This window comes from Apis florea, unplaced genomic scaffold, assembly GCF_048593485.1.
Source record: "Apis florea isolate Af1SG1 unplaced genomic scaffold, ASM4859348v1 contig_2350_pilon, whole genome shotgun sequence".
NCBI lineage: Eukaryota > Metazoa > Arthropoda > Insecta > Hymenoptera > Apidae > Apis > Apis florea.
In genome coordinates this window covers 2,745,104-2,989,052 of record NW_028256565.1, presented here as the reverse complement: position 1 = coordinate 2,989,052, position 243,949 = coordinate 2,745,104, and the positions used below count along the sequence as shown (strand labels likewise).

Sequence of the window (243,949 nt, the reverse complement as noted above, 5' to 3'; positions counted from 1 at the left end):
CATTTTCCTCAACTTGAAATTTAATGAAAATTTTATTAGTAAAAAGAAAAATTGTATCGATACTTTTAGACAATTAATAATTTAATACAAAGTTAGTTATGTCAAAATATATTTTCATATTATATTGAAAATATAAAATATAATAAATACAATAAAGAGTACACACAATATATGTTTAATTCAGAGAAGACCAAGTAATTCATTCTTAAAGAAAACTATTGAAACGTCCTTAAACTTGAATTCATACAACGAATACAAATAAAAATTCAGACATTCTAGCTGCATTTTAATCGCTACTTCTGAACTCGTATACGTGTATTTCTTCACATGTGTATTTTCGTCAGATCTTGCGTTTACGTTTCTACTAGATAGATAAATATTTTTTATTTAATTTTTCGTAAAGTTAAGAAAAAATGCACAATATATATTGCAAATATAATTTATATGACAATTAGTTCCGCATTCATTAGCTTACAACGAATTATTCGAACAGAAGCATGGTGCATACGAAAGTACGGCATACGAACTGACGAAAATCATCGAATCCACAATGCTCTTTATGTGTCAATGGATCAGTGAGTGCCAGCCAAAGAAAAGTGAGAATAATTCATTGTCGATTCATATAGCGCATATACTGTCCTTCTCTGCACTATAATGTTACGCATAGCACGTTAGTTATTTTAATTAAAGTTGGATAGAACATTGCGCGTGTAAATGCTATCGTACGAGTTATTGAACTTAATACAATTGATATCATTCTAACCATGTAAAATACAGTCGAAAATGAATCTGGTTATTGATACGTCTTGATAAATTAATTGAAATTAATTAATCTGAGATATATTGCAAAATTTATGAAACGTCATAATTACAATATAATAAAATATTGTAATCAGAAGTTGAATGACGAAATTGTAAAATGGATTATTTTATAAAAATAAGTTTTTAGTATTATAATTTAATTTAAGTTATAAAAATAATTTAATTCTTTTTATTTAATTCTATCTTTTCAGGATTATAAATTATTATTTCGATATTAGTTAAAAATATTAGGTTATATCCTTATATATGAAAAATATATTAACAAACTTGATCAATAATATAAGAAATTAGAACGATCAGTTAAGAGCAATTGAGTAAATTGAAAGAATTTTGTAAATTAGAAGAGTAAAAAAAAATTGCGAAACATTTAAAATTGAAAAACTATCATCTCTCAACTATCAAGCATGTTTAGTTTCAAGAGTAATATTTTTTTTTTTTTTCTTAATGAAATGATTTATTTTGTACTTCATTTTGTTTTCATCGTGAAGTGGTATAAAATTTTCAAGTATCTTCACGCACTTATTCAAAGAAGAAAAATTCTGACGAAAGCGTTGCTTACGTAATTATTCGTCGACGGCATGGCCACTTCTGTTCCGCATTGTCCAGTTCGAAATTTATACAGTTACACAAAGTACGTGACGATTATGAGTAATGTACCGAATCTTATAAAAGGCGGCATGAGAAAAGTTTGAGGAAAATTTCGATTCGTTACACGAATAATTTATTTAACGCACTTCTTTTCTTTTTTCAAAGAATAAAATCATTTGATCGATTCTATAAGGAAATGTATTTATTAAAAAAAAGTATCAAAAAAATTTTTTTTACATTATTTTTTCACAATATAAATATGTTATTATAAAATTGAATCAAAAATAATTTTTTAATCTTTAGAATAACTTATATTCTTATGAAAAAATAAGAAATCTTTAAAGAAATCTTAATATAGCATGTAATTTTATAATGAAATATGAGAATATTTTTTAAAAACAAATCTAAAAATTTTATGATCTAAATTATATTATATCAATACGTATGTATGTAAGTATTAAAATCGTTGACCTCGATTGCAAAAATGATTTCCTTTTGTCAAATAGAAATCTATGTATACAAAGATTGCATTAGAATCGTGTAATAAGATGCATATTGAATGTTTGATTAAATATGATATTTATAATAGCTGTAATAGATTGTTTTGTAATGTTATGAATTACGTTTAATTTATTTAATATTTTAAGTGGTTAATAATTAATATTTAATAATAAAAACATTTTGTTATTTCAATTTTTCGATTATATTTATTATATGTAATCTCAGAAAATTGAAGTCTTACTTCAACAATTATATATTTTTATGTATTTGTTTTATTTTATTTTACTTATATCAAAATTTTATATGAATTTTTGCATTTTTCTATTATTTTGAATATTTTTTTTGCTTATAATATTCTTAAATAAAGGCAAATTACAAATTATTGTATTTCCAATTTATTGCAAATAACAAACTTTTCAAAAATTATGCTTATTATTGATTCTGATAGATGGCACTATGTTCCAACATAAGTTCCAATATATTATTTATTTGTCCGACTGAGCAAGATGTAATTTTAAAATAACATATATTTATAAATTTTTTCACAAAAAGGAAAATATAAAATTATATAATCATACAATTTGTTTAAAGAATATTAAATTTAATTTCAATTTTTATATTTATTCAAATAAATATACATATCCATTTTTTAAATAAAAAATATGATTTATGTTACAAAAAAAATATAATTAGAAAATAAAATAGAGAAATAAAATTTTCGATTACTCAGAAAATATTCTTACAATAAGTAATCACGGTTTCCAAAATTTAATTATTTATTCGGTAACTATCGGAAAGATTCGGCAATGATCGCATCAATGTCGAAGTTGCGACACACAGATACAAAGAAAATCGACATTGGTGGTCGTGAACACCCTGACCTATTCGGCAGACCGAAATCAGACAGCGACGCGACGGTTGAAAAATTATGATAGCATCTTCGTCGTGGTCATCGTTCTCTTTCTTTTTCACGTCACTACTACGCTACTGCGATTGGCCGGCAAATGGTGGACGAACTGTCGCGTTGCTCATTTCGATGACGCGTATATTGTGAGCGTAATTGTGTACATCGACTGAAAACCATTTGGCACGACATCTTGGCCATTGTCCTCTTACTCGTAATTTTTTTATCGTTTCGTGCGTTCATCATATATATTACTGTATTAAACGATTTCCTTGTGAAATGATTGTGTACTTTGATTCGCGCAGTATCGATTCGTAGACGGTTGGTTTACAACTGGCATGCATGCTGTATAGCACTCACAGCACCCACGCTGACAGTAAAGCTCTGACTGCAGACGCGTATGTTGTTATCCCAGTGTTTAGTGATAGATATCTAGCTACGTACACGGAAGAGGAACGCTATCAACATCTCGATGGTGAGTTTGTGAATTACTACGTCATCTGTCGCGTCATTTCTTATTGCTTATATACATTAATGTTCTCTTGAAACATTTTGATATTTGTAATTTATTATCATTGTTTTCGATAAAGTATTATTATGTTCTCCCCACTTCGGTCGATATTGTCTTTATCTTTATAATACTATTCTTTTCAGTTGCTGTCTACCATTGTATATATAGATATGTAGTTCTTTTATACTTTTGTACTGAAAGTTGTATTTACGTGACAAATTAAATTTATAGCTGATTAACTTCAGAGTAAATGTTTTTAAAATGTAATGATTTTATTGGTAACCAACGATATTACGAAATTAGTCGTAAGATTTAATATCCTGTGTCTACGATAGTCAAATTTCATGTCAAAGCACGTGGCACTGACGTAAGATATACATATTTTGTCGTAACTATGTATGTACGCAGTATACGTACAAATCGATCACTGACTTTTCAGGGTTATTACATGAATAAGACTGCAGATTCGAGGAGTAAATGTCATTAAAAAGTGATACATCAACAAATATTTTATTATTTTTTTTAGTAAATAATTGCAAATAGTTTTGAAATGATGTTTATTAAAAATTAAATAGATTAATTATCATAATAATCAAATATATTTTTTTATTTATTTTTTTTAACTATTAATTATTATTATTTATAAATTTTATTTAAACAAAGTTTGAAAAATTATTTTATTTTATAAAAAATTTGATATCAATTCAATTTATTTTTTGAACAAATTATTTTTTTCTTAAAAAAAAATTAAAATTATCTCGTTAAAATTTTTATTATTTACTGAAGTTTCGTATTCTACAAAATAGATCTTTTTAAACACATGGCCACTGTTCCAATTTTTCGATAAAAATGTATATTATGACCAAATGTGAAGGACCACCTGACCTGCTAAAAATAGCAAACTCACTTGTATCTAATCATTAAATAAAATCTTTTTTTTTAAGGATTGACGAAATTCAATTAAAAAATATAAACAAACAATTTATTGTAAATTAAATTGAAATCAGAATAATTAAAGATAGAATTTTTTTTTCATATTTCTTTTTCATTGATGTTTACTATTAAATATTTTACTTATGTTAATTCAAAATAATAATATATGTAATGATATATGAAAAAATAATGATATACATATTACTATTTATTTCACATTCTTATTTTCTCCTTTAATTATTCATAAATATGTTATATATATAATTTTATATTCAAAGTTTATTTTAATCGCGTGATACGTTATTTGAACATATCACTCAATACACATATGAATTATGTAGTTGAATTTTAATTAAGTTCTACTAATTAAATGTTATTGCGAACAAACATTTTTTTCAGTACAAGGTTTCTGCATGCTTTTATGATCTAGAATAGAATAATCACATGAAAAATTACAAAAAAAGTCACAAAATAATAAAAATCATATCATCTATTAGTGAGTAGATCAATAAAATGAAAGAAAGCTCATGTCATACAATCTATGGAAATAACACTGTTTATTTTTTCTTAAAATTGCAGAACAGAAACTATATAGGTAAAAATAATTTTACTTCTTTAAAAAATTTTTTATTTTTCTTTTTTTATTTTTTTAAATGCAAATTAGATGTATTTTATAATTCATTTTGTTAAATCGCTTTTATTAAATAATAAAATATTAAATTAAAATTTTAATACATCTAAACAAATTAAAAAATGATATATTTGATATTGAAATATCAACAAATATTAATGAAAAAGTTAAAAAATATTAATAAAAAAGTTAAAAAAACAAAAATAAAATTTTCTTGTAAAAAAATCAAAGAAAAAATAATGAATTATTATTTTATATTAAACTTAGATTTGTATTATAAATTAAGATTTTATTATATTATTATATTAATAATAGATTTGTATTATATTATCATATATTACTTTAAATGTTTAAATTCATTTATGAATTTTATTTTTTTTTTATTCTATTAAATAAAAAATCGAATTACTTGACTCAAATTTAATTAATTCTTATTTAAAAATAAAAAAAAAATGATTTAGAAGTTACAATAATTTAATAAAAAAAACTATTCTTTTAAATAATGAACCAAAAATTTATAATTTCATAAATATTCTTTATATATATCTTGTTTTCTTTCTTTTATTTCTATTTATTGTTAATATAATATATTTTAATCTTAAGTAAAGTATAGTACGAAAAAAATACTTAGGTGAAGCTGCGCAAAGTATCAGTGACAGGGAGAAATTACCTTGCCGTTTTCGGTTATTCGACATTCAAAGGATACAGAAGAAAACGTCTTGTGCATGAAAAAGGTACTTTTTGTTCAGAATGTTCGTGCTAAATTTCACTTAATTTTAACTTAACTATTTACGCTAATAGAGGCATTAATATTTTGACTAACCTCGGTTTTTTTTCGCTTATAATATGAATTTATTAATAAGATTGTTTAATTTATCTTTAATCAGAAGTAACTATTCTTTTATTTTTATTTATTCTTTTATAAAAAATGTGTTCCTTGAAATAAAAATACAATTAAAAATAAAAAGAAATTAAAAAGTAATCGATAAAATATTCAACTTTCTATCTATTATTATGAGACGACCTACTTTTTGATATCATATCATACAATGTTGAAGAAAATTAAATATCAATATATCGATATTGCAATATTTGCTTTGAAATAGGAATTGGAGAAACTAATATTTTGAATATCAGATTCTTATCAGATTCTTATTTATTTTTTGATAAGTTTTTTATTGATATCTCTTTTTATAAAACATAAAGTATATTACTAACTAAAATTACTTTTTTGCTTTTTTTTCAATATAAACTTCAAATATAAATATATTTTAAAAATCATATAAAATGTATTAAATAGTTACATGTCGAAAATGTAATCACGTGTATACTTTATTTCTTTAATCTTTTATATATATATATATATATATATATATATATATAATATTTACTTATTTACATTATGTATGTATACAAATTAAGTATTAAAATAACTAATTTCTTGATATTTTAAAATTCTTTTATTATATTTAAACAATATATCGTTAAACAATATATTTATTTAATGAAGACATATTAAAAAAAATTTTTTATCTATATTTATTTTGCAAACTTGTTGTAATAAAAAAAAAATGAATGATACGTGAGATAAAATCACATCAGATATATCTGTGAGATATCTATGAGAGATAAAAATATTATTTTGTTTTTAAAATTATGTTTTTTATATATAATAAAGAAATTCAATTTATTTCAAAGACTAATCACATTCAAAAATAAATTTATCGCTTTTAAAATCGCATTTTGAAATCAATTGTTTTGATGTCTAAGTATTGAATGTTTCTTAATTAAGTATAAAGAGAAAACAAATTTTATTACGTATAGAATGAATCGAATGAAAACTATTTTATACTATTTCTAATTGTTTTGTTATTCAAAAAAATGTTTCATATGAAAAAATATATTTTACCATAATATATATTTATAATAAATACAATATAATTTATAATAAATAATCGACTATTATTTCAAATTGAATCTATATTTTTTTAGATTTAGAAAAATATAGAGATTCTATTATTAATTCAAATTCATCTACGATAAATAAATAAATATTTCCTATACACCAATGTAATATAGAAAGATTAAATAAGATAAATTTTGTTTCAACAAAATTTCAGTTTAAAGTTTCTATAAATAACAAGTTTTAACTCTACAAAGTTTTTATAAATTGATTTCCACTTCTTATTTAAATCAAATTATCTTTAGAGGGAGATATTTTATTTACTTTGACTAAAACTGTTTTCTTGCAACTGTATAATAACTGTATAATCATCTTACTCAAATTCATAAATTAATTTTTTCTTTACTATTTGTTATTCACAAACTGAATTAACCTTCTCAACATAACCACTTAATTTGGAGGAAGTAGAAAAAAAAGGATAAAAAATTAAAATAAAAAATAATAAAATCTGAAAAGAAATAGTAAAGTAAAATAATTGGATATGTTCACAGCATTGAAAAAGATGCTAACGCCGGGACGATCGGGACCAATCAGTCCCGAGGAGATCGGCAATGGACCTGATACAAAAGATCCTGGTGCAACAGGAAATGGTTCAGGGACGTATGCGCGTGGTACGCGCGCCCCAACCACGTATGAGAGTGATGAAAGGGCAAAAGAATTCCTCTCGACCGGAAGAACTGGAAGGAGAAATGCTTTAACGGAAATCTTAAGTCACCATGCAGAAACAGGAATATTGGATTTGCCAGATCGTTTTGAAGAGCTCACCATGGAAACAGGTTAGCCATATGAGCAGTAAATTATCTTGATTGTTTCATTGATCCACGAATATGACAAGCAGGAAAATAAGAAATACAAGGTGCGTTTTTTTTCTTTGTTATTTATATGATTATAAAAGTAGAATTTTTATATTTTTCATAATCAAAGATCAATGAATTTCTGAGCAAAATTTAAGATTATTAAAATATATTAAATTTTAATATATTTATGATAAAAGCGTGGAATATAACTTGATAAATCCATATAAATATATTAATAGTTGGACACAGAGATTGCGTATAAAGGTGAATAAAAGTGTTTAAAGATAACAGATATAAACTTCGAATATATTATGTAAATAAAATATATAATAATAACTTCATTGATTTATTAAGTAACTCTTATTCTGCTATGTTTGATTTGATGATAATAAAAATAAAAAATTAATTTAATAAATTAATAAAAAAAAAATGGAATAAAATTTTGTATAGTTTATTCCTTAAAAAATCAATTTCAAAAATATATATATACTTATACATATGTATATATAGGTAACAATTCATTAATTGTGCTATAATATTTTATATACAATATCTACATGATTTTCTGGGAAGACATGAAAATCTTAATCAATTAGTCCTCACTTAAGAACAAATATATTAGCAAAAGTAAATATTGCATCCATAATTAGATATCTGCGTAATTTCATATTGATTTTAAATTAAATTATATTTACACGACCAATTTGCAGGTCAAACGAATAACAGCAGTCAAGATTCAAATTCACCAGGTACTTCAAAACAGCAAGGTTGACGCGGTTCTGGATTCATTTTTATAAATGTATTGGTCATAATGTAAACACACAATAAGGAAAGTGTCGCTTGAAGTTCTACAGGAAGTTACTGAAATATCATGAAGCTGTTTTTCTCTTGTGTCAAATCAAACTAGATCTCAAACTTTACGCACAGTTTATTTCGTCGTTATGTTGGTGCATACTCGGTGGGCTTGCTTGAAAGCCAATCACATAAGTATGCAAATACATGAATATTGACCATGTTATTGAAGTTGAAGCTTATTGTTTGTAACGATTACTAGTATGACGCAATATCAAGTTGTTTGATATTATTAAAAGAATAATGTCGAAGATTTAATAACCTTTACATTGTTAATAATTATTAGTACTCGATTAGTATTTCGAGTTCTATTAATACTCAAAATTCGTACAATATGAAATTATTTGGTGTCTCGCGAAATAAATTTTTCACATTGATGTGAAATCTATAATGATAGTCATAGTATGTTTGTACGTATGCATATCCATGGGTGTCTTGTAAATTGCGGATATGGTTAACAGGGATAATTACACGTATAATTATTCTATACATAATTCTTTACACATTGTGCGTATGCTGCGTTTAGGATTTAATAAAAATATACAATAAGTTTTTAAAAAGCAGGAAAAAGCACTTTTTTAAATAATAATACATATATCATTTATGTCGGTAATTTTTCTCAATCTTTTTTTGTCGTTACCAATGATTTATTAAATGCACTTTTTTAAATACATGCTTAATATATTCAATTTTATTGATTAAATCTTTTGCATCCACAAATGAAATATTTCTTTATATTGTTTATGAGGTATTATGTATGAGGTATTTCACGTGTTTTTTTTTTTTATTTTAGAATGCAAAAAATCTCATTATGAATTCAGATGACTTTAAAATGATTTTAACTCTCCAATACAATTCTTTAAGTGATCTTGGCCATTATAATCTTTAAATGATTCTTCATGACCATGATTTTTAAATAACTTAACTCTAGTCATGATATTCAAGTGACCTTGACCCTCCATCATGATCTTCAAATAACTTTTAAATAATTTTGACTTAACAAAAAGATTAATGTTAAATAAAAACCATTAGATATTTTTAAGAACAAATTTTTATATATAAAATTTGTCTCTTGAACATATAAAAATTGAAAGAAAAATACGCACTATATCTCATCCGAGATGCCGAAATGATATTGTATCGCTACATTTGTGGATGTGAAAAGATTAAAGAATTTTATAAAGAATAAATCATATATATAAAATAATATGACAGTACTATGTGTAATGAGTTATATTGAGTTTTATAGTACGATATTTTAGTCAAAGATCAAAAATCTTGTCGATTTTTGATTACTATATTGTCTAACATTGGTCTAATATTGTCTTATTTAAAACTGATATTTTTATTCTTTGTTATTAATAAATTCCATATGTTTTATGTAATTGTTATATTTAAGAAGAAACATTGTTTTATTTAAGAAGAAACATTTGTTGAATTAAGTATTTATTATAGAAATTTTTATTGTAATTTTTTTCACATTAACAAAAAAATGTTACTAAATTATTAGAATTTTCGTAATCTTGCCAATTTTCAAAGTATGCTACATTAAATACCTAAGAATATATATTTATGTTCCTAATATTTAGTAATTTAATTACAGCAACGAAATATTTACATTTTAATTTTCTAAATGTGTTTTGAATACACAAAATATTTTAATAGTACAAATAGAATTGATTACTCTAAATTAAATGGTTTTTCTGTTAATGTGATTTATATTTATATTTAATATAAATACAATATATATTTTATTGTAATTGAATATAATTAATAATAAGTTGCAATACATATTATAATTGTTGTAAATAGTGATTATCATTAAAAAATATAAAATTCGTATTATGTTTTGCTAAAGTTAAACAATTAAAGCAATTATTCAAGTCAAAGAATTTTATAAAAAAGATTCTTTTTATTTATATTTTTAATAAATTAAATTAATATGTTTAGAAATATATTTTATAATATTTAAACCTATACAAAATGATAAATTATATAAATTAGTTTGAAAATAATTAGTTTGAATTTGTAATATTTTTTATCGTGATTCTAAATGGAATATTATAAAATTTTATTTATTACGTATGCATTTTTCTCTCAAATAATAAAGTTAATAATAAAGTTATATGGGAAAAAAAAATATACTTTTCGATTGTACGTAGTAAAATACTCAATTTGAACACTGTACTAACATAAATTGAACACGATGGAACATTTTATATAAATACATATAATTTATATACTTAACTATTCAATTTATTTTTCAAATATTGTTTTAAAAAAAGTGAAATCATAACAATATGAATAATTTTGAAATTGATTATAAAATAAAAGAGAAAGACATTTTCTTCAAAATAAATTTTAAGCTTATAAAATAACTAGTAATTTATTATGTATCATTCTTATGCATATTTTGTATATTTATTGCAATATTTTAAATTGATAAAGGCATGAATAATCATGATATTTTTGATGATATAATTTCTGTTTGTAATAATGTACAGTGCGCTAATTGTGTAATAATAATAACTTTTATCTATGTTGATATATGTTAAGAACTTGTACAAATAATACTAAGAACATTAGATCTTTTAACTATCGAATTGTAAATACATATAACAACAGAATGTTTTGCGTGTAACAATAAATGACTGACGAATGATCTCGTGTAAAGGAACCGTTTGTTAGCGTGTTATTCTATTTTTGTTTGTAAGATTTTAACGTTCCAAGTATTTAATAATATTGTTTCACGTATGTATTAGACTTTTGCTACAATTTAAATACGAGTAAATTTTATTGTTACTATAATTAAGAGGATAAATACAAGTAAACAGCATTGAGCTCCTAACAGTATTTATATAAATGGTAATTAACTTAATGAAAAAAATATAATGTATAAAGATTAGCAAAATAATTTCGATTCAATACTTGTAATGTTTTACTTGTAATTTTGATCGTACTATTGAAAGAGAAAATAGAATTTCTATAATTTATACATGATTTTCGTTACGAAAATAGAATATAAATGTAAAATATATATATATATATATATATATATATATATATATATATATATATATATATTTATACAAAATGCTCGTCATTCGCTTTATATAATATAATTTTAATCTTTAGCATCCCAAGTTTCGAATAACGGTCTACGGATTTTTCTAAAATCCAGAAATTGTGTCAAAAATATTTAAAATGAAAAACTTTATTAAATACTTTTCAATATTAAAATAATTTACATAATATCTAAGCCGTAATATTTCTTAATGTGGAGTATATATTTAATATAAGAAGATAATTTTTAAAAGACAATATGAATTGTTTCACTTGGGGATCTAAGGATTAATGAATTTATAATGGGTGCTACTATTTATTTATATAATAATTTGTAAGTTCTCTTCATATTAGTATCGATGATACGTGCAATTCAAAATGTATCTTAGCGACAAAACTACGAACAACTAGATAACATTCTATGATACGCGATGAAACTATTGTTAATAAATAATGAATGTCGATCGATGAAAAATCTTGTCGAATAGCATGTACAGCAACGGCCTTCACGATTTAAGTCCATTATTCGAGACTATTGTGTTTAACGAATAAACACGATTGTAACGATGTACGCCACTCGTGTATGGGAACAGAATCATAAATATAATTCATATTATATGTGAATTGGTCATCGTGTTTTCTTTATTCCTTCTCTCTCTCTCTCTCTCTCTCTCTCTCTCTCTCTCTCTCTCTCTCTCTCTCTGATTGTTTTTATGATAATCATCTTGACTTTGAAAGCAGTAGCAATTATTGTGCAAATAATCGAAACAAACCCTGATACAGATATAGAACTGTAATCATCGTTTTACGACTCTTCACGCAATATGAATATTTAATTGAAACATGGTTTGTAATTATCGTAGAAGTGTAATTTACAACAATACTACACTCGACAATAATCTTACATGATTTATTATTTTCTTTGGCGCGGTATACACGGAACGCGTAAAACACAAATGTTTGCATCAGATAAATATTTCGAAGAAAATAAATATAATCACGATTTCCGTGAAACTGATTTAAAAATTATTCATTGGAATCGAATTAATCCCTTTTGTAAAATTTAATTCATTAAAAAGTAATTTATTACGAAAATTTTATTTTTATTACTTGCTGTAGGGAATTTTATAACATTTGTATAATATTTTTAATCCGTGAATGTAAAATATCATATTCATTTTACTTCGGTAAAAAAAATATCTCTTTTATACCGAAGAAAGAGTGATTTCATTCTATTTTAATTTATCAGCTTTTCTCCCCATCTTTCATTCCCATTTTCCACACATTTTAATACTCGAAAACTTCCATTACTTGTAACAGGTATCGGTATGAACCTATTACAATTATCGTTGGAAATTACTAATCGAGGGTTTTGTTAAAGAGAAATGGAAACGATGCAACGTATATGACACAGTATATGGTACAGAAGATATATATTGGTTTCCACGGCTACAGAGAGAAAGATATTAAAATGGGCCGGAATTACAGAGACGAGATCCACATACACCCCTTTTTCACTGAAAGCAAATGCAAGCGGCGTAACAATGGAAAAATTCTGTTTACACAACCTGTCAGCTCGTCGTATGTTCACGTATACGGAATACTATAATAATACGGAATACTACTGACGTGAAAGAGGAACTAAACACCAAGCCATTGCAACACGATGTATAAACATCATTAAAGTATAAAACTATGAATGATTTTGATTTTTATATTGTATTTGTATATGTTCGAGTTTTTTTCTTTGGGAAAAATATTATATAAATTGTCGCACGTGAAATATATATTAATTTTTTAAAATTTTATAATTTTTAATAAAAGTGTATAACTTTTTAATCGATACTTTGACAAATTATGTTGGGATATAATACATTTTTTTCTTAAAATAAAAACTATTTGTTATATAGTAGAATAAAAAAAATATCAATTAGCCTGATAATACTGAATGTTAATACTTGGATTAATCTTTTGAAACTATCTACATTATGTTTTTTTACATATTTTTATATATCGTCAAATCTAATATGAATATTAATGCGTTTTAAAATATATATCTGTGAAAATAAATTCACGTGTAAAGTTTCGCAATATATGGATCTTGTAAGAAAATAATTTGTTATCACACCCTTCTCGTATGCCCTACGTTTCTAAACGACAACAAAGCGAAGATATGATTGATGGATGACGGTGTACAGATAAATATAACAGATCGTTAAAGATTTGAACAAACATCTGCTTCAACAACGCTAAAACAACGGATACTTTCTTCAAAACGAGCATTTACATTTATTTATAATAACAACGATATTCCAAAAAAAAAAAAAAAGGAGAAAAAATATTAAATCATACTTTATTAATAATGTACGACGATAATCATGACTACATTATCTTTTCATAAAAAGGGTTTTCTTGTTTTATCAAAGATATATATACACATATCTGTGTTTATAGGCCAGTCATCATCCTTTCTTATCTATTATATTAGCTTTGAAACAAACTCTATATCGAACTTCGTATCAAACTGACCATATGAAATATAATAGAAACCAAAATGAAGTGTGAATTTCAATCGAAGAACTGGTCAAACCGAGGATTCGAACATTCGAATAGGGAAATCCGTTGAGTACCTTTGGTAGGATGTACCGCCATCGAGCCACTATTTGCGGCAAGTGTGTCAAATGTCCATTCGTACATAAACCTACGCTCAGTAGTGCATATCTGTAATAGTCTCAATAGTGCACATATCTTCTCTGTCATAGTTAATATACACGCTACACGATATATAACTTGTGTTGTCGTATATCTTTTAGTTCATTTCATGACACGTTCTACACTATCAAGAAAGTATATATTCATCACGTGATGTATTTGTAATCCCACCCTTTTAATTTTTCCTTTATTTTCTCGTCATACCTATCCCAGTTTCAACGATCTTTATAAAACTTCATCGTGACATATTTCACGCATGTTGTACAAAAACGAGTCGTGCCGTTTTTGCTTCTCTACGATTTATTCCTTTTGTGATTGATTGCGCTTTTTTTTTTTGGATATTTTATTTTTTGTTTCGTAGCGATGAAGTGTTTGAACTCGATATGGTGATGTTGGTGGTTCGACGTCGCTTTATTATGATATTATTCTTGTTGTTGGATCAGTATGTTGAATGTTTAAACGTTGACGAAATGGTGTAAAAAATGTCGATTTACGATAATACAGGGAAAAACTTAGACGGAATGTGGCCATTGAATGCGCCAGCTGTCAATCAAAATACATTATTATTCAACATTAGGTACGTATAAAACAATATTTCTATTTCTTGTATTTTTTCTCTTTGTTTTACATTTCTTTCTTTCTTTCTTTTTTTTTATTATTTCTTTTTAATTACAATAAGCATGTGTTGATTATATTTATAATTATAATATAATTATAATGGCATCGCTAGTAAAAATTAAATAATCGATTTGTAATTGCATGTACATATAATTAGATAACGAATCTCTAGATTCTTTTATACGACTGCAAATAAGAGGCGAGAATAAATATCGTTTCTCTGTCACGGATTTTTACAATTGCCCACCAGTTCACCACCCCATTGAGCCAGATTTCTTTAATGGTTGTTCAAGCAATCGTTTATCGAGTTTCCTGGAACTATGTATAAGACACTCTCCACCCTTTTGACGCTTATGATAAAACTCTGAAATAACGAGTCTATCTTCTGTTCGCCATGCGATCCTGTGCTGTGCATATCGTTGGTCGCGACGCGCTACGAAGAAGGTTTACAGATCCTTGCGATCCAATATTCTATGTGAATTTTACCATTCTTCGATTAATTTTCCTTTCTTTTTTCTTTTTTTTTTTTTTTTTATGTTAAATAACGTTTGATCGTTCCGAGTGAATGTGAAACTTCATTTTTTGCGCCCAAAAAATTGAAAATAATATGTGTTCCTAAATATATCTTTATAAATCCATCTTTCCAATCGATTGCTCGACATTACGTTTTCTCAAATAAATAATTAAATTTTCAGGTCGCCCAAGAGCAGTTCAAAGTTTGGCAAATTGGACAATTTGAAAACGGAAATAGAAACTATCGGGAGTAAATTTCTATGAAAATTTCTATTAATGTTCGAATTCAATTCGCCTTGTTCCAATAGCCTTAGCGTTTCGTTTAAATTTCCAGTGTCGGAACCAGTAGCATTTTCTGCTAATTCGTTTAATCCAAAGACTGACAGCTTACACGCATCCATGAGACCAATCATCATGTTGGCGCAATTCTTTTCTTTATTCCCTGTGTCGGGGGTTAATAGTCCCGATGCGTCGTATCTTAGGTGATTTTTTTTTTTTTCAATGAGATTATTAAAAATATCGTGTATAAAAAATTAATTGATCATTATCTATCTTTTTTTATGCTTAGATTCACTTGGCGCAGCCCGAAATTTATATATTGCACGATATCATTTCTGAGTTCATCGATAATGACGATTTTTAATGTTTTAAGAATTATTACAACTGGGATAAGTTCAATAAAAATGAGTAAGATTCTTATTCTTCCTAATTTTAACGAAAATTTATTAATTCATAAATATTCTTAACATAATTTTAAATCGTTATTAATCGAATTATCATTTATTTTTTATTCTTAAGCCACATTCGTTTTCAACGGAACGAATTTGATCGCATCTTTCTTGTTTTTAAAATTGGCTATGCGATGGCCCTGCTTGATGGTAACTTGGGAAAAACTTGAGAAAGAGCTTTCACAGAGGCATAGAAAAATTTCCAAAATCAGTTTGTCCATGAAATTCAAAATCGTGACCATAATAGTAATGACGTTTGCATTAGGTAAATAATATTTTTCGTTCATATTGTATTAATTCTTTTTTAAACGCGAAAAAAATATTTTTAGCTTTTAATTTTTTTCAAAATCGCGATAAATTTTTGCAGTTGAGCACAGTTTATCGATAATCCACGGTTATTTCAAAGCGAAAGAATGCATTGACTTTCATGAAGAGCAGAGTATTCTTGGTGTGTATTTTCAGATGCAATTTCCACAGGTAAAAGCATAATTTCTATCGAATATTTTTACAAATTGATCTCTTTTTAAAAAAATTAAATTTAAGAGAAAGCGTTCTAAAAATAATAATCTATATTCAATCAGATATTTTCTAGAACTTCATACAGTTTATGGAAGGGAATATTGGTAGATATCATTAATATCCTCAGTACATTTTCATGGAATTTTGTGGATTTGTTTCTCATTCTTATCAGCATCGCTCTAACCGATCAATTTCGACAATTAAACAGCCGCTTGTATTCTGTAAGAGGAAAGGTAAGCGATTATAATATTTCTCTATTATATATTTTTTATTATATATTTATTTTTTTGATGACTTATCAATTGTAAAATTTTATTAATAATGTTCTGCTCATTTCTTTCTTCAATCTTCCTCCTTTTCGTTCTCTTATTCTCTTTGCTTTTTACCACATGCTAAAAAATTATATTATTTTTTGTATGATTGCTCTAATTAAAATATTATAAAGTTTAGCAGTTTGTATTATTGTTTCTAATGACGAATCTTGGTCGTTAGTATCATTTCATTGTTAAGGCAATGCCGGAATGGTGGTGGGCCGAAGCAAGGAGTGATTACAATCATTTGGCAACTTTAACGAGACAACTGGACTCACATATTTCCATTATGGTTCTCCTATCTTTTGCCACGGACTTGTATTTCATCTGCATACAACTACTTTTCTCTTTCAAGTATACATTACAGAAATATTTATTTGTGCATGTCGTTTCATTACTATTACATAAATGTCTACTGTGATTTATTACGCATAATTCTCTTCTATCATCTTCCATCATCTATATATTTCTTAATCTATGTAAAAATTTAATCTTCTACCTTCAATTTCCATCATTCTATGTGATTAATATTGCTATACTCCATGCAAATAGACATAGGATAACTATTAAATGTTTGAACAGCCCGATGCGAGGTATTATCGAGAAAATCTATTTCGGATTCTCCTTTGGATTCCTTTTGGCTAGAACAACAGTAGTCTCGCTGTGTGCTGCGACGATTCACGATGAATCTTTACTTCCGGCACCGATTCTCTACAGTGTTTCCAGTAGCAGTTTCTCCACAGAAGTAAAATTTCAATCCTAATCAATGTATAATTACATCGTATAATATGTATATAAAATTGATTTAATATTTTTATAGGTAATGAGATTTTTGTCACAAGTAACGACAGATAATATCTGTTTAACCGGTATGAAATTCTTCTCAGTAACTAGAAGTCTCGTATTGACTGTATGTATATATATATAAATATGCATATGTTGATATCCAATCTGAAATATTTAATTTATAAATTAATTACTATATTTTAGGTAGCAGGTACCATAGTTACATACGAATTAGTTCTAGTTCAGTTTAATACTACTCAGCAAACTGATGCGTCGAACGCTACAATTGTATGCGAGGTGAAGTAATTGCATTTTCAAGTATCTTTCGATTTGCAAACGGAATTTTATCTAAAATATTGCATTTTTGGCTAAAAAATTAATTTGCTTTTAAATTTGCATATATATAATCATATATAATTATAATATTTCAATAATTTGAAATGAATTGAGCTTCTGAATTGCTGTATTATATGCATATATAATAATGCTATTTAAGTTAATTTAAAGGTAAATTGACATTAAAAATGATAGAGATTTTTCTTAGTTCAAATATATTAAAGTTTTTTTAAAATATGTTTACATACATATTTAATAAACACAATAATCAGCATTTTGCAAAGAATTCTAATCTTGTGTAAAATATTTTGTTATAATCTTGTAATAGCTTTATATTTTATTTTTATTTAGGATAATCTTTTATTTCATTTTTCATAATGCACCTCATATTTAATATTAGAAATATATTTATTTAATTAAACAGTTATTATTATGTAAACTTGTAATAAATATTATGTATTATTTGTTTATTATTTATTTGTTTATATGTATATATTGTTTTATTATAATCATAAAGTAAATTGCTTCATTAGAATACTTGTACATGTATATATATAATGATCACATTACAGTATAATCTTTGAAATAAATTATTTCTTTCCATTTGTGATGTTTGTTGAATGCAATTCCATAAATTATGCACCAATTATCAATTTATATAGATTCTCATATAGTTTCCATTGTATTATATTCAGAATAGTTTACTGGAAATCATAAGAGTACAATGAAACCATTTCCTATTATCCATATATAAAGAAACAAATTTATTTCTATATCTAGCTTTCTGGATATATGTAGAAGTGTATATAATTATAATAATGTACATATGTATATAAATAGATATGTAAATACATAAATTGAGAAATATAATTAATGTAATTTTATCTTTATTTTGAGTAAGATTGAAATTTATTTATTAATCTGTAAATTAAATATTGTTATTAAGAATATTTCTATATTATCTATTAAAATATAATTGACTAATAATATGTTAGAAAAATTTAAAGAATATATTTTATATATATATATATATATATATATAAATGAATTATTTATCAAATTTTGAACATATCAATCACATAAATAGTTTTATATGTATAAATATAAGTATATAATATATTACTGATTAACAGATTAATACATTTAATCAATCTTTATCAAACTAGTTACAAAAAAAAGCATTTTTATTTCAATTGAATTTTGCTTGTTGACTTTTATTTGTTTGTTATAGTTGGTCTCGTTGGATTCTCTATCCTCTTAACATCCTTATGAAGAAAAAAATATCTTTCTTTTTCCACTTAGTGTTATATATACATATATAATAACAGATTTTATATACTTTTAATTAGATACTTGAAGATATGATAAAATAATGATCATACGAAAATATTGTTGTTTTATATTTTGTTAGCTTCATATTTTTGCAATTAAAATAATGAAATAAATGTTAAATACTTCATATTTTTTAAAATTATTTTTGAAACCTATAGATATATATGTATTTAGTTGTAATCATATATTATTGTTTGTAAAAAAATAAAAAACAAAATAATAAGAAAACTTTGTTATTAATATTATAATATTATATAAGCTGAAAATATCACTAATTTATATATAATAAAGGATACATCTAAAATTTAATTAGAACTTCATGTCATATTTTCATATTTTGAAATACATACAAATACATACCAATACATACAAAAAATCAGAATATTAATATTTAAAAAAAAAATTTATATGATATATATTTATATATGACATTTCTAGAGTGAAGCAAATTAAACATATTCACATCAACATCAAATGCTCTACTTTATCCTATTTTTAAAAAGATGTTTTAATTATTCAAGTGACAATGATAATGATTGAATATTTAATTTATTTTTATTCTTCATTTATTTTTTTTCATTATTCACCTTTATATGTCTCACTTCTCTCCTATCTAATTATTGACAAAATACATTTTGTCGATAAATAAGAGAGCGATCAAAAAGTTTTCGAAACTAACGCCATCTCGCGTTTGGATATTCGAAGCTCCGACTTGTTATTAGCATAGTAGAATGTGCAAGGAGGTATGCGAAGTTACCGACAAGGAAAGCAATATTGTGCGAGAAGGACAGAGAATATTTCCCCGCCCCTTTGAAAACATTAAATATAAAAATCATTAATTATTCATCTTCTACTGAAAATTTCGGTACTTTTGAATTTGCATTTTAAAACTAAGGTTTCAGGCAAGTTTCTCATATTAATTTTAATATAAAATTCTTTTCCATTAATTATTTATTAATGATTTTCATATAACATCAGCTGTAAATCTCCACTAGTAATAAATAATCAATTTATTTATTTAAACCAATAAAATTAGAAATAAAATTTATATGAATTTATGTGAAAATAGAAGAGGGAATAATGTTTTAAATACGTATAATAATATTTAGAATTAAATCTTATAAGAATGAGAAATTAATAAAAAAAATCTATAACGTAATTAATAACGTTGGTCCGATATGATGATTAATCGTTAATAAAAAATTAACGGAAAAGAATTTCATAATAAAATTGATACGAGAAACTTGTCTTAAGCTTTAATTTTAAGATGCAAAGTTAAAAATGCAGAAATTTTAAGTGGAAAATGAATAATTAATTAAACTTCAATATGGCGTCTTTATATATATCCGACGATATGTATGACGCAATAATCGTTAATAAAAAATTAATGGGAAAGAATTTCGTAATAAAATTGATACGAGAAACTTCTCTGAAATTTTAGCTTCAAAATGCAAGTTTAAATGCGCAGAAATTTTAAGTAGAAAATGAATAATTAATTAAATTTCAATATGGCGTCTTCGATACATTAGACGGTATAACGCATTAATCATTAATAAAAAACTATTGAAAAAGAATTTTGTAATAAAATTGATACGAGAAACTTGTCTGAAGTTTTAGTTTCAAGATGCGAGTTTAAACGTGTAGAAATTTTAAATAAAAAATAAGTAATTAGTGATTTTTATATTTAACGTTCTTAAAGGGGCGGGGAAACACTCTCTGTCCTTCTCGCACAGTGTTGCTTTCCTTGTCGGTAACTTCGCATACCTCCTTGCATATTCTACTATGCTAATAACAAGTAGGAGCTTCGAATATCCAAACGCGAGATGGCGCTGATCGTAAACTTTTGTCGTTTTCTCATTTATCGGCATGTTAAAAATGTTATTTCGAAAAATCGTTTTTAAAAATATTTAAGAGATAGCGCTAATTCTTAATTCTTATTTTACTTTATCTTAACTTTAAAGAAGTGTTTTTGATATTCAAGAGATAGCACTGTCAGTCAATTCTTATTTTATTTTTATTTTAACTTTCTTCTGATATTTTTTACTTTTATATATTTCATTTGCGGCATCCTGAAGGAGTATTAATTTCAATTTCATATTTTTTCCCTATTTCTATTATTTTTTCTCTTTATGCTTGTTTTTAGCTCATGATAAAGTGCGGGATATGAACTGGACATATTTCGTCATTTCTTTTATAAAATTGCAATATGATTTAATTTTTAATACAAAAAATACAAATATATTTCTGGAACAGAGAATATTTAGATTAAATTCTTTAATTCTTGAGATCTCAAACTGAAATTTAAACTCTGAGAAATAATTTAAGATTATTTCCTAACTATTCAATAGAGCAGATTTTGTTCGAATAAAAGGCATTGTTATAAATAAATAAATTGTTCTTTTGTAAAAAAAATGTAAGAATTTGATCCAACTATAAAATTAGTGCAAAATGATGGCTGATTGCCAATGTAATATCTGATGTAATATAAGCACAATCACGGATATAATGTATGATTAAATAAACAAACATGACATTGAATATCTAATTTCGTGTCATTCGTATAAAAATAGTAAACTAGTAATAAAATGTAGATATTAATAACTACTATTTTTATATAATGTAATGCACATTAGTCAAAACTTTATCGTTCAAACGAAAATAAAAAAAAAAAAAAACATATTTGCAGATCTTACGAATAATTTTTTTCGACGCGTATCATTTTATTATTTATCGACGCTTAATGTGTGAAAAATAAAACGAAAGAAAAACAAGAAAAAAAATGTAAAATGGCGCGTATACGAGATACATAAAGACATGTATAAATAAAACATAAAGGAAAGAAAGGGAAAGAAAGAGTAAATAAGAATGAGAAGGAAGAAACGTGGGAGAGAGCGTTGAAAGAGGGTTGCCAGTTGCAACCTTAACACAATTCTATTTCTTTCGATGCATCAGGCCGTGTGCTGAAAATGACGCAATCGAAGTGGCGACCGCGAGAATCTTCTGAGGAGAAGACGCGACACGTACGTAAAATGCTCTCCCTCGTACGTATGTACGGTGGAAAAGAAAAAGACTGCGCGAAGTGGGGTGAAACGATCCGTAGTGGAAGACGAAGAAGCGTCTGGTCGAACGAGTAGAATCGTACGAACCTTCATCGTGGCCGCAATAGCGGATCTTTCATACTGGTGCCCACGTTAACATTTACGACAGATCGGTCGTACGTGCAACGATCAATACGTTTATCGAGCAACAAGTTCAATAAGATAGCACCGACGAACGAATTCATCAACCGAATTATCAACCGAAAAAAGGAGAACGAAGTGAAAAGGCAAAAATGGTTTACGAGAGCGACTTCTACACGACTCGACGACCCTACTCACGGCCTTTAGTCTCGTCTTACTCCATCACGGTCAGTATACATGGGATTGCCAACAGAGCGGGATGAAGTATGTCTTAATAATGTTTTTTGCTGGATGGCACTAACGTCGAATAAAAGCGTCAAAGTATGACACGGGAACACTTTAACCGAGACAACCTTGTACGGATTTTGATAGATCCGTAAGAGTCAACGTTTCGCTTCTCCTTTCAAATTCTCTGCCGATTCCAAAGTTTCTTTCTTCCTATTTCGCGTCTTGATTTCTAACCTTAAAAATGATTTGTCAAATTGCGAGACATTGGCTCGTTCACGATCCACGAGAATACAACGACACTCCTTGATTACCCTTTTTATTTCATTCACGAAATCGATCAACGACAGGCAACGATGTATCAACGATATTAGCAGAATTATGCGAAATACGGAATCGTTGTATCGTTGTCGACGGATCGAATTCGAAGGATGCATTTCGAAGTCTCTACTTCCACACTGTATTCCGGCCATTATTATTACTATTTACAATGTTGTCACTGTTGCTACAATTGCTCTTTGACAAGTTTTTCTCAAATCTTGATACATGCACTCGGTGTCTCCCGAAAAATGAAACGAATATTTTGTTCGGTACGAATCGATCGTACTTAGCACAAGCCTAAATTTCAATTAACGTGCACACTTAACAGCACGGATCAAGTATGCCGTCGAGTATCAATTATGAGAGTTAAACCAGATATACGACTGCGCAGTAATAATAACCTCCAGTTTACGGAATTAATTTGTACCTGCATCAAATAAGCTCTGACACGAGTCACCCGGACGAATTAAACGGACGGGAAAAAAAAAAAGAAAGATACCTGTTGAATGATTTGTTTTCGACAACATCCTCTGTGTTTTGTATGCACTTGTACACATATGTATGTGTTATATCTCCCAATGTAACCAAGATTTTATTATTTATTCTACCAACTGTATGCTTCGTGTATTCGTTTGTGTCAATAATTGGGAATTAATTGGGATACGAATTATTATTTTAAAGAGAAATGGAATTTATTTCAATAAGACACGGGCGATCGATATTCGATATAAAAATGATCGCTGGATTAAAGATCGAGAACTTTTTTTCTTTGTTTGTTTTTACTATATTTTTAAGCCCTCTTAAACTTCTAATTTACAAATCAATACTCGAATTTTAACGAGTTTCACGTTTACAAATATTAAACGATATTTCCATCTTCGAAATATCGAGAATTCGTATAAAGCAGTGATTCGAGGGCAAAGGAATTAGAGAAACGACTATTCATAGCGTTGCAGCCATTTTCCGGGACTCTGTCGCGTTAAACTTAGATATCATACTGACCCGGCAAATTTTGGATTCGTGAGCAGCAAAAAAATGTATTTCGATCTTTCGCGTGGTCTGTTCTACGATGAAAGATTAATTCGCGTTAAAGAAAAATAAAAAGAAATAATAAGAAAAATGAACGAAGAAACGAATAAATCAACCTGATCGAACTTTTTTACAAACTTGAAGCGAAGAAAATAAAAAAAATCGAGGAAAATCAGTGAAATTTCTCGAGAGGAGAGAATTTTTCAACTCCGCGAACACAAGTTTGGATCGATCAAGACCGATTCTCCATCGGTTGATCATGGATCAATGGCATCGTTAAAAGCTGACCCGAATACCTTACTTCCCAGCGATTCTAACCATGTTTTGAAAGATCTCTCGAGAGAAAGAGAGAGCGGGAGGAATCTCGAACGATTCCAAGGAGAAAAAGAGAAGGATGAAACGACACGCGCACTCACACCAGGGGAAGGAAAGAGCGATTCGGTGGTCAAAGATATGTTATTAAGATATACTTTCCGTATTTCTTCGTTTCAGTAGAGGGGATTCTGCGAGCATCGGTGTTGCGTTACTCTGCCCTAATTTAGACTCACGACGTAGACCAACGATGTTGACTCCCACCACTAAGGGAGCTAAAATTCGTCACGGAAATTCATATGTGATTTTCTCGCTGGCCATATTTGCTTTTGTAACCTATATGTCGCAAAAGCTTCGTGTTTCTCGAACTATTGTTTCTCGAAAATTCTTCGAAATATTTAGATCGATAATGCAATTTCGCTCTATTTTTGTCGTCCTTGGACAAAATAGAAGGAGAAAGAGAGAATTTTTTTTTTTTTTTTTTTTTTTTACACGTGAACGAGGTATCGGGATTACGGACAATTTTATAAGAAGCAAGATATAATTAGTGAGCTGTGACTTTGATGAGAATTAATAAGATAAAGATAAAAAAATGTTTCTAAAACATAGAACGTAATTGAATATTGAAAAAATAAAAAGAGAGAGATTTAGGAATCGAACGTTCAACAACGTGTTTGGGAACGAAGAGAACGAAAAATCTACGGCAATATACGATATTATATTGGAGGAGCGAGCGTAAGGAGGGATCGCCTTAAAAAAATCTCGCTCAACAATTCGGAATGTGCGGAGGCGAGCACGAGGGCGCCGGTGTTGCGTTCCTCGTATACCATTCACTGTTGCTTTCGTCTATTTTTACGCGAGGATGAGAAACACGGTACGCGCTATAACCGTGGCAGAAAATAATCGAGAATATAAAATAGCGAGGAATCATCGGGGAAGAAAAGGACGACGTTTGTATTTTCCTTATCCAATTCTATATTCGTCCGCAGTAACCGGAATGGCGGTGGCACGATCATTGAATAATTTAAGATTCATCATTTTAACTCGCGTTGCTACGATCGATATAAGTAAATATATATATATATATAATGTCGCAATAATAATGGAAGAATGATGGTGTGGAAGTGAAGACGAATCGAAAGGGATCAAGTTTCTCTGATCGAAGCTCGGCGAAAGGAAATAATAATAAAAAAAAAAACAACAATAATAATAATAACAATAACAATAATCCTGAAAAACAATTGATGATCGAGAGAAGAGTACGAGCGGGCAGAAAACGCATCACGAACGATGATGATGAAATTTACAGAAGCAGGACTACTTCCCCTGGGAAAAAGTGCCGTTTGTCCCACGACCATCCTTGGTACCGGAACCATTCACGGTTTGGGGACGTAAGAAACAGGATCCTAAAAAGGAATTTTACCAATACGTCACCCTGAGGGATAAGGAGGGTGTCGTGCGTGGGAAGAATCCCTCCAAAGAGGATCATGCCCGTCAATTGGTGGCGGGTGGTGCGGTGTCGAAGGTCAGTTTGGATGCCGCAGCCGAATTGGCAAGGAAAGGTCACGTTTTCGGGAAAGGAGTGCTTTCCAGGCCACAGACTACCAACAGACACGTCGCTTTACCCACCAGTGGTCATACCAAGATACTGATGGCGCTGCAAACGCCGTCTTGGTATCGATTTTAAAGATAACCTACGAACGAACTGGAACCGCTTACACACAATGGAATATTACGTCTCGTGAAACGATAAACGGACGGATCTCGATACGACTGATAAACAATTTTGATATCTTTCTTCCTTAGAATTTAGTTAGATAATAATACGAATACTTGTCAGGACGAGATTGACTTTATTGATTAACTGAACGAACGATTTAATAAAAGATTTCTCGAGAAATTCGTAAGTAGATATGTTCCGTAGGTAGATTAATATTTTCCGTTCTCAAATTTTATTTAGTTTACGAAATAACGATACAAGGGATCGAATAAATTGCAATCTATTCTCCATTATACTACACGAATGATATTTTATTCGAAATTGTGAAAATTGTCGCGAGCGAGAATATAAACCCGTCTCGATTTTTAAGAATCGCGTTTAATCGGGCTCGTTCCCGTTAAACACGTTTAATATTTTAGCCGAATGGAATGTTTTTATTCGACCCGTATCTATAATTAGGAAGGCATGATTTTCCAAAGAAGAATCGATGCTTGAGCAAGATCGAAGGGGAGGGTGAACAAAGTTTTTAGGTCGAAAACTAACGGTCGAAACGAGACACCGAGATGCACCGGCGCATATGAGCAAAGAACACAAACATAACTTATACACTTGCTATCGCGTCACGTTATGTATGTGTTTCTTGGCAAGTTGGCTTGATTCAACGTTGCCCAACGTTGCACTCTAGAGTGTCCTGAATATCTCGGCAAGGAGACATTATTAATGCATACGTGTACCGCTCTACGTTTATAATTGGCCCGCACGTTGTGTGTCTACAGATAGATATCGATATACATTAAATAGCGAGATCATCTTATCTTAGCGATCCTCCTCTTTACTCTCTTCTTTTTCCCTCGACTTAACATCAAGTGATTAAACAGATTCGTGCTAATTATCACGATTCCCTTCCAAAAAAAAAAGTTCATTCGACGCTTCGTCTGAATTTGATTAAAATGAATACTAAAATAACTGAATGTGGCAAAATGCCGAAATATCGTTTCTTTTTTTTTTTTTTTTTTTTTCCGATAATTTCAATCGATCACGCAAGCGAGATGAATCAGACGATGATTCGAAGTTTTGCGAATTTGCGAATCGTATCGTCGAACGTATGCGCTCGCCTCGAAAGTATCCAATCCACCTGATTTTAAAAATTTTCCAACGTGATCGCATTAACGTTCGGCAATAATTCGCAAAACCGATACGATTCGTCAAACTTTCTTATTTCTCGCAACCTGACACACAATGTCCTCTTTTCCAGTATATGTTATTCCAAAAGACGGAGAGCAGAGCCAATGAAAACTTAGCAAATTAAATCGATCGAAATTCTAGCTATATACGTGTATATATACACACACGTACATACACATATACAGCTAGAGAAAGAGATTCTAAGGGAAAGGGAAGAATTGTGCTTTCGAATTATTCGAGAAATGGAAAGGGATCGAGTTCTGTTCTCCGGAAACGCCTCTGTTCTCCACATTGTTGACCTTGTGTAACCCGAATCTATAGACGCCTCGGCATTACGTGGTCCGTGACTATCCGGAAGTCGGGGTGAGGTCTGCTCAAGAGCAGTACAGCTATGCCTACACCAACACCAGCTCGTCGTCTTCCTCCTCCTCCACGGATCCGTACAGTCGCCGCCCGCACAAGTCTAGCTACAGCGAGGAGAGCGTGTACAAGAGGGAGAGCGGCCCCTACGGATCCTACTCGACTGAGAGATCGACCAGGACATCGAGTGGCGGCGCTCCTGGAAGCTATCATTCCTCCTACGAGTCCCACACTTCCGGTCGTTTGCCAGGTGGCACCACTTACCGCCATTTCTCCTACCGTGTCTAAATTCCCCACCGTCTCGATCGAGCAGAGTCCATCTTCTGGAAACACTCGTTCTTCCTGTTTCTCTCTCGCTCGATCGACCAGCTTTTTTTCTTCTTTTTTTTTTTTTTTTTGTTTCTTTGCCCCTGTATCTTTTCCATAATGGATATATAACCGTCGTGCGTTTCTCCAAGACGAACCAGTGATTCCCAACCTTTGAGTCGTGACTCGTAACTTTTTATCGGTTTTTATCTATATATATATATATATATATATTTTTCTGGAAATTTGGAGAAAGGAGAGTTTGAAAGTGTCGTGGCTGGTTATTATTCGAATGTAAAAAAAAAAAAAAAAAAAAAAAAGGGGTTGCAACTCGAGAAAGGTTGGAATACGCTGTTCTATACTCGTAATTCGTCGATCAAATTTGTAACGCGTGAAATGAAAATCAATGTTCTTTAGCTGCATTTGGATACTTTGAAATTAATTGTCAGTCGATTATTGGTTGTTGTTAAATTATATATAAATGATGTAATTGGATATTTAAAATTATATTATATTTGTTACACGAACGATACAAATGACAAATTTGGAAGTACGCTCTAAAATTGTTTTAGCAATTTTATCATTATTTTTATCGATTGTACGTGTGGGAGTGTTTCTTTTTTTTTTTTCTTCGTCTTCTTTTCGCTTTCGAACCAATGATTTTATTTATATTATCCGTGTGCCAGCATATATATTTCGTTTCCTTCAGCGTGTGTGTGCGCGCGTATGTGTATGTAACGACGTGTGTGAATTAATAAAAGAGAACGCATTACAAGTATCTTTACAATTTATCGGACATTTAAACGTATCGGACATATTGATCACTACTCGAACAAAAAAAAAAAAAAAAGAAATGCGTGCGTTCACTTTTCTGTGTACCAAACTGTTAATCGTGACTAACATCTGAAACCAATCTCGATAGACACACAACGCGACAATCGGCCAAATTTCTTTTTTCGTTCCGCGGATCGTTGAAAATTTATTCGTCATCGTCACGTTTTTTTTTTTTTTTTTTTTTCTTAGCCTTCAAGGTACACTTTTCCTTGCTTTTCTCTTCCTCCCCGATCTCGAATTAAATTGAAATCGCGCATTATTACCGATCAGTTTCGCACACGAACGATTTCGACCGACGGTCGCCAATTCAATAACACGCACGTGTGTAAACGAAGGAAATAAAGGAATGAATAAAGTGAAGATGCGTGAAAAAAAAATATATATATAAAAAAAAGAAAATAAATAAAAAAAAAAAATAAAAAAAGAGTGCAGAAAAGGATACTGTATTGCGAGCATTACTAACCGGGTGTTGTTCTTCTTTCTATTTATTCTGCTTCCCACTGTGACTCCTCGTCCCAATCGCCGCCGTCGGATCACATCCAATATCGTCGAAAATCGATAAAAACGAAAATCACACACAAAATGTCTGTAAATACTACGACGAAAAACCGGGGTGCAGGATCGACCGATTACCTTACCGATCTCTACGATTCTTCAGGTAAGTAGCATGGAGTTACAAGCTAATGGACAGAACAGAAAAGAAAAATAATAGCTCGCTTGAATCGCAAAAAAGTAGCAGGCAGCAAGATTTTAACAATGACACACTCGATTTTTGCGAATCGCCGATTTTCACCGCAAGATTTCTCTTCTTTTTTTTTTTTTTTTTTTGAATGCTGCTCCACGACGCTTTTCTGCTTATTCCATCTCTTCATTACTAAATCGAATCATCAACGCATTTTCGCAAATCATCCACCAGTATCATATGGAAATTAAACACGAAACATTGTTTCACGTTGCAATCACCACGATCGTTGGTGCAATACTTAATCGACCGCTTTAGCTGCTAACCCGCTTCGAAATTGGTGAGAATGAGTGGTGGAAAGAGAGGCAAAGACGAAGGAGAGAAAAGATGATTAGAGAGATCGTAGATTGCCAAAGCACTGTTGCGAATTGCGATCACAATGATTAATATAATATCTAATCCGATTTTCTTTGCTCAAATTACTGGAACACCACGTTGCAATCACGATTGATTATTATTTCGTAATTTCTACTTATCGTTTCTAATCGCTTCAACGTAAATGTCAATGAATGAATGAACGGCGAAGGAAAGAAACTCGAAAAAAAAAAAAAATTATTGCCATTGCCATTGGTGATCGCGAATGAATTCGTTGAGAAGAGAGAGAAAGAGATCGTAGATTGCTAAAATACTGCACAAACGATTGATATAATGCCTATATCGAATATTATCGCATTGCTGATCGCGAATAAATCCATTACCGTGAGAATGAATGGCGAAAGAGATTGCTAAATAACTGCAATTGCTGCAAATTGCTATTAATCGATTATCATTGCTGATCGCGAATGAATCTGATATCGGAAGAACGAATGGCGAGGGAAAAAAAGAAAAAAGACAAGAGAGAAAGAGAGAGAAAGAGGGAGGAAAGAATGGGAAATAGACAACGCAAATGCTTGAGAGTAGCACTGGCTTGTCCGAAGCTAATTGTCGCTGATGCCGCTGGGAACGTAACGAATTAGTCGACGAATTAGTAAAGCAGAGTTCGTGCCTCTAGTTGAGAAGCATTCCCCGCATGCCATACGTGGCTCATAAACGGCTCGTCACTGTAATCCACATCCCGTATCATACTGTGTACTATGGCGGCACCCTGATACCGATAAGAGTTCATACGCGCATACGTCCAAGCGTCATTGCAGCTGAGCTCAACAGGATACGCAACCTGACAAGACCGTCCACCGAATCCTACGTGGAAAAGTATCTTCAATCGAAGGATCACATCGTAAGTCTGCCTAAGATATCTCCTCCGATATCTCTGTTTCAACGCAAAGAAAAAAAAAGAAAAGAAAACAGTCGCATCATTCACGGCCATTAAGCACGAGTGTCGGTCGTCGTCGTCGTCGTCATCATCATTATCATCATCCATGTCATCGAGACACGTCCGATCATCGAATCATTCATGCATCGTCGCATCTCTTCACGATTACAACCCATTGCTCTTCGACGACATCTGGCATCATCGTTCGGCGGAATCGCGTCGTCTTTTTTACACGGACAAGTTTAAATTTTTCACGATTGTCATCGAGTTTTATATATATACATATATGTATTATTATATTATCGATTCTACAAGAATTTGTTTCAATCACAACTCGAAGCATGTTTAAAATTATTGAAATTTGTAATTTGTCCCATCTTGTAACACCGCGATTGTACTTTTCTTTCGATCGATTTAACCGAATAACGAAACGATCGTTATTATTAGCTATAATACTAATTCCTGTCTTAGAAACAGAACGAGAACCTTTGCACGTATATTTTACGTATCTCTCTTCACAGTACTTCGACGACGAGGCGAGGGAAATACGTGCGAGAGTGGATTCCCTTCTTCGACGAGTACACATCTTCGTCCCACGAGCCGTAGCAAGGTATATTTAACCGTTATTCGCTTCAGAAAACGTAAACAAACAGCCGTTCTTCGTCTCTCCGTCCGATTATATGTCCATCCTTCACTTTCGCCCATGCTCGGTAATACGAAACGACTTTTCGATTTTTCTAGCGACTTCGCGGAGGAAATAGTGCCGGAACGCATGCGCAGCGGGGATTACGTCCGCCGACTGATCTCGGGCAAGCACAACACGAAGAAGGACACGATAGAGCCGATCTCCTGGTACGAAGTACCCGATCGAGGTAACTTTGGTAATCTGGCGTGTGTTAAGTATGTCGCCGGCAAGCCACACTCGATCAGGAAACCCTACTTCAAGGTCGCCGATTTACGCCCGTCCGACATCAAAAACGATGTCAATTTTCTCAGTTACTACAGCAAGAACCGCGAGGCGGCGGCTAACGCCTGTGAGTAATTACATACCGAGGATCACAAAACGACGACTACACGAACACGATCGCTACGATAAACGCTCGGAGGAGGACGCGCGTGACGTGTGTCGAGCTGTCCTAAAATTTCTCCATTTATTTTTACGACATTGTTGTTGTTCGACGATCATCGCTTCGAGAAATTGCACGGTTTTCTTCTTTATATTTATCATTAGGACAAATATATTTATTTATTTATTTTATAATTTCTTTTTTTTTTTTTTTTTACGCGAATCGCTGAAAATGGAAAAAAGAACTTCTAGGACAGTTAGATATGGATTTTTCTTTTTCGATCGAAGAACGGACGATACGAACGAATGATTTTTTTATCGCGGAATCATAAACACGGAACATGTAGGAAAGAAGATAAATAATAATAGTTACGTTATTACGAGAAAGATCGAATGACGAATAATTATCGAAGATGTATAATTATTATCGATATGGAAATCGAAAGAAAGTGAAAAAAGAGAAAAAAAAAAGGGCGATATTATTCGGCATTACTTTCCCGTATATTTTTTTAATATAAGATATAGATCTTGAAGAAAATTTTGGAAAAATAAAAGCGGCCATGTGACGCCGTTGTGTGTACCTTTCTTTTTTTGGTTTTTCTTTCCCGCTCGGTTTTCTACTCTTTTTTTCCACTCTTTTTTGGATGGATTGCCATTGGATTCGCTCTGATCTGACAATTTTTTTGCTGTGCTGTGTTGTACTCTTGTTTTTTTTCTTTTTTTTTTCTTTTTTTTTTTTTGTTTCCCTCGTTCGTTACGTAGTTTCCTCTTCATCTCTACGCTCTTTTTTTTTTCCTCGTTCTTTTGTATGTATGTACAGATTTTATTGTTATAAACTGTGTCTAATTAAAATATGTACGCGTAGCGACACGAAGGTGTGAGACGTTGTTTTTTTTTGTTTGTCTTTTTTCGTTTACTTTTTTCTCGTCTTTTTTTTAACTCGTCTCTCGACGAGTTGATTTCTCTTGACAATTGACGGCAATCGACGATATTTCGAGTTGCGGAAAAAAAGAAAAAAGAAAGAAAAGAAAAGAAAAAAAAAAAGAAACGAAAAGAAAGAAAGAAAAAAAGAAAAAAAGAAAGAAAGAAAGGAAAAACGAAAACTGAGATGAGAGCAAGATTTTTCACACGAAGGGAGAGAACTGCAGTGTCGGTGCAGAACCAGATGACTGGGACACGTAAATAGGGGTAGAAATGGCAGAGGAAGAACCAGTTCGGCTTTTTTGAACGTTTCAGGCAAAGGATGGAGGAATCGGGTTCCAGAGCTGTACGAGGATCCGACAAAAATGAAACGGAAGGAGGAGGAGGAGGAGCAAGAGAATGAGAGTGAAGCGGCTGCCGAAGAATGACGACGCTCGCGTTTTTATTAAAATATCGCCCCGATTATTTTTTTTTTTTTTTAAATTTATAAAAATCCACCACGTTTTTCACAATCCTACGCGTGGCCCCATTGCGCACAACGATCACCAACACACGATTGCACACGATTCGAGAGAATCGAATTATCGATAAAATACCTTTCGCACACAGATTTAATTTAGAAACCCGAGACCGACCTATTGTGAATTTCGTTAAGAAAGAAATTAGTCGAACTAATTAAAGGATTAATTAACAACACTTTTGGTGTCGGTTTTCGCACGAAATAATAATAGCGAAAAGACTGAAAAAGAAAAAAAAAAAAATAAAATAAAATAAAATAAAACGTTAACAGCGGTTACGAGTAATCGTTCATACGATTTTCAGTAAAAAAAAAAAAAAAAAATAAAAAAAAAAAGAAAGAAAAATAAACAAACTCTACGCGATTCGAGAAATTCACAATTTACTCCTTGTATATACTAAATACTAAAACTTGTCCGATTAAAAAAAAAAAAAAATAATAAATATCCAAATAAATCAATGTTCGATGATTAAAAAAAAAAAAAAAAAAAAACAAAATACACGACACCGTCAATTGTTTTCACAAATGCACAAATATCGGAAAGATTAGAGAAGCTGGCTATCTGAGCGAATATTGCGTTGCATTCGAGGTAAGCTTATCATGCGTGCTTTTGCAGATTCTAATAATAAAATCAGACCGATTGAAGCGAGGTTGAGTGGTTCTTTTTTCTTTTTTTTTTTTTTCCTCTTCTTTTTTCCGGTTGTTGAGAAAGGGGTGATGATTAATCACACGATTGTAACAACAACAGCGATATTAAGAAAAAAAAGACTATAAGAGATATCGCAGCAACTAAAGTAAAAATCTATTAAAAAAGGGGTGTAGGAGAAAGAAGGGACGAATATCCTCCCCCGTGCCACAATCACGTTTAAATTTGTACATACGTGATCCTAATAACGTGATAACAAAAAATACCCGCCCATTTTCATCGAAGCGACAGATGCGGTGGAACAACGTTAAGTATATATATATATACACACACATATATACCGTGTGTCCTTTTCTTTTAATCGACCATCACACTCCCCCCGATCATCATTTGTATGATAGGAAATAATCGAAGCAAGACGAGAGCAATAATTCGATTCATCGTTCTTTTTCTTTTTTTTTTTTTTTTTTTTTTTGCGATAATAAATTACATCGTCGTAACGAAAGAAAAAAAAAAAAAAAATAAAAATCAATTTCAGGAATCAATTTCATTATCACCGATATACTCTCTGAAAATTCGAAATAATTCTAATATTCTAATTCATCTCAGTCGCACACCATCGTATGTTTGAACGTAATCTTTCGTTTACCGTTTCCTTTACGAAGCTTTTTATCATTATTGTTGATAAAATTGCGTTAATTATGATTAACACAAGAAACGTCAATAACCTTGATATTTCTGGCTGACTTCTTTTTTTTTTTTTTTTTTTTTTTAACTTACGGCTTTGTTCCACTCGTTTACATTCATCCTGCTCTTTCCCCCCGCCCCCCCCCCTCCCCGCCCATTTTCAGATACACAAAAGACACGTGGAAAATATGTTGTTAATCGAACATTTATGTGTTTCATATCACTGCTATAGCTCCAGATCAGCCGATGACGGAAAGAGAGTTGCGGAAGGGTCAGTAAAAATTTCTCTAACAATCGTCGATTAATTCGTTCGTTTTGCTCTTGTCCTTTTTTTTTTTTTTTTCATTCATCATTCTGACAAATTTTAGCGCGAGCGTTGCAACCTGATTTGGACGAGTCGACTTTGAGAAAAGGTAAAAAAAAGTGTCTCGAAATCGCGAATGTCCCTGTTGAAAGAGAAAGAAGAGAAATGTGATCGTTTCGTTGTATTCCTAGTAACAGATAAAACGCGTAGAGAAACGGAATCGAAAGGGGAGAGGAAACTTGGATTCTCGAGCCGCGAGAAAATCGAGGAGGATGAGGAGATGGTGGAAATGAGCGTGCCTGAACCAGTTCAATCTGAACCCGAAGCGGGGCAACCAGAAGTCGCGAACGAGCCTGTAACAGAAGCTGAATCTCTGGGTAAAGTCGAGCATCCTGCCAAAGAACCAACGACAGAGCCTGAACCAGCGGAACCCGTGAAGCAAACAGAGCCGACACCCGAACCTGAACCTGCGAAACGATCCACGCCTGAACCCGAGCCCGCGAAAGAATCCACGCCTGAACCTGAATCCGAGTCTGAATCCGAACCCGAGTCTGAATCCGAATCTGAACCCGAGCCTGCACGCGAATCACTTTCAGAGATTGGAAAAGCAGTGGAGTCGAATCCAGAAAACTTGACAGAATCCGCGAAAGAGGTGGCGCAACCAGAAACGAAAGCGTTAGTATCCGAGGAGGAGGTGGAGTCCAAGCGAGAAGTTAACGAAGCTGTAAGTGAATCGGAGGAAACAGATGAGAAGGAGGCAACGACCGAGGATGGTATGTTGTTTCGAAGCAGAGTCCGGCTATACTCGATTCGATTCAAAAATTAAAGTTAGGAAAAAAATTAAGAATAAAGTTACTTCGAATTTTCACGTAACCTCGATCGTTGCGATTATTTCCGATTGTTGATTATTGTTGTTACGAGCGAATAATAACATTTTTCGAAGTAAATTTATTCGTTCGAATTTCGATCATTGTTATAAAATTACGCCCATCGCCCTGTTTCCAACGAAGGAAGAGAATGATTTAAAGAATTTTCTGGATAAGTATACCGAACAAGTATGAAATGTATCGTACAACGTGTCTCTTACGTGTTGTCGCATGATATTCGTTCCGTATGTTTCCTTGTTCGGTCTTAGAAATCTGTATCCTGTATACGTATTGTTGCTACATCGTTGTAACAAAGAGGGAGGGGGGATGAATAAACTAAGGGATGTACAACTCCATATTTCCTTTTTATGAGACATTAACGAGGAGAATTTTCACGTTTCAGTGAGGCAAGATAAGGAGGAGGCTGTGAAGAGAATAGAGCAGTACCTTATTGAAGCTGCCGAGAAGGCGAGGTGGGTAGCCCTAGTAATAAAAGTTGGCACGTTTCATCGATGATAAAAATATTGCGTAACCAAGTCGAGACAGTTTAAAATGATTTCGACATAGCGCGCGAAATCGATCAGCGATCGTAACATTGAACCCGGCCGGGTGACCTGGTAAAAATCGGCTTCCAACCGATTTGCACGCGTGCCAAAAATATCGAGCGTCTTTTATCGGATGATAATCGGGCGTGGATTTAAAAACGAGATTTCGTGGCAGGACCGAAGAGGAGCGTAAAATAGCTGCCGAGGAGGAAAGGACGAGGCTCGAGGTGGAGGAGGCAAAGGTGTGGGAGCAGCTGCAAATAGCGCAGGAACGAGTAGCTCATCTCGATGAGATTATCGAGCAAGAAAAAATCGAAGAAAAGAGAAAGGCAGAGGAGGAGAAGATCGAGGCTGACCTCTTGGAAACTCGAAAGATACTCGAGGAAGAGAGGTAAGAGGTAATTTTGTTCGAGAAAAAAAAAAGGAAAAAACTCGTTCCCCCCCTTCTCTTAGAATTGCACCGTTACGATAAATAATTTTCCGTGTGCGCAGAAAGCTGGAGGAGGCTAAAACGGCGGCTTTGCTGGCAGAGCAGGAGCGGATGCTGATCGAGGAACATTTGGAGAAAACACGGGAGGAAGAGGAGAAGGAGGAAAGGTTGGCGAACGTCACCTTCCTCGATCAAGATCGGGAAGTGAAAAGCATCGAGCATTGCCGCGACGACGAGATAACGTGCGATGTTACCGATCAAGATAGGGAGGAGAAGGCTTACGATCCGATCACGGACGACGAGACCCAGGTAATAAATATTTGGAAGAAACGTCTGTTTGACGAAGAAAATTTTTTTCTTTTTTTAAACGAGAGATTACGTTTCTTATTTCGCGCCTATGATTCGCAAAGATCGAGGAGGAGGACGTGCACGAGGAATGCGAATGCGACTTGGCGGAGAATCCTTTCGTCGAGGAGCCGGAAGGGGCGGAAGGAAAGCCGGTGACCGGCGGGAATAGCGTGGAGGAATCGTCGAAAACCGAAGAGGTAACGTCTGGCGGAGAGGAAAGTTTCGTGTGGGGTGACGAAGATGATTAAAATACAAATACAATTCCGGAGAGGAATCGTGTATCTCTTTGAATAATCGTTACGCGCGACTCGTTCTCGTTAAGTCTCGTGTATATATATATATATAAGGAAAGAAAGATGAACATTTGCTAATTTGCTGCGTTGTTAAAAGTCTCGTTTCGTATCGTTCAAGTTTCCCTCTTCTCTGTCACATTTCGATCATTCGCATCTATCGTTAATTATTACGCGCACACGATTTTTTTTTTTTTTTTCACTAATAAACCTCGATCTCGATTTTCGTCGATTCGCTTGTATTCTATTGTATTAATTTAAGAAAAAAATTTCATTTGAAATTGACATTTAAAATAATCTTTCCAATGGATATCATCTTACCTATATATTCAATTCTTATTATTAATCGTTGAACGATTTTAATTACGTTTATCCTAGTTGATTCTATTATGAGTCTTCGAGCTTGTGCAAAACTTGTACAAATGTTGAAAGTTGACGAGAAAAAGAAAAAAAAAAAAGACAATTTCTCTTTCTAGAGAAACGAATTGTTTAGTAAGTTTTCAATTTATATATATATATATGTGTGTAGAATATATGTTATATGTATTTATTTTAATTGTAATTTATCTTACAACATCGTCCAGTTCCAACTTATTTCTCTAATAATCGATATCAGAGAATGCTTTACTAGGTCTTACGTAACGTATAAATAATGTACATCCTACTATATAATTGGGAATGAAAGCGAGTATACAGGAAATTGTCAATTTCATAAACGATTAAGCTGGAAATGGAAATGGTCGAATGAAATTTTATAGACATCTACGCGATGCGATGTTTTTTTTCTTTTTCAATGTTTAATTCTTTCCGCGTCTTGTTGCTAAAGAAAAAAAAAAAAAAAAGAAAAAAGAAAAAAAAAGAAAAAGCGAAAAAAAAATATTTATTAATTATCACGCTGTTCTTACACTCGATATACTGCACTTTTCGTACTTTTAGCACATCCTGTATATGTTTCTATAATACGTATTTTGATTATATACACTTCTCTACCAATAAATATGTAATTAACATTCGAATAATTTTTGTGATTTATTTGTAAATTTATATTCTCTATCTTCTCTCGATACCTGTTTCAAAACGCTTCGTATTTCGATACATTTTTTTTTTTTTTTCCTTTAAATTCTTTGAAAATTTATCGAATATTTTTAAATATAACGCGTGAGAGAGGGATTTTTCAGCTTTATACCTTTATCTAAAATTGATCGCCAATATTATTTTCAAGTTGATATTAAAAACGTAAATGTCACGATTATAAGGTCACTTTCACGTAGGAAGAAGAATCGCGTATACCTTAACCTTGGTTTAATATTACGTAACATCGTAGTTAATACAAATACCAGGTAAAATCGATGATAAAAACATCGATGATCACGTGTTTCAGCAACGCCTACCTCTTCTATGTAACTATGCTCGAGAAGTGACCGATTTTCAACGATCGAAAAGAAATTTTAAAAACTTTAAAAATTTTAATTATACGTACGAAAAATATCAATTTCTTTTCAATCTCTCTTTTCCAATAGACCGACAGAAATATACTCTCCATTATTTAACAACTCTCGAGTCGAACGTATCCCTTGATTATTCAAAACGTGTCATATAGAAAAAAAAAAAAAAAGGCGACGAAGATCGAAAAATCTTCTATCCTTAATTTCGATAGGATCTCGAAACGGCGATCGATGATTTTATTTTTTCAAAACGAAAACGCCGTGTGCGACGAGGCGAAATGGTTGGTAAAAGGCCAGGGGGGTCGTAATCAGGAAACCGATGATCGTCCGCCGACGACGGTGCGTTGGCCTGCCGTCACTATCATAATTTTCGAAAATGAGCGCCGAGATTAGAGAGAATTGACGTCATAGTCGCGACAATAAAAAGGAGGGATTCGTTTGTCCGTCCATTTGGTGGAACAGCAACTGAATCGCCGATGATGAATCGAGAAAGCGGGATGCGACGTAAGCACAATCGACGTGTTAGATGCATCACACGTAATCGAGGTACGTGTGCAACTACGTAACTCGAACGAATTGTTTCATCAATCGAGGAATAAACGAGGAGTGTGCGATCGACTTTGATCTTGTAATCAAGTTCGAGGGAAATCGATATCTCGATTTCTTCCCCCCCCCCTCCCCCCCCCCTCGTTTCGTTGAAATATTTAGGAATTTCGGTTGCTCGATCGTATATTTATTTTTTCTTCCTCGAAAACATCGATCGAATAATCAAAATTCGAGCAACATTTTTAATGAATTTAAAAATTGTTTGTTTTTTTGCGTAATCTTATACTTCGCGATGTTTTCTTAAGCGAATTATTTAATTCACAACCTATTCAAATTTGTTGCATGCGGTTGTTGCGTTTTGTTGAGATATTTACGAAATATATGTATGTTCGTCGAATACCTTTTGCAATAATCTCCATTCTTCCGTACATGACATTGGCAATGAAACAGACAGTTTAATGCGAATGTAAGCGCAAAAGGGACCTTGGAAAAGTCGATTCGGTCGATGGTGAACGACACGTAACGATACTTGTAACCCCGAGAATTTAGAATTCTCGATTTTCCAAAAGATCCGAGAAATTAAAAACTGATGGAAAATACCCTTCAAATAAAGATTACGAAAGGTTAAAAGATTTTGTGGAACGCGCGGATACGAATAAATCGTGCCAATACCAATATCGATCAAACTTGTATAAAATAAAATAATTGCAATTGCGGTTGAATAAACGCGAGCGAGATCGTCATTGTTGTCGTCATCACGAATCGATGACGAAGGTGCCGCTTTACACCGAATCGATAATAGACGCGAGAGACCTTTGCTCTAAGAGACCGATGCTTCTTCGATGCTCTTTCGTTCTTTTAACAGACGAGGTGTAGAAAAGAACGGAGCAAAAAAAAAAAAAAAAAAAAAAAAAGAAAATCGATCAACGACGCCACGAAAATATTTTTCCAATGCACGTTTTGTTTTCCGGAAAAGAAGGAAAGATGAAATTGATGGGGCAAAAGCAAGTTGGTTGTCCAATGTTCGGGACAACTGACGTCAGTGCAGAGCTGTTGGCGCCACTGTCCTATGACGTCATTAGGGGTGTACTTGGGGTGGTATGCGGGGGTGGTCGAGGTTCAGAGGCGTAGAGTTCAGGAAGCAGCGATAAGAATTTCCCCGATAATCCTGACGTCGAAATAGAATGCTTAATCCGTCCAGATTAAGGAAAGGTTATCACGAACAACCTAATGATTATTCGTCGATTCGCAATTTTTTTTTTTTTTTTGTACCGATATATATCTCAACGGAGAAGGAAGAAAACATATTTTCGCATTCGATTCGATCCTTTGATTCACCGTTGCGTAATCCTTATTTTTATTCTTAATTTATCGAGATGAAAGAGGCTCGTTGATTCGCGCGTGGATTAAAAATTCAGAAGAAGAAAGGACAAAGTTCAAAGCGATAAATTTTATTTTTCCTTTCTTCGCATTGAGACAATTATTCAGAATTTTATATTCATCGATCCCATTTCTCGGACTCGGATGATCGACAAGATATCATGCGAATATCGAAAAGAAAAGAACGGGACGAAGTCGTAAATTCATTGTTACGCCACTGGCTCAGGCTGTCAAACACGTGCCACCTCCAACCCTCCAGGCCTCCGCCATTTTGGTGTTGAAGTTGGGTCTCTCATCCTCTCCCGTCCGTGTAATCTCACTTCGCGCTACTCCAACCTTCCTCTTACAAGTCTACGTTATTTTACCGATTCTTTGGCGCGAACCCAGTGGCGTAAGCGCGTATAAAAAGCGATCGTAAAAGTGATAGATGGAAACTAGCTCGCGAACGCCTTTTTCGGCCTGAATGAATTACGAAAGTGAATTCTGCAACAATGAAACCACGATATAACTCTTTCCCTTTTCGTTCCATTTCTTTTCTTCTTCTTTTTTCTTTTTTTTTTTTATTTGTTTCCCCTCCCGCCCGAAATTTCTCGTAAATCTCTAAAGGAAGAAGGAATTGAAATGTTTTTTCTTTTTCTTTCCTTTTTTTTTTTTTTTCGGAATAGATCGTTAAACGAAGTGGATAATCCGTGAAATTTACGAATGCCAGAAAAAGAGGAGTGCCATTGAATTCTAGGATCGGCCATTAACATCGACGTTACAAACGAAATCTCTGAAACGTCGGCACGGTTCAAATTGAAGAAACTTTTTAAAGAAAAAAACTTCTTTTCTCATTTTTTTTTTTTCTTTTTTTCTCTCACACGCATCTATATATATATATATCTCTTTTGAACGATTTGAATTGCTCGTGTCACATGCATCGTGTAAATATAAAGTAACGCGTGTCATCGATAAATTTCATTACGCTGAAAATGAGAGCAATATTCGGAAATAGGTACTCCATACAATACTACACGTGTAAGTACGTCAGTATGCAAGCCTCACGTGATTATTTAAACCTATTTATAGTTCACGGTGATGCGGTGAAATAGCGGTAAACTGGTGAAATTCCGCCAATCACGAACAAGAACTTTTCATCGAATCGATGATAGCGCACAGACGTTCACTTTTGGATCTTCGTTTCTTTTTTCAAAACAAGTCCATCTATTTTTTTTCTTTTTTTTATAAAGATATCGCCACCGAGATCGAATCGGAATCGCTTTTAGGCGAACACCGAAAAATAAACGGTTTCTTTCTTTTTTTTTTTTTCTTGCAAATCGATTTAGAGAGGAACCGAGTGAAATTTCCTGCTTTAAAACACACGTACATAGAGGTCGTAGAGTGTTGCGCGAAGGAAACGATACAATTGGGCAAATGAAAGTAGGTGACTGCGAACAATAAGCCACGATGAGCCGAGAATAAGATTCTCTATTCACCGTGACGCATTGCAGTGAATCACAATTGAGACACGTCACTCATCGTTCGAATTTACGAACTGTGAACCGAGCACTCACAGCTCCGTCAAAATCTTCCCTATCTACGATTATTTATCATTTCGATGATGAATTGAACGAAATCGATTTATTCCCAGATATCTTCGCATAAGTTTCAAATTATCTGGATTCCCGGTGTTCACCGGTGTTTCCGCGCATAACGAGATCGATCGTCTCCTCTCCCAAACCTCCTTTCCTTTTTCCCTCTGCGAAATATATTTTTCCAAGCGTAACTCTTAAATCGAATCTTCTTTTTTTTTTTTTTTTTTAAATAGAGAAGATTGGATAAGCGAGTCGATCATCGGCGAAAATTCGAGCATGTAAACAAAAAAAGAAAGAATGAAAGAAATTACACGTAACGTAATTTATCTATCGAGGGGGGATGCGAATGAAATAAAGAGAGGAATATATACACGTTTCACGAATTATACGTTCTAGGTTGGAGAGAAAGGGAGAACGAATCAGGGGTATATGCAATCGATAATATCCACGGACAAAAATACTCTTCGGCAACTTATAGACTTTCAGCGTACGTCGTGCCACGGACGACCGGACGTTCCAATCTGCCGGAAAAGATTTTCATACGCGTATATACTTATTCTTCGGTGGAAAATATTTACGCTCAATCTACGATGCGAAATACAGTATTTAGCCCGATCTTCGCTTCCACCGTTTATCGATAAACACGGTAAATATTTGCCCGCGTTAATTCCCTCAAATAAAGACGCGAGAATCTGCATTTGATTCGTGCAATGAAATATATCGCGTTCCATTTATATCATACACGCGCGCGCGCGCGCGTGTGTCACGATTTTCGCGCTAAACGATTATTAATTGAAAAAGCTTATTGATCCGGAAAAAGATTCGATTCCAGGTAAAACGTATTATTCGGGTTATTATATATATATACTAGAATTAGAACAGATGAAATACGCGGATGGAAACACCGGATGAAGAAATTCGGATTTATTAACTCGAATCGGTATGCGCGGAATCTCTCCACGCCCTCGCAATTTTTGCTAAAAGAAACAAACTGCTCGTTTTTTTTCTCTTCTTTTCTTTTCTTTTCCTTTTTTTTTTTTTTTTTTTCCCCTCTCTCGACTGGAGAGGAACATTTAACCTCGATATCAAATGTCTAGCGCGTTGAGTCAGGTTCCGAATCCAAGGTCTCGTAACAAACGAGCGTTTCGGTCCCTTTTCACTTCGCTAATACACGGTTTTTATCAGTTTCTTTTTTGGAACTTTTGTAATTTTAAAGGAGAGGGGGAGGGAGGGGGGGAGGGGAAAGGACTCGAATATTAAAACTAATTTCGAAAGAATTTTCGAAACTCTGTTCGGTACACATATCATCAGATCTTGTGTTTACATTACAGATTATCGTGTACCCGTTTGGTAAAAGGTGAAATAATTCTCCTTTCAGGGGAGGGGAAAAGGAAAAAAAAAAAAAAAAAAATATCGCGAAAAGTGTTCGAGATCGAATTCGAATTTAGACGACCTCTTTCGACATGACTTGACAGTCATTTCTCACAATAATCAAAGATTACGATCTATGCAAAACTGGAGAGAGGGCTCGATAAGATATCAGCGTTGACGCATGTACTTATCTTGGAGACAATTTTTATCTTCGCCAAAGAAATCCGAGCTTAGAGATTCTTCTCGATTTTTTCTCCAGATTTGACGTAAATGTAAACACGGATCACCTATATTCGATATTATCATCATACCGGATCGCCTCCCATTAACCGTTCGCGATATTTGCACGATAGATCTTGCAATTTAGATAACAATTCCTTCTTTTCTACTTTATAACCCAATTAATCTAATTCCCTCCACTTTGAACAAATCCCTCCTCCAACGTCATCTCTCCGATATATCTATATCTTTCCTTCTTTTCTTTTCTTTTTTTACCCTCACCATTTTACACATACTCGTCTCTGAATATTCCCTCTTCCCTCCGTGTACGAATATTTCCACGAGATATTTTTCAAAATTTTATCTCATGCACGCGATTCCCTTATCGAGCCTTTCCACCGTGGAGGAAATGTCGCAGTCGGCTTAACGAGCGAAAATAGGGAGTCGATCGGCCGACCGATCTCTCGACAGCGGCGAGACAAAGGGAAGCGAGAGGGGGATGACGGACGAGGAGGAGGGAGAAGAGAGAGAGAGGAGGGGTTAAGGACGCAGACACACGACGACGAGTGAACGCGTTTCGTGACGATGGTTAACCACCACGCTCCCTGCGCGGTATGGCATACCGCGACAAAATTAGCGACCAACCGAAATAATTTACCACCGAACAGTTGTATGGTCTTCGTTTCGCGAGTGACCCTGAAAACCGACATGGATCGGCCGCGTTCCTTCGGCCGCATCCGCGCCCATCATCATCCGGGCATTTCTCAGCCGCGTGTTTTTATGAAATACATGAAATAAACGAAACGAGGATGGAAGATGTTTGCACTCGGGTTGATTAAAAAAGTTTATGGGTAAAATTTTTAATTTTTAGAAATTAAGTTACGGTTGTGCGCAAGTTGTGAAATTTACTTTCCTTTCTCTTTTGAAACATTCCCCTTTCGAAAAAGCTTCCTTGATTACTTAATACACTTTTACGTTCTCGTGTGTTATATAGAGAGAATAATGGATGATCCATCGAGTGCTTCGTCGCCAGGCTAACCCGTCTGGCTAACTGGACGAGGTCGTCTAAATGTTATCGCTAAAACGACGATCTGCAAAAAATTATTGGGAAATGAATTTCAATTTTCACGCGAAACATTGACGCGTGAATATTAAGATAATAACGATCAAATACAATGCGCGCCTCCTACGGAAAAACTATCTACGCACGTGGGATTTCGATGAATCTAATTCTATTCTCCTCTTTTTATACGAACGAGGTAAAAATTAATTGCAAGATGTAATGTAATTGCGCGTATAATCCGTACCTACATAATCGAAATTCAAAGAGTACGTACGGACGTCATTATACGAATGATTCATCCGTTAGTTAAATAAGCAGTCAATATCCGTTTCTGCGAAACATCGATCCGATCTGTGTAAATCGTCGCCTTTCTCTCGAAGACAAGTAATTTTTTTTTTTTTTTTTTCCCCAAGAGTTTTCCCCCCACCAATTTTTTCCACCGCTTTCTCCGTCTTCCGACTTCTGCCCACTTCTCGTTGCCCACCTCTGGCAATGGAATCGCGAACAATTACGGCCAATTGTTAATTGCCCCCGCGCGAATGTTCGCCTGATCTTTTATGAAATCATTTAACAACAATAAAGATCAATCGTTTAAAAATAGTTGGTGCGGAGTTAAAAACAAGGCGCGGACTGAAATAGAAATTGCGGCCAATTTTACGGAGGATTATTCATCATCGATAAGGATTATCGTCGATTTGAAAGAAAAAAAAGGAAAAAAAAAAATTGGATATTTTTAGTGACAAATATCGATATACGATATCGAGTGGTTGATATACACGCATTTTCATTTTCTAATCAATGGTATCGTTCGAGTGTATCGGATGTAGTAAGATGCACACGATCGAAACGGGGAGGGTTTATCGAATGTATGAAAGAATAAGAAAGTGGGGGTGACGGTATGAAATAAAATTTGTCGGTTGCATCCACCCTTCTCTCTTCGTTGAAGCGGTAACCTGCAGTTTGTAGGTTGTAGCGCGGCAATAGAGGCCGGAGCGGAGTCAGTCTGCGCGAATCTTTCGAGTAGTGAACATCGCGTTCTCTGTCCGCTCTGTCGGTTTCGTTCACTATTCAATTGAAACTATCTTTTTTCCACTCGTCTTTCGCTCTTCCACTCATCGTTCGCTCCCAAAGGAAGAGAATTTGTCGAACAGCCATTTAGGATCGATTTTATTTAATCAAAAAAATAATAATAATAATAATAATAATAATAATAAAGATAAAAAAGAAAAGTCGAGAAGACGAGAAGAGAAATAGATAAATTCATCAGAAATATTCCAGCACAGATGGTCAGAGGTGAGTAAAATAAAAATTTCCTTGAATTTTTTATCGTTATCGATATCTCTTGTTTCGGAAAAACGAAAAATAGAAAAAAGGGAAATAAAAATGTTACCGTTTGAAAACAGCAACAACGCGAGACTTATATACAAAGTTATATAAATATTTAAAATAAAGATTCCGGTGTGTAATTAGAGCTTTTTGACGGGCAACGTTTTGTTATGAAAATATTCAGGTTTGAAATCGACGCCAGGAATCTAGCGTGGAAACGTTACAACTGGTTCTAAACGGCATTGACGTTTATCCGGTGCAATAATACGAGAGGATACCTACATTTACCTTTCCTCTCTCTGTCGCCTCTGACTTCTCTCTACGCTCTTCTTTGTTCCTTCTTTCTTCTTTCGTTCGGCCGCAGAAGTGGTCACGGTTCGTGGATATTTTGTATACAAGTCGTATTGTCTAAGGTCGCGAAGCACTCAAGATTCTCTTCCTCGAGTCGAAGGTCGTCGGTCCACGATCTTTCGAATAAAGAAAATTCCTTTTACATTATTATAACATGTGATTTCGATGATCAGATCTTTTCACACGTACATCTAATTTCTAAGATTAGAGCAGACATTCTTCTTTGTTATCACCTTCGTAATATATATTATAACGTAACATTGTAACACATTGGTTAAAAATAGAGTTTTATAATCGATTTCGTTAAAATCCCGATATTTGAAGATATTTAGTCCACGTAGCGCTTAATTAATCATTTCATCAACGAAACGGATGTAAGCTCTACTCTATGGGGCCAAGGTTCTGGTCTCGGTCGGAATCGAGTTCGTCGATTCTATTTTAGAAAGATCGGGATACCATCTTCTTCATACACGCATATATCGCTCCGATCATCACCGACGATTTCGCATTTATAGCCATCGATAATCGCGTAATCCATCAATCGAGAATGAGGTATCGGAAATAACGCGCGTAATTTTTCGATATACATAACGTGTTCTTCGACCTTGTCGAACTTTTAACCGGTGCTATTAGGAGCAAGGGTGGAATATTGAGGAAAGTATTAATTAAAATTCGCGTGGTTCGTGACGTAGGATATGACGTGTGCAACGTGCACGTGTAAATGGACTCGATTTGGTCCGCTTCCATCGAATAAATTTGCATACGTCGTTCGTGTAAAACGGTCGGCCTGTTGTCACGAATAATATTTTTACCGAACCGATCGATTCTTTTTTTCTTTCTTTTTTTTTTTTTTTTTTACTCGAAATTTTTTTGAGAAATAAAAAAATATTCTATTTATGATTTGTGTTTCATTTGCTCGTTTCACGTTTGATGAGCCAATACAATGCGGTGCGGGGTCAGGTCATCAATCGATCTTTCATTAAATAAAACAAAACGATTTTCAATTTACGTAAGAAAATCACTGAAAAGTCGCAATCGTATAATATATTAAATCTTATGAATGACAAACGGAGATAATATCGCGTCAACATTAACGTCACGATGATATCATTCTTCTCAGTTGCTTTCTTTTTTTTGAAAAAAAAAACTGATTTGGATTTTAATGTATAAAATCTTTTACCGTGTATTCGAAAAGAAACGTCTCGAAACGTTGAATTAAACAACTGCTAAAGTAGAAAAATTACTTTCCATCACCAATTCGCGAAGAAAATGCAAGATAAGATGTTTTATTACGTTATATATCGAGCATGAGCATCGGTAGTTTCCGATATGCGCGCTCGTTGTCTTGAAATAAACGAGGGCTTCGTTTACGCATCGTGTCCTTGCCGGAGACGCGTGTCAACGATATATAAGACGAAATGCGTTTCCTGGGAGGACTCAGTGTAATAATCTTGACTCGATTCCCAAAAATGTTCGCGAATCGTTCAACTCGTTTTAATTGATTGGTTGTCTCGAGGCGGAGGAGAATTTTATCACTTGGCAGGGAGAACAAAGCCGTGGTTTCATCACGTTGAAATTAAATAGCGTGTAATAATATTCTACGATACGTCATAGAGATTCGCCGTCGCAATCATCACGATAAAGATTTGATTGACGATAAATTAAACGCTTTACTATTCGATGACAAAAACGTATTTAAATTATCGTTTAACGATTATGTTATAAATGTTTATAGCAGTTATAAACGCGTCTTATCCATGCACGATGCTTGATCTGAGTTAATGGATCTGATAAAAAAGATTTTTTTTTTTTTATTAGAATTGTTGAGTTCACTCTTTGTTTCAGGATCGTTGCCTGATATCGCAGTGACGATGGCATCGGGAAGAGAAATTTACGGTGCATTCAGGTAAAAAATCGTAAATTTTTTTTTTTAAAAAATGCGACGCAAGAATTGATATGATTTTAAAAATTTAAGAATTAAAACGATTTAATAATTTAGATTTTATCAAATGATTTTAATGCTGGATAAAAAGATGCCAAAGATACTTATAGATAATAATTGTTCACGTAATACATGTGTGAAAACGGCAAAGTCAATATATAATAGCCGATCAGATCGTACCTAGGAATAGATTTGGTTATCCTGACCAAATCGTGCATACATTTTCAAACGCGCAAACGAAAGTCTGTTATTTCTAGAATTTTCGTGGGTGTATTTCCAATAACTATCTATCTATAATCGGTTTAATAGAAAAATCATTACCCGAAAAGTAATCGATGTCATCGAATAGTATGATGATCATTCTTAATTTCAGTTTCGTAAATTAATATTGAAGATGTATTTTTATCGAGAAAACGATTTTATTTTTATCAAAACTATAAGGAAGCATAATCCAATCATCCATTATAGATCATGACGCAAATTAAAAGAATTTCTAATTTTTTCCTCATATAATAAAACATTTTTCCATCGTGATTAAATTAAGATATTTATTTCTGTAAAATAAAAAATTCTGCTTATACTTATTGTGTCCTTATTCGTAAAGTTATTCAAATAATTATATTATTATTATACGCGATGTTTTACGTAAAATCAATTCGTTATAGCCTAGACTAGGTACTTCAGTACCAATGACGTAACATTGACGCAAGCGACAATTGTTGCCACTAGAATGCTGCAGGGCAGAACGTCGATAGTTTAGACCAACTACGAAAATCACGTCCCTCTTAGCGACGAGACCTGCTAGCTTCTCGAAACCCAAATTCGAAACGTAGACTCGAGTGCCGTTACTATAATATACGTACCACTAATAAACTATTAGTAAACAAACATTTGTACAACGATATTTAATATTTAAATTCGATTTTAAATTTATTGTATATAGCCTTCTTCGATCGAAATTAATATCAGTAGATGGGTTTAACCAGATCTCGAAAAAAAAATGATATCGAAAATCGATTGAAAAAAATAAGATAAAATATAATTGTTGGATTATTAAGCATAAAATATATAGATACATATAACTCAATTTATCCTCATCCATTTTTCGACATAAAAAAAAAAAATCAGAGTTAGATTCGCAACAACATAACAATTAAAAAAAAAAAATGCATTCAAATTTTAACATTTTTTTCTTTTTTAATTTACAGCTTGATCGTAGACGATGTCGATTCCCACTCGATATCAAGCGAGAACTCGGATTTGGATGGCTTATCGAATGAAACCAGTTCCCAGAACTCGTCCTCCCAAACGCCATTGGACAGTCCAGGCGGACCTAGAGAAAAAATCAAGCAGATGCAAGTGGAAGCCGAAACTAGAAGAGGGGAATTTGCGAGGTTACTCGAGGAACACGCTCAGGTAGTAAGAAAATTAAAAATGATGGAGGCCGAGGAGCAACTCTCGGCAAGTGGAAACGTTGTTGGAGCCACGCACGCGTGATTTCATCATTAACAATCATCGTAAAACAGTTGTGAGGATTGGGACCACCGCGCCTTCGCGTCGATTCTTCAAGTGCGAATTGGAAATTTAACGGAAAGTGTTGTGCGGATTATAATAAATAGTTTTGTGCGTTTATTAATAATAAATAACGATGATTCAAAATAGAACAATGAGAAATGTAAGAGAAAACTATTTTTTAAACAAGCGTATATTTCTATAGTCTGAAAATTATTATCTGTATAATTTCTATAAGATAAAATTTGTTGAGATTACTTTTTAAACAACGATACATTACCGAAATGGATAGGAAAACGTGTGCAAATTGAAAACAAAATCCTTGATCACTGCTTATTTGTAGGAAATATTATTAAAAATCTTACCATCATAAAAATCGCGTCACAATTGATACATGTCCTTAAATGTCAAATGAACTTTTTGCGCCTCTCGTAATTTTATATAAAACGCCATAGCGTTTGTACGTTCGTTTCTATTTCTTAAAACGTAAATCTAATATTCGTAAATAGTGTGGATATGTAAAAATAGAAATGATCAAGTGAAATTTGACAAAATTTGTTGCTCATTGCTCTAAAACAATTTGGCAAAAAAATGTTCAAAATTGACTAATACGAGAACATATTCTCGATTTGCGTTTATCATGAAGTCTGAAAAACTTCTTCTTTAAGACAATAATAAAAAAAAAAAATACTCGGTATACATTCTTTACAATCTTGAAATAATCAGGATTAATGTATCCGATATACATACGCAGCAAAAATGGCTGGCCTAACGTGTAGTACAAACTTTCAAAAAAAACAAAGAACAAAGTATAGTAACTAACTAAAATGACAAGAAGTTTCAGTTTTAGTATTGTTTTCATAAACCATCATTTTGTAGTACATTTTCATTTCCAAAGGAAAATGTCGAAATTGTAATTATGTAGTAAATAAGTAGTAAATAAGTACAAGCTTCTACATTTTATAGCATTGTATATTTAAGTGTTCCATATATATAAGTGAATAATTTTATATACCATGGAAGCATATATAGATTCATATGTTAGCATAGGAGTCTAAGCCTGCCGTAATACACGTCAACTTTTTGTAAATAGAATTCTCTTTTAATATAATGCATCGTTTAAGATGTTCATCCACAAGAAGCCTTATAATATACGTAGTTACACATTAAAAAAAAGAAATCATTATTGAGAACCTTATTTTGCGATTGTTATAACATATATTATATAAGGTTCGCATTAAATACGGACCAAATAACCACGAGTATAATCTTTTTTGTCTCTACGTGCACATTGCGTCAGGTTTTTATCGATATAAATTAGGTATTATTAGACATTTATAGAAATATGCATATATGTATTATAAAAAAAATATATATATATATATATAGATACATTTAGTTTATTGTTAAAATAATTTTTCAACATAATACATCAAACATATAAGAGAATTTATCTTTTTTTTTTTTTAATGATATTTTAAACATACTTTAAACTAAAAAAATTAGTTTTGGTATTAAAAGTATATTCATTTAATTTAATGATAAAGGAGCTTATTTTGAAAAATGCAAAATACATTATTGTGTTTTGTTACCATGTTAGTCAACATAGTATGTAATAAAAAATGAATATTATGTAGTGAAGATATTGCTAGTCTAAATACAATAACTTCATATAATTCAAATAAATAATGTATTATAAATAATGTAAAGTGTATTTAGATGTAACTAAAATTATAAGTGCTGTATATTGAAAAAAATATATACTTTATTCAATTGGATATATACATTTCTTATCACAGAAATTATTTTTGATTTTTTATAATCACGTATTTTTTATGACATGATACCTTTTTTAACTTAATAATGCCACTTAAATATACGATTATTTTAAATTAATATAATTAAATAATAAAAATAATGTCAAATATTTAACATTTGTCCAATAATTAATGTATGAAAAGGATTCAAACATCGTGGTAATACGAATATCAGAAAAAAAACGAACATATGATTCCAATCTTAATTGTGCAAGCCTTACACTCGAAATAACATATTATTAAAAGTTAGTGCATTCAGAAATAAAAAAGGGGGAAAAAATATAATGGAAAACATTATGAAACGGTACAAATGAACGAAATTATAAAAAAAAAATATTTGTCTTATACTCTTAATATTATAATTAAATATATAAATATAATATATAAAATAACATATATATGATAAAACGTCACTTATACATATAAGGCTTGTACTTTGTCAGAATCTCATGCTTCAGGTAATCTACGTTGGGCTGCCAACAGCATCATTCTATGACTTAACTTAACATTATGATCTCTTAAATATCTTATTAAATCCGCTTGTTTTTCAAGCAATTCTTCTAAATTAGATTCTCTATGATGATAACCTACTTCATTACTACCTGCATATGTATCTTGAGTAAAAGAAGATAACCATTCTTCTCTAGCAACATCAGCTGGTGGACGTAATCGATTAAATCTTAAAACTTGTTCTGTAAAATAAAAAATGTTTACACCTCTATATTTATATAGAAATAAATATTTTTAATATCTTTTTTTATACTTACTAATATAATTTATATAAACTGGTACAATAATTATAAGTTCCAATGTAGTCAAGAACACTATATAATTTAGAGGTGTGAACCATTCTGATGCACGACAATATTGTTCATAATTAACTTTATGTGTGTGATGCAAAAACACAGCTAATAATAAATAACATGTTATCCATAACGATGCTATGAAAAGAGGTGTTCTTATTTGTTGATATGTTGATTGATAAAAATCAAGATATCCATAAATACGAAGCTTATGATGTTTTCTTTTTACTAAATGATCTGTTAACATTATTAACAACCAATATGCACAGTGAAGATACAAGTATATAAAATATGTATCACATTTATTATTTTCTTCAGGCCATAGAGCTATAAATATAATTCCTGTAATTTCTAAAGATACCTAAAATTTCAAATGTACGTATAATATTTATTATTGGTATTATTATTATTATTTATTTTATCAGAGAAATTAATACTTACACCAAATATAAGAGGGATAAATGTAATTAGAACAGTATCTAATTTATGAAAATGTTCTTCTTGAGAAGTTAATACAGGTTGAAGATATTCTTCGTCATCCATGTTATGAGATGAGTCAAAATATACAGCTCCCTACAATATAATTTTATATTCATTTGCAATCATATAATACACTATATAATAAAAATTCATAATACAATCATGATGTTATGATGTTATAACAGTATAAATTATATATTTTAAACTGAATTGCAAATTCATAAGAAAAGGTTATGTTTATGTTACATTGAAACTAATGAAAATAGAATACGATGAAATAACAATTTCATTGATAATATCATTTTTGTTATACTCACACTACCTGATGTATTTAAATTTCTAATAAGACTGACCATTCCACCATAGAAAGATAAAATAAAACAAGAAAATTACACTTTTCACTACACTATCAGAATTAAACTAACATTTTTCTTTATGTTAATATATATATGTATATATACATATGTATATATATATCATGTATTAGTAATAAATAGCAAGAACAAATATAATCAGAATTTTATCAGAATTTAATCTATATAATAACATACGATCATCATTTGGAGTCCACGTATCGTTTAATTTATATATAACGGAACATAGCTGCAATACAACGTAAGCGTAAGATCAAAATGTCTTCTAAAGATAGAAATTATATGAACATTGTCCATAAAATTTGATTTAAATTTCATATAAATTAAAAAAAATTATAATTTATATTACGCAATGTATTATTAACCTTGTTTTTAAATTATGTTTATTAATGTGCGTTTAATTAATGAAAATTTACTTTATTTTTATATACAAGAATAAAAATAGTTTTACATATACAGTGTTTGATAAAAAAAAATTTTAATAAAAATTTAGTAAAAATAAGACGTAATAGAAAATGTAATAGTCGCTAATAATTCAGAAATACCAAATTTCTGTATGGATGCTGACATTAATCAGAGGATGCTGAACAAATATACACAGGAAGCGTCGAACTTTATTTTAAAAACACAAAATAAATCTTTAAATATAGTATCATTTCAATAAATGCAGTATCATTTCATATATAATCACGTCTTCGAATATAGAATATTGATATCATTTTAAAAAGATCTTTATAATTCAAATAAAAATTCAAATATATAATTTTATTGATGATCAATAGAAATAAATCTTAGATCGATGTTCGCAAGTTTCACTTGCAATGTAAAAAAAAAAGAAAAAAGAAAAAAACAAAACACAATATACGATGGAGAACACAACCTAAATGAACGGTTATATTAATTTTGATCATAGTTAAAATTTGTCAAAATTTATTGTGAATTTATTTCTATAAAATTAACAAGTATGTTTGGACGACAAATTTTCTTAAAGCCTGTAGATAATCAACACGATGAAAGACGTAATGATTATATTCGACAATTATCTCCAAGTCAAGGACATGGAATACCATTTACTGAACTAATAAGCGTACCATATTTAAGAAATGATGGACTAATGCTCGATTTAAATTTCATCTTTATCGACGATGATCATGTTCAACCAAATAATCTAAATAATCTATATTTTCAAACGTTAGTTTTATATATATCTATATATATAAAACAAAAAATTGATTTGATCTATTAAATTAGACGAATTATTTATTCAAGAAAATGTATAATAAATTATTAATTATATTTTAGTAATCGTGGAAATATATCTAATCGATATTTATTGGAATATATAAGACAAATGAAAGAAAGATATTTATTTATGGAAAGGGAATTAACACGAGCAAGAATGTTAATCCCAGTAATATCGCGTAATACCAATGCCGTACATCAATCGGTATTTTAACTATCAATATTTTATTAGCTGTTTAATAATAAATTTTTTTTTTTTTTTTTACTTTATTTCATTTAACTTTATTTTTCCAAAGGCACAAACAGACGTAAATTGGAACGAATGTTCCCTCACAAAATATGGTCATTTTCTTGGAACTTCCTCGAAAAGTCAATACAAAAAGAATCCAGAGCAAATTAACGTTTCATCAAGAAGGAAACATTATATTATGAAAAGAAATAAAGAAAATTCAATCAGAAAAACTTTGACTGACTCAGATTGGATGAAACATAGGATTTCCTCACAGGTATTCGCCCAAAAAAGAATAACAAAACGTTAAATATTTCTTATTTAATTTTCTAATTTTCTAATATATCTCTATTTTTTTTAGAATTTACAGAATGATATTTATCCTATAAAAGAGCCTGATAGCAATACATTTCAACCAAGATCATTAGCTAGCAATTCAACCACTGTTTGTTCAATGCATAATATAGCTGTGATTCTTCCACAAGATTCAATTCAATTAAATGATCTATCAAAACACAAACAAGCTGAATCTAAAGTAATTAAAATGATATCGAAGATATTTGATAATATAAGATATATATATGTACTTTTTATAATATATTTGTAGATAAACGTTGATATTCATAAAGCTGCAGATAAATTAGATTCTGATGAATCTAAAATTATTTTTGGAAATTCGAAAAAATATTTCAATCCGTTTGAAACTCGGAAAGTAGGTTAAGATCATACGATCAAATTTTTTTATCAGTTTTTAATCATTATTAATAAAAACTTATTAATTTATTTTATTTTATAAATGATTCAAAATTATTATAATTATTAACGGCGAAAAGACGTCGATGGAAATATGCCAAAGCTTTGACAAGAAACACGAACCGGAAACGTCGAACTATACTGACTTCGATGTTAAACACGAAGATTGTACACAGACTAAACCCGCTGTAAATACATCAGAATTTCAACCAATAATGGCTTCAAAATTTAATAATGATATTTCCGATCAATCCACATCTCACTGCCAACAACAGAATATCAATTCTGAAGAAAAGTGTATGTTCAAAAAAATTGAATTTTTTATAATTACGAATATATAATATAATATGAAGAAATAATTTTGGTACTTTTTTTTTTTTTTTTTGGTATTCGTGAAATATTTCTAGGTAATCGTAATTATTGGAACAATTACACGAAGAAGTTACCGTATGGAAGAACACGTGCAAACGATTCGTCGAGGCAATTTACGCGAATTGTTCAAAAACAAAAGAAAGAAATGCATAAAAGAATTCCGACTCCACGTAGCAATGTTCATACCGCTTATACACCTATGACGCAACCATCTACCTGGAATTCCATGTTAGATCCCAATGGTTTTACCATTCAATTATTAAGGTATAAAAATAAATAAGAAAATAAGAAAGATAAATTTTGATCATCTTCATGTTTCTTTTCACTCGACAGACTCGCAGTGTTACTTTACGCTCCGGCATTGATGCCCGCGTTAAATTCATTGATCGCACGACAAAGTGTTCAAACAACAATTCCCCATTTTGAAGGTTCAAATGATTTGTTGACGCAAATTTTCACAATTTTGAACAATCAACAATGCGTCCCAAATTTATCATACGCACCAAATCCTAGAATGGACGAAAACTCTCGACAACCATTTCGAGAATCAAATACCCATAATTCATCGGTGCAATCAAATTCCGAGGTATAATAATTCTATATTTTATATATTAAAAAAAAAAAAATTATTTATAAATAATGTATAAAATAATTATAAAAATTTTCTTGTTAGAATCTTACGAAACAATTTCAAAATGATAGTCATAAAATAAAAACTTTCGATAATAACCAATTCGAAAAAAATTCAATCGCTGTTAACACCTCCTTAGAGATATGTAGTTGTAACAATATAAAACAATCGTCTTCGCAATCGTACAATAAAAATATTTTACACGATCAAGAAGATGAAAAATTGGTTTATACATGGACCAGCAAAAAATCGTCGAAATCATCAGAAACAGTAGTGTTAGAGAAACCAATATTGAAAAATGAACAAAATAAGGAGAAAGTATCGGAGAAGCAACAAGAAAATTCTGAATTTTTCGAAAATTGGTTAATCCAAAAAGATCCTAACGTTTGGGACGATCCAAAATCCAAGTCTTCGAATATTTGGCAACAATATGTTAATCAATAATATATTTAATTTTATGATAATATAACTGAATAAACACTTAGATCTCTAATAAATTACCACTGGAAAATATAATCACCGCTAATACGTAGTACGGCTTAAGGACGCTTGCGCGTGGTTCAAACACGTGGCAAAGGAAGGAACTTTTCTACGAACGTTTGTTCAGAATTGCAGTCTTACGAGCTTTCGCTGCCGAAGCGCATCCTACAATATATTCTCTTTCATATTCTATTTTGTAAAATAAAATTTTCTTATTTTTGTTTGTGTATAATAAAACAAAAATTTATTAGATATTAATTAAAAAATAAAAATTAATTGCAAAATCTACATTTACGTGTAATTGAAATTAAATTAATGGAAAATACAAAGTATCAACGAAAGATCGGTTTCATTGCACGAGTGAACATATTCGGTGGAATTTTTATTTTAAACTACTGTGAAATGTAAAATTCGTATTCCTTCAAGATGACGATGATAATGAGGATAAAAAAAATAAGATCTTAATAAGGATAAAAAATAGAAACGAGAATGATTAGAAAAGAAATTGGTAAACAATTAAAAGCAATTCGATCAGAAATTTAATTTTCTAAAGTTCATTATCATAAAAAGAAAGTAACAATGAGTAAAGAGGAGAGTAGTGATGGTGGTCCTCAAGAGGCTGGTGGAGGAAATAAATCTCCGGGAAAGAATGAAAATGCGGATATTTTTGAAAATCGAGGTAGCAAGAAAATAATACGTTTATTCACTGTAATGGCTTACATGTTCTCAGTAAGTTTCGTAGCCATTGCCTTAAGTGCATATTATTTAATTCTTTGGAAACCTCCAGATCCAAGGCTTCTACATAAACCGATTCAATTTTTATCCGAACCCGAAATGCAATTCTTATTAAGCGATCGAATAATTTTAGAAAACGAATCTGCAAAAGAATCTAACGACAAACATTCGCTTTCCGGTCGTACCGGCAAAAAAAATCTTTTCCATAATTACGATTACATGAAAACGCCTGATGAAAAATTGAACGAATCTTTGATCCTATTGAGAAACTCTTTAATTGAATCTTTACAAAATAGAATCAATGATTCGAATTCTTTTGCTCGAGAAAACTGGACGAGTTCTAATTTCTTTAATTACAGTTCGTTTGAAAAAGAAAATACGTCAAACTTGACGAAAAAATCAAGCGAAAAAGATGCAAGACATTCCTCTAAAATTATGAATCGTATATTTAGTAATAATGGTACATCCCAGACATTGGAATCTCCGACTATTCCTGGAGATGAAGCGAAACGCGATCATTTTACAACTGTTAGAAATTACTCCTTGTATCTTGAATCATCTCGAGATAATTTTCCATTGAACGATTTGACGAAAAAAACTGCTGAAAATCAAAAACAATACAAAAAAAATATTCCATCTAATTTTATAAGAAGAATGGAAACATTTGATAAAAAAAAAGAAAAAGACAAAATGACTCGATATTTAAGAGATAATTCATTCGATGAAGGATTTGTAACGGATAAAAAAAATCGTGATATTCAAGAAAATAAAGAAAATCTTGAATATAATGTGAAACCTGCGATCAATTTGAACAGACTGGAAAGAATCAGTACAGATTCTTCCAATTTCGAATTTGCAAATCGTCTACAATACGAGCGATCATTAATGAAATTAGCAGATTTCGCGTTAAAATTCAAAGGTAAATCAATCTTTTTATCTTTTATGTTTGATTTTTTAATTTTTTTTTTTTTATTTAACTTTAAATATATAATATTGATAATAATTTCGTAATTTATTATATTTAACTGAAAAATATCATTAATTTTATTTTGTGTGCTAACATACACTGATATCTATACGCTTACCTAAAGAAAAATATAATATTTTATTAAAAAAAAATTAAATAAAACCTTAGAAAAAAAAGTAATCGAAAAAAGTAATAATTGACTTATAATGATTATCCGTATTGCTCGCGTAATGACCAGAATAGGATCAGTTGATCTATTATGGCTTCTTTAATGCTATATCTTTTTAAAGATTATATTTTCTATGAACAAATATATTATATAAACTTTTTTCAATTTAAATAATTTTATCTATAAAATAATACACATATAAATTAAAAAAAAAAAACACAATATATTATTCTTTTTCTGTACGCTGTTATTATTATTATTATTATTATTTTTTTTTTTTAAGATATGTAAAACTTCTATTGAATAATGATCATTAATCGAAACTATGTTTGTCAAGGAATGATCGAAGAATAATGCTATTAAAATAAAGGAGTGCCTCCTCTGTAAAACGAGAACGTTGTCAAAGTCGCCTTACCTTCGAAAACGAAACGAAAATCTTGTTTAAGCTTTAACTAAAGTTTATAGGCTCTGATATTAGCAACACCTATTCTTGATATTTGTAACCTTCGAATTATATCCATGAAATATGAATATAACGTATACAGGGTATTAATATAATATTCGTGGAACATTTTTCGTGGAGATATTGATTATAAAATAAGCACAAAAATTGGTATACAAAAATGTAGATTATTAAATTATAAATTGAATTAATTGAAGTTTGCATTAGACAAAGCAAGACGAAAATAGAGTAAGCCATTCTGTCTTCGCTACACTGTTGTAGCATTTTATTCCCATTTTGCTTTATCTAATGCAAACTTAAATTGCTTGTTTAATAAATAATTTAATAAATAAATCTCAATCGATATTTTTATATATGAACTTTTATTTGTTTTACTTTAGAATGGACCCACGAATATATTAACACCCTATATATGTATCTTAAATACTTAAAAACAGTATTAAGTCCGAGGCAATATTTAAATTTAAACTTACATAAAATATTTGCAACATTTTTAGTCGTTTCTTTATCATTTTTATGAAAGCATTTTCACTTGAAACTAAAATAATTTTTATCCAACTTATATCTTATGAAATATTTTTTTTTTTTTGATTTATTATATTATGTATATATTTATTCTTGTGTTTGATATAACTTGAATAGAAAAATTTTTATCGATTTTGCCAAATTTTATGTTATTCTTTTTTAATTAAAAGGTTAATTAAAATGTATATAATCTAATAAAATAAAATTCTAATTAAGAATAATTAAAGAAAAATCAATATATAATATTATTAAATAGATATATTTATATTATGAATATAGAATAAAGATTTCAATAATTAGCTATGCTTTCGAAATAAAATAATATTACTCGTATCGGTTTTAAGGGCATTTTTCTCTCAACGAATCCCGTAAAGTTGAGCAACCCTTGAAGCTTGTAAAACGAAGCACAATGAGTCAAGGTTCTTAGACTTGCGCAGTGAAAGCTCGTTGATATCATTGGACGAACATATTTAATAGTTATATTACTAGTAAATGTTGATTTGTTAGTTAAAAAACGAAAATAGTAATAGAATAATGGAAACATAAGAAAATGGATATCGCATCCTTGAAATCTCATATTTTTTTTAATAAATAGTGAAGTTTAAATATTTTTTCGCCACTATTTCCAACATCTATTATATTCGCTTGGGAACGCCCCATTGATAAACAAAACGATTTTTATTTTGAAAAATTCGTAAATCAGTAAAAATAAATTTACGTATATATTTTTAACATATGGATTACGAAAATAATTAGTGTAAAATTATTGAAAATATTCGATCATACATACGTAACCTGTCGAATGTAAAAACATTCTTCATAAGAGTGTACAGTATAAGAAATATAGTAAAATCTAGTGCGCATTTTCGTAAATTAAAAAAAATTAAAAAAGTTATAAATTTAAAAGATTTGAAGAGAATAGTGTTTTTTTAGTTCAAAATCCCTTTTTAAATCTTTTGAAGTCTTTTTCTTCGAATCATCATGATTACAATTATTATTTTTCTATGAATATTTAATAATACTCAATAAAAATTGAAATGTTATACTGAAGTTATCAGAACTAAAATATAAATTTAATTTTAATTTAATAGTTCTGAAATTGAAAATTAAATAAAGTAAATTGAGAATGCAGTTACCGCGCAAAATGAGCGCCCAAAATGTAATGGCAAGTATTAGTCGTACATTAGGAAATCGAGATCATAAACCGACAGGTAATGAAATTCGATTTGCGGGAGATGAAAGGAAAGATAAACTTTACGAGCCAAAGCACAAACAAAAATTGGTGCGAGTATTAACAGTAGTAGCCTATGTTATATTCGTTAGCATGGCAGCAATTTTGTTATCGTTATATTATACTTTCTTGTGGGATCCTAAAGATGTTGTTAGAAAAAACATAAAATCAGAATGCTCCAATATAAAATTCTCTCTCCCTACTCCTTCTGTTATAAATGGTAAAAATAAATTTTAAAATTATTGAATTGTTGCGATCTTATTATTATTATTAAAAATTTGAACGCTCATAAAACTAATGCTTTTTTTCTTTTTCAGAAACGCAGGTAGAAAAAATGACAAAATCAATGACAATTGCGAATGAACAAATTTCTTCATCGGAAATTATGAGTACTCCTCAACAACAAAAGGATTTGTTAACTATTTTAACAGAAATTGCTGAAACGTCATCGACTAGTACTCCGTTAACAATATCTGAAGATTTACAAACTAATTTAAGTACAGAAACCAAAGAAATATCTACAAAAATATATTCTAATTAATTTGCTAGAATAATATTAAAAACTTTTAACAAAAAAAAAAAAGAAAAAAAAATAATCAAATTTTATTATCAGAATCTTAGATTTTATTATGATACAACTTTAATAATTTTGATTAAAATGATTTAAATTAGTTTTTAAATCTATATAATTTTTTAACTTTTGCAAAAATAAATTTTTAAATTGAATTATAATTATTTATTGAAATAATTTTGTTACTGCAAAATTGAATAATTGGATGATAAAATTTTAAAAAAGTGAAAAAAATCATTTTGTATTTTTTCTTTAATTTATTTTTAAATTATATACTAGTAAAAAATTAAATAAAATAGTAGAAGTTAAATAAAATATTTTTCATTATTAATAATATAAATTGCAATACTAAATTTTTATATATTTAATAACATCAAGAATGATAATATACAATTGACATTAAAATAATTACATAAAGTTGTATAAAATATTTAAAATACATTTTTATTCCTTATTCACCAGTCATAATCATATGAATAGATTTTTCTGAGCTAAGCATTTGATTGGCTCTTTGACTACCCACAATTGCAGATAATTGCATAATATCATATTTACAATATAAAACAGTAACTGTCATGTTACTTTCAGACCCTGAACGTGGATTTTGATTAGCTTCTTGCATTAAATTGCACATTTCTGTGTAAAATTGAGGAAAAATTGGTGGTGCGTAAAATATAATATGTCTTATACCTTTCACTCTTATTCTACGAAAAAAATGAAATCGTTCTGAATATAGAAGAAAATGTGCATCACTGTGAAAGAACATATCTCTTGCTCTTGCCACTTTTGCATCTTTAGAATATTCACAAATTTGTACAAAACTATATTCTTCTTTTTTAAAATAATTACGTAATTTTACAAAATCAAAGTAAGATGGTATAAAAATCAGTGAATGATTCATAATTCTATCCTTATACTGAGGAAGTATTTTTGTTATAAAGAATTCCATTCTATATTCTAAGGCATGAGAATGACTTGAAGTTTCAAATTTGTGAAATACTTGTGGAATCTGCAAAGCTATTTGACAAATAGATCCAGAAGAAATAGGATTTATTACTTTTATTTTTCCTGCATAATTATAACATTTCTTATTAAATATTCCATAAATTTCAGGTATATGAATACTTGAAAATATTAATGTCTGTCTGTAGTATTTAGTCCATCCATTTATACACCAACTTCTTACTCTAGAAAAATCTGTTCCATGAGAATCCTTAGGTTGTAAATGTAAATGATTTAATACATGTATCATGTGATCCCAATTTTGCATTAAAAATAATTCTGCTTGATCAAGAATTAATAATTCTATTGATGCCAAGAAATCATAGTCTCTATCTTCTTCACCTTCTGCACCTATTAATATTCTTAAACCTAATAAAGATGAAATTATTATGTCAGAAGAATAAAATTCTGAATATAATTTTAAAGTTTTTTTTGTAATAGCAATTCCTATTTTGAAGGTATCATCTGTATTTCCTTGAAATGTCAATTCATAATCTTCAGGTTTTGGATTTCTTTTTGGCATTATTAATTTATCACCACTAAAATCTTCCATAAACCTCTTTTTATTCATTACAGAACCACCTTCATCTTGTCCAATTAAAATAGATATTAATAATTCAACAATTTTTAAACATGAATGTCTAAAAGGAACTATTATTAAAACTTTTGGTCTCACCAAACCTTGATCTCTATATTCATCTGGAATTTCTGCTATATTTGTAGATTTTGATTTTATTTTTGTATTATGATGCAATACTTTTGTACGTGTTTTTAACACATGATTGATTGTATGCAAACAATACACAAATCTTATTTGATCAGCATTAGAAAATGTTCTTTCAGGATAATATAAATCTTGATAATTATTTATTATTGAAAATAGTTCCTTTTGCAAAGGAGTCATAGCAGATGAATTTATATTTATATTAGCTTTTATATTTGAATAATTTGCTTTTGTTATATTACCATGAATTTGAGATTTTATATATAATTTATCCCATTCTATATGATCAATTAATTGAGGGATAGTACCGCACTTAGCAAATTGTTTATGTTCTAAAACAGAAATATTAGATTTTTTTGTGTCTTTTGAATCTTCAAAAGATTTTGATATTTCACATATAAGATTGCCTAAAATAGGCCAAGTTATCTTTTGTGTTTCCATAATTTGTGGAACACTAGAAACTGCTTCATAAAGTTTATCACTTAAATCATCATGAAGATGAATTGAAAATGGATCTTTTAAATAACCAGCATCTTCTTGAGCTGTTTCTGGATCTTCTTCATCGACCTCTTTTATTTTAATGTCTTCATTATCGCTTAAATCTACTTTTTCATCTATATTGTCGAATTGCATTGTTAAATTATTGGTTCCTTTATCATTCTTATCAATGTCATCCTTATCACTATATATATCACTTTCTGAATTAGAATCAATAGCAGTCACTTGTAAATTAGTAGTATTTGAAAATGAAGACAATAAATTTTGTAACGGATTTTCTTGTTCATCACTAGAGCTATTATTTTCTATTTCCGATTGTTGTTGCAGTTTTTCTTCTTCTAACATTTGTCTACGTTTTTCAATTTCCCTATTTTTAATATCGCGATCTTTCACATATGTTGCATCTTTTAAGTTAAATTTATTTTTTTTTGGTTTCGGTCGATCATTATAACGATGAAATTTTCTTTTTCCACGAAATGACTTTTTACCATGTGCCATTCTTATTTTTTTTAAGTAATAAAGGATAAAATTCACTCACGTGTGCTTTTTAAATGCATGAATATTTTTGTTTAATGTGCGAATATATATATATATATATATATATATATATATTACATAATTATATATAAATTATACATATTTAAATTAAATTAATATATTTTAAATATATATACTTAATTTATAACAAAATAATTTAATCTCACAAACTTTGAGTGTTACAATACATTCCTGAAGTTTTTCACTTTCATTTAGAAACATTATGACCGCTGAATTCAAATTACACACTAACATACTGATTATTATTTATTCAATGATTCTTTAAAAAATCATAAGAAAAAGTTATTATAATATATATATAATAAAAAATATTATAATAAATATTATAATAAATATTAGATTATAACAGATATTATAGATATTATAATATATAAATACTAGATATTATAGGTTATAATAAATACTAGATATAGGTTATAGTAAATTATAAAATAAAGATATATAATAATTTTAATTATATATAAATTATACATATTTAAATTAAATTAATATATTTTAAATATATATATTTTAATTTATAACAAAATAATTTCGTTTCGCAAACTTTGAGTATATACAATATATTTCTGAAGTTTTTCACCTCCATTTAGAAAGATGACTGCAGAATTTAAATAACACAGATACAGATTATTAGTATCATTTATTCAATGATTATTTATTATCATAACAAATAAATATTATAATAAAAAATATTATAATAGATATTAGATTATATTAAATAGTAGATACTAGATATTACTAAATTATAATAACTTATAAAATAAAGATATATAATAATTTCAAAATAAAATATATATCTTAAAATAAATAAAAAGTAAATATATAATTTTTCGATTCTATTTTCGAATGTCATACGGTTAATATATATATATATATATATATATAGACATTAATAAATATACATACATATATATACATATTAATCACATGACATTCGAAAATGAAATAATTAAAAATATTAATTAATTAATAATAATTATTCATTTTTTATTTTAATTTAATAATTTAATTTTCATAAATATATATTATACTTAAATTAATAACTTCATGATTAATTACTGAGATATTTTAATAATTAATAATTATCAGTTTTCGTTAAATAAAATCTATTGTTGTATTCTATATAAATATTTATAAATACATAATATAATATCACATAATATTATATATATTATAAGAAATTATCACTAGAAAAAATTAAAAGAAACTTTCAAAACGAATTCTCTATATCTAGTTCACGTGACTAATGATTTTAATAGATAAATTATCGTTGATTATCGTGAATTTTTTAATTCTTACTTATCTTATGTATAATTTCATTAACTTAATATTCTAAAAAGTCATTGTGTGATAAATAAAAAGAAATTAATTATATATGCGTTTTTAAAACTTACAATAATATATTTTAATAATTATATCAAAATAAATATATATTCTTTTTATTACCTTTCCGATTCATAATTAATCCATAATTTATTAAATAAAATAAACCATTACAATTGAACATGTGCTTTTGATAAGATAGAATGATGAAGAAATGCAGGAAGAAGAAAAAAGTGAGCAAAATTAATTAACCCTTTGCTTAGTTGTTTACAAAATATCCGGTTCCTGACAAGCTGTCGGAGCAAATGAATTCAGGCGAGTAGGCGATGCTGCGCGCGCAATAATAACACGGCGCCGACAGTGCCGTGCATTCTTTAATTTTACTTAATTTCTACACTGTTATATTATTAAATTATAAAAAATAAAAATTATAATGTATATTCAAAATAATTACATATTTTTTAGAATATATATATTTAATTATATCTAATTATATTAGATATTATGTTATATTAATCATTTATCAATCTTTACACAAATCTTTGTTCTTTTTATATCATTAAAAATATATTGAAAATATTAGATTAAACTCATATATTATTAATATTTCCAAAAGATATTAAAATATATCTTTTTTTTATTAATTGTATTTTCAAAAATATTAATATTTAAAATAATGAATATTTTTAATTTTCGTATTAAATTATTTATTTAATATTTAATATGTATACATACGAATTCAGTTTTACATTACATTCGTTATCATATAAATATAAAACGAATATCAGTATGGTGGGAGACAGAATTACCCTATACGAGGTTGAGAGTATGAGCTGCGGGTCGTAAATGCACGACGAGCAGTTTCGATATAGAACTTGGGGCGCCTTTAACAGCGGTTGTATGAAGAACCGGTAAGCTGTGATTATTTGGGAATTTTTCAATATAAGAAATTGCCCAATTGATATTTGACAGTTTTTAAAAGCTTTTGGACAAGGAATTATCAACAGACGTATAGAAAAGCAGAAACCAACGCAGATTTTTTCGTGTCTGATGAGCTCCTCCGTCGCACCGCTGGTGGTAAGATGGCTGTGCAGTTGGATGGAGGAGGGAAGGAGGACTTGAAAACACAGTTTGTCACGCGGGAAGGAACTTATAAGCTAATGACTTTGTCGGAGTATTCAAGGCCAAATAGGGTCGGTTACACGAATAGTCAAGGAAGCGCATCCGTTAGAGTGTCTTTTGTAACTTTACCGGATCCAGCGGATCCTACGGGTACGCAAGGACTTGGTGATCGAATGTGTTTCAACTTTGGCAAAGAGCTTTATATTTATGTCTATCGAGGAGTTAAAAAGGTAACTCAGACTCTTCTTATAACTAGTGTATTTGTTGTTATATTTATATTTAATTAAGCATGGATTCATCGAAACCTAACCTCGAAAACGCATACTAAGACTCCATCTTTGCATCATCACCACACCTAACATAGAAAATTTTCTTTGCATATAAAATTATATTTATCAAATTTATTTTTAATTTAATGATTGCTCTAAAATCAAATACATTAATTATTTTATTTATAATGATAACTTTTTTACTTGATTTAAAGTATAACATAAATGTCATTTAATTCTCACTTATGAAATATTTTTATTAATATAAATAACTTATATATTAATTAATAAAATATTTTTAATACAATTAAAAAATTTATAATTAATGCAAATATTTGCTGTAAATATATATTTTTTTAAAATATTTATTTTAATATTTTATATTTAATAATTAATTGTAAATAAAATTTTTTTTATTATTTTAAAAGATAAATAAACAAATTTAATTAGTTGCAAAAAATATTTTTGTATTATCTTAATTTTAAAATGTTATTAAAATTTAAAATTAATTTTACATAAAAATGTTCCAGGCTGTGGACTTAAATAAACCAGTGGATAAAAAATTATATAAAGGAACTAATCCAACTTGCCATAATTTTAATCAAACAACAGCAACTGCAGACAGTGCACCATTATTAGTTGGTTTCTCTACGGGACAAATTCAATTGATAGATCCAATAAAAAAAGAACTTAGCAAATTATATAACGAAGATGTAGGTAACTTATGATATGTTAAAAGTAACAAATTATATCGAGATGATATATATTTTGTTCTAAAATTTTTGATTATGTAAGAAGATTGTATATTCCTAATACAATCCTTAGATTATAGAAATTTATTTATTAAATACAAGTTGATAAGTTATATAATTTTATATATTATTTTTACTGTAAACATTACTTTGAAAAGATATTTTCAGATTATTAGCTATAATTTTATTAAATCTCTATAATATGAATGTGTTACTTTTCTAAATATGATATATAAAAATATTAGTTATAAAATATTATAAAAGTTTAATTTTTCATACCTATTTTTCATAATACATATATTTCATAATTAATATTTTAAATTATTCTATGTAATATTTAATTTTATTAAATTTTACTTAGATTTTATATGATTTTAAACTATATTGATTAACGATAGCTACAATATAATATAATGTAATAACCTGCTTTCTAGAATATAATTATTTTTTAAAGATAAATTTATTATTTCTTCAATATTTTTTCTTAATAAATTGAATGTTCTTTTTAATGTTTCAGAGATTGATAGATAAAAGCAAAGTAACATGTATAAAATGGGTTCCTGGATCAAATAATTTGTTCTTGGTATCACATAGTTCTGGACAACTATATTTATATAATGAAGAACTTTTATGTGGTACAACAGCTCCTCACTATCAATCTTTTAAATCAGGAGATGGCTATGCCATATATACTTGTAAAACAAAATCCACAAGAAACCCTTTGTATAGATGGGTAATAGGTGCAGAAGGATGTTGTATAAATGAATTTGCCTTTAGCCCATGTGGTTCAAACTTAGCAGTTGTTTCCCAAGATGGATTCTTACGAGTATTTCAATATAATACAATGGAGTTAGTGGGTTCAGCTAGAAGTTATTTTGGTGGATTTTTGTGTGTATGTTGGTCTCCAGATGGAAGATATGTTGTTGTGGGTGGTGAAGATGATCTTGTGACAATTTGGAGTTTTCATGAAAAAAGAGTGGTAGCTCGGGGTCAAGGCCATCATAGTTGGGTAAGCGTAGTAGCTTTTGATCCTTATACTACATCTTATGGAGATCATGATCCAGACTTCAGTGGTTCAGATGATGAAACATTACCACATAATAATCATAATCACTATCATGAGAAGTCTAATCGTTTATCTACAACTTCACAAGGAATTCATTCAAACAGAAACTCTTGTGGTTCAGAATTAAGAGTGTCAGGTGGTACATGCTACAGGTTAGGTAGTGTGTCACAAGATACTCAATTGTGTTTGTGGGATATTACAGAAGATGTGTTGAGACAACCAATGTGTGCAAAACAAAGGCCATCTGCAGCAGGTTCTAGCATTCTTCCTACATCTGCAACAATCAACAGTGGGAATGGTTCAACGACAAATCATCATTTGAACAATTCTAAACATAATAATTTGAATAATATTAATTGCAAAGAAAACGCGAGTGGTAATAATGAAAGTAGTAATAATAGCATGAGTACAAATACAGCAGTGTCAACTGTAAATTCTTTGACACAAAGGTTAGCAGGGCTTGGCTTTGGTGAGCGTAAAGGTGATAATCATAAAAGGAACTTTAGCCTCACTATGAGAGGTAGTGGTGCATCTAATAGCACAATAATGCAAAATAGTGGTAGTGATAAAACTACCACTAACTCAAATACAAATAGTAATTTGAACAGTGTCAGTGGAAATTTAGTAGGTCCAAATAAGAAGGTTAGTTCTGTGATGGACGATCCTATGAGGTTGATAGGAACTGCCTGGTGCCCTAGGTTTGATGAGTGCCCAGTGTTAGAACCACTGGTGTGCAAGAAGTTGGCACATGAAAGATTGACTGAATTAGTGTTTAGGGAAGATTGCTTCGTAACAGCGTGTCAAGATGGATATGTCTACACATGGGCAAGGCCTGGTCACATGGTAGGTCCTCTCACCATCAGCAGCACTCTGCACAGGCCACATCATCATAGCAATCCTTACACCAACATTAATTCCTTGCGATCTAACGATCTATGATGTAACCCATCTTCAATTGTTATTGCAATTTTGTGAAGTAGGATTTTTTTAGTAAAGAATTCTAATTTGTATATAAATAGAAATAAAATTTAAAATCATTATCATTATTCAATGAATGAAATAGGCAATACAATAATGTTTTGGACAATTCTATTGTCTTTGTTAAATTATATTAGGAAATGAAAAATGTTCTTTTAGACACATAATTATTAAATGTGAAAAATATAAGAGAATTATTTCGTTATTTTTCATCTTTACTAACAAATGTAATGAATATTGTTCTTGCGGCATCATATCATAATATAAATGGTAATTTTTTAAATTTTAATTTGAGAATAAATGTATATTCTTTCTTATATTTACAAAAAAAAACCTTAGTTTACATTTTATCCAAAGCAATATACATTATATTAAAAGGTGCCATTGGAATACAGATTGATATATACATTAAAGATTTAGTCCATATTATATACCAATTACAGAAATGTACGGACGGATGATACTATGAATGGAAAAACTTAATATTATAATCTATATTTCTTTACTATATAAATTATGAAATACAATATTTCATATTTAACTTTTATGTATTTTGTAATTTAAATTTTCTGAAAAAAGAAGTAAATTTGTAAGATTTTTTCAAAATTTAATTATGTAAAATTTTAGTATTTTTTTGATTGATATATGAGAAAATGAATATAATTAAAATATAAGACATTCATAGTATAAATCTCCATTCATATTTGTGCCTAATGATCATCTGGTCAAAATATATTCAATATAAATATTAAACGAGTACATTAGTATGATTATAAATAGAATATATTTATATTTGGTTTGCATCATTGAGAGTAATATTGTTTGCGCTCCATAAGATTTTGTAACAGGGCAGGCCCCTTAAATCCTTTTTTTCTTTCCTGTAAAGTGTTAGCTTAGCTTAGTAAATGATAGAAAGTCAATGAGTTATTTAGTGAAACTATTGTCCTGGATTATAATGATGTGACATTTAATCCTTTGTTGAAAACAATGAATTGCCTTGTTGTACAATAAAGCAAAACTTTGAATGAAATATTGCTGCTTGCTTCCTGCTTGAGTTTTATATAAAATGCAATGCAAGCTCCAGAAAAAAAATTGAATTGCCATATGTACATACATATACATATATATATTTATATAAATTTTAAAATTTATTGAAATTTCAATTTCATATTAGGTATGATTATATAGTTATTTTTATGTTAATTTAAAGTATCTGATTCAGTTTCCTGGCGTTTTGCATAAAGCATTTCTATCATTAAATTACCTTATGTTCCTTTATGTTATAGTGGTTTAACTAGTTAAAATTTTTGTGATAATTTTCATATAGTATGCATTGCTTCTTTTATAGTGACAGTCTTATAATTTTATCAGAAGATGCTTGTGCTTGTTTCTTAAGCCGGTGGGACATTAATTTTTTACTTTCATTGGAAAGATTAATGTTCTGTACCATGCTTTGGCTGATGCAAGAGAATCATGGATGAATCTTCCCAGAATTTATCGCATGGTACGTATACATATGTGTATATAATAATTTAATGTTTTCTTGACTTGTTCATTGCTTCATTGAACAAAGTAATAGAATATGTTTTTTATATGCTCGTTCTACTATTGATTATATTTTTATATTGCTATTATTGCACAATTCTTTAATGCACCTAGAAACTATATCTATGTTTTAAATGCTTTCAATTATTTATAGAATTTTTTTAAAGATAAAATTACTTTTAGTAGTGAATTTTTATGCATTTTTTAATTACAGCCTGGAATAGGACAGGTTGGAAATGCTCTTCACGTTGTCAGTCCTGCAGAAAGTGGAGGTACTATAGTATAGCCAGAACCAGATATTAATACATTTTCAAAGCACGAAGAAGATTACATCCCATTAATGCGTGCATTGCAATCTTCAAAAATGCAGTTTCAACCATATACCCATTATCGACATCTATATTACGTATGGCCAAGTGAAAATTATTCCAGTATTGTTTAAAAAAATAGATAATTCCAAAGCGTCTAAAAATTGATTGCTTAAATTTGTTTTTTTTTTTTTTTATAATACCAATTGCCTTTCTTTTCAGATTTTTTTTTAACACAATAAAGATGTTCAAATTTCATAATGTTATACAAATTTTATAAGAGAATTCAGCGAAAGTAATAAGTAAATTGTGTGTACATGTATATATGTATACATATGTATGTTGCTCTTATACACTGTACTAAATCATTCCAATAAGATCCTCTTAGAAAAATAAAAATTGAATTGAATGGTGTTAATACTAAATGCTTATATATATATATACATATTATTAAAAATTTTTATATTATCAACGTTTAATTTGATTATTTAAAAACATGATTTGAAATAATTTGCTTTTTATGGCATAAATTAACAGTGCAATTATTGTAATCAGTCAGAGCAATATGTAAATATAAATATAATACTTTAAGTATTATTTTAATTTGCATATTTGTAATTAAAGATTATTATTTTTATTTAAAATTATATTATGTACGAAAAAAATGAATTAGATAGTATATAATACAAAGAGAATTTATATTATATCATTTTTTTAAATTTAATTACAACAAATATTTTTTTACATTGTTAATTTTAAAAAATATTTACTGAAAATATACGCTACAATGTTTTTTCCTCAATATTTTTATTTCACTTCTTGTTAACGCAATTTAGAAATATAGCCGAATTATTGCTAACTAAATTGCCTTAATAAAATTATAAGTTAAATAAAAGAATTTTTTATTTGTTCTAGAATATGAATTTGTTCCCGAGAAACTTGTTCGCTTTATTGGAAATTTATAGTGCATCATTGATGTACAATTAGTTGAAAACATAGTATAAAAGACGACTTTATATCTGAGAGCTACAAAGCATTAATAATAAATAATTAAAAGCTATAGAGTAACTTGTATATTATACTATAATAATTATTTTAGATTTTTATTTCATTATCCCTCCATACGAAACTTTTTATGAAAAAGTTTATTATAAAATAAGTATTCCTGAATTTAGTTTATAAAATTCTATGCATTTTTATCTATTACAAAATAATAATAAATCATTTTTACAACGAATAGATATTTTTATATAGTTCTCAGATACGAAAGTCTATCTACAATAAATAAATAAATAAATATAAACTTATTAACTAGTTATTAAATATTCTAATAATAGACAGTATTTCATATTGCCTATTCCACATGGCGCTACTATTTATTACTTTATAAAAATAAATAATTAAAGAAATTATTTATTATATTATATATATTATATATATTAAAATCAGAATGTAAAAACGATTTGTATTGTTGTAATTTTTAAACAGTTTGAAAATGATACATTTTTTGACTCCTTATATGGGCATTTTTTAAAAAAATATTCATTATTTAATGATAAAATATAGTATAAAGTATAGAATCGTAATTTCAAAACATGTTTATTTATTATTATAAAGCTGATCAATATCTATATGATTTTTGTAAGCTAGTGTTTCTTAGACAATAATATCAATCATAGTATACATTCATATAATTCATATAATATTTTATGATGACACATGATAAATTTAATTTATCATATAATAAAATAGTTTCATTCATTGAGAAACACTGGTTTCTTCTATTGTAATTATTAATATATATATATATATATAATATTTTTTTGTAATTCTTTCATAAAAGGATCAAAAATATTTCAAAGAATATTTTTATGTATATATATTCGTATTTTACGTTATATTAATTATAATTGATAGATAATTAAATTATAATACATATATATAAATATATGCATATTATGTATATATTAATAAATTTTGTTTTTATATAGATAAAATTGACAAACAGAAATAATTTTGTTTTGAAAGATATGTTTTAATATTTCTATAAAAGAAAATAATAATAACTTTCTTTTAAATTAATAAATTTCAAAATTTTACAATAATATATATTATATAATTATATATTATATATATTATATAATTATATATTATATATATTATATAATTATATAACATAACATATAATAATATAACATTATAGTTTTACTTGACAATATTTGAAATAAAAATCGACGATAAATTTTAATTGTGTAAATTAGAATCTGAAAGTTTTGTCATGTTCGATATTTACTTTTTAAAGAAAAAATAAATATAATATCGCTTTTTTTCGTTTGAACTTCCTGTGATACGTGTGTATGTTGATACTAATTATTTAATTGGGAATAACGAAAGTGAGAATTATACTAATGTCATGAATCATGTAAGATAAATAATTAATTTTAAAGTTAGATTTATAGATTGAATACTTTCTTATATCGATATGCATTATTAAGCTGAAAACAATTGGAGTTTGGTCTAGTAAATGCCAAACGATATTTGATTTATTCAATTCAAAATCTACAGAGTGTTTATCGTAATTGTCATCAAGATTGCTAATCTTATGAAAAAATATTTGATTCAAAAGCGTAATATGAGCTATAATTTTATGAAGTCAAAAATATACATGGTGCTATTTAAAAAATCAAGACTATCTTGATTTTTTATTGAATAAACAATTTTTTAGAACTCTTTATTATTACAATTTTTTGCAAATTAATTAATTTTTGATCGAAACATTTTCTCATAAGATTAGTATAAAAAATACGGCTAATACGGCCTAAAAAACCATAACGACATTAAGATAAACGTTTTGTATAATGTTCCTATATTATAAGTAAAATAAGAAATTCATAATAAATAACATGTATATTTAATTTTATGATTAGTATTGATCAGAATTGAATTTATTGATTAATTTATTAGTCTAATTGTAATAATATAATAATTTCGTTCAATAATATATACATATATATATATTATTGAACGAATATATATATATGTATATATTTTAGTTTTCTCTATTCTAATATAAAATTTTCATTTGTTGAAATATTAATTAATATTATTCACTGTTTTTCATTGCGTAAAGCGAACAAGATTTCTTTATATCTGCAAAAAATTTGCATTTGCAATTTTATAATATTATTATTAATACAATAAATAATACAAAGGTGCAAAGAAATATTTTATTGAATTAATTAACTAATCTGGCTGATTACATCTCTATAGATGCACATAAAAATAATCAATTTCCTATTTGTTGACTTTTTTATGAAATATTTTCACACATAAATTTACAATATTAAATTTCTAATTCTTTTCGCATTTTACTTGATTTATTTATAAAAATGTATATTCTTTGTAATTATAAATGAAAAAAATTTAATTGTTATTATTCTTGTGTATTTTTCTTTTTTCAATTACCCAAAATTATATAATTATTTTCGAAAATATATATATTTAAATTATAGGCAATTAAATTTTTTCATAGTGATAAATGCTTAGCTAACTATGATGATGTTCGATTTATTTTTTGTCTTTAATTTTTTTTTAACATACGTGTAACGTACCTTTAATATTGCAACAAAATTGTATTTTGTAACTGATTTTACACTATGAAAAATATTTTATATGATATATTTGGATAATTTTCTAAACATTTAATAAATCAGAGAAATGAAAAAGTTACAAATACTTCGTGTAGATAATGACTTAGTGCAAAAAGTGGATTTAAAAATAGGTAACAACATTATTAGTCGAAAAGTAGTAACTGCAGTAAGTATTTAATTATATTTAAAATATATATATGAAAAAGATAATTAATGTTGAATTTCCTTAACCATCAAATATTTTTAAAATATAACGATATATTTATATATTTTGACGCATGCGTTTGAAGAGTGTGCTTTATTATATAAAAGTTTTTTTATTTATTACGCTTAAATTAAAGATATTGCATTTTAAAAATTGTGAAATTTTATATATAGTTTGTATAATTTAAATTTCAGTGTGATAATGATCAAGTTATAAAACATGCTGCAATAATAAATGTAATGTCTAACAATGAAATGACAATAACACCGGTAAGAAAAATTTTTATTATTATATAATAATAACCTCATATAGAATATTATTTAGTAACGTTCTATAGGAATATTATTTTCTAGTATCAGGTTTCACCATGTTACATGAAATCTACCGAATCGTCGCGATGGCAACTTCTTAAACTAGGTGTTACAGTTCCGATAAAACCTGGAGATGTGTGTACTCTAGTACCGGAGAAATGTTGGTTTAAAATTATATTAGTATCTGACAAAATGCAAAATAATGAAGACTATACATTAAAACGAAAAGTATGAAATCAGTATATTAAATGACTACTACAATTTATTTTCGAATATTTTTTAATAATTATAGGCTAATGAAGATATAGATTCAGATACTATACATGATAAAAGGCTTTGTTCTGAATCAGGAGAAGGTGACAATTTACAATATAATGTATTGAACAAAATGTTAAATAAGAATAATGATATAACTAAAGTAAAAGTTGAAGAAAATATTATCAATGAAAATAATGTATCATATGATGAAAATGAAGATAAAACACAAAACTCAAATTCTATATTAAAATATGAATATCAAAATATAAATCATTCATCTACAACAGAAGATGTTTCCAAAATTCAAAATGAAAATAAATCAAATGATAAACCTACAAACGAAAAAACTTTAAGTTTTAAGAATTCATATTTGGCTTCCATAAATATAAACAATGAAAAAGTTACTACAAAAAATATACAATCTCCTGTTTCAAAAGAAGGACATGAATCCAAGACATCTACTAATGTAACAGTTTGTAATGTTTTTAGAAGAAACAAATGCAAATATGGAAAGGAATGTTACAGGTAATTATATATATATAAATTTATAATTTATAATATTAATTTAAAATATTTGATGAAAAAATTTGTTGCTAGGAAAAATTCACAACATAGAGATAAATTTAGTCATCCTGATGATCCTGATTATGATATTCCTGATAATAGAAAAACGTGTCCTTATGGTACTCAATGTTATCGTAAGAATCCTCAACATAAAATACAATTCAAACATACTGGTAAAGATATTACAAATAAACATAATAAACGAAACTATAAACAAATTCAGAAACAATCTTTGGATATTTTAAGTGGTATAGAAGATTCATCTGCAGAAGAATCTGCTGAAGAATCTGTTGATGAATCTGAATATGAACCTAGTGATATTGAAAGTTCAGATGATGATGAAATGTACTCTGACAAAAATGAAAGTGAACAAGAAAATATATATATGTCCAGTTGATTAAGAGATAGATATTTTTTTTATTATAATATGTTCGGATATTTTTAAATTTATCTATGTAATTTTACATAAAGTATGTTGTACATGTGAAACATTATATAACACATATTTTACATAACTACATAAATATATGTGGTAGTGTAAGAAAGATGAAAGAATATAGAAATATTTTATTTTTACAATATTATAATTGATAAGTAAGTATAATCATATAAGAATTAGTTTATTTTTTTATGACTGAAATGTACAAAAACAATGATAAATAAATATTTCAAAAATAGTTACAAAATTTAATAAACTTGATATCCTTCATCACTTTCTATATATTCTTCAGTAGCTACATCTACAAGTATGTGTTTTGGTATTTCTGAACCTCTTATTTTAATTGTATAACAAACATTCTCCATTTTATGAAGGCTTTGTTTAAGAGTACAAAGTTTTCTGTTTATTTCTTTATTTGATATATTAACACAACCAAGAAAACCTTTATACATATTTCTAACAAAATTACATGTTTCATAACAACTAGCACTATCTCCTGTTGCCAAATTATTAATGCATTGACGCATTAGCTCTCCAGTCAAATCAGAAATGCCTAAGATATATTCAAATGGAGTAATTAAAATCTGTATAGATTTAGATTTTTCAGAACTTGTATAAGTAAGTGATTTTCCTAATTCTAACCAACTTTTCATGTTACCACTACTTAAGTACTGATAAAATGTTACAGCTTCTATATATTCTTCTAAACCATTGCGATAAGCTTTTAAATAAAGATATGGATCTTGATTTTCTAATTCTTGTGAAATAACTTTGAAATGATTTTGTGCAACATTTTGCAGTCTTAAATCAGCTTCACATAACACACTTTCTTGTTTGCTTTTTTTATCTATAGTATGCAAAAGAAAAATAATTCTTTTGCTTTCTATAGTAATATCTCTTCCAGTTTTTACAATTCTTTCAAAACGATCATGTTTATCATCTAATTCAGTTGCATATGCTCGAAATTGTTGTAAAACAAAACTGTTTTCATTTGTACTTTCCACAATTTCCTTTTTCTTGTTACCACAGTTAATTTTCTTATTAAAACGATATCCACGATTTTTTTCGCCACCTTTTATCCAATCATAAAATAAGAAAGTCAAATTTTTAATGATTATAATATAATTGTTTATATTGTATATATATATATGTTTATTTTAATAAGTCAATAAGCATTGTGTATAACAATGTATATAACAAATTATATTAAATTATATTAAAAACAAAAAAGATTTGTGAGAAACTTGTAATAAAGAAAAATGATATAAAATATATTTAAAAAATATTTAAGTTATATTTAAAATATTTTGTAATTAATATACCTTTGACTTGTGACATAGTGATTATTTTCTACTATTAAAATGTTAATAGATTATAAATATATAACATTTGTCAACAACTGATTTATATACAACATAAATGAGATAGAAAACAGTTCTAATAATAGAATTTCTTAGTCCAGAGCCCTCTTACTATGTTAAAGTCATTCTCAGTATTACCGATTCAACATAAAATGCAATATTTGTGATAATTAGTTTTCATATTAAATTTTAATGTAAAATCATAAATAAAGTAAATAACAAAAAAATCTCATATTGTAAATATTTAATTAAAATATTAATCAAAAATAATAAATGAAAAATATTCATAAAAACAGAATTCAAAAAGAGATCGGAAATTTTACAAATGTTTATATTAAAATAGTATAAATTTGTTTTTTAAGTTTTAACAAGAAAACATTTATAAATGATTAATGATATTATAAAATTAATGATAAATAAAATTTAAATTTGTAATAAAATTTCAAAGAATTTAAAAACTATTATATATTAAAAATATATGATAAAATATATATATAAATATAATATATATAATATATAATAATTTGAAATAATAAAAATTTTTTCTTAATTTACAGACATTTTATATTTCTTAATTTAAAACAAATTAAAAATGTTTTTATTCATATCGCGATTATTTTCAATTGATTATTATTAATGATTCAAAATTATATTTGAAAAATTATTTTTGATATCATTTGATCAAAGAAATCGTATCTTTTTACTGAATTTTATAATGAGTGCCAGATTTTTTATATAAAATAAATCGCAAAGAGAGATAGATCATTTTTTAAGGCTTTTCTTTTTATCTAGACATTAATAAACTATTACATTAATAAATACATAAATAAATTCGAAAATTTTAAAAAACTAACTTTAATGTATAAAATAAATTGTAATTATTGATTTTCATAATATTAATTCTAAGTTGAAATTAAACGTTATTATAATTAATGTAATAATTGTTCTATTTTTATAAAAATTTTATTTATTCATTACATTTATTTATTTATTATATTATTAATATTTATAATATATTTGCGAATAACACGTATTTTTATAACACTTACAAATATAATATATGTATATGTATACTAAACATTCGTAAAAAATAACATGCGAAATTATCAAATTCGCAAATAAATATATTTAAAACATTCGCGAATAAAACATGTATATTTCAAATTTAACATTTGTATAATATTGTATAACATTGTATAACATTGTATAACATTTGTATGATTTTAAATTATATATCTGAAATATGCGTACCTCTTATCTATCCGTATGGTACGGTGATCGAGGCGTAACTGGTACCAATATTTCTCCTCGCATAATACGTGGAGCGCATAACTTACTGCGCAAGATCACGCGCATCGATAACAGCGCAATAGCTGTTTGTAAATTTCAAACGAATATTGCAATACAAAATATTTAAAATATAAAAATAATTCTAATTTATGTTAAATTAAAAATGCTTAAGTATTTAAGTAAATGTAAAAAGAATTCTTGTATTATTTCAATATTTAGTAATTAGTGATTAAAAAAAATATTTGTACTCTTTTTAATGAAATATTTTTTAAGATTCTACTCTTGCAATTTGTAAATGAATATAAATTTGCCAAATATATATTAAATTTTATGCAAAAAACATCTTAATCTTTTTTAATTCTTTAAGTATAATTATTCAACATTTAATTTAAATATAACAATATGCTTCTATAACTGGTTACCATAGAGACAAAAACTATACACAAATATTAAATAAACATAAAATGTGTTACTGTATTAGAAGATATATCTTTTTTTATCTTTTAATTTATTGCATAAATTTTGTATTAATTGCTATTGCAAACAAAGAATTGCTTGAGTTTTCTGAACCATCAAAATGTAAAAATAATGAACATTTTGATATTGTGACACTTTCTTGCATGGAATGTGATGTTAACAAAAACCTAAAGCCATCTGACGATCGTAAGTTTAAAATAATTTTTTTTAAAACATTTTAGACAAATACTTAAATCATTTTATTCGTAGGATTGCGATGTATTTGTAATAAATTTAGTAAAAAAATTGGTTTCAAAGATGGTTATCCTATATGTATATCTTGTGGCATTAATGCTACAGTAACATCAGACGGAAACGATTGTGTATCATGTAACAATGGAACATGCATATGTTCTTCTAATGAAATACAAGGTAATAATTAAAGAATCAAAAAATATATATAATTTAAACCAACTTACTTTAAATTATGTATTTTATTATATTATTTAATAGTAATGCAATTATTATTATTATATATAAAATATTATTTAAATGTAAAAAACTTTAAATTATATTCTAAATTATATTTTATAGTAGATAGAAACTTAGATGGAACATTATTAGATGCTATGTATTGTATTTCATGTGAAAATAATACTTATCCATTTTTGGCTGGATCTAAATGTTTACCCTGCAAAAATTTTGAATATAATTATTATGAAAGTGATACATATTTTACAAAGTATTATTATACACTGATACAGAATTACTGTTTATATAAAAATCCTTTTTTTGATAAACAAAATTCAAAAATTGCATTTCAAATGAAATTTAAGGATCAACATATAGATAGTTATTATTTGAGAAGTGAACTTAAAAAAGTTATATATTTTTGTAAGGTAAGAAAATAAATAAGGATATGAGAATAAAAAAATAATTTTCACATATTTTTAGAAAGAAGATAAATTAGCATGTGAACATTTATCAAATATGTGTGCTTTAAGTCTTTATGCTAATGATATTGCATGTAAATTTTTTATGAAGAAACAAAAAGCATCTATATGGTTATTTTATAATAAAAATGAAACTACAACTATATTAAATAGTAAACAAATTACACAAAATTATAGTTTTATGAAAGAAAGCAATGTATGTATATACATTTTTATAACCATTTCTATTATTTTATTAAATAAATCTAATATAGTTTATAGTGTAAATATTATATTTTTTTTAGGATAGTATATTAAATTTTATAGTTGTTACATTTTCTTTACATGGCAATTTGAAATTTATTGGTAAACCTAATATTCCATGCAATTTGTTGGAACATGTTAGATTTGGTATTGACTTTGAAAAAAAATGTAAACTTTCAATTAAAAATTTAATGCAAGCAAAGATAGAATTTATGTATCCATATTTAACATTTACAAAAAATAACAATAATTTAATGTATGCATTACCTATACTTATTAAAAATATTAATCAAGTAAGTAAATTAGTAATTAATTAACATTTTCAAATAACATAATTCATAATTAATATTTGTTTTGATTATATAACTCGATTTTACTAAAACATGTATTATATTATATATGTGTATAGTATAAACTATTTTAGGATTATAATAAAATATCAGATTGGCAATTAGTACGAAAATTTTTCTTTGTTGACAACATCAAAAGTTTTAAAAGATTGTCAAATTTCACAATAAATGATACTGATGAAAAAGCCGATAAATTATCTGTATTACGTTATATGAAATCACTAAATGTAATGTAAGTTTTTTATTCATTTTTCATAAAATTTAATTATATTCTAATTTAATTATATTGGATAAATTATATATATATTAATTTCAATATCTTATATTATGACAACTTATAATATAAATATAAATAAATTAGTATTAACATTTAATAAATTTTTATATTATAATACTTTTTACAGAATTAATGTTCAAAATACAAAGGATAAGAATAAAATATTTCCACCATTATTAATTATTGAATATGCTGATTTAATATATGAACAGATTGATAAAATAGTAGAAATTACATTAGAATATAAAATTAAATTTATTATAAAAGATAATAATATAGATTCATATTTTATGGTAAAAATACAAAATAATAAAGAATAATATAAAATAATATTTCTATTATTATATCATAATATATTAAAATATTTTTAGATAATTATTGGAATTTTGTTAATATTGGCTTTATCATTATCAGGAATAAAAACATGGAATTATACTAAACAACATCATATTTCTTCTATTAATATATTTGTAATTATTTGGTTTTTCATTTATACTATGAGTATTATAGGAAATATAATTATTTTATGCTTAATCATTTTATGTTTATATCTATTTATGTTTTATAAAGAAAAAACAATACCATATATTTTTTTCCCTGAAGATGTTAATGAAAAAATGATAAAAACATTTACAATAATAGCATTTTTTTCTAAAGTAAGTATTTACTGTATAATACAACATAAAATATTAATACAAATATAAATATATAAATACAATTAATTATAGCTAACTTTTAAATATTTTAATCTCAATAATTTTTTTAGTTTATAGAAATACTTGGATTTATTTGTCAATATTGGAATATTGATATATTTTTTATCGATTGGGAACAACCAAAAATAATAAATAATCAATGTAAACACGATTTTCCATATTTATCTATAAATGAGTTTTATATCAATAAATTTTCTAAAAATAAATTCAAACATTTTCACATGACATCAGAAATAATAACAGCCAAACGCAAAAAAATATTATATAAATTAAAGAAATATGAGAATCCTAAGAATTTTAATAAATCTTTTTCAGTTGACAAACAAAAAATTGATATTTCAACTGAAAATTCAATATCAAAAATTTCTACTCAAATAATGAATAAAGATAGCAATTTTGATAATTTACCTATTAGTATTTGGAGAACATATTTCATTGCAAATAAATGGTTAAACCTTCAAACAAAAAGAAAAATAAATATTATGATACAATTACTTGCTGTTCTATGTATTTTTCAGGTAAATTTAAGCTTCATAAAAAAATAAATTAAAAAAAAATTAAACAAAATTAAATTATACATTTTAAATAGATAATACAATTGTGTCCATGGATTATTGGAATACCAGAATTAACATCTATATTGTTTGAAAACAATTATGATTTTATTTTATACTACACAATATGTACCTTAATATATATTTTAATTTATTGTATTCACTGGTTGGTATCTGTATTTTTTGAACAATGTATTACAAACAGAATGCAAGAATTTGTAAATCTATGTTCAATTGCAAATATTAGTATATTTATTTTACCATTTAATTATTATGGTTTCTATATTCATGGAAGGTAATATATATTAATATCAAAGTACATAAATTTAAAAAATAAAATATTGTAATTCAATACATTTTTCTACATTTAGATCAGTACATGGATTTGCAGATACAGACTTACCTACTTTAATTAATAACTTGCAAATGGAAAAAAATAATTTATGTGCACACAGAGGTCTTGTTCCAGGCACAACTCAACAAACATTTATATTATATTTAACAAAAACTTTCAGGATTACGTTCAACAAAAACTTGAAACTGACAAAAATTGTATGTATAATATAGTTTTAATCAAAATTTTTTGGAATTATAAATTATATATATTTTTAATTCATAGAAACGACATAATTTTATAAATAAATTCTATTCTGCATCTACAAATTGGGAATATATATTTAATAATCAATTAAAAATAAAACAGTTCTTATGTAAGTTTATAGATCATTGCATAAAAGATGAGGATTATTTTATTAAAGAACAGCATTTTTTAGACAAATTATTCAATATATTTTCTTACAATGAAGAGAAATCAACTTTCTATATCGGTAATGTGTTTTTAATAGAAAAAAAAAGGAAATATTTTTTATCATAATTTATATTGTATATAAATTTTGCAGATAATAATTATTCTTTTAATCAAGTGTTATTATATGGAAATGAATGGTTATTTGCAACATTTGAAATTTCAATATTTACTCTCATCATTGTATTGTGTAATAATAGCACATTAGCTATTGTAGTAACAATATTAGTATCAACACTGTTAACTCTAATAATGAAACATAATGGTAAAAAAAATGTAAGTAATAATATATTATTAAATAGAATATTTTTTACATAAATAATTAATGTATTATATACATAATATAATATTATTAAAGATATTGCATTTTATATTATAATTTGAATTATATTAAAGAATTTACTAGTTTTTGTATAATGAAATAAATAAATAAAAATATATTATTCATACATAGCTTACATAAAATTATAATTTTTTTATATAATTGAAGAAAATTTATATAATTTTTAATGTATAATATATTCAAATATATTCAAATAGGCATGCATTTATAAGTATTTATCAATATTCATATCCTGAGAAACATTTGAAATAAAAAAATATTTAAAAAAAAATTATTTGATTAGAAATTTAAATATTTAAATTTTTTTAAATAGTTCTTTCAATAAAAACTCCAAATCAAATACAATAATAAAAATTTTTAATTTTTAATTTTTTATATATTCTGTAGCAGTTCTACATTTTGCACATATTAATCTTCATAATATAAATCACTAATTAGTTATTAAATATACAATAAAATCATTTCATTTAAATTATAATTTATTTTCAAATTTATAATATACAACAATAATTAAGCAATTTTATGATATTTTTCTATATTATCAATTATTTTTTAAATAAAACTAATGATGACTATCATGATCGTGACCATCATGTTTAGGATCATAACTAATTCCAAGAGTTTTTTCTATACCTAGTGTTGCTATAAATGCAACAAATCCAACTAGCATACCCCTAGTAATTGACTTAAATACCCGTAAGGTATGAGAAGAATCAGGAAGTATTGTATAACGCCAAACTTCATTTCTCAACCAAGGATCCTTCAACCCATGTTTAGCTAGTTTTTCTTGAACCAATTTGAGCTCTGGCACATCTTCTACTTTATATATGTCAGGACTCGGTATTTTCATTGAAGATCCATGACCATGACCTCCCATTTTTTCAAATGAACTGAAATTATACACATCCTTATAATTAAAAATTTTAAATAAAATTGTAATTATATATTATAAAAAATATCTGAAGGATTATATAAGATTTTCAAGGGAAAAAAATATAAATATAATAATAAAAATGTAAATTAGTAAAATTAAATTTTAATAAATAAAATACATGCTTTCAAAATGTTACTATTAAACGATAAAAAAAGATTGATTGAGTTCCCAAAGTTAGCCAATTGTATATATTTAAGCGATAACAATGATAAATAATATTACGTCTATATTAAATAATTTTAATTATAGATTTATCACTACATTTTTAAATCTATTTTTTAATTTAAAAAATTAAATTTAACAATGCATTAAAATATGCATGTATAAATTTTTCAAATAAAAAATCATTTTAAGGTTAAGTTCTTTTTAAATGATATATGTATTTTCTAATACACAATAATAATATAATAAAATGAATTTAATGATATCATATAATCAATAATTTTATTAAAAAATTTTAAAATTTAAATTATTCAAAATATTATGAAATATATTATTCGATTGCAATTATTGGCTAACATATAAAAAATGTTTTGTTGATATATATTATAAGAAACATTATATTAATAATTAAAGAATATGTAATCAATATAAAATAATTTTTTATTTAAAAATATAATATTTATTACAATTATACTATACAATTATAAATTTATGTTCAAATTTTTCTATTTTCATTATCGTAAATTTCTTAATCCAAGTAAGCATTATGCATGTATATAGGTACGTTACACAGTTTAAAGGAACGCGCATTTAAATAATATTAATTTCTTTAAATCATTAAATTAAATATAATAAATTTCCAATAATTCGCATTTCTCATTCTCAATGAATGAAAAATTTTCGTAATTATCGGCAAAGATTAAATAAGACTAAAATTTTATGTCAAATTTTATGTTTCTATATATTTATGTGATAATATTAAACATAATTACAATATTTTTTAAACATCTAATTGTGCAAATATGTATATTTACTTTTTAGTTAAAAAAATATTTTTATTTTATTAATATAAATCGCATTAAATTATTCAATAATCTAAGATAATATAAACTAAAAAATTCGTTCAATATTTTAAAATTTAAAATATATACAAATATCTTATGATAATTGTTAAAATAAAATAATTATGCAACTTATATAAGTTGTAAATTAATATTGAACATTAAGGTTAGTTCTACTTATACTTTAAATTTTCTATTGTTTACTGTGCAATTTTAATTTGAAATATTAATTTGAAATATGCATGATTTTATAAATAAAGTTTTAAATTGATATTAAGAATTTTAGAATAAAAAATATATATAATAATCATAACTTACTTTTTTCAACTGCTAACTGAAAATTGTACAATCTTTCGTGAATATATATATATATAACTTTGATATATGTGTCAATTATTTTGTACCTCATATTTATAAAACTGTAAATTTTATTGTGAAATATATAATAAGAATACATTTTTTTAAAATATTTCATATAAAATCTATTTAAAGATTACTTTCACAAATTTCACGAATCATTAAATTATATATTTTTTAAAAAGTTCGTTATAAACTAGAATTTCATTATAACTTCGTAAGAACGTCGCTAGATGGATATTCATTCAATTGCATCTTTTTATACAGATGTTTGCCCATCTGTTTTCAAACGTAGTACTTCAAACTAAGCATTTCGATTGGAGAATCACGTTCAACCTCTTTATTTCCGTATCGAAAATTTTCCAAGTTGACGTTGAATAGCGATTTGATGATACACTGTACTTAATTTCATCAATACAGTGACTTGCATGAGAAATGACAATGTATGTGCAATCTACGTGATTTAAAGAAAAGAAAACGTGTTTGAATAATTATGTGACTGAATGTGAAAGAGTAGCATTAAAAAAATGTTTCATCACGAATACGAGAAACGGCTGTTGAAGTCAAACAGCGAGAGTCATATAGATAGTCTGGCAGGTTCTGGACTTCATTCATCAGTATATTTTTCGCCAACTAAAATGATGAACAATAGTTTCGATCGATTTATTCCAACACGATCGGGCAATAATTGGCAAACAACATTTTCAATGATATCAGAAAATAATCGGAATGGTATAGTTACAAAGAAGACTCGCGAAAATGGAGAAAGTAACCGTGATGGTATTGCTTATTCTTGTCTTCTAAAAAATGAACTTCTTGGAGCAAGTATAGAAGATGTAAAAGGACAATGTGAAGAAAGAAGAGTATTATCACCATTAGTTACCAGAAATCTTTTTAAATACATTACACCTACAAAAGACCATACACTATTGGATCAAAGTTCACCTTATTCTTTATCACCATTGAGTGCTAAAAGTCAAAAACTTTTAAGATCACCAAGAAAAGCAACAAGAAAAATTTCCAGAATACCTTTTAAAGTACTGGATGCTCCTGAATTACAAGATGATTTTTATTTAAATCTTGTTGACTGGTCTTCACAAAATGTTCTTAGTGTTGGTCTAGGTAGTTGTGTTTATTTGTGGTCTGCATGTACCAGCCAAGTGACTAGATTATGTGATTTATCCAGTGATGGTAATAGTGTAACATCAGTTGCTTGGAATGAAAGAGGAAACCTAGTTGCAGTTGGTACACATTTGGGCTATATCCAAGTATGGGATGTAGCTGTAAGTAAACAAGTAAGCAAATTACAAGGACATAGTGCAAGAGTTGGAGCACTAGCTTGGAATGGTGAAGTTTTGTCATCTGGTAGTAGAGATAGGTTAATATTACAAAGAGATGTTAGAACTCCTTGTGTTGTCAGTGAAAGACGTCTAGGAGCTCATAGGCAAGAAGTTTGTGGACTCAAATGGTCTCCAGATAATCAATATTTAGCCTCTGGTGGAAATGACAACCGTCTTTATGTATGGAACTTACATTCCCTTTCACCAATACAAACATATACCGAACATCTAGCAGCAGTTAAAGCTATTGCGTGGTCTCCACATCATCATGGTCTTTTAGCTTCTGGTGGTGGTACAGCAGATAGATGTATTAGATTTTGGAACACATTGACAGGTCAACCAATGCAATGTGTAGATACTGGTTCTCAAGTTTGTAATTTGGCTTGGAGTAAGCATAGTTCAGAACTAGTCAGTACACATGGTTATTCTCAAAACCAAATTTTGGTTTGGAAATATCCCAGCTTAACCCAAGTTGCAAAATTAACAGGACATTCATATAGAGTTTTATATTTAGCTATGTCACCAGATGGTGAAGCTATTGTAACTGGTGCTGGAGATGAAACTTTGCGTTTTTGGAATGTGTTCAGTAAAGCACGTAGTCAGAAAGAAAATAAGTCTGTATTAAATCTCTTTACTAGTATTCGATAAATTAATATAAAAAGAATAATGATTTTATGTATAATACATAATATATGCACTATTCTAGTACTTTGAAAAATTATAATGTATACAACATATATAACTAATAATTTACAAACATTTAGTTAAATATAAGAACATATTCTGAAATCTATTAAGATTAAGTTTATGCACAGCCAATTGTTCATTAATTTTTGCGTGCAATAAGTTATTATTCATAAAATTATGCCCTTATAAGGAAAAGAAAGATGATATAATATAATTTTTATGAATTTTTCATACAAATATTTTTATGTATAAACAATTTATATCTCATCAATGCAATATCTTTTTACATAAAATATAATCTTTATTATATACAATACTATTTACAGATTAGTTATTTCTAATTACTAATTAGTCATTTATATTTTTTGTTTAAATTAACAAAATTCAATGACTAAATATATTTAATAATTTATTTTAATTATATAGTATCATAAAACAATATAACAATATAAAAGAATGTAATACTATGATATTGGTGTTAATTTTTAAAGTATTACATCTTATTTCTTTTAAGGGCATATTATTATACATTTATAAGACTCAAATATTTATAATTTTTTTTTATTTTTGAAAAATATTTTTACAACCTTACCAAAATTAATCTTATGTAAAATTTATATAGAAAAAATTATATCAAGGTTGTATTAATTATTAATTATTTTTTCTTTGAGGTGACTTATATTAATTTATATTTTGCAGCTAGCAAATTGTACAAACAAATTGAAAGATGATTTATAAAATAAATCCATTTATTTATACAAAAATAATATATTGATATATTTACTTATACATTTAAGATAAAATTTTGAAAACAATTATTAAGAATATTATAAATATTCTAGTGCAGTAGAATTTAAAATTTATATTATATAGTTCTCAAAGAATATGTCTATTCTATTTTCTAAAATCTTAAAAGATATATTAAACATATGTAAAATGAAATAAATATATTCTTAAATGACATTAAATGATGTAATTTTTTATAAAGGTGTTTGTAAATTACATGACCTTATTGTATTATATACTATATGATTATAAAATTTATTAATAAGTGCATATATCAGCAGTTTTAAATATTATTAATATTTTTTTTTAAATATTGCTGTGAAATATTTAATGTCGTAACAATATTTAAATAAAAAATGCTAATAATCATACCTCATATTTATATTATACAAAATCAATTAGTGAACAAAATTTAAACATTGATATATATGTAATATGAATATATTTAGTTTATAAAACTATGATAAATGCATATTATATTTAATGTAAATATAATTAATTAAAAAATCATGAAATGAATCAAGAAAAATATAAAAAAACTTGCTTGATTTAAAAGGAAAAATACAATATTGAATCTGAATTTTTTGATTGAAAATGAATATGAATATTTATTACATGAATGTTATAAGTTATAAATATTTCAATTTATTTAGTGCTTTGAGAAATATTTAATAGAAAAGATATATGTTTAATTGTAATAATATAATTTGAAATTTTGAATAAATGATAATATGTACATATATTCATAAATGTATAAATATGTGAGTATAGATTAAATCAATCTGTTTGTGATTTAAAATCAGACCAATGTCTAAATTTAATACTTGTAATTATTCTGTATTCTAATATATAATCAATATTTATAATCATAAATATATTTTATGTAGATAAATAGTTAAATTAAAATTACATTACATTAAAATTATTAAATATTTTTAAACTAACAAAAATATATAATTTCTTGTTTTTGTAAAACAAAATGTGATATAATTTTTCTTCTAAATCATCTATTTCATTAAATAATAATTAATAAATAATATTAATAAATCATTATTTCTTAATAATAATTAAGAAATGATTTCTTAGACATTATTGCATATATAACTCTTCTAAACATATAACTTATTATTATTAAATTTTAATATTATTATTAAATTATCTGGAAATTAATAATCAATTTTAGTAATATTCTTTAAAATTGAAAATATTTCAATTTAGTAAGTAATAATTAATTTCGATTTATATCTAATAATGATTTTTTATTGTCATATTTATGATCATTACGTTCATGAACTTCATTTTTCAATTTTATTCCTAAATATTAAATATATTTATATTTATACTTGATAAAATTTTAATAGAATTTTTAGGACATGTATCAATTATTCTTATGATACATTTATATATTTCTAGCATATGAAGCTTTAAATATTGAATTATTAAAGATAATTTGTTTCCAGACAATTTAATATAATTATTTTTCTGTATTATATTTATATTTTAAAATAATATCAATTATATATATTTGTAATTTTCACTAATTAAATTCTATCAATTATATATTTGATGAGTTAAAAATTGTATAAAAATGTTTTTAATTTCATAAATATTTACATATATAACTACTGATATGCTAAATATATATTAATATTATATATAATAATATATATAAATATTAAATTTTAAATTATAGCAATTTATATAATTCTCAATTCATAATGTGTAAAATCAAATTTTTATAAATATAAAAATTTTAAAACAATATATAAAAGTTATATGATTTATATATTGATTTGATTATATATAAAACTAATAATGTATTACATTTCTTCTATCGAAATGTATTATAAAAAATAATATAATTTTTTTATATGTAAAATACTTTAAAAAATATCAAATTAGAAACAAAAGTTTAAATGAGTAAGATAATTCTTTACGATTTGATTTTTAAATTATAACAATATAACAATATTATTTTGTGTGACATTTTATTAATAATGTAATAATAAATATTTTATTATGTAATTTATTATATTTTATTTTATTATAATTTAATTGTACATAAAGAAGAGTTTTATTATATATATTTATTATATTTTTACATATAAAAATTTTATGTAAAATATTAAATATGTAAATATTTTAATTCATTTTTTTTATTTATATACAATATTTACAATATTTACAAAAATAAATCATAAAGAATTATCTTTTAGATTTAAAAATTTTCCATTATCCTAATCATTATATAAAACAATCTACATTACAATATATGTAAGTATTGAAATATAAATCCTAATTAAAAATTAAAGAAATGTTTAAAATTGTCATATTGAAATGGTTAAAATTATCTATTAAATATCATAACATTTATGTAATTAAAATAGATTATAAACAAATTTTAAAGATAATGTTAAGTTTCAAAGATATTTCATATGAAAAAGAAATATATAATATATATATATATATTTTTAGTTAGTTACTTATCGATCTTTACTAGCATTTTCAATGAGTCATACTTAATAATTTTCTTAATCCTTTCAAGAAAATGGGCTTAAATAGATTTTCAAAGTTGCCGATTTTTACGAAAAAATCAACAGGAATTAAAATTTTCTTTTTTTCTTTTCTTTCATTATATTGTAATCATAAAATCCTATTGTAGTCATTTTAATCTTAATAAGAATATAATCTATTTCATAAAATTTAGAAATATTATTGCTACATATATTTATTATAATATATATATTACATAGACACTGCTTTAAGTAAATTTATTTTCATATAACAAATGTTTTGTAATTTTATAAATATGCGTCATGTCGAACTGATAAGCATCACATTATTCTTGAAGACTCATATGAAATATAAAATTATTTTATTATTTTATATTTCAATTTTTTTTTATTAGAAATATAAATTAATCTTTTTCAAAAATTTTTTTTTTTGTAAATTACTAACAGATTATTAAGATTTTTTCAATCTACTTAGATATGATTTCAATCAAATTAATGTAAAACAATGTTGTATTCCTATATGTTTAGTATTTTGATATGTGTCAAATTTTTCTGATTTTAATTCTAAATCAACGATTGCCATTAATTGTTTTTCTAACATTTATTTTCTTGAAAATTTTATCTTTAGCTAAATATTAATAATTTAAAAATTATAAATAATTTAAAATTATAAATTTGTTATATATTTTCAAATCAACCAAATAATTCTATTTCATTTTCTTTAAATTTCTAGCAATTTTTAATAATTCATTGACTATTTCAAAATAAAAACATCCTAACGTTTTCTTTTATGTTTTTCCTTATACATTCCTTTCTTTTGGTCGTATGTTCTTTTTCTATGCTATATATTATAATATAACAAAATGTAATCTAAAGACAAGATTTTTTCATATTACAGATTTATTATAGATAAATATATTTTTACTAAATATAATATCTCGATTAAAATTTTATAATTTCACAACTACTTTGAGGTTTGATGAATACAATTAAAAATAAAATTTCCTAAAATTTGTACGATATTAATTCAAAATATTTGTGTTATTTATTAATTTTAAAATCTAATTTCGCGCTCTTTTTGCACATTTATTATATTAAAACATCCAAAAACACTATAATTCATCGTAACATAAAATTTTCAAATAAATACATAAAATAATATACTTAAGGCGAACGTATAACAAAAGAAAATATCTCGTCTTTAATTTGTGCTTATTCTTTATCTTTGAATCGATAACATTGGAAATAATATTAAAGTTGTAAAGAGATTTTAAAATCGTTACTACTTAAACGCGGAAAAATAATATATTGGATGGTAGATCTATTCTCTATCTTGTCTATGCTACAATTCGTTGGCGCGTTTCATCACAAATGTGAGATTTGTTTAAACATTAATATAATATTTTTATCGTAAAAAAAATTTTTTCAAAATGTTAGTATTATTTGAAACTCCTGCGGGATATGCTATTTTTAAGGTAAAGTATTCTAAAAAATATAATTTAATATTTAACCTAACTATGTGTTGCACGTGTTTGTAATAGGTTATAATTTTTAATATTATTTGAACAATTTAATATTTTAAAATTTTAAGTATAAATATCATATTAATTTAATTGTGTTACATAAAATTATATTTGTTTCTTATAGTTACTCGATGAAAATAAATTAACAGAAGTAGAAAATCTTTATCATGAATTTGAAACACCTGAAGCTGCTAGCAAAATGTATGTATAAATATTAAAAAAGTATTAATTAATATTATTAATAATCATAATAATAAATTTATTATGCAAAATTATTATGCAAAATATATATTACATTATAATAATTTTATTTTTAATATTAAAAATTAATATTTGTCAATTATATTTACTTTTGTATTACAGAGTTAAATTAAAACATTTTGAGAAGTTCGCAGATACTACTGAAGCTCTTGTAGCCACAACAGCTGCAGTAGAAGGAAAACTTTGTAAATCGTTGAAAAAAATACTTAAAAAACATTGCAATGAACTTCAAGAACAATTAGCTGTAGCAGATGCGAAATTAGGTAATGCCATAAAAGATAAACTAAGTTTATCTTGTGTCAGTAATACTGCTATTCAAGAATTAATGAGATGCATAAGAAGCCAAATAGATAGTTTATTGGCTGGTTTACCTAAAAAAGAAATTACAGCAATGGCATTAGGTTTAGCACATAGTCTTTCTAGATATAAGTTGAAATTTTCACCTGATAAAATTGATACTATGATAATACAAGCTGTTTGTCTATTAGATGATTTAGATAAAGAGTTAAATAACTATGTTATGCGTTGTCGTGAATGGTATGGTTGGCATTTTCCAGAACTTGGAAAAATTATTACAGATAATATAGCATTTGTTAAAACAGTAAAAATAATTGGAACTAGAGAAAATACTATAAATTCAGATTTATCTGATATATTACCAGAAGATATTGAGGAAAAAGTAAAAGAGGCTGCTGAAATATCTATGGGAACTGAAATTTCTGAAGATGATATTTTAAATATTCAACATTTATGTGATCAGGTTATTGAAATTTCTCAATATAGGACACAATTATATGATTATCTTAAAGCAAGAATGATGGCAATGGCTCCAAATTTAACTGTACTTGTTGGAGAATTAGTAGGAGCTCGTTTAATTTCGCATGCTGGATCTTTGATTAATCTTGCTAAGCATCCTGCATCTACTGTACAAATACTTGGTGCAGAAAAAGCTCTTTTTAGAGCGTTAAAAACTAAAAAAGATACACCAAAATATGGTTTAATTTATCATGCACAACTTGTTGGGCAATCTTCAACAAAAAATAAGGGAAAGATGTCTAGAATGTTAGCAGCTAAGGCTTCATTAGCAACTAGAGTAGATGCATTAGGAGAAGATGGAAACTTTGATCTTGGTGCAGAGCATAAAACTAAGTTAGAAGCACGTTTAAGGATATTAGAAGAAGGGAATCTTCGTAGAATTAGTGGAACAGGCAAAGCAAAAGCAAAATTTGAGAAATATCATACTAAAAGCGAATATATGCAGTATCCTATTGCTGCTGATACAACTCTTCCAAGTGGAAAAAGAAGACATTCAGAAATTGAAGACAAAAAACCACTAATAGAAGAAATTACAAAACCAGATGAAGAAATACCTAAAAAAAAGAAAAAGAAGGAAGTCAGTGATAGTACAGATGAACCAATAACTCAACAAGTAATTCAACCAGAAGAAGAAATCTCAATATCAAAAAAGAAAAAGAAGAAAAATAAATCGGAAGAAACAGCAGGAGATAATGTTGAATCTAGCTTTAAATGTGAAAAAGAAGAAGAAAAGATATTAGCAACAAGTTCTGAAATATCAGGAGGTAAAATTTTATTTCTCTTTGCGTGTTTTATAAATTTCAAATCTGTAATATCGATAATCAATTATAAAATTTAGTTTCTAAGTATTTAATATAGATAAAATGTTTTTTTTTTTTTTATTACAGAACAAATAAAGAAAAAAAAAAAGAAAAAAGACAATAAAGATCAGGAAATTGAAGAGACTACACATACAAATGAAGACACAAATGAAGAAGTTATAAAAGAAAAGAAAAAAAAGAAGAAAAAGAAATCTCAAGATGAATAAAGTTTTTTCAGTAAATGCATATATATATTTAAATGCATGTATTTAAGAAAATAATCTTTTTCAATTTTCTTCATCAATTGATAATTATAAACTTTATAAACTTATATGTATATAGTATATATGTATATATATATATATATATATATATATATATATATATATATATATATATGTGAAGAAAATTAATAATTCAATTGTATTTCGATTATAATATTTTTTTTTTCCGTAAATATAATGTAATTATATAATTTAGAGATGATTATATAAAATATAGTAATAGATTTCATCGATTTTTATAATTTTAATAATTTCATGATATTTTAGGATTAAAATCCTAAATAATTTTATCAATATATTTAATTTTGATTTTAATTTCAAAATTACAATATTAAAATACTTTTAATCATCTATGTATCATACTTTTGAGATTCAAGTGTAGAGAATCTTATAATAATAATCAGATTTCTATCTATTATATTTAATATTAAATTGCTGAAAAATAACATCTTTTCTTTTACATTATTTTTCAATACTTATATTGCTCAGACTAGATGAAAGTGTTTATTCCTTAAATTATTATTTCAAAACCATAAATTCATAAATAATAATGGTTAGCAATTATAAATATATATCAGTATTTTCTAACATAAATATTTTAGATATTACGAATAGATTGTGTTGAATAAATAATTTAACTTGTCAAATTAGAATTACTATTACTAGTACCAGTTTTAATTTATATCTTTATATATATATATATTTTAATAGATATGATAAATATTATTAAATATATTCAATTTTCAATATTTGATTTTAAATTTTATAATTACGGAAACTTTATAAAAATGCATTATTTTAAAATTATTTTTTGGATTTTTTTTATAAATATAAAAGATACGTAATATATTGTTTATATATACTTTTCTAAATATAAAAGAATTTTTATTAAAGAAAATTTGTTTTAAATTACTCGTTAAAAAAAAGAATTTCAATATCGTTGTCAAATATAAATTTGGAAATTCAAAATACCAAATTTCATGTGAAGAATTTGATAAAAAGTTATAAATAGAATTTCATAAATATTAATAGAAAATGTAACAAAATAATGATGAAAATTTGGATGTATTGATTAATTTTTCGTATCAATTTCATAAACTATAAATTTTAAAATCACTTTCACAATATTCGTACAGGAAAGTATTGTTGTAAAATATGAAAAGAAATATATAGATATTAGGAAAAATCTTTTATCTAAAATATTTATTTTCTTTGAAAGAGAGCCAAATACAAAATATGAATAGAAATAAATAATAAACAAACAAAAATCTTTAATCAAATTATTTTATAAAATCAAAAAATGGATCAATGAATGTGTAACAAATATGTAATTTAATTATCTAATAATTAATAGCAATTAATATTAACACGTGTCTAATATATTTATATCTTTGACGTTATTTTTTCTTGATAAATAGATAATTAATTGAATTAATAGATAACAATAAATATTAATCTGTAATATTCATTCAAATTATCTATTAAATATTCATTACATGTATCACTATGCATTAAGAAATGTATTATATATATAATTCGATAAATTGTAAATTTAATATTGAATCAGACTGTAGAAAAAAAAAACAGAGAAAAATGGTTAATTCTACACGTAATATGTGATAATATTAAATGAGGTTTGAGGTCATTCGTTCTTTTTCCTGTCAATAATAAATAAAATTATATTTATTACTGATTTTTCCTTGAAGTTTGCACGCTCTCATTAAACGATGATTTATCATTTGTTTCGAAACTGAATACTTAAATAAAGCAACAATTTTAATCTTTGAATGGTACAATTTTAAAAGAATAAAATATAAGACAAATTCACTAGAGATCAATAATTATCTATTATTATAAAAAATTTTAAAAATAATTTAAAATAAAATTTAAAATAATATTTGACAGAACATTTTATGTATCTAGTTAATGTTACTAATTTTTTTATTTCAAATTATTTTACATTACTATTATATCATTATATTAACTACATTATTATATTTAAAACATTATTATTTTTCAAGATAGAAAAATAAAATCATTAATCATTATTCAAATGTATCGAGATAATTTATAATATATAATAAGAATAATTCTTATCTTATTAGATCATTTCCAGATTATTCTATTCAAAAAATAAAATTCTAAAAAATCTTTATCACATATATGCACATACGTGTATATTTTCAGCTGACCAATGCGAATCTTATACACAGTAGTGACAACCATTTCTTCAAATCATGTTATCTCTATCTATGAAACAATATATATGCTCCTCTCTCCGACTATGGAATCTTCGCAAAAGAAGTGATCCTTCTTCTGAGAAAAAAATATGATGAAAAAAAAAGAGGCGACGCTTTTCGAGGTAGATGCATCGACCCTCTGTCTCTGGGGGTAGGTGTCTCGTGCACGAGGTCAAAGTCAAGGTCGTACACGTGTCGACCGAATAGGTGCCCCTCCGGGACACACGTGCACCCCCACTTCTGTGGAAGCAAACAGTGATATTGCTGCAACAGGTATATCAGAAGAAGACTTTTGAACAGTCGATTCTTTGAATCTAGATATACTTTTGTAAATCTATTAATCTTTCAGGTTCAAAGTCAAGGACGCAATTAATATCGACAAAAATACCGTTTGATTCGCAATCTGTTTTGTTTGTATCATTCTATTATTTACTCATACATTATTTTATTCTCATTGTACATATATCTATTATGCGCTTTGAATTTTGCAACATCTTAGATTTTTTAATATTTTCCGATTTTTATTATTATTGTTATATATTCTTGAAAAGTCATGATAATTTCAAAATAATTTTTCTTAATTTCTTAATCTTGATTATAATATAAATATAATATCGATAATAGAATGAAGTCAAATATCAAATATAATAATAAAGTTAAAACAAAAATTACATATATTTTATATATGATAATTTATATAGTTTTAGAATCTATATTTTTTTTAAAATACATTATAATATTCTTAGCTTTTCGTTCGATCAGAATTTACTATAATATAAAAATACATTTCGAAACTAAAATTATTGTTGATTTTTCGTTTTTTTATATTGCACAATGAAGATAAATAAAGAAAATAGTAAGATAGTAATAACGCTAAAATAATAGGAAATAAAAGTTTATTTGAATATTGATTAAATAATAAAATGAACAGTTGAGCCAAAGTATATCTACAAATTTCATCAAAATAGATTACGAAATATTAATCATCCGTAAAAATGATAGAGAAATTTTGAAACCTTGTTGAAATTAAGCAAAATTGATTGTTTAAATGATATTGAAACATGAACTTATTTAAAACTTTTTTTTAATAAATTTTATTTTATATTATTTTTTAGAGACTTTAAATGTTCCTTGAAAAATATACACATATAAATAGATATATGTATCATGTATAATAAAATCTTAACGAATAATTAAACAATCTTAATGATTCTTTTTGAACAAGTATTCGATATTTTCACCTTGCTAGCACGTGGCTTTTCAAAATGTAAACACATATACATATATGTGAGATATACGCAGTCAGAATAATCATAGAAGGAATGCCTTTCGAATTGGCTTATCACGCAAAAATCTCGTACGAAAAACGTACGTCTTAATCTCGAAAGTTAACGTCACTAATTATATTTAACAGAAGTACATAGACGCTTCTGTAAAAAAAAAATCTAAATGGCACTTCTCCTCATTTCTATACGTGGTTGAATAAATTTCTTAATTTGTACGAGAACACAGAAATGATTTGATATAGCATAGATATTATATTTAATCATAAGACATATTTAAAGAGAATAAAGATATCAAATTCAAAAATATGAAAAAGCAATTAAAATAAATTTAAACAAATGAATGATAAAAATTAAAATCTTAAATCAAAAAAATTGGCTTGCATTGATTTAAAAAATAAAAGAATTATTCTTTGCATAATAGTCATATAAATGATTCACGGAAAGGAATATATATTAAAAAAGTAATAAATATAAATATTTGTTTCTGTACATAAATGAATAATAAGCGTTATATATTATTATCAACGTAGGAGGCATTAGGGAGACGACATAGAATCGATAACTTATCAATTTCATCGAGAAAGCAAATTCAAAAATGAACCATTTAAGGCCGTATAGATAATTTCTTCTTTCTCATCATATATTATATCGTTATCAACTTACAACGTATTGATATTTCAATTTTCTTTACTCTTTTAACCCCAACTAATAATTTATGATTTATAAATGCTTCGTATAAAAACAAATACATGAAATAAATGATTTAAAAATAATTCACAATCATATATATATATATATAAAGTTTATAAAAAAGCAATTCAAAAAAAAAATAGATAAAATGGGGGGAGAGGAGAGGGAATGAATATAGTAATATAATAATAAATATAATAATATCTACGTGTTTTTTTTTTCTCTATATTTTTTTTTTTTATCGATACAATTTAAATAGATAATTTAAATATTACTATTACAAATTCGTTTCCTAAAGATTAGCACGATGATGATTCACCAGACGTATCGCAACTACAATCTACCCTAACAGATTATTTTAGGAATGTTCATACTAGGGGACTAACGAATTAGGAAAGATCGCAAGGATCTCGTACGTTTTTAACAGACGTCTAAAGACCTCAGGGTCGCCGGAGGGCTACACGTGCCGACCATTTCAAGGTGACAACCCTCGACGCCTGAGACTCCGAAGAAATTCCAATCTGTCCCTCCTTCGTTTTTCTAGATAAATCCATGAACTTACCTTTTTTTCCTCCCCCCTCCCCCTTCTTTTGTTTCTTTTTCTTTTTCTTTTCCCCCCTCCCCCCGCCCCCCTTTATCGAATGTTCCCTGCTCCTTTTTTAAATTATAAAAATCACGAGATCCTTGTACAAAGCAAATTTTTCAAGATATCTTGAATAACGAACATCGCACGTTTGAAATAATATTTGAAATAATAATTTTTTTTTGTTCAGACGCGCTCGGGTTTATTCCTGTTCAAGGAATAAATTCGTGAAAGTTTGTGAATCGCATATATTATCGACTAGCCAACAGGATATTAAGATTGAATTCTTTTGGATTTATCCAGTTCGAAACGTTCCGTTGAATCACGCGTGTCGATGAACGCAAAAATAAATCGATCTGGACGAACTTTGCTCCACGTGTATTCTTAAACCGCTATCTACGATACGTTTACGGTAACTTTCTAAAGTGATCTGTAATCTGATCGAAAACACTTTCTCCTGATTTCAATAATTGTCCGTATTATCGATAATAGACGCGACTATTAACCCGTTAATAAAAGTTTAACTCGTTATTGGTATATAAAGCCGAGAAAAAAAAAAAAAAAAAAAAAAAAAGGAAAAAGAAAAAAAAAAGATATTCGCGCTCGTATTCTCTATAAATGCTTCGCGAATAAAGTGTTAGATAACCGAGATGACATAATTTCAGTATGCATCATCGATATTCTCGTGCCACGAGAGCCCTGTGAACGGCCTGCATGTATGTACGTGTATGTAATGCATGTATGTGTATCAGACCAGTCTGGTGTAACCGAACGAATCGGGTCTTCGTCCTTGTAAGTTCAGACACGTGAACGAATGATTGTAGGACCCACATTCAATTCTTACGGCAGCTTAATGAATGCAACCGTTCTTGGAATTCGAACAGCTCGGCGAAAGAGGCTGAAAATAAATCGCATTTAATTGAAACCTCTCCGTATACATCAATTTATACTTGCGCAAATGGACGGAATGATATCTCTGAAAATTGATGCGTTTATGGAAATTGATTGCAACGTGCAATTTGTGCGATTTTTTTTTTTTCTCTTTTATTTTTTTCTTTTCTTTCTTTCTTTCTTTCTTTCTTTCTTTCTCTCTTTTAATCTCGATGTTTCGCACAATGTGTGTTACGCGACACTTTGATTTTTCGGCTGCAAATCAACTATCGTAATCGCGCATACGACAAAACTAAAAATACAAGAAATGCGCAGTGTAGACTAAAAATTAATCGTAATTGTGAAACGTAGTTGCATGTATCAGATGACTGATACGCTGTCAGAGAAGTAGGAGGCACGAAACGTATCGACTTGCAATTTAATAGAAGATGCCGCTGGCGAGATGAATGCAAATTCATGGCGATCCCAGACTAGATACTAGACTACATATTTCTCTCTTCGATATTTTTACGCATAGATAATTAGAATTTTCCCGATTGGATTAGATCACGTGAAAATGCGATGTATTACATAGTGGAGAGAAGGTCACTCGTTTGCTAACTCATGAAAGATCAGAAATTCCACGTCAGGCACGTGGAAATACAGCTAGAGTGTCTCGACGCATACATGCATGTAATCGCATTTATTACCAATGATGGATAACGCGTAATCACCAAATAGAATGTAATTAAAGATGGATCGAGACTGGATTTTTAATTCACGAAAATCGAATCTGAAACTTTGCCAGAAATGCAAAAATGCTACTTTGTTCAGATTCAATCCTAATATCGAAATAATCTTCTTCTTTTCTTCTTCTTTTTTTTTTTTTTTTTTTTCCGAAAGAAATTTAAAAATTCATAGTTAAATAATTTAATTTATAGTCAGGGAACGCTTAATTCATCACCAGTTTCGAATCATCCGGATCCATCGGTAATTGTTCCTTTATCGGATTTATAGTCATAAGTATATAATATCGTTCCTTTTAACGACGTTTCTCTCTTTTTCATCCACGATCTGCTACAATTTTATCTAATCGACTTCAATGTTTATTATTTCACATCGAAACTTAATGTATTTTCGTGCAGATTACTACTAATAACGTCAAGCGTTCAAAATGATTTCGCTATCTTCGACATGACATTCGAAATTGATTAATTAACGAGAAAGAGAGTATTTCGTATTGGAATAGAATGTATAGACATTGTCTATCGTTTAAAGAACAATTTCTTCTTGATTCAGATTAATTTATAAGATAACATCAGAATGATAATCTTACGCTCAAACGTGTAATATATAATGTAGTAAGTATTTTATTATTATGAGATTATTAATTTCTTTTTTATACGAAAAAAAAAAAAGAAAAAGATTTTCAAATCTATAATTTCATTATTATAATAATATGTGACTTTTATCGCTTACTTAACATATATTCTTCTTGTTACGATAAGTTCGACGAACCGTTGCCAGTTTTCTATTCATTGTCATAGTGCACGTGCATTGAAATAAATCTTATCTTTTGTATCATATCTTGTTTAATATTTCCACTTTCGTATTTTTATTATAAAACGTTGCAACAAATTTAATTACAATGAAAGTTTAAAGTTTAAGTGAGGAATTAATTTTTGCAATAATCATTTTATTGTTTTCCTTCCTTTTTCTTTTTCTTGTATCTTATATGATTTTCAAGAAGAAAAGAAAAAAAAAGATGGCACAATGCACATGATGTGCATTAATATCTGGAAGAAGGACATACACGATTCATTCAAATGCTAATCAATGTTTCAATACTGTCGGAATGGATGCATTTCTATGAACTGCAATAGTATACCTTTTTATCTACCAAAGTCCATCGTTTATTTATCTTTGACATTTGTATTTAACTCGTTACTTTGCATCAGCATTGCACATGCATTAATATTTCATTTCATAATAAATGAGAAAGAAAAAATTTGTAAAACATTGTATCGATCATAAATTATTGTGCTACGAGAAAAAAAATTAAGATACAAGATAATGATATTCAAATTTGAATTGTTTTGATAATTGATCGATATAATAGAAAGATGATTACGCTAATTTAAATACGCTAATTAAATAGATAGAGTATACAGATATCAATTATAAGTATTAATTATACGAGCCGATGAAAGGAAGCTAAGCAAAAATTAATGATGATATTCTTTTATTAATCATCCTTGTCTATATTCTTCCTATATTTCATTGTCAACAATTACCAAACGCACGAACAAATTAATATCCATGTTCAATTATGAGTATTATACACTTTTTAATATTCATGATATAACTGAAAATTAAATATTTTAAATAAATTTAAAAATTAAGTTGTTTTTTCAATCAAGAATTTTCCTTATTATCGATAAACATGCTTAAAAAATATTTTATGTACATATTAATAACAAAAATATAGAACGTGCGAGAACAATCCACGTGTTCGTTCATGCGAAAGACTATCGACACCAAATTATATAATCAATCATTATCGATCGTGATAGTCTACAGATTATTCATACAGAAGTATTTAATAAGTATCGATTTGTCTTGTTTGCATTCTTAACAATAGTTTGACACTCGAATTTGTCTGTCGAAGCTGTCGTCCTGTTTCGCATTTACGTGTATTCTTTTAAACCATCCTTGGTTTTCATCCTTTGGCTCTTAGTGAATTCTTCTTATATCATATTATGTATACATGTATACATTAAAATTTTCGAAATTTATTTATCGACAATTTTACCCTCGCAAACACATTCTCAAAACGTTCTCAACACAAGCAAGAATTCATTTTCAAGATCAGTTTCCAAGAATGTTTCTAAATGGACACGCACTCTATCTTCGAAAGGATGCCATATAAAGTATGTAAATGTTTTGACATGTGCAATCAAATCAGATTCGATAAACTCATTGAATGGAATCATTGTATGTGCAAGCAAATGATTTTAAAAAAAAAACCAAAAGGAATCAAAATCTGAACTGTGACATTAGGACTAATCAAAAAAATATTTTCTTAAGAAAGAAACACGATGTTAATGTGTCGAAAGAACGTTTAGATTTCATTATTTGAAATTGTTTATACGAATAAAAAAATTTAACAGAAATTTAACTTTTGTTAATTATTCTAAAAAATTATTATTGTTATTATTGATTACGACCTTAAATTTGAAAAATTTTAAAAATTAAAAATTAAGATTATTATATTTCAATTTTTGAGAATAATTTTTGGGTATTCTTTAAAAAAAGAAAGAAAATAATGAAAAAACAATGCTTGGATTTTGAAAATTCCGAATTTCAAAAGTTTCGAGATTTCGCAAAGTTTCGGATTCAAATCTCGAATCCCTAGAAGTTAAGTTTCAACTTATCTCTAAAAAGAATGTATCGATCCTATAAATCGTGCGTATAAGTATCGATTTTGTGATAGAGAAAATTCAAACACAGTATGCATGTACTATGGAAAAAATTTGTGTGCCGTATACATACCCATATCGATGTTCTCATCTGTCTGTGAAAATGTAAATTTTATACTTTTTTAGTATAAAACGAACACGAAGAACCATGTGGCTACCTTTGTACGTACTGCCGGTCAACACCTCGTCACATATATACATACATGTACATATATACACATCCCACGTGTTTGTTTCTATTGGTGGAGAAGTTAGCCACTGACCGTTGATGTAGTACACAGAGCTTCAGTAGTATATAAGGGCGACTCTTTCGTACGGGCACGCATAACCGAGAGGGAGTCATTCCATGACACGCGTTGCACGCGACCTCTTCCTCTTCTTTTTACCGTCCTTTCGCGGCATTGTTTTCGCCGTGACAATTGCTACTTTACTTTACTTTTAGTTTGATTCAGTGAACCATAGAAAATAAGTCGATTTTTCTTTGTGTCTCTCTCTCTCTCTCTCTCTCTCTCGTTCTCTCTTTCTCTTTCTCTCTCTCTCTTTCGGTTTTTTCTTTCTCTTTAAGGTCATCTTTTAATTTTTCGCGTTTTTCATCGTACGAATGCGTTACATATCTATTTTGTCAATAGTTTGCTTTGTACTTGAGGTGCTTTGTATTCCTTTATCAGGAAAATCGATTGATAGTAACATAGTGCATAGCAACATAGTGAAGAAAAAGAGACTATAAGGAGAAAACGATTTGTGAAATGAGAACACTTTTTGTAAATTTTCATTCTCCGACAAAAGTGAACATTTCTGAGAAGAACTATTTGAAATATATCATGCAGTTATAATTCTTATGAGATAAAAAATTATAATAAATACTTAACATATGAAACATGCAAGAAGCGAGAAGATATTGAAGAGAACATTGGCATATCGAACAGAACGAATTCAGAATGTCTTCTTCAACAATCATTATGGGAGTATCGTGGCTCACGATGATTTTGTCGATATGTTTGATGACAATAGTTGTATTGTTATTAGTGCGACGAGGAAAATTTTTATATGCTTTGAGGAAAGTGCCTTATCCTCCTGCTTTTCCCATCATTGGAAACGCGTACGAGTTATGTTGCAGTCCGGAAGGTAAGTGAAATATTTTTGAAAAAAAAAATAAAAGAAAGAAAGAATATTTATCTAAAGAATATTTATCTAAATAAAAAATTAAATTTTAAACAGAGAATGTAAAAATATTTAATCAAATAATTTGTAACAATTCAACACGTGCCGATTCTTAACCTATTGCTATATAAGATCAAATCATATATACATGGCAGATTATAGTTCGAATATGACAAATATGAATGTGATATACACTGATTATTTATACATAACCTTAGTTTTTTTTAATAAAACATTTCTTTATCAAGTATTTTAATAGTATCACAGACAATATATCAGTTATTTTAGTCACATGAAAATACTTCAAAATGATACAAAATTTAATTTAATAGTTGTATTTAATTAATTAATATTTAAATATTATAATAAATATTATAATAATGCATTAATATTTTTTGTAGTCATTGCATATTATCTAAAATAATTTTTACAATCGGTCACTATCAAAAGTGAATTATAATTTATCAAAAAATAAACTATTTGGAGAAATTTTTTGTCCCCAAAATAATCCCATTTTAGTGAAAAAAATTGTGAAACAACGGATTAAACGTAACATAAATTAACGCGAAATTTTAAAAAATTTGATAACCGATAAATGAACTAGTTGCTTGAATTGGCATATTTATACGATATGTTTAAATTAAAAAAAAAAAGCGATTATGAGTACGAATTTAATGATGTTTCATGTCAAAAAGAAAAAATTAAATCATGAATCGTTATATAAATGAATAGTTGTAGAAAGAATAGAAAAAGATTAACGTGTTGTCAATATACATAAAGTAATGAATATTTATAATATACAAGCGCCATAATTAATTTTTTAAATAATAATAATTAATTATTGTTAATAAATATATTTAATAAATATTTAAAATTTAGTATAGATTTAGTAAGATTTAGTCAGATAAATATCTTAAGAACAACATAATTTTTTTCAAGCAAATTATTTATTTTTATGTTTACTATTATTATTCTTTATATTTCACTAATACTTACTTTTATTTTATAAAACTGATAAATTTTAAAATAATTTTGATAAAATAATTAAATATTAATAAAATTAATAAAAAATTGTTAAATAATAATAATATAAAATAAATTAAATATTTACATTTATTATATAAACATTTAAAAATTTGTCATAAAAAAAATAATTTCAATTTTATTGAACATGATTAAATTTTACTTTATCTTATTTAATAATTAATAATTTTAAAATTTTTTTTTCTCAAATCAATCAATTCGTTACTATTAAATATTTAAAAAAAAAAAAAATGAATAATATGAAATAGATAGTCGTCAAACACGATGAAATGTATGTAACTCTGGTATTCGCGTACTTTTATTTCCAAATTGGCACAAGATAACGATAACCTCGATATCAAAGAAATTCGCGAGATCGAGCATGCAAGCAGATGCATTGATATTGTGAACAGAAATATATATTGATCGCTCGAGATCGGTATTTTGCGATGTAAGTTCAAACAAATAAATGATTCTTAACATGTTGTGATTTCTCAAAAAAAATCTTTCACTGTCACCTCTTTTTATTTAACGATTTTTAACATTTATTTTTATTTTTTTTTTATATTTATATATATTTATGTATATTTTTATTGCTACGATAAAATTCGAATTGCGTATTAATTTTTTAAATTTTCCTTATCTTGTACGTGGAGAGAAGAGGGAGACACAAATTGTTTGAATATTAAAAAGATTGCAATGTAAAAAAAAGAAATGGTAATAAATTATATCAATGAAAAGATCGCGTGATTTTTTTAGTCATGTATTTGATATCATTCATAAATACTTTTTAACAATTAAATAAAATTAATTAAATACCATGTTGCAAAAAATGTCATCAATCAAAACTTGTAGAGCATTATCTTCGAATAATAACATTTATTTTTATGACATGGATGAAAGGAGAACATTTAAATGTATATATAATATATATATATATATCTGAAATTATCTTATTGCAAATACGTATATGTAATTTGTAGCAACAAAATGAAGATTTTTTCGTAAATGTTTATGCGATGCGTGTTTAATTATATATATATATATATTTTTTTTTTTTAAAGAAAAAAAAAGAACGTGTAAGAAAGCGTTGGAAGAAAGCAAAGAGTTTATAAGAAATCAAAGTTGCGCATTGGTTATCGCAACACAAATGAGTAATAATTCATTTTCAAAGTAAATCGAAAGTCGTGTCAATCGTCGATAATAAATTTTCGATATTTGGAAAATTACGTTTAATTTGATATGCTCTAGATATGAAAAACGAATATGCGAATGTACTCGTGAAATGAAATTGCGGGAGAAAGGAAAAGGGAAAAAAGAAAGGAGGATTTATCCACCTCAGCCCCACTGAATGCTACATATAGATAATGATTAGCGTGTCGTGAGTAACCAGACGAAGAAAGAAACGGGTCGAGGTCGTTCGTGCTCTGAATAAAGCTATAGTAATTGTATGCAATTACACGTGGCTTAAGAAAAAAAAAAAAAATAAAATTATCAGCGGCACCGATGATTTAAAAAAAAAAGCTTTTAATATAAATTGGCCTTGATTCAAAGTTACAAATTATACGCAAACTTATACAGTTTTTATCTGTAGACTTAATTATGCAATTGCAAATGGATGCTCGATGTGGTTTGACTACATCGGTGGATCGTAAATAATAACAGTAACGTAAAAAATACTGATATAACGCTTGAAATTTGATTTTCGGAAAAATTAAATTCGAAAATTCATTATTCGTATATTAAAGAATATAGGAAAATAATAGAGCCTCGCAATTTCATTTGTATCTATGTGTTATGAAATGATATTATTTTAAATAATATTTTAAATTATTTAACGTACGTAATTATTTTAAATAATTTGATATAAATTATTTGATATATGTATACACTTTAAAAATACCATCTCAAATGTGTCTATTTATGCGATATTTATTGGATTCAAGAAATCATAAAACAGATAATTTATTTACAACAATTGATTGGATCAATTACACATTATTCGAACGATTATTCAAATGAAATATTTGAAACGAATAATTAATAAATGTAATATACTTTATAATAATTAATAGTTATTTATATATATATATATTATATATATATATTATATATATATATTATATATATATATATATAAACAAGTTATATCTCAACTATAAATTGTAGCTTTAATTTGACAAAGATGAATGAAAATGAATTTTAAAAGCGTTAATTTATTTGCATAAGAAAATATTCTTCTAATGGATATTAAGTATTCCAACGGATTAATGGATGTCTATTTGCATCGATGCAACATTATAACATTATAACATTATAACATTATAACAAAAGTTGTTTCTTATTCAGTAAATATTGAATTTTATAATGAGCAACTTGGAAAATAAATGAAAAATAAATAATGATCACTTTACCACGTTAAAATCAAAATAAAATAAATCGAAGACGTACTATTATATGAAGGACATCTAACTTCACGTTGCGCTTCAAGGTCCTACGAGAGAGCATGTCTGTTCTTTTTGTTCCGAGTCATTATTACTCGATGACCTCGCGTTGCATTTTTACCGGTCAATGTCCGGTCAGTGTACAGCCACTCCTCTTTTATTAGAATTGCAACACGAGTCATCCTCGTTCGCTCTTGTTTCGCTCTACGTTCCTTTCTTTTCTTCTCTCTCTCTCTCTCTCTCTCTCTCTCTCTCTCTCTCTCTCTCTCTCTCTCTCTCTCTCGTGTCATTACATCAATGCTCGTCTTCCCTTTCTTGACAAATAATTCGCGTCACGAGGCTGAAACAAGCATAGAGATACGACAATAACTTGATTGGCTACGACGATAACTGTAAAAGGTCTATTTCTGTATATTGATGTCTTGGGTCAATGGCCGCCGGAAATCATATGGAAATATCGGCAATCTTACCGCATTGCAAAAATTCAGCGTTTCGCTGATTTCCATCTTCGTTTCAGATAAGAATATTTTGGAATATATACATTTTGAAATTCTCGTAAATTATTTCTTTGTTCTATTAACTCCTCGATCGTTACAATTTTCATACAGTTTTTCCTCGCTGAGAAGCGAGTATTTTACAGTGATTTTTCGAATTTTCCATCGATATTATTATATCATATTTATTACTATATTATTTAATTTTTATTCAATTAACAACTACAAAATGTTAATGTTAAATAATACATAACAAAAATTATTTCACAGAAATCGAAGAATCCGTTTTTAAAATCGTATCGCTATTTGTGATGGAAAGTAAAAAGATTTTTATGTGATATCGATTTGATAAAAATAAACGTGCTAAAATTATCTTTTTAGTTCGAAAAGAATGTTTCGAGTTTTCGAATCATTTTGATCAATCTTATGAATAGTGGTCTTATAATTAATAAGTTGTCAAATAAAATGAAAGAAAATTTATACGTAATCTAAGTATGAGTGAAAATATATCAGATATATCGTTATATCAGATCGAAACTCTGCAATGATAAACAATTTTAGATAAAATGTTTGTACTTATATATAACTTAATCTGATCGAAGATACTGTTCGAGAGTATCAGTTTGATCAACAGGAGCAATTGTGACAATATCTTGAAAAAAAAAATTCGCATAAATTGTACAAGATATACGTACAGGTAAGAGGTCGATGACCGTAAAAGTTAAACCAAAAAATGTATATGTTACAGAAGCCTTCAAAAAAATAATCAAATGGGGAAAGGAATTAGGAGACATGTACTTGATCTGGGTAGGGATGCGACCTTTTATCTTTCTCTATAAAGCAGAAGCGATACAACCATTGTTGAGCAGTAGTGTTCATATTGACAAAAGTTTGGAATACCAGTATTTACAGCCTTGGCTTGGTTCCGGTTTGGTAACTAGTACCGGTAAGTAAATAGTATTGATACATTTCTTGTTAATCTCTACATCTCATCTTTTACTCTCTTTCGTTTTAACAATTTAAATTTCTTCTTTTCATTTATTTATGTCTATATCACGAGGAAGACGATATAATAATAATGAAAATTCGTGACACATTTTGTGAAACATTTCAGCGATGAATATTCGAGAGGTTAATTTATTAATAGTGTACATTAATATATATTATATAATAATAATTTATTAACAGTGTATATTACAACTATAAAAATGATGTAAAAAAATAGTAATAAAAAATTTACCTGTTACAAAATTTGAAATCCCATAAGTTTCAATTTTTTAAATGGGATATCCTGACCGTTTTCTACAAAAATTCTTATAATAACACGTACGTGCTCGAGGGCATACTATTAGGTTTCCATGAACCAGAGAATGCAAAAAAGGAACAATTTGTTCGAGGACGACGCTAAAAAAAGAGGAAAAAATCGGTTCAATCTACTTATCTAGCCGGTTTAGAGGCTACATTTAACCATGATTTATTGGGATTTTTTTCGGTTGAAATTTCAGCAGACTGCTAACCAGACAACTAGTAGCAAAAATTTATGATTATTGAACTCGAGTCGGATGTTCTCTTAATAACTATCATCAAAATATTTTTTTACATATCCCCCGAGCAAAATGTTTCTTGCCAATTTTTTGCCAACCAACATTCCTAGGGAAATTTTTTCTTTCAGCGAAAAGTTAAATTTTAGTAATAGGATTTGTTTTTATATTTTATAAATTTATGAAAAATAATAAAAATCTGATAAAAAAAAATTATAATTGTGTCATTTCAGAAATAAAAAATGAAAAGTCGATAAATATAATAAATTCTTGTTCTAGGGGAAAAATGGCACTTTCATCGGAAATTGCTAACACCAACTTTCCACAGTGGCCTTTTGGAATTGTATTTAAAGACGACAATTAGAGAGGCCCAAATATTAATTTCATGCCTCAGAAAGGAAATTGGCAAACCAGAATTCGATATTGTTCCTTATGCTAAACGAGCGGCGTTGGACATAATATGCGGTAAGACGATATTTAATATCATAATCTTTCTTTTAGCAATATATTTATCGCCTTTGCTATGAGAAATAATCTACTTTACCTAATAAATCTTTACTTATTTTCAATCTACTTTTCTTGTTATCTTTTCCAACAAATCTCATTCGTTTTAAAATATGTTCAGATTCATTTATCATAAATAGATTTATTTATATGAATAAATCAAAAGAAAGAATATATATTGTTAAAATTAAAAAAATTATATGATATAAAGTAAGTAAGAATTTTTTAACAAGAAAACAGTATAAGATCAAATAATTTTCAAATATGATAAATTCTTATTATTTAATTATATTCACATAATACATCTTATGCGATGACAATCATATTTTTTTAAAATTCTAAATAAACGATTTTAAATTTTAAAAACAACACGCATTTTATTCTCCACAATTAATATCGACGAATTTTCTTGTCATTTTTCAAATTTAAGCCAACCATAATAATGGTTCTGTCGGAATTTGATAGTTTCAGTTTTTTTTTTATTTTTTGTTTTCGATCATTCTTGTATCGATTGAACCCATTATTATAATATTTATAATCCCTGTTTTTGTAATCCTTCTTTTTACCTCGTTTCCCGTAGCTTCTAAAATAAAATTATTATATTTATTTATTTTTTTTTTTTATTTACACACGCGCACGTATACAAAAGTAAAGAATTTTAGTTTCATTACCGTGACTTTTCTTTATATAATTTTGATTTTCTTTTATTATGATTAATTTTTGTTATTTTTAATTTCCGTTTTCTTTTTGGTTTCGATAATTCAATTATACGTTGAGTGGCTGGAAAATAATTCTGATTATTCCAATTATTTCTAATTTCTAACTTTTTTTTTTTTTTTTTAAAAAGAATGAATTTCATAAATTTTCTTTCACATAATACAAAAATAAAGAATTCTCTAATAAATGTCTCTATTAATCTGTTAATAAATGAAAATCATTCCAAGATATCATTCGTATACGATATCATCTCCAGTTGTTAGTTTATAAAAGATATAAGAATCATAAATGGACAATAAATGAAAATTCATGAGAAATCATTCCAATATTGGAATATGTAAAAAAAAAAAAAAAAAAAAAAAAGAATACGAACCGACTGCCGTAAGAGCACTGGGTGCTACGTATCCAACTGGTTTAGAGGGATATTGATACGGAATTCGTGGCTTTGAAAGTTCGATTATCCGTGGTGATGCCTTTGGGATCTGCGATACATTTGATCGTACTTGAAATTGCTTCTCATCGATTCGCTGCCGTGGTTGGGCTAATTGATTAGTGCGTTCAGTTATTTCATAAAGGAGAGCCGATGCTTTCACCTATTACAGGTAAAGTACAATTCCGTTTCACACGCGATGTGACAATAAAGTTTCGAGAATAATTCGTTTAACCCTCGTAATCCGATGGCTGAGTTATTTTTTCACGCATTCGACTTAACGATCGACTTAATGATGCTAATTTGATGGCTTAATTAAATAAGTTTAATTAGATATAATATTATTTTTAGATTTAATATTAATTTTTCTTTTTTTTTTTTTTTTTTTTTTTTTTTTTCAAAATTGAGTGAGTGGATCTGGAACGTGTGTGTACCCAGGCTCGTACTTCGAGGGTTAAAGTACGTAGTATATGTACATAGCATCGAGCTCCATCGTTTGTAACATATCTAGTAATTCACTTTCTGGTATCTGCATGTGGATATTTATGTTTCTCAAGTTCACTGTGTACACTGCGGGGTTAAGTTATATATTTTTCAATGTGCGTGTCATTTCGAACGAAAATCATACTACACTTACGTGGCTAGATTCTAAAATAATTTCGTTGTAGGTCTTGGTCTTCAATTTTGTAATTTTCGAAACGATGTTTCGTTTCGCAGACTGTTTAAGGGATTTATCTGCATTCGCGTAATCAGATATTGGAGTTAATATGTTATTGTTACGGTTTTCTTGCGATTTTGTGAACTTGCTCACAAACATCTTGCCAAAGCAATTAAACGATTCGTCTGATCCCCAATGTCGAGTAGTGAGTAATGTAGCCATTTCTTGATAATATGTATATATATATATATATAATATATTAATATAATAATATATATATATATATTAATAATAAATTTTCACTTAATAAATTTTCTACATTATTGAAAAAGCCAACTTTGTCTTTTTTTTTTTAATTTATCGATTTTTCATTCCGTGTGACATATTGTGTATACGGGATTATCTGTTGAACAACGAAGGATCAAATATTTCCATTGCCTTCTTGAATTATAAATTTAATGTTTTTGATATCGAACGCAATACAAGCCTTAAATGCACACATACGAATTTTTGAAATAGTGAAAATCGTTTATGATCATCGAACATCTTAATGTGATAATATTTGCGACATATCGCTCTATATATATATATATATTATGTTCTAAATGTTTCGTCAATATCGAGTTTTTTTTATTTATATTTAAGAAAAATTAATAAGTTTTGTTTTTTAATGTTACAGATAGTTCCATGGGATGTAATATTAACGCGCAAAAAAATTTTGAAAATGAATACGTGCAGGCTGTGAACACGTAAGCATATTTTCTATCAAAATTATTTACATTAGAAGAAGATATATTACATAAGTATATTTTTTCTAGATTAGCTTCTATTTCGCAAAGAAGATTTCTGAACGTGTGGATGTCCTTCGATCCAATCTTTAAGTTAACATCGTGGGGGAAAAGACATGATCACGCGCTTAGCGTTACTCATGGATTTGTCAATAAAGTAAGTATAATTTTTTCATTCAAAATAATTATACCAATTTTTGCTTCGTTTAAAAATATAAAATAAACTTTTAATATAATAATAATTAATATGAAAATTCGAGATATTTAATATTATAAAGAATTAAAATTAATATTATTTTTTGATTATAGATAATCGCGGAAAGAAAAGCCGAGTGGAAAGATAGAAAAGATACAAATTTTAATGAAAAATCTCATAAACGTCAAGCTTTATTGGACTTGTTATTAGAATTATCAAAAGATGGTAAAGTTCTCACCGATGATGATATTCGCGATGAAGTGAACACGTTCATGTTCGCTGGACATGATACCACTGCGACTAGTGTATCGTGGATTTTGTATGCATTGGGAAGGCATCCTCAATATCAAGTATAGAAATTCTGCATAACATAATTATATTACATCAAGTTTTTACAGTTTGTATAACAAATCATTATTTCACAATTTTTATTATTTTTCATTTTAGGAATTAATCATTGAAGAATATTACGAAACAGTAGGGACGAAAGAATTAACTTTAGATATATTAAGTAAATTAACGTGGCTAGAAGCGTGCATAAAAGAATCATGGAGACTTTATCCAGTAACGCCACTCATCGCAAGACAAATCTATCATCCTATTACTATCTGTAAATATTACTTGTTTCCTTGATTATTAGATAGATCTTCTTTTCAATTTGAAATTCTTATTTTCACAGGACAGGGTATTTTTTAAATAAATTAATTCGTTTTTAGTGGGGCATGAAATTCCAATAGGATCGACGGTTCTCGTCAATTCATTCCTTCTTCACCGAGATTCTCGATACTTTCCAGAGCCAGATACTTATCGACCAGAACGATTTCTTCCTGATGGACCAAAATATCCTTCTTACGCTTTTGTTCCCTTTAGTGCTGGTTCCCGTAATTGTATAGGGTGGAAATACGCTACAATGATCGTTAAAGTTCTTATTTTGTATATATTGAAAAACTTTCATGTTGAATCTTTAGATACTGAAGATCAACTTCGTTTTATTTCTGAATTAGTATTACACAATGCTGATGGGCTTAGATTAAAAATTACAGCACGAAAGTAAGCATTTTTTGCCTGATTTTATTGTAATAATTTAAAATCGAATAAAATAATGAAAATCAAAGATATCTTTTTCGATAATAAGTAAAAACTGATTTTTTTTTGCACATTCAAATCGAATATTTTTTTTTTTTTTTTTTTTTGAATTAATCGTAACAATTTTTTATATCTATTCAAACTGAAATAAATATGAGAGAAAATTAAATTAATGAAATTTGTAATGATTAATAAGAAACTTATATTTCATTTTTGTGTCTTCATATATACATGATTAAATTTAATTACTGTATGTTGTAGAACAATTTGTGTTTTATTATGAAGGTTTAAGAATATAATTTTTATACTTTTTCTATATAATTACTTTATGTCTTTCAAATGTTTTTTGAAGCTATTAAAATTGTTATATTTTCAATTCACATCTTACTATCTCATTTTTGTTATCAAATTGATTTTTGTTATTAATAACTAGATTTTCTAAGACAATTATAACAATTTTAAAATTTCAAAATTGATGAAAATATTATTAATTATATTTTTAACTTTCCAATATTCTAAACTTTCTTATCTTAAACTTTCCATAATCATAAAAAAATATAGAAAATATTGTTGTACAATAACTAAAAAATAATTCTTTATTACATGAGAAAGTGATATTAAATTTCTCGTATATATTTCTATTAGATTATTGTAAAACTTCATTATTAAGTACTTTACATATAAAATGTGAAGGAACAAAAGTATAATTGTAATATTGTGATATTTTATAATATCTTTAGTTTTTAAGATGTATAAATATGATAAGATGTTATACAAATAATATTTTTAAGCTTTTATCTATTTGTATTTAACAAATAAAGCATTACATTTTATTACAAAAAATTTTTAAAATAAATTTTAATAAATATAATCATATTTATATGTATGTGTGCATCAGAATATGTAATTCATCTAAAAATGTATAAATATCTCGAAAAATATAAATAACAAATATTGAAACAAAAGTTATAATTTTAAAGTTTAGATTTATGATGATTGATTTAATGATCTAACATAATTAAAATAACGTAATTAAATTTTTTAGAAACCTATATGACTATACATTTAATTATGTATTTAATTTTATATTTAGAATTAAATTTTGTATTAGAATTAAATAGAAATAAAACAAGAATATATAAAAATATATAAAAATGTGTTTAAACGATATCCCGTATCTTATTTGTAATTGTACGTTAAAAACATATAGACAAAGAAAATAAATAGCGAAAGAAGGATACAGATACGATAATAATGAAAATCAACATTAGACGGTTTCAAATGAAACCTATAAAAAATAAAATAAAAAAATAATAGGAAAAAAAATAGAAGTAAAATATAAGAAATGATTATCAACGCTATCTCTTGAGTGTCAAAATAGTCGAAACAGAATAAAATAAGAATTGAGAATCAGTGTCATCTCTTGAGTAATTTTAGAAGCATGATATTTTGAAATAATATTTTTAACATGTGATAATAAGTAAAAGAAAGACTAAAAAATTTCTGAAATCAGCGTCATCTCGTGTTTGGATTCCCAAAACTCCAATTTGTTATTAATATAACAGAATATGCGAGAAGGTATTCGATATTATAGGCAAAGAAAACAATATTATGCAAAAAAGAATAGAGATATTTTTTACTTTGAGGACACCATATGAAAAATTTATTAATTATTCGTTTTATACTATATATATATAAATATTATACTAGAAATAATTAATAAATTTTCAATATAGTGTCTTTGAGGTATATTGAAAAGTATAATGTATTAATTGTTAAAAAAATAATTATTAAAAACAAATTTTATATTAAAATTGATACGAAAAACTTGTCAAAAATTCTAACTTCAAGATGCGAATTCAAAACTATCGAAATTTGAATAAAAAACGAATAATTAATGAATGTTCAATATAATATCTTCAAAATGGCAAGAGATAATCTCTGTCCTTCTCGCACAATATTGCTTTCTTTATCTCTGACTTCGAATACCTCCTTGCAAATTCTGTTATGCTAATAATAAGTTAGAATTTCGGATGTTCAAACGCGAGATGGCGCGAGATGGTAAGATAGATTTAATTTAAAAAAAAATTTTAATTTGCTGTTTCACTTATTAGCAAAATATATTTTATCAACAATAAGATAAAATTCAAAAAAATAAACGAATTAAATTAATTATAATTTAAAAATCAAAATGTTATAAATATTAAAAATGTTAAAATTAAACAAGAATGTATGAGTAATATAGAAGTGAATAATAAAAAAGAACATTTTATATATAATATATGTAAATATTTTTATAATTGCGATTTTTAGAAAATTTTTAGAAATTTCTGTACACATAAAATATATAGTTCTTATATATAAAAATAATTTATGTTGAAAAATATTGAAATGTATTTATTAATTTCTAATCAGTAAAACAAGCAAATTTTATATTTACAATGCTCGAAAAATGATGCTAATTCTACAATTTTTAACCTATCTTTATTTTTTTTCTTATTTTGTTTTCCTTATTTATTTTTGTTTTTTAAAATTTATGTGCCCAAGAAATATTTGATGAAATGCATCAATAAAATTATTTTTAAATTTTATTATGTAAAATAAATATCTAATATATTTCATCTTAAATTTTTTTTTAAATTCTATGAATAATATTATCTTAATAGTTTTTTTTTATCAAAATTTTTTTTTATATTGACATAATATTTCATTTTCTTAAAGCTTAAATTTAAAGAAAAAAGGATATTTTATTTTAACGATTAAAATACTATATGAAATATTTTATTATTCACTAATATATTTAAAATAAATAAATATTTAAATAAATTATTATTTAAAAATAATTTAATCTTAATATAAAATATAAATTATATTTTTTACAAGTAACAGAAATTTCATTTCTTTATACGTATTTATAAATACTTATGTAAGATTTATGTAAGGAAATGTATCTTAAACAAGATATAGCATAAACTAGTATAGAATGAAGTCTTTTATATGTATTCACTGAATTCTTTATTTTGTAGTACATATGCGTATATGGAAGGAATTATGTGGAATTTAAATGAGATATTAGATAATTATGTATCATGACTTTGTGATAATTTACCCAGTCATTAGTAAATATATTTTGCATAATTTTGAAATAGAATAAATAGGGGACGAAATTCGATACCATTAATCATTTTAGGTTATATTTTGTGATATTTGTTAATTAATAATATGCGCGCAAGCATTGCAATATTGTGTGTTTTTCTTGGTTGTTGCAGTAATGTTGTTTTCTTGGAACTTCTTGTTAAGTCAGTATTACATTTTATTTTTTATGTATTTTTTTTTATATCATATATTTTTAATTTTAGATATTATATATATTATTATATTATATATATTATATATATTATATATATTATAAATATATAATTAACAGTTATAATATAATAATTTACATTTTTCGATAATATAATTTTGAAATGTGATATTTTAAAATTATTATTCATTATTAATAGTATATTGATCATTATATAATAATAATAATGTTATTATTTTTTCAGAGATGATCCAGGTAGTGGAAATCTTATCACATTTTCACAATTCCTTTTTATATCTATAGAAGGGTTTTTATTCACTTCAAAATGTGGAACAGTAAAGCCCAATATAGGAATAAAAGATTATTTTATATTAGTCACAATGTTTTTTGTTGCAAATGTTTGCAATAATTATGCATTTGATTTTAATATACCTATGCCATTACATATGATATTTAGAGCTGTAAGTATTAATATAAGCTATAAATATAAAATATATCAATATTCAAATTTTTTAATAGATACAAAATTATGTTTAAATTTATGTTTAATAATTTTAGGGTTCTCTGATAGCTAATATGATTATGGGTATTATTATTTTAAAAAAAAAATATATCTTTAGTAAATATTTATCTGTATTTATGATAACTCTTGGAATTGCAATTTGTACTATTGTAAGCGGTAAAGAAATTAAATCTTTACAACCTAAAAATATTGAGCAAGTACCAACTACACCATGGGATGATTTCTTCTGGTGGATATTAGGAATATCATTATTAACTATTGCATTATTTGTATCTGCAAGAATGGGAATTTATCAAGAAGTATTACATAAAAAATATGGAAAAAATGCGAGAGAAGCATTATATTACACGGTAAAATTTAATTTTTTAAATTATTTTAAATTACCTATTAAAATTTCAAAATATCAAATTTTTTTCACCTAATTAAAATATATGTATAAAATTAAATATTTATTTTCAGCATTTATTACCTTTACCATTTTTTTTAACATTAACTTCTAATATTTGGGATCATCTTTTATATGCCTTAGCTTCAGATCCAATAAAAATATCAATTATTAATATTCAAGTGCCAAAATTAATTATATATCTTATAGGAAATATTTTGACACAGTATCCTTTTATTAATATCATATAAAATGTATTAAAATTATTAAGTATAATTAAAATACATAATCAAATTTTAATAATATATAATCCTTAATATATAATTTTAGATATATGTGTATAAGTTCCGTTTTTGTATTAACAACGGAATGTACATCTCTTACAGTAACATTAGTAATAACATTACGAAAATTTTTATCTTTACTTTTTTCTATAATATATTTCAAAAATCCATTTACAATTTATCACTGGATTGGTACAATCCTAGTCTTTACGGGAACAGTAATATTTACAGAAATATTACCAAAAATTGCAGAAAGTTTACAATTTACAGAGAAGATTAAGAAAGTTCAATAATAAATGATATTATTAATTATATAAACAAAAATGTTATATGTTGTATAATATAATTGAGGAAAACAAGATAAGCATATCAATTAATAATAAAAAATAATTAATTCCTTCTCTTTATTTAAACAAAACAGTCTATAAGTTATTTATAAAGCTTTATGATCTCGTATAAAAATTTAGCTAATGAAATTAATAAAATGAAGACATTATTTTCACAATATTAAAATGAATAAAAAATCTCAATGAATTATAAATATCAAGTTTTTATATTTCCTATTTATTTAAATGATTATATTTAAATTACACGCATACAAAAAAATCTAAAATTAAATGTAAATCTAATAAAATATACATTTTTTTTTTCTATTTGAAAAAGATATATCGTGATATGGCCGTCAATTTTTACAATGCATATTATGATTAAGTTATTAGATTTATAATATTATGCAAATATGTTTTCATTATAAAAATTTAAAATATAAAATATTTTAAATAAATTTTAATATTGATAACACAAAATTATTTTAACAATACAAGTATATTTTTATTTTATAAGATATGCTTTATACAATACATACATTTTTTTATCTAGCAACAATTTATATTTAAGATTAAATTTACGGATATTCATATATTATCATACATTTGCCGATAAAAGCTCATTAATCACAAAGTTGTGTTAAAAACTGAAAGAAATTTATAATTTCAAATTGATTTCAAAAATAACTTTGAATTGCCATATATATATATATAAGAGTTTAATTATTTTACGAATACTTTTACTAAATTTAGTACCTTCAAATTTAATATTAAGAATAATAAAAATTACATAAATATTATAAATATATTATTATATTCATATATGAAATATAATTCATGTATGAGAAAACTATTCATATTTGACTTAAACACACTTTTTAAAAACATAACATATACAATTTCTGTATAAATGTACAAAAAGGTAAGAAAATAATACTAAGATTCAAAAAATTGGACTAATATTCTTCTAATGACTAAAACATGAAAAATGAATTGCTGCTTTATGGTACTTTACATTCGTTCTTTTTTTCTTTCTTTCTTTCTTTTTTTTTTAATAAAATTAATATATATGGTATTCAATTCTAATTTAATTTATATAATAATATGCAATTATGTATAATAAAGATAATAACATTTGAAATTTGAATTTTATCTAATATTTACTATTCTTAAATTGGTCAACATGAGAAATTCGAGATTAATTTTTCGCTATTTCATAGTAAAATTCTGCAACCTGAGTGAAAGACATTTTCCTATAATTTAACTTTTACTTTTAAAAATATCGTCATTATATATTAAAATATTTTAAAGAAAAAAAATATAAAAATTTCAAATTATTAAGTATAAAACAATTATCATTATAATATATAATGTAAAAGTATCAAGTGAAATCTAAATAAGATAATTTTTAATTTTACAATTAATGTAATTAATAAAAAAAATGTTTTAAAAAGGAGTTATCGAAAGTTGACAATGATTATTAGCATAAATTATATAATCGTTTACATTACAAGATTCTTACAAATAGTTTTTATCGCAGTTTTATCGAATTTTATAGATACTATTTGTAGTTATAGAGAATAATTATATTATATTATGTTTAAGGGTTTTTTTTGTACTATCGCTAAAGATTAAAATGGAACGGCTTCAGGTTTTTCAACGACTTTAAAGATATTCGATAATTCATCGACTAATGTTTCATATCGATAGGCCACTCGAATATCTGGTACATTTGTTCGAGTAATATCATTACCAGCCACACCCTCTTTAGTATAATTTGGCCCAAGCCAGTATTGTTTACTCTATAAAAATAAAATAATATTTACATAGTATTAATTTATTATCTATTAATCATTAGAATATATACCTTGTGTGGAAAACCACTCATAAGTACTGAATTTCGGGCTAGTTCACACATATCGCATGAACTAAGTTTCCATACTTGTGCAGCAATACTATATTCTTCCATTAAAGGTTCCTACAAGAAAATATTATTACAAATTTAAATATGAAAAAAAAAAACTTCAAAAGAATTAAAAAGATTTTTATGTAATACTGACCTTAGTAAAATGAAATTGAAGGGGATCATCTGTAGAAAGACTTATACATAATCCTCTAGCTAAATATTCAGGTAATGGATTACGATGATAATTTAAAAAAAGAGAATTATTACTAAGAGGTGACATTGCAATCCCAATTTGCGCCAAATAATATAAATATTGCAGTACAGGCACTTTTCGAAGTAAAAGACCATGAGAGATATTTTCTGCCATCATATAACCACAGACAAGATGTTGAATGGGACCAGCTTCACCACAATGAGGTCTAAGAACAAAGGTATTTAAACCTTGTTCTCTAAAAAACAATATTTTACATTAGATATATATATATATATATATATATATATATATATATATATATATATATATATATCAAATAATTATATATCGATAATAATCGTAAAGATATATTTACGCTCTGAAATGATTTAGAACAGTCATATTTGCATAAGTATAGTATTGATAATATCCGTAAGGAGGATTTTCAACATCATCCCATTCTGCAGGTGGACAAACGTCTTTGTCAAATAAAGGATTTTCGGGTTTACTTTCGTCATCAACGGAATCAAATCCTATTACCTATAATATTCAATATTAAGAATTCTGAAAATTATCAAAATCTGTTTGTTATATCTACTTACATATTGAAGGAATTTATGTAATTCTGGATGAGAATTAGGATCATTTGTCACTTCAAAAAGAGGAAGAAAGATATTGTTCAATATCTCTTGGAAGTTTGTCATCAATTTGTTCAATTTAAAAATATCACTATAAAATGATAAATATCAGAATATGATTTTACTTTAAATTCAACATTTCAATAATATATATATATATGCATATACTATAACTTACTAAAGTCGTGGAATTTGAATAAGCCAGCGTACATTATCCGAATACACATCGCTTTGAATTGCCCATTTTGCTAATTTGTCCCATTCTTCCGGACTTTTACCGTAAATCGAAAGACGTAATTCCGCATTTTGATATTTCGATTCTTCGAGATCACTGGCAACTTCTTTAATTATACTTGCGAAAAATTTACCATTTAAATAATTATCCGTTTTAAGAAATACTTCACGGAGACGACTTTCACCGATAGGATTATATTTAGCATTGAATTTATCAAATCTATGAAATGTATTTCTATCCTAAAAAAAAAAGATATAAATAAAATATATTAATAAAATATAAATAAATTTTAAAAATAAATTTATTTATATTTATATTTTATATAATATTTTATATATGGATTTTTATATATGGATGAATTCAGTAATATAAACTTACTGCATGTACATCCAACATATCAACACTAAGATCGTAAGTCGTTAAATTCATTGATTGAAATACTTCTCGAAGGGTCATTGTTTCTTTATTTTTAGAACATGTTACAATTTCGTCTGCATGATTCTTTAAGGTTTTTTTAATAAATCTAAGCAGATGTTTTTGATTCATACAAGATGCTGCATGAATATGTGTATCAACCTGAAATCAAAAACATCATTTTAATTAATAAATTATAAATTATTCCTCTCTTTATTAATTATAAATATTTATGATTTATGAACTAATTATAATGTAATGTAATATAATTATTTATATTCTATTATTTATATTTCTCTCATACTAACTTTTCTGATATTATAGAAATCTCTATGAGGAACTGCTTTTTGACTGGCAAGTTCTCTAAGCTCATTCAATAACACATGCAGTTGGTATTTTGATGAAAGATAACTCAGTCTTCTATAGCAAAAGGATTTTAATGGACCATCGGCGATCATTGTACAAAGAAGATTCATATCTCTGACAAAAGTTGCTAAATCAGGATATGAATAAAGAATTGGCTTTCCATCGACGAAATCTTCTTCATTTGCATATACATTAAAAACACCATTGACTGGAGCAATTATATAATTTTTTGCTGGAGGAAATTCACATTTCCATGGATCTCCTCGAGATGCAGGTGCATGTACAGGATGATCTATTAAAATTTATAAAAAACAAATATTAAAATATCATTATATTTTTTAATTTTTTATATTAATATGGAAAGAGGATTAATTTTATCTATTATATACATAAAATAATATAATTTAAAAAATTTTTCAACAAAGGATAAGAATGGGAGAAGGACCTTTTAAGACGCATCTTTGAGTGCATTGATGTCTACATCAGATCCATAATTTCATTTTCAACTTCTAACAGCAACTTTTACCTTGAGAAACAATACATTAAGTTGATTTTATATCATAAAAATTTAATATCAAAAATATGATTAACATAAAAAAGAATTGATCAAGGGATTGATAGAAAAAATTAAATGTTAAAAGAAAAATATAATTTCGTAAATTTGGAATAAATACCAGCGATAGCTTTACGATCATCATGTTGAACTTCATCGTCACTGCTTACTGGTCTTTTATCGATGCTGCGTAAAAACCGTGATGTTATAGAAGGAAAACTCTGTTTAGAATTATTCATGTATTTTTCACGTATTGCCAATGCTTGAACCAACATCTGGGACGCTTGCTGTAAATCTTCCAAAGGTACCTATAAATATATAATATTAAGAATTTTCTAATTTCAATATTACTTAAATCTCTTAAATTTTATATCATCTCTCTTTACTTTTTTTTTATTGGAATATAAAAAGAAATTTTTAATACATAATTATACATTACATAATTACATATTATATAATACAATAGTTTAAAAATTAAGAAAGCTTTTTATAAAATGATGAAAGATGGACGGACGGGCAAAATAGTGGTATATAATAGGGATTTCCTACATAAGACAACACTTTTGAGGTTTCATCTCATAGAAATCTCAAAAAGAACAAAGTCTTCTACGAACATAGATATATACACGAATATCAATTGATTCTATCGATTAAAATATCTATTATAGTTTAATTACAATTAAATAATTGATAATAATATCTATAAATTTTAAGAGAATTAAGAAACTTATTTCAAATCTTTGGAGTAAAAAGTAATTATAATTTCATTTTGTATGAGATATTTAATATATTTAAAAATCAATTAAAATTTTATACATTTTATACATACCCCGGAAGTATCTTCACCGGATATGGATACCCTTTGAAAGTGTGGGACAAAATCATTTTCTTCAAGATTAAAGTGATGATCGACATCATCTGGTATACCAGGTCCGAGTGATGGTTCATAATGGCTACGACGTTCTTCTAAATCCTTGGCAGCTCTAAAAGAATATTCTAAACATGATTTTTTATTCGAAAAATATAGTAACTTATATAATGATAGAAAGAGTAAAACATTAAATTTTTTAATGTTTGTAATACAAAATATACAATATCGTATACTGATAACTATATGTATGTAAAAAGAATATAGAACAATAAATAATTAAAAAAAAAAATATAAAAAAAAATATAAAAATCAATTTATTTATGTATTTAGAATCAAAGAACATTATAAATATTATAAATATGTAATAAAAATTTAATTATATTCCGAAGAATATTATCAAAGTTTTGAATACTAATTTTTATAGAACATATTTTTCATATAATCTTATAATTTCCTATAATTATACTAAATATTATAAAATTGATAAATATTTTTATAACACTTGATTTTGATATAAATATTACAATACAGTATTTATTCGAAATTGATTCATGTGATAAATGCTGATTACCATACAATTTGATTTTGACTACTAGAAGTGGTTGGTTTAAATTAATAAAACGCATTTAGAATATTTATCTCGTTTTTTTGTTCGATATTTCTTCAGTTTATCAAAGTGTTTGTAGAAAATATATCTTCATATAAGTATAAGTATTCCTTTTTTTACATAATAATTTCAATTATATTATTTTAATAATATTTACTTAAATATACAAATTAACATTACATAATCATTTAATAAAATAAAATAATATTATTTTAAATATACGGTTTTATACAAGTTTTCCTTTTATAAAAAATACAAATATTTTGAATGTTTAAATGGTATTATTAATGTTGATCATACATAACAGTAATGTGGAGTCGAAGCGATTGAGCTGAAAATATATATAAGTTAAAATATCACGCAAGTAGAAAACCGCGTGCATATATTCGTGTATTGATAATCCAAAAGTTGAAGTTCTTTACATTTTATATATTTCTTTCCTCACATATGATATATTATTCGAACTATAAAAGAAGAATATTTATATTTTAGATGACTTATGCTAAATATCTTCATTGTATGAATTTATAAAGACAAAAGCGACAAAGATCTATTATGCTATTAGATGTTTGAAATGACAAAAGAGATCAAAGTATTATACAGGACAAAATCGTGTCAAAACGATAGCAATCCTACATATATAATTTTGTAAACATAATTAATAATAAACTAGCATAATTTCAACGAAATACATTAAAACTTAAAACTATATTAAAACCGTTAGATAACCTATACAAATATTTTGGTTAACCACTTCAGGACGGATGATAGATTTAACAATATAAATTTTAAAAAACATTTTTTAATGATTAAGATATTTAGTTTTATTAAAAATTTCAAGTTCGTTTATTTGATACAAAAATACATATAGCCTTTCATTAATTTGTTTTTTAATGTTTATATTTTCTATTCAAAATGAAAAATCATTTAAATCTATCGAACTGGAAAAAATATCTTATAAAAATTTTATGTTTTATATTATTGGTTGTTTTGCAGTATATTATAAAGAAAAATAATAAAATCATATTTAGAATAATGATTTAGAATAATAAATATTTTCTTATAAAAAAAATCCGTCCTAAAAGGTTTAAGGGATATGCAACCATGATGTGGGCATTTTAATTTACCTCAAGAGTATCCTATTATCCCTGAGCCATCGTTTCGACTCGTTCGCACCGGCGAACATGTTACACGTTCCTTGTCTTGTATTTTACGTCTGTTGCATGCACGCTGACAGCGTCCGAAAAACGAAATATTTCATAAGCAAATGTTTCTTTCTTATTATATACATTTTTATCTTTTTCTATTTATCGCAAATTCGATAAAAGTATGAATATTCCAAAAATATGACCAAAATAATATTCTTTTTATCAATATATTTTATTATTTCATTGCTCATTGTTAATTCCGAATTTTTTTTAAATTTTAATGATTATATATTTTGTTCCTTCAATTTAATTTAAAATTGAAGGGTCTAATATAAAAAACATATAATATAATATATGCTATAACTTTCATTTCATCAGAAATTTTTAAAGAAAAATAAATTATAATACATTATTTTGTTAAATGAATTTATGATATTTTTTGAGGTGCAACAAATCTTTTCAATTAAATTTCATGAATATGTTTTTTTTCTTTTTATTTACATCATAGATACTTGAAAAAAATAAAGCATAAAAATAAAACTACATAAAAATTTGTAAATTCTTTAATTCTTTTTCATTAATATAATAAATCTATTTTTAAGTTTTAATTATTTATTTGTTTTCGATATGAAGAAATTTTAATTTTTTTCTATTTATAAAATATTACATGTCACAGTGCTAGAAAGTAATTTAATTAGACTGCAACATTTAGTCAATATTAGAATGCAACAATTAGTCAATAATATAAAAAAATATAATTATACATGTAATATGTGCCTTTTTTCCATTGAGTCTTTATATTTACAAGCCATTCTCAATTGTATTGATGTAGTTGCAAAATATCTTTAATATACAATTACAAAATAAATTATAAATTATATTTTCTCTATGATATTTCAATCAATGACAAAAATATTTAATATAATAATCTATATTCATTTAAAAAATTCTATTTTTAATTAGTTTAATATTAATAATATTAATATAACTTATCATTAATAATACACACACACACACACACACATATATATATATATATATAATTTAATTTGTTTAGTTATTTATAATATATATACATAATATAGTTTAATTTTAACATATCTATATAATATTAATATTATATTCATATAATTAGCAAGAAAAAAAAAATAAAATCATTTATAATATTAAACTAAATGAAATTCAAATAGAGTAACAGTTTATCCATATGTTGTTACCATTATAAATGCACAATGATTTGTAAAAAAAAAAGAGAAAAAATATTACAATTTATATTTAAAATTACATAAAAAACAATTTGATCACAATATAAAAAAATACGAATAAAAAAAATGTATCAATGTTTATCAAAATGAAACGAAATTTTTGCTATATACGTAAATTTATTAAGCATAATTTAATATTTAATAAACCTATAATTAATATTTAAAAATCTTAATAATACCGAATATGTGGCTACTAAACGTTTTACACGAAAGGAAATAATTAAAAAAACAAATGTCCGCAACTATGAAAGAGCATTGCGTCGAATCATGCGTGTACACGTATACATACATATGTACATATCATTCACAAAATCCTTTAGAATCAGAGAGATGAACAAGGAAGAAAATATTAACGTTTGACCAACAAGGGATGAATTCATTTGTCTTATTCCATACTGTCCCTTTTCATATTCATGGATACATTTCCAACGCGTAATTTGAAGATGCACGGCACAGTAAACGCACAGAGAGTATGAAATTTCTGTTAATCGATACGTTAACTCACATAGCCTGGCCTCGGAAATGCTCGTGGCGAGGTCATGAAAGGCTATCGTAAAGCCGACCAGGGGATCATGCGGTCGTCCAACACGAGTGTGATATTTCTTCGTGGTGGACCGGAAACGATCTACATTGCACGCAGTGCATACCGGCGAAAACTTCCTCCCTCCTCGATGGTTGCACGACTACTGAACGGCCGACCGTGAGAGCCACCCCTTCGCCGTCTCGCCTATCACTACCGCGCCACTACCATGCTGCGTAGCATTATTGTCACGTCGCAACTACATTGTTCCGACTACTTATATACTACATATACATATGTGTAACAGCAATACAATCTATATGTTTAATTTCCGTCAACGTAACCTTCCGTTGCGTTTACTATGTTCATCTTAATTATATGTATTATTCTAATATAAATATTTTTTAAAATATAGGTAACGATATTATCCATTTCGTAATTAAACTTAAAAACATCATTTATTAATTAATTATGAAACATGTTTTATCGATTATTATATTAAAAATTAAGAATATATTATCTATTATTTATTTATCGGTTTAAAAAACTTTCTTTATTCGGTTGATTGTTTAGAAATAAAAATAAAAAAACTTAGATAATAAATAATTTCATGGAATTAAATTACAAATACCAATTTTGTTATCGCATACTAGCTTTCAAAAAATCAATTTTGTTACGTCACGATATTATGCTATGCGTAGCTTGAATCGTTATAAAGAATACCATCATCGATCCTATTATCCGTAATCTTGTAATTAAATTATTTTCTGTCAAAAGTAAAATATTTCTTTTGAAAGTATTAGTAAAATATGTTTATATAATTTGTAATTAATTATAAAATTATCTTATCAAAATAAATTTATATTAAAATTTTATTTGTAAAAAATTATATATTATAAAAAAATTTATATATATATTTTTTGTCCATAAAAATTTTAAAATATATTGTTCGTGACATATATTATATGTGTATTTGTTTTTTTAATTACTTAGTATCGTAGATTAAAAAAATATATTAAAATTCATTAGATAATTAAAATTGTAAAATAAATTTATCTACTTATCTAAACTATATTATTATTGTAAACTTATATTATTATTAAAATTATTAATTTAACAATTTTTGCAACTGAAAATCTTTCTTTATTCAAGATATCAAGAAATATTTATTAATTTAAATTTACTTTTGGATAAAAATTAGTATTTGTCATGTAATAATAGTTTTACAATGTCTTCTATTTAATAGTATTATAAAAAATTTATATCCGTAGTTTGTTTACATCTAAACATTTATCTTTTAAACAGAAAAATATAAAAGATCATGGAAAATGCAAAGAAAACTTCCTCATAATATTATTAAAAGAAATATTTCTCTTAATTACGGGCTAACCATCGTTAAATTGCTGTGAAATGTTGTGTTGCTCAATTCACAAAGCAAGGAATAAAAAAAACACTCTTCAGACATATTATCTTTATCGATGAGCGACCGAAGAAATTGACAAATAAATAGGAAAATTACAATGAAGCAAAATGTGCAAATATAACTACAAAATTGTTAAAATGTCACGTTGCTATAGAAACAAATAGTTGAAATAGTTTGAATTCTCAAGAGATACAACTTGAGGTAGAATTTGAAGATGCTACTAAGAGAGCTACTTAGAAAAGCCAATATTGTTTAAAAAGAATTAACTGTATTCAATATTCGCAAAGAAAAATAAGAAATGGATAATTCTCAAATGGAAATGGTATTATATAAGTTCGATGGATCTGGAATGAATAGAATTAAATCTAATGAACGTACTTAGGGCTGAATTCGAGCAAAAGAATCAATTTAGCTACTACGTCGTGTTAAGCAAACAGTTTAATACGAAGGGGACTTAGGGTATATGATTATATTTGACATTGGTCTATTATATAGATAATATAATAAATCAAAATATAGCGTTAAGATATAATTAATTATTTAGATGATTAATTTATTTTTAAAATAATTAAAATGAAAGATAAATATACAATTATCGCGTACTTAAATAAACGAACTCGAATATCATTTTAAAATTTCTAGATCTTTATAATATCATAAGCGATAGAGAAAAAAACATTATTTTACACGACTCTTAAGATAATTCGTTATAATTTTTTTTTGTTTGAGTAGATATACATAAGTCAATAGTAATAAAATTTACTTATTCAATCTCAATAGATACTTTATCACTGCAGTGAATGGAAGAATACAAGAAACAGAAAAACTTTCCAATAATAATTGAAAAACTAACACCATTATCGATCTCTAAATATTCCACAAATGATTAACTATCATACAATAATGTAATAATTTATTTTAACCTTTCGTTTATATCAAATTATTTAAATCATTTAATCTTTTTTTTTTACAAAAATATATAATTATTTTTTGCAAAAAATATTTAAATATTTAATTAAATAATATTTAAATGATATTATTCAATATTAATCATACAAATTTGAAATATTTTAGATCCACTTAAAATAATAAATTTAAAAAATACTTATAAAGAGAAGGAAGAGAGTAATTGCGATTAAATTTTTATATAAATTTCTAAAAAGTGGAATCATAAGTATTAAATAAATAATTCATCTATTTTTGAAAAGGTAAAAATATAAATAAATAAGGGTACTTACTTGACGGTTAATTGTCTCTGTATCAGAAGTTTTTTCTCAATTTGTTCAATTGGAAATTGTGGAACTTCGTATGGAGCAGAAATTTCATTAGGTAATTCATGCGATGCGAGTCTCAAGGAAGTACCTGTTCCACCTGTACCTGTTCCACCTTCTAGACCAAAAACTGGACTCTCACTTCCTATAATGATAAATACAAGCCTTTTAATTCTATCAACTTTTATATCTTAATTATATATACTTAATTAGTTATTTAAAGTTTAAACGCTTAAATATTTTTGATTTCGTCAACGAAATCATATATATTCGCTTAAATTTTTAACTATAAATTTTAATTTCAATTAAATTTTCCGTGTTATTGTTGTCAATCAAATATAAAACATTTTTATTGAAATTGTTGAATTCCGTAACCTTAATAAAAAGAATACAACATCGCATCTGAAAAATTACCATCATTTTTTGCTTGTCCAGTTTTCTGCAACCATTCCGTAACAGAATTGCGTTTATATCCAGTCATGTAGTCGTTTTCATTACCCAGCACCATTGTGCAAATTATTCTGTGAGTTTAGAAAGATTTTTCAGAATTCTAATATGATTATTTTGAAAATCTTCCATTTTTATCTAATTATAATATTATGAATATTTCTAAATTATTGATAATTATAATTTTTTTTATATTATATGAAGCATTCGTTGAGACGAATTCAACAATATGAGAGAATTTAATTTAATTGATATATTTTATTTGAATTTTGTGCAATTTTGATATTCAAAACAATAAAATTTTGTTTATATATGTATTATCATTTATAAATTGTTCATCCATAATTTAAAAATTTTTGAATGGTAAATTCAGGGATTATGAAATGTGTCTTAGTTCATTATGCCTGCTAATGTTATTTTTAATTCAATTTTCTTCTTGAATTATAAATTAAATAATTATGAATAAAAATAAAAATTATAAATTATATTAATAATTTCTCTTTGAAAAAATAACGATTAAACTATAAATACTCGATAAAACTATCAATCATTCATCTATACTACTTTGTTGAGTCGATATATTGGAAACTTGCATGCATATAAGTTGATCGTTATTTGTAACCTTGATTAATAAATATGTCGAAAATCTATAGACATACGAATAGTATTGCTATAAAAATTGTGTTTTGAAGAAATAATGTCACATTAATTCTATTCTCACTTTACATTTATATGTATATACTGTATATATTGTATAGTCGCGTTGCTTTAACCATAATCTATATACTCCCATCTCCATTTATTTGTAATATAAATCATTTGTTGATTCATTCATTGATTATATTAATTCTTTTCTCAATTTCCTTAAAATAATTGTATACGAATTTTTCAATTTAGAGGAGCTTAAAAAGTATTGAAAATATGGCGAATATTCATCAAAATAAATTTAAAAAATTGCTCTTTGAATTAATTAACTAATATAAATTTCATGTAAATTAATTAATATAAATATCATGTTAATTTTAATAAGAAACCGATATGTTTATATATATATATATATCATATGTGTTTATATAGATGTGTACAGATATATATATATATGATATATACAGATATAGGTTAATTATTTTATTAATGTCATATACATTTATACCTAGATGAATGTTTTTCACATGGCTACATATTAGAATGTCACGAACAAAAGACTCAACAAAGTTATATATTGCCAACAAAAAGAAAGAAAGAAAAAATGTTATATACAGTCAAGTTCTAAAATAATTGCAAAATTCTCAATAACTGATTTGTGGATAATTGAATTTATAAAATTGATTTGTTTTAAAGTTCTTTCTTTCAAGAGAGAAATATTATTAAGTAAAATTAATATTATTAAGTAAAAAATTTGAAAATTAAATTTCGGAGAAAATTGGATAAAAAAGTTAATATTTGAATGTTAAATGCACAAAATCATCAAAATATTTACTTAATTTTTATATTTAAATGATTTTGAACTTTACCCGTAAATTGTTAAAATTATCTTAATAATCATTTCTATATAACATAAAAATAATAACTATCAAAATTATTGATTAAATTTATTCATGTCTAATTATTATATTTAAACATCATGAAATGAAAGTATTTATTTGAAATTTCAAATAAAAAATAATAAAACATTGTTCTCTTATATTTTTCTTTTCCTAAATTTGTTATTTATAAGAAGAACACTATAAACTAATAAAGTGTAAACATTTTATATAAAATTTATATTTTATTTTAAACTAAATATAAAATTTTTTGCAAATTTATTCCAAAATTTATTCCAAAAACTATTAAGTAGTATAATTTCAATTTATCTTTTTCAACAACAATCAGAATTAAAGCAACATTTTATATTTTAAATATTTTATTGATAAAATTGATAATTCAATAAATTTCATGACCTATGACCTATGATAAGTTTACAAAACACAATGTGTATTAATAGAACAGAATGTGGAGAATACCATAAAACGAAAGGGTAACGGCTGTTACATTCCTTAAATACAATGAATTTCGTATTTTATCAGTTAGTTTAGATTAATAATTTTATAAATGAACACAATGCAATCATAATAAACTGTTGGCTCATGCTAATAAGTGTAATAATTAACAATCATGTAATTTTTTATGCAGCATTGTTTAATTTAGATAACTGTAGATGTAAGTATACTGTTTTCAATCTATAAATAAAGTTTTTTTTATATTTACATTGATTCGCGAATAACTACTTTCAGAAAATATGTCTGCTCGCATGAGTCATCGAGAATTTGATTTGGCGAATACTAAAAATACGGAATTATAGCATATATTTATACTTATAGATATGTAAAAATAAATTATTTCAAAGTGTTTACATATTTCTCACAGTTATGGTTATATGTATATAAGGTATGATACATTAGATAATTTTAGTATTTATATATATCACGAGTAAAAATTAAATTAAATTAAACTAATCTTTGTAAAAGAAAATTATAATAATTCAGAAAAATATCAATAATGTTTCATAAATAACGTAAACACTAACAATGTAAACATTAACATTAAAAAAAACAAATCATTGTTAACTGAAAGAAAGTTTTTAAATGATTTTGACAAATATGTTATTATTAATATTTTTATTTTGATTAATGCATATTTAGATCAAAAAATTTATGGCATAAATGATCATTAGTTCAAAATCTCTTTAAAAATTTTACAAATATATAAATATCACACTTTTACTATTTCGAAAATCTAATTCCGATTTCTTTCTTTTAATGTCACAAATATACACTTTTGTTTCTAAAAAAAATTGACACAAAACTCTTATGCAAAATTATATATAAAATTATATATAAAAGACCTGGATATAAAACGAGACACTCTTAATTCGAGAAGACACTATTCACGTTAACTGATTGCGAGTATCGAATACACTGACTGTAGCGTAGAGTTGGCACTTGGTAGACATCGTAGAATCGGTACGTACAACTACATATTCGTATATATACATATACAACTTGCCATCAAGACTGTTTTCTGGTAGCGCCGTTAACGCACGTACGCCAAGATCGTGAAACAGTTCTCAAGAAGCGTTAACTATCGCACGTTCTCTTATAGCAATATAATACTATATATATATTTACATTCCACTCATTATGTTGATCTTTATAGAATTAGCTGTTTTTCAGTAAATATAAATTATTTATTAATACTTTAATATTTTAACATTTAATGTATTTCAAATTTGAAATTAATCGTATATGTATATTTCATTTTATGAGAAATAATCTCTCAAAATGAAGTTATGTTAAAATTAATATAGAACAATAATAAAATGTAAATCATTAATGATATAAAAATAGTATGCATAGAAATAATATTTACTAAAAATTTTACATAGTCACATACGTGTACATATCTGTATAAAAATTATAATTGACAGGCGTATTATTTTCATTTGACCCACATTGCTTGAAATTATGTATACATATGTACACAGTAGCATTCGTACAAAGTGTAATTGTCAAAATAGAATTATCAAAATATTTTATACATATATATATATAGATATAATTCTATTATGAAGATTAATATTAAACAAATATTAAGTTTTATTAAATTAAGTATATTAATCATTTGCATTTAAAATATTTTATTAATAGTGAAAATCTAAATGTAAAATACCTTATGATCATCAATAATCTGAATAACTCAAATATCATATGTATATACAATTTAATACTTATACGATCTACATATGCATATTAATAAATATTAATATATTAATAAATAATTATATGCAATTAATTTATATTGAATTTCAATATATTATAGACATCTTTTTCACAAATGTGTTTTATTATAGTTTTACATGATAAATAATAATTTATCTTCTAATTTTTTATATTTTGTTATCTATGAATTAGTGAAAAACTAAGCTATCAGACAAAAGTATTTCACACACTGGCAGAAATTCAAATCAATGTGCCAAAATTACCTAATCAATGTAAATCTACACAAAATATTATTTTAAAAAATTAATTTTGATAACAAAAACTATAAATGATAATAAATAATAAATAAATAAATAAATTACATAACAAAATTATAATGCATAATAATAATTTATAATATATAACTATTTTTTATATATAAATCAAAATTATTTTTACATTATTAAATTTAATAACACAATAACTACTATTTTTTTATAATATAAACAATTTTCACTTTACTTTTACTTGTGGACGAATTAGCTACATACATCCGTAACACTCATTATCAAACTGTCATAGATAATCTTTTCATATAGACACACATCACTTTTCATGAATTAGATTTTGGCATTTAAGTTTAACTATTAGAATTGCACTTCTTCATGTATTAATAAAGGCACTTGAATCAGTTAAATAATTTATAAAAATAATTTATAATATATATACAAAATATTTTTCTTCATATACTTCAATTATACAATTAATATATTTAATTAATAATGCATTTAAAAAATCTTTTCAAAATGTTTTCAATATCATATATTTTTAGGTAATAAATTATTAATTATTTATAAAATATGTATTTTAATAAAATGAATTATTTATTATAATATTCTAAACAATAGTTAATAATAATTTTCTCACCTTTTTTCTTTGGATACGGTTTCCATGATAACTTATACATAACTGAATTTTTTGTATGAAATTGAACAAAGAATCTTTTAAATGCTAATTGCTTCCAATTTTCTTCTTTCTATTTTAAGTAGATCCACAATATTGAATAAAATTATATCAAACTATTTAATCAAACATATAATAAAAATATTATTTGATTGAAAATTAAAAAATGGATTAATAGAATACTACATAATAACAAAATCGTTATATTCACACGATTAAATTATCAATTCAAGTATGTATACTTTATATATCAAATTCTTTGAATAATATAAAATATTACACAATCTTATTTTAAAAATAAAAAATATTTTGTCTACTTGTATATATTTTAATTAAATTTTAATTAAATGTAAAAATATGATTTCTTTGAGAAAAACTTCCTATTTCTTTGAATACTATGAAATACTAAACGTGTTGCATCGATTGTAACACGAACATAAAAAAATGCAAATGCTTATACATATAAACTACTGATAAGATATCTAACCTAATGATAGATTGGTGGTATTGTATGTACCGTTATCCGATTTAAATAAAGATAAAAATAGTTATATATATATATATATTACAAATTTAATTTTTATAATAATATTTAGGTTAGAATAATAGATGTTGAAAATAAAACATATTTCACTAAATAATATAAAAATTAATAGAAAATGAAAATATAAAATGTAACTAAATAATTTATAACTAATACCGAAAATGATACAAAAAATTTTATATATTTTATTGTTTATTTTCTTTAGTGTAATATGAATCATCAATTAGCTAAAATTTATGAAAATTAAGAACAAAGCAATAACAATATTAACACTGTTGAATATCAGTTTTTTAGTTTTTATCAATAATTTGAAAGAAGTTTAAAATTTTGTGATTCACATACAGATATTACTTATAATTTAAAAATCTGTAATATAAATGAATATAAATGTAAAAATGAATAATGAACAACATTATAAGTTTTATTTATTCCTTGCATTTATAGTATAAAAAAAAATAATGAAAAAATTAAAAAAAATTGAAGTGAATAATTTTTTTTTAATCATTACACAATATAAATTTTAGAAAAAAATTTTAAAAATAATATTTATTTTTTGTACTTTTAAAAATCTTAATGTATTCATTAATAATTAATAATATCATAACAATTTTAATAAATTTATAATTATTATGATATTTTTTTATTGAAAATATTTTTAAATATTTTTTTTTTAATTTTTAAATTAAAAAATTAAATTAAAAAATTAAATATAAAAAAAATTAATCCTTTCCTACCTTCATCCTCAGGATCTATAAAAAAATTTGGTATCCTCGGACAGAGAAAAAAATCGTTTTCTAAGGAAGTGACACCTCTACTTGACATGATTCGATTTATAGGCGAACACCGAACACTTCAAGTTCACTCACGATATGAATTTGAAATAATTTATATTCTAAAAATTTGTAATAGATATAGTAAATATTTATATTTAGATTTTTTCATAAGAAATATTTTTGCTTCGAATACACACCAATCTTTATCGTTTTCTTTGTAATAATGAATTCTTCTCCTTAGTTATTACACTGTTCAGTTAACAACTGAATTTTATGCCTCAACGTCGAGTTAACTATACTTAGTTTATCCAATGTTATGACATACGTGTACTAATCATTTAACTCTATACTTAAATAAATATTATTCGTCAATGTTATTTGTTATCTATATATGAAATTCACACAATCACTCGTAATTAATGTAATTTTATACATTTAGTGCATTTAATTATATGTTTCTTTACGATAGACTGAACGCAAACGATGTCTTATGATGCTAATACACCAAAATGATACTGTTTATTGTTAGAAACATTCGTTCTCTATGTCGAATAGGTATTTACAAAATGGAAAAATATCAAAAAAAGTGACCGATGTTTTCTCGTGGACAGGATTATTATTATCACAAAACTAGCTCACTGGTCTTCTTATTTCTATTCACGTATTAAAAATCTTGAGCAGACTAATGTATAATGCATTAGTCTAGAACTAAGAGAAGATGTTTGCACGATGGCAAAAATACTATTCAGTATGTGAAGGCGAGAAAGAGGACGATGAAGAACGCAAACAAAATGTAGGCTCTATGCCAAATTTCAAAAACGTCATTTGATGATATACTGCCATTATGCGTAATGATTTCTTATATATAATATTATATCCATTTTAAGGTAAATAAATTATGATGTTTTATGCTTGTAAATCAAAATAAATCAAAAATTATTTTTTATGCTTTTTTGATATTATTTTTATATGTTTTAAATAAAATATTACAAAATATCAGTTTACATGCTAATTATACGGGTTTAAATAATTATATTTATTTTCAAAATTAATAAATATATACTCTACTTAATATATTTATATAAAAATATTTATATTAAAATAATTTCTAAAAATATAAACAATATATAAAAAAAAAACAAATCCTATATAAAAAACATAATTTTATATAATTATAATAATTGAAAAATAATAAAAAAAACAATTTTTCAATTAAATTGTTCTTAACGATAAATAATTTTATTTATTATTAAAAATTATTAATTATTATTAAAGTGAAATGAAATAAAACCACGTTAATGTCACACAATGAATTATCGATCCTCTTAAAAATTTTAAACCATTGTATAAATGATAACGATTTTCATGACTATTTTCTTTGTTCAGCATTGTTATCAAAAATGCTTATCTGTAGATGAGCTAAAATTACAGTACTATATTTAAGTTATGTTTTACGCTTTGATGATACACTCATAAGACAAGCGCGTTAAAAAAAATATCACTAATACAAAATGTTTCACTGTAAACAAAATGTAAATAATAGCAAAATGTATTAATAGCGTAATTATTTCAAATTTCTTTGTTTACAAATAATAAAATGAAAATGAGTACAAAAATTATGATTTTTGATATAAATATAAATTTGATATAATTATGTTTTTATCAAAAATAATTTATTGAATTAATTGTATAATCTTTGCATTGTCTTTAATAATTTTTCTATAAAAATGAATATATTATTCACTAATTATAAATTCAATTAATTGATCAATATACTATATAAAATTATATATATATAATTTGCAATTCTATTACAGTTATCTCAAATTACAATTATAAATTATAAATTGTTCATTGCTATAATTATATATTTGATATGAAATATCAAAAAATAAAACTTACGGTCACGATGATGATCGACATTATGCGGTGTCGTTGAACTATCGGCGTCACCTTCACCATCTAATTCGTAATAAATTCTATTGGTTCCACTATTAACATCCTTCACGCCATTTATTACCAGATCTTCCATCCTTCTATGAACATGTAGATATATTTTGATTTCTTTTTCTATCTAAATTTAACCGTCTGAATTTTAATATATTTCAATTGTACATCACTATTATAGCATATGAAAAACAATTCAATATTTTCATTAAAACTATGTGTTATGAATAAATATAAATTTAATTCAGATCTATTTACAAGTATATTATACTGTATGTAAAAAAAAATGTCATGTCAATATAATACATATATGTAAAATCAATCAATAATCAATATATGTAAAAGTAATATATGTATCATTTATTTACATGAAATCATTAAAAAAATTAATGAAAAACAATAATAAATAAGAAAACAACAAAAAATTTTCTCATTTCTAATCATAATTTCTATTCATCATTTGCATTTTAACTTTTTGTTAACTTCTTACATTATAATACTAATGAAATTTTGTGTAATTACATATAAAATTATATCCAAAATATACATAGAATTTGTGTTTATTAAAATGTTTTAAATGCAAATTCAAAATTTAAATAATAAAATAAAACAAATATATAATAAAATAATAAAAATATCAATAATATAGAAAAAAAATTATTATATTATTTATGAATAAAACACATTTATATTTCTCATTTATAAAATCTAAGAATAAGAGATGTTGAATTATAATATAATAAATATTTTCCAATTAATGATAAATATAATAAAAGATATATACATAAATAAAAATAATAATTCATATATAGGATTGTATTCCAAGATTTATGAACGAATGAATAATATATCTGACAATGTAATTGAATTATGTTAAAAATAATGTTAAAAAAAATAAAGTTAATAAAATTTTAAGTAATACGGATAAAAACAATGTGCAAAATTCCTTCGTGAAACTTCTTTACTTGCGAATATACCACTTGATTTAAGAGATATTAAAAAAAAACAACTCGAGATAATTTTCTTGAGATTCAAAATTCAAAATTTTTGATATCATATTTTTGATAGCATTTGCATTGAGAAACATAATAATTATGGCACTTGTAAGCAGAATTTAAAGTAAAATCATTTAAATTTGAATGATTAAATAAAGTTTCTAAACTTTGATTTTCCTATTTAAATCTTATAAATTTGAGGACAATTGTTGTATTTAACTATTTTCATATGTAATTTATCATTTTATTCATTATTCAAAAAAATATTTCAAATATAACTTACTCTCAAAAGAAAAACATTTAATTCTGGATATAAGTTTTATTTACAAAAAATTTCTAAAATCTTTTTATAAAATCTCATTTTCAAACATTTTTCAGAAATCTTAATATTTACAATAAAATTAATAATAATGATAATAGATTAATTATATGCAGTAAATAAAATAATTGCAGGAAATAACTTTAAATTGAGTTGAAAGTTATTTTATATATAAATTAATGATTTCTCGAAACATGTCTAGTCAAACGAAAATATAAATCTAAAAAAGATGAAGGTCAATTTAAAATCTTAAATTCTTTATTTTGATAAAATTTATGTTTAAAATTGATAAAAATTCCATTCAAAATGAAATACGTTTTAGAATAAATCTTCGAAACATATTTTTAAATAATAGAATAATTTGATAAATAACTACAGAAAAAAATTCAAATGATACATCTTGTATATCATATAAAATAAAATAAATTAATTAATTTGAATTAATCTATCATTATTTAAACTAAAACAAATGCATAATAATATTAATATGATAATTATATTAATAATTATAATATTAATCGTATTAATTGTATAACAATATTAATAATTCTCTTACACTTTCGTTATTTTCAGAGCTTACGCATGAAACGTCACTGTAAGTTTTTTTTTTCTTTTAGATCACTATCCTTAAACATCACTCAATATAAACAATATATATTCACAAATTATATATACATATGTATAAATGCATTACACAATAATGAAAGTAATCACAGAGCACCGTTTTCTAAATATCTGATATTTAAATAACTACATTCATGAAGCATTCAGAATTTGCCTTTTATAGCAGCTTTTCTTATAGATACAACAAGGTCACGATGTCATAATTTAATAGTATATACGAAAAAAAGATTCACTTATATTATACATATGTATTTTTTTTTATAAAGATCACTGATTTATTAAGCATAAAAAAAGAACTTCATGAAATGATATAATTCTTAATAATAAAAGAAATATCACACATAAAACTTCCGGCACGCTGGAGCGTGCTGTTAGCTAGAGACTGTCACTGCATGTTTCAGCCGCGATATGTTGTATAGGATCGTATCTAGTATTATAAGAACCTTCTTATAATTTTGATAGGAAAATGATGAATAGAATTCATTCAAACGATTCAAAAATATTTGAATGAATACATTTGAGAATAATAATTTTTTTTAAAATTATTCTTAAATCCATAAATTTTTCAATAAACATAATAAAATAACCTCATTTGTAAACATAAATCTGGCTTGTTTATTAATACTTAATATACAAAATATACAAAACAATTTTCACATATAATATTGTGAATACATATTATAATATTGCTTGTAATTTTTAATAAATTTATTCATTAAATAAATAGAAAAATTGAAAATAGAATAATAATTCATAGTTAATAGATTTTAAATAATATTATATTATAAAATATTAAACTTATTATAAGCGTCAATGGAAATCATCGGAATATTTAAAAAAATAAAATTTTTCACCTGAAATCTTAAAGGTAGTACAAATGAAGAAGACTACGGTAATGGGCACGATTAGTCGAGTGGCGCCATAGCGATGTGAAGCACGTCACATAATTGGCGCAGACTCACAACTGTCGATCTTGTGAAAATCCATATCGTATGACACAACAAATTATAATACTCTTTGAAAATATTAAAAAATATAATATTTTATAAAATTTATAGCAAATATTTAATCATAAAAAAATAAATTTTAATATTTATTAACTCTATATCTATTAAATTTTATATATATATATATATATATATATATATATATATATATATATATATATATATATATACATAAATTAATAATAATAATAAAAATTAGATAAAAATAAAAATTAGAGAAATATTTTTTACTCGATTCATATTAATATTTTAAAAAATAATAATATGAATCGAACAAAATCAACAAAAAAAGAATAATGCAATGGAAATATAATATAATATTTATTATAATATAATATAATAAATATAATATTTATATAATATTAATTTTTTTTATTAACATACGTAACTTTATTAAGTTAAATTAAACTTGCATTATTAAATATAATATAAGCATATATTATATGTTTTAAAAAGAATTTCATATGGAGAGTCAAATATATTTTATACAATATATTTTTGTAATAGATATTTTTGTATTTTAATTAAAATCGAAATCACTTTCTGTATTTGATATATTTCTTTCGATTGTGCTATCTGTATCAGAATCCAACAAAGGTTTAATTACATCTTTCGTTTTTTTTTCTTCGTTTTCAGAAAATAATTTTTCATTTTTATTCTCAACTTTTGTCTCAAGTTTTTCTTCTATTTTTTTATGTTTTAATTCTTGTAATTCTTTGCATTCTTGTATTTCTTTATCTTCTTCTTGTTGTATTTGATTAGAATCATAATCAGTATATTCAAAAGGTTGATTTACATGGGTGTCTCTTACTTGATTCGAATCATATTGTTGGTCATAAGCATATTCATATTGTTGATTCGTATCTTCCTGGTATTGTATGTTAGGATCATGTTCATACTGATTTTCAGAATCATATTGTTCGCCTATATATTCTTCGTATTGTTCGCTCGATCCTTGTATATATTCTTGATTAATATATTCTTGATATTCTTGATTTTCATTATTTTCATACATTGTGTTTTGTTCATAATTATGTTCTTGATTAGTTTCATATGATGCATTTGGATCATAATTTTGATTTTGATTAGTATCATACAATGCATTTGCATTGTAATTTTCATCTTGATTAATTTCATATGAAATGTTTGAATCATAATTTTGTTTCTGATTAGCTTCATACATATTTTGATCATAATTTTGATTTTGATTATTTTCATATAATGTATTTTGATCATAATTTTGTTTTTCATACATAACATAATCTTTATTTAAATCAGTATATTCTGTTTCATAATTTTGCATATAATTTTGTGTTTGATTAGAATCTTCAAAATAATTTTGATTGTCATATTCATCATTTTGTATCATTATCTCTTGTCTGTTATTTTCGCATACATTATCAGATACAAAATTAATTTTATCACATTCTTGTATTTGCTCATTGTTAATTTTATTCTCATCATCAATTTGATTTTTCGTTGATTCTAAATTTTGAATAATATTTTCATTGTTTGTATATTTTTTATTTTTGTATTCTATTTCTTGATGTTGCAAAATATGTTCATTTATTTCTACTTCATTTTCATTTACCAATCCTTCTTTTGATTCAAAATTTTCTTGTTTTAATTCATTTTTCGTGCTATCTGTATCTATATATTTTTCATTCGCATCTTCTTTACAATTTTTTTCATCTTTTCGATTCTCCACAGTATTTTTCCCTAAAGTATTTAAAGATTTAATTTGCTCTACGTTATCCTCGTTTAATTTAAAATTATCAATAACAAATCCTTCCTTGTTCAAATGATTTTCAGTTTCTTGAGTTAAATCTATTTCCTTTACACATTTCTGTAAAAGATCCACATTCCATGGTTTTAAATCCTCGACATTATCAAACGAATCTTGATTAAGATTTGATTCTATTGCGATATAAATATTATCTTTCTCATTATAATTTTCTTTTTGTGTATTTTTTAAAGTAACATTCTTATCATCTTGCTCCATAATTTTATCGTCTAATGAAATATCGGAATCATTGTGCTCATCGCTTTTCATTTTAATTAATTGCTGTTTAGATTGTCTTGGAGTATTATCTAGACTATTAATATTCTCTTTCCTACAATTTTCAATATTTTGAAGTAGATCTAATTTTGGTTTATGTAACTTAATATCGCTGCTAATTTCGTCTTTCGTAAACGCGACGTAGTTTCTTTCGAAAATCGGAATATGATTTTGCGTGGTTTCAACCAATTCGACATTTCTATTTTTATTCATACGTTCTTTTCCAGAACTAGCAACACTTAAATCCACTGTTCTAGATGCAAGATCATCCGCTAATGCCAAAACCTTTTCGACTTCTTTAGATATTTTTTCTTTCGATTGATATTCAACAAAATCCCCTGAATTATCATCTAACGAAGAAATATTAAGTATATTATCAGTTATATTTTGTTCTTGATCAATTTCTTCCAAACTTTGCGTATCAAGGTCATAATGAAGTTTTCGAATTTTATCAATGTAACTGTCTAATTCATTTTCTACAATCATTGTTCTACGTTTATCTTCTATAGCAGATTGTTTCGCATTTGTCGACAATCTTGTATTAATTGAGATTTTTGGGATAAAATGTTTATGACGTTTTATCATGTTATCAACGTCTGAAGTCTTTAATGAACGCACAGGAATATCACTAACAAATTTATGTTTTGGTTTAAAATAATTAGATTTTTTCCACGAATAATTTTGTGAAAAGTAATTTGGAGAAACTTGTCTCGATAACGTCAGAGATTTATTTAATGAAGATGTATCATTTCGTTTTATAGATGTTGATATAGTTCTATGAACTGGAGATAGTTCATCAAAATCTTTTGTCTGCATTTGTATATTATTTAACAATATTTTATTATTTTCTTGTTGAGAAGATTGTACAGCTGATGTAGAATGAACGTATTGTAAATTTATTGGAATATATCGATTTTTAGTTATATCCAAGGATTTACATTCCGATATATCATTGATAGTACGTTTCGGATTTATAAAATGCGTGATAGTGTGTGCTATTTCCATTTGTTCTGATAAAGGTTTATTAAAATTATAATGCGAAAGAGTTTGTTGATTTAATGAACTCGATCGATTTGATGATACATATGGAACATGTAAATTTGAATCAATTTGTATATAAGATTGCTTTTGTTGAAAATTTTGTGGCAATAAATTTTGAGTTGGTAATTGTTGAATCAATTCATTGTTTTGTAAAATTATCGGATACGATTGCAATATATTTTGATCATTTCTTTGTTGATTTGATTGTATATTTCGTTGATAATAATCATAAGACGTGTTTTGAACCGATTTTATTAGACTTTCTGACGTAGATGACGGAGAAATCGATCGATTCTTTTGAGAATTCAATCGCAACAATTTAGGTGATAATACATTTTCTACTTCAGGAGAAATTTGTTTCATAGTGATATCCTTTTTTAAATATTTATCTTCAGCTTGATTTGTTATATTTTCATCGTTAATATTACTTGTCGATGAAAGAGGAATCGTACGAATACGATTAAGATAAGATTCATATTGTTTCTGTAAAAACGAGATATTCTATGTTGCAATATATATTCAACAACATATTACATATTTCAAATAAATATTTAATATTTTATATTTATACAATCATATACTTTGTATTAATTAATAAATTACTGTATATTATAAATTATTTGCTAGAATTAATTTATGTAAAAGAGTTTAAGAAAAAGTTTTATATATATATATATATATTGAATTTCTCATCTCTATCTATATCTATTTGTTTATATAGAATACTAAGATTATTAAAATGATTACAAAGGACAAAAAAAAAAACTCACTCTAAGAATGTTAAGTCTCTCCGTTTTTGTAGTCATCAATGTAAGACTATTATCTACTTTATCCAATGCTTCAAAAAGTTTATGATTCTTTTCATCTCTTGTGCGCTGTTCTTCTAAAAATTCTATATATCTTAAACGTAATCGATTTATACACGCATCATGCCTGAAATATCAATAATTTTGTATAAAAGATTTCTCTTTTTTAAAAAAAAATTTTTTTTAAAGAATGATTGCTATTAATTTAAACAATCAATAATTATAAGATCATTGAAACAAGTTTATATTTTATTGAGTCAATCTATCATAATTTATTGAATGTCTACTGTTGTAATGTATATAAATATACACTTCATAATATATATATGTATATATGATCGAAGAACATTGCGCGATTTTGGCAAAAAATTATGTATAATATATTTATCTGCATAATTATATTTGTTCATATATCTACATTAATTATATCAAAATAAAATATCAAACATTTCTTATATATTTTTATGCAATTGAAATTTTCAATCTCTGAAAGTTAAAGTATATTTCAAAATGTAAATATAAAGAACACGAAATTCATGTTCGAAGTCAATTATAAGACAAAGTTAGTATTGATTGTGACAACTTTCTTAAAACTAGGTCACTTCTTAATCAATACATAATCTCCAAAATTCTATCATTATTATTATTACGTAAAACAGAAATATAATCGATAAGGAGACAATTATTTGCCACTATGCAATATTGTTTTTAAAAATACTTTTTTCTGTTTATATATTAAACTTAGTAAATTAATGTTTATTTTAATAATTTATAAAAATAGTAGATTTAATAATAATACATTTAAGTAAATAATTTTGAAGTTTTACCTATTACGAGATTCCTGTACAAGTATTTTGAATCTTTCTTCTAATCTTATTCTTTCTTCTTCACTGTAACAATTATTCGGAAACATATATAATAATCTATTTATTTATCATTTACAATTCTATATTTACTAATAAATTTCAATATGTTGTTACTATATTGTTTATATAAAAAAATATACTTACCTTTTTCGCAACTTTTCTTGTAGTTCCAACATTTTTTTATAATAATCATGATTATCGTAAAACGATGTCATAATTAATAACAATTTATAATTCAACTTGAAATTAATTCAAAAATTTAAGTTATCGACTGTATCGACATTCGATATTTGGCGCTTATTACGAAAAATTTTAATAAAATTGAAAATAATAAACAATATTTACATATAACATATTTCGCATAACTAGTAAACATTTTATATAACCATATATAATGTAACAAATAAACATTAAATTTATAAATAGTGAATATTTACTTTGATACTTTGTAAAACCATTTCAATTATTGATTAAATAATTGAAACAAGTGATCAATAAATTCATTAAATATTTTACTTATGTAATATAACGATGTAATATAAATTTATTTTATTTTAAATAACCATAACAAGAATTATTGTAACGATCTTTCTTTGGTTCGGTACTATGAACGACTGTCGTATTTGATGTTGTGCAATGGATAGAGTTGAGGGTGTTACAGCAAGTAAACACGCAGGTGTTGTCCCTACTCCTATTCTCGCAATAACTCACGCAATAATATTTATTTAAAATTTTATTCATTTTAATTTGATAATATAAAATATTAAAAATAAAAGATCTTATTTAAAATAATATTTACATTAATCTAAATTTTAATTCATTTTTATTAAAGTAATTATTATTAAATATTATATTAAATATATAAAATTAATTTTGCGAAAAAAAGGAAAAATTTTATTAAAATAATAAAAAAAAATCTATTTATACATTTATTATTTATTATCAATTATTTTTAAAAATAAAATGTTCATTTTTAAAAAGTCAAATGTTAAATGTAAATTTATTTATATTTAAATAATAAATTTTTATATAGAATAAATAAATATTTTTATCACAAAATTATATAAATTTTTTGGAAATAAAAAATAATTATTAAAATAAATAAATAAATATTGAATCAAGTAAATTAAATTTATTAATAATTAAATTCTTATTGTATATAATTAATTAAATTCTTACATATACAATAAATTAAATTCTTATTGTAATATATTTTATATTTTTCTGATTTTTTTATAAAAATTATTTTATTAAAAATTTATTGGAACTATATAATAATAAAAACATTTTAAATATTATTTTTTTACATTTTACATTTTTACATTTTATTACATTTTATTACATTTTATTAAACATCGTCACATTTTCTAATATAGACTGCACACAAATGTTCATGTAATTCTGGTGTTTTTTCTGTAGCCATATATAATGTATGTTGTAGACAATCTCCAATAAGTTTAAATTCTCTTTGAATCTGTATTTAAATAATTTTTTAAAATTATATATTATCATTTTTTTTTAATTTATTTTTTGTAAATAATTATATAATTATACCTCAGTTACTTTAGGTGAATTTGCCCCTTTTGTTGGTCGTCTTATATTAGTTGATTTTAATTTAATAATTTCATTTTCAAATATTCCTTCTTCTATTGTTGTTATTCCAAAATTATGAGATAAAATTAAATGTACTTTATTTGTACCAGGTATTATTTTTAAAAAACCCATTTCATAATGTAATGGTTTTTTTGTCTTAGCATCCCAACTTTTTGCAACATAATTTAACATTGGTTGACCAATAGAATGCCAATTCATTTCTTCATGATATTCAAAAGGTGTAATTGTTGGAAATTTACCAGCTCCAGGACAATTCTCTCTAGTTTTCCATATACCTTTCAACCAAGCTAATGGTTTGATTGCTTCATGCATTGCTAATTGTTGCATATCTAATGAAAAAAATATTTTATGTAAATATTTTTATATAAATATTTAAATATTTTACAAGAAGAAATAACTATTATTTAAATATTGTGACATAATACTAACCTTTATCATAGAAATATCCTTTCTTATATCTTAGAATTTTTTTAAAAAGTTCTTATAACATTTTTTTCTTTAATGATTCGAAATTTTTCCTTTTTTATAACATTAGAAATATATTACTTATAAAAATTATAACAATATATGTTTATAATAATATATTATATTAGATATTACTATCAATATTAGAAGATATCAAAATCATTGCACCACAAAGTACTTTTTCATATTCAATTATTGTTTAGTCAATTCAATATTTGAATATAATCACAATATTAACAAAATTTTATTTTGTTCTCAATTTAAATTTTGTGAATTATATTATAACATCGATTTTCATATTATATTATGTAGTAAAATAACCTTTAAATTAACTAATAGTCATGTATAAGTATATATATATATATATATATATATATATATCAAAATTTAAGTAGCATACAAACGTGGTGAAAATACGTTAAATATTAATAAATTTTTAAACAAATGCAAAAATTTAAAAAAGATCCGTAATTTCAAAATAGTAATATGGCGACAACAATTTACAAATTCGAGTAAATTATATCGCACATATCTGCTTATAGTTAGTATTTTTTTCTAATAATTATATAATAATTTATTTACTTTTTTAATTTACGTAACAAATTAATCATAAATCATTTATTTATTTTTTTTTTTAATTATATATTCATATTATTTATTTTAAGATATATATCTCCGATATTTATATAATGGTTAATGATTAATATTTAAAGAATTATTATTTATATGTATAAAATAATTTTTTTGTCAAATTTTTAAATATAACATTATTGTTTATATGAAAAAATAATAAAATATTTATTATTTTATATATATATATATATATATATATATATATATATATATATAAAAATTTTCAGATTTTATAAATTATTTTCTTTTTTTATTATAATTAATTTTTCAATTTTAATTAAACTCAAATATATCATTGTTTTATAATATAATTATTTTATTATTCACATATTATATATATATATAAACATACTTATATATATATATATATTTTAGGAGAATTATGGCTGTTTCAATCAATGAAATTTGTGAAAATACCAAACTGGCTCGTGAAATGGCTTTAACTGGAAACTATGATACATCTGGAGTTTATTATCAAGGCGTTGTTCAACAAATTCATCGATTACTTGCAAATATTGCAGATGCTACCCGGAAAGCTAAATGGCAACTTGTACAACATCAAATTGTTCAAGAATTTGAAAAAGTAAAAGCAACTTCAAATACTTTACAACTTTTTAAAGTTGATACGCACGGAGAAAGATTATTAGGTACTATTACTTATGAAAAATATTTGATAAAAATATTATATTTAATCTATTATAAATAAAAATATAAATATAATAAAATAAATTTTTAGGTACTTCATGCTTATCATTTGAAGAACCTACAAGAGATCCAACTTTATGGACTTATAACAATTCAGACAGTTCATGGAATCAAACACCTGCAAGAGATCCAGATGTATGGCCACCTTTAACACCTGCTGAACAAAAGTAATTTTTTTAAATTAATAATAAAATTAAATTTATCACTTGTATTATATTACATTGATGTTATTAAATTATGTTTATAGAAATATTAAACCATTAAAAAATCAATCAAAACAACAAAATAGAACAAGTATACGAAAATCTGTAACTACTGGAAAAAGATCAGATACCAAAGCAATGGTTAAAAAAGATGATAGAAAAGTACAAAAAAAAGATGATGTAAACAAAGTATATTTCATTTTTACTATATAGACTATATAAAAAAATGATATGTACAAAGTATATTTAATTTTTATTATATTTTTATATATAGTATAATATTATAAGAAATAAATAACTTTTATAGGAAAAATTGGAAACTGAAAAAATAGATATAGAAGTAGAGGAACGTAAATTTGAACCATCTGGAAATGATAGAGATTTGGTTGATTTATTAGGTAAACTATATATTATATTAGTAACTTTAAAATAAAGTAAATTATTATATATTTACATAAATATTACAGAAAGAGACATTGTTCAAAAAAATCCAAATATTCATTGGGATGATATAGCTGATTTGCATGAAGCAAAACGATTATTAGAAGAAGCTGTTGTTCTTCCAATGTGGATGCCAGATTTTTTTAAAGTATATTTAATAATTTTGTACATGTTACATTTCATAAATAAAATATGTATTTATTACAGGGGATTCGTCGCCCTTGGAAAGGAGTACTTATGGTTGGTCCACCAGGAACTGGAAAAACAATGTTAGCAAAAGCTGTAGCTACTGAATGTGGAACAACTTTTTTTAATGTATCATCTTCTACACTTACTTCAAAATATAGGGGAGAATCAGAAAAACTTGTTCGTCTCCTTTTTGAAATGGTATTTTTAATTTATGTTTTTTATCTCTTTTCAAGAAATGAATTTAAAATTATTTTTTACTAATTTTTAATTATTATGGATATTTATGCAGGCTAGATTTTATGCTCCTAGTACCATCTTCATTGATGAAATTGATTCTTTATGCTCTAGAAGAGGATCTGAATCTGAACATGAAGCTTCACGACGAGTAAAATCTGAACTTTTAGTTCAAATGGATGGTATAAGTTCCAATAGGTAATAATTTCATAAAATTAACTGTAATTCATATAAATTTTCTATAGAATAAAAAATAATATAGTATATATACTATACTTTATAGAAGTCTATAAAATAAATAAAATAAATTTTTTTTTAGTGAAGATCCAAGTAAAGTGGTAATGGTATTAGCAGCTACAAATTTTCCATGGGACATTGATGAAGCTCTTCGAAGACGATTGGAAAAACGTATTTATATTCCGCTACCAAATCGTAAGTTTCATTAAAATTTAATAGAAGTAATTTCTGTGATGTACATTTCAATTTCCTAAAAGAAAAAAATTGGAGTATACAGGTGAAGGTAGAGAAGCATTACTGAAAATTAATCTACGTGAAGTAAAGGTAGATTTATCTGTAAATTTAGCAGATATTGCGAAAAAATTAGAAGGTTACTCTGGTGCAGATATTACAAATGTTTGCAGGTAAATATTAAAAGTTATATTTTAATATTTTATTTATTCTAATTTATTTATTTTAATTATAATATTCATACAATTATATATATAATATAATATATATGTATATTTTATATATATTTAAATATAGAGATGCATCTATGATGTCTATGCGAAAAAAAATTGCGGGCTTAAAACCTGATCAAATAAGACAATTACCGAAAGAAGAATTAGATTTACCTGTATCTGCTGCAGATTTTGATGAAGCTGTTGAAAGGTGTAACAAGAGCGTTTCTCAAGAAGATTTAGAAAAATATGAAAAATGGATGAGTGAATTTGGTTCTTCTTGATACCATTCTACTCAAAAAATATAAATTCACAAAAAGCTTATTCAAAAATATAATTGCTTATTTAGATAGATATTATTAAAAATTTTTGTTTGTCATTATGGATAAACAAAATATAATAAGCATTTTTAAAAATATATTTATTTATATAATAATTATCGAATTTTTAAAATGATATTCTTCATCATATTATTATTATAAACAATTTATGCTTTTCTTACTTTTTAAATTTAAAGAATAATACAAATTATATTGTTTTAAAAAATCAAAATTTTTATTAAAATTACATAATATATTATATATAAACAAAAATTGCATAAATGATATTATAAAATATTATATAAAACAAAGCAATTCAACTTCATATCATGTTATTATTAATTTAACTATAGAATTAAATTGAAGAATAATATTTTTGAATATTTTTATGATTCATAGATTTTATTAAATTAATCGTTATTTGAAGTTTATTTTTATTTAAATAATGCTCTTTTATAATTAAGTTAAATATTTTGAAAAGAAGATATTGTAAAAAATACGTTTTAAAATTTTCAATATATATTTAATTTTAAACTTACTTAAAGAAATACAAGATATTGGCGAAATTAATTTTGTACATTACATTAACTTTAGATTAAAATGTAAATTAAATTGTTATTTTTAATAGTGTAAGTTATATTTTAATAAAAACTGCAATTTTTTCTTAAAAATTAAATTTAAATATTTTTGTAAAAATATAATATGCAATTTTATATAATATCATAAACAAATTTAATTTATATTAAAAATAATAGCATATTATTAATAACTATTTTTATTATTTTTTTGGAGCACAACCTTCTTTTCTTAATTTTTTAGTTTCTTCATCAATATTTTTTGAATCTTTTGGTGCTTTATAATTTGAGACATGGTCAACTCTTATTGTTCTGCCTAAAATCTAAAATTATGTAATTATTATTATTACGATTGTTTTCAGTATTTCGTCTTTTATTATTAAAAAATTTAATACAAAAATAATATATTTCAAAAATATTTATACCTTGGTACCGTTAAAGTTATCAACAGCTAATATTGTACTTCTTTGATCTTCATAGCATAAAAAACCATATCCTTTTTGCTTTCCTGTATCTTTATCTCTAATTAAATTTATATTTACAACTTCTCCAAATCTATAATGATAAAAATCTATAATGATTAATATTTATTAAATAAATATTTATCAATTATTTTGAATTTTATACTTACTGAGAAAATACTGTTATTACATCACCTTCTGTTAAATCATATGGTAATCCACCAATAAAAATCCAAGCACTATTTTTATATTGATCATGCCAAGATGTTTTTCTATCGCCTAATAATTCTTGTTCTCCAAGTTTCTGTATATTTTTTACGTTTCTAAAAATATCCAATTATAATTAAATAAATAATAAATTAAACAATTAGATTTATATTTACAAATGAACTTTATAAAAAATACTCACGTTAAAGGATTCATTTTATATATACTAAAAAAATAGTATATTAAAAAATTACTAATATATTTTTTAAATTTTATATGATATTATTATTATTTATACAAGTATATTATATATTTGCATAATATACATATTTATAATAAAATTTAATTTATTTCTATATTTAATATTTATTGATATAATTATACAAAAAGAACTATTTTAATTATTTATTTATATATATATATATATATATATATATATGTTTATTAAAAAATGATATTATAGTCACATTGAACATAAGTGCGATATTTTAGAATATAACCTCAAAAATAGCTTACATCAACATGGATAATTTCATATAATATAAAAATATAAATATAAATAAGAGAAAAATAGATAATAAAAATATTATATTATATTAATAGAAGAAATTGAGAAAAAAACTGATAAAATTATTTGAAAGTTATTAAATCAAATAATTATTAATATATTCTTCTTATAACATCTTAATTTATTAATGTAATTATATCAGAGAATATTTAATTTCATAATAGCTTTTTTTATAATGATTTGTATAAAGAGTAAAATGATTAAATTAATGATTATAATTAATATGTATATTTCTATATATATTGTATAATATATTTTAAATAAATATAAATTGTTTATTTAATAAAAAAAAGAAAAATATGGTATTAACAACAAGAATGTCATATAAAGTAAATAGAATTTCTTATTACTATCATAATGTTTTTGTAATATTTTTGTTAATGTTTACATTATTTATAATATTAATTACGACATATCATATTTTTAAATTTGGGAGTACACAAAAGCGTTCTGTATATAATCCCATTGTTCTTAATGATTTACATTCATTACCTGTACAAGTAATAGATGCAGATTTTGCAATGGCAGATACCACAAATAGTTCTTGCACATACTTCAGTTGTTTTAATGTTTATCGTTGTGGCAGTCAAGGAAATAAGCTTTTAGTATATGTTTATCCACCAAAACTATATGTAGATTCATTAGAAAGATCTATAACAAGTCAAATAACAAAAGAGTTTTATCAAATTTTAAATACAATTATTTCAAGTAAATTTTACACACCAAATCCATATGAAGCATGTATCTTCATTCCTTCAATTGATACATTAAATCAAAATAGATTAAAATTACAAGAAGTTTCACAAGCTCTGAAATCATTGCCATTGTAAGTTTCTTTTTGTTTTATACATTTATACTTGAAAAAATTAAATATAATTTAACTATGTGAAATTTATTCAAATTTCAGCTGGAATAATGGAGAAAATCATTTGATATTTAATATGATACCTGGAACTGTACCTGATTATAACACAGTTATTGATGTACCTGTTGGAAAAGCAATGATCGCAGGTGCAGGAATGTCTTCATTAACATATAGATCTGGTTTTGATATCAGTTTACCAGTATATAGTCCTCTTGTAAATAGTCTTAAATTAAATTTTAATAATACAAGGTAATAAACTTTATAGTTTTTTAATTATTCATAATAATAAATATTTATATATTCCAGACCATGGTTAATCATATCATCTCAAATGAATATTAATTCTGCTTCTGAACAAGATTTGTTAGAAATTAAATCTATGTCACCAAAAGATATTTTTATATTAGGTACATGTTTTCACTATAATTCTATGAATAATACAATTCGATGTGCAGGAGAAGATGTTTATAAGTATCCTGATGTGCTTCAAGTATGTAATATTCTAATAATTATTATATTTAAAACAAATAAAATTTTGTATTACATTAAAATTAATATTGTTAGACAGCAACATTCTGTTTAGTAATACGAGGTGCAAGACTTGGTCAAACTACACTTTTAGAATGCATGGCAGCAGGTTCTATACCTGTAATTATAGCTGATTCTTTGACAATGCCTTTTCATGGTATAATTGATTGGACTAGGTAATAATTAATTACATATTAGCTCTTTTATTATTATATAATAAATATATTTTATGTGTAGAGCTGTCATATTTATACGAGAAGTAGATATTTTATCATTAATATCAGTTTTAAAAAAAATATCTCAAGAACGAATTATAGAACTTCAACAACAGGGTGCATGGCTTTATGAAAAATACTTTAAATCTATGGAAAAAATAATAGAAACCACATTAGAATTACTTGCAGATCGTGTATTTCCACACTTAAGTAGAGATTATACATTTTGGAATATACCAGTTCACAAGGAAAGTCAAAATTATATTAATTATATTTATATTATTATATACAATTATTATATAATATATTAATTATATAACAATTATCAATAAATTAAATTAATTATTATTTTATTTATAAATGTAGGATATTACATCTCCATTATTTTTACCTATTACTGTGCCAAAAACTCGAGGATTTACTGCTGTAATTTTAACATATGACAGATTGGAATTGCTGTTTTTGTTAATTAATAAACTTGTTAAAGTACCAAGTTTATCTAAAGTTCTAGTTATATGGAATAATCAACAAAAAGATCCTCCACATCGTAAATTTTAATTTTCCATATTAATATTTTTATATTATAATGTTTAATTTAATTTAATATTACTTACATTAAAATTTTTTTTATATATTATAGCATCTAGATGGCCAAAGTTGAGTAAACCATTAAAAGTTATACAAACAAAGGAAAATAAACTATCCAATAGATTTTATCCTTATGATGAAATTGAAACTGAAGCAGTCTTATCAATAGATGATGATATTATTATGTTAACTGCTGATGAAGTAGAATTTGCTTATGAGGTTTGTTTATTATAATTTAAACGATAATAATAATAATAATAATAGTAGTAGTAGTAGTAGTAATAGTAATAGTAATAATAGTAATAATAATAATAATAATAATAATAAATAAATAATCATTAGATATGGAGAGAATTCCCAGATCGAATAGTTGGCTTTCCATCTAGAATTCATATGTGGGACAATGGAACAAATTGTTGGAAATATGAAAGTGAATGGACTAACAGTATTTCTATGGTCTTAACTGGAGCTGCATTCCATCATAAAGTAATATAGTATTATTATATAATATCTTATTATTATTTAAATAGATTTAGATTCCAACAAATTTTTATTTCAGACATTAAAAATATAATTTTTTAAATTTTGAATTCATTATTCCTTCCTGAAAAATAATATTTTTAATATTTCCATTATAAATTTCCTTATGATCCTGGATATTCCTGAACAAGTTCCTGAAAAAATTAGGTATAATACTTTATTTGTAATTTAATATATAATTTTTTTTTCATTATATAATTATTAATGTATTTCAGTATTGGAATTATATGTATACTACTGCTATGCCTGGTGACATAAAAGAATGGGTTGATGAACATATGAATTGTGAAGATATAGCTATGAATTTTTTAGTAGCAAATATTACAGGAAAAGCACCTATAAAAGTAAGTTTATTAGTTATTATTAATTTTTTTTTTAATTTGAGATATATATAATATATATAAAATATTTAATATCATGATATAGGTGACACCAAAAAAAAAATTTCGATGTCCAGAATGTACAAATACCGAAATGTTGTCAGCAGATTTAACTCATATGGTAGAACGCACTCAATGTATAAATAGATTTTCTTCAATTTATGGATCAATGCCATTACAATCAGTTGAATTTCGTGCAGATCCAGTTTTATTTAAAGATATATTTCCCGAAAAACTTAAAAGATTTAATGATATTGGAAGTTTATAATTATATATATATATTTATTCAAAATATAATAATAAAAAAGCTTTTCCTTATATTATATAAATATTATGTAATGCAGATTAAAAAATATAAAATTAGTATGAAATAAATTATCTGTTAAAGTATAGTTGAATTATACTATATCGTATTAATAATAGATACATATTTATTTTATTAACAAGTATATATTTATTTTCTATTTTATTAAATTTAAATAAAATTTAATAAAATACTAGATTTTTTTTATAAAAAAAAATAATTTTATATTTATAAAATCTTATATTTTTTAACTATTTCGAAATTTTAAAATCATTATTATATTTTTATTATTTTTTAAATTAAGTTTAATGATGCAATATAATATAATATAATATAATCAAATATATTATACATATAATATTGTTTTGATTTTTATAAAAATGGATGAAGCTTATAATGTTGAATTAGATATTTTATTATATTTTTTTTTAATATTTTTTTTTATATTATAATTATAAAGATATGTATTTAAATTAGTTAGAAATAAATAATTATTATATAAGTAATTTCTTATATGGTAACATGTAATGGTAATATTCTAATATGGTAATATTGTCTTGCACAAATCATAAATTCATTAATATATTATGTGATTTTAAAACAAATTCCTTCAACGATTGCTTTCTTACCAACTTCATGAGATGGAAGAACAGCCATATGACTCTAAAAAAAATATAAATATATTATTTATATTTATTTTCATTTTATGAAATGAACAATCTTACCATTGGTGTTTGTTCATTTGAATTCATATAACCTATTATCATTGAATTTGTAGAGTGACTCCAAAGGAAATCCCCTAATCCTTCTTGTGGTGCATATCGTATAGCAATAACACCTCCAAGTTTCTGTTCAAGCCCGCACAAAAATTTTGAATCTGAAAAATTTATATTTCTATAAAAACATTTTATCTATAAATCACAATTTTTTCATACTAATAAAAGATATTTTTAATACTGAAAGATGATAAAGTAGTTACGAGTTTTCACCGATAAAATCAGCTTTCATAGAATGATACAAGTTGGTAATAGGACAAGAACTATGCGAAATAGCTTCTGCAACTGTTCGTGCAAGTAAAGTACGAATAAGATGTTCTCCACAGCCTGATGTGCTTGTTCCTATAGAATATTTATCTTTATATGCCCATGTACCACATCCCCACATTCCTGCCTTAAAATTATAATAATAATCATTTAATTATTTTCAAATAAAACATTTATACATAATGATAATAAAAATAAATTTATAAAATATACCTGCCCCACTCTTCCAGGATATTTTAAAATAATACCACCACTAGAACAAGCTCCAGCAATATTTCCTTCTTTATCAACACATATTGCTCCAACTGTATCCATTCTTTGTTTAGTATACTAAATTATTCAATTAATTTAAAATTCAATTATAAAAATATAACATAATAATAAAATAAAAAAAATAAAATATTAAAAACTTTTACCTTTTGAACATCTGCATTAGAGTTTTCTATTTTTCTTTTATAATGTTTATACATTTTCTGTGCTTTTGCTACAAAAATATAAATATAATAAAATATTATTATTTATTAAATTTATATATAATAAAATATCAAAAATCATAGAAATGTATAGCTTATTATTAACAATTTCTTTATGTGATGTATATGATGTATATGAAAAATAAAAAAGAAAAGTTTTTGAGATTAATGTAAATAATAAATTTTTTATTAAATATAATTAAATACTATTAGATTATTAAATAAAACAAATAATAAAATAAAAGATTAAATTTTACATACTTGAAATTAATTGTTCTGGAGGTAAAGTTTGGATTCTCATTTCTTGTGCCCATACATGTGCACCATTCCCAACTAGAAAACTGAATTATATTTATTTATTTTTATAAATAAATAATAAAAAAATATTATTTTAAATCTTTAAAATATTAATTTTTAATATTCATACCTTGGTGGAATTCTACCATATGCAATCTTAACTGATTGATGTTCACAAAGTCGTTTTGCCAATAAAACAGGATTTTTTATTCCACTAACTGCACCAACAGCTCCAAATTGCAATGTAGTACCATCCATAACACTTGCATCACATTCTACAGTTCCTTCTAATGTAAGATTAGAACCAAATCCAGCATTAGTTAATGGAGAATTTTCTAATACTATTACAGTTTCTACTACAGCATCTAATGAACTACCACCAGTTTTTAAATTCTGTATACCCTTTAAAAATATTATTGGATTATGTTATGATATATTAAAATATTATAAATAAAAAACTTAAAATAACTTACAGCTTTGCATGCTTGACGACATAATTTTTGATATTTTTCTTTAAGAGTTTCTGAATGTCGTCCTGCCCCTAATAAAACATATTAATATTCATTAATATTATATATAAACGTATAAATTTTATTAAATTAAATTAATTAAAATATTAATTTATTTTGTTTTTTTATAATTATGCTTAAATATATATTTCCAAAACTAATAACATACCTACATGAACAGCAACAAATCCATGATTAATATTACTCATTATAATATTATTATTAAGTTTTCAATGTTATTAAATGTTTATATTTTTTTTTTTTGATTTGTGATTATCACATATGTAATTTTTGCATTTATTTTTATTTATAATATTTTGCAAATATTTCTAAATAAAATTATATATATAAATATCTATTTATTTAATTTATATTTATAATTTATGTTTATATTTAAACAAGATATAAAATTTATGGATTTTTATTATATATTGTAATCACATTACCTATAAAATATATATAAAATTATATTTAAACACGCATGCGTAATTATCCTAACTGTACATAATATTATGATACAAATTTTTATGAATATATATAATTTTATAATTTAATTATTTTAAAATACTATGGAAATATGTATTTAAAGACATTATTTAAAGAGTCTAAATAATTTAAATCAAATTTTTGAATTTTTTTAATACAATTATATTAGATATATAAATGAAATTACATCATCTAAGTCAAATATTCAATTATAAATTGTTGGCATGTGTTAATATACATATTGGCCGAAAATATCATATCTATATTGAAAAGATCATAAAGTTTTATTTAAAATATTTATATGGTTTAAACAAATATATAAGTATAAAATATATTAATACAAAAAATAAAAATTAAGAATTAAGATAAATATAGATAAGTTATTATACTTATTTACATTATTGTATTAAATTATTTAATTTAATTTACCACAATAAAACATTGTTAAAAACAAACATTTCATAAAATCGCGGGAATCTGAAACTAGTAACTTATAGTCACTTGATTATCTATACGATGATGAGATCCAGACATTATTGGATTTATTCAACAACGGTTCTTACTTCTAATAAATAATAGACTGTGTATTAAGTCAAATTTACACGATAAAGGGATAGAATAAAACAATTTAAATATAGAGGTTTTTCTCATTGTCCAGTTTTCGCCATCTAGTTGAAAATAAATATCAGTCGATTAAAGCTTATATAGTTATTGAAACTGACGCTAAAGGGCGTAAATTTTTACATAAAATACGCGGGAGTTGTCTATCCATAGTTCGTATTAATACCAATGGAATTGAACATACAGATTTATTACTTGCTATGTTTAAATTTATATGTGAAGTACGTAACATGTAACAATTTTTTATGTTCCCATGAAATACTACAAAATTTAAAATACCGGTTATTAACATAAAATATCAATTTTTGCAGTATTAAATCAAATGAAGGCTTTTTATATTAGGTACATTTATATTTTCAAATTTATATGTAATCATACTTATCATTTTTAATGAATGATTTATATTTATTTTTATATTTATTTATTTTGATTAGGATGCTTCAATTAACATAAGGATTATTTTAGGTTACTTGAATTAACAACATAGTAGCCATCTATTTCAACTTTATATATACTTACATATAAATACATATATATACGTATATATATATATATATATTGTAAGTACCACATTTAAAATTTCTTTTTTGATGATATTAGATATTTATATATTAAGTTATGTTATTTTATTATAAGTGATAAAAATGATAAAAATCTGATGAAATTTTCAGGATTAAGTGACAAATAACAAAAGGCATATAATTTATAATATATTGAATGGCCATATTAATAAAAAACATTTGGACTTTGTGCTACAAGCAATTGTTTTCTTACAACAATCATGTTGTTGTTCGACTTTTTAAAAAAATTTTTTGGGTGGGTAGATGAAGCACCTAGGAAACGTAGAGCAGTTTCATTTAGTTTGGAAAAAGAATTTGTTACTCCAAAAAAACATCGTTGTGATTATAAGACTATTAACGTGGAAGAAGAACCTATTGAAATTAAAGATGATAGTGATGAGGATGAAGTTCAAGTTATTACTAAACATAAATATCCTTCCATTAAGGCTTCTAGTAAATTAAATGGTACATGTAATAATAGTAGAGAAAAATCACTTACTTGTTGTTCTTCATCTTTTTCATCATCAAAATCTCAATCATGTTATGATAAAGTAAATATAGGATGTTCTAATAATAAAAGTGGAAGAATACAAAATATTGAATCACATCAACAATGTTCAACATTGATTAAAACTCATCGTTTAAGGGAAAAAAATCAGTATGAAGAATTATTACAAAATTTTCTCCCACGTAGGATACATGTCATATGTGATAAAAATGATGATAAAAGATCTACACAAGAACCAATAGAAGTAATAGATTTAGAAAGATCTAATTCTTCAACTCCTTTTTCCAAAACTCAGACAGCTTCTAGAAAACATGATAGAATGTTACAAATGCATTGGAGTACTCCAGTTAAAGAAAAGAAAGATACAGAAATAATTAATTTAGATAATGAAGAAAAAGAAGAGGTAATACATTCCATTCATAATAAAACATTATCTCATAGAAAAAATGTTATTGAAAAAGAAAAATTTTCACAAAATAAATATACTGAATGTATAACTACAAACACATTAAGAGATCAATTAGCAGCAAAAGCTGTAATGAGGGAAGATTTTATTCCTCAAGTAGCAAAACGCTATAATGAACGTATTGAACAACGTTATAAAGAAGCAGAAAAACTTAAAAAAATGACATGTGTATTATCTAAACATAATCGTTTAGCAAGAGAAGCTGCTTTAGAAGAGCATTTAGCACGTTCTATGAGGTTATGTGAAGCCGTTTTAGAAGAAAAAGAAGATTTAGAAGAGCTAGAATTACCTACTTTAACAGAGGAAATGCTACAAGAAATAAAAAATGCTCTTATCTCTAGGCCACCAGATGAAGTCCTTGTTGAAGGATTTGGTCTAAGAATTACAAGAAAAGATATTCATACATTAGCTGACCTAAATTGGTTAAATGACGAAGTAATAAATTTTTATATGAATTTACTAATAGCCAGAAGTACCACTAACGACAAATATCCAAAAGTACATGCTATGAATACATTTTTTTATCCAAAATTAATCTCAGGTGGACATTCATCGCTAAAAAGATGGACTAGAAAAATTGATATTTTTGCACAAGATCTTATAGTTGTTCCTATACATTTAGGTATTCATTGGTGTATGTCAATAATTGACTTTAGAGATAAGTCTATTCGTTATTATGACAGTATGGGTGGCAACAATTCAAAATGTCTATCAGCACTACGACAATATTTGGAAGATGAAAGCTTGGACAAAAAGAAACAGAACTATGATACTAGTAATTGGAAGTTAGAGTGTGCCAAAAGTATCCCACAACAAATGAATGGAAGTGATTGTGGTGTTTTCTCTTGTATGTTTGCTGAATATATTTGTGCAAATAAAAAAATCACATTTACACAGCAGGATATGCCATATTTTCGAAATAAGATGGTTTATGAAATATTAAAGTCCAAGCTTTTATAAAATAAATATTATTTATTTAGAGAATTATTGACAATGAATAATTTAAATAACTTTCAGCAACTTCCAAAAATTACAAAATATTTTAGCAAAAGTTTATTATTGGATAGAATATTCTGAAAATATAATATTTATACTAAAAAGTATATTATTCATATTATTATCATAGTATTAAAAGAAGTTATACAGTATGATTTCTTTTATATTGTCAGAAGTATAATTTTGTTTAAAAATGGAATGTTGTTAATTTTTTGCAATGTAAAAAAAAACAGTACTTTGTAAACAAAAGTTTAAAAAATGTCATAATAAATAGTATTTCCTCATAATAATAATATCATATCTATTTTAATAACAAAATTCATTTCATTATAATATTTGCCTATTGCACATTCTTTATAAAAAAATGAAAAATATAATGTATTATAACACTTTATTTCGAATAAATGTAAAATTTTTAAAATTACTTATGTATGAATATTTTATGTTTAAAACTGTTTATGTAATAAAAAATATGTTTTCTAATTATAGTTTTATTTCACAAACATTTTGAATCAATATTATATTAAAATATTTTTATTATGTTATAATGATATAATTATATATTAATTATAATATTACATTACATTATAAAATTACATTTATTAATCTGTCAAGTTAGAATATATAGAATTATTATTATATTATTTATTATTATTATTAATATATTATTTATTATATTAATTATAACATATATTATACAAAAAAGTGGTAATATGAAATTTGTTTTTTTATTATTTTTTCGAAAAATAATTATTAAATCATTAAATCATTTAAATTTAGTTTTAAATTTAGTTTTAATTTAATTTTTGTACATTTCTCTTTTATATAATTAAAAATTTTAAATAAAAAAATTAATTTAATTAGAAAATTTTATTTTTATTTAAAAAATAGAGTTTTATAGGTAATACGGAAATTGTTCTAAATGGAGATTTTTATTGATATAGATATATTGATTATAATATTTAATAAATTTAGTATTATTATCTTTATTATTATTATAATATACATTTATTTTTATTTTTTAATATACATTATTTATATTTTTATTTTTATATATAATTTAATTATTTACAAAAATTAAATTTTTTTATAAAATTATATTCTTCGAGATATATGTAAATATGAATACATGTATAAAAAACAAAAAAAAAAATTTATTGAAAAAAAAATTAATTAAGAATTATGTTCCATTTTATTCTTATATATAATATAATATAATATGATATAATATAATATAAAAATAAATTAATATTATAAATTTTTTTATATTCATAAATTGTTAAAAAATTTCATAAAATTTTTTATTACAATAAGTAAATATACTATCAAACTAACTTAAAACATTATAAGAGTTATCTACAGATAAAGAAATAATATACAAAAAATTAAGAAAATAGTTGATTTCACAAAAATGTTTATAACTATTATAAAAAACTAAATATATTTGAAATCATTTACCTCTGATCTTATGTCATTTTTTTTCTGCTATAAACATATTCTATTGTAAAATCACACAGATATATTATAATATTGGTTTTCTTTCAATTTATCCGCAGGATTCTACATTACCATCTTTTTTCTACTATAATTTAAATAACCTATTATATGCGAAGTCTACCGCTTACAAATTGATTTGAAAACACTGATACCTTCTTATTCATTATAAGAAATATGAGTGCTTATAACGTAATAACATCAGATTTTGTAAATCTATCCATTACTAATTCTAGCCAAAATTCATATTGTGTAGAACGACGATTTCAGAAAGGAATAACAATTGATGAATTTAAAGTAAGAATATAAATAATAATTATTTGATATTATTATATATTATTTTATTATATTAAAGGGAAAATTGGAACTTCTTACTGGTGGTAATCCAAAAACAATGAAAATTGAAGTATATGACAAAAATGATAAATTAATTTGTAAATTGGATGATAACCAACGTTTATTAGGATCATATCCTATTGATGATGGAATGCGACTACATGTAAAAATTTATATGAAATAATAATATTCTTTTTAATTATAATATTATATATATAAATGATATTTCAGGTAATAGATAATTTTTCTCGTACTGAAGAAAATTTAAATAATATAGAAAAATTTGAAATATCTGAAGAAGAATATGCTAAAAGAACGGGTAAAATAATCACTGACACATAAATTACAATTAAAGATATTTATATAAAAAAATAATAGATTTTTAATATTTTGTCATAAAATTATCAAAATGAAACATCATCATTTATTTAAAAATATTTTTTCAAAATATTTTAGCTTAATATATATCATAAATTATTAATATATTTATAATTTCACTTAAAACTAATTAAAATATTTTATAATTCATTTATATATTGAATATTATGTAGAATATTTTAAATATTTATCTGAATATATGTGTGTGATATATATATATATATATATAGATACAGTAAAGGCATTTTTGGAAAAAAATAAGTTAGGAAAATATAATGAAGAAGAAATGAAAAGAAGGGCAGAAGAGAAAAAACAAGAAGAAGAAGCAGAAAGAACAGCTGCTCAATTATGTAAAATTGGTTCTCGTTGTGAAGTTTGTGTACCAAATCAACCAAAACGAAGAGCTATAATCATGTATGTTGGTATGTATAATAATTCTTATACTTTTAGTTTGATTATATATATTATTTTTTTTTTTTTTTTATAATTTCTTTGCAGGAAAAACTGAATTTAAAGAAGGTTGGTGGGTTGGAGTAAAATATGATGAACCACTTGGTAAAAATAATGGAACGTAAGGCCATTATTATTTTAGATTTATATTGTATCTTTTTAATATCTTATATATAAGATATAAAAGATATATTTTCTTGATATCTTTAATATATAATTAATTTTCTGTTTATCTTGTTTCTATAGTGTTAATGGAAAAAAGTATTTTGAATGTTCACCAAAATATGGTGGATTTGTAAAACCAATACATGTGAAAGTAGGAGACTTTCCAGAAGAAGAATTTGATTTGGATGAAGAATTATAAAACATTAATATATTTCTTTAATGTGGCTTTTATATATTAAAAATTAGAACTTAAAAAAATTTTAAACTAATAATATTTATTATATATAAAAACACTTAATATTTTCTTCGTTTTATTATATCTGGTCTCCAATTTACTGGATGTGTTTCTTCGGTCTGTAAACATTAACAAAAAATGGTTGCATTTGTGTTTTAATTATTGATATAATTAATATATAAAAATATAAAAAAAATTTTTTCTTACAGCAGTATCATCTTCTTTATAAACTTTGATCGTTTTATCTGCTTCTGTTGTAATCATACGAGTACCAGACATATCAAATGTAATACTAAATACTCCAGCTTCACTATCCATTGAACCCGGTTGAACAGGTGCTTGTAAACGTTGGAAATTATACCTTAAAATTTATATATTTGAACAATATATCTGAATAAATTTAAAAAATTTTTACATGAGATATCCTTTACCCTGTCCTCCAGTCCCAAAGATGCATAGTACCATTATCTGCTCCAGAAACTAACACACCATCAGGATTAACAGCCAAACAATTAACAATAGCATTATGTCCAGATAAATTCTGAATAAATTTTCCTTCTGGACATTTCCATTGTTTAATATTATCTGGAGATGCTGATGCAAACATATATCTAATAAATAATATAAATGAAACAAAGGAAAATATACAATGAAAATTTTAATAAAAAATATTACATACAATGATGGATGAAAAGTTACAGCTCTTACACTCTTTTTATGATTTGTTAAAGTAGCTCTAGATTTTCCACCTGCTAAATCCCATAATCGTATAGTGCAATCATGACTTCCAGTGACAATCTAATTAAAAAAAATATGAGTTCATTCAATATTTTCTTTTAAAATATAGTTTTAAATCATATTATCTTAAAAAGAATCATCTTTCATAATATCAAATACATAAAAAATACCTGTGGTTCAGCTGTCTGACAAATTATACTAGCAACTGTATTGGTATGACCAACAAGTGTATGTACATTTGCTTTAGTACGCATATCCCACACTCTTGCAGTGGAATCTCTTCCTGCAGTTACTAATACATCAATACTAGGATGTAATGCCATAGAATATACAGCTGATAAATGACCATGATAATGTCTTATAACCTATGAAAATAACAGAAATTATGTAATATTTAATTTATTAATATATAATATAATAATAGAATTTATTAAACATTAATTACTGTATATATACAATAAATAATTAAAATTTAATATAATTTAATAACCTTATTGTATTCAAGATCCCAACACTTTACTTGTCGATCTTCTCCACAAGAAAATAGATATGGATGTCGTTGAGAAAATGCAAGTCCACGAACACTACTTATATGACCAGTTAATGAAACTTTCAATTTACCACTTGCAAGATCCCATATCTAGAATGTTCAAAAATATTATATGCTAATAACAGATAATAGAAAGGATATATAATTCAATAAAAATAAAACAATCTTACTTTAATTACTCTATCTGCAGAACCTGTAGCAAACCATTCATTCCCTGGTTCAACAGCACAACATCTTACCCAACCAAGATGACCACTAATAACTCTATATAATTTCCATGGTGCATGCCATTTTGGTTTTGCCATAGAATGTGTTTTTTTTTGTGGTATATGTAATGTAAGATTACTTGCATTTCCTCCAGAATTTGCTTGTGTTGTTACTATATTATTATTTTGTATAGAGTTATAAGGTATAACTGCAGTAGTATTATTTCCTCCAAAAGATTCATCTATAAATACATATTTATTAATTATAGCAACATAATATATAAAATAAAGATTTAATTATTGTTATTAATAATATAATAAATATATATATGATATATATAATTACCGCCTGGTGGGGGAGGATCTGTATTTTCATTTTCATTTTGTACTTTTATTATATTGTTATTTTTAACACGTTCTAGTACAGGGCCATAAGAGTCCTTTGCTTTCACAGATTTTTTTATTTTTTGTCTGCAAAACATTACTATATTATTTTCTGAATATTGATATTGTATATATTAAATAGAAAAGCAAAATATATATACTTACAAATTAGGATCCATAGGTGGCAAAGTACCTTGATTTAATAGAAACATATCATGGGTTCTTTTTAAAGATCGAAATACAAGAGTATGTACAGAATGTCTTTGTACATCCTACAGAGAAAATATTTTTTATTTAACAACAAATCATATTACTATAATTCATTTTTTTTTCATCATTTAATAATACAATAATAATTATTTTTTATTATTGATAATAATGATTATTAATTATTTTACGAAAAATACTTCATAACTTACCATTTTTATTTAAGGTTGGATCTATACAATTGTAAACAAGAAGAGTAATATAATAATAGAAGAAAAACAGAGATAGAATAAAAATATTGAAATCAACGCCATCTCTAGAGCATCACAAACGAAAATAATAATATAAGCAAGGATAATAGTAGAAGAAAAAGAGAGATAGAATAAAAATTGAACATCAACCCCATCTCTAGCTACAAATGAAACTAATATAAGTAAAGATAGAAAATAATAGAAGAAAGAGAGAGATAAAATAAAAATTAAATATCAATGCTATTTTCTGAATATTTTTAGAAACATGATTTTTTAAAGAAATGAATAAAGATTTTTTAAAAATTAATTCTTATTTTATTCTATTTTTAAAAAAATTTCTCAGACACTTAAAAGATGGCGTTAACGATCAATTTTTATTCTATCTCTATTTTTGAATATTTTCTATCTTTTCTTTATGTGTCAGTATTTTGAAGATAGCATTGATTTCATAATTTTTATTCTATCTTCTACTATTTGTTTTTCTTATTTATGCTTATTAATCTGAAGAGTTATGTATGAGTTTTTTAAAAAATCTCGCATTAGATTTTTTCAAGCCGTTTCAGGATTTTGAGTTATAGATAATGTTATTCATTTTAATTAATATTTATTTTATAATTAATGAAATTAAATATTCAAAAAAAAATATGCGTCATCAATTAAACGTTTCATTTTCATTCTTGCATTCTTTTTTTCAATTTTTAATTCTAAATTTAAAATTATGTATTAATGTATGATCCTACAAATAAATACTCTGATTTTTTATACAGTTGATATTTTAAAAAGTATAAAAGAATGTAAAGTCTGATTAAGTTATCTCATTAATTATCTTCAACTAAATTATAATTTTTAGTTATAATAATCTAAATATTAAAAATTATTTTTAAAACTTAAGAATTAAAATTAAATTGTTATAATTTCAAAAAAAAATAGATTTATAAAGAACATTATTTATAGTTCAAATAACAACCAACATTCAATCGATTTTTGATAGTTTATGTTAAAGAATTTTTCTAGCAGTTCGATTAAAATATAATCATAGAATTTTATATTAGGATTAAAAATTTAGGCTCAGCAGTGATCTTTTTTTATTGAAACAATAAATAATTTTCTACAAAAGATACATTGTAAACAATAACAAAATTAAAATTAAAAACAATTAATAAATTTTGTTACAACAATTTCAACAAAATAGAATTTGTAACAAATTACAGAGATTTGAAATATTATTTTCTTATACTCATTTTTTTTTGTAGATTTTTTATGTAGATATTATGATACATCAGTCTGTTTTTTTTTAACATGAACTTTTGAATAGGTTTTTTTTCTATATCAATATATAAACTAGTGATTATATTATTTTTTCTCTAAATTCTGTCATTATCTATATAATTTATAGAATTAATAAATTAGTAAGTATTAATAAATTACAGAATATAAATTTGATCAGATTATTCAAATTTGAATCATTTTGTTTTTTTTTTATTCTATTTGACAGTGAGAATGATATGATATCTTGTACATAATAAAATATAAATAATATTATACATATTGATCACATTACTAGATTTTATCATTTTTAAACGACCAAATCACTTGTTGTAAAACTTATACTTATTTTTTGATGAAAATGACTAGATGTGAAGATAATGTGTACAAAATGTACTGTTTACTGTTGCTTATTATATAACAAAAGTTAGATGTAAAACTTATATAGTAGGAATATATGTAGATGAAGTAATACTATTTCTTAATAACGTATCTGAAGCTTGTGACGTAGCAGATCCTTTACGAGAAGAACGTTTATGAGGATGAAGGTTAAGGGGCGGTAAATTTGGATGTTCGATCCGTGTTGGCGAGCTAACGCGCGGCCGCGTTCCTCTTTGTATACCTGTAATCAAAATTAAATTAAATTATAAATATAAAGATATGCTAACATTAATTAATTAAAATATTAATAACTAAAATATTACTTGGATCGTTCGATTCTAAAACATCGCTGAGTTGATAATAATCAGTCTTCATTAACGAAGGTTCTTCGTAATCTACGAATGCAGTGTTATCAAACGCTTTGTCGTCCTTTAACCGATTTTGAATCGGAGTTGTAACTGGAGGATCTGCGTAAGTCTGAAAAATCAATTATCTGTCTTCAGATATTTTAAATGTTTCTTTACTTCATTCAGGAAATGTACAATAAAGTTATTCCATAATATCTGTTAAATTGTATTGAAATTTTCTTTCTTTTTTTTCATTATTATTATTATATCATTATTTAGTTAATATTTTTTTGTTTTATATAAAATAAATAAAAATTATTTTTTATTACGAACAAAAATTCGTTCAAAAAATCGTGAATTAAAGTGAATTAAAGTATAACTACATATAAAAACATAATATTAAATTGCCTTAAGTTTTACATGTTCAGTTGGCGTAGTTGAACAGGCACGTTTATGAAATTGTCCACCGCCGATTGTTTCATAAGTATGTTCTTCTAGGTAATGTCTGGTAGTACCCCGTGGTGTAAGAGTAGCCCACATAACACGACTATCTTGCATAGTATCAGCTCCACAGGGGTAAAGAACAGCTTCATTTTGAATTCTTCCATTTTTTGCTTGTATACCAGATGTCGCATTTGGTATAGAAATTACGCCACTCTTACCACTTTTATTACTACAGAATAATATTAGTTGATTGTTATCTGTACTATTGTCTTATTTTTTAAATTCAATCGTTAAATATTTTATTCTATTGTAATATAAAATTATTTTTTTTTATTATTTTTTGTTTTACTATTTTTATAAAAAAAATAGAAAAAGAAAACTTACAATTTGCATTTCAAGAGTAATGTTGCTAATACGATGCCTATAAAAATTACACCGATGCAAGAAGATATTAGAACCAGCAACCATGTATCATCGAAAACTGTTCCTAAAATTTTAATATAAAAATTATTTATCTACAGATATAATTAAATATTAAATAAATTTTTTTTTTCGTTTTGTCCTTTTTTTAATGTAACAATATTTAATAATAATTTAATTATTTAATAATATTTAAATTAATATATAATAATAGAAAATATTTTTTTCTTTCAAAGTAAAAGTACAAAACGAATTACATGAATAAATTAACGAGAATTAAATAAATTAGAAATTTATTAATTAAACCTTGTTGAGGCATTTCTATATATTGAACTCCTTCGGAACGACGATCGCAGAAATGTTTGCAAGGACTGTCATTGAAATGAGGTGGAAACGATAATAAATCCGTGTGTGGATAAAAATCAGAGCTGTGTTGAAAAATGGCTGGGAACGGTGGTGGCGGTATATGAAGGATGTCAGGCGGTGGTTCGAGCGTACAAGATGCACAACTCGAATTATTCGTTGTTAAGTCAAAACTTCTCATCTATTATTAATGTTAAAAAAAATTAAAAATTATTAATTTTCATTGTATTATTAAATAAAAGTAAAAGTTATTTAAATCTTTCATATTATTTCTTTAATTAATTAAATCTTACATTTATTTTAAAAAGATAATGGACAATAAAATTTTAATTGAAATAAATATTAAAAAATAAATATTACTTTAAATAATTATGTATATATTTGTTTATATAAAATAAATATAATTACTTGATTATATTCAATGTTTGTAAAATTGTATTTTATTTATTCTTTGCTCTTTTCTTTTTTGCTCGACAATTACAATTTCTAATATTTTCTTTTTTATTATCTTAAATTTAATTAAAAAAAATTAAGAATAAAAATAATGTTTTATATTATTCAATATATTTTTCAATATGAAACATGCAAATAATAATAATATCAAAAAGTATATTCTTACCGTTAAATAACACGTCTCTATGAAAGTACATACCATTAAAGCGACTACTGGTTTCTCTGGAAGAAAAGCGCACGCGTTATCGTATTGAACGGTGAAGGAAATGTCTCACCCAGTCTATTCTTTATGTCTGTATAGAATAATAATAATAATATCCATAAAAGTAATAATATTTTATATATAATTCAAAAAAAATTAATAATGATATTTTTATTAATTTTAATTAGATTATGTTTTTCATATCATTAAAAAAAATAAAACAAATTATATTTTGGATATCTATAAAATATAATATATATTATATAATTGCAAGATATATAGAATTAAGATTTATAGATTAAAACATAACTATAATAATGAAATTTCGATGTATCTGTATGTATCTGTATATGTATATTTTTATATTTAATATTTAAAAAATATATTTATATTTATCTTGATAATTTTCATTTGTTTAAATAAATAAACAATTATTAAATTATTTTAAATAAATAAAATAAGCATTTTAAACAAACATTGTATATTAGTGATATCTATCATATATAATTAAATATCTAAGATATGAAAAATAATTTTTGTATTTCTGTTTTCTATTTTATATTATATGTATATAATAGTGTATATAATTATTGTTTTTTAAATTAAAATACAAATATAATAATATAACAAAATGTTATACGAATACAAAGTGTAAGAACGAAAATGTATATATTCAAACAGAGGATAATGAATGATAAAAACATAAACATTTACGACTATAATCAATACACTAAATATATAGAATAATTTAATTATTTCAAAACAAAATTAGATTATTAAACATAATTATATAATATTTACAAATTATAATACAAATTTTTTAAATACAACTTTTTAATAAACATATGAATATTTTTTAAATTCAAATATAGTACATTGATTTTTACCACATGGTTCCGGTAAAGTCAGAACTGTGTTGTGAATCAAAAAATATACTACAATATTTTTATTTAAAAAATTGATACTTATATTTGAAATTTAAAATAATTTCGATATTTGATCATATATATTTATTAATTTCATTTTTAATTGATTAAATTTATTAGTTTATAATTTATTAATGGCAAGATTTTATATAACCTAAACATTAGTTAATTGTAGTTAGTTATGGAGATAAATCCGCTAAGTATAATTCTTGTGAAAAGTGATAGTAAAGGTGATAGACTTTTATTTCGATACCCACATGTAGCGAAACATACGCGAGATTTTAATCAATGCACTAAAAGAAAAAATCCTTATTCTTTAACAATCACAGAAGATTTATTGCAGGTCAATTTTTTTTCATATAATGTTATGATTCCTTTATATAATTTTAATAACAAATCAATATAATACATTAAATTATATTTTAAATGAATATAATAATTTAATAATATCAATAAATTTTGTTAATAGTCTTTACCTTTTCCAATTTCTAACATAAGCAATGGAAATTTTACTGGAGTTACTGATGAAGTATTATCAACATTATTTGCTGTTAAACCAGAATTATGTGAGCAAAAATTTGAATTAAAAGTAAATGATGTTCGATTTGTTGGACATCCAACTTTAGTTCCATCTCATGGTATGAAGGAAGTTAATTCTTCAATGCTTTTTAATATAGTTTTTGCTCTCCAAGCACAAGCCAGTCATTCTATAGTAAAATGTTACTATGATTTAAGTAAAAGGTTTATTATGTTATATTATATAATATGTTATAATATTATTATATATGTAATATATAAAAAAAAAACAATTTTATTATTTGCCTTAGGTTAGGTATAGCTTTAAGACATGAAGAAAAACGATGTGGATTTTTAACTGAAGAAATAAAAATTATGGTTTCTACTCATGATGAAGTTGCTACAAGGTATATATAAAAAATAAAGGATTAATTAAAATTTTTGTATTATATATATATACATTTATTTATTTATTTAGATCAGAAGGTGAAAGTGATTGTGATGAATCACCTTATGAATTAATATTGCAAAGAAGTTCACTTTCACGTGATTTGAAGTCTGTGTTTAGTAGCCTGACTACCTCTGGTATAATTAATATTATGATTAATAAATGGATTCAAGTACGTTTCTGCCTTCCACAAAAGGTTCATCAATCTCACAAAAAAGGATTTGTTATTAACCCAGAAATAATAGATAGGTTAATATTATATTATATGATTATCAATCAAAATAATATTACATATTAAATTTTATTACAGATGTTTAAATAGTTTAAGACCTTATCATGGTATATTATTACTCATTGAACCTTTAGATTTACTGGACTCACTTCCAATAGATTCTTCTCCAGCTCTTAAACGCTTAATTCAAATGTATAGTCCACTGAAAAGTTTACAAACTTTAGCTGCTGATTCTGATTTAACATTAACTCAAGTTTTTCAATTAACTGGACATTTAATATATTGGGCTAAAGCTACTATAATTTATCCTCTTTGTGAAAGTAATGTTTATGTTGTATCACCAGATGCTATTATCACAAATCAATTGTTAGAATTATTTTCTGAAGAATTTCCAGGACTTTGTTTATTACAAGTATGTGAAAAAATTATTTATATCATTCAGAATTATTTGAATTATATATAATATTAAATTTTTATTAGTATAGGTTCTTAGTGATTTTTCACTACCAACATCTATAAGTCAAAAATTAAATCCTTTAAGTCAGTCACAACAACAAACACAATTAGTAAAAACAATAATATGGTTATTAAAGAACCATTTACTTCTACAATTACATACATATGTACAATATATGCCAACAGTGCATGGCCAAGTATCATTGGTGAGTTTAAAAATATTTATTTTTTAATTCAATATATATTAATTTGCTAATATATTGCTATTTGCTTTTTTAAAGGATACAAAAGATGAATTGAATCATAATTTAAATGAAATCACAGAAAATAATAGTGTATGGAATTTAAATGATGTTTCAAAAGCTACTTCTGCTGATATAAATGAAGAATTATCAATAACACTTCGTAAAGAAAATGGAATGTACAATTATCAATCAGAAGATTATGATATTCCTTCTGATGATAGAAAATTACTTGACAAATTATGCCGTCTTGATTACTTTAATGGAGGTTATCATTTAGAAGAGATTATGTATTTAGAAAATATTCGTAGATCTCAATTATTACAGATTTTAGATAAATTTCGAGACATATTAATTACATGTGAATGTGAAGATCCTGCTATAGCTCTTTTTTATAGCCAATTTAACTCCTAAGATTTTAATTCTAAATAGATATAAAAAAGATTTTAAATTGTATATAAATTATGTTTTGCAAAATATTTTAATTTCATTATCATTTTTATAATAATATTAATAATATATTTAAATATATTATTATATACAATATATATATTATATATATTATATATAATATTATATATATTATATTATATATATATAATATATATATATTATATATATTATATATTATATACAATATATAAAGTCCCATTATTTATAATAAGACATATTTATATAAAGTTTTTTTCATTGTTTTTAGTTGTGCAATTAATTCTTAAAGTGGGTTCTAAAGTACACAACATTATATAAAATATAAAATTTTAATATATTTAAAAAATCCACTTTACAAATATATTTAGTATTTTTTAATATTTAAATTTTTTCTTATTTTATTTACTAAACATTTATTACAAAAGATTTTTAAAATTTACATGATAATTGTTTTTATATGAAATAAAATGAAATACTAATTACATAATGATTATATCAAATTCAAACAAGCAAAAAAAAAATTATATAAAATATTATATATACTATATAATCAAATCATTAAATAAATTAATTCATAAATTTTGTGTATAAATAATTTTATATTTATTTCATTGTACAAAATTTTTTAATAATATTTTAAAATAAATATAAAAAAATTTTTTCTTTAAATTTTATTTGATATAATTTGTTAACATATAATAATTATTAAATAAATAATAATGCAAATTCAAATATTTATAAAATATCTTGTACAATATATTTATTGTACATAATTATTATAAAAAATCGTTCCATTTGAAAATATAAAAAAAAGAATAATGCTAATATTGACTAGAATTTTCAAAGAAAATTGTTACATAATTTATAAGGTAAATAAAAAATATCATTTGTAAATCAATCATTTATCATAAATTGAATACAAGAAATACATATTCATGATTCTTTTAGAATTTATAAGTACTTTTTTAAGTGATTATTGCTTTAATATTTACAATGTAACAATATATATTTATACTATTTTTTCAAAATTTTATTTTTTGTAATGATAATAAATGATGCTCTTTTAAATTTAGAAATCTATTTTATACCAATATATTATGTTAAGCTAAAATGCATAAAAATTGTTTATATTACAAATTCGTAAATATTTATGAACACAACTTTATAAAAATATATTTTAATAATAATAAAGAAATTCATTTCATTTCATATGCTTTTATTTTGATCTAATATTATATGTGCTATCATAGTTTTTCTCTTGAATAATTTTGCATTCTCTTTAATTTTTTTAATGCACATTTTGCTGCAGTACATTTTGCAATCCTATAATTTCTTCCAATTCCTTTAAAAGATCCCTTACCAAAAACATCCACTGTAACTCTAACTCTTCGTCCATCGGCTAATTTTTCTGGTTTTCCAAATTTTGCTGTTTCAGGCTCCAATTCCAATAATTCACGAATTGGAGATTTAGGAACATTTGTGCTAAATTGTTCTTTAATAAAATATCATACGTTTGTCTTTTTTTATAAAATATATATACATGAAACAAAAAAATTTTTTAAATTACCAATTTCATTTTTCATAATGGTGTAATAGACACTCCATACTGCATCTAAGGACATTCCACTATCTAAATAAATTGCACCAGCTAATGATTCAAAAACATCACCTAATGCTTTTGGTACTTCTACATCTTCAGCTTCTTCGCATTCTTCTTCTCCAATTAAATAATACTAAAAAAAAAAGTAAAAAACTAATAAAGTATATATATGTATATGAATATAAAATATCTTATATATTGCAATATTATTGTATCATAATGTTCCTAATCTTTAATACAAAATAAAATAAATCATTAATCTTAATTATTACTATGTTGTACATGTGTAAATTTATTCAAAGTTTCTTACTTCTTCACTAATGGAATGTCCGTTTTCTTCTTGAATTCTAACGAAACGATTTATAACAATACTTAGACCAGGAGAAAGATGTCGAAAATATTTATGAAATCCACATCTTACAGCTAAAGAAGCAAATATAGTGTTATTAACTAAAGCAGATCGCAAATCTGTCAAAGCACCTGGAGAATGTTGTCGGGCATCTTCATATAAATGTCTTGTTATTAAATAATCTAAAATTATAAACTTTTATATTAAATTTTACATAATCAAAAATTATAAGAGAAAATAAAATCAACTTCATTTATTACCTAAAACTGCATCTCCGAGAAACTCCAAACGTTGATAACAATCTGTTAATCTATTGGGTTGATATGATGCATGAGTAAATGCTTGTAGCAGATAACTAATATCATGAAACTTATATCCTATATTTTTTTCTAATTCTTCATAACCATCAAGCATCAGTTTTAGTTCTTCTTCTGGATCAACAATATATCGAAGTAAGGGATTTTGTGGTTCTTCCAATTTTCCATAACGAATCTTTAAAAATTAATTTAAAATATTTATTTGTTAACATAAATTATAAAATTATAGATACCTGTGTCCATATTGTCTGTCCCTTTTCATTTTTTCCTTTTACATAAGGAGTGCTTCCTGGAATTCTATCTTTTGGCTCAGTTTCTTGAATAATACTAATTTCTTCTGTAGGTAGAACATGAATTCCTAACCAAGCCATAAAAAGTAATGCACCTCTAGGTCCACAAGCAATTAAATATGCTCCAATTAATGCTTCGACACAATCTGCAATACTTTTATCAGGAATGCTATGTTGAGTAATTAAATTATATGGTATAAAACAACGCATATTATCTAAATTATTTGGAAGTGTTGTTTCATTGCGATCAAGTTCATTTTTCATGACACCCAATTTTTGTTCTGTTTCTCGAACTAACTGAGTTATTTCAAAAGGATTTACAGCTTGTAAAGCTGGAATGTCAGCTTGATTCCATAAAGTAGAAGGTACACCAGATTCTATTAATGCTTGTTCAAGTTCTTTTGGAACATAATAACAAGGAGGTAACCAATTATCATGTGGTTCAAATTTTGTTGCTATCATGCTCTCACCCAACATTTTTTGTCTTCCTAATCTGTATAAATTTAAATTACTGACCTAAAAGATGTCATTACATTAAAACAAATTATAATTAATAAATTAATAAAATCAATTAATATTTTGAATCTTCTATACCTGTTTAGATCTTAAATGACTAAGTTTGCCTTCATGTATATTATCATATGTACAATATAAATAAGTAGTTATAGCATATTTTAAGAAAGAATCTCCAATAGTTTCTAAACGTTCTAAATTAATACCATCATTTGCATTGGACATAGTTAAAGCTTGTAAAATTAAACTAGGACTTGGACCTGGATGATTTTCTAATTTTGGTTGAAAATCAAAGCTAAAAAGATTACTATCGAAATGATATGTAAATTTTGGTGTATTAGAATTTTTTTTTATTGGTTGTATAGTTTCATTATTATTCAATATTTCTTGCGTAAATTTATCAACCACAGTTTCTACATAAGTTTTGTATTTATAATTTGGTAAATTTTCTTCAGAATGTAAGCTAAACGAAGTTTTTCTTTTAATTACAATCTTATTATCATAAGGTATAAAAGATCCACTTTGTTTTATTTCACATTCTCTAATTTTAGCAAATTCATAATGAGCTAATCTATGTTTTGTAATTAAAACTTCGCTCTCTTTTGCATATGACCATAAGATTTCATCCGAATTTTTTTCAGTTTCTAACAAATCCAAAATTCTCTTATTGACTTCTTGTTTTGATATTTGTTTTTCATCTTCTACAGCTTCTGCAACATTTTCTCCCATATAAGAAATTCGCAACCCCCTATTTTCATCTTCACTTTCGTCAGAAGTATCGGCAAATCCATCACTATAAATATCATCTGATTCGTAACCATCAAAATCTGATTCGCATGCAGGAGATCCATATCGAATATCATTCCAATTAAATTCATTTGGTAGAACAGTCACATTTAAAGGAAATGATTTTAAATTATTTGTTCCAAAGTCTAAAGAATTCATTGCCATATCACTTGACCAAGTACCAATTTCTAATTCATTTTCATCATTTGATATTTGTTTTTCTGTTTCAGTTATCTTATCATTCGTTAATTGAAATTCATAATTACTTTCATTTAAATCTTCTTTATCTAATTTATATAAATTTTCTGTAATATCTTTAGATATATTTTGACATTTAGTATCAATTGCGTTTGTAGAATTTACTTCATTTCTAATTAATTTTGCTTTTTCAGATTCTTTAGATTTTTTTAGAACTTCTGCTAAACTCCATCCAAAATCTAATGCTGGCCATTCAAAATCTAAAATATTTTCATATTAAAATCAATAATAAAAATTAAAAATAATTCTTATATTATTTTAAAATTTAAATACCAGAATTTAAATTTTCTTGCCCTAAATTTATCATTTGGGCAACTTGACATCGTATTTGATTAGCAAGTAATAGAGCATTGATTCTATATAAAATACAAGGTAAACAAACTGCTTGTCTCCATAATGAAGCTGGAAAGGGATGAATTGCACATAATTCAGCAACAAGGATTTGTTTTTGTTCCAAATTTTCTCGTTTTGCTCGTTTTGTTTCTTCACTACTTGTTGGTAAAGCAACACCTTTTCGATTAACATATCTAAAATAAAATTTTTATATAAATATAATATAAATATTAAAATATCATAAAGTATCATTATAAATATATTCAAATATTATTATTATAAAGAAAATCATATATTTTCCATAATATTTACCTTGGTGTTAAAAAATTTAATCTAGCCGATGTATGATCCACATCTAATAAAGGTTGATCTAAATTTTGTATTTGTATATCATATTTTTTCAAATAATATTCTTCAAAAGTGCCATAATCATTACCAGGAAAAGAAGATTTAGGATTCAAATTTGTACAAATTTCAGCAACATAAAAATACTAAAACGAATAAAAACAAGATTTAATATTGTAATATTTTGTTTATAATCTAAATATACATATTAAAATACCTGAGGTTGATCCTGACTTCTATACCAAGGCATAATTACTGCATCGTGATATTTTGATGCATCAAACTTGAAATTTTTTCTGGTTTCTTCAGGAATTTTAGTTGGTCCTGTATTTCGATTTTTATATATACATTCTAAAAAGTTCCAATCTACAGCAATGTCAGATTGTTCATCTATCAAAAATAGATTTATATGTATATTGCAATTTAAATTGAAATATAATATCTAGAAGTATTCAAAATTACCTAATTTTACAGGAACAATCATATATGAATTTTCCGAAGCATTAGGATCAAAGAGCATCAAATATTGTTGTAATCTTAATACATTTGTAAAAGTATAATTAAGAAAAGTAGCAATTTTTTCTACTTGCATTTCATTTAAAATTATAGTCTGTTTACTAAGTTTCAATTTTACATGAACTTCTCCAGATCTAGTATATATAGGAAATGGACATAACTAAAATAAAAAGTTATTATATATTAATAATATATAATATATTAATATTAATATTATAATATTAATAATCAAAACATTTATACCTTAGGAATTTCTTTCAATGTTATTATACCAAAACCAATAGCTGATTCTTCAGGTGGATATATACGTCTTCCTCTAGTATTTTGTTCTTCAGGTAAAGGACAACTTAACACTAAATTAATATGATATAAATAAGAAGGAACTCCAATTATTGGTCTACAATCTGTTAATGCCTCAGCTGTCTAAAAAGAATAATTTGATATTAAGAGAAAAAATATTGTAAAATATATATATTATTATTTTTATGTTAAAATAAATAAAACCTTTTTATAATAATATTGTCTTCGTTTTGTTGTTCCTGGTCGAGCTTCAGAAAAATCTACTTTACTTTCATCTGGTAAAGCAGGCACTTCTGCATCTTCTGGTTTAGCTTTAAAATTTTCTTTTCCAATAGGTAACAAATTATCATCTATTTCATTTTTTCTATGTAAATCAATACATAATTGTAAAGCAGCCATTCGTCTTGCCATAGCTTTATTAGGCATAGGATATGACTAAAATAATAATAATTTAATAAAAAATTAAATCTTTAAAAATAAAAATAAAGCACTTACTGATACAATATATTTTACTGGAGAATTTATAGGAAGTCGTAAAGAACATATGTACATAAGTATATTATCAATATTCATTTCTTGAATGGACCATTCTGGAGTTAATCTTGTAAAAGTATCACTAGGTAATTTTGCACAATATCTGTACAAATAAAATTTTGTAACATAAAATAATTTTTTAAATTAATGATTAAAATGCTTTCTTTATTATTTTATACTACCTGTTTACTAATGATATAGCAGAATTAAAAGTAACTTTAGGTGCATCACCTCCATCAAGTGGTTTATAATGTGGTATCATAGCAGCATACATATCTGCTTCATTTTCTTCTTCTTCAGATGGTTCGTTATTAGAACATTTTACTAACAAAGTCTACAAAATAGATTGATGCTCTTCCATTAAAATTTTCGACTGGGATGGACACAGGTAATGAACCACATTAAATGGCTGATATTAAAACTGGTACACACTGAAGTTTATGAATAAATTAAATCGAGCAGATAATATAGTCATTAATCAAACATCAGATCCAGTTCATATATTCCATTAAATTTTATTATAAATTAATAATTAAAATGATTAAAAAATATAATATATCATAATTTGATACCTTTTCTATGTAATGATATTGAGCTAGTTGCCATACGTACTCCTTTGACATTTCTTGTGATACTAATAGTACATACAGGGCATCTGGAGCTCTTGCACGACTCTTACATTGTACATAGGATTGATAAGTTTTTGGAAAATCATATCTCATTACAAAGTTACATTTCGGAATATCTATACCTGAAAAATATAATAGAATATTATATTTTATATAATATAATATATTATAAATTAGAAAAATATTAATTAATTAAAATAAATTATTATTTAATAATTATAATATTTATTAATGACAAACCTTCTTCTAAAATTGAAGTTGAAATTAGTATATTACATTCATGTATTCTAAATCTTTTCAAAACTTCTTCTTGTTTTCTATGTTCTATTTCTAAATCTTTTGAATAACTAATATCATCAATATTTTTTTCAATTGTATAAAGAGGTGATAAAAAATGTAACTCTTCATCATGAATAGATATTTCATTTAATAAATAAAATAAGACTTTTGCTACAAATGCTTTATCTACAAAAATTACTCCACAAAGTAAATCAGGATCTGTAATGCCACGCATATGTCGTTGTGCTACAGGTGGTTTTTTGCAATTCTCCTCACTACTTTTCCAATTACAATCTAATTTTTTAGATTGCATAAATTTATCTTTAATAGAATCTCTATTATTTGCTGAAAACTTCCGAGAAATATTTTCATTATTTATTTTATTATCAGTATTATTAATATGTTTTGTATAATATGGTGTATATGTTTTCAAAATTTGTAATAATCGATGAACTTTTGTAGTAGTATATTTATATATTTTTTCTTTTTCAGATAAAACTTCAAATGCATTATCACATAAAGCTCGTATCTTTGTAAAAACAGATGCAATCATATTTAATAATAAGTAATGTCTTTCATAAGGTGTTTTTATTTTTAATTTTTCTGTTAAAATTAAAAGAGCAAATGCAGCACGATCCGCACACCATGGTCCAAGAGTTTCTAATATATGTAAAAGATCTTGCATCATCTCAAATGGCTTCTCTGTAGGATCTGGTATTTTTTGAATATCTTCATAAAATTCTTCATTATAAATTTCAGTTGGATCATAACGATGATCACGTAGAAATTCAATAGCATGCAATATATGATTTTCAATAATAATATGTAATTCTCCTTTTTCACTTTTAGCATATTCTACTACATATTCTTTAGGTTTAGGACTATATCTATTTAAAAAATCATTATTTAAATAAAAATATTATACATAGAATAATTTAATATTATACTAATATATTAGAATAAGCAAGATGAATTGTATAACTTAAATTGTATAACTTGTATTTTTTGTTTAGTTATGAATAAAAAAGATATAGAAAAAAAAGTCAAATAGTATGAAATTTTCTTGGTAATTTTTCTTCTTTTATTGTAATTATAAGTTTAATAAAAACAATAGTATGTAGTAATCTTATAGTATGCAATATTTTTTTATGAATTCATTTTATTTTATTTTAAATGTTAAAGTTATTTTATATATTAAAATGTACATACCGTAATATAGATAATATATCACTAGCTGTTTCAACTTCACAGTGAAATGTATTTTCTACTTTTTCTATTTCTAATCCTAATCTTCCAGGTTCTTGTGTTAAATTAAACAATGGTACAGCTAATCCAATGATTCTGACATTATTACATGATAAAATAGTTTGTAAAATAAATTTTAGTTGGCTATTGTTTATAGATTTATGGCACTCATCAACTATGACTAGATTTATTTGATGAGGTAAAATTTTTTTATCTGTTAATAATTGTGCACATGTCTTTGAAGTTGTAAGTAATACCTAATAAAAATTTTTTAAATAAAAAAAATTAATAAATATCTATTATATTATTAATACACGATTAATTAAAAATTTCTTGTAATATATTAATGTTTCTTACATGAGAAATTTCAAACTTTTCTATAAATTCTGCAGTTGAACAAGTATCACATAATAATATTTTTAAATCTGTTAATTGTTGTATATAACTTGCTTTTACGATACATTTTTCTTCATCTGTCAGTATGTACAATGATCGTTTTCCTCCTTCACTTAATAATCTAAATTAACATATAATAATTTTAAAAACCATTTAATGAAATAACATAAAAATAGTTCAAAAATCTATATATAAAAAAAGTAACAATAATATTACCTTCTATTATTTGTTGCAAATTCTTGAATTAATTTTATAACAAGAAATGTTTGTTCATAATTTTTTCCTAAACAAACGATTATATCTTTATCTTTAGCAGCATAAAATAATTCTACCTAAAAATAATGTTTATTTTTAGTATTTAAATGTACTATAAAATATGCAATATATTTTCTTAAAATAATTTAGAAAATTCTTACTTGATATTCTCTAGGCGTAAAAGATTTTGTATAAATTTGATCGTTTAGTGGAAATGCCATGGAATCTATGATTCTTGCTATATTGTATAAAATTGTTATATATATTTTTATTATTTCATATATAAATAATATGAAAATTTATTATTTAATTCTGATTTAAATTTTATATAAGGTTAGTATACCAGATGAAAATTATTATATACATTCACATTTAAATAATGTATTATATTACATATATATATGTGTGTGTATGTATAGATATATATATATGAAAAATATAAATCAAAATTTGATTGGATAAATAATTTAATTTAAAAACTTAATAATATTTTAACAAATATTATTCAAATTTTTATATACTTAGACATAAATATTAATAAAAGATCAATATTAATAAAAAATTGCTAATAATTTTATCATGTATGAGAATTTTACACCTAACTCTTTCACAAATCGAGTTGTCGGAAGTAAACAAAATCACGTGATCAAAATCCAAAGAAATTAGAACTAAATTTAATATTATAAATTTTATATTGAAAACAAACATTAATAAAGAACATTAAATCTTCTAAAATAAGAACAAAGTATTCGAAAAAGATTGACAAATAATTTCTAAAATAAAAATTTCTAAATATTATACATTTTCATGAAAATAATTAATCAATATAAAAAAATTAACGTTATTTGTTAAATGAAATATAGTACTATATTATGTTTTGATTGATATTTTTATTTTTTTGCAATTATAGATTTCTTTTATAATATATTATTAAATAATATTTAATATGAATAAAAAAATTGAATCTAAGGTAAAAAATAAAATCAATTAATTATTTTGTTATCATTTTATCAATAAATTGTATTATCGCTTATAATCAGAATTGCTAAATATATACGCTTATCTCTTTTATCATTAAAAGTGATTTAATTTCTCTAAGGCGAATTTCCATAGAAGGAGAATATGTGACGTCACATTATACTGTCATTTCTGTTAGACAAAGGTATGTCACGTGATCAAGTTTCTACTAAAGTTAAGCGTCGCATCGTGTCACTCTACTATAACTGTTAATAACTTCAAGACCAAGCTGACCAAGGTCCTTTTTAAGCGTTATTGCGTGTGAGTAAGTATTTAATTTTCCGCGTTTTTATCTTCTAATATGTTAAATTTTACTACATATTTAGTTTATAAATATAAAATATTTTTATAACTCTTTTTAGTACTATCTAACATTTTTTTTTAAAAATAGTTATTTTAAAGTAATTAAATATGGTTTTTTTAACGACACGTGTCAGTTATTCGTTCTTTATATGATTTTATATATTTTTTTACTTATTTTTAAAGATTTTATTTTTACTAGATATTTACATTTACTTATATAAATTTTATTTTTTTTAATTACAGTTTAAAACAGTTTAATTACGTATAGATTTATATATGTATATATTTATAATCATTTATAATTTAGTTAATAATAAAATTTATTAAAATCTTAAAAACTTAAAATATTGTAGATATTTCTTTTCAAATATTTAATTGAAATTTTATTTGTATAAAGAGCAAAAATGCAGTTGCACATTAGAGGAGAGCGCACGACTGTGGTCGAATCACACGAGAATGAAACTATTGCAGATTTAAAGGTACAGTAAAAATTAATAATTAATATTTTATATTATTTTGACATTAAACTATAATAAATATTTTCAATTTAAAAAATTATTTTTATACTAATATTTTGTTAATATTTTTATTTTATAAAAATACATAAATAATTTGTGTATTGTTATAAATATTATATTTATTTAGTGGTTTGCGTTGATGATAATTCAGAGTCAGAACTTTATGTCTCTGGAAGGAGCAACAACGCAATATTAAATGACAAATTTATGAGCTGGTGATCAAATAAATATATGTTGATTTCCATTCGCAATATTTGTCAATAATTATAAATTAAATTAAATTTCAAAATTTAAAATATAATATATATAGAATAAAATTAAAAAATGTTATTTATTTAAGTGAAATAATAATTTATATTTTTCACTTATATTTTTTATTATTTAATTGTTGTAACAAATAATTAAAAAATCACTAAAGATAAAATATTGCTTTCTGAGTGATAATATTGATAAATCATTGATAAATTAGATTAGATTTTAAAAATTTTAATTGAATATAATATGATGATAATATAAATTTTTTATAATTTTTTTCAGAAAAAAATTGTGGAAATAGAAGGTGCTGCAAATACAGAATTTAATCTATATTGCTCTGGTCTTTTATTACAAAATGATAGTTTAGTTGGAGATCTTACGTCAAATGTTTTAGAGTTAACAGTTTCTCTTCCTGGTGGTAAGTTTTCATAAGAAAAGTTTTTATATTTTTTATTTTAATTATAATTTTTTATTATTATTTAATTTTATTCATAATTTATATATTTATTATAAGTTTCTAAATTTATATTTTATATTATAATTTTTTTATATTATAAAAATATATTAAAAAATTTATAATTTATATTATTAGTTTTATTTATTTATTTTACACTTGAGATTTTTGATATTATATATAAACAGAATGTTATTTTAATATTTAAGGTAAAGTACATGGGTCTTTAGCCCGAGCTGGAAAAGTAAAGGCTCAAACGCCGAAGGTAATTAAATTATATCAGTCATAATCATATTGTACAACTAATTACTATAACTAATTTCAAAACTTCTTCACTGACTAAACAAGTAATCTGTACATATTAATTAACATATTGATTAAGATATTTAATGTGAATTTTTATTTATATATGCAATATAAAATTTTAGCATAATATATTTTTTCATAAAGAAAGTGTTTATTGAAAGATTTATTAAACTTAATGTTTTTTCGTATAGGTAGAAAAACAAGAAAAAAGTAAAAAAAAAACTGGCCGAGCTAAGAGGCGGATTCAGTATAATCGAAGATTTGTCAATGTTGTCCAAACTTATAGTCGTCGTCGAGGACCAAATGCTAATTCAAATTCATAATTGTATTTATATGTATACATTTCATGGTTATGAAAATAAAATAAAAAATTAAATGTAAGGAAGTTTTTATTTCTAATTTTTTTGTAATTATATTAATATTTTTGATATATGAATATTAAATAAACTTATTCATAATTTTTTTATGAATTTTTATGTCATAGCTTTAATTATGAAACATCAAGTTGTATTCAAAAATATAAGAAATATATTTTTAATTTTAATTATTTATTTAATTAAATAGGAAATATTTGCAAATAATAGATAAATCTTATGACTATAAAACAAATTTTATACTTGTTTTACAAAAAAATTATACATATATATATATATATATATACATATTTTAGATAATTTTATTTTAATTATTTTAACTTTCAAAATATTATATATAAATTTACATATTTAATTTAATAACTAATAAGTAATTTCTTGACGAAAAGTCAATTGAATATATAATACAAATTAAAATCATTAAAAATATATTAGTCCTTTTTGTTCATCAATATCAATTATTTATAGTAACATTAATATAATATGTAAATTTAATATTTAAATTAGATTTCTAACATTGCACTTAATTATTAAAATTGAACCAATGTTATTTTATTTAATGTCCATTAATTTTTTAATATTGAAATTTTATGCAATTTTATTAAAATTAAAATTATAAAAATTTCTATATAATTAAGTTAACTTTTCGTATAAAATAATTCTTTTCATTTAATATATATTTTTTATTTTTTATCATTACTTTTTAATATTGAATAAGAAGATCTTCAATATCTTTGCAAAGTGTTGCAAAATCTGGTCTTTTATGGCTTTTTAAATTCCAACAGGGATGCATAAGTTTTACATAAATTGCTTGTGGACAAGTAGATGGACAAGGAAGACGAATACCATTTTCTAATGCAGCTAATAATTCAGTACTTCCTTTTTCTTGTTCATTTTGAAGTCGCTCTGTACTAGAATCAAGACCAGGTAAACGTGGTTCTTCTCCAAAACTAAATGTTTCATACATTGTTACACCAAAAGACCACACATCCGATCGAATAGAAAATTTTCCATCTCTAATACTTTCCGGAGCATACCTTAAGAGAAAAGAGAATTATATGTAAGGAATATATAATTTCGTTAGATTTATAATACTTGCCACTTAATAGGAAGACTTCGGTCAGTTTGTAAAATATAATAATCATTTTCTCCAATAACTTGAGCTAACCCAAAATCACTGATTTTAACTTTATTTTCATCAGCAACTAAAATATTTCTTGCAGCAAGATCTCTATGAACAATACCCTCACTACCCAAATAATCCATTCCTGTTGCAATATCTAAAGCAAATCCCAATAGTCTTCTATGTGTTAATTCTTGTTTGTGAATTGCTAAATAACTTTGTAATGAACCATGTTTTACATATTCCATTACTAAACAAACTTCAGGTTCTGATATTACTCCAAGAATTTTCACTACATTTGGATGGTTTAAAGTCTGCAATCATGTCATTCATATGCAATTAACATTCATTGCAATTTCAATATTGTTAATGTCATATTATAATAAAAATTAGTCAATTTTTTATTTTTATTTTAAATTTATTTTATTACCTCGCCTAAATCACTTGGATGTCCTATCCATAAAAAATAAATTATAAATTAATTAATAATTCTGAAATAATCACCTTCATTATAGTAATTTCTCTTTCAAAATCATTTATATCTGTTTCAAGAGCTCTTTTTTTTTTTAATTTTTTTATAGCAACTTGTTGTGGTTCAATATCTTTTCCATTTTCTCTTTCTAATGTCCCTCTATAAACTTCTCCATAAAAACCTTGACCAATTTTGCCTTGTAGAATTACATTACAATCAATATCCAATTCATAAATTCCTCGCATTTGACCTAAAGAACCATTGCTACTTCCAGATCCACAATCTTCTGTTGTTCCAGATTCGTTTCTTCCTATTACCTATTTTTATATTAATATTATATGTTCATTTCTTTTTTAATTTTAAATTATTATTATTAAAAAATATTATAGCTATTCATTTCTAAAAAAATTATTGCTATTAATTTCTAAAAATTATTAAATTTATATAAAATGCTACTAATATGTGCTATCAAATATAAATAATAAAAATTAGTCAATTTTTTATTTTTATTTTAAATTTATTTTATTACCTCGCCTAAATCACTTGGATGTCCTATCCATAAAGCTTGAGTAGAATGTTCAATACAATTCATATTGGGAATGTTATTTTGAGAGATTGAGCAATTTTCTGAATCTCTTCTTGTTAAATATGCAGAAAGATCTTCTGTACTATCTATATAGTTATCATTGGTATTGATTAAACCTTGTAAATCTAAAATTAAAATAAACTTAAAGATTTTGCTAAAATAATATAACAGAAGACAATTATATCTTACTATCATCAGTATCATTCCAGGGAAGACTGGTATTATCCATAAGAAGACTATTACTTCTTGATTCATTATTTATTGATTTATTATTACTGGAATTAGAGTTACCTTGCTCAAACTTTTTTAATTGAGAATTAAGTAATTTTGGAAAAGCTGTTGCATATGCATGACTTCTGCGAGAATTATATACTTGATATAGAATTTGATTTATATCTCTCGTAATTGCTTGAGGTTGTTTTCTAGAACCATTTGAATCTCCCCAACATTCAAGCATCAATCGATAAACTTCTGTAGGACAACCATTTGGAATAGGCAAACGTTTTCCCGCTTCATAATATTTTTTTACAATAGTAATATTTGAAAATTCTTGTAATGTATCTCCTCTGAAAAAAAATAACATTAAATTTTATTTTTATATGAATATTGAATCATTTATGAAATATTTATGATAAATTGTTATATTATTAAATATATTTTAAAACTAATAATATTAAGAAAAAATTATTAAATTGAAATTATAATAAAAACATAAAAATTAATATTTGTTTAAAAGATTTACCTAGCAAATATTTGCCAAATTGTTGTTCCAACAGCCCAAATATCTGCTTGAAAACTATGTCTAGCCAATTCTGGATCATTATAAGTCTCTGGAGGTAACCAATGAATATCCATGTCTGTATATACAAATATTCCTGGATCGGCTAATTTTACTACGAAACTGTTATTAGTATGGGCATGTACTAACAGTTTATTGCATCTAATGTTACCATGAACTACACCATTTTCTTCAAGATGCCAAAGAGCAGCGGCCAAACAAGCTGTTGCTTCTACCATATCTACAGTTTTAATAGTTTGAGAAGAAGAACTACGTAAATATTCATCAAGTGAACCATGTCGTACCAATTCCAGGAGCATTCCAATCGATGGTGTTACTGTTAAACCATATAATCTACTAGAACATACAAATTATTCTAGTATCAATATATAAGAAATATATATTACATGAGAACAAAAAGTTAAACTAATTTGGATTGTCTATTCAATATTAAATTATTATATAAAAATTTTGAAAAAATTTAAACACATTATAATAACATAATAAAATTTGATTGTAATAAGATTATTTACTAACTGTAATAAGATTTTTTGTTACAAATAGTAGATAAGAAATAAAAATTCTGTAAAATGCACATTTTGAATTTTTACAATTACTATTTTAATATTTTCATAGTAATATAATAAGCTATTAAATGATCTAATAAATTAAATTTAAAACATTTTTGATTTCTTTCTTTCTTTCTTTTGCCATATTTTTTAAAATCATTAATATTCTTTTTTATATTAGAATATTTTAATTTATATTACATTACTTTACATTTTTTAAAAATACAGAAAACTATAATATTATTTTATTTTATATTTTAAAATATTATTTACCTTACAAGAGTACCTGAGCGTAATTGAGACCATTTTCCAGCAAGTTCCAAAAATTCTTTTGTATAATTTGCTTCCTCTTCTTGTTTTAAAATTTTAAGAGCAACTTCTAATTTTTTTCCTTTAGTTAACCTCCAAATCGCTCTGTGAAGAGTTGTTGGTGAATATTGTTGAGTCCTAATAGTTTTTGAAAAAGGTTTATAAATTTCTAATTGATTTTGAGATACACAATGAGGGCCAGTTTCTAAAACTGAAGCAACAATTTCTTCATCAGCTGCAACTTCGCTAACAGCATTTTCAGGAGCACAAAGTAATAGCGATGACTTATCTAAAAAAAATTAATTTTTTCTTATTTTCATTATTTTATGTTATTACAACAACATAATAATTGTAACAATAAAAATATTCTATAAATTATAAATAAAATAAAAAAATTAATTTTGTTATATAAAAATATAAAATAAAGAACAAAAATTTATTTAAATTACCATATTCTGAGGGTGGTAAACATTCTGAAAGATATGGCTGTCCTTCAGAATCTTGAAAAGATGAGACACATTGTACCAATGAATTGTATCGATTAGGAATCCCAGTAACAGTAAACTCATTTGGAATCTTTTCTTCTATTTTCCTTGAAAATAGTTTTCCTCCCTTATTACATATATCCAAATGATATACATTGTATTCTGTTTCACTTTCTCTAAGTAAATAAGAACCTGGTTTATTAGCACGTTTTTGTTGAAGTTTTGTATATGAAAATTCTTGCCTAAAATAAAATATAGTTTTACATGTTTTTATATATATATTTTTTGATTTTATAAAATTTTATATTTATTTTATTTATTAAAATTATAATAAATAAAATAAATGAAATCATACCCAACTGGACCATGGCACTTTAATTTATGCAATCTTTCCAAAGAAGGAGTGACAATTTCTCCACATAAATTAAATGTCCATTTAACAGCTAAACGGTAATAACCATCCAGAGCAGAAACAAAGGACATTAAAAGTGCATTTTTTGAAAATTTCAAATATGAAGGTATACCATTTTTCCTTGATATTTCCACTGTATTATCTTGTCTAAAAGAAATAATAAAAATATTAAATATTTTTTGCATACAATATACATACGTGCGCGCGCACACACAAATATACATGTGCGCGTGTGTGTATTTACACAAAAAAACAATTATAAATAAAAATTATGTGTAATTTAATATCAACATAAAAAATATTTTATTTGTTACATTTTAAATAAAAGAAAATATACTATTTCCAATAAGGAATATTTTTAATTTTTTTGAAAAATGTTTAAAAATAAAAAAAATAAAAAGCATATAAATAATAAAATATAAATAATAAATATATAAATTATTAAATAATAAAATTTGATTGAAAAATTGAATTTTATATATTATATATATATATAATAAAATGTCTACCACAAAAAAATTTTTGCATTAAAATATATTATATTTTGTAATTAAGTTAATGATAAATTTTAAACCTTATAGAAACAAAACATAAATCTTCAATTGCACATAATGTAATCCATGAAGCAACATTTAATTCACAATATTTTACTTCATCTACATTGACTCTTAAAGTCACTTTTATTGGAGGATTTTGAAGATCTCTATCCATTAAAGCTTCATATTCTTCATATGGGTAATTTGGTGCCATACATTCAAATTGTTTCAAATATTGTTCTTTAACATAATTTGCATCATATCCAGATATTTTACAGATTTCTAAAAGTGCATTATGAATTGGTTTTTTAATGAAAAATGCATGACGTTTTATACATTCTCTAGGAATATATTTTCTATATTCTGATTCCACTGTTTCTCTTGGTACTCCTTTTTCTAACATTACTCTGTAAAAAATAATTTTATATTTATCAAAAATTAGATTAATTAATCAAATTTTTAAAAGGAAAAGTCAATGAATAAGTTGAATAAGTTAATTATATAAAATAATTTATAATTATTTTATATAATTCATAAATTATACTTATTAAATTGAAAAATTTTATAGAACTATTTGCAAAATTAATTATAAAAATATATAATTTTTTATCATGAAATTTAAAAAAAGATATAAATAAATAACTCATTAAATGATTCAATTGGGTTGAAATTGAATTATACAAACCTATACATATCAGTAACACCAAGTCCAATCAATTCTTGTTTATGTATTTCATAAACAATATCTGGCACTTTATTATCCATAACATCTGAACGTGCCTGTTGAAAATAATAATCATAGGCTTTTACATCAATCTGTTTTAATCTTTTTAAACTTGAAGGTTTAAATCTTAACCTAAAGTCAAATTTATCTTTATTTTTCATTTCCAAACGATATGATAATGAATACCAAAGTTTTGTATAATGATTTCTTAGAGCAAAAAGATGTCTGGCTATTGGACCTATTCCAAGAGATCTACAGATCTGAAAAATCATTTATTTAAATTAAATGTACAAAACAAGCAAAATTATATTTAATTTTAAATATCATTATTATATAATAAAAATACATAAATAAAATTTCATAAATCTAAAATATTTGTTTATACTTAAATGATATTTTATTAAATATCATTTTAGATTTCAGATTTATTTTAGAAAAAGGTTAAAATTGAATTTTAATTTAATTTCAATCTCATTTTAATTTCTGACTAATAATTAATAAAATTTTACTTTATTAACTATTAATAATTTATTTTCAATCTTACAAAATATCAAAACACAATATTCATATAATTTTAATAAATAATAAGATCGAGAAAGAAATATAATTCTTTCACTATCTTACCTTGATACAAAGATCTTCTATCGTTTGTCCATAAATAATTGTAAGATTTAATTCTTTTTCTTCATTTGCAATATAAACAATCGCTAAACTATCGTTTTCCATTGTTAACACAAATTATACGTTCTCTTTACATTTTGTTACTTTAATTACTCACAGCGTACTGATTATTTACAATACAAATGTGAATCAATGCGCATGACAATAAAAAGTATATCTATACTGAAATAACTATATATTGAATATAGTATATGTATATACTATATATACTATATAATATATGTTTACATCTACTTGAATTTTTAGTTTATTTATATTAATTATTTTTCAAAGAATAAAATTTCAAATATAAAATATTAATTATTTATATATATTTTTGATTTATATTAAATAATAAAAATATCTAGATTAATAATAAAATAAATATTTATATATTTTACTTTTTCATATAAATTGAATTTATTATTTTTACTTATTTAGTTAAATATTGATATAATATAAATTTTATTTATATAATAAATTTACACAATAAAATGATATAATTCTATTTCATAAATATATCTCTAAAGAAAACATTAAAAATAATAAAAGATAAATTTATTGAATTAGTATCTTCAATGATTTATAAGTTAAAAGAATTATATTTATTTTTAAAATAAAGAAATTAATAATTAACATCTAATTATGTTGCTGATAACTAGTTAATTTTGTTTTATTGATTTTTATTAGATTTTAACCCATTTTTAGAAAATAATTACATGATTTATAATTAAATTTTGGAATATTTAATTATAAAAATTTTGGAATATTAATTATTGATTTTATTGATTTATTTATAATAAATTAAAAATTTTACATATATAAATAATATAATTTACATATATTTACAATAAAAATATTTAATAATATATGTAAAATATATAATTATTTCTTGTTTTAATAATATGCAAAAACTTATTGTTCAATAGGTTTATGAAAAAAAATAATATACACACAATTTTTAAAATTTTGGATTAATATATTTAATAACCTAGTTATATGTGTAAGAATACAAATTTGAATATAATTGAATATATAGTAAAATTACAAAGATAATATAATCATAGGCCACTTACAAAAATTGATAATGTACATATTGATAACGTATTGTATGTAATGTACATATTGTACAAATTGTTAATTTGATGCAACTATGACACATATGAAAATCATGATTTTTATTGCATAATATTAGTGTAAACATAATATATATTTATTGTTTACACTTTTTATTTTTTATAAATAATTTTTTAATTTTTTATAATTAATTATTCATATTTTTATATGGTTAAAATTTTGTATTAAATTTTTACCAATTTAGTGTTTTTATTACATATATTATAATAAATAAATAAAACGTAAATGTAAATATTTTTAAAAAGAATTTTTTTGCAATTAATATATTTAAATTTTTAAATGATTATTTTCATTATTCAATATTTCATTATTCAAAATTAAATAATAAGACTTAAACTAAAGAGAGATAAAATGATGGTCCCCAGAATATTTTTTTTATGTATGTAGATGCAATTACATTTTTCAAATGCAACCAATCATTCTTCTCTGATTATTATCTTCTGATTCTGAAAAAAATTAATTAATTTGAATAAATATTATAATATATAGTAATTTATAATATTAAGAATAAATAAATGAATAGAAGCTTAATAAATGATTACATGATAAAATATATAAAATGAATAAATAGATAAGTGATAAAATTTGTTAACAATACAATATTGATAATATTAAAATTCATTAACAATAAAACTTCGTTTATCCGTATTTCAATTATATAAATAATTCAATTCATCATTTAGTTTCATACATATGAATTCTTAACTAATTTATTCTTCAAAAAACAGATATCAATTATATCAATCTATATTTTTATAATAAATTTATGCAATAATTATTTTATTAAATAAAATAAAATAAATTATTCCTTAAATATAATATCAGTAATGTAAAAATTGTATTCGAAATAAATTGTATTTGTTAGAGAAAAAAAATTAATAAATGAATTAAATTATGTGTTAATATACAATATACAATAAATAAATAGAATATACCTATTTTTAATTTTTTTTACTATTATTTTTTATTATTATAATTAATAAAAACAGGTGATATGTATACATGTATAATATAATAATTATATAATAAAATAAAAAGATAAAAAAAATAAAAGATGATAAAATATTTAATGTAGAATTAAATTATCAATATTAATAAATCAAATATTAAATAAGTATAAAGTAATGAAAGAATATATTAGCATTAGTCAAGTTAGACTTACAAGACTATGATTTATGATTGTTAAAATGTTGGTGAATTCAAATTAGGACTGCCTGGTGTTGAAGTAGGGGTTGATGGAGTACCTGGAGGTGAAATTTCCAAAGGACAGACCAAATTACCATAATCTGCTTCATTTTTGCTTTTTTTGCGCTTTAAAGTAAACTGAGATTTCTTAGGTACCTAAATCAATTGAATTGTAATTTAATTTAAAGACAAAATTAGAACTTGTATGTGTAAAGATGCCTCTTCACCAGAGTTCGTAAATTTTTTATAAATAATATGAGAATTAAATTTGCTAAAAATCGTATTTTCTAAATGCTTATTTATCTATTTGCATTATTATTCGTAAAATGCAGAGTTAAAAAAAAACGTTTAATGAACGTTTCATGAACATTATTAGCTCATATTTCATAACTATCATATGATCTTTATTAACTTAAATTTATATTTTAAATTCATATTTCTCATCTTCTCATTGAATTTTCCTGAATGAAATAAAACCAAACATAATATTAATTTAAATTATTTATAATAAAAACAATTAGAACGAAATAAAATTTTTTGTAAATCTCTATTCATGACCTATATAGAAATTGTTCACGAATTGTTCGATATTTTTTTATAAATTTTAATTTTCTAATTTTCTAAAAATAATTTTTCTAATTAATAAATTTATTAATATTTTTTTTCAAAAGTCGATTTTTCATGTAGCAAATACATAGTAAACACAACTAACGAATCGATTCCTCTAGAAATCTAATCTCCTCTAGAAGAAACTAAAGATTGATGTGGGCAATTGTTCGTAAAACTGTTAATAATGTCCCTGAAAAGTTCGAGTTATAAAACAATGTTTATAAATTAAACTTTGGTGAAGATATAACTTAATACTTTATGATATACAACATTTTGGTTTTCTATCATTTCATATTTTAAAATAATAGAAATTACCTTTAAACGAGCGGTAAGCGTAAGTGGAATAAATCCAGGAGTGTTTTCAATTTCTCTTTTCCTTTGTACGACTTCTCTTCCAAGAATTTGATTGAAATGTGTAGTTAAATGTCTACGAAGAAGAGTTTTTCCTGGAGAAATACTAAGTAATGTGGCCAATAATTCTGAAGTAAATCTGCCTTCATAAATCATCAAACCTCCATGTACTCCAGATCCTCTCATATTTGGAGCATATTCCGCTAAATCAACTACTCTGAGCCATTCCATTACTCGATGATTTGTCCAAAGACGAACATTATCACCATCTGCTCCATTTCCATTTGTTGATCTTCTTTCAAGATTATCAAATTCAAAATTTAGTTCTCGTAGAATCTATAAATAGTTTTATTCTTTCTGTTATTAAATATTTAATGTTTATGTATCAATGTTAATATTAATGTATTAATTCATTATTATTATTAAATTTAAATTTATTTAAATAATTATATTATATTTACTTTATAGATATTATAATATTTAAAATAAATAAGTTTAATGTTACCTGAATTCCTCGTCTAAGACTTGCAGCATGTAATTGTGCAGTAACTCCAAGATTTAAAAGATCTTCAGTGGTAAGTCGATGTAACATTCTTCCATCAACTTTACCATTTTGGAAAGCTTCTTTATGCTGTGGTAATCCAATATCATCTAACCATCGTAAAACTGCAGTATTATCCATCTATAATTTTATAAATATTTATGTCATTATACAAATTACAAAATAATAATAAAGTACTAAAATTGTAAAAAATATCTTAATCTTATTATATTTCATTATATAAGTTATATTTCATACAAAGTTATATATATAATGAGTTTAATATTATGCAATATAAAATTATAAAAAATACCTTATCTGATCCAAGAAATTCAGCTCCATCAAATTTTTCGGATTCTATTGCATATAATAATTTCTTCCTATGAAGAACATTTTTAATTTCTAATTCTTTTTCTAATTGTTGTTGCGAGCAGTCTAATAATTTTGATCCAGTAGCACCCCATCGTCTCAATTCGCCCGCGTAACATTCTAATCCTAAATTTACGAGCCAATCTTCAATTTCTTCCATTGAAAGTTCCATCAAAGATTTTTGAGCAATTGATACTATTCGAGAATTTGAATCTCCTATGATTGTTTTCTCTTTTTCAGCTAAAACAAAAAAATAAATAATGAATAACTTTATTGCACCAAACTAAATTCAAAAATTAAAATGTTGCAAATATCATAATTCAAATATAAAAGAAAAACAAATAAATAATAGTTTTTTAAAACATATCAATGTATGAAATACATGATATTGTTATGTATGAGGAGAATAAAGAAAAAAGAGAAATAAAATCAAAATTTTCATGCATAAATCAACATAAAATTTAATTAATTCAATGTTGACATAGACTAAATTAAAAATTATTAGCCACGATTGCCTGTCATATATTAATGAAAAAATTTAAAAATGCATGCTTAGAGGAAGAATCAATCGCAACCTAGAGTAGGCGCAGACAGGCATCTCGCGGATGCTCCTTTAATGGCCAATGGTACTGTTGTGTGTGCTCCAGAAATTAAACTGGGTACCTTACCGAACACTACACCTTTCTTTGAAGAACTCGGTGGCCTAGGAAGACTACTATATTGAGTGGTATGCCTTCCAAATTTCTCTCCCTGTAATAAATCAGTAATAAAAATGTATTTTTTCATTTTTATTGCAAATTTAATAATTATATAATTATAATAATAATTAATAATTATAATTATATATACACATATATTTCATTTATAAAAAAGTATTCAATTTTACATACATTTATACATTTGATATAGGACTTACATTTGATATAGGACTTGTATTACGAAGTGCAAGATTTTCATGTTCTAAACTTGCTTGTCTAAGTTTCATTTCTGATAAAGAACTCAAAAGTTCTAATTTTTGTGTTTCCAAAGCACTTCTTGAAAGTACTTCCTAAAATTTAAATCATTGAAGGAAAATAAAAAAATAAATATATAATATAAAATATAAAATAAAATAATAAAATTACTTTTTGTAATGCTTCTTCCATTCTTCTGAGAGAATCTTTCTTTTCTCGAAGCATATTTTCTAATTCTTGGATTTTACTAGATTGTGCATCTACTTGTTCTGATAAAACTGATACTTCCATACGTAATGTTCCACGTTCATTTTCTAACTTTTTTAAACGTTCCTGTATACAATTATATTATTCATATTAATTATATTATATGTATATAAATTTAAATATTAAGATATTAAATATTGATATTTTAGCTTTCTATACAATATTTTAGTTGTATAAAGTTAAACAATAAAATTATTATTTATTAATTAACTATTAATTATTATTATAAATAATATTATATTTAATAATTATTAAAAATAATTTTATTATTAATCTCATATATTCTTTTTTCTAGAATTTATAAATGAATATAATAATAAGTATAAAATAATATAAGTATATATTCATAATTAGTTTAAAGTATTAAATATTTTATCATATATATTATTTTAAACATTATTTTAATATTTATTAATATTTTTTAATATTTTGTTATGTATATTTATATTATTTGTTGCATTATTAATATACCTTAGTCTTTGCTTGATATTCATTCCATTTTTGAATGTCTTGTAAATATTGGAAGGAACAACAAGAAGAAAATTCTTGTCTTCTTAAAGAAAGATCTGATTGTGATTTAGCTTTTTGTTCATGTTCTATTCTATTCCTTAATTGTCGCTTTTTTCCTAATTTTAAATATTGATTGTTTTGATTTCCTTTATATTGTTTATTTCCTTGATAATTATGGATTTTTGAACAAAAGCTGTTCAATCATGTTATAAAATCAGTGATTTTAAATTTAAAAATAATACAAAAATAAAAATTCAAAGACCTCATATCATATACTGCAGAACAGAATGATGGAAGAGTTCCAACATGTGTTAAATTCGTAGGTGTACAGAGATTAGGTACACTTCCTCTCAGAGCTATCATTTTAGCATAACCTAATGGACAATTCTAAGAAAACAATATGATTCTTTTAAATATTTTTGAGAAATTAAAATTTTATATTTTTAAAAAATTAATTTTTTATAACAATTTATTTATTTAAGAATAATATAAAAAACATTTACAATTTGATTTTTAATTAATTTAATAACATTAAAAATTATTAAATTATAATTATAATATAAAATTTATAAAAATTATAAATTATTAAATTATATTATAATATCTAAAATTATTAAATTAATTAAAAATTAAATTATAAATATTTTTTATATTATTTTTAAATATTTCCTTATTTATACCTGGCAAGAACAATTGCCAGATTCATGTACTTGATGTTCAAAAAGATTAATATTTACAAACTCATCTTCTCCTTCTGAATTTGATGTTTCTGAAGAATCATAGTCTTCTGAAGGAGTCCAATTAATATCCGATTGTTTTGATCTTGACATAATTTTCAATAAATTTAAATTTAAAATTGTAACTAATTATTTGAAAAGCTTTTCATGATTTCTTTTATTATTTTCAAATTAAAATAATTTTATCTAAAATAGAGAAAAAGAGAACAAAAAAATTATTTACACTAATATATAAAAATTGATATAAATTTATATGAAATTTATTTAATTACACAATTTATTTAAAATAATAACAAAAAAATTCTTTTTAAATAGATATTTTTAATTAGATATAATGTAATTGAAAATTTCGTTTACGACTTGTAGTTTATTGAATTCTTTCAAATGAAATTATTAATAGGATTTCTTGTATGAGTTTTTTCTACTTCGTTCATAATTTATTTTATATTCTTAATGAAATTAACAAATTTTGTTACATTTGATTACACATTTTTCGCCATTTTTTAAATTATTTTCATATATTTTAACTATAAACTAAATTATCACAAATAAAAGTATAAGATAAAAAAATAAAATTAGCAAAACGATCACGACGAAGTTTTGTAAGATACTAAAATTACCATTCTAAAATTTCTCAAGATGAGAGCCATAACGTCACGTGACGTAATCTATACATAGATCATCTTTTTTTTTATAATACTTAATATAATATTAAAATTTTGTTTAATAGTAATATTAAAATTTTATTAATTAAATTTTTTTTATTGTACACATGAGAATCTAAATTAATTTATATTTATTATTATTATTATTTAAATATAATTATTTAAATATAAATATTTTTTGAAAAATTTAAATTTATAATGTTTATTATTTCTATAGCTTATCTATTTAATTATATTTATTTGATATATATATATTTTTTATTTATTTAGCATAATTAATGCAAGAAAAATAATAAAAATAAATATTATATAAGTTAAGAATCAATTTTTTATATATATTGATGTTATTAACTTTAATAATGATGTTATTTAATTATTTAATTAAAGTAAAAAAACAAGTAAATTGCTTTCTGCAATAATATAAAGAAGAAATAGCTTGTTTTATGTATCTCTCATTTTATATTTTAAACATAAAATACTTATAAAAATATTGGAAGAATTAATATTGAAAACATTTCTAATAACACAAGAATCATATATATAAAAATATTGATAAAAATATTGAACTTATTTTTCAAGTTATAAATTAAATATATTAAGATATATAATATGCATTAATTGCATGTTTTATAGAATCAATCTAATTATATTATATCTATAATTGAAGTTCTAAATGTTTACCAATTGCATCCATTGTAATAAAATTTCAGTAGTGGCTGTATCTGGAGGAGAAGGAGGACTTGGAGAGTTTTTAATTGCTGTCACAAGATTTTTTGTTGCTTCTTTGACAGAATCCTTCCATTCTGTATTGCCTTCATTATTACTATCAGTACACACACCTATTAATATATGTATATTATAATTTTAATAATTTTATGGATATTTCAACTAATATGTAATATTATTATTAATTCCTCTCTTAAATATGATATCTTAATAAAATAAAAAATTATAGTAATAAAATATTTCAAGAGTAATTAATTATTACATATTTTTATATACATTGATTATATATTTGATATATTAAATTAATTTAAAATAATATTATATATAAAATTTACCAGAAATAATGTCATCCATTTGTAATAAAGCAGCTTCTAACATCTTACTAGCTTCGCTTGATGTTTTTGTAAGAAATGTAGATTCTCCTACTTGTATCGTGTTCCCGTTTTTTTCTTCACTTTTACCCATTGCTAATTTCTGAAAAATAAAATATTTCTGTGCAAAAATAAAATATTTTTTATATATAGAAAAATAATTACTTAATAAAAATTATAGATATTTGAAATTTATTTTAAAACTTACATAAAATTTTTTAATATTAAATCTAAGAAAATATAAAATATATATATATATAACCTAAAAACTTATATTTCAAAATTATATTTATATTTAGAACATGATAAATTTTTGAAAATTACTTTATGTAAAAATACATAACCTTTTTTACAATTAGTAATAAAAAAAGAAAGAAAAAAAATAATAGCACGATAGAAAAAGATAAAGAGAACTGTCAAATAAATCTGAATTTCAAAATGGCGTGTTTACTTAATTATTTACATATTTAAAAATAAAATAAGAAAAAGTTAATCATTTTTTATTAATCTATATTATTTTCATTTTTTATTTTAAATGAATATACAAGTTTCTTTTAGTAATAGAAATAAAAGTATCATTTGAATAATTTTTTGAAACTTACCTCGTTCTACCATGATTTAAATAAAAATAATTTAATCTTATTTAAACTTTAAATCAAAAATTGATTCAAATCATGAATCCAAGAAAAAGCAACAGGTGTTAAGAACAACGCCCAATAGTTTACCGCCATAATAATATTTTGCTCCTTTTTAGAGTTTCGCTTATGTCCCAAATATACTATTAACAAGTTAATTAATGTAGCAACTGTTACATGGAAATCTATCATAAGCTAATAGTGATATTTTTAAAGCGATTTTCTGTAATGCGAAAGATATTTTTTATATATAAAACAACCAATAATTGAATAGTTTGAAAAGAAATTTCATTTTGAAGAAGTGATTCAAGTTTTTATGACACGATGAGTTTTCATTGAACAAGCAAAATTATTATTATGTAAAATTTAATTTATATTTAATGATAAGCATTCGAAATTCTTATTATTATAGTAATGTTTAAATAATGATATACATATCAATATGTTTAAATAATAATATGATTACATTAAATTTATTAAAACTAATTACAATTAGATCTATTAATTTTCTTTTGCAAAATATAGTACTATATTTTATATGAATATTTATATTTATTCTATGTGTATTATACGAATTTACACGAGTAAATTAATTAAAAAAGAAAATTTATTTTATCATAATCGAATTCTTTTATTATTATTTTATTTTAATCTTTTTTTGTGAACAATTTTTTATTATTTTTATTCATGAACTGAAAAATTTATTTATTATTATTATTCAGTTATTGAAAAATTTATTTTTATCAAAAAAGAAAATTGAATGCATCAATATGTTTTATTACTTGTTTTATTGATACTAAAATAATATTTTAGAATTATTGAAAATATATTATAATAAATAAATTTGTAAATTGATATATTAATTAAAAATTTATTATTTTATGAATTTCTATTTTATTTATATTTTACATCACAATTATATTATTATCATTAAATTAAATAAAGAATTAGTTTTACGGTTATATTTTTAAGTATACTTATCCAAATTTTATAATTAAATATTTTTAAGACAGAATGCCTAAATAAACAATTAATATTAAGATCAATTTCTGCATTTTTTTTAACGGACAATTAAAAATGAACAATTTAATGAGGTTACGTTCGTTCGCAAAGTGTTTAAATAGTCGAAGATTACATTCTGCAAAATATATTTTAGATGCCGAAAACAGACAATTATATGAGGATGTTTTTCCTGATATTTTTATGTAAGTATTATTAATTCATTAAATATTATTAAAAAAAAAATTGCGCGTTATGCGTAAATTATGTATTATGTTACATAGTATATTGCATATTATATTTTTATATAATTTTTTAAAATTATAATATTTATATATTCTTATTTTATTTTAATTCTAAAGTTTTTTAATTTTAAAGTTTCATTTTATAATATATTTATATTTTTTGAAATTATTTTTATTCGTATACATTTTTCGTTAATCTTTTCAAATAATTAAATAATACATTGAAATTTTCTAATTCTAAAAAATATATCCTGAGTTTGATGCATATCTTTATATTATATCCTAAAATTATTCTCCTTGATTGATATAATTATCTCAGTAATAAAAAAAAATTTTAAAACAATAAAATTTTAGGAATGATATAAAAAAATTATGGAAAAGTCCACCACAATGTATATATGCTGGATTTGATCCGACTGCAGAAAGTTTGCATATAGGAAATTTATTAATTCTTATCAATCTTTTACATTGGCAACGCTGTGGTCATGAAGTAATTATTCTATTAGGAGGTGCAACAGGTTTAATTGGTGATCCAAGTTATAGAAAAAAAGAGCGTGTTGAAATAGATCAAATTGTACTTAAAGAAAATTTAGAATGTATAAGAAATGATATTAAAACTATTATTAAAAATCATACACAATATTTCTGTAAAAATCATGATCATTTAATTCCTATAAAAATATTAAACAATTTACAATGGTATAAAGATATGAATCTATTATCATTTATCAAGGATGTTGGAAAGTATTTTAGAATGGGCACAATGCTTGGTCGTACATCTGTACGAGCAAGATTAGAATCTGATAATGGAATGAGTTTTACAGAATTTACTTATCCAATTTTCCAAGGATATGATTGGCTTCATTTACAACGTACATATAACTGCAATTTTCAAATTGGAGGTCAAGATCAAATGGGAAATATAATATCTGGTTATGATTTAGTTACTAAATATACTAAAAATCAAGTTTATGGATTGACATTACCACTAATCACAGCTGAAGGTGGAAAAAAATTTGGAAAATCTATAGGCAATGCAGTTTGGTTATCCCCAGCAAAGTCTTCTAGTTTTCAATTATATCAATATTTTATGAGAGTAGAAGATGTTGATGTAGAAAAATTTCTTCATTTTTTTACATTTTTACCTTTAAATAAGATTAAAACAATTATAGAAGAGCATTTTAAAAAACCAGAACTGAGAATAGCACAGAGAAATCTAGCTGAGAAAGTTACAATATTAGTTCATGGAGGTAAAAGAACAAATTTTTATTTTTGTATGTTATGGAATATAGTTTAAATTAGAATAATAAAAGACTATTAATTTTTCTATTATTTATCAATTTTAAATAATATCATGAAATATAATGATAAAATATTTTTATTTTTATGTTAATTATTAAAATTTATGCAATATTATTTTATTATTACAGAAGCAGGATTAATTGCAGCAAAAAGAGCATCTGCTATTCTTTATGATAAATCAATTGATTCTTTAGCAAAAATGAATGCAAATGAATTGGTACAAATATTAGAAGGTGCTAATTTAATAGAACTTCTTTCTGAACCAGGTATTAATGTTTATGAATTAGCTATGAAAGCAAACTGTTTTAAATCAGATTATGATGCAAGAAGAATTATTGGAGCTGGAGGTTTTTATATTAATTATCAAAAAATTACAAATATGGAAGAAGTTGTTGTACCTGGAATACATATATTAAGTAATAATATATCATTACTTAGAGTTGGAAAAAAAACTTACCATATTGTACACTGGATATAAAATAAAAAAATTATTTTGATTAAAATTTATTAATTTTTATTACAATAATTTTGTATTTAAAAAAATTTAATTTATAATATAAAAATAATTTTTTTTTCAATATATATGGTAATTATAATTTTTTGTTTATAATAACTTATTTTTATTTATAATAATAGAAATAAATATAAATATAATGTAATAAAACATATATTACAATATATACATATTAACATATTAACATCGAAATACTATTTAAAAAATTTCTTAAATATATAATTATTCTAATTACAATTTATTAAAAATGAAATACCATGAATATTTTTAAAACTGTTATATTAAGATTCCTGCAATGAATAATAATAACATTTTTTTTCATTTGTTAAATAAATTAATATAATATAATCTAAATTATATTATCTTATTTTAATATAATCTGACATAAACTTGATAAGTATTAAAATTTTATCAATAAAAAATAAAAAAGTTTTATTTTTTTGTTAATATTTATTATTAATCAATATCGATATTATATTATCAAATTATTATTATGATATTAGATATTATGTTATTTATCCATTGAATTTTGTCACATATTAAGAATCCCCAACAATGAAGAAAACAATTTAACATTATTTAAGTCATAAATTATTTCTTGCTATTATATATTATTTATTTATTGCATATAATCATTTTATTCTTGTTTATATTATTTTATTATGAAAATAATATATGAAAATATTTTATATAATATTTTATATAATTTTTACGAAAATAATATATAATATTGCAAAGTAATAAAAAATAAATAAATATTTCATAAAATTGTGAAAAAACTACAGAAATCAAATTAATAACGTATAGTAACTTATTTGATTATTATACATATAGGTAAGAATTAAAATTGCTATGAGGAAAAACATGTAAACAAATAAGGAAAAATGTTGATTATAAAAACAATATTATAGCTATTCGAACACTAATTTTTACATAGCTGTATAATATTATCAAAACACATTGATATAGTTTAATGTGATATCATTTAAAATAGGAAATTTTTCTAATAGTGCTAATCCGGATTATTACCTATTTTATTTTCAACATGATTTGTATCTAAAATAGATTGTGATTACAGGATAATAAAGATACAAACAGCGCTTGCGTGTAATCTATTAAAGATGGCGTATTCTGATATTCTACCATTTTATCTTACTAGGCCGGCAGTGTGTGTAAGAACTACTAGTATTGATAGTTTTATTCCGTCATAAAAAATATATTTATTTAAAGTAGATTATCGTGATTATTTGTTTATTAGTGCCAAGCAACGATTCATTGTGATATTTTATGTCTTCTTTTTCTATCAACTTATTCTTATATATTATTTCTTCGATCTACTTTATGGTATGTATTCTTAATTTTTATCTTTTGTATAAGCTTTTATTCTTTATTAGAAAATTTATACGTTTCTTACGTATAAATCTAAGATCTACGTCATTTTCTTTAAATAAGAAAGAAATTTTCATTTTTTTTATTATAATTTTATTTGATAAATTTTCTATATCATTTTTCATTTTTAATTTTTTTTTAAAGAATAATCAATAACTAAGTAAAAAGATAAGTAAAAAATAATAAGTCATTTGTTTGTATATAGATTTTGTTTGTACGTTATTAAAATATATCATAGTGATAATTTCAATGTTTCTTAAATTATGACTTAGGAGAATTCGAGAATTAATAATCAAAATACTGTAAAGAATTTTTTAAATTAAAACTTAATTTATATAATTCTATTATGAAAAATTTAAATTGATTGCTAATATTTTATTTAAGCGTATTTAAAGAAGTAATAGTAATTAGTAAAATGCATATTAGAATGCATAAAAGAAGTAATAAAATGTAAAAACATGTAATCTTATATTTATATATAATATATATACATATATATTAACAAATATATATACATACATAATATTTTATTTTCTAATATGTTTTTATTTTTCACTTAACAATATAATAAATAATATTTTTTTTAATTATATTTTCTTTCATGATTTATATATATATATATATATATATATATATATATATATATATATATATATTTCTGATATTAATTATTTTATTTTATAATATAATTAAATTATATCTTAAATTTATATAATTAAATTATAGTTATACTGTTTGCTATTTATAATTAATTAAATATTTTTTCCATTTTTTATTTCTTTTTTAAAAAAAATATATATATATATATATATATATATATATATATATATATATATATATATATTGTTTTTAATATAATATTTTTGAAGATTTTTTATATCATTTATACTTCTCTTTTAACTTATAATTATTATTTTATTGATATTGATTATTTAATATAGTTCAAAAAATTCTTAAAGATAATAAAAATATTTTACAAAATTAATTAAGAACATTAAAAATAACATTTTGTATGTATCTTTTAGATACATTGTTATCTCTCGAAAATTAAAAATTTGTGATTTTATATAAATAATAAATTTATAAGTTTTTATAAAAGTATAGTATGATTATTATATATTATATATTATATATGTATAGTATGATACATTAGAAGAATAGATAAAAAATTGATTCTAATAAAATTCTCTAAAAGTAATTTTGGGTCAAGAGGTCGATCAGATTTGGGCGGGTAACATGAATACTCGGACATCCTAATGGTTTTAATCTTTTAATATTTTCAAAATTTAATTCGATATTTATTTTAATTATAATTAAAATTTGAACATATTTTATAAGATATTATATAAAATTATATTGTTTTATATAATAATATATTGCAGGTCAGCTTTATTGATGTTAAATGCACTGTATGTAAGTCCACTGCAATCTAATGTAGAAAAACTTGGCAACGAATTTCCGTGATATCGATTGTACCTTGAAATTAAGCCTTTGTTCTGCATACATCAAGCTGGAATTATAATTAAGTAAAATTATTACCTAGTATGTATGTATGTTACATATGGTAAAAAAGAAGAGCATATTTAAATCGAACATCTAAATTATTTCTTATTAAAGTTAAAAAAAAATGAATACAAGAGATTTAAATAATTTCAGCATACTGAATAATACTATTTGCCAAAATATCATTTATGAAAATCATTTCAACTATAATATGTGTGATAATTACGAAACAGAATTAAACAAATTTTATCAACATAGTTAGATAAAATTGTTAATGATGTTTTATTATTCTATATCATAGAATATATATACGTATCATCAAATTTTTATATTGATGTTAAATTTATTTTTGATTATTTATTATATTTATTATATTGCGATTTTAATCCGATTAATTATTTTATAATTTTTACGTATTTATGCGTAAGAAAATTAGTGTAAGAGCATAAGTAAGATTATAAAAAAATAAAAATTGTTTTCGATAATTTTTTTTTTACAAAAAATTCTAATAGATAAGAAAATAAATATATATAATAAAAATAATAAATAATACAATTATTAAATATATATTAGATAAAAATAGCGTTATGTTACTAAATTATTATTAATCTTATTATATATTAAATTTTCTCATTATTCTTGAAAAATATCAATTTTAGGCAAAAAAAATTCTTTAATTTTTAACTTTTTAAAATTTTGTATTTAATTTTACATTACATATTATTACATATATTATACATATATGATTTTTAATTTTATATAAAATATATTTTATTTTTAAATAGTATTTTTTTAAAATCATAAAAAATGAGATAAAATTAAAAAAAAGATTTAAATCGAAAAAGAAGATTTCCAATCAACACATTTATTTCTGTACTTAAAAATGAAGATTAATTTAAGTTGTCATCTTTGTTAATTGTCATTTGTCATCATGTAACAAATTTTGTCGACAAATTCGAATAGATCTCGGTCTCGATTTCAATTATTGATATAAATAGATAAAAATAATATAACAATAAATTAAATTAATGAATATCGTTTTCTGAAAATAAAGTTACTAAAAGTAAAATGTTTCGACAATATTTCTATTCACTTAATTCTAGATCCGTGCTTGATTGTTTACATGTGAAACAGTGGCTTCCATTCGAAATGATTCATTAACGTAGTTACATATGTATATATCATCCAGAGATAGGAATTGAAATATTCTTTATATAAATATAAGAATTTGATTTTTATATACATAAGAATTTGATAAAACGATTTGATTATCAATAATATTGTAATGAAAGTAATTAGAAAAAAATTCTATTCATATTATAATTTTAATTTGATTTTATTAATAATGTAATTATTTTATCTTTTTTTAAATTAAAGGCTGTGCTTCAAAACATTTTTGTGAAAAGAAGAATGTTATTTTGAATTGCAAGATTAAACGGCTGCAAAATGAATCTGGAAGTGGAACTTATCGCAGGAGTGATTAAGGGTGGACCATCTCCTAAAAACTTACCTGCTCCGAGGCTCATTAAAATCTTCATCGCTGGAGAACGGAATGGTTTTATTACATTCTTTTATTGATATTTTGACTTATTTGTCTGATTTGTATGTGTCCTTTAAATGGCACATTTTTCAAAATTTTTTTTATATGAAAATTTTATGATTGCATTTTAGTTCAATTAATTGAAAATTGGTTAAAAATTTAGTTTCAGATGGATAGCAGTTTTGTTATAAATAAGGTAAATATTTGTAATAAATAAATAATTTATAGAATAATACAAAGAAAAAATATATTTTTTAACAGTAAGTATAGAAAAGTGTGTCATTTAAGCAATATATTTATTTTTATAGTTAAATTATTTTAATATTATTTTAACTCATTAGATATTAATATTTAGAAGATCAGTTTTTTCTTAATAAAATTTTTAATTTTTTTTTTTAGTATTAAAATTTTAAATATTAGAATTTTCAAAATAATAATATTCTTTCTATTAATCTTTCGTTATTATAAAATATGTTATTATGTTATTAATAACAAAAGTTTCTACTAATAAAAATAATAATAAAAATAAAAATTGAATTGCTATAAATATAAATTAATAATTATAATTAACTTGTTATAATTCAATTGTAAATTAATAATTGAAAATAAAAGAAAAAATTTTTGTCTAATGGGTTAAACCAATATAATATGCTTTATTCGTTAATTTATAGAATAATATTATAATATATATATTATATTAGATTGTTGCATATGAAATCAATTTTATAAATATAACAAATTATTATTCAATCAATGTAATTATCAATATAATCAATTAAAGATTTATAATAATCATAAATCTTTATTTTATATTGATCAAAATATATTGAATTTATTAAATCATATCTGGATTGATATTATTTTTAGTAAAATTATAATAATTGAAAATTTTATTAAGAATTTTTCTATTTCATATGTATCAAGCTAATATATCTGCATTATTTATTTAATAATGAATCAATGTTAATTAATTCATTAAATGTGTGTCGCTCTTTGATATGCCTGTTTAGTTGTCAATTCTTTTATAATTATTAAATTTCTTTCGTTAAGAAATTGTGTAAACTTAAATGTAATCATAAGACTAAATCTTTTTTAAAATATTTTGTGTTTATATGTTTGAAAATAACAATTTATTAGCTTCGATCCTTTGTCTCATTACTTTATTTTACTTTATTTTATATACGAATCGCATAGATGTACGTAGTTTTTCACTGCTTACGTATCGGCAATGAATACGTTTTTCTGTGTCTGCATATATACACGTTATTTCATATGTTTGTTACAAATATTCGTTGTATATATTTATATTGAACACATATGAAACATTGAAGGCAACAAGGGAAAATTTATAAACTTTAATCATTCAATAAAAAAATTTGTTGATCCATTCATTTGCCTATAAATTTATCCATTTTCCTGTCAGTGCTTTCATATGCTTACCAACGTATTTTTTTTTTATTTTATTGCACTTTTGTTACATAACTTGCGTTTGATAAAATTTTTTTTAAATTACTCCAATGATAATTTTAACATAATAAAATCATCATTGAATTTATTTCAATATAATAATATATATGTATATAATATATATTATATAAGAGGATGAAATAGCAATTATTCGATTGTGTTCGTAATATTTATTCAAAAACGAATAGATATATATAGACGATCATATATATAGTATAATAAATATATTTGAAATTAATATAAAATATATTTATTTAAAATATATTTTTATTAAATAAATTTTGTATAATTTAATGTAACATAATTTATAAATAGAATAATCGATTTTTAAAACTTAAGGTTTTAGAACTTAATTATTAATTGAAGTTTTAAGTTTCAAAACATTATAAGTCCAATTTTCAAAATTATATACACGATATATTTTTTAATATTTATTCTATATAAAATAAAATTAATTAATAAAATAAAAATTTGGATTCTAAGACGTGTTAAGGATATATAACAATATATAATTAAACGATATAATGTAACGATATATAAATCATTATAAATTTTGTTTTATAAATTTTGATATTTGTAATATTATAAATAATACTTTGATGACCTTTCGTGTCCTCGTAACCAGAGGAATATATATGCTGAGCATGTTTCTCGTGAATACTCGTATATATTATTTGCTTCGTATATACATAGACCTTTGACCTGATTTCTACCATGATGGCATTCAAGGCACGGTAAGTGTCGAAGCATTTTAGTCATATTATTATTAATGAATTTTCCTTAGGTCCAGGGCAAAATATTTTCATTCTTTTTTCTTTCTAATAATTTTGAAATACTTTATTTATTTTTTGCCAGAATATATTTTAAATATTACAAATGAAATGAAAGTAAATATATCAATTATTTAAATTACTCTTCATTAAAAATCTTAAACTTTTTAATAAAAAATGATATGATTTAAATTGTTTAAGATTTTATTGTTTAAAAAAATGAATATATTAATAATTATTTATTTAAGAGTTAATGAAAATGAACAAATTTGAACAATTTTGACATATATATATTTTCAAATTAATAATCTAACTTTTAATGTTGATATTTTAAAACTGCATTCGAAATATATACAGATTTTTTTTTTGCAGTGTTTTATATCACAAAATTATTTATCCTAATAACTAAAGACATATTTGGAAAAATATTTTTATATAATCTTATTACTTCAGGGAATCTGGTATAAAATTCGGACCTTAAGAAAAAGATCCTTTAAAATCATCCATAAATTATGATTTGATATCAAAGATTTTGTAACATACTTTCACAATATACTTTTTTTTTTTTACAAATAGATAATTAATAAAAATTATGCATTAGTATAATTATCCAAATATATATCATTATATAGCATAATTAAATTTTAAATTTATCATACAAGATTTATTTCCATTCAATTATTTTTTGTTAAAATGCAAACTTTTTATTTACTTTTGTATTGTATTTATTTTCATGTATTGTATCAAGTGTCAATTTTGCTTCATCTATTTTATCCCAAGTATTGGCCAATATATATGAGTTTATAAATATTATAAATTATTAATGATATTATGAAGTAAAATGAAGTAAAGTTTTGAAATGATTAGAATTTAAATTTAAATTAAATTAAAATTGAAACATTCAAAAATAAAAATTATTATAACTTTAATAAATATAAATATATATTATTAACAACTATTCTTTTTTATAAAGCGATACAAGCGATTATGATATATATTGCAACGATATAAAACTGCAACAATGTTAGAAAATTTTGATTCGTTTTAAAAGTAAAATTATCGGTTTTACCCAGATATTCAATTTGTACAGATTTCTTTTATCGTAATTTCAACAGATGTTTTAAATGTAAATAAGTAGATTTTTTAGATTAATAGAAAGGAAAATCAAAATCAAACGATAGAATGGTAAAAATGTAGACTATTTTTACCATTGATCAACAAATTATAGAAATATATTGAAATTAACAGACATCATTTTAAATATGTATTTGTAACCAAGGTAAGTGGTGATATTATGAACAACATTTTTGCAAATGTCTCGTTAATTATAATTATATGATTAGAATAAATAAATATTTAATATTTTTAGAAAAATAACTTAAATTTGTATACAAAAAATTTTTGTAAAAAAATTTAAAATCACTTTCATATTTCACAAATAAATTATTTGTTCACATTAACTCTAGACTACTTCTTTAAAACGTTATTGTTCTATAAAAAAGTTCTTTAACACAATCGGAATTATAATTTTGAAATCAAAAAAACAATTTTTTAATTAAAATCGTAATTTTCACGTAAATCTTTATAAATAAAAATATTCATATGCTTGTTAATTTTTTTTTTTTTTAATCATTGTGCATTGTACGCGCATTTCTCTAGATTGACCTTTTTTTTTTTATTTCTAATATTTGCAGAATTTATAGAAGAAAGGAAGCAATTATTGGAACTGGTCGGTCCTGAGCTGCAATCGATTTATGATGACATGGGAATTGAGGTACGAAAAGGAAAAAAAATTATTTCTTTAATGAATTTTGTTTTTAGGACATTTTATTAGAGTGAAATTTAATTTTGTGTTTTTTTTTTCGAAAAATAAGAATTGTTGAAAAATATTCAATATACAATTGAATATAAAATATAATATTACATTTGAAAAATAAAAATTAAAAATTTAATTAAAATATATTTAATTAAAAAAAATAAAATAAGCAATATAAAATAAGTAAAATATTTTCTAACTATAGAATTATTTTTAACATTTATTCTATATACGTATTTACTTCCACGTTTGAATGATTGATTGAAAAATAAAAATGCTAGGTTCTGTTAGTGGATATGCAATATGCAACGAACGTGAATCCTGATCAAAATCCATTCTTAGCCGAACATTTTTTCGACGAAATACATGCTGCTTATCAACACTCGAGAGGTTGTTTTTTATTGGTAAGTTTTCGAATATAATGTTTAAAATAAATAAATCAAATATCTATTTGTATATTATTATATTATAAATATTATTTTTTCCTATAATTATTTTATTTCCATATTATATATTTATTTATTAAATCATATGATTATTGTAATATATATATTTATAAATAAACTCTTTAAAAATGCATATTCGATTTGAAGCTATTAATCGGTGACGAGCACAATATCGGATGGTTACCAACGAAGCTCGCTTCCGCAACATACGAAATCCTTTCGAATCGCTGCGACGATATGAAGGAGTACTATGAATGCGATAGTGATGATTGCTACGTTTTAAAGGCTGGCAGGTGAGTAATTTTATATAACATTCTATTATAACATTAGGCATAAAATAAAAATGGCGAGTACATGATTGGGAACGAAATAAAAAAGAAAAGCTTTATTATTCCAATTTCATCAACAATTTCCGCTGTTTTCACTTTTATTGTAATTTTTTTTTTGTATCCTTTCCTTTGTCTTTTTCTCTTCTTCTATTTCTTTCTATTTTATTTTATTTTATTCCAATTTTTTGTGATTATAATATGATTTCATGTCGTCGTATGATTTAAATTTAATTATTTTATGGATTTAGAAAAAAGAGATATAAGGAAGTATATGTATACTAAATATACGGAAATAGCAATGATACAACTGCGAAAAATTAATTTTCAAGAGTGAGAACAAATTTTATTTAAATTTTATTATATAATCAGATAATTAAGAAAATATTCTTAAATAATAGAAAAAACAATTCAATATAGTATTTTAAGTATTATAATATAATAAAGTTAATTGTTATATAAAAAGATGGTAAATATTAGGGGGATTATAATCGAAATATTAAATATTAAATTATTAAAAAAGGAATAAAACAATTAAGGAATTAATATAAAATTGAAAAGATTAGGCATTTCTAAAATGCATTTAATTAAAAATTTGTAATTTTATAGTTGTATCATTGTGTTATTTTTCTAAATTCTTGATATGAACCTTTTTCATGTTAAATATTTTTTAATAATTTTCAATATTGCACGAAATTAAAAAATTAAAGTTATATCTAGTTATATATAATTTTATTTGAAGCATGATGAAAATATTCTTCGTCTTTCTTTATCTTATTTTCGTGATTGTGATATCCTTTTTCTTCTTCTTTAAGTACCAAATCTATCTCGTGCTCTATCATATTATTTCGTATTTTAATAAACCAAATTCAATCAATCGAATCTTCTATCACGCAAATCCTCTTCCATATGTAATATCCGTATATATATCCTCATAATTAGTTTTAAATTTTTAATTTAAAAAAAAAATGTATGTTAATGTGAAAGAAAATATGAAGCTAGAATTTTTTTATTCCATAGATGCGTTTCAATATAGTAAAAAAGAAAAAAAAAATCTTCTAGCTGGTGCTTCAGTGCATGAATCGATAAAATTCATCTTTATTATTATTTATGATCGAACGATATATAAGTTTCATAATTTAAACAGATCTTAATATTAGATTCTAAAATTACATAAAAATGTTCCTTCTGCGCTATTCTTATTAAAGCGATGATTACAATGCGATGAACTCAAATAACTTTTAACAATATCTTTGTTGAAGTTTAATTAGAAATGTAATATTTAGCATTTAGATAGAACTTAACTGCCATTGAACTTAAATTAAATTAGTTTCTTTTTTGGATAGGAAACAGCATGTAAGTATACTTATTAGTTATATGTATTTTTTTATTTCGAATTAAAAGAAGAAAGAAAAAAAAACGACAACAAAAAGTTATTTGATAAGTTGAAAAAGATTTTATAAGTTTTATTTAGGGAAGGAGAAGGAAAAGGAATCAATTGAAATTCTCGTAAAAGTGTGATTAAAATAAATATAAATCAATAGATTAAACTTCTTTAACTCTCTTGTAAAATTTTCAGGTGGATTTAGTTTTTGCGATAATTGAATTCAATAATTCACACTGTTATTCCATATATTAATTCTGGAAAATTTTGCCACTATTTTTGACCATAAAATTCGCCTTCGTAAAATTTTCAACTTTCAAGAATTCCTATCACTTAATTCAATGAATGATTTTCTGTTTGCAGTTGAACCTTTAGTTGTCTTGTTGGTATTGAAAAAGGAATCCTTAAGAAAGGATTAGCCGATCCTTTTCACGAACCTCTTGAGAATTGTTGGTAGCCGTACAGGAAGTATTTATAGAATATTATGTTGTGAATAATTGACAGATTGGGAACTACGAAGGACAGTTGGCATAGTTCGGAACCAACGTTAAGGGAGGCGTTGAAAAAGGCTGCGGAATCTGCAGTTTCGGATCAATGTGATAACGAAGAGATTAAGAATATATTGAAGAGCGCTGCTGAGAGACAGCTCGAGTACGCCTTGCGTAAGTTTAATAATATTAATTTTTCAAAAGTGCTCAACAAAATGACTCAACGATTCGATCACTTTTTACTTTTTCTTAACTTACCTCTTCACCTTAACATTTTATTGTTTTATAGAACTGGACGAAACAGGTGATGGCATAATAGCCGTGAAACGCACGTGGAAAGGCAAAAAGAGCACCAGAGCAGTTGCCTCGTTGAAGTCATTAGTGGACAGCCGTCTTCCATCCGACAATGTAATTAACATCGATGTGGATCAGAAGCAAGGTGGCATTAATCCCGATAATAGATCCCATAAAGGCTACCTGGCTCATCTATGTCGCTTGGTGGTGAACCGCGTGCAGACTTTGGTGAATGCCTCTATCGAAGCGGATCCAGAAATCAAGAGCAAGAAGAAGATGGTGCAGGAAATCTATGCGGAGAGTCTGGTACATCTGGCGCTTCTTAGGGAGATTAAACCTTGCGAGAACAACGAGAATATTGAAAGGATCAGGGAGGTCTTAATATCGGGTAATCTTCTTTTATTGAGCAACGTGTCTTTTTCTTCATTGCTTATTCGTTGCTTATATAATTTATTTTCAATTTAAAAAAGTCGTATATTGGAAAAATTATTTTTTAAAAAAAAAAATGTTCAACACAGGTAAATCGCAGAAACATGGTCCTATATTAATAAAAGGCGGCAAATATTCCGGAAAATCATCGTTGCTGTCAAGAATTTACGAGGATGCTTCCACCTGGTTGGATTGTCCCACGTTCAGAATTGTTCGCCTCTGTGCTTCTACACCTCGATCAGCGTATAGCCTCGAACTGCTTCGAGTACTCTGTCAACACGTCGGTTTTCTTTCCGGCTCGTTAGATGGAAATCTTCCTAAAGACGCCTCCTTTGATCCCCTTTATTTGAACAATTGGCTGGGTCAAATTATGAGACGGATCGAGGAGGAACCTATAAAGGAACAATTGGTGATTCTTCTTGATGACATTCATCGATTGCACTCTCTTGATTGCGATATCGTCGCTGCTCTATCGTGGATGCCGTTGAATCTACCACCAGGTAAAATTTGCTAATGGTTTTTATGAAAACCGGATTCTAGGATAGATAAATAAATGTCTTATCTCGTTCATAATATGCTTGTCATACCATGGTCTCGTGTTATTGAGATTATTCATTTGTGTTATATTATTAAGAACTTTTTAAAATAAAGATGTGTCAACGTAATTGCACAGCATACTGATATGTCGTTTAAATTTTTCTCAACTATTACTATACTTATTGATATAATAAAAATCACAATAACGTATAAATATCATGTAATAAAATATGATTTTTCTGTTTACTATTAGGGGTACATTTAATAGTAACTACAGCTCTTCCTCCGGAAGTATTACGGCTCACTCCAATACAAAAAGAGAGACTACGTAGCAACGAAATTTTAATCGAGCTTCAAGACTCGAATTCAGATTTGCAAGAAAGTGAAAATATTTTTGACACATTGGAGAAACTGGTGGGTGAATGCGCGGCTAATAGAATTGGCGCCATTTTGGCTTCCACGGAGTACGGTTTATCCGAAACAGAGATTCTCGAGGTGATCATGCCAACCGGGGGCGATGGACCGTTGTTTCTAGAAGAAGGATTCTTCAACTTTGCCACCTGGTGTTTGGTTAAAAGAACATTCAACGAATTTCTTAAGGTAATTTTTCATAATAATTCGTTTATTTAATGAGATAAGAAATTTAGTCAAGCACACTCATTGAATCAAATCAATTTATAATAATACATTTATTATTCTCAGGTGCGTGTAATGAGTGGAAGATTGTTATTTTCCTGGCGTTATCCAATTCGCGATTTAGCCCGGAAAAAGTATTTCGCCAATCAAGAAATCTTGAAGAGTTATCACGGAGAATTGGCGAATCTCTTCTTCTCGGAAGATTTCGAAGAGAAGGATGATAAATCTTTCCCCGTGGAGGAAACTCCAAAAAAGGAGACGCCTTTTCAGAGTAGACCGAGGGCAGAAACCGCAGCATATAATCTGAGACACGTGGAAGAAGGTTGGTTGCATTTGTTGCGAGGTGGGGATGTAGAGAAGTTGAAGAAATTGGCAGTCTGCGCGTTTGATTTCCTCTTGGCCGCCGTACAAATGATTTCTGTTAGCTACTTGAGGTGCGTTCTTGAGCACTCGAGAAAATATTTGCTGAACAGAGATTTGGAATTGGTATACTATACGGTGAGAAAATCTAGCGACATTCTAACGAGGGATCCTCTTCAACTTGGAGCACAATTGATCTGTTGGTTGAGGCCTGTGGCTGAAGATGGTGGTGATTTGGTAGAGAAAATATTTACAATATTTAAATATTTAATTAATTGGAAGAATATTAAAATATTAAAATATAATTTTAATTCAAGGTTAGCAGAATGGTAACAGCAGCAATGGCATGGTGCGATGGTTACACGGCGCCATTATTGGTACCATTGAACGGATGGTTACAACCACCGCTACCTCTTCAAATTCGTACTCTATCTTATCCACAAGGTGTGAAACTCGTTGAGGCTACTACTTCCGGGCAACATGTTATCATTGTTCCTTTCCAAGGAGATGCTCAATTATGGCACGTAATGTCTGGACAATTGGTTCATACATTTAAAGGTATTTATTGATACGTTATTTTAATTTATAATTTTAAATAGATCATCTTTAAATCATTTTTCAACTTTTCTTTCTGAAAAATAATTTCAGGACATTCGAATCCAATTTTGTGCTTAGCCGTTACGGAACATTCGCAATATTTGCTGACAGGTTCTGAGGATACTTCAATTATAGTCTGGGATATGAAGGAATTGATCCTAAAATTGAGAATTCAAGAACACATTGCACCAGTTCTATGCTTGACATCTGCTATTAAGAATCCTATGATTATCAGGTCCTTGATTTTATCTTATAAAAGATAGAATAGATAAAAAGAAGTGAAAAGTGTATAATTAGAAGCAATAATTTTGATATTCCATAGACTTATCAGGTCCTTGATTTTATCTTATAAAAGATAGAATAGATAAAAAGAAGTGAAAAGTGTATAATTAGAAGCAATAATTTTGCTATTCCATAGACTTTTTTAAAATTTATCATTCACAGTAACATCAAAATTTTTATATTTTTTCTCAGTGGAGGCGAAGATTCCAGAATAATTGTTACCAGCCTCTTAACCGGCGACGTTCTCATCAAAGTGGATCATCATCGAGGGCCAGTGAACTCTATTCGCATCGATTCTACCGGCGAATTCCTTGTTACCGGTTCTTCCGATTGTACAGTCTGTTTGTGGTGTCTGGATGGATTTTCGTTGTTAAGGAGCACCGTTTTACCCTCCCCGGTGACAATGATCGATATATCTGCGGATTCCGTGTTCCTGTTAGCAGCCTGCGAGGATCAAAAACTATACTTGAGGTGTTTGGCCACGGGAACTGAGATTCACACGTTGAGAGGCCACCAGGGAGAAGTGAAGAGTATCTGTTTGGCGAGGGATTGTAGAAGAGCAATTGCTGGCGGAATCAAGGGCAAGATTTCCGTGTTTGATATGCACAGTGGAAGATTGACGAGGACATTGCCGGCCAATCCTTCAGCTGATGTTACTGCTGTTAAGGTAAAGTGTATATTATAAAATTAATTGCAGTAGATATTGCAAGGATTGTTTGAAGAGAGAATATTGTTTTAAACTAGTAGACTAGTAATTTTATTCATCATCACCGTTCATCAACAGCTTGTAGTTGATTCATTTAATAACAGGTACAAAATAAAAATGAATTAGTTTCTACTTAGTATTTCTTACAATAGTTATTAGCGTGTAATTATTAATTATTAGTAATTAATTAAACAAACTTTACAAAGATAATGTATATCAAATATATATATATATATAACACAATTCAAATTCGTACACAAGTGTACAAATTTATTCTCATATGCTTTCTATGCTTAAATAAAATTTTTCCTAAAAGGTAACCGAGAAAGACGACTTCCTGATAACAGCTTCTGGTGATCGAGTGGCTTATTGGAGCTTTCGTAGCGAAGAGGCTAATACTAAGCGACAAAAATCCAGCAGTGCAGAATCATTGCATCCGCACACTGCTCCTATATCTTGTTTGGATATATCCAGAGATAGAGCAATGGCGGTTACCGGTGGAGTCGATTCTCTCGTCAATCTTTGGCAATTAAACACTCACGAATTGCTTTACACTTTCGAGGGCCATATCGCTAGCGTGACTTGTATTGCATTTTCACCTTCCGGTTTATTTGTTGCTTCTGGTAGGTATAGCGATAAACGATATTAGTAAAATACAGATGTTGCCGATTTAGAAAAATTGTCCATGTTATATGTACTATTATAGTAGTAAGTAAAAATAATAATTTTAGATATATTTTATTTATAACTTAATAATGCTTTAGTTAGTTTAATTATTGCGATATAATTTTATTACCGCTTAACTAGATAATTAGCTATCTATTTTTTCAATAAAAAGAATTAAGCGTGCGTTTAAGAATTAAACAAACGACGTATATCTCTTCAGGGAAAAATGTTAAACACAATTCAATAAGAAACAAAATTTTAAAACAGGTTCCGAGGATAAAACAATTCGCATCTGGGGCCTAAATTTAAGTATATTGGTAACAACGTTTAAACACCAGGCACCTGTCACTGCAGTGACTGTCATGTATGATGGTCGAAGAGTGGTCAGTTCTGATAGAGCTGGTGGAATTCGAGTTTGGGCAGCTGATACCGGTACTCTGATTCAATCGGTATGCGGGCCAGGTCGTTGTTTTACAGTTTCTTCTGATATGAGGTATATACATATAATTAATCACAATAGAATTTTCATTTAAACGTAACGTTAAATCAATACTGCTAATTCACTAATGACAGTTTTGTGATCATTGCAACCCTAAATTTTGCCTACTTTCCATACTATATATCATATTATTATATATGATAATTCATATTTAAAAAATATAATTTGTATTTATATATTTATATGGTATTTATATATTTGTTCTTTTTTCTTAAATTTCAGATATGCGATATGCGGTACAGGAGACAATCAATTAAGAATCATAGGTTTAGGTGTTGGTCCAGAAGAAAAATACCAAGTATCGCATTCTCAAGAAATTACTTGTCTTGTCGTGACTCCAGATTCTCGATCGTTGATCACAGGTTCCAGAGACATGAGTTTGAAAGTGTGGCAACTTGCCGGTGGCAAATTATCACAGGTTTATATTTTTATTTTTAATTAGTATTTCAATCAAAATCTTGAAATTTTTTTTTTTTTTCATCAAATGTCTCTATTTGATTATATAATATTAATAAACACTTTAATTTCATTATAAATATTTTGGAAAATTAATTCAACAAATTCTGAATTCTCTCTAGGTTCTAGTCGGTCACACGGATCACGTTACCTGCGTCGCAGTTGCTGTTCTGGACAAGTCCATCGTAGTGTCTGGCTCCAGAGATGCCAATCTGATCATTTGGGATATTAATACTGGCAGCGATCTTCACACTTTGAAGGGCCACTTAGGTTATATAACCTGCGTTAAATTATCAGGAGATGGAAGTTTAGCCGCCTCTGGAAGCGAAGACAAAAGTTTGATTATCTGGGATACGAAAAAGGGTTGTTCCCTAAGCAGCATAATGTTACATGTTCCTGTGTTAGGTCTCGAGGTCGCCACGGATCTATCGAGACTTGCATTGCATTTACTTGAGCATAAGTGCATGCCTATTCTCTGTTTGCATAATACCCCTGCACAATATGTCAAATTACCTGATTATGTGGCACCTTGGAGCGATATCAGAGACTTGAGGTTGCCTGGACCAAAGAGACCACACAAGAGATTGTTGAAGAAGGAAGTTTCACTGGATAGTGACACATGGCATAGGAAATATGGCCATCTTACATCAGGTATTATTGATAAAAAATTCTTAAATGTTTATGAAAATATTTTTTAATTGTTGAAACATTTTTAATCCAGGTATGTTGACATCATCGGTGGAGGATGGATTACAACGAAGATTTAGCGTAAGCGCTTCCATGGACGAGATCAGCAAGGTTGGATTAACGAGTAGTCCATCCGGTTTAGGACCGGAACAGGCTGCTCTCGCTCAATCGCAACATTTTGATCAACTCGAAGCACTTTGGAACAAACAATCACCGCCTGCTAGACCTCGTGCTCATGGTAGAACATTATCAAAGCAAAGCTCATTACAAGCTACGCGAATATCTGATTCTGAAGAGGAGGGTAAGATTTTGTTCAAAATTTCGAACAAGAAAGGGAAAAATTGTATAAATTTTATAAATTATAATTTAATATTTTTATGTTATTATTTCATATTTATATTTATCCAATTATTCCAGGTGTACCAGATTAAAACAATGTATCTCATTAGAAAGTAAACGGACTAAATCCTAATTGTTGTACCTTCTTCTCTTTCCACTGTCTTTCAAAGGAGCAAAGAGTGAACAAGAAATAAGAGGAAAAAAAAAAAAATGAGAGGAAAACCTAAAAAGGGGCGTACGTTCTAAAGCTCTAAATTACGAATTTCCTGTGTCTGATGCAATAAACATAAATATATACATACATATAATATATATGTATATATATATGTATGTATATATATATATATATATATAACATATATATATAGGTGCATATGTATATTAGAGAAAAAAATAAATTAAAGTTATTTATTTTCATCCCTCGTTCCCCACGTTTTTAAAAATTATTTTTAACAAGAATTATACATAAATTACCTTAATAGTCTTTATATACTTTTTATAATACTTTTTATATACTATTATTTTTCATAAATAGATAAAAAAATGTTTTGTTTTGTGCAGAATTGATTGTTTCCATTTATCATTTAATTTCTTATTAAATTAAATTTAAACAAAAAATATTTGTATGATTTTATATAAAAACAATTTTAAAGAATTTCATTTATTATTATTATTATTGTCATATTTGAATATATTTATGAATTTAATAAACTATACATGTATATGTAGTTCTTAGCTTGATATCACTTTCCAAAATATAATATTTAATATAATTTTGCTACTATAATCTCTTCAATAAAGTTTTATTTAACCAATAAAAGATTATTTTGGAAAGTGATATCAATTACCAGGTCTCACCACGAGGAGGTGACTACATATCGAGACCCACCTGTAAAAAATTTATTAAAAAGAAAACAAATTAATTTAAACAATTAATAATAATAAAAGATAAATTATAGTGAGAAAAAGAATTAAATAATCTGTAACAAAATCAAATTAATTAATTGCCGCGAGTGAGATGGAATCCAGCTGGGAGAAGACAGTGTCGAATGATGACGTGAAGAAGGAAAAAACCTAAAGAAATATATTTTAAAAAAGGCTGAAACATAAGAAAGAATACAAATCTTTTTAAAAATATTACAATGATCCTTTACAATTGAATAATTTATATTAAACGCAAGCTTTTACACAGACAATTAGACAATTTCTCACACAATGCATACATACAAATTATAATATCGCTCATATCACATAGATATTATAAAATTAAAAGCTAAGTTCCACGTAGTCTCTGTCGCATATTGTCCCACGTCGTCCAACGATGAGAACTTATAATCTAACTTCTTAATCTAGATCTTAAAACTAATTTAACTTAATCTTAAATTTAACTTAATCTAAAATTAAAACTAAAATTTAAAATCTATGATACATACATCCTATTGGCAGCATCCGTGTCAAAGATACGCATGTCTTACTTAAAAAGATACCGACATTTTTTAAATTAAATTTAAAAAACTAAAAGACATTCTTTCTAATGATTGCAACTATGAACAGAAAACATGCAAAGAAGAGATAAGAACAAGAGAATTGAGATCGATAAATGGAAAAGACGAACGAAGAAAAATAAAGAAGAAAAATAAGGAAGACCAATCCGAATCATTGCCAATCTTCATCACGACTTACGTCGATGGACTTATAGAAGTCATCGAACTGATGATACTTACCAGTCGTGATCAGTCGAGGGTTACGACAGAGGCCTTGCAGAAGAGCGACTTACATCCTGACGACACACAGGAAGGAGCAAGGAATAAATCCTTGACCACCGGAGCCGATTTACGAGAACGACGTCAACCACAAGGCCAAACTCTGATCGAGTACTCGAATAGTACCAATCGATCAAAGCGCGGACCCTCGACTGACCACCGGAAGTAGAGCACCAATCCGACAACTTCTGCCACTGTCGCATGACAATGATCGACAATGAATCGAATTAGATTTGACGCTAGAACGAAGAATTTACCGATATCTAACTATCAAAATGAGAATTTGAGAAGAAAGTAAAAGATGATCGAAAAGCAAAGAAAGGACGAGGAGAAGTTGATTCTATTCGAGAGAATAGAAGGGATTGAAAATATATGTTATATTTCGTTTTAAGTTAGACAGCGTATCTTATCTACGGATGCGCTCACAATGATCTTAATCTATGTTATCTATCTTATATACTTAAAGACTAAGACTTAAATGTTAGGGCGCACGCATCCCACGACGATCCCACGACGATCCCACGATGCCCCGCGGGGGTTTAATAAAGTGGTACACTGCAGCCCAGTCCAGACGACCGAAATACCCAAAAGGCATGAGTCTAGACTGGGCTGCAGGTACTGCGTAGTTCTTAGCTTGATATCGATTTTTCAAAAATTAAACTTTGGAAAATTTTCAAAGATAATATTGAAAATTTTTCAAAAAATAATTTAATCGAAAATCGATATCAATTACCAGGTCTCACCACGAGGAGGTGACTACGCGTCGAGACCCTTCTGAAAAAAAAAAAAGAGAGAAAATAATATTACAAGCGTAAAATATTGAAATGAATTTAAATGTTAAATAAAAACCTGAAACGTAGGAAATAAAAATTAAATAAATTAGAAAATAGATAATAAAATAGAAACGTGAAACATGAGTGAACATAAAAAAAAAATTGATATAAAGTTGTAAATATGTTAGAGAAATCTGAAACAGAAAAGAAGAATTAATATAAAAATTATTTACAATAAAGTATGATGAGTCTTTACAATGATCGCAATTTATCACTTATACTAAATACAATGAATTATAATAAAAAATTAAAAATTAAAAAATTCTCATCATTGTCCATTATTGTCCACTGTTGTCCCATATTATTTATCGATGAGATCTTAAATTAACTTAATCTAAACTTTAATACTAAAATCTATTTGCATAACATTCATATCAAGAATATTCTCGTCCAACTTAAAACGAAAGAATTTAAAAATGCTGATTATTTGTAATTCAATTGAAAAATAATGATAACAACATAAATGCCCGAAAGAAAAAATAACGAAAAACGAATCAATAAAAAAAACGAATAATCGAAGTTAAAACATGATAAAAAGGGAAGAAAAAATTTTAAAAATAAATAAACAAATAAAAGAATGAAGGAACAAATAAATGAAACTATAAAAATAAATGAACAAATAAAAGAATAAATAAAAGAATAAAGGAATAAATAAAAGAAAATAAAATTAAAAAATAAATGAACAAGTAAAAGAATAAATAAAAGAATAAATAAAAGAAAATAAATTAAAAAATAAATGAACAAGTAAAAGAATGAAGGAATAAATAAGTGAAAGTATAAATTAAAAAATAAATGAACAAGTAAAAGAATAAATAAAAGAATAAAGAATAAATAAAAGAAAGTAAAATTAAAAAATAAATGAACAAGTAAAAGAATAAATAAAGGAATAAAGGAAATAAAATAAAAGAAAGTAAAATTAAAAAATAAATAAACAAGTAAAAGAATGAAGAAATAAATAAATAAAAGTATAAATTAAAAAATAAATGAATAAAGAAATACGTAAAAGATTGAAGGAATAAGTAAACTAAAAAATAAATGTTCGAATAAATAAATATGTAAATGTTTAAATAAATGAAATAATAAAAAATATTGATAAAAAAATAAGTAATATGTAATATATGTATAACAATATTAAATGTTAATGAAAAAAAAATGTTATAAAAAATAAATGATCGAAAATTATTTTTTATCTTATAAAAATTTAGTTAAAATACTATAGATTTGATCTATTCGTCACGAAGGTTCGCTAGTAAATGATTACTATCTTGACTTGCGAGCTGTCTTATAAAAGGTCGCGGCGAATCACGAAGCGTAACGAAAATATACGTATCTTGCCGATCGTGTCAAAATTGATTTTTCGGATATAATGATTAATAATTTTATAATTTTTAGATTTTTACAGTTAATTTATAATTCTAACAATTTATTACAATAAAAAAATCATATATATTTTGCAAAATAAAACATTTATTATTCCTGTAGTATTATTTTTCTAATATTTTGTAATTTATTTACTTAGTTACTTATCAATTAAATTATTTGTTTACTTCTTTATATATTTTTTAATTTATACATTTGTTCAATATAATTTATTCAAAGAAAAAAATTAGTCTGATGTCGACATTATCTTTTGAATGTTCTATTCATTTTTCCATTAACTATATATTTATTTATCGATTTATTTATTTATGTATTTATTCATTTTTTTATTTACCTATTTATTCATTTATTTATTAATTGTTTTGTTTAATTAATAATAATATTTAAAGTGAGAAAAGTGATAAAAATATTGGAATTACCGCCATTTTCAGAATGCCGCAAATGAAACACATAAGGAAAAGGCAAAAATAATATGAGAAAGACAGAAATAGATTAAAAATTGATTAGCAATGCCATCTTTGGAGTGCAAAGATTATTTTCAAAAGTAAGATAAAGTAGAATAAAAATTGAACATTGGTGCCCTCCTTTGAATGTTTTTAGAAACATGATTTTTTGAAAAAATTTCAAAGATGGTGCTGAAAGTCAATCTTTATACTTCTATTTCTTTGTGTGTTTTATTTATGATACTCTGGAGATAGCATGGATTTTTACTTATCTCTGTTCTTCTTCTACTATTTGTTCTCTTTGTCTATACTTGCTCTGTAAAATTGCGTTTATGAGACAGTACCGATATCCGATTATTGTTTCTTTTATTCAATCTATTAATTAAAAATGTTAATAGAGTTTATTCGATTTAATTTTCATATATCGTATATATATACATGTATCTTATATTACTGATAACTTGTCATTTATTAAATTTAAAAGTAATTCATTATTTTTAATTTATTAAAATTTATCGTTTTAAAAATACGTTTACTCGTATAATGTATTACTTAATACATTATCATTCATCGTTTTTCGTGAAAATAAATTGTTCACGAATAATATCTGTACAAAGTGCTGTATTATAATTAATCAATATAAAGGGTAACAAAACAAATCAAAGGATGGAAACGGGGAGAAGAAAATACACAGGGACAAATATACAACGTACGACATTTATTCTCTCATTTTCCTTAAATCGAATATCCTACGTACGGGTAGATACAGAGGATTCTATAAAGGTACATGAATTTCCATGAATTCTGAAAATTCGAGGAGATATATCAGCGTACCCTTACGACATCCCTTCTATTCCTCTCTGTCGTGTGCGTACAACTGTGTATGCGTGTGTGCGTATCTATGCTCCACTTCCGGTTTGCGCTAGTCCATCCACCTAGGATTCGTACCATCTTCACATCTTTTCCGTATCTTTCAATCTTTCATTCGAACGACGACGATCTCGCTTTTCTCTTTTCTTCGCCAATCTCTCTTCTCCTCTTTAAATAAAACATTACTCGACATTCGAAATCGAAGTCGGATAAAAATATTTTTTTTTTTTTTTTTTTTTTTTTACGCGATTTTCTCTTACGCAATCATATCACACACACTTTTAATAAATTCCAATTTATTAAAAGTTTTCAAATGACTCGGTTTTGGAGCGTAGAAATTTCGTTCGATCCGTTCGACACACCCTCGTTAATATTATTTCGCTGTCCTCTCATTATTAAAATCTTTTGTCTCTCTTTTTTTTCGTTTCGCGTCTCGAAATCTTTGCTTCTCAATTTTCAAACCGTGAAGCGTAAATATTTACATCATTTCGCGATCAACAACAATCGGCGCGGGCTGTCTCCTTTTCGAATCGATAAACGATTCGACCGGGAGATCGATCCAACTTTCGAATTTGCGCGGACTCGATTTATTAAATTTCAATGATTCGCGACTCGAATCATCTCGAATCGATGTTTTCGTAGACGAAGTTAAATCTGATACTAGGTAGTAGCATGCGCCGGCACGCCAACCGAGCGCTTATCAATTTCTCTTTTTCTTTTGAACAAGGACCGATAAAACTAATTGAACGCATTTTATATACACATCGACGCACAGTCTCTGGTCCTACGCGAGAATTATCACCACACGTGATATGGCCACGGGCTCAATTTTCCGCTAATTTTCCTCTTCGCCGTCCGTTCGTTCGTTCGCTGTTTCTAATCGATACACTCGCCAAATTCACCCTCCACTACGGTTCACCAGCTTTACAGCTTTTTAAGCTGAGCAAGTTCGACCAACGATAAATAAAATTCAATACAAATGATATGTAAATCGAAGGCGACGTCTTACGACAATACGTTCTATTGTCTTTTTTTTTTTTTTTTTTTTTTTTTTTTTATTTTTCGTAGAAAATTTATCTCCAAAGAGTGCTCTCAAATTTTCGTTTTCCTATTATTCGTATTCGAATTAATTTTAAAATTTTAACAATTCAAATTTTTCTCTTCTCTGAACGAACGTCCCCCTATTATTCTATTATTTCGATTCGATAAGAAAATTATCGAGACGGAACCATGCTCGACGAACGAGTATCGTGGCGCAAAAGTTATCGCGAAACTATAGGATCCAGATTCTTAGATCAAGATCCAACAACGATTTATATTTTATATCTTACAAACGGACAACGAGCTCGATTATTTCGTTCCTCGAGCGCGGCGTATATCGAAGCTCTTTCTCTTCCTCCTTTATTTATCCTTTAACGTCACTTATCAAATATTGTCATCGACTCTTCCCGTTTATTCCGATTATAATAACATTGTTTCCGATAAGTGAACGAAGAGATGGCCGACTTAACGGTGTTGAACTACAAAGAATCGTTGGTACGCGCTGAACACTTTCGAAATTTTTCCACACACGCGCCATTCGTCCCTCCCCCCACTTTCGTCTATTTTCTTTCTTTCTTTCGACGGAGAAGAGGAAGCAAGTTGCGATGCGTTAAGGGCACTCGAAAGGTTGTGTACAGTTTCCTATGGATGAAACGGCAATTAGGCCGTCGCAACATCGACAATTTCAGTCCCGTAGAAAAAATATTCGCTCGATTTCCTACTAAACTCTCTGCGCAGCGAAGTTACAGTTCCCGTGGTTGCAAAAGCGTACAAGCTCTTACGTTTAACCCCTTCGAAAAGTGGTACACCGTGTCGATTTATTATTAACATTTTCTCCTCCCATCGACCTCGAACAATTTAATAAATATATCTCGACGATAGCGATTAATCTATCATGCGACTCGACTAGAATAATTCTCATCTCCGCTCCGCGAATTTGCAAATGGACGTCGTAGGCGGTTGTATGGTCTCGGGCTATGTATGTTTTGGGATTGAAGAACTTCGAATCGAAAGAGGCGGATTGAAAATAGGTGGTAAATATTGTTGAAAAAATTTTTCAACGTTGAATCGAATAGTCTCGAGTTCGTTTTTTTGTAACGTTTCGATCAACGCAACTGGTCGATTTCTTTCGATTTCGAAGGAAAGAGAATTCTTCGACGGAAAAATCTTTCTCCGATCGTGAATTTTAGGATTCATTCTCTTACCGGATTTCAAGAGGCAAGAAATAAAAATAAAGTTCAAGAGGAAGAAGAAGAGGAGGAGGAGGAGGGTTTCAGTTAGAATACCGGCTATTGAGAAAATGCTTTTGAAAATTCAGGGTGTATAAAAAATTCAGGCTGAGTATAAAAAAAAAAGGGGGGGGATGGAAAAAAGAAAGGAAAAGTGGGACAGAGAAAAACGCAGAAGAATTAAAGCGAGTTAAAGAGGTTGAAAAAAATTCACGAGGATCCTCGTTACCAAAATTAACTGTGTCTGTTTGATAGCTATCGTGGAGCGAAGGAAAGATGCCGAGGCTTTTGTAAATATAAAAAAGCTCGGTGTAAAAAAGAATTAAAAACGAAAAAAAAGAATTGAAGCAAGATTTTCCCTTCCGTTCTTTCTCCCTTTAGAAGTAACATTTCCTCGAGCCATTGATTCTTTTTACACGCCCACGTACGCTCGACAAATATGGCACAAGGGTCATCAAGACTCAACGACACTACGAGATACGATGCTAGTTCTTTCCAAGAAATCATTAAAGAAAAAAAAAAAAAAGAGAGAGAGAGTGAGAGAGGTAGAAAAAACAGAGGTAAAAGAATAACAAGCAAAATAAAAAGTGATACAAAAACGATATCAAACAAATAAACAACAAGATGATTAATAACGGAGAAAAAAAAACAAAAACAAAGGGAAAAGAAAGGTATTTTGTGGACGATATCGAAGAGTTACTGGGCAAAAAAGGATTAGGTGGATGTTGGCAGAGAGCCAGAGAGCCGTTGGAAATTGCTCGGAGACTTCGCGTAGCCTATTGTCGACTGAACAGACGCCACCCAACAAGATCAAGGATCTTAGGGATGGAGCCTCGATCTATTTCATCGAGATCGTCCGTCGATTGGTTTCGAGCAAGCCGTTCCCATTGTCGGTGATCAGGGGCCCTCGACGATGCATCGTGGTCGTGGTCGAGTTGTTCTTGGGGGCCGAGGACGTCGTCTCCGTGCTTGCTCTCGTTGACGTCAGCCTCTTCTGCGAATTTTACAAAATTTTAAAAATTGAATCTTTCTTTCTTTTTTTTTTTTTTTTTTTTTTTGAAAAATTAAAGTATTAGAGTAGAAAGATAGTAGTATAGATTTAGATTAGATTTATTTTTCGAAGATTCGTGTTGTATCTTTTTTTTTTTTATTCTTGTATAATTCGTGCAAATAAAAACACAGTTTTTTCAAAGTTAAACTGCGAATATCCTCTGAGCTAACATGCTCACGTTACAAAAATGTTGTAATCGATTCGCATAAGCTCAAGAATCGACCGATTATACTAAACCAATATCAACATTCCTGTCATCCAGGGATGCTTTTCTTGCTAACGTTCCAAAATTTATAGCTTTCACGTTTTTCTGGTTTGTTGTTATCGTTCAGAATTTTCAGTTCCCTTTATCCCAATGTTTCATCAATATTGCAGATTCAGAGATCGAATGATACATATCATTTCTTAATCCTTGTCAATATCCACATATTCTTCTACTCGAGATTCAAAAATTTAAAAATTTCTCATCCATGAAAAGATTTTCAAATCTTGGCAGGATCGCAATTATTCGGTACGTGTACTAATGATTTCGATCGCGAAGTAACAATTTTATTATATTAACGAGAATTATCGAAATCGAAGGTTGATCAAAAATTTTAAGTTGTAACGCAATTGTAAAATTTTCACAAAATAAATCGAAATAAAATTTCTACTATATTTTATTTAAATGCACGTGTATTATGTAGATTGATCTAAATATATCAAAACATGTTCGATTCGATAATTTGTAAAAGTATATATATTATACGCTTCAAATAGACTAATCCTGAACAAGATGGGTGAGATGGATCGATCTCGTCGAAAAGTTATAAAACGTTCTGATTTTAAATTATTTTTGGTAGTATATTGGATACAAAATACGTTAACGGTCGTTTTTGTCTGTTTTTAATTAAAAAAATCAAGTTATACGTGATATACAAATTGCATATCCCCATACGAGAATTTTTTACGTATCTTTTATAAACTTTAATTTACTGACATTTTATCAATAAATAACGATTTTTTCAGAATGTTAAAAAACAAACAAAAATGCATTAATATAACGTTTGAATGATTACGTTTACGTTTACGTAGGATAGAATATTATGGTAGAATATTATTGAAAAGACAAATCTCGTGATCGAGATCAATATTTGCTTCAATTTGACTGTAAAAATTTATTCTTGATTCACACGATTCACAATTTGAAATTCTTTGAGCAATGCTCGTTACTCGAGTAATAAAGTAATAAAATTCAATTTATAACAATTTTAAAAAATTGTTCTTAGTTCGCGTGATTCAATTTGAAATTCTTCGAGCAATGCTCGTTACTCGAGTAATAAAATTCAATTTATAAAAAATTGTTCTTAATTCGCGTGATTCAATTTGAAATTCTTCGAGCAATGCTCGTTATCTGAGTAATAAAATTCAATTTGACTACAATAAAAAATATGTGTTCCTCAAACACGATTCGCAATTTGAAATTGTTTGGAGCAAGCATTTGTTTGGTGACTGGTCGTTATCCAAGTAAGAGAAAAGAGGATCGCGTTCCTCTCGGTCGATATTCCGTTGATCCAGCTCGAGGAATATCGCCACCGCGAGAAACTTTATGTTCGTCACGAGGGTATCCGCGGCGAAGTTTGGCAATCAGAGATCGGAGGGATCACGTAAGAAGATCACGCGGCGGAAGGAAGGCATCGCTCACTTCCGGCCTGTGTGTATGCGGAGCGAGGCGAGAGTCCAGGCACGTCCTCGTCAACGAATCCCGGAAATTGCGGCACGTAAAAGCGTCGCGGTGCCCCGGGATTACTCGCAATTCGAGTGTCTTTCGCCTCCCTCTTAAACACCCTCGATCACCTCTCGATTTTATCAACTTCCGTCTTTCGTTAAAAAACCAAAGAGGGGGGAATGGGTCAACGCTCGACTATTTTTTTTCTATTCGTTGCTGTAATTGCGTTTCTCTTAATATTCTCATATTATTGTATCTATCCGACGAGAATCATCTTTTCTCTTTATAGATAGAAGAATTGAAGATTTGAAGATATTGTGGAGCAATTATGAATATTTTTCGAGTTTTGTCATCGATAATGCATAACATTTCTCCAACTGTTTCTGGTATCTGTGAAAAACGTCATCAAAAACACTCCTTTCGATTCATTGGTGGCGCATTGGTTAAACTGAAAAATTTATTCTCACAGTGTCTGCACAAAAATTTAAATTACAATCCATCCCGATCGATTTCTATTACCTAAAAAGCTTCTATTCTGACGATGCCATCGTCGAATTAATCGCGCTAATTATCGATAGAGTCACGAATACCTTGTAGACGTAGGAGAAAATTTAATAAAACGAGCTCACCTCGGCCTCGTTCTCTTTGTAGGACCAGAAGTCAATCTGTCTGAGTGCTTCCAACTGGTTCTCGAGCGGGTCGGTGCCGTTGCCTTTGCTCGTATCCTTCTTCCACGCGTAGATGGGTCGCTCGAGGCCCACCTGCACCCCGTTGCTCGAACGTTCCTGCTCCTCGCCACCCCCCCGCCTCTCGTTCTCGCTCCTCGCGTCCTCCTCGTTCTTCCTCCACTCGTTCCCGCCGTACTTGGGCGAGGAGACCGCGGACACGGCCACGAAAGCGTTGTTCTTCGACTTGGGCGAGGCGGCGTCGGCCGTGGTCCCAGGCTTCGAGATCGGCATCGCGGTTACCCTGTGGTAGGCGAACTGTTTCCACTTGGCGGGCCACGTGCCCGTCGAGCTCGTCTTCCCGTAACTCCACTCCTCGTTCATCTTCTGCTGCCACGGCGACAGATCGTTGGCCTTCGCTCCCCAACCGGCCCGCTCGCTCGACTTCCTCGCCCAGCCATCATCCTCCTCCTTCGCCTTCACGGGCCACGCGAACTTGGACGCGTCCTCGCTCGTTCTCGACTCGTTCCAAGACTCGTTCGACTTGGTCGACCACGAACCATCCCTCGCAGCCCACGAATTCTTCTCTCCACCGCCCATTTTCGATATCCAGGAGGAGGAGGAGGAGGAGGAGGATTCCGGATTTTTGGCCAACCATTCTCCCTTCACCTTCCACGAGTCGGTGTTGCCAGACTTGCTGCTGCTCGACGGCCAACCGTCCACCACCAGATCCTTCGTCTTGGCGTACCACGGTTTGCTCGATTTCTCGGGCCAGCGATCGGGCCACGGATCGTCCGATCTATCCATCCAGGACGACCTGCCGCTCAGAGGCTTGGCCGACCATCTTCGAGAACCAGTCTCGTCGGACGGCTCGATGGATTTGATCTGGTAAGGCTTCCAAGTGGATTGATCGGCTGCCATTACCCACGCGCCCACCGATTGGATCTTGGGCAGGGCAGCCTCGTCCCCCGTTCGCCACGCAGCGCTCTTCCCTTCGTACTTCCCTCTCCAAGCGTTCGAATCGTCTCCCTGCATGCCTTCGCTCTTCCACTCGTTGCTCGAGCTCTTCGAATCCGAGAGCCACGATTTCATCGAATCTCCCTCCGATCTCCCTTTGTACTCGGAGTCCCTCGACTTGTACGTAGAGGCCTCTCCCCCCTCGCCCATTTTCCCCTCCTTCCTCCCGTCCTTTTTCCTCTCACCGCCCGACTTCTCGCCTCCCTCGTTCGACCACGAGCCGCCGTCTTTCTGCTTGTCCAACCCCAACTTCTTCACCAAATCGGCGTTCGGGTTGTACGACTTGCCGTTCTCGTCCTTCGGCCACGGTTTGGCGCCCGGGAGTTTGTGCGGCCACGTGGCCGGGTCCGAGGTCAAACTGTTCCAAGTTTTCATCGTGATCTGCGGCCTCCCCGCTTTCTTCTCCCCCCCCTCCTCCTCCTTAGCCGACGATTTACCCGGCTCGGATCGATTCTTGCCCGCCGCCTGCCGATGATGATGATGATGATCGTACGACGATTTCACAGGCCTCGTATCCACGGCTTGCTGCCACGGGGAGACGACAACCGGTTTCGACAAAGGTTTCTCCGCTGGCCAACTCGACCCGTCCCAACTCGAATGAACATCCCGTTGCTGTTGCCACATCTTGTTCTCGTTGCTCGCCTGCTCCCCTATCTCGTTGCGAAACGTGGACCAGTAATTCTTCTCCACGGGTAGGAAATTTACACGCTGAGGCCAATACTTGTTCCCGCTAGGGGGTGGTTCCCTCCAAGACCACTTCTCGGAAGTTAGGGGCAACGGGGGGCGTTCTTCGGCTCTCCAGGGTGGATCGTATCCTCTAGCGTAGGTGGAGAGGTCCGGCCAGCTCTTGCTCAACCGGAAATCCCGCGGCTCGTATTCCCGATCGACGGGAATATATCCATCCGATTGAACGTTGAAGTCCCCTCGATAGTCCTCCTCCCCCCGCCCTCGAAGCAGCTCTCTCGACGCCGGCGACAGTTGATCGTATCGCGGCCGATGGTACGTTTCCGGTATGTCGTAATCCGGCATTCGTTCTGGATCTGGAAAAATCGGGGATTTCGAGAAGCAGATCGGTTAAGAGGGATTCGAAAGTTTTTGCCGGAAAGTTCGCGAGCGATTTGTAAATACGAAGCGATGAAAAAGTAATGGAAATTTTAACGATACGTTTCGAGAGAAGAACGTGGCGGAAAAGCCGAGTAAAAATTCGATTTGTATGGGTAAAATGTTGTTATAGATATAAAATATTTGTTATTATCGTATAATTATATACCGCGAATAAAATTATGTAAAATCCCGCGTAAATATCGTAAAATTGTTGTTCAATATTATCAAGTTTATCCGTAATATTTTATTAAATCGAGATTTACTCGAAATTCGATCACGAAATATAAATCAACGTTTACTTCAACAGCAGTGGTAAATATTTTTCACGGGTAATTGCACGAATAAGCAAGAAACTCTCTCGAAGGAATAAGAGTTTTTTCCGAAGTTAAACAAAGAGCTGATCATACGGGTTCTTGTGCTCGTAGAACTTTTGACGATGGCTAAATGTAATAGAAACAAAGTGAAAGAGAGTGAACTTTAAGAGTCTTTCTTTCTGAAAAAAATATTTCTTGCATTCTGAAAACTATGATCCTGATTGCATTGCTTAACACGAAATACAGGAATTACTGGAAATATATCTATTATAATATCGTTAATATCCTGATCGCGTTATACTCGCAAACAATCAGAATTACCGAAGAAGCACAAGTGTGCTATCCCTTCTGCCGTTCCAACACATCACGTGACACGATGCATCTTTGGCTAAGGTCTAGTCACGTGACATATTTCTATCTAATGTAGCACTGGTAGTGGGGATAACGTGACGTCACGTGGCCTGACGTAGCAAAGTATAATATTCTCTAGCAACGAAATCGAGCTATATCTAAAGGTCTAATCTCAGAAGAGATCATGCTCATCCGGCAACTAACCAAAATCCTTACAAACTTACCTGTATGCCTATCGTACACGCTCGCGAACTCTCTGCGTGGTTGAACGTGACCAGGCTGACGATTTCCAATCTTGCCAAACCGCATCAGCCTTTGATTGCCAAGTTCGCCAGCTTGGTTCGCCAATATCGGTTTTCTATCGGATGGAAAACTCTTCGGTTTCGACTTGTCCTCCTCGATCAGGTCTCTGATAGAGGTCAGGCTTCTTGGATTTTGCGAAGAAGAGTGGCTGGTCCCTTGCTCGTGAACGTCTTGTTCCCAAGGGGGTCCAAACAGTCTCTCCGCTATAAGACGCCACTGGACAGGCGTCGTTTGCCACGGTATCTCTGTGGTGGTCAACAGCGGAGGCGTGGCCGGCACGGAACTCAAGGGGGTCGTGGAGAGACGATGCTTAGGCTGCTTCTTCTTCTTCTTCTTCGATTTTTTTCGCGATTTCCTCGACTCGGTCGTGGATTCGGTTGAGAATAGATTCGAGGTGGGCTGGTAGCTGCGCTTGTCTGGCTCCAACTCGTCTCTGGACAGTTTCAGCTCGTCTTCCCTGTTCACTGTCGATCGCACAGGGAAAAAATTGTTAATTGTATACTATGACAATTTTGTCTCGAAACATGCGTGTAAGTATCCCTTTAGGCAACTATTGCGTTATTCAATCCAAACGAAATATTTAATTTCAATTTTCAGATTGGATTTCAGATTATATCAAAATAACGAATACAAACACTTGAACGATACATAATTCAGCGGGATTAAAGAGTGAAATCTTCGATTCGACGAGATCCAAATATCCCGTAATTTTAATTTTCCTAAAGATTCCTTTCAAGATCGAAGTCCGGTAAGAAGATAGCTCCATTCCACGAAGGAAGCCGTTCGCGGGTAAATAGATTCCGAGAGGAGTTAGTTGCGGGAGTGCTCCAATCCGGCGGGGCTATTAAAAAGGGAGAAAGCTGTCGCAAAAGGGAAGACCCGCGCTGTTAATCGCGTTCGAGTCGAGCGGGGAATCCAATAAAGGCCTCACAATAGGTTGATTAGAGCGATAGTGTCTGCATTATTGGCCGACGTAATTGCCCTCTGACAATTAGTCGATCCGTATAACGTGGAAATCAATGTAACTCGGCCCGGCGAGAAATCCTCTTCCGCCCCCATTTTCCCCTGTTGCACCGGTGGTTTCTTTTCCATCGTATCCACCCTTCCTCTCGTTCCATTACTTCCTGCCATGCGAACAATATGTTAACCCGCCATTTTGCCATTTCACGTTCCCGAATTAACCGGAAACGAACGAACGAACGAACGAACGTGGATCCACTCGAATCTCTGGATAATCGACTCTGTGATAGTGTTGAGACGAGTTGTCGAAGAGATTGTTGTTAATTACGCAAAAATTTCGAATCATTGGTGTTGAATAAAACAATTCTCAGATTTATGACACAATTTGCTATTTTTTATCCATTAATAAGAACGGATGGATAATTTTAATTAGCGATTGAACATATCCTCTTCTCTTGATACGCAAAAGGACTAAGTTTCCAAAAATTGTACGAGCGAAGTAAATTCTTTAAACATGCAATATCTTTCGAAGATAATCCTTCGCGTTAATAAATATTCAATCGGCGTCCAACAAACATCAAGGAAGCACGATCGATTAAAATCGTTAGCGATTATTTAATCGAATTATAGGAAAGTGGAAAAATGCGTAAAGTACAGCGATTAAACAAATTGGTTGGAAATCGGATTTTAAAAAAAGGATATTAAAATAATAAAAAATCGTTGGCCGGCACTCTGTATGCAAAACTCGTCTCTTAATTTCATAACTAACGCGTGGTCTCGTGGCTGGGATAATGCATATACGGGGACAGTGAATAATCTGGGAACAAGTTAGTCCGTGAATCGGTGGGAGGGCGAGGCAGTAGGTAAAGCGGTTTGCGCGCGAGACCATCTTAATCTCCATTACAGGAACAATGTCGCTTTAATAATAGCCATTTGCTCGCGCTGATGGATGAGCACAGCCTGGGGGAGAACACGTTTCCAGTATCGCGACGCGGTTTTCGCCACGAATAAATCGACGCTCTTCCATCGATCGACGACATTCCTTTTTTATGCTTATTTTTCCTTTACGACAAAAACTTTCTCAAACTCGAGACAAATTTTACACTTAAAGCTCTGTTAGCGTGCACGATTTTTTCAGATTCGAAGAAACGAGAGAGAAAGCGAGAGAAAGAGAGGAATTAAAACGAGATTCGATTAAATTTGATCGAGTTAACGCACGAAGAGAATATTCGCGCAAATATCTTTTCACTTTGCACTTTATTTCAAAAAAGCTTATTCACCGCGATATATCACGCCGTAGAATCATCGAGAATCATCCTATAAAAATCTTTCGCATCGTTTGCGTTGATCAGTATCAAAAATAATTCCTAAGCAATTTCTTTCAATTTCTCTTGGACCGATAAATCTTGGAAATTTATTTATTTCTTATCCCTGAACACGAGATCCAAGTGTCGAACAATAATTAACGAAGGAAAGTTCATTCAGGGGTTTGCAACAGGTTTCTTCTTCGCGGGATCACGTTCGCGACCAAGTCTCAACGTTATTTGCGAAACTTGCCCGATTATCGTTCCCCGTCGCCTCACGGGCAAACAGCGGCAAGTCGATGAACCAAGTTCAGGCCACACTTCTCTTTAGCTTCACGCTTTAACGATACACGCGAGAGATCAACAAAACAACTTTGGAGATTCAGCCGCGGAAAGACAAACTCGACGCAAGGATACCAAGAGTGGAAGGATTAACGAGAACCGAACTATTCAACCGAGATATCAATGGTAAACTATCCCATAGTGCGAAATTCCTTCGATCAGGAGAAGGGATTATTGCCACCGTTACTTACCGAGTAGTTTGTGCAACCGTTCCCATCGCCTCGGATCTTCGGCTAGTTTCATCAGAAGTTGCAGCAAGTCGTCCAACAGGGCATCTTCTTGCGTCTACAATGCAAAGATGATTATTTAATTATCGTGCGGGAGTGAAAAGTAAAAATACGAATTTCTTTCATTTTCGTGAGCGACTATGAATTTTTCCTTCGAAAAGATTTTAAAATAGATCGTTACGTTGACAATATCGATGTATCTCTTGATGTATAATGCAAAGAGTAGTATAACGTATAACCTGATACTAAATTATGCGTTGAAAGAGCACATTTCTTTCAAGGTTACGAGTGTTGTGTAACTCGATCCTTCTCGATGAGCACCATGCGTTAAACAGACGCCATGTTTCTCAACGATCTCCGCAACTGTCCCGTGTTTACGTTCCACCAAAGAAAATAAGCGAACAATTATATTTAGAAGTTTCGGATGCGAGTTGA

The 243,949-nt window shown here is 25.9% G+C and overlaps 37 protein-coding genes and 3 long non-coding RNA genes across 127 annotated transcripts in view; 22 read left to right on the top strand and 18 right to left on the bottom strand.

Moving 5' to 3' along the window:
• Positions 1-2,490: 2,490 nt before the first annotated feature.
• LOC100869879 (uncharacterized) lies at positions 2,491-10,301 on the top strand. 6 transcript variants are annotated; one of them, XM_086904427.1, is made up of 5 exons: positions 2,918-3,048; positions 3,121-3,290; positions 5,522-5,624; positions 7,345-7,629; positions 8,361-9,072. In XM_086904427.1, the coding sequence occupies exons 2-5, from the start codon at positions 3,288-3,290 to the stop codon at positions 8,420-8,422; spliced, it is 453 nt and encodes a 150-aa protein (XP_086760553.1). In that variant the 5' UTR covers positions 2,918-3,048; positions 3,121-3,287; the 3' UTR covers positions 8,423-9,072. The 6 variants fall into 6 exon arrangements, 4 of the variants coding, with proteins under 4 accessions (XP_086760551.1, XP_003696642.1, XP_086760552.1 ...); XM_003696594.4 differs by having other exon boundaries at positions 2,799-3,290; positions 8,361-9,106; XM_086904426.1 differs by lacking the exon at positions 5,522-5,624 and having other exon boundaries at positions 2,912-3,048; positions 8,361-9,106.
• A 4,315-nt stretch (positions 10,302-14,616) lies between these two features.
• LOC100870750 (gustatory receptor for sugar taste 64f) lies at positions 14,617-19,441 on the top strand. Of its 4 annotated transcripts, none has more exons than XM_003696370.4 (12): positions 14,617-14,854; positions 15,591-15,658; positions 15,743-15,890; positions 15,977-16,095; positions 16,207-16,401; positions 16,504-16,613; positions 16,718-16,888; positions 17,166-17,320; positions 17,549-17,711; positions 17,787-17,876; positions 17,957-18,049; positions 19,320-19,441. In XM_003696370.4, the coding sequence occupies exons 1-12, from the start codon at positions 14,760-14,762 to the stop codon at positions 19,347-19,349; spliced, it is 1,437 nt and encodes a 478-aa protein (XP_003696418.2). In that variant the 5' UTR covers positions 14,617-14,759; the 3' UTR covers positions 19,350-19,441. The 4 variants fall into 4 exon arrangements, with proteins under 4 accessions (XP_003696418.2, XP_012345927.1, XP_086760550.1 ...); XM_012490473.3 differs by having other exon boundaries at positions 17,148-17,320; XM_012490474.3 differs by lacking the exon at positions 14,617-14,854 and adding an exon at positions 15,113-15,339 and having other exon boundaries at positions 17,148-17,320.
• A 2,889-nt stretch (positions 19,442-22,330) lies between these two features.
• Positions 22,331-38,521, top strand: LOC100869759 (uncharacterized). Of its 9 annotated transcripts, none has more exons than XR_015291018.1 (13): positions 22,414-22,826; positions 25,796-26,011; positions 29,511-29,549; positions 30,625-30,849; positions 31,407-31,495; positions 31,627-31,919; positions 34,955-34,993; positions 35,091-35,135; positions 35,218-35,799; positions 36,296-36,365; positions 36,613-36,835; positions 36,930-37,176; positions 37,278-38,521. XR_015291018.1 is itself a non-coding variant. In XM_086904420.1 (13 exons), exons 1-13 carry the CDS (start codon positions 22,752-22,754, stop codon positions 37,461-37,463), a joined length of 2,316 nt encoding a protein of 771 aa, XP_086760546.1. In that variant the 5' UTR covers positions 22,414-22,751; the 3' UTR covers positions 37,464-38,521. The 9 variants fall into 9 exon arrangements, 8 of the variants coding, with proteins under 8 accessions (XP_031774237.2, XP_086760547.1, XP_031774234.2 ...); XM_086904420.1 differs by having other exon boundaries at positions 35,224-35,799; positions 36,613-36,828; XM_012490470.2 differs by having other exon boundaries at positions 36,613-36,828.
• A 7,514-nt stretch (positions 38,522-46,035) lies between these two features.
• LOC100869643 (uncharacterized) lies at positions 46,036-52,012 on the top strand. Its single transcript, XM_003696591.4, has 3 exons — positions 46,036-46,396; positions 48,626-48,686; positions 49,931-52,012. Exons 1-3 carry the CDS (start codon positions 46,387-46,389, stop codon positions 50,217-50,219), a joined length of 360 nt encoding a protein of 119 aa, XP_003696639.1. The 5' UTR covers positions 46,036-46,386; the 3' UTR covers positions 50,220-52,012.
• LOC100869521 (transmembrane protein 192) lies at positions 51,980-54,307 on the bottom strand. Of its 2 annotated transcripts, none has more exons than XM_003696590.4 (4): positions 53,652-54,307; positions 53,296-53,427; positions 52,819-53,215; positions 51,980-52,743 (listed from the first exon to the last, which is right to left on the bottom strand). In XM_003696590.4, the coding sequence occupies exons 1-4, from the start codon at positions 53,688-53,690 to the stop codon at positions 52,499-52,501; spliced, it is 813 nt and encodes a 270-aa protein (XP_003696638.2). In that variant the 5' UTR covers positions 53,691-54,307; the 3' UTR covers positions 51,980-52,498. The 2 variants fall into 2 exon arrangements, with proteins under 2 accessions (XP_003696638.2, XP_012345932.2); XM_012490478.3 differs by having other exon boundaries at positions 53,657-53,974.
• A 194-nt stretch (positions 54,308-54,501) lies between these two features.
• On the top strand, positions 54,502-57,703 carry LOC100869399 (uncharacterized). The gene is made up of 9 exons (XM_012490748.3): positions 54,502-54,899; positions 55,011-55,155; positions 55,247-55,456; positions 55,541-55,714; positions 55,787-55,891; positions 56,013-56,229; positions 56,340-56,568; positions 56,638-56,890; positions 56,978-57,703. The coding sequence occupies exons 1-9, from the start codon at positions 54,673-54,675 to the stop codon at positions 57,377-57,379; spliced, it is 1,962 nt and encodes a 653-aa protein (XP_012346202.2). The 5' UTR covers positions 54,502-54,672; the 3' UTR covers positions 57,380-57,703.
• LOC105736379 (uncharacterized) lies at positions 57,422-62,530 on the top strand. Of its 2 annotated transcripts, none has more exons than XM_012490749.3 (2): positions 57,422-59,069; positions 61,823-62,530. In XM_012490749.3, exons 1-2 carry the CDS (start codon positions 57,995-57,997, stop codon positions 62,044-62,046), a joined length of 1,299 nt encoding a protein of 432 aa, XP_012346203.1. In that variant the 5' UTR covers positions 57,422-57,994; the 3' UTR covers positions 62,047-62,530. The 2 variants fall into 2 exon arrangements, with proteins under 2 accessions (XP_012346203.1, XP_086760545.1); XM_086904419.1 differs by lacking the exon at positions 61,823-62,530 and adding an exon at positions 59,624-60,607 and having other exon boundaries at positions 57,547-59,069.
• Positions 62,417-64,898, bottom strand: LOC105736378 (U3 small nucleolar RNA-associated protein 25 homolog). The gene has a single exon (XM_012490744.3). The coding sequence runs from the start codon at positions 64,796-64,798 to the stop codon at positions 62,528-62,530; it is 2,271 nt and encodes a 756-aa protein (XP_012346198.2). The 5' UTR covers positions 64,799-64,898; the 3' UTR covers positions 62,417-62,527.
• Positions 64,899-66,974: 2,076 nt separating this feature from the next.
• Positions 66,975-73,135, top strand: LOC100869077 (WD repeat-containing protein 20). 7 transcript variants are annotated; one of them, XR_015291016.1, is made up of 6 exons: positions 67,013-67,092; positions 67,164-67,533; positions 68,103-68,285; positions 68,842-70,233; positions 72,128-72,319; positions 72,444-72,693. XR_015291016.1 is itself a non-coding variant. In XM_086904414.1 (6 exons), the coding sequence occupies exons 1-6, from the start codon at positions 67,028-67,030 to the stop codon at positions 72,197-72,199; spliced, it is 2,154 nt and encodes a 717-aa protein (XP_086760540.1). In that variant the 5' UTR covers positions 67,013-67,027. The 7 variants fall into 7 exon arrangements, 6 of the variants coding, with proteins under 6 accessions (XP_086760539.1, XP_086760538.1, XP_086760540.1 ...); XM_086904414.1 differs by lacking the exon at positions 72,444-72,693 and adding an exon at positions 71,801-71,872 and having other exon boundaries at positions 72,128-72,199; XM_086904413.1 differs by having other exon boundaries at positions 66,975-67,092; positions 67,154-67,533; positions 72,128-73,135.
• Positions 70,666-72,310, bottom strand: LOC105736380 (uncharacterized). The gene is made up of 3 exons (XR_015291017.1): positions 72,091-72,310; positions 71,633-72,030; positions 70,666-71,246 (listed from the first exon to the last, which is right to left on the bottom strand). It is a non-coding gene; the product is annotated as an uncharacterized LOC105736380 (long non-coding RNA).
• Positions 73,136-75,517: 2,382 nt separating the features above from the next.
• LOC100870514 (uncharacterized) lies at positions 75,518-77,904 on the top strand. Of its 4 annotated transcripts, none has more exons than XM_086904415.1 (6): positions 75,518-76,037; positions 76,271-76,345; positions 76,430-76,615; positions 76,680-77,170; positions 77,243-77,382; positions 77,456-77,904. In XM_086904415.1, exons 1-6 carry the CDS (start codon positions 75,939-75,941, stop codon positions 77,461-77,463), a joined length of 999 nt encoding a protein of 332 aa, XP_086760541.1. In that variant the 5' UTR covers positions 75,518-75,938; the 3' UTR covers positions 77,464-77,904. The 4 variants fall into 4 exon arrangements, with proteins under 4 accessions (XP_086760541.1, XP_003696416.2, XP_086760543.1 ...); XM_086904417.1 differs by having other exon boundaries at positions 75,750-76,037; positions 76,436-76,615; XM_003696368.4 differs by having other exon boundaries at positions 77,243-77,904.
• Trax (Translin associated factor X) lies at positions 77,607-79,133 on the bottom strand. Its single transcript, XM_012490841.3, has 2 exons — positions 78,971-79,133; positions 77,607-78,720 (listed from the first exon to the last, which is right to left on the bottom strand). The coding sequence occupies exons 1-2, from the start codon at positions 78,984-78,986 to the stop codon at positions 77,897-77,899; spliced, it is 840 nt and encodes a 279-aa protein (XP_012346295.1). The 5' UTR covers positions 78,987-79,133; the 3' UTR covers positions 77,607-77,896.
• A 1,186-nt stretch (positions 79,134-80,319) lies between these two features.
• LOC100870399 (meckelin) lies at positions 80,320-85,886 on the top strand. 5 transcript variants are annotated; one of them, XM_086904409.1, is made up of 15 exons: positions 80,320-80,962; positions 81,026-81,187; positions 81,350-81,654; positions 81,710-81,904; positions 81,993-82,244; positions 82,376-82,533; positions 82,706-82,871; positions 82,950-83,234; positions 83,345-83,435; positions 83,610-83,812; positions 83,884-84,143; positions 84,220-84,400; positions 84,468-84,558; positions 84,622-84,675; positions 84,748-85,886. In XM_086904409.1, the coding sequence occupies exons 1-15, from the start codon at positions 80,764-80,766 to the stop codon at positions 84,969-84,971; spliced, it is 2,826 nt and encodes a 941-aa protein (XP_086760535.1). In that variant the 5' UTR covers positions 80,320-80,763; the 3' UTR covers positions 84,972-85,886. The 5 variants fall into 5 exon arrangements, with proteins under 5 accessions (XP_086760535.1, XP_086760534.1, XP_086760533.1 ...); XM_086904408.1 differs by having other exon boundaries at positions 84,468-84,675; XM_086904407.1 differs by having other exon boundaries at positions 83,345-83,812.
• ND-B12 (NADH dehydrogenase [ubiquinone] 1 beta subcomplex subunit 3) lies at positions 85,458-85,873 on the bottom strand. Its single transcript, XM_012490725.3, has one exon. The coding sequence runs from the start codon at positions 85,871-85,873 to the stop codon at positions 85,559-85,561; it is 315 nt and encodes a 104-aa protein (XP_012346179.2). The 3' UTR covers positions 85,458-85,558.
• A 1,464-nt stretch (positions 85,887-87,350) lies between the features above and the next one.
• Positions 87,351-90,286, top strand: fzr (fizzy and cell division cycle 20 related). The gene has a single exon (XM_012490723.3). The coding sequence runs from the start codon at positions 87,819-87,821 to the stop codon at positions 89,277-89,279; it is 1,461 nt and encodes a 486-aa protein (XP_012346177.1). The 5' UTR covers positions 87,351-87,818; the 3' UTR covers positions 89,280-90,286.
• Positions 90,287-93,940: 3,654 nt separating this feature from the next.
• Positions 93,941-97,995, top strand: nop5 (nop5 ribonucleoprotein). Its single transcript, XM_012490721.3, has 5 exons — positions 93,941-94,092; positions 94,265-94,341; positions 94,504-95,981; positions 96,105-96,366; positions 96,409-97,995. Exons 1-4 carry the CDS (start codon positions 94,048-94,050, stop codon positions 96,242-96,244), a joined length of 1,740 nt encoding a protein of 579 aa, XP_012346175.2. The 5' UTR covers positions 93,941-94,047; the 3' UTR covers positions 96,245-96,366; positions 96,409-97,995.
• A 7,774-nt stretch (positions 97,996-105,769) lies between these two features.
• LOC100868500 (cytochrome P450 4c3) lies at positions 105,770-117,334 on the top strand. Its single transcript, XM_086904400.1, has 8 exons — positions 105,770-106,574; positions 111,320-111,517; positions 112,392-112,577; positions 115,101-115,170; positions 115,240-115,366; positions 115,519-115,755; positions 115,853-116,015; positions 116,122-117,334. The coding sequence occupies exons 1-8, from the start codon at positions 106,388-106,390 to the stop codon at positions 116,457-116,459; spliced, it is 1,506 nt and encodes a 501-aa protein (XP_086760526.1). The 5' UTR covers positions 105,770-106,387; the 3' UTR covers positions 116,460-117,334.
• On the bottom strand, positions 111,370-112,223 carry LOC147658106 (uncharacterized). Its single transcript, XR_015291015.1, has 3 exons — positions 112,089-112,223; positions 111,812-111,975; positions 111,370-111,619 (listed from the first exon to the last, which is right to left on the bottom strand). It is a non-coding gene; the product is annotated as an uncharacterized LOC147658106 (long non-coding RNA).
• On the bottom strand, positions 112,869-115,724 carry LOC105735366 (uncharacterized). Of its 3 annotated transcripts, none has more exons than XM_086904403.1 (4): positions 115,644-115,724; positions 113,707-113,926; positions 113,288-113,396; positions 112,869-113,199 (listed from the first exon to the last, which is right to left on the bottom strand). In XM_086904403.1, the coding sequence occupies exons 1-4, from the start codon at positions 115,677-115,679 to the stop codon at positions 113,007-113,009; spliced, it is 558 nt and encodes a 185-aa protein (XP_086760529.1). In that variant the 5' UTR covers positions 115,680-115,724; the 3' UTR covers positions 112,869-113,006. The 3 variants fall into 3 exon arrangements, with proteins under 3 accessions (XP_086760529.1, XP_086760527.1, XP_086760528.1); XM_086904401.1 differs by lacking the exon at positions 115,644-115,724 and adding an exon at positions 114,401-114,844; XM_086904402.1 differs by lacking the exon at positions 115,644-115,724 and adding an exon at positions 114,401-114,836 and having other exon boundaries at positions 112,869-113,196.
• A 2,012-nt stretch (positions 117,335-119,346) lies between the features above and the next one.
• Efr (ER GDP-fucose transporter) lies at positions 119,347-121,408 on the top strand. The gene is made up of 5 exons (XM_003696582.3): positions 119,347-119,790; positions 120,043-120,259; positions 120,357-120,671; positions 120,781-120,932; positions 121,037-121,408. Exons 1-5 carry the CDS (start codon positions 119,714-119,716, stop codon positions 121,281-121,283), a joined length of 1,008 nt encoding a protein of 335 aa, XP_003696630.1. The 5' UTR covers positions 119,347-119,713; the 3' UTR covers positions 121,284-121,408.
• A 388-nt stretch (positions 121,409-121,796) lies between these two features.
• On the bottom strand, positions 121,797-144,138 carry AMPdeam (AMP deaminase). Of its 12 annotated transcripts, XM_086904395.1 has the most exons (14): positions 139,388-139,920; positions 139,152-139,309; positions 133,141-133,247; positions 132,694-132,871; positions 126,451-126,604; positions 125,743-125,929; positions 125,011-125,360; positions 124,667-124,864; positions 124,232-124,527; positions 124,018-124,144; positions 123,792-123,955; positions 123,377-123,671; positions 123,184-123,294; positions 121,797-123,118 (listed from the first exon to the last, which is right to left on the bottom strand). In XM_086904395.1, the coding sequence occupies exons 3-14, from the start codon at positions 133,232-133,234 to the stop codon at positions 122,948-122,950; spliced, it is 2,325 nt and encodes a 774-aa protein (XP_086760521.1). In that variant the 5' UTR covers positions 133,235-133,247; positions 139,152-139,309; positions 139,388-139,920; the 3' UTR covers positions 121,797-122,947. The 12 variants fall into 12 exon arrangements, with proteins under 12 accessions (XP_086760521.1, XP_086760518.1, XP_086760519.1 ...); XM_086904392.1 differs by lacking the exons at positions 133,141-133,247; positions 139,152-139,309; positions 139,388-139,920 and adding exons at positions 141,093-141,226; positions 143,930-144,138; XM_086904393.1 differs by lacking the exons at positions 133,141-133,247; positions 139,152-139,309; positions 139,388-139,920 and adding exons at positions 141,093-141,223; positions 143,930-144,138.
• On the top strand, positions 125,785-127,788 carry LOC147658105 (uncharacterized). The gene is made up of 2 exons (XR_015291014.1): positions 125,785-125,925; positions 126,459-127,788. It is a non-coding gene; the product is annotated as an uncharacterized LOC147658105 (long non-coding RNA).
• Positions 144,139-144,386: 248 nt separating the features above from the next.
• Positions 144,387-149,470, bottom strand: LOC105736262 (uncharacterized). The gene is made up of 4 exons (XM_031918451.2): positions 148,999-149,470; positions 148,816-148,878; positions 147,953-148,115; positions 144,387-147,665 (listed from the first exon to the last, which is right to left on the bottom strand). Exons 1-4 carry the CDS (start codon positions 149,067-149,069, stop codon positions 144,603-144,605), a joined length of 3,360 nt encoding a protein of 1,119 aa, XP_031774311.2. The 5' UTR covers positions 149,070-149,470; the 3' UTR covers positions 144,387-144,602.
• A 679-nt stretch (positions 149,471-150,149) lies between these two features.
• On the bottom strand, positions 150,150-151,474 carry LOC100868256 (peroxynitrite isomerase THAP4). The gene is made up of 3 exons (XM_003696579.4): positions 150,898-151,474; positions 150,409-150,797; positions 150,150-150,328 (listed from the first exon to the last, which is right to left on the bottom strand). The coding sequence occupies exons 2-3, from the start codon at positions 150,793-150,795 to the stop codon at positions 150,203-150,205; spliced, it is 513 nt and encodes a 170-aa protein (XP_003696627.1). The 5' UTR covers positions 150,796-150,797; positions 150,898-151,474; the 3' UTR covers positions 150,150-150,202.
• Positions 150,682-155,009, top strand: Kat60 (katanin p60). 7 transcript variants are annotated; one of them, XM_086904379.1, is made up of 11 exons: positions 150,682-150,818; positions 151,942-152,213; positions 152,303-152,438; positions 152,519-152,636; positions 152,782-152,872; positions 152,942-153,063; positions 153,123-153,302; positions 153,394-153,536; positions 153,658-153,770; positions 153,853-153,979; positions 154,104-155,009. In XM_086904379.1, coding segments are annotated over exons 1-11 (1,503 nt in total). In that variant the 5' UTR covers positions 150,682-150,816; the 3' UTR covers positions 154,303-155,009. The 7 variants fall into 7 exon arrangements, with proteins under 7 accessions (XP_086760505.1, XP_086760503.1, XP_086760500.1 ...); XM_086904377.1 differs by having other exon boundaries at positions 152,519-152,654; XM_086904374.1 differs by having other exon boundaries at positions 152,519-152,663.
• On the bottom strand, positions 154,552-156,306 carry LOC100870037 (RNA-binding motif protein, X-linked 2). The gene is made up of 4 exons (XM_086904386.1): positions 155,784-156,306; positions 155,545-155,697; positions 155,339-155,468; positions 154,552-155,236 (listed from the first exon to the last, which is right to left on the bottom strand). The coding sequence occupies exons 1-4, from the start codon at positions 155,795-155,797 to the stop codon at positions 155,117-155,119; spliced, it is 417 nt and encodes a 138-aa protein (XP_086760512.1). The 5' UTR covers positions 155,798-156,306; the 3' UTR covers positions 154,552-155,116.
• On the top strand, positions 156,195-160,075 carry sotv (exostosin glycosyltransferase sotv). Of its 2 annotated transcripts, XR_015291009.1 has the most exons (11): positions 156,195-156,975; positions 157,057-157,263; positions 157,321-157,504; positions 157,579-157,718; positions 157,780-158,007; positions 158,126-158,304; positions 158,398-158,564; positions 158,688-158,831; positions 158,905-159,032; positions 159,101-159,229; positions 159,312-160,075. XR_015291009.1 is itself a non-coding variant. In XM_086904372.1 (10 exons), exons 1-10 carry the CDS (start codon positions 156,449-156,451, stop codon positions 159,531-159,533), a joined length of 2,127 nt encoding a protein of 708 aa, XP_086760498.1. In that variant the 5' UTR covers positions 156,195-156,448; the 3' UTR covers positions 159,534-160,075. The 2 variants fall into 2 exon arrangements, 1 of the variants encoding a protein (XP_086760498.1); XM_086904372.1 differs by lacking the exon at positions 158,905-159,032.
• On the bottom strand, positions 159,964-162,977 carry Tasp1 (Taspase 1). 5 transcript variants are annotated; one of them, XM_086904381.1, is made up of 10 exons: positions 162,807-162,977; positions 162,061-162,337; positions 161,856-161,923; positions 161,513-161,784; positions 161,347-161,426; positions 161,029-161,096; positions 160,826-160,942; positions 160,549-160,739; positions 160,295-160,463; positions 159,964-160,232 (listed from the first exon to the last, which is right to left on the bottom strand). In XM_086904381.1, the coding sequence occupies exons 2-10, from the start codon at positions 162,098-162,100 to the stop codon at positions 160,155-160,157; spliced, it is 1,083 nt and encodes a 360-aa protein (XP_086760507.1). In that variant the 5' UTR covers positions 162,101-162,337; positions 162,807-162,977; the 3' UTR covers positions 159,964-160,154. The 5 variants fall into 5 exon arrangements, 4 of the variants coding, with proteins under 4 accessions (XP_086760507.1, XP_086760509.1, XP_012346149.1 ...); XM_086904383.1 differs by having other exon boundaries at positions 160,295-160,446; positions 160,559-160,739; XR_001112592.3 differs by lacking the exon at positions 162,807-162,977 and having other exon boundaries at positions 160,295-160,446; positions 162,061-162,562.
• A 95-nt stretch (positions 162,978-163,072) lies between these two features.
• Positions 163,073-166,011, top strand: LOC100869919 (uncharacterized). Of its 2 annotated transcripts, none has more exons than XM_012490694.3 (4): positions 163,073-163,219; positions 163,310-163,340; positions 163,433-163,558; positions 163,670-166,011. In XM_012490694.3, exon 4 carries the CDS (start codon positions 163,780-163,782, stop codon positions 165,490-165,492), a length of 1,713 nt encoding a protein of 570 aa, XP_012346148.2. In that variant the 5' UTR covers positions 163,073-163,219; positions 163,310-163,340; positions 163,433-163,558; positions 163,670-163,779; the 3' UTR covers positions 165,493-166,011. The 2 variants fall into 2 exon arrangements, with proteins under 2 accessions (XP_012346148.2, XP_086760499.1); XM_086904373.1 differs by having other exon boundaries at positions 163,159-163,219; positions 163,464-163,558.
• An 823-nt stretch (positions 166,012-166,834) lies between these two features.
• On the top strand, positions 166,835-168,998 carry TBCB (tubulin-binding cofactor B). 6 transcript variants are annotated; one of them, XR_015291011.1, is made up of 7 exons: positions 166,835-167,319; positions 167,378-167,521; positions 167,590-167,677; positions 167,967-168,158; positions 168,235-168,307; positions 168,433-168,703; positions 168,799-168,998. XR_015291011.1 is itself a non-coding variant. In XM_086904384.1 (6 exons), exons 1-6 carry the CDS (start codon positions 167,200-167,202, stop codon positions 168,548-168,550), a joined length of 735 nt encoding a protein of 244 aa, XP_086760510.1. In that variant the 5' UTR covers positions 166,835-167,199; the 3' UTR covers positions 168,551-168,794. The 6 variants fall into 6 exon arrangements, 2 of the variants coding, with proteins under 2 accessions (XP_086760510.1, XP_086760511.1); XR_015291010.1 differs by having other exon boundaries at positions 168,796-168,998; XM_086904384.1 differs by lacking the exon at positions 168,799-168,998 and having other exon boundaries at positions 168,433-168,794.
• On the bottom strand, positions 168,561-171,110 carry Tango4 (transport and golgi organization 4). Its single transcript, XM_003696572.4, has 10 exons — positions 170,884-171,110; positions 170,630-170,736; positions 170,427-170,551; positions 170,045-170,322; positions 169,815-169,964; positions 169,495-169,689; positions 169,266-169,384; positions 169,018-169,197; positions 168,794-168,947; positions 168,561-168,705 (listed from the first exon to the last, which is right to left on the bottom strand). Exons 1-10 carry the CDS (start codon positions 170,884-170,886, stop codon positions 168,646-168,648), a joined length of 1,371 nt encoding a protein of 456 aa, XP_003696620.2. The 5' UTR covers positions 170,887-171,110; the 3' UTR covers positions 168,561-168,645.
• Positions 171,111-171,990: 880 nt separating this feature from the next.
• LOC100867782 (uncharacterized) lies at positions 171,991-174,889 on the bottom strand. 4 transcript variants are annotated; one of them, XM_086904371.1, is made up of 6 exons: positions 174,796-174,889; positions 174,087-174,324; positions 173,745-173,847; positions 173,337-173,589; positions 172,893-173,046; positions 171,991-172,810 (listed from the first exon to the last, which is right to left on the bottom strand). In XM_086904371.1, the coding sequence occupies exons 1-6, from the start codon at positions 174,796-174,798 to the stop codon at positions 172,629-172,631; spliced, it is 933 nt and encodes a 310-aa protein (XP_086760497.1). In that variant the 5' UTR covers positions 174,799-174,889; the 3' UTR covers positions 171,991-172,628. The 4 variants fall into 4 exon arrangements, with proteins under 4 accessions (XP_086760497.1, XP_086760496.1, XP_012345736.1 ...); XM_086904370.1 differs by having other exon boundaries at positions 173,325-173,589; positions 174,796-174,858; XM_012490282.3 differs by having other exon boundaries at positions 173,325-173,589; positions 174,763-174,846.
• Positions 174,890-175,676: 787 nt separating this feature from the next.
• On the top strand, positions 175,677-178,097 carry Nprl3 (GATOR complex protein Nprl3). 2 transcript variants are annotated; one of them, XM_086904368.1, is made up of 8 exons: positions 175,774-176,067; positions 176,194-176,290; positions 176,402-176,465; positions 176,552-176,647; positions 176,719-176,937; positions 176,999-177,332; positions 177,406-177,582; positions 177,658-178,097. In XM_086904368.1, exons 1-8 carry the CDS (start codon positions 175,906-175,908, stop codon positions 178,030-178,032), a joined length of 1,524 nt encoding a protein of 507 aa, XP_086760494.1. In that variant the 5' UTR covers positions 175,774-175,905; the 3' UTR covers positions 178,033-178,097. The 2 variants fall into 2 exon arrangements, with proteins under 2 accessions (XP_003696621.1, XP_086760494.1); XM_003696573.3 differs by having other exon boundaries at positions 175,677-176,067; positions 176,194-176,465.
• A 268-nt stretch (positions 178,098-178,365) lies between these two features.
• Dcr-1 (Endoribonuclease Dcr-1) lies at positions 178,366-187,372 on the bottom strand. Of its 2 annotated transcripts, none has more exons than XM_086904359.1 (20): positions 187,157-187,372; positions 186,957-187,072; positions 186,702-186,861; positions 186,309-186,601; positions 185,061-185,986; positions 184,764-184,942; positions 184,374-184,525; positions 184,153-184,294; positions 183,862-184,092; positions 183,601-183,780; positions 183,304-183,517; positions 183,059-183,231; positions 182,809-182,987; positions 182,437-182,690; positions 181,201-182,363; positions 180,550-181,122; positions 180,260-180,491; positions 179,961-180,181; positions 179,618-179,783; positions 178,366-179,532 (listed from the first exon to the last, which is right to left on the bottom strand). In XM_086904359.1, exons 1-20 carry the CDS (start codon positions 187,214-187,216, stop codon positions 179,450-179,452), a joined length of 5,697 nt encoding a protein of 1,898 aa, XP_086760485.1. In that variant the 5' UTR covers positions 187,217-187,372; the 3' UTR covers positions 178,366-179,449. The 2 variants fall into 2 exon arrangements, with proteins under 2 accessions (XP_086760485.1, XP_003696618.4); XM_003696570.4 differs by having other exon boundaries at positions 178,366-179,542; positions 187,157-187,354.
• Positions 187,195-190,229, top strand: RpS30 (ribosomal protein S30). 3 transcript variants are annotated; one of them, XM_086904365.1, is made up of 6 exons: positions 187,195-187,328; positions 188,152-188,277; positions 188,713-188,794; positions 189,371-189,506; positions 189,752-189,807; positions 190,040-190,229. In XM_086904365.1, the coding sequence occupies exons 3-6, from the start codon at positions 188,720-188,722 to the stop codon at positions 190,169-190,171; spliced, it is 399 nt and encodes a 132-aa protein (XP_086760491.1). In that variant the 5' UTR covers positions 187,195-187,328; positions 188,152-188,277; positions 188,713-188,719; the 3' UTR covers positions 190,172-190,229. The 3 variants fall into 3 exon arrangements, with proteins under 3 accessions (XP_086760491.1, XP_086760493.1, XP_012346307.2); XM_086904367.1 differs by lacking the exon at positions 187,195-187,328 and having other exon boundaries at positions 188,151-188,277; XM_012490853.3 differs by lacking the exon at positions 187,195-187,328 and having other exon boundaries at positions 188,158-188,273.
• Positions 190,220-197,020, bottom strand: hop (tyrosine-protein kinase hopscotch). Of its 5 annotated transcripts, none has more exons than XM_012490786.3 (12): positions 196,841-197,020; positions 196,178-196,476; positions 195,531-195,899; positions 194,900-195,103; positions 194,509-194,786; positions 194,024-194,348; positions 193,146-193,538; positions 192,593-192,969; positions 192,347-192,528; positions 191,850-192,134; positions 191,322-191,659; positions 190,220-191,259 (listed from the first exon to the last, which is right to left on the bottom strand). In XM_012490786.3, the coding sequence occupies exons 1-12, from the start codon at positions 196,940-196,942 to the stop codon at positions 190,926-190,928; spliced, it is 3,486 nt and encodes a 1,161-aa protein (XP_012346240.2). In that variant the 5' UTR covers positions 196,943-197,020; the 3' UTR covers positions 190,220-190,925. The 5 variants fall into 5 exon arrangements, with proteins under 5 accessions (XP_012346240.2, XP_086760488.1, XP_086760487.1 ...); XM_086904362.1 differs by having other exon boundaries at positions 192,695-192,969; XM_086904361.1 differs by having other exon boundaries at positions 193,146-193,535.
• An 814-nt stretch (positions 197,021-197,834) lies between these two features.
• Positions 197,835-206,127, bottom strand: Liprin-beta (liprin-beta 1). Of its 15 annotated transcripts, XM_086904358.1 has the most exons (13): positions 205,506-205,524; positions 205,262-205,400; positions 204,882-205,039; positions 203,061-203,185; positions 202,760-202,991; positions 202,193-202,354; positions 201,985-202,116; positions 201,644-201,818; positions 201,013-201,308; positions 200,664-200,840; positions 200,123-200,494; positions 199,176-199,354; positions 197,835-198,459 (listed from the first exon to the last, which is right to left on the bottom strand). In XM_086904358.1, the coding sequence occupies exons 2-12, from the start codon at positions 205,389-205,391 to the stop codon at positions 199,196-199,198; spliced, it is 2,118 nt and encodes a 705-aa protein (XP_086760484.1). In that variant the 5' UTR covers positions 205,392-205,400; positions 205,506-205,524; the 3' UTR covers positions 197,835-198,459; positions 199,176-199,195. The 15 variants fall into 15 exon arrangements, with proteins under 15 accessions (XP_086760484.1, XP_031774153.2, XP_086760476.1 ...); XM_031918293.2 differs by lacking the exons at positions 205,262-205,400; positions 205,506-205,524 and adding an exon at positions 203,479-203,721 and having other exon boundaries at positions 204,882-205,012; XM_086904350.1 differs by lacking the exons at positions 205,262-205,400; positions 205,506-205,524 and adding an exon at positions 203,536-203,721 and having other exon boundaries at positions 204,882-205,012.
• Positions 206,128-207,000: 873 nt separating this feature from the next.
• TyrRS-m (Tyrosine--tRNA ligase, mitochondrial) lies at positions 207,001-208,981 on the top strand. The gene is made up of 3 exons (XM_003696363.3): positions 207,001-207,137; positions 207,531-208,426; positions 208,607-208,981. Exons 1-3 carry the CDS (start codon positions 207,010-207,012, stop codon positions 208,954-208,956), a joined length of 1,374 nt encoding a protein of 457 aa, XP_003696411.2. The 5' UTR covers positions 207,001-207,009; the 3' UTR covers positions 208,957-208,981.
• A 1,149-nt stretch (positions 208,982-210,130) lies between these two features.
• On the top strand, positions 210,131-227,337 carry LOC100866628 (protein qui-1). Of its 2 annotated transcripts, XM_086904345.1 has the most exons (21): positions 210,131-210,336; positions 211,764-211,794; positions 213,262-213,439; positions 213,588-213,620; positions 217,356-217,435; positions 217,759-217,881; positions 218,071-218,216; positions 220,138-220,295; positions 220,411-220,803; positions 220,934-221,344; positions 221,635-221,981; positions 222,084-222,614; positions 222,695-222,935; positions 223,026-223,209; positions 223,449-223,923; positions 224,279-224,585; positions 224,896-225,121; positions 225,350-225,545; positions 225,706-226,234; positions 226,305-226,571; positions 226,688-227,337. In XM_086904345.1, exons 5-21 carry the CDS (start codon positions 217,424-217,426, stop codon positions 226,699-226,701), a joined length of 4,560 nt encoding a protein of 1,519 aa, XP_086760471.1. In that variant the 5' UTR covers positions 210,131-210,336; positions 211,764-211,794; positions 213,262-213,439; positions 213,588-213,620; positions 217,356-217,423; the 3' UTR covers positions 226,702-227,337. The 2 variants fall into 2 exon arrangements, with proteins under 2 accessions (XP_086760471.1, XP_012346123.1); XM_012490669.3 differs by lacking the exons at positions 211,764-211,794; positions 213,588-213,620.
• A 7,520-nt stretch (positions 227,338-234,857) lies between these two features.
• LOC100869679 (uncharacterized) overlaps positions 234,858-243,949 on the bottom strand; it is a 136,135-nt gene continuing 127,043 nt past the window's right edge. The window contains exons 6-9 of the mRNA XM_086905109.1: positions 243,479-243,572; positions 240,603-241,145; positions 237,557-239,649; positions 234,858-235,162 (exon numbers count right to left, since the gene is read on the bottom strand). Coding sequence (XP_086761235.1) covers positions 235,007-235,162; positions 237,557-239,649; positions 240,603-241,145; positions 243,479-243,572 — 2,886 coding nt within the window. The 3' untranslated portion in view covers positions 234,858-235,006. The remainder of the gene's footprint in view (positions 235,163-237,556; positions 239,650-240,602; positions 241,146-243,478; positions 243,573-243,949) is intronic.

What these genes read in the sequence shown, in the direction of transcription:
- LOC100869879 (XM_086904425.1), top strand. Translation starts at nt 3,158, where the DNA reads ATGCTGTATAGCACTCACAGCACCCACGCTGACAGTAAAGCTCTGACT. An exon ending in ACGCTATCAACATCTCGATG is followed by an intron (nt 3,291 to 7,344) that starts GTGAGTTTGTGA and finishes ATATGTTCACAG; the next exon opens with CATTGAAAAAGATGCTAACG. An exon ending in AGAGCTCACCATGGAAACAG is followed by an intron (nt 7,630 to 8,360) that starts GTTAGCCATATG and finishes ACCAATTTGCAG; the next exon opens with GTCAAACGAATAACAGCAGT.
- LOC100870750 (XM_012490473.3), top strand. Translation starts at nt 14,760, where the DNA reads ATGTCGATTTACGATAATACAGGGAAAAACTTAGACGGAATGTGGCCA. An exon ending in AGTAATGACGTTTGCATTAG is followed by an intron (nt 16,402 to 16,503) that starts GTAAATAATATT and finishes AAATTTTTGCAG; the next exon opens with TTGAGCACAGTTTATCGATA. An exon ending in CTAGAAGTCTCGTATTGACT is followed by an intron (nt 17,877 to 17,956) that starts GTATGTATATAT and finishes ACTATATTTTAG; the next exon opens with GTAGCAGGTACCATAGTTAC.
- LOC100869759 (XM_012490470.2), top strand. Translation starts at nt 22,752, where the DNA reads ATGGTTTACGAGAGCGACTTCTACACGACTCGACGACCCTACTCACGG. An exon ending in GTCCCACGAGCCGTAGCAAG is followed by an intron (nt 31,496 to 31,626) that starts GTATATTTAACC and finishes CGATTTTTCTAG; the next exon opens with CGACTTCGCGGAGGAAATAG. An exon ending in TCACGGACGACGAGACCCAG is followed by an intron (nt 37,177 to 37,277) that starts GTAATAAATATT and finishes TGATTCGCAAAG; the next exon opens with ATCGAGGAGGAGGACGTGCA.
- LOC100869643 (XM_003696591.4), top strand. An exon ending in GAAATTTACGGTGCATTCAG is followed by an intron (nt 48,687 to 49,930) that starts GTAAAAAATCGT and finishes TTTAATTTACAG; the next exon opens with CTTGATCGTAGACGATGTCG.
- LOC100869521 (XM_003696590.4), bottom strand. Translation starts at nt 53,690, where the DNA reads ATGGTCAGTCTTATTAGAAATTTAAATACATCAGGTAGT. An exon ending in ATTTAAATACATCAGGTAGT is followed by an intron (nt 53,428 to 53,651) that starts GTGAGTATAACA and finishes ATTATATTGTAG; the next exon opens with GGAGCTGTATATTTTGACTC. An exon ending in TTATCCCTCTTATATTTGGT is followed by an intron (nt 53,216 to 53,295) that starts GTAAGTATTAAT and finishes TTGAAATTTTAG; the next exon opens with GTATCTTTAGAAATTACAGG.
- LOC100869399 (XM_012490748.3), top strand. Translation starts at nt 54,673, where the DNA reads ATGTTTGGACGACAAATTTTCTTAAAGCCTGTAGATAATCAACACGAT. An exon ending in ACAAACAAGCTGAATCTAAA is followed by an intron (nt 55,715 to 55,786) that starts GTAATTAAAATG and finishes ATATATTTGTAG; the next exon opens with ATAAACGTTGATATTCATAA. An exon ending in ATCCGTTTGAAACTCGGAAA is followed by an intron (nt 55,892 to 56,012) that starts GTAGGTTAAGAT and finishes AACGGCGAAAAG; the next exon opens with ACGTCGATGGAAATATGCCA.
- LOC105736379 (XM_012490749.3), top strand. Translation starts at nt 57,995, where the DNA reads ATGAGTAAAGAGGAGAGTAGTGATGGTGGTCCTCAAGAGGCTGGTGGA. An exon ending in TTTCGCGTTAAAATTCAAAG is followed by an intron (nt 59,070 to 61,822) that starts GTAAATCAATCT and finishes TTTCTTTTTCAG; the next exon opens with AAACGCAGGTAGAAAAAATG.
- LOC105736378 (XM_012490744.3), bottom strand. Translation starts at nt 64,798, where the DNA reads ATGGCACATGGTAAAAAGTCATTTCGTGGAAAAAGAAAATTTCATCGT.
- LOC100869077 (XM_086904414.1), top strand. Translation starts at nt 67,028, where the DNA reads ATGCACGACGAGCAGTTTCGATATAGAACTTGGGGCGCCTTTAACAGC. An exon ending in AGCGGTTGTATGAAGAACCG is followed by an intron (nt 67,093 to 67,163) that starts GTAAGCTGTGAT and finishes AGTTTTTAAAAG; the next exon opens with CTTTTGGACAAGGAATTATC. An exon ending in TCTATCGAGGAGTTAAAAAG is followed by an intron (nt 67,534 to 68,102) that starts GTAACTCAGACT and finishes AAAATGTTCCAG; the next exon opens with GCTGTGGACTTAAATAAACC.
- LOC100870514 (XM_003696368.4), top strand. Translation starts at nt 75,939, where the DNA reads ATGAAAAAGTTACAAATACTTCGTGTAGATAATGACTTAGTGCAAAAA. An exon ending in GTCGAAAAGTAGTAACTGCA is followed by an intron (nt 76,038 to 76,270) that starts GTAAGTATTTAA and finishes TTTAAATTTCAG; the next exon opens with TGTGATAATGATCAAGTTAT. An exon ending in TATGGAAAGGAATGTTACAG is followed by an intron (nt 77,171 to 77,242) that starts GTAATTATATAT and finishes ATTTGTTGCTAG; the next exon opens with GAAAAATTCACAACATAGAG.
- LOC100870399 (XM_086904405.1), top strand. Translation starts at nt 80,764, where the DNA reads ATGTGTTACTGTATTAGAAGATATATCTTTTTTTATCTTTTAATTTAT. An exon ending in ATATAGATTCATATTTTATG is followed by an intron (nt 82,872 to 82,949) that starts GTAAAAATACAA and finishes AAATATTTTTAG; the next exon opens with ATAATTATTGGAATTTTGTT. An exon ending in GAAATCAACTTTCTATATCG is followed by an intron (nt 84,676 to 84,747) that starts GTAATGTGTTTT and finishes TAAATTTTGCAG; the next exon opens with ATAATAATTATTCTTTTAAT.
- ND-B12 (XM_012490725.3), bottom strand. Translation starts at nt 85,873, where the DNA reads ATGGGAGGTCATGGTCATGGATCTTCAATGAAAATACCGAGTCCTGAC.
- fzr (XM_012490723.3), top strand. Translation starts at nt 87,819, where the DNA reads ATGTTTCATCACGAATACGAGAAACGGCTGTTGAAGTCAAACAGCGAG.
- nop5 (XM_012490721.3), top strand. Translation starts at nt 94,048, where the DNA reads ATGTTAGTATTATTTGAAACTCCTGCGGGATATGCTATTTTTAAG. An exon ending in CGGGATATGCTATTTTTAAG is followed by an intron (nt 94,093 to 94,264) that starts GTAAAGTATTCT and finishes TGTTTCTTATAG; the next exon opens with TTACTCGATGAAAATAAATT. An exon ending in AAGTTCTGAAATATCAGGAG is followed by an intron (nt 95,982 to 96,104) that starts GTAAAATTTTAT and finishes TTTTTATTACAG; the next exon opens with AACAAATAAAGAAAAAAAAA.
- LOC100868500 (XM_086904400.1), top strand. Translation starts at nt 106,388, where the DNA reads ATGTCTTCTTCAACAATCATTATGGGAGTATCGTGGCTCACGATGATT. An exon ending in GAAGGCATCCTCAATATCAA is followed by an intron (nt 115,756 to 115,852) that starts GTATAGAAATTC and finishes TTTTCATTTTAG; the next exon opens with GAATTAATCATTGAAGAATA. An exon ending in CTATCATCCTATTACTATCT is followed by an intron (nt 116,016 to 116,121) that starts GTAAATATTACT and finishes ATTCGTTTTTAG; the next exon opens with TGGGGCATGAAATTCCAATA.
- LOC105735366 (XM_086904401.1), bottom strand. Translation starts at nt 114,643, where the DNA reads ATGGCTACATTACTCACTACTCGACATTGGGGATCAGACGAATCGTTT. An exon ending in CAGTGCTCTTACGGCAGTCG is followed by an intron (nt 113,397 to 113,706) that starts GTTCGTATTCTT and finishes ATTATTTTCCAG; the next exon opens with CCACTCAACGTATAATTGAA. An exon ending in TTATATAAAGAAAAGTCACG is followed by an intron (nt 113,200 to 113,287) that starts GTAATGAAACTA and finishes ATTTTATTTTAG; the next exon opens with AAGCTACGGGAAACGAGGTA.
- Efr (XM_003696582.3), top strand. Translation starts at nt 119,714, where the DNA reads ATGCGCGCAAGCATTGCAATATTGTGTGTTTTTCTTGGTTGTTGCAGT. An exon ending in TTCTTGGAACTTCTTGTTAA is followed by an intron (nt 119,791 to 120,042) that starts GTCAGTATTACA and finishes TTATTTTTTCAG; the next exon opens with AGATGATCCAGGTAGTGGAA. An exon ending in ATAGGAAATATTTTGACACA is followed by an intron (nt 120,933 to 121,036) that starts GTATCCTTTTAT and finishes ATATAATTTTAG; the next exon opens with ATATATGTGTATAAGTTCCG.
- AMPdeam (XM_086904388.1), bottom strand. Translation starts at nt 137,863, where the DNA reads ATGGAAACCGTATCCAAAGAAAAAAG. An exon ending in CAGAGACAATTAACCGTCAA is followed by an intron (nt 126,605 to 132,693) that starts GTAAGTACCCTT and finishes ATATTCTTTTAG; the next exon opens with AGCTGCCAAGGATTTAGAAG. An exon ending in CCGGTGAAGATACTTCCGGG is followed by an intron (nt 125,930 to 126,450) that starts GTATGTATAAAA and finishes ATATATTTATAG; the next exon opens with GTACCTTTGGAAGATTTACA.
- LOC105736262 (XM_031918451.2), bottom strand. Translation starts at nt 149,069, where the DNA reads ATGACATCGTTTTACGATAATCATGATTATTATAAAAAAATGTTGGAA. An exon ending in GTACAGGAATCTCGTAATAG is followed by an intron (nt 148,116 to 148,815) that starts GTAAAACTTCAA and finishes TTGATATTTCAG; the next exon opens with GCATGATGCGTGTATAAATC. An exon ending in AGAGACTTAACATTCTTAGA is followed by an intron (nt 147,666 to 147,952) that starts GTGAGTTTTTTT and finishes TCGTTTTTACAG; the next exon opens with AAACAATATGAATCTTATCT.
- LOC100868256 (XM_003696579.4), bottom strand. Translation starts at nt 150,795, where the DNA reads ATGCAACAATTAGCAATGCATGAAGCAATCAAACCATTAGCTTGGTTG. An exon ending in ATTCACCTAAAGTAACTGAG is followed by an intron (nt 150,329 to 150,408) that starts GTATAATTATAT and finishes ATTTAAATACAG; the next exon opens with ATTCAAAGAGAATTTAAACT.
- Kat60 (XM_086904374.1), top strand. An exon ending in GCACGGAGAAAGATTATTAG is followed by an intron (nt 152,214 to 152,302) that starts GTACTATTACTT and finishes ATAAATTTTTAG; the next exon opens with GTACTTCATGCTTATCATTT. An exon ending in AGATTTGGTTGATTTATTAG is followed by an intron (nt 152,873 to 152,941) that starts GTAAACTATATA and finishes TAAATATTACAG; the next exon opens with AAAGAGACATTGTTCAAAAA.
- LOC100870037 (XM_086904386.1), bottom strand. An exon ending in GTAATAACAGTATTTTCTCA is followed by an intron (nt 155,469 to 155,544) that starts GTAAGTATAAAA and finishes TTATCATTATAG; the next exon opens with ATTTGGAGAAGTTGTAAATA. An exon ending in ATAACTTTAACGGTACCAAG is followed by an intron (nt 155,237 to 155,338) that starts GTATAAATATTT and finishes ACATAATTTTAG; the next exon opens with ATTTTAGGCAGAACAATAAG.
- sotv (XM_086904372.1), top strand. Translation starts at nt 156,449, where the DNA reads ATGGTATTAACAACAAGAATGTCATATAAAGTAAATAGAATTTCTTAT. An exon ending in GCTCTGAAATCATTGCCATT is followed by an intron (nt 156,976 to 157,056) that starts GTAAGTTTCTTT and finishes TTCAAATTTCAG; the next exon opens with CTGGAATAATGGAGAAAATC. An exon ending in CAGGAAAAGCACCTATAAAA is followed by an intron (nt 159,230 to 159,311) that starts GTAAGTTTATTA and finishes ATCATGATATAG; the next exon opens with GTGACACCAAAAAAAAAATT.
- Tasp1 (XM_086904381.1), bottom strand. Translation starts at nt 162,100, where the DNA reads ATGAGTAATATTAATCATGGATTTGTTGCTGTTCATGTAG. An exon ending in ATCCTGGAAGAGTGGGGCAG is followed by an intron (nt 160,740 to 160,825) that starts GTATATTTTATA and finishes TATAATTTTAAG; the next exon opens with GCAGGAATGTGGGGATGTGG. An exon ending in GATTTTATCGGTGAAAACTC is followed by an intron (nt 160,464 to 160,548) that starts GTAACTACTTTA and finishes ATGTTTTTATAG; the next exon opens with AAATATAAATTTTTCAGATT.
- LOC100869919 (XM_012490694.3), top strand. Translation starts at nt 163,780, where the DNA reads ATGTTGTTGTTCGACTTTTTAAAAAAATTTTTTGGGTGGGTAGATGAA.
- TBCB (XM_086904384.1), top strand. Translation starts at nt 167,200, where the DNA reads ATGAGTGCTTATAACGTAATAACATCAGATTTTGTAAATCTATCCATT. An exon ending in AGAATATGCTAAAAGAACGG is followed by an intron (nt 167,678 to 167,966) that starts GTAAAATAATCA and finishes ATATATATATAG; the next exon opens with ATACAGTAAAGGCATTTTTG. An exon ending in AGCTATAATCATGTATGTTG is followed by an intron (nt 168,159 to 168,234) that starts GTATGTATAATA and finishes ATTTCTTTGCAG; the next exon opens with GAAAAACTGAATTTAAAGAA.
- Tango4 (XM_003696572.4), bottom strand. An exon ending in CCACCTATGGATCCTAATTT is followed by an intron (nt 170,552 to 170,629) that starts GTAAGTATATAT and finishes AATGTTTTGCAG; the next exon opens with ACAAAAAATAAAAAAATCTG. An exon ending in AGATCCTCCCCCACCAGGCG is followed by an intron (nt 170,323 to 170,426) that starts GTAATTATATAT and finishes ATGTATTTATAG; the next exon opens with ATGAATCTTTTGGAGGAAAT.
- LOC100867782 (XM_012490282.3), bottom strand. Translation starts at nt 174,798, where the DNA reads ATGGTATGTACTTTCATAGAGACGTGTTATTTAACG. An exon ending in TAGAGACGTGTTATTTAACG is followed by an intron (nt 174,325 to 174,762) that starts GTAAGAATATAC and finishes CATTAATAATAG; the next exon opens with ATGAGAAGTTTTGACTTAAC. An exon ending in TTACTCTTGAAATGCAAATT is followed by an intron (nt 173,590 to 173,744) that starts GTAAGTTTTCTT and finishes ATTATTCTGTAG; the next exon opens with TAATAAAAGTGGTAAGAGTG.
- Nprl3 (XM_003696573.3), top strand. Translation starts at nt 175,906, where the DNA reads ATGGAGATAAATCCGCTAAGTATAATTCTTGTGAAAAGTGATAGTAAA. An exon ending in CATGATGAAGTTGCTACAAG is followed by an intron (nt 176,648 to 176,718) that starts GTATATATAAAA and finishes TTATTTATTTAG; the next exon opens with ATCAGAAGGTGAAAGTGATT. An exon ending in CAGGACTTTGTTTATTACAA is followed by an intron (nt 177,333 to 177,405) that starts GTATGTGAAAAA and finishes TTATTAGTATAG; the next exon opens with GTTCTTAGTGATTTTTCACT.
- Dcr-1 (XM_003696570.4), bottom strand. Translation starts at nt 187,216, where the DNA reads ATGGCATTTCCACTAAACGATCAAATTTATACAAAATCTTTTACGCCT. An exon ending in CAGTAAAATATATTGTATCA is followed by an intron (nt 184,093 to 184,152) that starts GTAAGTGCTTTA and finishes TTATTATTTTAG; the next exon opens with TCATATCCTATGCCTAATAA. An exon ending in GAAGTCAGGATCAACCTCAG is followed by an intron (nt 182,988 to 183,058) that starts GTATTTTAATAT and finishes TATTCGTTTTAG; the next exon opens with TATTTTTATGTTGCTGAAAT.
- RpS30 (XM_086904365.1), top strand. Translation starts at nt 188,720, where the DNA reads ATGCAGTTGCACATTAGAGGAGAGCGCACGACTGTGGTCGAATCACAC. An exon ending in AACAGTTTCTCTTCCTGGTG is followed by an intron (nt 189,507 to 189,751) that starts GTAAGTTTTCAT and finishes TTAATATTTAAG; the next exon opens with GTAAAGTACATGGGTCTTTA. An exon ending in TAAAGGCTCAAACGCCGAAG is followed by an intron (nt 189,808 to 190,039) that starts GTAATTAAATTA and finishes TTTTTCGTATAG; the next exon opens with GTAGAAAAACAAGAAAAAAG.
- hop (XM_012490786.3), bottom strand. Translation starts at nt 196,942, where the DNA reads ATGGAAAACGATAGTTTAGCGATTGTTTATATTGCAAATGAAGAAAAA. An exon ending in TTATGTTTTGTTTCTATAAG is followed by an intron (nt 195,104 to 195,530) that starts GTTTAAAATTTA and finishes TATTTCTTTTAG; the next exon opens with ACAAGATAATACAGTGGAAA. An exon ending in TTTACCACCCTCAGAATATG is followed by an intron (nt 194,349 to 194,508) that starts GTAATTTAAATA and finishes AATTTTTTTTAG; the next exon opens with ATAAGTCATCGCTATTACTT.
- Liprin-beta (XM_086904358.1), bottom strand. Translation starts at nt 205,391, where the DNA reads ATGGGTAAAAGTGAAGAAAAAAACGGGAACACGATACAAGTAGGAGAA. An exon ending in TATTACAATGGATGCAATTG is followed by an intron (nt 203,186 to 204,881) that starts GTAAACATTTAG and finishes TTGTTTTCTTAG; the next exon opens with AATTGTCCATTAGGTTATGC. An exon ending in CGCTTACCGCTCGTTTAAAG is followed by an intron (nt 199,355 to 200,122) that starts GTAATTTCTATT and finishes CAATTGATTTAG; the next exon opens with GTACCTAAGAAATCTCAGTT.
- TyrRS-m (XM_003696363.3), top strand. Translation starts at nt 207,010, where the DNA reads ATGAACAATTTAATGAGGTTACGTTCGTTCGCAAAGTGTTTAAATAGT. An exon ending in GTTTTTCCTGATATTTTTAT is followed by an intron (nt 207,138 to 207,530) that starts GTAAGTATTATT and finishes ATAAAATTTTAG; the next exon opens with GAATGATATAAAAAAATTAT. An exon ending in TACAATATTAGTTCATGGAG is followed by an intron (nt 208,427 to 208,606) that starts GTAAAAGAACAA and finishes TTATTATTACAG; the next exon opens with AAGCAGGATTAATTGCAGCA.
- LOC100866628 (XM_012490669.3), top strand. Translation starts at nt 213,331, where the DNA reads ATGAATCTGGAAGTGGAACTTATCGCAGGAGTGATTAAGGGTGGACCA. An exon ending in CATTCAACGAATTTCTTAAG is followed by an intron (nt 221,982 to 222,083) that starts GTAATTTTTCAT and finishes TATTATTCTCAG; the next exon opens with GTGCGTGTAATGAGTGGAAG. An exon ending in CCGGTGGCAAATTATCACAG is followed by an intron (nt 225,546 to 225,705) that starts GTTTATATTTTT and finishes AATTCTCTCTAG; the next exon opens with GTTCTAGTCGGTCACACGGA.